This window comes from Stigmatopora nigra, chromosome 21 (genome assembly GCF_051989575.1).
Source record: "Stigmatopora nigra isolate UIUO_SnigA chromosome 21, RoL_Snig_1.1, whole genome shotgun sequence".
NCBI classification, from domain to species: Eukaryota; Metazoa; Chordata; class Actinopteri; order Syngnathiformes; family Syngnathidae; genus Stigmatopora; species Stigmatopora nigra.
Window position 1 is genome coordinate 8,479,552 of NC_135528.1, and position 244,174 is coordinate 8,723,725.

At 38.5% G+C, this 244,174-nt stretch overlaps 1 protein-coding gene and 1 long non-coding RNA gene across 2 annotated transcripts; both read right to left on the reverse strand.

Annotated features, from left to right (window-relative positions):
• Window positions 1-15,266: 15,266 nt before the first annotated feature.
• Window positions 15,267-35,698, reverse strand: LOC144215281 (uncharacterized). The gene is made up of 4 exons (XR_013330379.1): window positions 35,562-35,698; window positions 35,344-35,472; window positions 30,470-30,519; window positions 15,267-15,356 (listed from the first exon to the last, which is right to left on the reverse strand). It is a non-coding gene; the product is annotated as an uncharacterized LOC144215281 (long non-coding RNA).
• A 468-nt stretch (window positions 35,699-36,166) lies between these two features.
• On the reverse strand, window positions 36,167-206,419 carry LOC144214730 (CUB and sushi domain-containing protein 3-like). The gene is made up of 72 exons (XM_077743354.1): window positions 206,216-206,419; window positions 169,187-169,409; window positions 152,475-152,587; window positions 140,521-140,718; window positions 124,268-124,475; window positions 115,470-115,582; window positions 108,986-109,063; window positions 104,152-104,239; window positions 103,930-104,054; window positions 98,615-98,736; window positions 94,005-94,108; window positions 93,770-93,882; window positions 88,061-88,243; window positions 87,612-87,938; window positions 86,769-86,963; window positions 86,190-86,328; window positions 85,882-86,069; window positions 85,584-85,772; window positions 82,536-82,652; window positions 82,244-82,459; window positions 80,767-80,955; window positions 77,881-77,981; window positions 77,623-77,691; window positions 77,391-77,547; window positions 76,747-76,938; window positions 74,491-74,617; window positions 74,222-74,424; window positions 73,924-74,115; window positions 73,719-73,857; window positions 73,409-73,596; window positions 73,198-73,316; window positions 73,060-73,135; window positions 72,882-72,998; window positions 69,894-70,007; window positions 69,697-69,792; window positions 69,391-69,594; window positions 68,212-68,336; window positions 67,271-67,367; window positions 66,063-66,167; window positions 65,693-65,811; window positions 65,551-65,620; window positions 64,566-64,682; window positions 63,972-64,181; window positions 63,390-63,578; window positions 62,575-62,752; window positions 60,449-60,594; window positions 57,710-57,790; window positions 56,998-57,111; window positions 56,709-56,897; window positions 56,476-56,622; window positions 54,425-54,613; window positions 53,466-53,651; window positions 52,654-52,848; window positions 52,405-52,578; window positions 50,052-50,225; window positions 48,770-48,943; window positions 47,711-47,896; window positions 47,088-47,261; window positions 45,675-45,857; window positions 45,416-45,592; window positions 44,580-44,759; window positions 44,338-44,511; window positions 44,098-44,271; window positions 41,809-41,882; window positions 41,539-41,650; window positions 41,282-41,461; window positions 40,812-40,871; window positions 39,403-39,561; window positions 38,954-39,090; window positions 38,762-38,849; window positions 38,555-38,690; window positions 36,167-37,995 (listed from the first exon to the last, which is right to left on the reverse strand). Exons 1-72 carry the CDS (start codon window positions 206,409-206,411, stop codon window positions 37,836-37,838), a joined length of 10,851 nt encoding a protein of 3,616 aa, XP_077599480.1. The 5' UTR covers window positions 206,412-206,419; the 3' UTR covers window positions 36,167-37,835.
• Window positions 206,420-244,174: the final 37,755 nt, after the last annotated feature.

Consider the following 244,174-nt stretch of genomic DNA (forward strand, 5'->3'; position numbering starts at 1 on the left):
TCATTGTAAAGATCTTTTGATGTATTTTCCGCCTTAATGAGTGAATAAGGAGGAGTTTTCCATCTTTGGGCTCAATTCCGCCCATCGTTTGTTCATTTGAGATGATGGAAAGCTCATTTATTTGCTCATGCAAATCATCCTTTATTATAAGAGCTGATGGGGAGAGACTTGCTTTCTAGTAAAGGAACATAACGCAAAATGGGATGCTTGGGACCAACGGATTAGAGATTTTATTTGGACTGGGAACACCGGACGTTTGGTCGCCGGTCTTTTGGTCCATTTTGGTCGCTGGTCAAATGTACTTAAATATTAAAATCTCTCCTTTAGATATTAAACTCCTTCTCGTTAATATAATTTTAAGAGCTGGCTTCAACAATAAATTTTCTGTCACCATTTCACCGGCGTCCAAAAGGGACCAAAAGACCGGCGACCAAAAGACTGGCGACCAAAAGACCGGCGACCAAATGTCCATGCACCTTTGTCTATTATCCACGATAGCTGTGAAATACACAAATATTTTTGGGGGTTAAAATTGTGCATTAAAAAGATTTACTCATTGTATCTGGTCAATTAACATAATTTTATCAGCGCAATCCAAGTATATTTCTCCTATTCCCAATCCGACTACTACCACAATAGCTTGCATTGCAGTGTGTTAAAAAAAGGCAATTTCGCAGCCTGCCGAGTTTAAACCAAAGACAATCTGCTGTCGTGTTTGTCCTCTGTGTCTCATCTACTGTACGCCAGTACGTTTCCGATCAGCAAGAAAGGATGCTGTCACTATAATGCATGATGGGAAAGAGAAAGCAGGTGCTGAGATGATTTCCCCCCCCCCCCTTCATGTTGAATAATTGCATGGACAACCTCCTCCCTCCACCACCACCAAACCTCCCTCCCGCCCCCCGCTTGCTTAGCGAATCCACCCCAGCGAGGCGGGTCGCATCCACCTGCCAAGCGCTAAACACGAGTCCATCCATCACGCCGCCACTTGACAAATACATTCCATAATAGAAGTTTATTTTTTATGGGAGGCTGAATCAGAAGCCTTTCCATGCATACAAAAATGTGTCAACGTTATTTATGGCTCCTGCTGAGAGCCACAGTATGTCATATCAAACTCCTATTTTGCCTTCCCTGATGTGTCGGCGCCTGTCAATACGGACGCCGCCATCAATAATGTGGAACACCGGCAGAGATAAAACGTCCCTTGTGGGGCGCCGAGCGGGCGGCTTTCTCTCGGAAGAACGTCCTAGCAGCGCCAGCTCACCGATAAGACCGCACGACTACTACACTGATAGCGGCGCACACAAACAAACTAGCATGCTGATACTACTGTAAAAAAAAGGGGCATGGAACTCAAAGCGACAGAGATTGTTGCTTATTTTGTGTTATTTTAGAAGTTGACTGAAGTTCCTGAGCTTTACTAGACATAAGAACAAAACTGGTGAACATGCAGGACATTCATCACTTAATTCATTCTGCAATAGTTGTACAATATATTTGAAACAGAAAGGCCTTGTGGTGAATGAGACAAACTAGTCATTACAGGCCTATGGTGGAATCTCTATTTATGCCATATCTTCAAGTAAAGGTTCACTAGCCAAACTAGAGGAAGCCACAGACACTGTTGTAAACCAGGTAAAGAAGCCTGATTTAAAGTCCTTATAAAATTTAACAATACAGTCCACATCATGTTATTTCCAAACCGCTCATGATACACAAGACTCAAAACCAAAACACCAGTCCTATGATGGAATCACTATTCATGCCACATCTTCGAATACAGGTTCACTAGCCAAAACTAGAGCAAGCCAGATACACTGTTGTAAACCAGGTAAAGTAGCCGAACTAATTTAAAGTCCTTATGAAATTTAACAATACAGTCCAGTCTAAACCGCTCATAATACACAAGACTCAAAACCAAGACACCAGTGCTATAGTAGAATCCCTATTCATGCTCTGAGGGAAGCATTACCCTCTCACTGACCTCCATATTTACATTAATAATACCACAGGGTTGTCTTCTTCTCTGTCTAAAGAGGCCTTAGGTGACTCTTGACACCCAAGCAGTTCTTCCTCAAGAACATCTGTTAAAAATCCAAGTCTTGCTTACAGGGCCTGGTCCAAAGCTCTTGTCAGATCCCATCTGGACCACTCTAGTCTGACCTTTCCAATGCATATATAGTACATGTGTGTTAGCACTTCCCATTTAAAGTCAGTTACTGGCACCAGAGACTGGTTCTTGCCTACAGTCTGATGTCAGATGCCGTCCAGACTTCTTTAAATGTAGCCATAGATGTTTTTCCTGGCTCTCTACCCTCAAAATCCCAGAAATATGAATACATATAAGGGATTGATGTCACATGGATGACAAAGACAGTACTTAACTTGCCAGAAATACTCTTTTAATGTTGTTAACAAACTCTTTTTAAATGGCTTTTTGAAGTCTCTTATTATACTTGTCAGAACAGAAGGAAGAAATCATTGCGTGCATTGTGATGCTTTGGCAACAGAAACTTCTTTTTCTCCCAATTTTGTCAAAAAGGGCCTTATGATCTGTATTCATGAATAATTATAGTCTCATTGCAGATTTGTACCAGTTATGGCACTAGTATGCAGTATGATTACCTGTTGTTGGTATAACAGGGGGAACGGTTTTATAATCTTTTAACCTATTAAATGTATTGAGCATAATCTTTTAAATACATGAATCCTGCCTTTTGTAGGTTTCACTAATAATTTGTTTACAATTTTAGAACGCATTGTAAGAAAAGCTTTTCATATTAGAACAGCTGGATGACTTTATTCTAGGTATTCTGTTCAATGTTGTCTATATGTCAAACATACATTGTGGAATTACAGCCAACACATCATAAAACATGTTCCCACATGTTCTTTTTGTTCTAATTTTAACAAAATTACAACTGTAGTCCAGACATATGAAGGATATGGAAGATTATTGTCACATGTAGGAAACAGCTAGTTGTGGTTAAGACTTCTTCGTCTTCTCGTCTTTGAACTAGTTTAGGAATTCAAAAGGTCATCGTAGACCTGTCAGTTCGAACAATTGGTACGAGAGTTTCCTGTTTTGGTAGAACAGCTGGGCAACTTGGTGATTTTCCAACAGCGAAAAAAAAACTGGCGATGCACAGTTGAGTCACGTCGTGGTCAAAAACGTTCCATTATGAGTCACTTGGAATTTAAGAGTCTGATACTATCATGCCGGAGCTAGTGTTCTAAAAACTGTCTTAAGGTATCCCATTTTAACTAAAAACAATTGACAGGGATAGAAGTCTAATTCAATACAGTCAAATGTAATGAAATACTCCGATTTTGGTGTATTTTAGGTCATTTTTGGAAAAGTCATCCAATTTCATGTTGTTTTGCCATCAAAATGGGGAGAAAATGGCCCATTTGTACAAGTTAATAATATAAGCAACTTATAAAGTGACTATACTTTCCCAGAGACAATCAAATGTGCATCCTATTGCCACCATGACACAACATTACATTACAGAGAAGGAAGCTGCAGGGAATGATTTCATTGCCTTTACCCACACAGGGCCTGAGTCCTGTCAGTCATCTTGACTGACAGGTCCTTTTCAGGGTAAAGAAAAAGCCAAGCAAATGGGGTCCCCAGATAAAAGCTGACAAACCAATCAAAAAGAGACAGAAATTAGGCTCGCCGACTTGAGAAGTGCCAGTCACGGTGATTGACGGGGGCTTTCGCAGGTGACTCCTATCCAGGCGAGCGGTGGGAAATGTCTGCTTTAGATCGTACTTCATGCAGAAAATGCAATTAGCGTTGGGGCTTGATTTCTCCAGGAGATTTCTTACATCGATTGAAAATGATGGATGTGTGACAGAAATGCTGGGGATTTTTGCTGTTTCAATCCTGCTCTCTTTAGGCTCAAATAGTCATAGTGAAAAGGACAGAAGAGAACTCTTGAAATGCCACATCTTGCAATTAGAAAACTCATTAGTCTACTCATTACGCCATAGTTTTGCAGCTATGAATCACATAAATGCAAAATTTAACAATCATTCGCAATCGTTTCATGCCTATCCCTCATCTGAGTGATGAAGTCATGTTAGGAGGAGGTTGAAGGACTCAAATGAATCCCAAGATGTGCTGCTAATAGCCAGATAAATGTAGAAAAAAAACGTCAAAACTTGACTGTTGGATTTTCTTCCCTAAAGCCCCACATAATGATCTGTAAATCCCATTAGAGCCATGGTGACAGAGCATGAACTCAGCTCGCTTTTATGTGTTTAATCCTCACATGGGGACTTGAAAGCAACAAACCATCTGATGGCGAGATGAGCTCGATCGACTCCGACTCCGATTAGACGTACCAGCATGTAAAGAAGGTCGTTTTTTTTTTTTTTGGGGGCGTAGCGAGCCCCGGCTGAAGGGAGACTAGCGCGCATTTCGTCGTCATGTCATGGTCGCTGATGCCCCGAGTGTTGATGTGTTGTGCCAAGTGCCTCATTCATAACTTATGTTACCAGCGGCACTAATGGCGCGGGCGCTTTAGCCAAACATAATGAAACGCGATGAGTAAAAAGGAATGGGAGACGCATGGCTGTCATTTGAGCGCCGCTTAACGCCATGAAAGAGCAAATCAAACGTCGGGATTTCTTGACGGCCAGGCTAAGTGGATGCCTGGATTTAAAACATTAATCAATAAACGTCAATTAGCATCACTAGGCGCTCTGTTGGGTGAAGACTGGCATGTGGGGATATACGCTTGAGAATTTGTGGCACGTTTTAGAATGTTTGGGAAAATCATGGAAATCTTAACATGTGCGCCATCGCTTACATTTTCTGTAAATACCAGAATTTACTACATTTAAATCAGTCGGAACTTGACAACTTAAGATATTAAAACTGTCGTTTTTGATTCTAAAACTCATTCAATGCCACAGAGTAATTGATAACCAATTTAGTTGATTTACAATGTAATGCAAACTAAAAGTTTTCCATTTTGCAGTTCTGTCACACATCCATTGAACTATACTTTGAATTCAAGCACCTAAAATGCACTAATTACATTTTAAATGTATCAGTTTAGGACTTAATGGAAATGAGTTTGACCCAAGCGCAGTTTGTTTACAAGCTCTAATGTGAACACGACTTTACAACAAACTATTTACAGCCTGCGACAGTGAGTTTAATCTACGTGATCCTTGTAAACGACAACAACACAAAAATAAAAGTTGACGAGAGTGAACTAGTTTGCCAAACAAAGCCAGAATAATAGATGGCAATGTCTGTTTTTTTCTACAAACAATAGCATTGATACAAACCAAAACACAAGAATGACCAATGTCCCAGCTCACAAAAACACAAAAATCCTATCCAAAATGAAATCCTATCATTAAGATACAAACACTATTCGTGAATGTCTTCCATCATTGGGACTAATGCTGACAAAATCCACAAAGAAGACAATTGTCATCACTATTTTATCAGACAGTCAAGGGCGAAAACGTCAACCATCAGCAGTATTCGGAAATCCGGCAGAGTGAAAAAGCTAATCGTGTTCTCTATAATTTAGGGAGGCTGCCAAAGCGGGACAAGTAACACTTTCATGGCAGGTGAAGGTCTCATTCGAAGCAGAGGGAGAGGAAATTAAGAAAAAATCTGGTCAACATTGAACAGTCGATCAATCCTCATGATTTAATCCAGACTTTGATGGCCATCACGTCATTTGCTATCCTCATCTTTGCCATTATAACTCAATCCCGGCTGACAATTTAACTTAACTTATTCCCAACTTTTCAAAGTACATTAAATTCGAGCACATAAGTGACAAAAAGGACTGATTTTCTATAAAATTGCAACATTTGACGTATATTTTCATGCTAATGAGCGAGTGACGAGGTGGCCACACCCTCTAATAAAGAGGCGTGACGCTCCATTTTGAAATCACAACAATATTATTCCGCTTAAGCGCTCACGGTTTGAGGCGTTTAAAATGAGATTTAAATGAAAGCCGACAAATTAATGAGAATGCTAATCATGGGATGTGTCTCCTTTGTCCTAAAGTTAAATTTGCTTCATGGGACACAGCAGTAGCATGCTGGCTTGCCTGAAAAAAAAAAAAAAAAAAACAGATGCGATCTACTCCAAGGTTGCCCCAGGCAACAAAAATGTTAATTGGGCTTCTAATATGCCGTTTTGCTGGCCAAAAACTGTAAATACCGCTTGACATCAATGTGATTAACCAAGCAGGCCAACGAACGTGTGCAACCACTCAAAATGTCTCAATGCTAATCAGTGGTCGGAATATTTGATGCTTCAATAATGGCACAATGTACACGTGTAAGATTCAAAAGTAACAGATCAAGCATATTTCGAATATTGCTCATAAAGCATTCCATTATATGGCTATAAACCAGAAAGTAGGGCATAAATACGGCCACAAATTCAAAAAATATTAGCATTACAAAAAAAATTAACTTCTTTTAAATGTCCAAGTTATAATAAATGAACTTTTGCTAATGACAATCATATTTGTTTACATTTTTTTTGGATTTACAGCAAAAAGTGAAGGCGAAAATTGTTTAAAAACGTCCAATTTTTTAATTTAAGGGTGTGATAACAACATTTCTAATGATTTAAAAATATATATATTATCATTTTTCCACTATTGTTAAGATGCATTCATTGCTAGACTGACAAAAACCAAGTAAATAATACATTAGATTAAACAATAAAAATTGATTTTCATATATAGGCCTTTGTCACCCCCCTCCTCGCAAATTAATATTTAATTCAACAACTTTTGGAAATGTCTCCAGTGGCACTTTAGCACTAAAATAGTTTGAGAAGTGCCGTGTTGTAATTGTTTCATGTTAAGACGGTGGAATGGTCGCCAGGCGGGCAGGCAGACCAGACAGACATGCATTATTTTGACAGTAATGCACTAAAATGGCCTATCAACAGCAAACAAGCTTCAGTGATGGCAGAGACAACCTATGTTGCTTATTGCCGTGCATTAAGACCTTAAAATGCTGCCACTGAGTCACATTAATCCATCTCATTGCATAAAATTTCCATTTCATTGCTATGCAGAATTTTAGATGACCGGCATAGAAGCGGAAAACCCTCATTATTTCATATTCAATCAATCACTCATCGGCGAGAGCCCTAGCCGCGGTTTCATCCTGATTATGGAGATTGGCGTTAGGGATCGGGCGCGGCGTGGCGTGTAGCGCTGTGGCGCTGTGGCGTCCTCGCGCATGGCTGTTCTTGAACGTCCCGCTCTTTCATGACTATTGACAAGCCGCATGATAATGTACTATTGCTTCATCTTCTAGTCAAACGCTCCGAGCGTTGTGTGTACGTTGTGATGTACGCGAGATTTGAAAAATGTCATTGTGCGTTTATGGTAGCTGGGAAGGACTATGATGGGGGGAAAGGGGGGCAAATATTGAATTTGATTTCAGGGAAATTAACTTTTTTACACAAAAATGGTCTAAAAAAAATAGCTATCACATATCAGTTGCTGTTTAAACACATGAATTGACATTTTTAGCTAATTTGTACTGCCTGTCTTTATACGGGAAGGAATAATAAATGCATGTTTTTACCTTGAACCGACGTGGAATGACAAATCCAAGTCCAAGAAGAAAAAGCGTTGGGCGGCAGGTCTCATATGGTTAAGAGACGTCCGTCAAGACATCTTAATTCCTCCGCCAAAACGGAATGTTTCTGCGCAAAATATGTGGAAAAGGGGAATGAAATTAGCACGCTGGCTTATTGACTATGATACAATCTGAAAGGCAGTACTGCGCATAATTACATACTTGTCAAGTCATAAAAATTAACCAAATTAGCACAAACAGTGAATTTTTTTTGTACTACTTCATTTAGGTGCCGACGTTTTTGCAGATGAAAACGGCACACACTTGCACTTTAACAATTGGCAACACCATTTTTACGGAAAATCTTGGAGACGGCAAACTATTTGCACTTTTTCACCCCAAAACACATGAACTCAATTGACTTACTTCAAACCCAATGCACAATAACAGCGAGTCAGGATGGTCAGTCGTTTTCCTGTGGTAGTCGGAGCCTTTACACAATAACGTTTTAATGTAGTGGCCCCAAAGGGATCAAAGGTCATGGACATTTTAATCATAACAGCTATGGTAAACATGATTACTACTATAATCACAATGAATTTTCCTTGTGATTAATGTTAGCTGTTTAGTGTTAGGGCAACATAAGATGTCTGTCTGGCCAGTTTTAGTGCCTTCATTTGTTGAGTATTTCAATACTATTTGTTGCAATTGTGCCATCTTTTTTTTTTTTTTTCTCCGCCCATTATCGTCTCAATTATCGTCAGTCACACGTCCTTGATTTCCACTCATATCACATTTATATCAAGACGATAATGCATCCCCCGGCGCTGAATTATTTAGCGGACAACTTGAACTAGAAGAGGGGGTGATTCATATTTAAAACAGATACCTACTCTTAATGGCAGCTGCTGTTTAATCTTCGCGTTCTAACATCCCAACTCCAGAAGTAAGCTTCCTAAAATGGAAAAAGAAAGCACAAAACAATAGAGATTTAGTCATTTTTTGGGAACAAAAATAATCTGAAAACAACAAAACTATGTATTCAGTTTGTAGATATTAAAATTGTATTGCTTTAATCTACTTACATTGATTTCATTGGAGTTATTTCAAATGCATAATGTTTTTTTTGCTTAGAATACTTCTATTGTAGTTATTCAATTTGCATGTTTAGTTTAGTTGGTATGTTTTAGTTTATTGATTGATTATACCATATTTACTCAAATTTTAGTTGCTAGGTAAATTTGCTGCAAACGACAACCCTTTCCAGGTTCAGCAAAGCAAAGAAACTAAAAACCGGCTGCCATTTTTGTGCTACAATGTCCTAAATTCCCTTTGTGTACTTCACTTATTGGAGCACAGAGACCCCAGGAACACTTTACACACTCCTCGAAACAAATGAACATATTAAAACCCTTTTTTTTAAGCACAAACAGACTTTAGCTTATTTCCTCAAATAGTCTAAACATTCCCCAGGATCCCTCACCCTGCAGGAGCACCCCTTAGAGAATCGGCACACTTTTTTTTTTTTTTTTTAATGAAGGGATCTCATTACGCCGGACACGAAAGATGCGGTCGAGAATTAAGAGATAAGACGTTAATGTGGGTTGGAGGAAAGAAAAAAAATGGCCGCATTCCTAATGAAGGCGCTAATGGCGATTCCACTCTTGAGAAAAGTCATCTCCCTGGGTTTTTGGAGTCATAAAAAGGAGTTTTCTTCAAAACACACCATTTGTTTTCAATGGCTCCTCAGGGTGCCACCACACATAAAAAAACACCAGTTTCCACTAGTAGCAAAGCACTGGAGTGTTACACAGTGCACCCATGTTTAAACTCTTCAAAAGAAGCAACTGGAATTTCATTATTAATACACTTATTACATATTTGAATGGGATTAAAGGTGCAGAAGAAGGATAAAGTTAAAGTTCCATCTCAGAGGAGTTCTTATCAGAAACTTTGGGAATCAAGTTTGCTTCTCTATTCTTTGATAAATAGTCATTTACTATATTAACATAAAAATAGAATGACCGTGAATAATAGGTTAAGTGGAGCGGAAAGACAGTGAACAATTTATTGTAGGCATTAAAATTGCTGTATATGTAAAATTGATTGGAGATTTAAAGTGAGTTACAAGCTGGGATGTTTGTAAGTTAAGTTAAGGGTGTTTTAATAAAGTCAAGTTGGAAAAGAAAGGCTAGTTTGTAAGGAAGTACCATGTTTTGAAGTGAATTACTGTTATTTTTAGACTATGAACTTCCCATATAAACCATAATGGACTACTATGGACTCTGTGGTTTAAGACGGGGAAAGAAAATGGGCTTGTTGTCCCAAAATCCATGTTAGATATCCTAAAAATGTTGGCCACACAATAGTTAATTATACTATGAAGTTTTTTTTAATACTGTACCTACTTGTCAGTTGGTCCAACATTAAAAAAACAAACAAACAAAAGGTAAACTTCAAGTTTTTCATGCAGCTTAAGACACGACGTTTGTTGTCATATGTGACGATGAGTGTTATTGGAGTACAAATATTTTGTCTTGCAATGTTTGCGCCGACATGCTTGTTTATTTATCGCGGCATCCCACCACCTTTGATCACTGACCACAGAGCTCGCCAGACAGTGATGGCCGTTCCCACCGGGACGGCGGCTTCCATTAAACCGGACACCAACCGCTTAAGCGTGAACCAAAGTGTCCAACGACAGCGCGCCAGTAAGATGTCAAACAAAACGAGCTCGGCACACCTTCTATCTCGCCATACGAGCTATTGGATTCGACAATAAAGCTCGACGACGTCCTTATTTGATACAAACGTCAAAATACGTCGAGCTAGCTTTAAGAAAATAACACAACTAACACAAACCCTCATCCCTTCTAGAGTAAAAAAAAAATGATGACACAAGCATCTCCATTTAATTTATTCCTAAGCGTGAAAGAAAAGAAAAAAATAATAAAAACATGCGTCAAAGTCAGCCATGGACTAATTAGGCAAGGACGCACTGACAACGATTTTCTGTCGGTCCTTCAACTTGCAAAAAAAAAAAAAAAAAAAAAAAAAGCAGGGACGTGATGAGTAGTGAACGCTTCTTAAAGCCATTTGTCAAAAAGGAGAAATAGGCAGATGGGACTTATTGTGGTGTTTGAAAGGCCTCTTCCATTTGTTTGCCCTTTACAACAGTGACAAAAAAGCTGGAACAAACTATTTTTACACCCCCTCCCTTATTTCAAATGACCGTTTTCCCCCAAGATCCCTTCACTCCCTCTTGTCTAATTACCACAGAGGTCTTTTCCCCACCCCCCGAAGGAGAGCGCATGCAACTCTAATTGCCTCCCTCATTAGTTATGTTTTCACACCGCCGCATAGGGGGGGCAATAAATTTTATCACTTAATTTTGTCAGCCGTACTTCCACACTGGCCTGGCTGGTATTGATGTGTTCGGTCCGCTGCCAGGCCGGCCGAAGCCTTCCCGGGAAAATTAATTGACAAAGCGGTAAAAATTTATCAGCATATCACCAGATTAGGCGACAAATTGACGCAATGAGGGGAATCAATTGCGTGTCCGTCAATGGGAGGAAGGGGGGGGGGGGGGGGACCATGGCATGGGCGTAGCGCTGAGAGTGACTTGTGAGGCAGGTGCGTTGATTTATGTTTTTTTTTGGACAGCGGACATAAATCAAGTTGAGTTACAAGTGTGGCGAGGCTGGCTGGACCAAGACAGCTTCGCTAGCTTGCTGAAAGGCTGCTGCTGCTGCTGCTATGTTGATACACTAGTAACATGGCTTTAACTCATTGGCTACAATTGACGGTGGTAGGAAGACAATTCATTTTGACTGTGAATCGTTGCCAGTCGTCCCAGTCAAAATGGATTGGGGGTTGGTCATTATTAATGGCAGTGAAAGTTAAGGGTATTTTTTTTATCTTTTCTGTTAAAGTCTTCTAAATGGAAACTAAATTAGGGGAAAAAGTAGAGTTGATTGATAACTTGGAAAAGTAAATGTATAAAGGAATCAGGTTTCTTATTCAGTGGATTAAAAAATATTCATTTCTCAAATGTGGTATGAAAAACAGTAAGTAGAAAGAGGACCCTTACGGTGGGTCAATATGATACAATTTCCGATAAAAGGCTAGTGAGAACGATATGGCAATTATTAATATATGGATAAGGAAATCAAACTATTACCATACTACAACTATGAGAAGGGAAAATCCAGCTATTGCAGTGTATAGATAACTTAGTGGGATGCAAAATGTTGCAATCTATATCATCATATTGATAAACTGCAACGTCCCTATTACAGTACATGTTTCGAATTTTCATCCTACATCTAAAGAGCATTCAAAGAAAGGGAATTCTATTGTGTAGATGAAATATGGATGTCTGATACTTTGAGGGTGAAGCCCAGAGAAAATAATTTCCAAAACTGGCATAGAATACCTAAAAGATTGTCAAAGCAATCAAGTGAGTTTGAGATGTCCTTGGAGGTGAAGAATTTAAACACAACACATCTTCGGTTAAACCCCGTCAAGACACTGCAGCTTTCCACTTGAAGGTCACAATTCACCAGTTGAGACAAAATGCCCGTCTGGAGCCCATGACCCCACTGACCAAACCCCCCCAGGTGTCTGCATCTCAAGTTTGGCATACATACTGTAGCCTTGACAGCTGATCTATCAAAAAAGCATGGGCTTTGACCTCAACATGCTTGGTGAACAAATTGAGAGCAAAATGGCCACATCGCGCCAGCACTCTGTGGCATCCTCACGTGGAGGGGGGCCGGGGGTAAACATTTTATATGAGTCGAGGAGGGCTTCAAGTGCAAAAGGCTCGTCTGGGGGGCCAAGCGGCAGAATTGCTCGGGCGCCGCCACTGTCACGTCTGTATAAACAGCCATTGATTTTTCTGTCCAGTCCCGCCACCTCGGCCATTTATCCTCCAACGGAGAAAAATTCTGTTACAGTCCGCCCGGGCCCTAGAGGCCTGTGCGCGGGAATAGATTTCACCTGTAAACCGGGCGAGGGGAGCTGTGGCCACTTAACAAGAGAGGACCATGTCACCGTAGGGCGGGACGGACGAGGTCAAGCTGGACGCTTAATGACATAGCTCCAACAAAGTGGGGGAGGGTGACGACGCAAATCCAGAATGGATGGATAACATGCAGGGGTGGGCAAACTTTTGGGCCTGGGGGGGTGCACACTGACTTAAAAAATTTGACAGATGGGCGGGGTCAGCACAAGATAGGATACATATAAAAAAGTGCATCCGTTAATAGTACATATGAAACATAAACAGAAATAAAGGACTAAATTATTGACATACTCATTAAAGTACTAAAATGTATCAAGTACAAAGTAGAGTAAAAAGGAATGTATTAAGAAATATTAAAATGTCATTTAAAAAAAAGGGACTGTAAAACACAAAACTTCCTATTCATGGTTTTAGTAGGGAGTACAAATACGTTATTTTAAAGGGAAAATCTTAAGAAAAACTATCGAACGTGGTATTTCTGAGATACCAAAAGGTCGTCAAATACAGCTTTTATGCGAGTAAATACGGTACTTCCATTTCTTGTAGGTTACAAGTATTCTACTGGATCTAAACAGTACTGGCGATAAAAAAACCCTTTTGTTCGCAAGAAGTTTGGATTTAACAGCATGCAATCGAAAGAAACTGTAGGCCGCTTAGACGTGGCAAGAAAGTGAGCTCCTGTGTTAAGTTCCTCCGGAGAGTGACAGTAATGATAGCGTGTGAAGGTTAATTCGCGGTGGAACCGGAGCGTCGCCGCCACCGAATGGGAAGGGAAGGTTTGAAAAGTACTTATTAGTCAAAGTGGGGGAAACGGCAGCGCTATAATGAAATCACTTCATATTACCCATGACGCAAACCTGCGAACCTGACAAGAATGCTGTTGGGTTTTTTTTGCTGATACCTTACTTATCCACGAGGTTTACGCACCAACAAAAGTTTTCGGACCAGCGGGAGAAATCCTAAAGAGATTATTATGAGAAAACACTTGTTCTAGCATCTTTTTTCCCTCCAGTTAAGCATTCGCTTTCTATTGGAAAGCCATGCAATTTTAATGAACGACAGCGGGGAGCGTTTCCTGGCGCCGTCGCCACTCGTCAGCCTAAAGTTTTTTTTTCTTCGTCTATTTGCAGCAAAACATTGCATTCTGTGATCAACATAAGAAGAGCGCCTCGGAACGCTAAGATGAACCCGAATGTTATTTTACGACATCGCATCGTTTCTTCCGATCTGCCGTCGGCTTCGCCTTGATTGTCTTTATTTGTGTATCATGTCTAGGAACGTGAAAACGGTTATTTCTTTGGAGAAAGTTTGTTAGAGTTAAATATAAAAACAGATGTAGGCTGCGCGCAAGCTTTAGTCAATTAAAGGATCGTTTTAATAATGTTAAATACTTTCAAAATGGATTTACAAATGTAAACACAGTTCAAAAGGTCACGACATAACCTGTTAGTATTAGTCGATACATTTTCGGTGAAAAGTCCCATTGGGAATTAACTATGTGTTGAATTGAAGTGCGGTGAAACAGTGACCGGACGTTTGGCCACCGGTCATTTCACCGATATTTCAACAATACTTAGATATTTCAACAATACTTAGATATTTCAACAGTACATAGATATTAAACAGTACTTAGATAGTAAACTCTCTTAGAAATTAAACAGTACTTAGATATTTCAACAGTACATAGATTTTAAACAGTACTTAGATATTAAGCAGTACTTAGATATTAAACAGTACTTAGATATTAACCTCTCTCTCTTAGATATTAAACTCTCTCTCTCTTAGATATTAAACAGTACTTAGTGATGGAAATTGTTCTACTTTTGGGTTAAAAAGTATAAACAATCACTTGCCTAACGATACAGTATATACGAAAAACAAATCAAGAAAAAAATGAGTCAAATTGACATGGCAAAATGATGCGACTTGACTTTAAAATGTCCTGAAAGCCAATCAGACTGTGATTTATGGCCTCTGTGTCCAATCTCAAGTTTACATGCAAGCCTAAATTGTCCAATGTGACTCTAATGAGTGTCACTATGCGGCGAAACAGGATGAAAGCGACAGGATAAGAAAGCAAGGAGAGGCCGGAGCAATAAATATCCTTGGGCCGTGAGCTCCGCATTGCTAATTGCCTGCCTTCATGAAAAAAGAAGAAGAAAAAAAACTGAAAAACCCCGGCTGCAGTAAATAATGAAATTTTAATTTCTGTCCTCGCTACCGTGTTTGACTCATATGAAAGTTTCAAAGAAATGTGGCGAGGCGGGAAGAAAGTGGAGGGTAATGTGGGTAGCGTTGGGGTGGGGGGGTGCCGGAGTAATGACAGTTGGAGATAAGTGGAATATTTATCTAGCATCTTGGAGCAATGCTACAAAATCATGTAATTGGCTTTAAAAGAAAAGGCAAATCATATGAAGTATGTGGACTTCCAAATATGAAATTCATGGACATATCCTGCTATCTTTGCCCAATTAATTAGTACAGAAAGGAGTCATTTATGTTAAGGGAAATGTCAATTGTCAATATATATCCAGTCACTCCAGTTTCCTTTAAAATAGCCCAAGTGTAAAAATCAATTGAACTCATAGAAAATGGTCATTTTAGGTCTTACTTAATAGGGAGTACAAATGTATTACTTACATAAATCTGAAGAAAAATCCTCAAACGTGATATTTCTGAGATCCAGGATGAATCGAAAAGATGGTCTGCTGGCTTCCACATTCCGAAAGGAGGTTGCCTGCATGGAGAAGAATTTAAAAAGTAAGTCATGTGAGCAGTACAGCAAGAAAGTCTGTCCGAGTTTATCGTAAAAGGTAACAAAGATGGTGGTGTCCTAAGTGAGCAATATTTTATGAAAAATATGGTTTATTTGTTTGTTGAATTTCATTTAAAGACGTCAAAATACATTTTGGCTACATTATATGTTTATCTTTTGTCTATTTTTAAATAAATTAGTTTATCGGCCACATTGCGTTATGGCGTTTCTTAACCTTGCAGTTTTGTACATAACAAATCTAATTTATGCGCGTATAAGCCGTACCTTCGATAAAGTCATCATTTACTTGATTTAAAAATACGGAAAAAATATGGTAGCTTTTAATTCTTGATTTTAAAATACCACCTTTAGCTGGAATGAACCCCAAAACCGCTGACCCACAATAATGCTAACTTAGATTTATCCAACGCCCTTTCAAAAAAAACCCAAGGACACAACGATGTGGTATGATTTTAGCAAAAAAAAAAAGTGAACGAGGGTCCGCCGAGGACCATCAATAATGTCCCACTTGAAAGAAACACAGTGAGGAGCAAGCGAGGACAATGTCTGGCTCTTCTATACCGTGTTGGCAAAATTTGAAAGAAAGCCCCATTCATCTAAATCCGCCAGCAAACAAAATCAAATAAATCAACAGCGGGTGAATATAAAAATATTTGTGTTGCGGACATATAATTAATGAGCACAGCTGCACTAATTAAAAGCCATCTGAGTTCCATTAATCTTCCTTGTTGGGGAGTTGCGTCGTTTTTCAAAAAGAGGGGAAAAAAGTGGACAGCCACGCCTCTCCTAACGCAAATTCTCGTCCTTGGACTCATTTTTCAGGTGATCCGGAAGAACGGGCGCCATTAATAATGCCGCGTGAGGAGACGGGATAAAAATGATGATTTTCATAGTGGCTTTTTGTGCCCAGATGTCCTGTTTTGTTCAAAAAGTCTAAAAAAAAAAAAAAGTGAACACACAGTAAGCAGGCCAACAATGTCGTCATGGTTGTTTTTTTTTTGATAGTTTTGACAACAAGAATTCGACAATTGATCGTCTTGGTTTACACATTTGCGCAATAGTCAGCCACAGATGTTAAAACGCGGCGGAAAAAAGACGTTAAAGTCGAAATTTATTGGACAGATGGCCTGAAAATGTTAAAATGTACATTAAGGAATTTGAAAATGATGTTTTTTTATTGATGATAGTAACCAATATAAATATGTTGGATATGTTGACATGTTCCAGGAAGTTGATTGCTGACTATTTAGTTTAAAAAGTAATAAAGAAATCGCCCCGTCATGAATGAATGTAGATTTGGGGCCATAACAAAGTTTGGAAAAGACATTTAAATTTGACTTTAACAACAAATAAACACACTGTTGCTTTCTAAAAGTCACATTATGGTTTTTACATTTTATAAATTATTCATTTTTTTTATCCCCCCCCATAGCAGTTGGCACAGTACATAAAAATTGCGGGTGGTAATCACAGGGGCAACGGCCATTACAGCCTTAATGTGGCTAATGTTTGCCTAATCAAAGTTTTATGGACGGCAATAAAGTCGGAAACAACATGTCTTAATTAGCCTTTAATTCCAGACGTGATATTGGTGTAATCTCTCATTGGGAAGATGCGAACAATAAGGCGACTACCCCTTGGGGATTGTTATTGTCTCTCATATTAAAAAATAAAGTAGTAGCTTTATTTATATATATATCTTTTTTTTAACACAGAAAAAAAATGCCCGCAGCCCAATTAGCATCAGTAATTGTTATTATAAAAACATTCATCACACGTGCACACTTTTTTTTCTTCTCCTTGTTGTCTTGCATCATATTTTAATTTCTGATAAGGTGTTAATTGTGGTAATGTTGTGACATTTAGAATCAGAAGACGGCTGACGGTTCCGTTTTGTTGTGGAATTTATTAAGAGCGATCCGCTCAAGTGTTTCATTGATCGTAATAATGATTCATTAGATGTGCAAATGGCAGCGAGAACACGCAAAAAAAACCGAGACAAGAAAATGTCAGCCTGATACAAAAAGGTGGACGTGGCTTTATTCCCTTCATACAGTATTTAACAGCAAGCATCTTTTTAGCAGCACCACCCAAGCGCTAGGTAGACATTTTGAGCGAGTCTATTAGGCGCAAAGGATTATTATTCTAATGTGAAAATGGAACTAATGGTGCGCCAGATGCTTTTTGCACAATTATCTGAGAAAACAAGACTCAAGTCAAGTCGCGTGTTATTATTTGGTCATTTTTCAGAGACCCTTCAAAATTGCCCAATTATCGTCTATTAAGGCAAGGCCAACCCTGTCAATCAAGGGCAGGCGCATCGGGGGCCCCCGCCTTCAAACGTGTAATGGCTCTCAGAAGTTTGGAGGCGACGACGTGGCTAATAAAGTTTGTTTTTCTCCAGACTTTGGAATATCCATGACATGAGCAAGAGGCTGACTGCTTTACCGTCACTTTCAAAAGAGTCGGGGAAGTGATGTACGCTTAAGAAATGAAATGGGACCTCCACCAAGGCCATCTGACGCATCAGATTAAGGAAAATCCCTATTTTGAGAGCAATGCTGTTGCCAATTGGGGGGCACTGATGCCCATTACAAAGCATGCGTGGCAGACATTTTTGTTTCCCAACACAGCTCCCACTTGCGGATCGGATGAACAACACCTCTTTACACTACAACACTTGATTTAAGATTGACAATAAACTGATTACTAATGGAAATAAACCAAAGACTAGCAAATCTCCCATTCAAATATATAGAAAATCTCAACACGGCTATTTTTTAAGGCTACAGAAACCAATAATCCTTAACTAAAGTAAATGTATCCAATAATATGTATCCATAACGGCAGAATGCTAAATTACAAGTCCGAAATGATCACTTATTTAGGTCTTTTGCTGAAAAAAAAAGCACCTTATGGAAAAGTACTACCAATTTTGTCATATGCAGTTTCTGGATATGCTGACAAATTCGGCTTTTGCCAAATCAATGATAATGACAAAGCCTATGTCCGATTATTAAAACAAACATTTTCATCCAGCGCCACAAAAATACCAACACATACATAAGAAAAAAATCAACTCCTGTGATGTTACTTCAATGCATCTCCAACACCTCCTCCTCCATCCATTCTCCGTCTTTGTTTACGTATCTCCATCGCTCCCCTCCCAGTTTCTGTCCGACTCTATCCAGTTTGAGGTCTAGCATATGTCTGCAATCATTTCCTCCCGTGCCCCCCACCTGCTGCCCTCGTCTTTCCTCACAAATTTCCTTCCCCTTACCCTCCCTCGTACTCGGTCACGTCTCCCAGCGTCGCGACTGGCACGGTTATCAATCACGAAAGGCAAAAGCCTTGTCGGGGACGACTCAACCCGGGGGCGTCCCCGTCGTCGCCTCGCGCTCTTTCCTTTAACAAATTTGTTCCAGTTAATAAGCACTCCCAAATGACCCCCTCCTCCCTTTTTCCTAATTAAGCACATGCAGCATGTAGGGAAATATGATACTTAATTAATGATGAGATAAAGTCTCTCCCAAGGCTCTGTCAAAAAAGCGTGACACCATCTTTGGCAGTATGAAAGCAGTACATTAACACAGCATAAGGCATTTTGAGAAAAATCACAACAATAACAACAAAAACCATCTTTTTGGGGGGTTTAAGAGGGAGGACCAATCACGTTGCAATGCCATTGAAGGCGACTGATGCCCGAACTATGTTGACTTTTGTTAAATTAAAAATAAGACATTTTAAGATTGACTGAACATATGGCACCTACCATATTTTTACAACTATAAGGTGCACTTAAAAGTCTTAGATTTTCTCCAAAATAGACAGGGTGCCTTAAAATGCAGTGCGCCTTATAGTGCAGTGCGCCTTATAGTCGTGAAAATACAGTAATTGTCAGACTTGGGATCATAAGTTAAATGTTAGGAAGATTTTTTATGTGCATGTTGATAGGTAGCAGCTTTGTATCCTTGCAAATGTAAACCAATGAGTATAACTGTCAAATAAAATATGATATTTACTTTAAAGTGGAATTGTGGCTGCATGTAACATGGCTAAAATGAGTATATAAGATTGGGGAAATCGCACAATCGTGTATCGTCATTAAGTGCTGACATTAGTCTACATTACTCAATGTTACAATGTACTACTGGAAGCAGATTTTCGAAGAACACGAACGATTGTTCCGACTGGAAAAAATGCAGATAATCCACCTTGAAACGTTGTGCCAACGTCCCACAGTGTAAATCACTTTGTCACTGTCTGACACCAGTCAGCAATCACTTACATGATGCGTCATTTTGGCTGACATCACAATTATCATAAAAAAACAGCAGAGTGGCAGTAAACTATTTTTACCGAGCAAGACGTCCTCACGACTTGATGATGATGACAAGTCCATTTTTTTTTGCCGTTTCCGCTCAAATTAAATCGACAATGACAACTTTGATACGCCGTTACTGAGTGAATGTTTACATCCCGACGGACTGGGCGGAGGAAAATAAATCTACTCAGACGATGGTAGCGGCAAACAACTAAGAGCAAATCTGACATATTTACCATTAGAGCGGCGTTGAACTTTGGTCCAAATGAAAGGCTTCCAAAAAATAAAGTGTTTGTTGCGCGCTGTCTTTTGAAGGCGGATTTGTTTTTGCTCTTTAATGATTTCTCTCTTCTGATGATGATGGAAGCCGTGCTGACACCTTCTTTTGCTTCATCAAGTTCCGCTGCACAATTACATGAATTTACTTTCAATAAATTACCATCTTTGCATACATCAGTCAAATCACCCAGCTGAGGCCTTCGCAAACAATATGCATTATTAATTTCATTGTCAGTGTTTATTTGGTGAACTTGTAAGCGACTTGGACAGCCCCATTGCCTTGATGATGCATTAAAAAGCATCAGGGTTGCCTTTTATCGAGGGATGACATGCTAGCGCGCATCAATAAGCACCCTGCTGAGGCCACGGGGGGGAGGAGGGTTTTAGGGGGTGGCGAAGGGGAAACAAACGAGCCAAAGTCCGGGAGCTGTCCGTGCTGAAACTAGGGGAAATCGGGTAGATCATGCGCATCGCTACGATTCCCGGTGAGCGCTTACTGGCCCTGATTGAGTGCGTTTCTCGTAAATGAGTTTCGTCTCTCGACAGCGCTTAATTGAATGAGCGTAAGCTACTCCGGGGAGCCAAAGCGGGAAGCCAAACAACGTCAATTGAGCAGTTTGTCCATGACGTTGTTTTCAGTCTCAGGGAAAAAACATTGGTGGAATTTTGTGGCATTTTGCACCAAAGGGAGGTGATGCTCTGTGACTAATGGACGGACAGTCCACACATTACCGTAAAGCACGGATTATAAGTCGCAAGTTTCTGAGACATGGCGAAATGGATTCACAAAGTGAATAAGAGGAATGGTTGAGAAGGGAGGAACATTCAAACAGTCTGCCTAGGAGCTAAGCATGCTAATGGCAGCAACGACGCAGTTGGTGAAGATAAATCTAAGAAGGCTGTTTCGCAGCCATCCATAGCGCCCCGAGGGCTCTCGGAGCGAGTGGCGGTGGCAGCTCTCATTTGCAACATAGCCATCATCCCACATGACAGCTTGGAGGTACACCCCCAGTAATACTCTCAGCAAAAGGGGGGGCCCATTTTTACAACTGAATAACAAGCAATACTTTGATGATGCCTTTTCACAATTGAAGTAGGATCAGGAAAGCAGTTTTGGGATCTAAAATCTTGCAAAAAAGAGGTCCAAATATACTAAATGAGAGTTTAAAAAGGCATCAAATTTTCTGGTTTTCTCCAATGCAACACCCTTGTGATGCTATTTTTTTTTTTTTTGCAATTTATTTGGACCACCTGCTGTTCAGGTGGGGGCACAGCTGGAGCAAAATCATCCAATGTGGTTTTTGTGATTGATTTTACCATGTTGGTGGCATCACATCATTTTACACACGTGTTTGGGATGCCACCCTAAAAGAGAACTCCTCCTATTTTCCTGCCGGCCAGCTTTCCATCACTCTGCTCCGGTTTCTTAGTGGCTCATTGCCCTTATGGTCTTTTTATGGTCCGTGACAAGTCATCTGTGCATGTCCTTTTAAAAGGGGGAATAAGTCTGCATGTGAATTGTGTTTGGCAAGGGAAGAAAAGGGGGTCGTATAGGCCTGCAATCAGACCCAAAACCATCATGTCACACTACTACTTGATGATCTCAGAAGCTTTCAGGAATCGCCATCCCCAGGCCATGCATTTTTCTCCAAAAACAGTATCACATGATTCCCAATCCATTTTGGGATGCATACTATGAATTAGAAGCTCAAATAGTAGGACTTGAAGTGGGCAATGTCTAAGGGGGGGTCTCACACAGCAGGTGTTTTTTTCTCCTGACAAGTGACTTGACCAAGGGAGATTGGAGTTTAAAAATAGGGGCAGCTAATCGTTTCCCAGAGATACGGCAGAATGACTGAGTTGGCAGAAGGAAGGAGGTAAAAAGACGATAGCAAGCCCCCCCCAATCCAAGCCCAAAGCCGTCAACGGCTCAGTCGACATCCTCTGAGGGATCGAGGCGTGAGCTTGACAACATGTCAATATCACTTGAAGCGCTTTCTGGTAAATTCGGCTCCTTTTGGGAAATCACCGGCAAGAAAAACACTTGACGAATAGTAGTTGATCCGACGGACTGCGTGACGACAATTCAAACAAACACAGCGGAGAAAAAAAGAGAAAAAAACAGAGGCAAGATTTCTTTGGCGATCACTGTCAGTACGTTGACTGGACCAGACGCTTTTTCCCTCCAAACTCTCAGCATCCAGCGAGCAGCCCGTCTACTTGAGATCTGACAAACTTGGGTGAGTTTAGCCCCCCACTCGGGCTGCCTCCCTCCCTCCCTTCCTCTTCAATGTGTCAATCAATGGCCTCGCAGAAGATGACACCATGATTGAACACAAACCCGCATTAACGGGGACAACTTCAGCCTCAAAACACAAAAAAACAGGCACTTTCTAAACAAATCTATTTTCCCAAGTGTGTATTTTTACTGTTTACATTTTGAGCTAACGCACATTAAGCGCCATTTCTCTCAATATAGCTCCCCACCCTGAGGCGCTCGCTTCAGTCTCCGGGGGGCGACCATCACTCGTGGTGGTGATTTTCCCCCGGGGGCGGCGACGCCCACTGAATAAACATGAGCCTCCTCATCCTCCTTCCGCTACACTTGTAAGAGGTCAGAGGTCGTATTCACAAACACAACATAGCCACTTAACATCAAATAGTGTCGCGGAGAATTTGTTAAGGACGTCTCGTATTTTTGGTCCAGTGCAAGACTTCAAATTTCATTATCTGTACTACTCGCAAGGGTCGCGGGGGGTGCTGGAGCCAATTCCAACAAACTAAAGGGGTGGCAAGCCAATTGCAGGGCATCATGCTTTTTTTATTATATAAAATATCACTATTTTCATAGTTTCTACTACTTTACATCATGAAAGCCATTAGTCAGACTAAGTTTTACAAGTTTTAAACATTTTTCCTCCCACCAATTAGCACATAATTTGTTGTTCATCCCCTTACTAAATCATTCAAAAGAAGGGTGCATTTCAATAAGCCAAACTTAATATTTTTCATTAAAAAAAAGAAGAAAATCATCCAAATTTAAAGCTATTGGCAGGATTTAGTTGTTGTTGTTTCCCTCGTTTACACGAAAAGAAGCTTTGAACAGTCTGGCAGGCAGAAGCCCAGCTGAAAAAAATGATCTTATTGAAGAAATACTCAGATAAACCTTTTGGGAAACAATTTGTGAAGTTTGGTAGTACGCGGTTGCAACATCCAATAGATAACAACAATGTCAGACCAAAACGGTCTGATTAAACAAGGTAAAAAAGCCATTAAAAATCCTAAAAAATGTCAAAACTTTCTAATCCTGGTCCAAATAACTAATAATCAACAACTAGTAACCGAGTCTTTTTGTTCTGGCACACAACATACCCACTAAACCACAATTAGATAACCAAACAAAAGCTGAAATTAAGTACAGTTTCAACACTAAATGTTGACACACAGTCCCTTACGACTCAACCATTTTTTTTCTAATTAGGTTGTTTGAATTAGCTAATTTGCTAAAACCTTTTTTTTGTGCGACCACAAACATTCTATAATGATCTTAAAATGAGCTCAGCTTCACTACTGAATGCACAGATACGACAAACAACTGATTATATAAAGACAAAAACTGGCATAGACGAGACAGACGTTCTCACAAAGCAAATTTGATGAATATTGGACGGACTGCTTGTAATAATTTAACCACGGAAACCAACAGACTATTAAAAGATTCAAATCCCACGGCATGTTCTTTGGATCCAAAATGTTTGGCAACATCTCATCCAAAAAAAAAAAATGCACCTGCTGTACAACCAATAGCATTCCAAGTATGTAAAAACCAGTTGACACTAGTGCACGTAACATAAGCGTCAGCAACTTCAGCACTAATAAGAATTCCTAAAATCCATAAGACTCTTGGGATATTTCAGATCATAGCGTTTCAACTCCGACACCCCCTTCTCGCCTGTCAGGGCGCCCAATCGCCGCAATGAGTTCTAACATCTGACACTATCTACTCTCCTTTTTTACGAAGAGGGGGGGGGGGGGGGGGGTGATGGCTGGCAGCTGGGATGCAGGACCCACTCGGGATCGGACCAGTCGGATCTCGTCAGGCGCCGGACGACCAGATGAAACGGCCGTCCGAGGGCCTTGACGGCGCAGGTTTGCCTTCAAAAAGACAAGATGGCGGAGCTGCCGGCCGCCGAGACGCAACTGCCCATGGGTGTATTTATGAAAGGGAGGGGAAATGATTTATTTAGCATGTTTACACTTGATATTTTTTACAAAAAAGACGATTGTAATCCCAAAAGTAAGGAAGTTTAACATCAGCGTTGATCACCTGTTAAAAGCTTGACGCTTCTTGATTCAAGTTCAATTCTATCCGGCTATCCACAAACACTTTCTACATCATACATTAAAAGTTAGAACGGCAGCTTTGAGAGTTGAGAAAACATATTTGAATCACCAGAAAAGATTTATTCACTCATATCTAAAAGGAAAAGTGCCTTTAACCAAGCCAACCAGACCATTTTTAAATGTTTTCTCAATTTTAAAATGATCAAGAAAGGGATTATTATAACTATTTTCTACAATAACATCAACCTGCATTCTAATCTCACCTATGCGGCTAAGTGACCACTATTAGCGAGTAAATAATACATGTACACAGAAATAGAGCATATGCAAATAAGGGTGAGTACAAGGCGACTTGACGATGCAGCAACGATTCATCACATTGGCTTTGGTAGCTCTCTTCGCCATCCTTAGCTCCATTTAATGAAGCCCCCCACATGCAAATGAGCGTGGCCTTTTCCTTGATTTCTCCTTCTTCCGCGTTTAAAAAGTGTGCGGCGGAAATATTGGGACACGCTGGAGATAATGTATGTATGGAGGTCACAATGTATATTAAGAATGGTACCCGCTATTGCTGCTGGCTTCCGATTACTCGCACGCGACGTTGTCACGCTGGTTGACATATTTTGCATCTTTGCTTTGTGTGAATTGTCTTGGAAAATAAGACTAGTCGAAGAAGAACACAAATCATCTTGTGTTGGGATTCTGATGAGAAACTAGGGAGGACTTTAGGGCTTCGGAAATGGAGGTTTTAGGACCGTCCAATCAACAACCACAGCCAAAAGTTAGTACTGTACATATTAATGGCTTAGGGTGAATATACTGTACATTCCAGATAGTCTAAAAGTATCTTACATAGTATTTGAGATAAGAATAAAAAGACACAAAGTTTAACATGAAAATGAATTGGACGACTACCTTTTCAATAGTAAGGAATTACATACTAAGGCAACTTAAGATATTTGTCAGTATATTTGTAATCATTTCAATAAATTAACAATTTAATTTGGGTAGAAATAGAATGCTATGGAAAATGAAAGAAGGAATATTAAGTGTCATCTGGTATCTCACTTCCTTAAGATGAAGCTGAATCTCACCTTGCATGTGTCAATCTGATCTGCCTTTTTCTGCAACTCAAATTATACAGCAGAGTGTAAATGGAATTTCCCCTTGAGGAATTCTAATGACCAAGCAATAAAAAGAGCTCAACTTTAAAATTCTTAATTGAGAAATGTGGCATTCATTGACCCGTTCTAGCACGTTACAAAAGAGAGAGTTTCAAATAGCTCAAACAAAGAGTTGAGTTAGAGTTTATGGTCTGGAAAAGCTGATAAAAGTTTGTGATTTGGAAATAAAGTTGCTATAGACCAAAAGAACATTAGATTGACAAAATCTATCTGTATTTGAAAGGTATTGAATAAGTAAATCCTTGGAGCTACTAGTCAAAATGAGATTTCTATCAGCACCAATAGCAGAAATGAGTTAAATATGTCAATTTGAGATGAAATTGGAAGTAGTTTTGAACTCCTAACCGTCCTATCTAAAGTCACCGAGTCCACATCATGGGAATGCGGTGACAAAAGTTTTGTAGGGAGTATAAAAAAGAAAAAAAAAAGACATGAAAGTTAAGTCCTGGGAAAGAGAACTTGGGGAGACGTAATTGGAATAATGTGCATACGTATCCAGCATTACATGATTGTAGCCCAAGCGTGTATAATGAAGACAGAGCTGAACAGTTGGACAACATATTGCCAGACAGCAGCCATTAGCCAGAGAGCGGCAAAAGCACATCAGGGGAAAACTCAAGGAGATGGAGAGGCAACCAGGAACGGCAGGAGGAAGAGGGGAGCGCCGGCCCCGGCGCCGCGTCACAATAAGCGGGGCCGACAAGCCGCGAGCGCGCCCCGTGCTCCGACACTAATTGCCCGTGAAAGGTGACCCGCGGTGAGGCGGAGGCGCTCAGCTCCGATCGGCCTCGCCGCGCGACGTGCGCCCTGATCGCAGGCGACACCAGACAGCCCAGCCGTCACGCCGGCCACCAGCGCCACCCGCTCGACAGCCGGAACCCATCCGGATGGCGGCGAGGGGAGAAGGGGAGAGAGAGAGACAGATGGAAAGTCAAAATGATTCCATTTTGATTCTCTTACCTGACTTGTGTTTGGACTTGATATGACACCAGAGTCCAGCCGTGCTTACGTAGCGCCGACTATATTATGGGGGTCGCTAAGCAAAGATGTCAACTGTGTTGACCTTCTCGTGTGGCTTAACATACAAAAAATAAAAAAATAGCGTACCTCTAGATATTACGTACGCATCATCAGATCAAGTGCCCTCCCTTTGACACTTTACACAAAAACAGTCTTTCTATGGGCCAATAAAATGCTAGAAATGCTACTTTGGGGGTAAGAAAAGCAGATTTTTACAAAAATTTCAAAAACAAAGCTTGAAAATGACCAAAAAAAGGAAGATTTTGCAGAGAAAGTGCCATGCAATTGCAAGATTTTGCCATGAACAGACTAAAATGCAAAATATTACCATGGAAATGCTATTTTTTTGCCAAGAAAATGGACAATAATGCTGATGTATTTTGGGGTATTATGCCCCAAAAAGTCTCAGATGATAACATAGCAACTTTGGCTCCAGAAATGTTCTGCAAAAGCTGAAATAGGTATTAAAATCTTTTCATATAAAAGGAAGCATAAGGGAAAGAAGTGTTGTATTATGATAGTCCAGTAGCTACTTGATATTTACACATTATTGGTAATGTTAGTCTGACACATGAATATTTTTCTTCATTCACTTCCAATTATCTTCACAAGTTCCGTATTTAGCACAATAAACAGTGTGAATTCCAAAGGAGTGGGTGGATTAGAAAAAAAGTAGAATTTGTAAGAGGTAGAATAACTTAAAATCCATTCAAAATCAAAACATAAACAAATAAAACTATGATTTCTACTATTATTCCAATCTGAAATGGACCACGCTGAAAACATTTGCCACACCTGAGCCTTTGGCAAGCACACTTTTCCCCTCACATCAATATGTTGCATCGTAAAAGCTACCTCACACATTTATCACCTTGTTGGCTGCTTTATTATTGATTTTTTTTAAGTCTTCTTTTAAGAGCTTGTGAGTGTAGAAGAGAAACGGCAACGCCTGGATCTTTTTACACGTTGGAGCCAGACAGCTGGAGCCCTGCGTGGGGGCCTTTGGGACTGACTGGGAGGGATGGAAGGAGGAGTGGGACGCCAACGGACCCTCTTCCCAGCACATATTACAACACAGTGGACATTAATAACAACTACATTGGCATTGATAACCCACACTAGTGTACACACACTAAAGTGTGTGTGCAGGTCTAAGATCAGGGGGGAGCTAGTTATTTCAAATATGGTGCTGACATACAATAAAGTATGTATTCCACTAAACTATAAACAGTATAAGGAGGGTGTGTAACTACTGTACAGTACAAAAAAAGTAATTTTCTTTGTGGTTAGCACCACCCATTGGCAATACACAGTGTTGCAAGAGATAATAGATATGTGTCTACTGTATGTATTAATGTAATTAACCTTCATGCCTGTTGGATTATAAGTCATATTACGCAAAGTTATTTTGAATAGTGGGTATAAGGCCTACATTTTTTATTTTATTTACAGCATATTTAAAAGAAAACGGCTGTAAATGAGAAAAAAACTGGGGGTAACTGGGGGTTCTTATGCACAAAATGACTGCAAAGTAGTTCCAGTTCTATTAACTTTGAATGCAATCATCTACATGAAAAAAAAAGTGTTTACTTCCTTCTTGCTTCTAACAAGCTTTGGAGAAAGAGAAAAAAAAAATCCCTTTAGCCGAGGGTGATCATGGGGTTCCTCCGTTCGAATTCCCAATTAAGAATTCGCACCGATGTTGTTTTTTAAGTCGAAAAGTGCCTTCTAGTGCGTCCCTGGTTTCAATGCTCCCTGGAGACAAACCCTAGCAAAAGATATCCCTTTGCACATTTAAGCCAGAGCATGAAAAAAAGTCTCAAGTGATAGTGCAGTTTAAGACGCTAACATAGCGCAATTATCACGTGGCCGTCGCTTGCGGCCTCTCATCATCAACGCCCCAAGGGCTTCTTTCCCGGGCTTTTTAGCGGCGGGCTGACAGGCGATTGCTGGGCTTTCCAGTTAATTAAAGGGAAAAACATGGCCTTTGCTAAGCGCCCAGTCGCACCCGGCCTGCATAATGGGACGTAATTAACTTCCCCCCGCGTCGTTACTTCACTTCAAAAGGCGATGCTTGCGAGGCAGCTTGTGTTTATATTAAGGATTTTGGGGACGTTATCGCCACGGATACGATGGACGATGTACTCGATGGTCGGCACTAACCTGAACCCAAATACGGGATAGAGACGATAAAGTTTGGGCATTATACGTGTCCTAAAAATACAACTTTAACCTTGTCTGCTGAGGCAAAAAATATTGACTTTGAATGTTTGGGTAACGCACATCATTAGTTCTTGTGTACTTTAATGACATGTATTTATGAATAACTGTTTTTAAACAAGTTTGTCTTTTCTTTTTGAATATATATGTTATCGATTTTAATTAAATTAAGTAGTTTTTTTATAATATAGTTACACAATTTTACTGTTCAGTGTGCAAAAATGTTAACAATAATACACATTAGTTTTAGTGAATATCGGGGTGCTACTTACTGTATGTTGTTTTTTAAAAGGAATTCTTACAAATGGTGCTAAGCTATACTATTTAATAAAGCCATACACAAACTTTCCTCACAACGTAAATTTTCTCAAGTTAAAAATACCTCTCAAACCCTCTCGCTTAATTTTTGGATTATTTACACACATTTTTTTTTTGCTTGACAAATTTCAACGTCATTTTGCAGTACAAAATACTCACATTCAACCTTTATATCTCACGAACTGCTGAATAAAAAAATGTCTACGTGTCACCACTGTACACTAGTACGATAGACACCCATATTTGGTAATCTATCCTTCCCCAAAAAGTTACAAAACATCGCAGGTGACGCCCAATCGTCACAAAGATCTCAACCATGGTGGCGTGGGGGCACTTGGGGTCACACTCTAGCGTGCGTGGGGTTAACTCGGGCAGGCGAACGCACGTCCCCGAGACTTCTTCCAAGGGCCGAATTTACATCCGTGCCAATTAGACTGGAAAAAATGATTGGCTTCTTTCGACATCGAAGTAAAGAGCGTCCCTGCGTTCCCGGATTCAAGAAGCGATCCCTCGCCCGCCCCATGGCGGCGCGTCAAGAGACGCACCTCTACCGTGTCACATGTGATTTAGTGTGTGGCGGACCACCTCGCGACCCCCCTTTCCCTTTAAGTGTGTGTGCATGGCTGGAGAGGGGAAACGGTGAGATTCCTAGTAGAGCGATCCGTGTGTAAACATTGTGTTTTCCCCGTGTGTTTTTGCACACACATACTGAGTTTCGGCGTAATAGCGCTTGTAAAAATAACAGCTCGGGCCCCGTGTTATTGCTGCCGCTATGCCACGCTGCCAAGAAAGCCAGTTTGATGTCTGTGAGGCTGGCAGGCCACACTGCGTGCTCTCCGGCGCCACCCAGCCCCCCCCCCCCTCCCAATACAAGCCTACAGGGTGGGGGGTGGGACAAGTGAGCCCTAGCATATGGAGCCTACATAAACAGGCTGGCTATCAAATACATGAAGCCCGTTGCTTTAAAGTTGCCACGGATGCACGCTTCCAAAAGGCAATTCTGCGTAGCCCTTGGTTGCGTTTGTCAAAAGTCATCGGAATGACGTCGGCCGGCGGAATTTTTTCAGCTGGTGAGCGTGAAAGTGGGTCATGAGATCGCGCAAAATAAAGGGGATATGTTGATCTAACAAGAAGGAGATTTTACAGGCAAGGCCATGCTGGATTACTTTGTTTGGAAGCATTTTGAGGGGGAAAAAGGGTTTGAATGAGGGGGGTGTTTGGTGGTGATAACATTGGGATTTTTACCATTTGGCATAAACAGGGCGGAATTACAGGAGAAATTTACATATAATGCAACAAAATGTACATATAATGCAATAACCATGACAGTTCTTAAAAGATACCTTAAATAACAGGTTTTATCAGATTGAAACGCTTCAACTCACCCCATATTTTTTTTCAGATGCAACAAGATGGAGTCGTAGGCAGTGTTGACCTGAAAAATAAAAAAATATTATTAGATAAGTACCCTAAAAAACAGCATAAACCTGGGGAACACATGTATATGAACATTTGAATCTATTTTAGTTGATTTTCTTGAAATAATTTAGTCATTTTGCTGCTTTTTGTCACAACATGAAGTCAGTTTTTGGAAAAAAATGTGCATTTTACAAAGGTAAGACGGGTGGTTTGCAAAAAATAAAAACAATGTGCCACTGTCATCAGTCAAAAAGTCAAATGAAACAAACTCTGTTTTCAATTTCCCCTTCCAAAACGTCTGGAGGTATCTGCCATCGTTTCAACAAAAAAAAAAAGTAGAAGGGGAAAAAAGGAAATCATCCAATTTAGAAAAAAAAAAAGTAAGAGAAAAATTGAAGCCCACCAATTATAAGTAATTACCACTTTGGCTCTCAACATGGTGGAATGATTTGATTCCTTTCACAGGGTCGTCTGGTTTAGCTCAACACAGACATGCGAGTCTGCCTCGTGTTAGTCTGCGGTGACGGCGGCCAATGCCATCGTTTGCCGCAGATAAAAGACACTCACACACACACAAAAAATAAAAAAATAAAAAAGATGACGCGGTGGGCGAGTGGGATGTGCGGGCGAGAAATCACAGACGCCAGGTGGGGGGTTTTGGGAGGGGATGAAGAGCAGGTATTCACTCGAATGAATACAGCCGAGGGTGTCAGGCATTTTCTCTCTCTCAATAGATGATTGTGTTAACCATTCAAACCTAAAGGACAAGGTCCCATTTGCCAGGGAGTGGAAACAAGTGCTAAACTACATTTCAGTGCAAAGATACGTAAAAAAACATGGTCTGGCACTAACTAGGTTGTGGTGACTGAAAACTGGCAACCCAGTTGGATGGTGTCACAACGTAATCAAATCCAAAACAACTATGGTGTATAAAAATTGTTTCTGTTCAAGATCCAGTCAAATCATGAATTTTCCTTTCCCAAATCAGTGCATTGGTAATCTTTTTGATGGAAAGAGCCATAAACAATTCATATTTTTTTTAAAAGGTTAATCCCTGAGAGCCATGTTCCGAATTTAAAAGTCAACATACATTAAAATAAGTGCCTTTTTTAGTCACTTCAAAGTACAGAAAGTTATTTTGACATGAGAAAATCCATGCAAAAGAGTGCAATGAAAAAAAATAAAGATTATAAGACGCTGTCAATGCCACAATATCAACATAACACTTTTATTCCTGCGCTTTCTCACCAGCAGTTTCCATAGTTTACCTCAAAAGTTAGTGGAGAGCCTTATACACCCATCAAAAGAGCCATATGTGGCTACCGAGCCATAAAAACCCTACCCGTGCTTTAGATACATTACTTGAAAAACTGAACAGTGGGACAGACACACACACAGGTGTGTTTAAAAGTTTATAAAAGGTCAATGTAATCTTTCCCTGGATAAGTTACATGAACATTTAAGGACAGCAATCAGCAAATTGTCATTTTAGATTCTGCACTTTTTCACTGATATGTAGTTAGATCAACATATTGTAAAGGTCATAGACCCCACTTCCAGAAGGATGGCAGAATGGAAAATACACACACACACACACACCCAAACATTCCATCTGACTTGTGCTATTGCTGCCTTTTTTGATGGATCCCACTCACACGTGGCAAGGCATTGATTTTCCCGTCCGTGTCTCTGAGCTGCAGCGTGGAGAAATCCATTAAGGCTTTCCAGCAACTGACTGACGGGCCTTGACGGGCCGGCGCTCTCTGGGCGCGCCCGCCTCGCCGACTGGCAGGTCGACACTTAAACAAGCCCCTGCGCCCGGCGTAATAGTTTAAAACACTTTCAATTACCCGAGTCAAACAAATCCTGCAAACGAGTGATCCGATGCCGCCCGCCAATCGTTTGCCTCGTCTACTATCAGACATCTAAACGGGGTTCAGTTCAATGGAGCCAATGACAGACCAGAGAAGAAGGACTGCTGAGTTTTTGGTACGGATAAAGAATTATGTTCTTTGTAGACAAATGTCTACTTCAAATTAGAGGTAAAGCGATTACATTTTCCGAAGGTAAACTTTATAAGAGGAAGCATTCTGCCAACCAAATAGTGCAAAGTGGAATTTTAAGGAATGTGTAATTCAATCACCTGATCTGAACCCAAATGAACATGCATTTTAGCTGCCAATGACAAAACTAAAGGGAAAAAGGCCCAGTGACATTAATACTGTAGATAGGCATTTAATAATATTGGGTTCTAATTTAAATATTATTATAAAATGAAAAAACATTCAACCAGGGAAGTTATATATCACGACGCCATTATCCTTTGCCTAGAAGTCTTCATGGCTACTACGGAAACACAACAAAAAACATTGAGATCATTGGAAGTTTGTCCTTGAATTGTCAGTCAAGGGAAAATTAATAAATAGCCAAGGTCGACTTCCTATAACATTTCCGTTCAATGGACGTAATGCATCAGTAAGTTATCAGAAAAAGTACACATTTTCGGAGTACTTTTTATCACAGCCAAATGAACACTGTTGATAGCCACTGTACACAAACAACCACACTGTCACAAAAAATTCATTTACAGTCCTTTCCACTTATCCTCAACATTACTTACTGCCCAACATGTACTTTTGTAGTATTATTAAAAAATACATCATCACCCTGAGTGGTTCAACAGGCCAAATCCAACAAATCCAACTCATGCAAAGAATCAACAGCACAAAACTTCAAGTTACTTTTCAATCCAATTGCATACAATCTTAAGCAAAACTAAAATATCCCTTCAAAGCCAAGTGAAAAATGACACAATGGTAACAAACGGGCATTCTTTTTATCGCTTTGTGGGTCAATACAAGTAGGCGCCACAATGGTGGAACGCGTCATGTAAGGTGAGCCAACCTCCCGAGGCGTTCCAAAGCTATTGATTTGTGTCCCGGTGAGGATGTGGCGGCCATTTAATCAAACAGGGTAGCAGCGCCATGTCGGACACGGATGAGCTTGTCTCGCTCATCGATTGGTCACGCCGACCGCTTTCAAGGCCGAGGGGAGCCGCTGCTACATGGACCGCCATTTGGAAAAGTAGTGGATAGTGCAATCGAGGTAATTGCCCGCATTTTGCTCATTATAGTTTAAAAAAACCAACAACAACAAACAAGTCTAATCACAGCAAGCTCCATTTGGCAGTATTTGTAGCCCACACATTTCAGCGCCTCCTTTAGGTTATTATTTTAAAGCACTTTTCAGAAGGGGGAGTTAAAGTTTAAAAGTACAATTCTGAATGTCAAGATCCCATTCCTATCACATTTGAATATAACATCTAAAATTGTTTTACTGGTAATATTTAAATTGATTAGTCTAAATATTAAATTCCACAAAGCCATCCTAGTATAATATTTCGTTAGTTCTTCCAACTCTATGATTTATATGCATTGTACAAAAAACTAAAACAAAACGCAATTAAAATTCTATCTATTCTGAAATTGTTTCCATTTCCAAAGCTAACAATTATGCATGGAGGTCATCACAAACAGCATAAATAAGCACAAATAGTATAATGAAACATATACTAGTGCATCAAAAGAAGGCAGATTTGATATGACAATGCTGCCAATTAAAAATTTATCCTACTCAAGTCTACAATAAATAGAGAAATAAATATATAAAACAGAGTGATGATCAAGGCCAGCTGATTTCCGCAATGAATGCATAATTAATGTGGCTGCTACAAAACATCGTTCTGTTCGCTCGTCCGATTCCTTTATTGAAATAAAATGCCCCAGAGGGCCCGATATACACCCCCCCCCCCCTCATTGATCGAGAGACGACAAGAAAAAAAAAGATGGAGAGATCTGGGAAAAGCTCACGAATGGCATGCAGGAAGACGTCTGACTGATCGGAAGAGTATTTAAAGCATTGGTGTCAAACTTAGGGCTTGCGGGGCAAAAATATGACTCCCACATTACTTCAGTCTTTTTATCCGCCATAACATATTTGACGCAGCAAAATAAATTGAGAAATGACCATATCTATTTTCTTATTTTTTTTCCCCGCAAAGTTCTATTCAATGTCAGTTTATCAAATCTCATAGATAATTGATGCACAACACTGCCCCTGCAGGTTAAACTGGACACAACAGGGGCAATGCATCCAACCCAAGAGCATTGTAAAATATGCATGCAAAGATTTGGCATTCAAAAATACATATATAACAATTAAAACATAACCATCAAATTTAGGGTATCACATAAAAAAGCAGTTGGAAATATATTAATTCATTTTGCAAATACCTCAAAGATTTCTTGACATATATATCTTAAACATTTTATATATATAATAACGTTATATCAACAAAATGGGCATCATATATTGTCATACGCAACACTGGCTGTTGGAATACTTGGGAGGTATACTGCTCCCATCTAGAGGATGTTAACTGTAATACAGATGTCATACATCTACAGAAAATAAATCAATCATCATATTTGCTAAAACTAAAGGCAGCTCCAAACAAAAATTTTAGGAGTTTAAAGCTCATCTGTCAATGCAAAATTAAGGACACTGTGTCAAATAATTGATTTCTCACTTCAAACATATTCTTATTATTATTATCCCTGCATAGGCCTTTACAAAATATTGAACTGCTCGTGTTTAAACAATAATTAATATCAGACTCTTGTTTTGCATTTAGGGTACATATATTGGTTGTTTTGTCCAGTGACGCACCACCTTAAAAAATACGTTGTCGCCATCTAGTGACCAATTTGAGTAAAACTGAAGTAAGAAAAATACATAGCGAAATGGGATAAAACAGTGAATATACTTTAACTAGACGTACCTGCACAAGGATGTTGTCACTTTTGGAGAACTTGAAACAAATGAGATGGGTTTTGAAAAAGAAAAACAAGGAAAAAAGAAAATAACTAAAGAAAAAAAGAGAGCGTCCACGCCAAGTACACGCCACCACCTAAAGAAAATACAGGTAACAAATTAACACAATCTAGCATTTGTTTGCACCACGATAACCACAAAGGACTTCAGATAACTTGGACTTACCGTTTATTCGACACAAACTTGACAAAATAAGGTTTGATCGTGTCCAAAGTTGTCCCAAAAGGAGAAAGAAATGTTTGTGGCGTGTGGTTCCGTTTGGACGTGCGCTCCAACAGTTGGTCGCCGCTATGACGTCGTTGATAGTGCGACGTAACCTGCAGATTTTGTGATTACTTTTTCCAATGTATTACATTGTGCCATTGGCGTTGCTATCTTTTCATGAAATAAATGACAGGTTAAAATAACATTCTAGAATAAAATAGTCTGTTAACGTCGTTCACAAGCATTAGAGGTGAAAATTTCATCAGATTTATATTATTTATCTTCTTCCTATTTGTGCACTTAGTGAAGCTTTAAATTTCATTACATAGTTGTATAATGACAATAAAAGCATTCAATTCAATGCAATGCATTTTTTTCTTCTTAGCAACTTCCACTTTCAATGTAAGTCGTATTTAAAATTAATAAAACTCAAGGGTGGACATTGGTCTAATGACAATATTGATTATTTTTGTCACCTTTTGAATTATTTATGGGGGGTATTTTTGTGCAAAAACATGAAACCAATCCAAAGTCCCCAAAACACAGAAAAAGACATGTTAATTAAAAAAGGTAGTAGCCTTTTTTAATCTTACATTGCATTGAAAATTTACATAATAGATTCATTACATTTTACAAATAATCTGACCATAAAAATATATTTCTGTACAAAACACTTTTTTTGTAGTTATGTCTTTTAAGCAGTTTATTTTTCTCTCTTTCTTCTCAATAAGGATATTTCCAGTGTCCATCAAGGAGTGGCAAAAAAAACATACTTGGGTGGGTCTTCTATTCAATCTTGTTTGCGGATAACTGGGAAAAGCTTGTGGTTTTTTGGGGGGTAGTAAAATGCCATTGAAACTGGGATTCCCCCCAATTGTATTTAATTTTTTGGTAGGCACTGTGTCATATTCATAGTGAAAACCCAAAACCATAACATTGACAACATATACACAATGACAATCACTCAAATACTGGCCAAAAACAGACCAATTCCCCCCTTGTGGCAATTCAAGGGAACTGCGTTAGATTTTTACGCATGATTTCCTCAACCTTTGACATAAAAATAACTGTGAACGTGAGACAGAAATAATAAGGCTTACATTTCTTGAAATGCAGTCAGAGAAAATCATTTTGTTCTCTACTAGGCATTCAATTTTTGATAGTAAATTTGCTCAAAATAGGATTTAGGGAATAATCCAGTTTTGAAGGCCTGTGTAAAAAGGGTTTGTTTACCATTAATCCCTTGCAAATGTATCACTTTTTGCATCAGAAAATATCACAAAATTCCATTTTCCATGACCACAAAGCGATTCACATGTGCTACTTCACATTCTAGGAAAGAAATGTATTTTTAAAAAAAAGGGAAAAAATGTGCAGTCAGCCGAAAAAGTGTTTTTATCGGAAAACCTATAGTATATTTAAATTCTGCTGCTATGATGTGTCTTGGCCTCACTCGCCCTCTTGGCAAATATATAGCACAAAAATATAAGTGGTGACCACTGGCGAATATATCTTTTGATATATATTCGCAATAGATTTACAAATCAGAAGATTCTGCAAATAGTACCAAATAAAGGAGAAAGCACTCGCGGAGTGCAGGATCTTAGTGGAACCGTAGTGGCGGTCCACAATTCACAGGGCGAAGAAAACCCTGATTCTGGTGAAGTTTTACCGACGGCGTTGATATTTCCAAGCTCGCCGTAGTTTCTGTCTGGGCCAATCCCGTTCAAGCGTCCCGTTTTTTTCCGGTTCTCTGGTGCAGACAGGAAAAAAGTTCCTATCCGATGTGCTTTAGGGCCAAAGGCAGAACGTATGTAGGTGTCTTTTTCCTCAAATCTGATTGGTCCAGCTAGCTTGGGAGTCTTATCTTTTCTCCGATTAGCCGCATTAGAAGCATTTCTGTAGACATTTGGCTTAATCGACTTCCAGTTCAGTTTAAGGTTGTCTGCATTTCCTCAACCTTTCCGTCCACTGGATTGGGAAAGGAGTGGTTTTTTTAGCATTCGGTGAGTCAGCCATCTTACTTCTCTCATCTGCTCCACTGAGGCCCTTTTTTTGACTTTAATCCACCATTCACTCAGGATTAAGGACGTTGTCTCCAGGGTTGCCCTTATCCTTTCATTTTCCTATGAGTTATTTTCCTCTTCTTGTGTTATAAAAACTTTTGCTACTCTTTGCAATTGGAGATTCCGACAAGTGTTTACCCTTCCGGCTTCAGTCTGGTTTTTGGAAAGCTCAGACCATGGTGCAGACCGTGTTGAGATTAGGGTCGAAACGGACCGCCTTACCCTCCACTGCTTTGGCGTTGGTGTTGTACATAGGGTTCTCGAAGGCGGCTTGCCCGTTGTTGTTTTCGTGGACCGAACAACCCGTGAACTGGGTTTTCGGTGTGGTCCTGGGACACAAAGAAAAGTGATAAAATAACAACAGACTATCTATTGGTCGGCGGGCCGCTTGATTTCATGTATTTAGATTTTTGTTTTCATAAATGGATTAAAAGAACTGGATTAAAAGCCCTGATTATTCTGTTTTTTTTATAGATCTAAATCAATGTTTAAAAATATATTTTTAGATTTTACAAAATTATTTTTGAACAAAAAACTGAAAAAAAATGGATTAAAAAATACAATTATTGATTTAAATGGGGGAAAATCGGGAAATTTAATATACATCTATACTCTTCATTTTAATTTGATACTAAAACAGAAAGTAGGCACTCATGATTTACTTTGTCGGGCCACACAAAATGATGCGGCAGGCCAGATTTGGCCCCCAGGCCGCTACTTTGACACCAGTGCTCAAAAAATCACATTTTAAAAAATCTTAGAATGTCAAAATGATGTTTGTCATAGGATTCCAAATTGAAGTGAAGTTTCTGAGGTGAGAGTTTAGTCATGAATCTTACTAGTTAAATGGTTAGTAAACAAATATTCATAGAGTACTATGGTGCAAACCTTTGTTTGTAGAGATAAAAACCAAAGCCTGTGAAGATGAGTGCAAAGAAAGGCACCAAGATTGCAATGGCCACCGAGCTGCTGTTGGTGCCCAGCTGAGGTGGATGCGAATTCTGACTCTCCGACATATTGAGACCTGCAAAAAAAAACAAAATTCCATCTTCACCATCACCGTCGTCAGTCGATCTAATCGCCAAGAACATATACCAAGTCGCTGGAGTCCAAACTGTCCGTAGTCTTTTCCCTGAATGAAACCTTGGAACACATAACTGGAACCATCAGGTTCGGCTGACACCTGCAAAGTAAAACAACAACAAAATACATTTAAGCCAAGATTATGTGCTTGTTTGGACATTGTTGGGAATTAATATCTTCTTAAGGTTTCACATCAAAACTTACAAATCCATCCATGGTCCACGAATCTTCGATAATTTTAGCCGGGGAGATAGTCGATTCTTTGAGTTGACTTCCCTGCTGCACGTAGTTAACATGGTACATCAGCAAAAGTAAACGTGCTTCAGAAGTCTTATAAAGCCCTGCAATCATTGAAAAAAAAACAATCATCACATGCATATTAACCTAATTTATAGCAAGAGACATTTTTCCCAATGACTAAACAATGTCCCTTCATCTAACTTCATGTATTCATTTAAAATGTATCACCACGAAATTATTAACCAAGAAGAAACCCCCATACGAAGAGAAGACACCCTTTTGTGAATGTCCCTAATTAATATGCAAAACGGGCTACATTTCCTCTCATATCAAATGGAACACATTCCAACATGTTAAATAGTATAATGTGTTTGTAATGTCTCCGATAGCCGGCAGCGACGCGTGTTACATGCCTGATAGCAGCAGCTCCATGTTGCCGTTGTTCAGAGTGACGTTGACCCGGCCTGTACTGCCGTTAAAACTGGTGATGCTTAGCGTCATGGGCTGTTTCCTCCCCCTGTAGTTGTACGAGCCCTTCCAGATGTAGTTGGGGGCGAATACATCATCGGGAACTGTGGAACAGGACGGGTAGATAAAACATTAAAAATGTGACCCGCTTACAACAACAATAGGCAAACTTTCTGATAAATACTGGTTTATATTAGTTCATATGTTAATATACTGAGGAATTAAGTTATATCACTATTTCTGAAAGTCTTATATATGCCTGTAATGCAGTTAAAATGTTAAAAGAGCAAGTATATAGTTGGCATGGAAATCAAAAAGTATATTAATACTTCTTTAAAGTCCCCATAAAGAAAGGGTGTCAGCAAAGGCAGTTTTATCTTTTTTTAAAAAATATTTTTTGATTTTGCAAAATGATTTTTGAACTAAACACACAGAAAAAATGATTTAAAAAATTCGAATTATTGATTTGATATGGGGAAAATCGGGAAAATTAATATACATCAATACCCTTCATTTTAATTTGATCCTAAAACAGAAAGTCGGCACTCATGATTTACTTTCCCGGGCCGCACAAAATGATGCGGCGGGCCAGATTTGGCCCCCGGGCCGCCACTTTGACACCCGTGCCATAAAGTGAATACCAAACTAGTTTAACGTTTGTACACAATTACTAAGAATATAAGCAAGAAGTTAGGCCGATAATACTCATTTATGAAACATATCTTTTGTTTTTTATTTGTACCCTGTGTAAAAATGCAAGTACCGTATTTTCCGCACTATAAGGCGATCTTTCAATGAATAGCCTATCTTCAAATTTGTTGTCTGCTGGCCTTTGAGAAAACCTTTTACTTGCTTAGTTTTAAGAATAGTGTTCAACTTTAATTGATTTATGTCTGATGTTCCATTTCCATTTACGTTTGAGCACTTTGTTTTGGCCGTAGTTGTTTTTAAAGTCCTCCATCAATAAAAGTAAGTATGGATTCATCAATAAAATGTATCCCACTCCAAGTAGATAAGGTCTATTTTATGTCGACCATCGCTGTTAGATAGTAAAAAAGGTAGCCTTGAGTGTATTCAAGTCAATGTAACTTGATGGACTGTAGTAGAAATAAAATAGCTGGTTATCATGCAGCAGATAATGCAGGCAAGGCACTTGAGAATGACTGAAAACATTTGTTACAGTCGTGATTTCACATTTCCAAGCCTTTTGGTCCTTGCCAAAATGGTGACCTTTTGAGAAATTAATACTGTGTAACAAACAAAGCCGGGGGAAAAGGAAGCAATGGTCACACTCGGTTGCCGTTATGATGTCTTGTGGGTTACAAATAACAAAAGTGGAAGAAGCCATACTAACCGTTCAGTTTGGGGCTCGGGGTTCCCATTGCTGGTTTAGTGGCTTTCTTTTTTTCTCCAGCTGCAAACGGACAAAAAAAAAAACACAAAAATATGAATACACACTTGGCACGATTAGCCGAGTGGCTCACACTGATGACATGGAAATGGAGGGAGAAGACGATATTGTGCCAGATGTGGGCTTAATGTCCTCATTGATGCGGAAGGCAGAAAATTTGAATTCAGTGCTGGTCACATGATTTGCACTAATTGCTTATTCAGCCTTGGAAAAAGTCAACAAATTGGATTGTTATAAAGCAGCCTGGTGAAAATGCAATGCATACTAATTTGATGTCTTTTTGGGTTTTTGTTGTTGTTGTTGTTGAATTCTATTTATCTGTATTATTTCAGAGCCAAGTTCCTTTAAATTGGAATTTCAATTATGTTTGAACAACATCCTATTATTTTGATATTTTTTTCTTTGTTTTTTACCTCGACATATTGGCATCTTTCCAGTCCAGGTGCCATCACTCTTGCAGAGCCTATGCTCGGAGCCCCCGGCCAGGAAATAGCCGGGCTGGCAGCTGTATACAAGCGTGTATCCGAAGCCCACCAGGTCCATTCCCACCACGTCCACATGGAGGGCGCTCTCCGGTTGCTTACAAGCATGAGCTGCAGGTGGAAAACCAGCAATTAAGTCGGGATTTTCCAGATTTAAGAGCCCCAGGTTGACAAAACTGGACACTTACGAATACACTCTGGTTGCTTCCCACTCCATCTCAGGTCTGGCTGGCAAGTTCTGGAGGAAGAACCCTGGATCAGGTGACCAGGCTGGCATTGGAAGGACACCACGCTGCCCACCTAGGAGATAATAAGACCATGATAGGCTCTAAACTTTCGGTAACACGACACACAGTCCCTTCTGTGTAATAACTTAGGGGTGAGGTAACGACGACAAAGCCTATGTCCAATTATTATTATTATTATGATAAATGTGTGGGGAAACTTTACTGGATTACCTTAAAGCCAAATGTGCGGTTAAGAGAGCCGTATCTTGGTGTTCCAGGGTTGTCGCAACTCGTCCTGGTGGGCTCTGAAAAAAAAAAAAACAGGATACAAGTGTGTTACACCCCCGGTCTACTGTCCTCCTGTTGTCCTAGCAACCGTGGCTGCTATTTGTAAGCATGGCAGCAGGGGGTAGCAGAGCTTTACTGCAAAAATTGACATTTAGAAAATATTTTTAAAAGGGAGGAAAAGAGTATTGGGAGGTTCCAAAGGAAAAAAAATAACATTCATCTGAAACGCAGCAAAATATCAATGTGTAATCCCCAAGAAAAACGTTTACAGACACAACAACTCTGCTCATAAAATATACAATACTCATAAACCCCAAAACAAATCAGCAACAAAATATCCCCATGAAAAATGTGCTTGACAGAAAATGTCAAACTAAACAAAAAAAAAAAAAACCCAACTCCCCCCCAAAAATCACACATCCACTACATTCATAGAAAAATATACTTCAGTAATCCCTCATTTATCACGGTTAATAGGTTTCAAGACCTGCTGCAATAAATGAATGACCACAATACGTTTTTATAATGTCTATTTAACATAATTTGGACTTTTAAAAGCCTTTCAGTGCTGTTATTTAATTTATAAAGATTGATTTTAGTGTCCAATGAACTCATCTTCCATTGTGACTCCTGCCATTTCATGTTTGTGGTGTTTAAGTGGCAAAGTATTACTGCACACCTAAAAAAAACCCTTTCAAAAAAGCGAATTACATTCTTTCCTCATTGCCCTCACCCACAGCTCATCTCTACTTAACCTCTTTCTTCTTCTCCACTCACAAACCTCATTTTTATCCCTGCTTTTTCACCATCTTTTTCCATTCCAACACATTATTCCAGCCAAAGTCTTTCCCCTTTTTGCTTCATCCTTTTTCTCTAAATGGGCACTTTAGCTATCCACATTTTACTCCTAATTCTACTTTTTCCATCATTCCATGTGTCCTCTGCGTCATGCTTTGCTTCTCCTTCAACTCTGTTCCCATCTCCTCCCCGATAGCATCCCAACATAAAGATTGAAAATTGCGCAGCAGTGCGTGTCCGGAAGGCGCATGCGTGCGTCAAGACGTTGTCTTGTCCCATCCTTCTACTTGGAGTCACCTACGAGAGCGTCATAGAATACAAAGTACGCCATCCAGCGTGTATAAGTGCATTTCTCAAGCTTGGTGATGAGTCAGCGCCTACTTGAAGCTGAAGCCCCTTTGCTCGCAAATCACACCCGTGTGTGAAGTGGCACTCCAAGTGTCGCGTGTGCTTAGCCTTTAACTAAATATGCGCGCACTTTCCTGACCTCATTTCATCTTAAATATGCGCACAAACCATAACGCCACTAGAAAATCCTTGCAATTTTTTGGGAAAGTCACTTTTGCTATCTAGGCAACCCAAAAAACCCCAAAAGTCGTTATTTTTGGCTGATTTTCTTGAGCAGGAGTCCCAAAATTCAATAAAAAATACATTATTTAAAAAATAATATAATAACTGGGCTTAATCCTGGCTCAATGTGCAAAAAAAGTATATATTATTGGCTGTTTTTCCTGGACTGTAGTGAACGAAAGTCCCAAAATTCCATAAAAAAAATACATTATTAAAAACAATAATATAATAACTGGGCTTAATCCTGGCTCAATGTGCAAAAACCCCCAAAAAGCTAACACCATTAGTTCTTGCTTACAGAAAACCCAGTCAGCGACCAGTCTTTTATCCCATCATCATCATTTACAACACCTCTGGCTAGTCAGCTCTAGTTATTATTCGTGATCCATCTATGTGAGTTGCACTTTGATGAGCAGCGACCAGTTTAACCGGGAGTGAAGGCCTGCTAAACGCCACACGTGGGTGGGCCCTTAATTGCCCAGATCGTTAAGGCAGAAGGGATATAAGACGCCAGAGTTAGTGGCGTTTGAAGCCATAGCGCCTCCTCGCTGAGTAACAAACGGCTCAAAAGAAAAGCATCCACGGCTAAATAATGTGTTGCAAACCCACGCTGACTAAAAACATTCAAAGCAACAATGTTCGTCTTTATATATGACAAAGAATTATTGATTTAAGTAAGACAAGAGTGGCACAAATGGAATAGTTCGGCATGACACAACTCGTTAATTGCAACTTGATATATAATCAATCAACAATTGACCTTAACATCAACTCAATATCATGTATTAATAGAGATTTTTTTTTCATAAGTGGATTAAAGGCCCTGAATATTCAATTCTTAAAGATCTGAACCAAAATTATTACCTATACAACGTGGTTGCGTTCCGCTCCAACTTCCATCACTTTGGCAAAGCCTAGTCGCCGTGCCAACCAGAATTAGAGGCGGGGCACAGGCAAAGGTCACTTCCGATTGGTAGATAAAACTCCTCCCTTCTCTGGAACCGCCCATCAGCGTACCGGGATCGCCGCAAAACTTGGCTGCAAGTTTCAAACAAAAATTGTAATCTAGCCATTGTAATGCATTGTGGGTCGGTCGGGCCTTACGCAAGCACTGCGGCAACATCCCGCTCCAGCTGCCGTTGGCTACGCAGCTGAGCACGGCGGGGAAGGAGAGCTCGTAACCCGGAGAGCAGCTGTAGCTAACGCTGCTGCCCCACTCAAAGTCGCTTCCTTGTAGGACGCCATTGCTGACAGCTGAGGGAGTCGGGCACGTCACCGCTATTTTTGCAAAAAAAGAAGAAGTTTAAATGATCGGGAAAAAATTGGGATAGTGTAGTAACCATTACCTGCACATAGGGGCATATTCCCACTCCACGTGCCATTTTGAGTGCACATCCTAACAGTGGAACCGTCCTCCTCCATCCTGTAACCGGGCTGACACTGAAAGGTCACATTCTGGTCGATGCTGAAGTCTTCGCCGTAACGCAAGCCGTTGGCCGGAACTCCCGGATCGCCACAGTTTATCACTTCAAAATGGTAGAAAAGAGAAGATCAGGGTTAGATTTAGGAGCAGGGTTAGCATTTGGACTTTTGGACCCCGCACATTCACTCGCTCGGTATTAGGAGGGGGATGTAATTTACTTTAGTGGCTCCAAGTCAAGTCATGCCTGGGAGTCTCTTTGGAATCACATTAACATTCCCTTGACTGTACCTACAAAGCCCCGTCCTTCATAGCCTAATAGCTATTTGAAATTCCTCTAAGGCCACCATTGGATGCGGACGTGACTATTAATAGATGCCCTGTCATCTTCCTGTACATTGGGAAGGGGGGAATCTGGCGTCCCATTAAGGGAAATTTCAATCTTCATCAAGTCCAACACTAGATTTGCATATAATCATTTTCATTATTTTACTATTATTGATACTTTAAAAAGGATTTTTTAATGACATTTTTAGTTTTACCATTTATATTTTGTTGTTATTGCCATATTGCTTCCCTTTTTTATTTACATTTTCAAAGTATTGTTAATTGTAATGATGTGATTAGGTACGGAATTTGATTGAGTCTAGTTCTTAAAATTCAGATATTTAAAAATAAGGTTAAATTCTGTTGCAGTTTAGCACAAAACAGATATCTACAAATAGATGAATTCAAGATTCTACATTAAATTGTCCATCTTACTAGTACAGTTTGGCTGCGTTCCCGACCAGGTCCCATTTGCCTGACACAGTCTGGTGGTGGCGCCGAAAAGCAAGTAGCCATCCATGCAGGAATAAATAACCGAGTGCGAGAATGTGGTTCCATCCAAACGGAACACTCTTCCATTACTGGGAGTACCAGGATTTCCACACTGGACAGCTAAAAAAAGCAAAAAAACAAAACAATGAACAACAGTGGCCAAGTAACATGAGTCCAAAAACTTCATTATATATCATCATACCTTTACAGAAGGGCTGCGTGCCAGACCACGTTCCATTGGGGAAGCACATCCTCTCAGCTGAGCCGATCAGTTCGTAACCCTCAATGCAGCTGAAGAGCACCTTGGAGCGAATACGGAAATCCGTCTGCTCCCTCGACCCGTGGGATGGGATGCCCGGATCGCCGCAGGTACCCGCCGTGTCACCTGTACGAACAAAAAGATGAAAAAAATGAGATGAAACACTTTAAAATTTGGCTTGGTGTAAGAGCTACATGTGAGAATTGTGTGCGTATGTAACCGTGAGTGATGCGTTGTCCTTGGAGAAGTACACAGTCAGCAAATACAGCCTGACAAATGTGTGTAGATTCTTTCGACATACACGTGAACACATTACACAGTAACACACACACTATTTCAATGATGAATGTCACTTTATTACTACTATAGCTTTACTGTATTACTTGACATTCATGTTTTGACCATTAACCTTAATGGTTTTGAGCAGAGTCAGCTAGTTAGATATGACAACCCCAGGTTATATAAATCAATTTGGGGTTTGCAACACTTTTCTTTATTGTTTTTTTAGTTTAATGACTTTATTCTTATGTCCTGAATGTTCTCTCCTTGCTATATAGGTCAAAATAAAAAGATAGCCACAAAAAAAATCCAGTTCAGTTTGTTGTTTCTCCTCTAGTCAATACTCAAAGGATTTTTAGGCCAAGATATGATTGGTATGCAGAAATATATTATTTTCTAAATTACTTAAGAGTATTTTTGTCTGCTTTACGAGCAATTCGGACACATTAGTGCCAAGTTCATTCATATTCAGCCATTATTCAAGTAGTAAAACTAGTATTGCAAAAAGACATGAAGGGTCAGACAGTTAAAAAAAGGCAATGTATTTCAGTCCTCATCCTTCCTTAAATCTGAGCTCCATTAAAATATATGAATCACATTTTTGCCGTTTTTTGGTGGTAGTCAAGGCCAAACATTGAGAGGCACTATGAAAAGAAAATTTTAGAGTAAACAATACAAGAAAAAGATTTTTATGCATGCTAAAATTATATTTTTTCCTCCTTTTCTACCCTGAAAAGCACAATATATATTTTAATCTACCATTTAATGTTCCCCCTACCAAGCCATATTCATATCTTGACACCAATTTAGAGAAAACATGGACTCAGGAATACTACATTAATTGTGTTTTGGTCACCTTACGTGTTTTTAAGTCATTAACGGTACTATAAATCCAATTAATTCAAAGTGTCCCACTTTGATTGGTCCTAAATGTCTGTCTATTAGTAACAAACTCATTTCTATTGAGACCAGAAGGACAAGATTGGACATCTAGCATCGTCAATGGCACTGAAAGTTTAAAAAAGTTTACTACACAACTGATTTCCATCTATTGATCTAATGTATTCGATCATTTACCAGAGCAGAAGGGCATCGGGGCGCTCCACATCCCGTTGAGCTGACACATCCTGGACGATTCCCCCTTCAGCTGCCGCCCGCCCAGGCATGAGTATCGAACCGTCGAACCGAAGGTAAACTTATCTCCGCTCAGCACGCCATTGGGAGGCGAGCCGGGGTGGCCGCAGTCCACAACTTGAGGGAAGAGTGAGTGAGTGAGTGAGTGAGTGAGTGAGTGAGAGAGAGGCTTGTAAAAGAAGCTGATTGATGGACTTTCAAAAAAAAAACATGGCTGCGGGACACTGAGGATAACATTTCAATGATGCCAAGTGTCACCGCTTTGTCATTTCCCTCACAAAAATGGAGGCGCAGGCAATAAATTTACATGAGTTGTGCTGCCCTTTTGATATTAAGCGGAAAACAGAAGGACCCGAGGTCAGAATATTTGCTATCAGCTATGTACGAAGCTCCCATGGGAGCTTGAAAACCATTTTTCAAAATGCTTACATGTTTAACAATGTGTAAAACATTTGTCTTTAGCACAGCATAAACGTGAGAGTGACAAAACTCAAATGAAGAATGTTCTTTTGACATTTTTTTTAGAAAAGTCCGATCAAAAGAGAAAAACTTAAGTCAATCCTTACCAATACATTCAGGTAGTGGTTTGTCCCACTGCCCCGTGGGCTGACAGCTCAAAACCGGCGACCCGAATAGATAATATCCCGGATTGCAGTCGTAGAACACCACTGTGCCAAAAGTAAAGTTGCCGTGCTCGATTTTGCTTTGACGGATGGAGTTTGCTGGGATTCCCGGATCGGAGCAGTTGACCACTACGTATAAATAAACAAACACACCAAAAACAAGAGCATGTGTTATTTGGCATTAACCCGAGAGGCTGAGTTCTCCTCCCCATTCAACAAGGTTTAACACACAAGGTCATCAGATTGAATGGAGTTAACAAATGTATGTCAGTGTAACAGTGCTCTGGGTTCAAACATTTAATCATTGGCTGCCATTCAGAGAGATAGATGTGGAGTCCATTCTAACGGGAGGGATTGACAGAGAAGGAATGAAGCCTCCGAGCTCAAATGAATTGGACATCTAATAGGGGTAAACTCATTAAAATCACAGAAGGTTAAACCATCTGTCAAGGGTTAGTATGATAAATAACATGATTGGTTCCTCCCAAAAAGTTGGTAATCTGTACCAGTCAATCTCGGCCAATTATTAATGATTGCAATTCCCCTTATTAACCAATAAAAATGCAATGTGGCACATTTGCTCTCACATAAGGCGCACGTAAAAGTCAAAGATTTTCTATAAAATGTACGGCTTTCTGACAGGCTATATTTATATTGTCTCACATAGGGTGCACGTAATAGTCTAAAATTGTATCAAAAGTGGATGGTTTTCTGACACGCTATATTTTGTGAAAAAGTTGATGGGTGAAAGGTAAATATGTATTAAATCATGATTATTAGCAGTTGAAAATTACGTTTTTATCTGCTACAAGTGACTTAGACAAACTGTATTAGAGCCAAAATGAGTAAAACGAGATCGGTTTTCCAAAAAAAAGTACTTAAAAAAAATCTCTTTCAGTTGTTATATGGTGTACACAATTTGAAATGATCAAAAATTGTATAAATTGAGAGATATGGTAATCCGTACAGTTAGGGCTGATTACACTCAACTTTTCTCCCCACCTTTACACGTCGGGGGCGGATGGCTCCACTGACGGTTGGCCTGGCAGTGGGCACGGGCCGGACCCTCCATCTCGTAACCCCGGTTACACACGAAGCTGACCACGTCGTTTAAGTTGAAGCCGTTCCCAACAGTCCGGCCGTAAATTGGGCTGCCCGGGTGGCCGCAACTGATGGCTGAAGGAGGACAAAAACAAAGGACATTTGTTACATACGGTCTTTTAATGTTAGTCATCAATATAAATGCCAGTGAAACATGATCATTCACTGCCAGCCCTGTGGGAAAAAACAGATGAATTGGCACGAGGAAGCGATGTCAGGATGAGAGTTTTAGAAAAAAGAAAGAAAGAAAGGAAAGAAGAAAAGCTCTCATGGCACCGAATCATGGACATTCATCTCCGTCATCAGTACAGAAGGACGGAGGACCCAGGGGCAATTCACAGATGTCATTTCAGGAAATATTGTCCCTGGCCACCCCCCGGTGTTGGTTTTGAGTGTCCTGCTGTTTGGCGTGGTAATTATTCATCTCTTTGCTTAATTCAATGGAGCTGCTTAAAAAAGTTTTACTGCTGACGGGGCGTTTTCTGACGTTCGCCAGAGGAGACAGTCGGCGAGAGGAAGTCGGGGGAGGGGTTTCATGGAAGAGGGAAGGATACGAATAAGGAGTGCTGACGAGGGAGGACGGGAAGATAAAGGGACGTTTTTTTAATTAATCGAGGAAAATGTGAAGTTTTTGTGTGCGAATATTAAGATATGTCATTTTATATGCTGAAATACAATCTTAAGGGCACATTTGGGCAAAATATATTTTAAAAATATGAACTTATTAAGCAACCAGAGTACATTTGCTGCAATCTGACGGTACTCGGACGTTTGGTCGCCAGTCAGTACTGTTTAATATCTAAGTACTGTTCAACATCTAAGTACTGTTTAATATCCAAGTACTTTTTAACATCTAAGTACATTTACCCGGCGACCAAAAGACCGGCGACCAAATGTCCGATTACGCAATCTGACCATTTGAGTTAATAATAAAAACAGCAAAGTTGTTTGCTCAAGTTATTTGTTTAACCACAGTTCATATTGTGATGCAAATGCATCAAAACCAGCATGAAAACGTTCCTTATATAAAAAAAGATTAAAATATTATGTGATAATGAGGCCTGGGCGGCGATGTATGCATAAGCGTGTGTTGTCTTAAGAGCTGGCGGCATTGAGCTCAAGAGGTTGTCATGGAGACGGCACCTCGGAGGAGCTTGAGAAGCTTCATCATTTTTTTACGTACGTATGCAGATGGGAAGCTGGCCCGACCACTGGTTGTCCTGGAGACAAATCCGGACCGATGAGCCAATCAACCGGAACCCGGGAAGGCACTGGTACACCACTGTGTCTCGGTAACCGAAGTTCTCTCCGATGACTTGGCCGTTGACGATGGCCTCTGGGATGCCGCAGTGGCCGGCTGCAATATAAATACGGCACACACTGAGTAAACTCCACTAAATTCAAGGCTTATTTACCCTGACAGCATGGACAGAGATTCAAAGAATAGCTTTAAAACACGGGTGGCGAACTCATGAACTGTAAGGTGGAAGAGCAGACTATTAGTTGTGAGTGCCCTGTGGCAAGTCAAACCCACATCAAGTATCCCTTTAAGCAGCATATGAATGAAACAAATCAGATCATATTCATATAAGAAATCACCACAATGAATGCTTTGCCAAAAGTTTTGTCCCTTTGGGGCAAGCGTATGTTCCCGGTGGAAGAAAGCCAACGTAAAACATTGAAGCAGAATGGCAAAGTCGACATTTGTACGCCTCTGCAAAGTGCATTTTGATGGGCCATTTTGCAAAATATGATTTTAGGGCTTGTTACTTACTAATGAAATATAACATGGCTTAGCAATTCCTATTTTGCTGATCTAGGGGTGCCTTATGTTCCAATTTGTTGGTGTTTTTGTTCGTTTCTTTCTAAAAATCAGTTAAATTTAAAGTAACTTGGTGTTTCTTTAACATTTTTTTGACTTTCTTGTATCTCAAAAGCCATAGAAAACTGAAATATTGGTAATTATGTTGAATATGATACATATTTTTTCTTTTTTTAGTGACCTAAATATAATAAAAAGCTCACTAACTCTATCCAGGAAGCATTTTGAATGTAGACCATTGTTTAAACCCATTACAACTGAAACTATCTTATTGATCTAAAATTTGGTGCATAAAAGCAACAACAAATAAATCCACAAAACAACCTCACATTGTATATTTCATAGCCTCTAATAACTAGACGTGGACACTTTTGTGCACGCTATCGTGGCACTGCAGAAAATCTCATATCAAAGAGCAAAAAAAAAAAAAAAAACATGGCTTCTATCTTTGGAAACTATTAGGATCCTGTCAGAAAACTCAATTATGCACCAGTTCAAAAAGCCTCAGATGGTCAATTATCCTGCAAGCTTCTTTCTCCACAGATGTTTCACACTTCTTTGTCTTGCCTCCAAAAAAAAAACAAAAAAAAACAAGCAATTGCACATGTTTTGATAACAAAGTGGTCTAATTAGATGAAGATTGTTGTCTTTTCCTGTCATATTCTATAATTCTGACTAGATAGTTGGCACTTTATTTGACATTTTATCAGTTTAATAACTATTTATTTCCTATGATCCAGTTAAACTATGGTTCAAGCACCCCTCTAGGGTTTAAACTTGAAAATATAATAGGAGTGTGCTTTCAAAACTAATGGTTTACTTTGTTTTTTGATCACACTAAACTGTTTAATCATGATCAAAACATGACAAATGATCAGCACAAACTCCATCAGGACATCTGAAAGGAAAAAAAAGCTTTATAAAGTATTAAAGAGTTAGCTGCTGAGCATTATTACTGGTTAGCATTTCCAAAATTGATGTACGCACACCTCCAAGGCTTTTGGAAAAATTCTAAATGGATCACAGTTTGATATATATGTGTTTTGATCATGATTAAACACCTGAGGCTGAAAGAAGCTTAAAAAAATGTACTGGAAAAATTGCATGGTGAATACTAACAGTATACTAAAGTTTCTTAAATATGTTTTGAAAGTAATTCAAAACAAATAGCAACTTGGCTAAAACAGCATTTCTAATTTACAAATAAACATTCCATTCCAAGTTTTATCACGTATAAGACTTTCAAGTGATTGGTTTTTTAGTTTTTTCTTGCCATTTTATTTCTTGGAGAAGGCGATACAAGCGTAAGCCACCAAGGACAAGGGAGTGTTTTCTTTCAAAGTAAATCCAATTTTCTCTTTTTCATCGTATTTATCTTCAGCTAAAGCTTTTTTTTTGGAGTGGAAAAAATACTGAAATTGAATCCAAATGCAGTTTATGTGAAACTTAACTTAGATGCCATATAACATCTGTCAGTGCCTTGTTTTACTACTTTTTTTGTATTTTTTTGCTGTCTGCCAGACAAAAAAATGTTTTTTGTGTGAGGTCAAAGCCTGAAGGAAGCAGCTGGAGTAGCAGATGCAGTCAGGACAGGGTCATCTTAGCTACTTTTATTCTCTGTCCTCATTAGAAAGCCGAGAAACAGACAACTCGCTCTTGAAAGGCAAGGCTTTCTTCTGAAGTGATGTGCTAATTAGCGTTAACATCCACGTACCGAAACAGCGCGACTCGGTTCCGCTCCACAGCCCGGATGACAGGCATTCCCTGACGGCCGAGCCCACCAGCATAAAGCCGGCGTCGCAGGCGAAGATGGCCGTCGCCCCAAAGGTCGTCTGAGTGCCAATTTTCTTGCCGCTGGGCGGAGACGGCAACTCGCCGCAGGAGATGACTGACAACGACAATGCTGACGTATAAGCACTTTCTTACTGGTAAAAAAAAAAAAAAAATACATCCGATGACTTACTCTGACAATGTGGCCTCTCATTTTTCCAACTCCACACGCCAGTGGGAAGGCACTGGATGTGAGCAGGTCCCAAACGGTAGTAACCCGGGTCGCAGGTGAACACGATTCGAGTCCTGTACTCGTAATGCGAGCCGTTCACGATCCGCCAGCGGCCGTGTTCCAAAGAAAAGGAGCCGATACTCGGGCACACCACCACTGCAACGGAAAAGTTTATTTTTGGACATAAATAGTTAATTTAATAAACAACATTCATGAATTACGTTCATTGACTCCCATTCAAAATGCATAGGATGCCTAGCGCTGTCCATAGTACTGAAAGCTGAACATCCAAAACCAGCATTACGTTCATTGACTCCCATTCAAAATGGATAGGATGCCTAGCGCTGTCCATGGTACTGAAAGATGAGCATCCAAAGCCTGTTTAAGTGAATTGGATCTCCATTGTTGTCAATGACAGGCAGTGAGTCAATTTTGAGGGACTTTCTTGTTATTTTTGGGGGACTTTTCTGTGTGTTGGTCACTTTCTGCTTAATTTTGCACATATCCAGATTACCTCCTGTTGCTTTACATCATTTTAAGGTGCCACTTTCACAGAACTCTCAAAATTATACTTTTAGAGCACCCTTATAATAAAATAAATAAATAGAAAGCATTTACTTCTGTATGTACAGTAAGAATGAGCTACAAAGTCAGGCAGAACAGCCGGACCTCCCAACGGGCCGTTTCTGGCCCCCTAGTCGTATGTTTGACCCAATGGAACTAGCGTATGGGGGATAATCGTAGCGGCACCGACGGGGATTGTTGGCACCGACCTGAGCACCGCGGTATCTTGTTGTGGTTGCTCCACGTCCCGTCGGGCTGGCAGATGGCAGACGTCAGCTCTTTGCTGGATAGCCGGTAGCCGTCATTGCAGAAGTAGGAGACTCGCGTTCCCACAGAGTAGTCGGCTGTTAAAACCCCGCCGTTTGTCGGCGCCTTAGGGGCTCCGCACGAGACAGCTTGTGGAGGAGAGAGAGAAAGAAAGAGACACGTGTGTACAGTGTTTCAGATGCCCACTTAATGCAGCGTTTTTCTCTTTCAAACATGTTGTTGTTTGATGAGTTTGGGTGTAAAAACAGATGGTACAAAAGGGAAAGTTTGTATAGTGAACTCAGGTCACTTCATAAAAGATTTACAGTAGATTTTGCTCACGTTGAAGGCATTGATTTTTTTAGTTGCTTAGAAACAGCACTCTTTGTATTTTAGTGTTAAAGCTGTAATATTTTGTAATGCATGCATATTATTAATTGGTTTTTGTTCCAATTTTCTTGGGTAATTTTTGCCTTGTTTTTAGTTCAGTTGTAAAGACATACTTATTTGAAAATATGTTGATATTTAATTAAGTGTAATTCCAAGTTTTATTAGCATTGCTTATATTGTTTTGAATTCCTTTACTCTTTAAAATTCTCATTAATTTTTCTGTTCATTATGAAGGGATGTGAATAGAAGTGATTGGATTATATTTGACCCATATTTCATTTTTATTATATGACACTTCATAGAGGTTCATTTCATTAAATTTTAGGTCCTCATGAACTATTTTTAATGAATTCATATCTACCCATCACATTTTCTGCCAAATAAATAGTGCTTTTCTTCCATATCATATTTTAGTGTTTACATCCCAGATAGGGAGGATTGTTTTTATTTTAACCCTATATAATATCATTTACTTTACATAATACAATGAACTTTCAATTCTCTAAAAAAAGAAAAGTGTTATCACACACACCTTGGCATGCAGGCACTGGCGAATCCCAGGCGTGGCGCCCGAGCGGCATGCGACGACAGGTAGCCGTGGCGTTCCCAACCAGGCGGTAGCCTCGGTCGCACGCCCAGCGCACCACGCTATTGACGTGCCCACCGGTCTGCGACGAGATGGAGCCATGCAGCGGAGAATCCGGGGTGGAGCAGTACAAAGCTGCAGAGAAAAAAAAAGCAACATTTTGAGATGAGTTCACACAAAAACATCATCCAAAAAGCTGTTCTAAAAAATTACAGTATCTTCCGGCCTATAAATCACACTTTTTTGCCTTTCTTTGTGCATTATTTGGCAAGTACGACTTATAACTTATGCGATTTTTAGTAAGAAAAAATAGGGGTACTACAAAAAAGTAGATGCCAATCAAATTTATTGGCTGAATGGACGTCCATTCGTCCTTCCCAGTCAAAATGGATTGGACGTCTAGCAGCGTCAATGGCATTGAAAGATGAGCATTCATATCAAGTCCTCGTAACCAAATTAATTGTAAGTCTATTGTTGTTAGAGGCAGGTAATGAGTTAAACAGCACTACCAGCTCTTAACAATGTGACAATCCAAAAGTACTAATAGGTTAACCATTAATTAGGTTAAGACTTTCACTTGGACAATCAGATCTTGGCTAGCCTTGTCTGATTGTATTGTTGCCCTTGGGGCTTGTTTAACAGGCTTTTATTTCCATGTTCTTCGTCAGAGGTAATGGAGCCCGACCATGAGTTGTTAATCAGCATGTTTTTTTGTGACACATGACTGTTGATAGCAATTAAAAAAGATTCTGCACCTCAGTGGTTACGTGAGTTCAAATTTAAGCAAGATCTTACTTGTACTGTGTCAGCTTTGAAGCAAGCTGGGGGGCATCTGACTTTCAAATTGTAAAATGTTGGACTTAAGACTCTATGCAGGTGGCGAGTTTGACCTGCTGGGTCAACTTTTTTGCATTTACTCACTAATATTAAAAAAACGTTTTTTTTTGCACCTAACAGTCACATTAAAAAAATATCAGGAAACTAAAACTTTCTTTTACAGCTATTGCCAAAAACATCCAGTTCTGTCCAACTGTGACAAAAAGATTACTTTTTTTAATTAGCCCATTAAAAATTCATAAAGGGACAAAATTACCCACTATCAACACAAATAAACCCACCAAAAAATACCCAAAATATACAGAAAGCTAGTAAAAATATCCAGAAATTGAAATCAATAGAAAGTGACCCCAAATTTGCCAAGATTGACCAAAAACTTGACAAGAAAATTCATTTAAAATGGCTGTAAAGTTTCACCTTTCAGTGCCATTAACAGCGTCCAATCTATTTTGACTGGTCGCGGCTATTGAGAAAAAATGATTGGTTGTCTATCACCATCAATGGCAGTTATGATTCAGCAAAAAAGTCAAAATCCCCCCAAAATAATAGGAATCACCCAAAAATCTACCTTACTCGCATTCCCACGTATTTCCTCCTTAAATAGTATTTTCCAGCTTGACATAATAATCTAACTTTTAAGAGTATTCTTGCACATAATTCAGTTGAAACTAATGATACACTGATGTATCACAAGAATTATAGCGCAGGAATCTCACACACATCTGCTCTGACTGTCATTCATCACTTAGAAGAAGAGCAGAAACTTGAAGGTCAGAGAGAATAAGCATCTAATCATCTTATCATTTTCTCCTTCACTGTCAAAAAACCTTGAATAACGGTCAGAGTTCTCAACGGACAAAAAAAGTTCTGGTTAAACTGTCAAAAAAAGCAGCACCATCTGTGCACAGCAGGCTTCACTTTGATAAGAAGTGACCATTATATAAAGTTTTCTATTGGATGAGAGGCAGACAGAAGTAAGGAGTCTGAAATTCTATTATTTTCTGGATTTGTGTCACATTCACCTATAAAAAAATGGAGAAATTGGATATTTTTGGGCGTGGGTTTTCATCCTTCTGTCCGCCTCTTTGCTCATTTGCCATGCAATATGAAAATTCTAAGTAGTAGTAAAGTAAAATTGGGATACATACTTTGGTACTCACCAACATAGCGAATTCTGAAGCCTCTTTTGTTGGTGCCGTGGTCCGATGACCATCGCACCAAAAACTGGTGGCCGGAGGTGGTGATGTTGAACGGCGTTGGAAGGTCGCCACTTAATGTAGCTAAAGTCGGGTCGTTAGGGGATGGACCTGAGGATGGAACATTAAGGAAATAAAGTTAATGGCAAAAATGGTTATGGCAGAATGGGTTAGGTCAGTATGTGTGAGTGTTTTACCGTCAAAAATTTCCAACATGTCAAACTCTCTCTCCGTTTGAAAGCTTTCAAAGGTGATGGTGACATTGTAGCCTTTTTCTACGCTAACACTCCACGAGCACATTTGCAGGTTAGGATAGCTCTCAGGCCAACCGGGACTCAGGATAACACCCGATGAGTCGTATCGCATGTCGTGAGCGGGGCATTGGACTTGAGGTTGAAATACAATGACAAGAAAAACAATGTCAATATCATATTTTTGATTTTGTTGTTTATGGATGTGTCATTATTTTCATTTCAAAGCAGAAACCTTGACATGTTGGAGGCGGGGCATCCATCTGAAGCCGCTCTCCCAAACGGCAGGTGAGAATATCACTGCCGACCAATGAAAATCCAGGATGGCACCTGTATCTGATGATGTCACCTAGAAAGCATTATTTCATTACTTTGTTAGACAAAATGTGAGACAAAAAAAAACCTAATTTTGTAAGAATTTATCCCCTGAACATATGGACTACAGCCTCTAACTTACTAGTTGCTGACTGCCTTGCTTTCTTTTGGAAAAGTCAATTAAAACAGTCCTTATCAACCACTTTTTGCTTATCACTAACATTGACCAACACTTTACCATTCTCGCTTATTGGCAATTTTGCTTTAATTAATTTCTTTATCACGACTTGCATTTGTTAGCCTTAAGCATAACCACTAACTGCATTTTTCTACTCTTTTTGTATTAAAAAGCCTTTCCACTTCAAATATGAACCAACACACACTAGCATTATTATTAGCATTAAATCATTTTAGTGAAAAAATAAACTATTTAAAAGAATATGCTATAGAAATGTTTTTTTTCCTTGTCAGACCTTTTTTTTAGGACAATTTGTGTTTGTGTACTGCTACAACAAGAGTTTTTTTGACTCTCCTTTGAAAATAAATTGTCTTCTGGAGACATCAGTGTGTCTCGAGTCCAGTCCGCTATCAAAGTGACATGTCTGGAGGCGGCAGATGGACGGGCAGCTCACCTATCTCCAACTCGCCATCCTCCATCAGCATGTCAGCGTTGGGCACCTCCGGAGGGGGCTGGCAGACCCTTAATTGGTAGGCTAGAAGATGGATGACACCCAGCACCGGAAACATAGAGCATAGAGAAAAACATATATGAACATGGAAAGCATTACCTAGCTCAAATGCACCATTTATTTTGGTTTATGCTTTATTTAACCCTCCGATTGAACCCCCTATGATGCTGTGGTTAGGTCAGCAAAGAAGCCAGAGTGGCCGCACAACTACAAGGCCTGTCTTGAATCATAAAAGCCAACAGCCACTGGGCTGAGAGCCTGTAATCGATACGGCTGCATGACCATATATCACTTAGTAACCTGGCAAGAGCCTGAGAAAATACAGATAGGGAGAAGCTGAAGGCTGTAAGCCAGGATAAAACGGAACCAAAAACGAGACCTGCCAATACATATCCTGGTCTTGTGCATATTAAAAGCATACCTATTTATGTATGCATTGTCCGTGTGTGTGTATATGATCCATAAGAGCATTGATCTTAATAATTAAAACAAACATTTTTGCAGGCAAACGTTGACCTCGAGGCTTAATAGCCGTGTTTTGTGCAAAGACGAAAAAAAATGGCTGCTATTTTCTAATAAATAGTTCAGTTGGCCTTGTGTGTATGGGTTATTGATCCATTTTTGTAGTCTACTCATAATAATCGCAACATTAACTTTCATATTGCCAAGTGGCTTCAGGATTTATATTTGATCACAGCTGAAAAATATCTTGCCATTGGAAAGAAAGAAAATGATCTCAAAATACCTATTTTTAATAATAATGGCAGGCTTTTTTTTGCGTCTTTTTAGGGATTCTCCCATTAATAAATTGGCGGTAGGCTGGTGTACTTAATTTTATGTAATAAGTCAAAACAGCTTGTAGCTTTAGATTGTACAAAATTTGCAATACTGTTCATGTGAAGTAAGCCTTCACTTTTTAATGCACAAGCTACTGTTTACATCCCTGAATAAGCTTGAGGAAAAACCTCCTAACCCAACAACAGATGGGCCTGTCCTTGTTTTCCACAGCTATGAACCACTAATACGATTCATTAAGAGCCTGACATCTGTATGAGAAAGAAAAAGTGAGAGAAAAAAAAACTGCATTGGGGAAAGTGATGAAATGGGACTTCTAGAAAGATACATATTTCCTAAAAAAAAGGGAGGACAGGAGATCCTCATGTATATGCATGAGCCGGTATGTGTGTGAAATCATGCTGTGAAGGGTAAACAGAGTCAGGAAAGTCATAAGAAATGATTGCGTCTAATTAAAAAATCCCTCCCCCAAAAGGCTACTTGCAAGGAGAAACTGGAAAAAAACTTGAATCAGCATTTATCTCCAAGATAAATATAATGGAACTGAAAAGAGAAACTTTTTAAGGACGAAATGATGTAAAATATGGACCTTGAGCTAAAAAAAAAAACCAACCATGATAATGCTGTACTAATAATAAGTGCCCTGAATGGGATTTCAAGGATATTGTAAGTAGATATACGTGTTAAGAGAAGCAAGATAAGTGGAGTATATCTAATAAAGGAAAAGTAAGATTGAATATACATAACTCCATATCAACAGTCAGAAATGGGCATTAGTAAATCAGTAATGTATAGTTTTCTGATTTATGAGAAAGCAAGTAATCTACTGTAATAAGTAGATTTGCAGAAAGCAAAGAAAAGAAAGCTTTAACTTGGTGTTACTATCTTAAAATGGAATTTTTTTTCAGGCCCAAAAAGTTATTTCCAATGTGGTAGTGCGCTAACTAACAATTAATAAAGGTTTGGTCTTGAAAAACATGGGCACAAGTCGCCAAAAACTCTTCCTCAACATAGCAAAAGTGCACTTGAGTAGTGAGTATCCACATTATTCCATCATGACAGCTTATAGAGAGGTCTGCATTTTTATTGGAATGTTGCTATGAATTCCCAAGACTCAGAAGTCTCTGACAAAAGCATGCCCGACGTTTTGAAGGTTCACTTCAAAGTGAGCAACTCATTCGTTATCATGAGCGTTTTCGGGAAACCGAATGGGATGGAGACCATGAGCACATTTTGCCTCGATTGAAGTTCCCCAAGTAATCTTTTTGATTCACATATGTAGCTTGAAAATAGTGAGCTAGTCCACTAACCTGTTGTCAAGATTTGGTCATGTGTCGGTCTTAATATAGATCAACGTCGCCAATCTGATGTAACCAACTTTGACGTTTAATTACTACATGGAAAATCTACCCTAGCAGAGCCAAATAAAATCTAAACAGAGACTATAAAAATACAACAAGTTGTTCATCAGAGTAGAGGACAATTTGTCTGAGCATTATCCAATAAAGGAGAAAATGTGATTTTAGTTTTCAAGAAAAAGAAAAGGCCCAATTAAGATTTCCTTCCCCAGTAGACACAGTCAATGTGCAATGAATAAAACAATGCTTTTTGAGGGAAAACTCATTATTTACCTCAACCATTTGACCCTAACTAAATTGTGAAGTTATTAAAATGGTTCATACAGTTGATAGCTATAATAAATATATCAACAATATATAACGTTATTGGTTTAGATAAACAAACCAACATTTAATTATAACCTGAGCACAGTTCAGTCTACCTTAACTTTAATACTAGAGTACACCAACAAGGATGACATTGACAAATCCACAACATCAACAACAGGAAAACAGATCGAAGGCATCCAGTAACAACATCATCACTTACCGTGGTAGCTCAAAACAAAGAACCCAGCTCCGGAGAAGTCAGAGTGGAATTTGATGAGAATGATGTTGGAAGTGGAGTAGACAGACTCCAGAGCTGTATTTCCGCTGAATTGACCGATCTGAGGAGACGATTGATCCGGTCCGTCCCTGTAGTCGACAATATAGAAAAGTTAGCAACCATTTGGTATGTAATGTCCGTTTAGAATGCTCGGAAAAAGGATTCTGGCGATAAGTTATTGCTCTCATTAAGTGGTCATTGGATGTCCGCAATTGGGTTGGGTGCTAAGAAAGAAATAGAAAAGGCTTGTTGATATTTATGAGACAACAACTGGAAGTGCTCTACCATCACTAAGGATAAAGACAAAGTGCCTTTGTGAGAATGCTGCCAAAAATGGTGGAAAAACAAGGCCCATGGACATTTGTTTGTGGCATTCCTACTATGTCAAACAGGCTTGGGTAATTTGTTTTGTCAAATTGTGTCATTGGCAGAAACTGAAGGCTGTGCTCCAAATGCAAACTCACTTGGAATCGAGCATATGTTTTGTGTCTCTTGATGGTTGGGAATATTTGGCTGAGGCCTTTGTTGTCAGTCAGTGACTCAACATCAATGTTGAAAAGTACAATATGGTTTGTAATAAATGAAAACTGATTTCAGATATGATAAGAAGGCACAAAATAGATAGAAATGGGTCCGAGACAGATGTTAAAATTGGGTTATAATATAACAGAATATTTTGGATCGTCACTCCAACAGAACACACAAAAAAAGTTTCAAGGATCTATACCCTAAACTTCATAGCTCAATTTCAAGTTTCAAGCCAACATTATGGCCACCTAGCTTCAGTTAATAATTACAATAATAATATTAAGCAGGGAACAAGTCACCAGGCCTGCCAGCACATCCTGCAGGGGTGGAATTTACCAACAGCGCACCCACGGTCCGTAATTAAAAAGCATCATTATGACACCCCACTTTCCCCTGCTGTTTGAGTGAGTTTGGATTAGGTAAAGTGGTGGGGGGCGCCAACCCCTTTTCTGTGATCCACATTTCGAGTCGTCTCAGTTGGCCTCCGCTGTGGCTTTTAAACTGCAAATGCGTACCGTGAAGACTACTAGGCATATATGATGGCTCCCGGTATGAGACCAATTAGCAGTCAAACTCCGCTGCCGGCATCTGGCTCCGGACCGGAGGTGGGCCGCAGTGAAAATGGCACTTGCACCCCGCAAACGGCACTCCCTGCTGACTGACATGATGATGTAAGTGCTTTCTGCGATTTCCTCAAATGGCAGGCAAAAGTGCCGTTTTTGAGGAGCAAAACACTGCCGGGAAATATTTCAGAGTTAAGAATGCACAACTATTTTTGTTGAGATGTTAGGCTTGGGCACGTTGTATTACTTTTGTGAAATTCATTGGAGTCTGGTTTTCTGTTGTGTATCATTCAACTAAATTAATGGCATGACTGGACGTTTGGTCGCCGGTCAAATGTACTTAGATATTAAACAGTACTTAGATATTAAACAGTACTTAGATATTAAACAGTACTTAGATATTAAACAGTACTTAGATATTAAACAGTACTTAGATATTAAACAATACTTATATATGAAACAGTACTTAGATATTAAACAGTACTTAGATATTAAACAGTACTTAGATATTAAACAGTACTTCGATATTAAACAGTACTTCGATATTAAACAGTACTTCGATATTAAACAGTACTTTGATATTAAACAGTACTTCGATATTAAACAGTACTTCGATATTAAACAGTACTTCGATATTAAACAGTACTTCGATATTAAACAGTACTTCGATTTTAAACAGTATTTAGATATTAAACAGTACTTAGATGTGAAACAGTACTTACATATTAAACAGTACTTAGATATGAAACAGTACTTAGATATGAAACAGTACTTAGATATTAAACAGTACTTAGATATTAAACAGTACTTAGATATTAAACAGTACAGGGTTATTAAACAGTACAGGGTTATTAAACAATACTTGGATAGTAAACAATACTTAGATCCCAAACAATACTTAGATATTAAACAGTACTTCGATATTAAACTCTCCCTTTTTGAAACCAAATGATTATACGCAACTGAATGGCAACTCACCATACAGTGATGTAATCATATATGGGCTCCGTGCTCAGTACGGTGAAGTTGATGTAGATCCCGTGTCCGGGTGGAACTCTCACGCTCCATACGCAATCCTGAAAGTTGGGGTATTCCTCAGGGTGACCGGGAGAGTAAATAGTCCCATTTAGTGAAGTGATGTTTCCTCCACAAAGAGCTGTTAGGGGCGATAATAGCAAACATTATACACCTTTTAGTATTACGACCATTGGGTAATACACTTTTCTGAACTTTTTAAGCTCCTGGCTGCCTTCAACCTCATCAACGTTTATATTTATTCCAATTTTTGCAGTTCCCCTTTGGCTATATCGTTGATGTTGTTTTACCACCACAACAGGGAATCATCCACATTAAGGGACATGTAATAAAATCCCAAGTCCTCAAAATTGCCACAAGAACAGTACTTGTATAAAAGTCCTAATAAAATAAGTCTGTTAAACATCGGTGATATTATTTTTCCGCCGCAATTAACTGCAGTTCATCATAACACTCCTTTTAGTTCATTTTCTAATAAATTTGGAATGAATATTTTCAATGCTGCAGGTCATAGGCACTCCCCCTAATTGTGTTTGCTCTTCCCGTTTTTATTGTAATGATTCTCCATTTCAAATAGCGCTAATAAAAATTGCATTTGTCCAGTTATGAAAGCAACCTGCTTTCCATATCAAAAAGGTAACCCAGGGAAAATGAGATTGCTAACATAATTGGAAGGATATTCATTTTGCTGTAATTGCCTAAATGTTCTCTGTACGCAGTAGTTATTTTATGAGTCATATTTTGTTGTTTTTTTTTACCTTCACAACGTGGAAGCGGGTGATTCCAGGTTCGGCTGATCCCGTGTAAACAAGTCAAAGATGCGTCACCGATCAGGGAGTAGCCGGGAAGACATTCGAAGGACACTGTCATTCCAACGCTGAAATCGGTGCCGATAACGATGCCATTCCGGAATGGTCGAGGGTCCGGGCAACTTTGGAGTTGGTAGGCTATACACAAAAAAACCCAAAGCTAGTTAGTCAATGGAACCACTTTTGGGTAAGTTATGTGGACAGTACAGGCCAGTAGAAGAGAAATAAACAAGGTGCTTTTCACTATAGAACACATTTTAATAGCAATGAAGACTTTTTGTTAATCTTGAACAACAAAATTTAATAATGACTGGATTTATTTGCTCTAGAAAGTAAAAGCTTACATTCTAAAGTGTGTTAATTAATAAAAATTACATAAGCCATACTTACACAAAAAAATATCATCGATTTTAAACAACTTTCCGAGATTTTATAATTTTACAATAATGAGCCTGATAATTTTTCTTTTAAATAACATAATTTTCAAAGAAAGTTTAACTACCAAAAAGACTGTATTATAGCATCTCTTACCTTGATAAGTGATGTGAAATCCAGGCTTATTCTGCGAATAGTCGCTATGGAAAAAAAAGCTGGTCTGGTGGGTGGTGCTGAACAAAGCTTTAGGAACCAGCGGCCCACTAAAGCGATCGATGACCGAACCCGTCTCCAGGCTACCGCTTCGGATCTCCAGATAGTCGTGGATGGCTTCCGTGGAGAAGTTGACAAATTGCAGATGAATGCCTACACAAATACAAAAAAAAAGTAGAATAATGAGCCTTGGTATACCAAGCCTTGGGAATGAAACATGGCATAAATCAATCAATTGTAGCCTATGGTATATCTTTTTAAGTTGAACTCACTGACTACCATTGCTGGCTATTGCCAACTAATGTTAAATCCTCTGTAGGACAAATTAAATGTATTAAAAAATAAAAAATAAAGACCCAAGCACCATTAACAAACATACAGAACATATATATAAACCATTTTTCCGATAAAAAATGATTACATTTCTTGGTAGACACACACACAATCATACAACAGTAGGAAAAGCCATTACTCTACATATATTTATTGGCTTTTACCACTAATACCAAACAAATAAAGAGCCCACACATTTCTTACCGAAGCCGACAGGTAAGTTGACCGTCCAAGTGCAGTCTAATCCGCTGGGGTAGTTTCCAGGGTAACCGGGGCTTAGAATCACACCGCTTACATCCGTCAGGGACCCACCGCACTGAGCTGTAGATGCACATATGAAAAATACAACAAAAAAATAAGAAATAATAACACGGGGGACCTTTTGAGTTGTTTTTCGCATTGTTTTTGAATGGCAAATAGAGTCTTTAATAGATTCCCCGTCACACTGGCGCTAAAAAAGCGGCATGGCGCGCTATCCAATTAATTTGCAGCACAAGGTCAAAGATAAACATCCAATTTAGATGCATCAGTGGCAGCTCATGGGCAATCACGCTGACCAAGAGCACTCATTTCCCCCCGCAGCCTTTAAAATTCACTCACACTGAGAGCTAATCACGTCGGGCACCTCTCCACTGATGTTGCTTGCATTATTCAAAAGCTGAAAATGGACAGTCAAGCAACGGGAACAGTAAACATGCTTCTTTGATACAGAATGTTAATTGGGAAACATCTTGTCCTGGTTGTTATCTTTTCTTTTTTTTTTCCCCCACAAAAATATCAGCAGAAAATGGACATGTAGTTGTCCAGTACTTTTAACTACCGTATTTTCTCGCCGTACCCTTAAAATTGCCTTAAAATCGTTGAATTTTACAATCTTTCTTGTATAAGACGTCCCCTGATTCACAATTTTAACCTCCATATTTGTGGTTTTAATAGGGAGTACAAGTATGTTTTTTTGAAGGGAAAGCAAAATCATTGCTTGTGGTATTTCTGAGATACTTGAATATGAATATGAATCAAAAGGATCTAAAATCCAGATATTATTTCCATAAATTGGTGTCGTATTTATACAGTAGACCGTTTTTTCCCAGCACAGATATTTCACATTGCTCCAAATTCAATTGGAAAATTTATTAAGGGTTAAGTATTGCCATTTAATGTGTCTTACAAGTAGTAATTTGTTACTTACCAAGACACAGAGGCACTGGGTAGTTCCATCTTCGAACTGGTCCTGGCATGCAGGTTATATGTGCATTCCCCTAAAATTATTTTTAAAAACATCAGTTTTGAAAGTGTATGTCACCATTAGACACAATTAGAGGTGGGCTTACCTGAAGAGAGTAGCCTTGTTCACAGGTAAATTGTACTACGTCGCCCACCATGAAGCGATCCCCTTGTCTTATTCCGTAGTTTGGTGTCTGAGGCTCTGGACAGGACTCAAGACCAATTGCTGAAAATATTTTATGAAAATTACTGGCAAGTACAAAGCATAAAGGTGAAAATTTAAACAATTTATGCACAGGAAATCATTGATCCCAAAGAACAAAATCATATATTTTATTTAATAAGGGATTATTTATCAACGTTGTCACATTTGGAATAAAACATGTATATTTAAGTACTTTAGGCCTGTTTTGCTACTACTTTTTCCTCCAAAATTCTACTATACTCTCCAAAAAAAAGAAGTTTCTTGACAAATACCTGTATATTCCAGGTGAAAGCCGGCGGCTGAAACACTGATGTCAGAACTGAAGCTGAGGTAGAGGTTGTTGGACGTGCTATTGAGCAGTGGGGGGATGGTGGTCCCTAAAACAAAGAAATCGGAAATAAGGATTTAAAAGAAAATACAACAAAGACTGGTTTGGAAAGAGAGAGATTCAAAGAGCCTTTTTTTTAAATGCAGAGGGGGCCTATTTCATGTGAAAGCAGAAATGTCAGCTTGACCTAGTTGCAAAGTAAGAAAACGTCTGAAGCCAAGCTGTCACAGTTCAACGTGTTTCCACTTTGTGACTTCCTTTCAAGTTCCGGAACGCTAACCTGCACTAAGCTACTCACCGCTAAAATGTCACCACCATTCGTCAGATTGCTCTGTGATATTTTCAAACACTTTTGACAGTTAAACATGAGCAGATCTCCACATTTCATTTCATTATTATTATTATTTGATGGTGTGACTGTTATTATAAGATGCCGATGGACATGATTGGCTTGCAGCAACGTAGAAGGATTAATTATCCTCCCTGCTGTTCCTTTTTCCCATTCCACAGGAAAACTCATTTATTATTATTATGACAGAACAATATAAATATATGAATATTTCCTTGTTGAATAATGGATGATGAAGCATAATTAACCAAGTGAGTTTTCCAATAAATAATGAGGATTTTTTTAAGAGCCGTAAATTTAAAATAGTCTTGACATACTAAAAAAAAAAAAATGAAGGAAAGTGGAGAAGGAATTTGGCACAGGTTGCAAATTTTATGAGACAGATATAGAGTAGGGCAATAAATTACAATACTCTGATTTTTTTTTAGAGGAATAAAACTGCTACGACAAAAGTTGTGATATGTCTAATAAAAATCTATTTTTTTGGAGTTTTTTTTACTAACATGACCATTATATTGGATTATTATTCAATTTTTGATGCAGCTAATGACACTCATTATTTACTGAATGTCCTAGATTTTTGTTCAGCTCATATTTCTAAGGCATCCCACATTGCAGTGTTACATATATTTATAACACATCATTAAAGACAACTATAGTGTATGAGAACATAAGCAATGCATGTATCGTTTGTAGCGGATCCAACTGTAATAGGGTCAACGTTATATGTCAACTTTTGTTACCATTCCTGTACTAACAAAGAGTTTTAAGCAAATATTACCATGAAGGACAAAGTGTCTCACCTGAGTAGCTTCCCAAGCGGGGTGCATGGTTATCTGCTCCATCATAAAAATCCAAAGAGTCCCAGTTGTGCTCGGTAGCAAAACTTACAACTTGAACCTGAGTAGAAATACGATAAAAGTCATCATTTTATACACTCGCAAAAACTTTTTGCATTTAAGACTCCTAAAAATGCATTTGTATACAATTTCTATGTCGGATCCAGAATGAAACATATAATGAAATGGGGGAGTAACTCGTAATATTTGCAAAAATAAAATAAAATAAACAATTTAAACATTACCACAACACAGCTAATTAAAAATACTAAAATGTATGTTTAGATAAATATTGTTAAAAACGAAGAGAGCCACAAACAATTCATATTCTTTGTGAGCCATACTACGAATGTAAAAGTCAAAATACATACATGCATTATCATATTTTTGTAATTTCACCACTTTTAAAGTGGAAAAAAAATAATATATATTTTTTTAATTCTTATGTTGTTGCTAATCAATTCCAGAAGAGTCTCCTGCGAAAAAATGACAATTAAAGCAATTCTAGATGTAATATCTCAGTTCTATCATCAGCAGTTTCCATATTCTAACTCACAGGTTAGCAAAGAGCCAGATGCCCTCATCCCTATAGCCACATGTGGCTACCGAGCCTCAGGTTCCCTACCCCTGCTCTAGGCAATATATCTCCCAATCTGAGCTGTTTTGTCGCGCGTGAAAGACATAGTTATCTGCGCATTGTCTTGAGGGTGACGCTGCTTCCCTCGCAATCAGCTGTTATCTCTTTAGCATGAGATGCTATCGCCTCCTGTCGGGATGCCGCATGGCTTCCTATCTGTCCATCAATCCATCCTTCCGTCCATCATCCCCGCCTAAAAAATGTCTTATCTGGTCCCGACGTGCCCGCTTGCTCAGTTTTGAAGTCAATGATACGCGAGGTCAGTTACCTGGATTCCCGCGCCTTCTGGGACCGACACTTTCCACACGCAATTCTGGTTGTTATCGTAAGGTTCTGGGTAGCCGGGCGATAGGATGGTGCCGTGACGGGAACTCAACACACCCCCGCAGGGAACTGAGAAGATGGAGGAGAAGAAAAAAAGTGTAAACTTATGACTAAGACTCAAGCTCAGTAAAAACTAATAGGTGTGTATTGCTTCATATCTGGCAATACAATTGGTATCATGATTCAATCTTGAGTGATCCCAATGCTACACTTTACGAAGATTATTGTGATTTTTGTATATCACAATGGAAAAAAATCTAATCAAAATGGAGACAAAAAAGTATATTTATTTCGGAAACCTCAGTCAGCACTAAAGTAAACATGTTTTATGTTTGAAAAAGTTTTTTCATTGTTCAATTTTCAGTTTTTAGTGCAGACAGACTCTGAATCAATAGGAAAATCGTGCAAAGTCATTCCGATACATCATCGAATCGTTATTTTAAACACCTTTACACACTTTTTCATAATTCGTCTGAACCTGCCATTTTGTTTTTGACTGGTAAGACTTATATTCTGAAAAATATGGTACTTATTTATGGTGCTTGGACTATTGGTAGCTGGTATTTTGGTCCCTTTTGGTCGCCGGTCAAATGGTGACAGAGAGTTGACTGTTGAAACCAGCTCTGAAAATTATATTCATTTGAGAGAGTTTAATATCTAAGTACTGTTTAATATCTAAGTACTGTTTAATATCTAAGTACTGTTTAATATCCAAGTACTGTTTAATATCTAAGTACTGTTTAATATCTAAGTACTGTTTAATATCTAAGTACTGTTTAATATCTAAGTACTGTTTAATATCTAAGTACTGTTTAATATCTAAGTACTGTTTAATATCTAAGTACTGTTTAATATCTAAGTACTGTTTAATATCTAAGTACTGTCAAAAACAGTAGATATTTAGATATTAAACTCTCTCTCATGAATTTAATTTTGAGAGCTGTTTTCAACAGTAAACTCTCTGTAACCATTTGACCGGCGACCAAAATACTGGTGACCAAACGTCCGGTCACGCCTATTTACAATCTTAACATTCCCATTGACAATGATAGAAAACAGATCATGTCGACCGTTGTCAATGGAAGTCATTGAGGCATTTGATTGGACGGGATTGCTTAGTTACCGACACAAGTGGGCAAGCTGTCATTCCACTGCGCCAAGTTGTCAGGCACACTTTCACATCGTATGGCGGTGGATCCATGCAGAACGTATCCCGGGTTGCACTCGAACTGGACCAAAGACCCCACCGCAAAGTCGTTGCCCAAACGGTGTCCAAACCGTGGCTCCGGGACCGAGTTGCACTGCGTGGAACTAGTCCGCGGCACGGCTAGTAAAAAGAAAACATCGTTATTTTGTATCGATGGAGTAATCTAACGATAAAAACGCCCGATAAGGTCATTGGCTGTGTGCTTTTATCCGCCGGTCTGACCTTGGTAGACAAAATGGAAGCCTTTTGCCGTTTCCGAGCCCACCGTCGTAAACTTAACGGTGATCTGATTGCCCGAACTGAGCGGTAGCGACTCTCCTGCAACGAGATAACATTTCATTGGTTTCCCACGCGTACCCCGCCTGCCCTCACCTACACAACGTTTTCATCCATCAGTAGAATCATCCATCAGTCCTTACCGGAGTGCGACCCGGAGAGAGATGACAGCAACGTGCTCTGCTGAGTGGGCCCGTCGTAGATCTCCACCACGTCGTTTAGAGATGTCTGGAAGAGCACAAACTGACCGAAGAGGACTGAAAAGAGGATGAGCCAGGGATTGACGGGAAAGGGCAGTGAAAAGAGGAGGTAATCACGTTATTACGTCTTCAAATACGCTGGCGTAAATAAAATTCCATTGCCGGCAACCTTCCAGACTACCAAATAAATGTCAGGCTGTTATCATCTGCACTACACAATTTGGAGTACAATTCTAAGCTTTAGTATGAAGGGATAGATAAATTTACTTCCCAAAAAGGAGGATTTCATTTCTTACTAACACGTGGCTAATGTCATATTTACAAAAAATAATGAGATTTATTCATAATACTTCAAATATTATTATTGGTATTACCAGTTCTCCCTATTGGACATGTACTGTGTACTATGGTTAATATTTCTAACAAAGTTTTATGGATCTTGTACATTTTTTACTATAAAAAAACATTCTACCATTACTTTTTTATAGCACGTATTCCGAATACTCTATCATTTCACTTTATATGTATAAAACAATCCAGATTTTTGCAGAAGAAAAGGATCAATAAACCCACTGCAAAAAGTTAAAATGAAGTATTAAGATGTTGCAATTTCCAAGAAAATATCTCTTTCCGAATACTAAAGTTGTTTGTTTTATCGAATTTTAGACAACTAAACTCAAACTACATAAAGACAAATTAGTACATTAACATCCATACATGTATGCGGACGATAATGAGCTATTCATTTTGAAATAATGTAGCTTTTCTCCCAAAAGGTCATGGCATTTAAACCCACAAAATCTACTGCGAAAAAGGGTCCGTAATTGCCTGTACAGAAAATAGCTGCAAGGCACCACTTGGCTATTTCTTGCTTCACCCCTTGACTTCACAACATTGTTCTTGGAGACAATGATGCCTGAAAAGCAGCATGCCAACATTCCTTTTTAGACAGAGCTTTGGCCATTACAAGAAGATACGCGGGTACATCATGAATCTTGCATCACAATCCGTGTTGGCCCGATAGAGCCATCAGGAGGCTTAACGTCGGCTTTAAAATCAATCTGAGCTGCGGGAGCCGCTGACACTTGGTCGTTAATTACCAGCTAACGTCCAAATGGACAGCGCGCTTCTTCTCCACCTTGGTGTATATGATGAAAGGTGCCACTGTGGAATGGGAATTACACCCAGGACACCCATATAATACCTGGAAAATCTAAAGCTGTATGGGTTTCTGTCCAGGTGCAGTGATATTAGTAATGATACCCCAGGAAAATATATTGTAGTAAAACAAGGGGGAAAGGTAGCCCATGCTATAATAACAATTTTAAAATGTCCAATCTATTTTAATTGGAAGGATTGGCAGTAATTATTCACTATTGTAAAAATGCTGCATATTAAAATGTATGAAATACAAACAGCTTCATAACAACTATTGCAAAATTAATATTTCTGACTACATTTTATTTTTAACTAACATCTCTCCCAGTCAAAATGGTTTGTACATTGATTTTCGTCAATGGTATTGAAAAAGATATTATAATATGTATATATAATATTCAGGATGTTAGTCTGTTTTGTTTGAAAAGAAAGTTGCAGGTCTGGCTTTTAAAACAAGAACAAAAAGAGAAGAGTGAAAGTGCTATTTTGCTAATAATTTTGCTAAAGCTCCGCTTTGATGGAGAATCTCATTTCATGTTTGAATAATGCTCACAAAGAGCTGGCATCACATCAACCTTTTTATGAAACTTTTGAAATACCTCGCAGAAGCCATAATATTGTGTTTTCTATTACAATAAAGCACCTTTTTCACAACAAAATAGTTGCATTTACTCCTATTAGCAAGTGCTTTAGTGGATTGGTTTGTTTCCATATTAAATGATAGACTATTTGAAAGACTAATTCATAAAATAGGAAATAACTTGGGCTAATCTCCCACAAAATTGAAAAGAAAAGGTCAACTGACCAAAGTTCTACGTACAAGCAACAAAAAGTCATGGAAAAAATGGCATTCATCTTAAGAGCGGGGTGTCATCATTTCAAGAAATAACCTTCTGCAGTATAAATTGCAGGCAGTTCTTTTTTTCCTTTTTCAACCAGAACAACAAAAACAAACTGCCGCTGGGCATGGGGGCGGATCCAAGCGATCGCTTACAATATAAATGCTCGCTCCCCTCAATCAAAATGCGTCTGATGAACGTGTTGGCTAAATGGAATAAGACGGGCGATCACAGACACTTTTGGAAAGGAGGCCCTATTTATACACAGGCAGCCGCTAGGCACAATTGGACCACGTTTCTAATAATTACTGACTGCAAGTCAGAGTCGTTTAGCTAATACGCTGTCAAACAACATATTGTGATATATATATATATATACACACCGAGGTAACTAAAAGTTCATACACTTCACATCGCGACAGATCCAAAATGGTACTTGTAGCTTTCAATTCAGATTATAAGTGATTAAACTTTGGATATGTTGTCATAAAAGTTGAGCAAATTGTTGTAAATTACAGAAATGTGGAACGGAATTATGGGAATTCCTAGATTTATTTGAGATGTTGCCACTAGGATTGCTGTAGAGCAAAAGTGACACATGCCACGGCCCAATTTGTTAAGTCGAAATAAGCCAAAAGCGTCGCAACTTGTAACAAAGCCAACCATATCAGAGGAAAAACCTGCCTCCGCTTTCAGGACCACTTCACTGATTAACCCTGACCTGGAATTAAATGAGTGGCTAGCTGGAATCTTTTGATCAGCTATTATATCCCGGCGGCTTTTTATCCGCAAAGGTTAAAACATTCTAAGATTTGATCTGTAGTAGTTTGAAATGATCTCATTAAAATCAGGTCTGAAGGAGGGAAGAAAAGAAATGCAATCACATGACTAATTAATGACATTTGCAGAAATAATTATATTCTCAGTTACTCACCAAATTCTCGCGGAACTGCGATGGAGTAGATACATATTTGCCCACTGGTGTAGTTTCGAGGAAAGTTTGGGGACAAAACGGTTCCGTCTGATCCTGTGGAACGGCTTCCGCAGGGAGCTAAAACGGCATGGGTATAACGTTAGTGGAAAACAATAAAATATCAAATTATGAAGCATACCCTGACAGCTGGGTAATGCCCTGTTCCACCCGGGTCTGCCATCGTCACCCATGCTGCAGGTTAGAGTGGAGTAACCCTGAAAAGAAACAAAATATTAAAATACCAGTCATTAAGGTATGCATTTATTCAAAAATTTACCTGTAGAACATATCCAGCCTCGCAGTAGAAGGTAACAGTCGATCCCAGTTTATAGTCTGATCCCAGTCTGGTTCCATTCAGTACCACTCCCGGGTCAAAGCATGACTCTCTCAACTTGGCTACAAAGTGGGGAAGCAAAATGAAAAATAAAAATTGCACTTTCTGCTCAATGTCCTCTTAGATGTGCATTATGTTTAGTAGATGGTCTTACCTTTGTATTCCAGGTGAAATCCAGCGTAAGACACCGATCCGTCACTACGGAAGGCCAAGTGCATGGTATTGGAGCTGCTTTCAATCCTCTCTGGTAGTTTGCTGTCTTGGAAACTGCCAATCAGAGGGCTGTTGCTATCCGGACCGTCGTAGATGTACAAGAAGTCGTAGTTTGGCTCAATGTTGAAACTGTCAGAGTGGAGATTCAGTAGAAGTGAGCTCAGATGTGGAATAACCATACCTTGGATTTGTCTTGTCTTTACACTGGGTAAAATGATGCACTATTGAACCTTTTCCAGAAAAATCAGTACCTGATGAAAGCAAGTGACAAAACATAATCAGGATTGACGGCGATGAGCCAATCGCAGTCCTTGGAATGCGGGTAGGGATGCGGAAAGTTAGGAGACAGAATGAAGCCACTGGAGCCGGTTAGGTTGCCTCCGCAGGGAGCTGAAAAGACAGATAATCAATCATTTTTCTCTCTGACACCTCTTGTTTGAAAGTAGGACTACTCACCGATGCACACAGGGGGGCTCGGCTGCCAGTAGTATCTGTTGTCGACCTGTATGCAGGTGATTTTGTCGTCTCCCTGGAGCTCGTATCCCGGGTCGCACTGAAAAGACACCGAATCCCCCGGTTCCCGGCCGTCGCCGCTACGGGTGCCGTTCATCGGCACCCCCGGGTCTCTGCAGGCAGTTGCTACCGAGCCTGCACGGCAAAAGGCGCATCCGTTAAAAGTGTGGGACTCTTGTTCAGATCTGACAGAAAAATGCTCCCAACTGGGGATACTCGCAGGAGAGGAGGAAGTACTCACTGGAAAACTGGATGGCAAATCCTGACTTGCTGATGTAAAAGTCAGTCTCGAATTGAACGGTGACAGTGTTGAGCGTGGAGTGGATGCCGTCAGGCAACAATGACCCGCTGAGTTCTCTCAGAGACATGTCATTGGTGGGTGGGCCGTCCCAAACCCTCAACATGTCGTGGCTAGCCTCGGTGTCAAATGCCAGGAACTGAAGACTATGGGAAATGTAAGTTTAAAAACACAAGGTATTCTAAACTTTGTACGCAATGGGTATTTGTTACCTAACAATGTTTCCAGAGTCCACCTCAATTGTCCAGGTGCATCGCAGATTATTATCGTAGGGAAATGGATATCCTGGAGAAAGAATTCTTCCAGTGGTTTCACCCTTGAAACGTCCACCGCACTCAGCTAACAGAGAAGAATTGAATTTCATTATTCTTGTATTATGACAATAAAAGTACTCAATTGCATCACATGATGTAAATCAGAATGGAAAATGTACTTACAGTAGATAATTATTCATTGAAAAAGGGGGTTTATACGTTTAGTTTCTGATTAGTTTGAGTTTAAAACCTCGTTTTTGCACCTCAAAATCATATTTTGGTTTTTAGTCATTGTGGCTTTGAAACAAGGCAAAAATTAACAAGGATTTATCCCTTTTCAGATTATAGAAAACACTAACAAGTCCATGTTCCTCCAGGAAAAAAAGCAGCCAGCTAAATACAAATTGCCTCCCTCAATCTTTGTCTGTCACAGTTCTACAGTATATTTCCACAATCTCTATTCCATCTCCACTGTGCCTATGTCCCTTTTCCCCAACGGCATCTCTTCCTCACTGGAATATATTAGCTTGAATATGAGGGGCAATTTTAGGTGTCCACACCCATTTTGGAAGAAAAAAAAAAATCATACAAAAACGCACACACAAAAAAGAGATGGAAAATCCAAGGTTTGTGGTGTTAAGGCCAGAAAAAGGGTAATAACCGAAAAATAAAGCAATATAACATTAAGACGAAAGGGGGGGTTGGCTACAGTCCGAGTACGGGGCAGCTAAAAAAATATCGTCAAAGAATATCAGCCCTGGGTTTTATGAGTGTTCCATTATTGATAGTAAGAAAGGAGGAGACTTATTAAGCTGAATTTCAAATCAAGAGCGTTGAGGGCCGGCCGGCGCTTGAAGGAAGCTTACTTGAAACTTTTATGTCTGCTGTTCTGCTTATTGCAACCATCTGTCTTCAAGACATTTGCAGTTATCTTAGCTGTCACCCCGATTACTAGTCTGGCTTGCGGGAATTTAACCTCAAGTCAGGAAGTCCCAACAGAAAACATGAAGGTGGTGACTTAACACGAGTAGAGGATCAGTGTGGTTCTAGCAAATACATTTACATTGACTTTTTTTGATGTTTGACTTTCTAGATACATATATAAAAAGACAGTCCAACAATTATTACAAAAATAAACAAAAAATACATGCCCGGGGACTTTAAAATTTTGACAGATGGGCCGGGTCAGCACAAGATACGATACACATAAAAAAGTGCATCCGTTAACAGTACATATGAAACAAAAACGGAAAAAAAGACTAAAGTATTTACCTACTCATCACTTATCATTAAAGTAAAAAGTATAAAACTATTTGGACAACGTCGATGGGCCAAATTACAAATCCTAACAGGCCGTATGTGGCCCGCGGGCCATAGTTTGCTGGTATATACTGTGCATCATATATAATAGCATATCTTGATGACCCAATAGATCCAATTCATCAGTTTAGGCTTAAGTCACATATCTTTTGGTGCTTTTCATATCCATTTTGAAAAAATAAGTCTGTTTCAGATTAGATGATACTCAATTTCAGGGGATGTTTTTTGTCTTTATGCCGCAGAGATAAATATCACAAGTGAGTGCAAGGCAAATTGTATTTTCTTCTGGGTATCACTATTCAGTGCAGTGTTTCCTTCGGGTACAAAGCTTAAAAAAATGGCTGGGAAGAAATTCAATTATATTTGAATGATACATTGAGGACCCTTGAAAACAGCAACCACACCTGGCCCTCCTTAAATCCCTAATGCTGCTTGAAAGTCTTTTACATTCCGGTCGGTTTCATTGTTTGATTTTCACAAATGCCTTGAGCTACTCCTGAGAATGATTAAAATGTGCTCGTGACTAACGTCGGAAACTGAAGTTTCTCTAAAAAAACAAAACAATTCTTCGTCGGTGAAGAGAGATAACTAAACCCATTTTTTTGTGCTTTATCGCTTAAAAAACTGCAAAGAAACAAATGGATCGCTCGGGAAAAAAATGGATAAGATCTCCGGAATGAATCTGCTTTTTAGAGTGGCTGATAATATCCTGGGAAAACCACAAACCTAGCTGCAAATAAAACTTCTCTTACTACCGCATATTGGCTTCTGGTAGCATTGATGTTATTCATTATGAATAAAAGATCTACTGGCTGGAGGTAAAAAAGCAGCGCCTAGCAAAAAAATCCATCAATATCGGAGATAAAGAGTCAACACGTTGCCATGGTAACATACCGATACAGGAAGGAAGGGGGTTATCCCAAGCTCTCCTCTCTCCCGTCATACACTTGAGCGTGGTGGCTCCGTGGAGGGTGTAACCGGGCTCGCAACGGTAGGTAATACTGCTGCCGGAGAAATGTCCCTGGTCGTTGACCTTGAATCCAAACTGTGGCACACCCGGATCCTCACAGTGAGACAACTCAAAACCTGAGATGGATAGAAACAAAATGACAGCATTAGGTAGGGTTCCCTATGTCCGTAGATATCAGATTTGGAAGCTTTGCTCATCAGGATTTAATAAAACAGAGGCCTGAGATGCATCCTTCCTCATTTGATGTACTACAGTCTATCTGAGCTGTTTCCATGGTAATGCTAAGAAGATTCACATTTATTCGTGCGTAACTATTTTGAGAGCAGGATATGAAGCCGTACCCAAATAGTGTTTACCCTGGCAAGACCCGAGTCAGGATCTTCCGCTTTACCTCGAAGATAAGCTACACCATGAATACAGTATTAATGATAGGAATATTTGTGAATGTTTTGGAACAGAATGCAATACATTATCCTCAATTTTTGGATCTAATTAAATCTGCAGGCTTAAACCCAAATGCACATGGTAAAAAAAGAGGGAATGTGAAAAGAACCCGGGATGAACTCACTGGAGTAGACGAGTTTAAAACCTTCCCCTGTGGCTTCTGGGTCGCTGTAAAACTCCAGCCACAGATGGTTTGAAGTGGAGATGAGTGTCAAACCCAGCATGGACGTCCCTGTGAAGGCTCCGAGGACGTGGGCTGTGTTATCTTTGCCATCGTGAATCTAGTATTCAAAAACAAGCACATATGACCAAGTAAGATCATTTAAGGAATGCCATGAGGTAAATGGAGTCAATACCTTGAGGATGTCCCCTTGGGCCAGGTGGAAGGTTCGAGCGGAGATGTTGATGCCTTTACCAGCTTGAACCTGAATTAAAGGTCTATTTTAGGATTTGTTTGAAATTAAAATGCTTCATTTGTAGCTAAAGGAGCCAGAAACTCATATTTCAGATTAAAAAGACAGTCAATGCATGCCAATCAGCAATCAGGGCCATTTTTCCTGACATTTGCAATGACTTTCAAGGCTGCTTTGAGAATAACTATAGTGGCTTCTTACCTGGATACTGTAGATACACTCATGGTTGTTGTCGTAGTTCATCGGATAGTTCGGAGAGAGTAGAATGCCTTCGTTGTTCATGACAGAGGAACCGCACTCAGCTAAGAAACAAAAAATAAAGACCATGTTTCAAAGATTACCTAAAAAATAAGTGTCATTATCCATCAATACTGTTAAATTCTTAACATGAGCACAACAACAACAGGTTTGAAAAATCAGTAAATTGATAAATCTCAAACCCCAAACACATTTGCACTTTTTATGATCACATTTCAATCCATTTACTTTTTTTTAACACGATTTTGATGGCTTGCTCCCCCCCGCAAATGGCTCAGCAGTCCTAATATGAATTTGTGGGCCCCTAATTTAATAACCAAGCTTAAGTGCTGTACCGTCAGCAATTTACCTCCATTGTGAGAAAATGAGACACCACTGCAATTCCGATGAGTAAATGACATGCACGAATCCCATTTCGACTGGGTGAACATACATCCCCGTAGTCTACGTTTTGCATTGCGACAACACGTCTCATGTTAATACACCAAGTCGCACGAGCCCACCAAAAACCCCGCCTCCGTGTCACTACTTGTGTAATAGCCGTATTACAGCTGTCATATCGTCAATAAATCACTATGTGACAGCTTTCCATTTAGAAAATTACCTCTCTACCCCACCTCTCCGTCTCTTTCTCTCCTCCTGGCTTTCCTTATGAATAATGCTCTTTATCCCTCGCTGACTTCAATCATTTTCACTATTTTTCCTTTTCTTTCCCATTTATTCTCCCTTACACACATCCTAGCTAAATAACCAGAATGAATGGGAAAATTGTAAGACAGGGGATAGAAATGAAGACTAACTTTTAATGCTAAAATGACACAATGTCGCCCTGCTTGACCTACTTGGAAGATGTAAACATGGAGAACCTACACAATTCTATATAATGCCTTTATAAAAGCGCTCCCAAAAGATAGATTCAATTGTTTTTATTCCACTTTATTAAATACTCCGAAAAACAACACAACACAAAGAGATGAATATAAGCGAGGCAACATCAGATGTGATTATTTGAGTCCGCTACCACATAGCAATGCAACAGGAACTAAATTTAGAGACGCAAACGCTCTATGGCAGATGAAACGCGGCACGCAATGGCGTCACTTTGTATTATTCGTCACAACAGAAAGGCAGCAAACTGGCAGAGAAAAGCATGCCAGCTCTCCAAAACAATGCCATTGCTTTTGAAATCTTTTAGACTGGTGTTTTCTCTGATAACAATTGAAGTTGTGAGGAAGCATTTGTCACTGCTGATATTAAAACGTGTTATAGCATAAACAAATCAATTATAGCATCACTTCATTGGACAAAGTCTCTTTTATGTTGTTAACAAACACAGTGAGTCAATGTTATTCTTTGGTAGACACAATTTAGTCATTCTTTTTCTTTCTGGCATTATCGGGCTCTAGTTGTCAATTACTACTTTTGTACTATACTTTTTCGTGATACATTTTCAATGATTATACCACCAAGATAATAAACTTCCTTTGTTGGCATTTGCCATTTGCACAACTGTGTTTCCTATAGGTATACTGTATCATTTTATACACTTTTACAGTGTTATTTGCCATTTTTGTTCAACAACAGCTATATTTTTGCATTCAATTTTGTTTTTATATTGTATTTCGTGATAATTATTTTTCCACTTGTATTTGCCATCCAGTGATGTCTTCATAACAGACATTTACCCTCATTTTTACATCTCCATCTCTTTGTTCCATGTGTTATTTTGTTCATAATACCTACATTTCATGCCTGCACAATACCCTTCAAATAACATGTGCTTGTTATACGTAAACACATGCACCGATTATGCTGATCCCTTGTCTAGGCAATCCTTTTTTGTTTTTTCTTATTACTTCTTGCTATCTCCAAGACAGCTTTTCTAAGGTTGAACATTGGCATCCTATCTTGACTGATCTACGGCCAACATCCGCCGTGTTTGCTCCGAGAACATACGCCGTAATCCCTACCAATAGACATCTCTTTGATTGGGTCCTGAGGTTGGACGTGAATACAGAAAGCATCCCAAAAAAAAAAAAAAGTAAACATGCTTTGCGGCTTTTGCAGAGGCGTGCAAAAACAAGCACACAAGTTGGATTCCATCCAGGTTCTTTTACTTCATTAAAATAGATGTGGAGCTACTACGCTTAGTGCACTCGGAGATTTAAAACTCGGAACCATAACATGCAATAAACTGCATCTTACTTTTTGTCAGAGGCCATTAAAACTGCATGTTTTGGTTCGCTTCATGAGCGGCCCAAGGCCAAGCAATGTGCTTGCAAATGGTCCAGCGCCTCGCACAAATCTCACAAAGCTAAACTCACTTGGTCGTGGTGTTTTATTTTGTATTTTTTCCACCCTGATTTGCCGCTAAACGGTGCCCTTGCACTGGTAAGCGCATGGCTGCGTTAAATGGTGAAAAGCTGAATCAGTTCCATCAAATATAGCACGTTTTTTTTTGTTGAAGGCAAAGAGCATTCTACTTAATCTCATGTGCCTCAGATTAAGTTATCACGCTTAACAGCAGAGCCACGGGTTGTTCAAGTAAAATTATCGGAGTACAAAATCGTGCAGCTTGCTTGGAATGACTGGGCAAGAAAATTTAGAAATCCCACTGTGAGGTAGTTTCAGATTTGGCATCAAAATTACCTTAACCAAAAACTAAACTGGCTTGTCTTCTATTTTTTTTGGAATGAAGACCAAATACTTTAAAAAATGTGACTCCTCAAATTAGGATTAAAAAGCCCGATTGGAATTAACATCTGTTTCAACAACCCTGCTTTTTCCTTTTAGATTTTAAAATAATTTAATCCAAAACTGTGTACTTACCGACGCATCTTGGCATCGGCGCACTCCAAATCCTGCGTCCTCCCCCCAAGCAGATAAGCTCAGGCGCCCCTTCAAGTCGATAGCCCATGTTGCAAGAGAAGGACAGCGTATCCCCGATTCCGAAGAGGTAACCGTTTCTACGGCCAAATCGGGGCATCCCTGGATCTTCACATGGCTCTAGTGTATATTCTGTGGAGAAAGAAAAAAAATAGACTTGACTCCAGTGCAGAAATTCATCAAAAACCATCAGTTCGATACACAAGAAGCATTCGGTTGACACTATTTTATGGTAAAAACTGATATTTAGGCATTCAAAGCCTGTGAATTGTTCTTAACATTATTAATGAGCAGTTAAATGTGCATTAGTGGCATTAACATATGCTTTGAATCAAAATGACAAACATCAAGCCATATTATTGTGATGTATAATACCACAGTCTGTTTTAGAGAAGTCACTCTGGACCTAATTAAACTACATTTGGATCACTTTGGGAGTTGGCTCGCAACCGTTCCAAGGTGTACACCACCTCTCATCCAAAGTTAGGTGTCCTTTTTTTTCTCCTCTACACAATTTAGCACAAACAATGTAGGAAAATGAAAGGTAGGATAATTCCTGCCATCTAGGTCTTTGTATTTTAGCCATGTTTGTTTATCCGTAAGGTTTGTGTCATTAAAAATGTGTATAATAGTCCCTTTAGTTTTCAAATTATTTTTTGAAGTCCATCTAATATGGAGTCACACCAACATTTTCTTTTCAAGCTTAAACACGGAGTCTTTTATGCGACACTGTAAAGTGAGGAAATACATTTAAAGTAATCACTAGCTGTGTACAATTGTCCAAAAAATGTCTGACCTGAGATTTTTGGAGGGTTTGATTCAAGGGGATTGAAAGCCAAATTGATTTATGTTTTACAGGGTGAAAAAACTTATGAGTCACAGTCGGAATCAGTTGAAAAAGAACTAGAAGCCTTCAGCGGGTGACGAGTGCCATTCGGACATCACGGGAAGCACATTTTTTGAAAGGCGCCACACTTTTTTTGCAATCTTTGACAGGCAGTTTGGATCTCTAGTATACTTTTTAATTTCCTAAGGTGTTTTTGTATAGCAACAGGCTTTTTTTTATAGACAAAGTTAGAGATTTAGTGGCAAGTAAGGCGATAGAATAATTAAGTACAAGACCTACTGTCATTCATGAAGTATAATGGCTTTGTGTTTATTTAAAAAAGCTCCGATTTCACACAGAGGCAACCTTATTTTAGTAAGAATACAGCTTTGTCTGCTATTTCTATTTGGTGCTGTGCAGAAAGCTTTGAAAATGCAACATAACACTTTAAAGTGAGCCTAAATTGAATTGGTTTAAACTTTAAAATGCACATAACCAAGTGTTTTACTCTAAAGTTTAAAGACTTGAAGGCAATAGATTGTGCTCAATGTTGGATGGCTTAAGTAGTAATGTTTTTTTGTTAAAAGGTTTTACCTGTGAATGTTATGTTGAAGCCTTCGTAGGAAATGGAGAAGTCAGAGATGAATCGTAATTGGGCTTTGAAGTTGCCATAGAGACCAGCGTTGATATTGGCAGGCAACTCGTTGCCGGTCAAGCGAGCCAAAGGTTGCATGAAACTCCCATTTTCTGTGACCAGAAGGTAGTCGTGCTGGTCTTCCAGGTGAAATGAATTGAACTGAAACTGGACGCCTGTCAAACAAAACAAGGACAATTCATGTTTTGGAGCGTCTTGCCTTGTGCCATCAATCATTTCCACACATCTTACCTTTTCCGTGACTGACTTCCACAGTCCACGTGCAGTTGAGTGATGACGGGTAGCTGTCCGGATAGCCGGGACTCAGGATGGTGCCCCAAGGACCCCGGACGTCCCCGCCGCATAGAGCTGTGCAGATGTGATATTCATGTGTTAGACTTTTTACTTCCTGACAAACACAACATTTTTATCACCCGGGCAAAGCTATGTTTACTCAGCTGCCAATATGACTAAAGACAGGGCCCTTATTTTAATCACTGACAAAATAGGATAGTGAACTCGGGATGCGGCCCCATAGAGATAAACATTTCCTATGGGGGGTGACGCCTACAAAAATATGCTCATTGTTTACATTGGGCTGCAATATTATGACTTATTTATTGATTCACAAGGGTTGCAGGGGGGCTGGAACTGATCCCAGCCAATTGACAGTGGGGAGTAGGCAGGGGACAACTTGAATTGGTTGGCAGCCAATCACTGGGCATCATTTAGGTACATAGATTGTCTAAAGGTAGGCATAAACTATTAAAGATTATCAGGGCTATGACAATTTCTCAAAGTGTGAAGTAGACATATGTATACAATATAAAAAAATATAACAATTGTGGAAAACTGAAAAGTATAGTAAGTAGGCTTAGAACAAAACTACTCTACTTGTGTAGAAAGATTACTATTTAAAATACGAATACAATACTTGAAAATATGACACCTATTAGGTGTTATTTTGTATCATGAATTATGATGAGTAACAATAGAAACATCCTTTTTTCAGATATGGAAAGTCAAAAGTGAAAACATTACCAGAAAAATAACAACAGATAATTAGTCCAACATGAGTATAATTGTACTTTGCTTCCCGTCATTACTAGTTACAATCCATTATACGTCGATTTCACGGCAAAGTGATTTTATTTACTTATTTTACGAGGCAGAATGACCCCGAGATAACCCCGTCGGTGTTGAACCACGCGCATTGTTATGCATTAGGTGACGTTCCCGGGTTGAAACGGGGGGCCCTTCCAAAAAAAAAAAAAAGATGTGTAGCTCACATTATGCATACTAATGCGGCGGCATATGCACCAGAACTCCATTGTCTCGCTCCACTTGCTCTGTCTTACAGTCGGACAAGTCGCCCCGTCATTGTCGTCGCAATAAAGCCCTCACGGAAATACCATTAGCCTCAAAAACTGCAATACCGGCAGACAAGTTTGGCCGCTATTATCGCTGTGCTCTAAGGTCGGAAAGTAGGAGATGGAAAAAGGACCTTGTGGAGGGTCAACAATTGGATTAGAAATGTTAAAAAAAACAAGTTGCAAAAAGCTGCATCCTGTTCTGTCTGACCTAACCGTTTAATAGTTTTGTTTTTTTACACAATCAGCAAAAAACATTCAGTAGTTAAATAAAGGAAGTTGCAAGAATAAGCCTATGTTCCGACATATTTGCTCCAATGCTTACTTGCACGGCCGCCATGCACCGTGACATTATTTATTTATTCTTGGCTGCCAGGAAGCTCTGAATATTGAATGTAGAGTTGGGTGAGAAATTTGGATTCTGATTGTCTTCCGTTTTTTTGTTTTGTTTTTCTTCTTTACTGCTTCGGCTTTAATATCTGCTGTCAAGTGTTGATGTCTGTCCTGGCTTTGGATCTGGACGTCACAATGCCAAGTTTAGACAAAGAGTCTTAATGCGTCAATCAGATCCAACAGTAAGAGCGAGAAAGGTTTTTCTCAACAAGGCATACAGAATTTTTCAAATAGCACGGGCTTATTTTCAGTCAGAAAAGAACTGATTTTGAGTAAAACTAGGAAAAAGTATTCCAAAGCTAATGATTAACACGTTGCCTGATAATTGACAAAGATAGATGTGCAATTTGTTCAGTTTTTGACAGGTTTTGAATGCTAATGTTTCAATAGCAATGATGTCCAATCCATTTGGACTGGGATTGAATAAATGAATGAATCTTCTCCAAGTGAAAATGGATTGGACGTCAAGAGCCAAAAGTGGCAGCCAATGAGCTTAATACTAAAAAATAATTGGCAAAACAACTTGACACTTTGTATAACAACAACAATAGCCCAGATAGTAATACGAAGAAAAACATCATTTACTCAGTATGCTCAAAAAAAGCATGATAAATCATAAGCGTAATTAAACTTTCGCAATTTCAGTCCATCTTATCTCTAGACCCAAATTTAAAAAGAAATTAATTTGATACCTAAAGATATGATATAATGATAAGAAAAGATTAAAAATAAAAAATCAAAACAAATCATCCTGTTAAGACTCGTTTAACCATTTCCACTGCCCAATAATATTTAAAAAAAAAACATGTTTATACCACCTTTTAAATAACTAATAAAAATCATAAACTTTTTATTATCTTTTTAACTGTGCAGCACCGATTATTGACCGGTCATTTGGGTTGCGGCCCATTCAAAGTTTACAACCGGTGTGAAAAATGAAGTATATTGCAAGTTTACTAGTTGCGCCGAGTCTATAAACAGGCTAAACTACCACTACAAAAAAGTACCTCTAAAAACCATTAGTATTCCAGCATATTTAACACATATTAAGTGTTTCTAAGGAAGTATAGTAGCGAAACACTCAAAGTTTGCTGCAGTCAGGTATTGAACGTTGTAATTAACGGCCTAGCATCTCAACATAGACTTTTATAAGCTGTCTAAAATCTAGATATATTGAAATGTGCAATGCTAAGAAATAGTGAATGTTTAATGCTTGTGCAAGACATTGAAAGCTTTTTATACAAGTGTGTAACAAAGAAACATGATGAAAGTGTACTAGTTGCGCAGTGCTTTGAAACATTGGACATTTACAACAAGGTGCCTTGACGTGTAGGAACGGAAAGTTTACGAGGGCTGCGGCGCATCCAATCATAATGAAAATGCACTAGGCGTGTGACATGTAGTCAAGGTTGGAAAGAGCACTTTTTACCCACCATATGTTTCAGTGTTCAAGAAGAGTATAAAAAACAAAAAAGACAATGTTCACTTTGATATTTTTTACAGTTCACCACTTGTTTTCTTGCCTGGTTTTACTTACCATCGCAAGTGGGTAAAGCGTGGCTCCACCAGTGGTTCTTTTCGCACACCAGGGGTTCCTCGTGGCTCAACCTGTAGCCTGAATCGCATCCAAATGACACGGTAGATCCAATGGAGAAGTCTTGACCATAACGGATCCCGTTAACGGGGATCCCGGGGTCCAGACAAGAGTAACTGTCCACCGTGACGCCTGAAAAACAAGTTTAAATTCATTAATTTATTCATTTTCTGTCCCGCAAAAGTAGGTAGTAGGTCACTAACATATTTTTACCTGTGAATCACTATATTTTCATACTCACTCTCATATAATATCTTAAACCCGGCATTGGAACGGCTGTTGTCCGTGGTAAAGAGTAGGTAGAAGAAGTTGGTGCTACTAAATAGGAACTGTGGCACTTGGGTACCATTGAAAGAGCCCACCAGCGGCGACAAAAGATTGGGCCCGTCGTGGATCTCCAGGAAGTCGTAACCCAGTTCTGTCTGGAATCTGCAAGGGAAAGATTTAGCATACCAACATCTCCTTTCAACAAGGGATTCATTCGTACATACAGTATGTCGGTACTATTTGTTTGCATAGCATTAAAACGGAATAAATCCCACCACCTACTTGTCAAAGGTGACTTTAATAGATCTTCCAGGTTCTGACTCAATCACCCACTCACAGCTGAGTGAATCTTTGTAATAACCAGGCCATCCCGGGGAAAGAATCACTCCACTGGGGGCCGAATAGTGTCCACCGCATGGGGCTTGAAGTGCAAAACAAAAAAGGACAATGGCTATGAATTGGGAGCACAGTTGAGAGCACTACATGCCCCCCAATGAACCCGCCAACTGTTATTAACGGCTGTGGACAGGCTCATTTTGATCTCTCTGGTGCCGGACAGATTTCCAGGCAGCCTCGCCTGGATTTAAACAGAATTTCCCGCCCACCTCAGTGCCAGCATGGAGGCAGATGGATAGTGGTGGAGTTGCTTTGTTCATAACAATAACACACGCTGGGTGAGAGGCAAAGACCCAATCTGACAAAAACCCAAATCCAAATATCCATCTCGGCATTTGCTTGGAGCTGGAACTGCTCAGTTTCCAATGGCGTTTTCAGAACAGTTATGTAAGGGTGAAATAAACTAAATATGTATTGCCAGAATAGAAAAAGAATAATGGAAAAATGTCCAAGTTGACTTTTTACCTTCACATTTAGGGATGGGCCCGCTCCACATGACCTTTCCTCTCTCCAACTGGCATGTGATGGTCTCGCTTCCTTGGGTTTTGATGAAGCCATCTTCACATACCACAGAAATGGAGCTAGCCAACTGGAAGCTGTCTCCGAAGCGGCGGGCGTTGATTGGAATGCCAGGGTCGGGGCATTCATTGTGGCCGAATGCTTTAAGGGGTGAAAAGTTACAAGAGAAAACTGAATTGGGAGAGTTATAGAAAAGACTAGGTTTCAGATGTAATTAGACGGCCTAAAAGTCATATTTTACAGGCTTCCTCACTTTGATTAAATTTGTCATCGCGACTTGGAAGCATTGGCCTTGAAAAATATGTCCTGTGTAATCTGTCTGTTCTATTTTCCCCGCTATTCCTTTTTAGGATTTTGCTCAAATGCCTACTCGCTTGCTCGGGTGGACTCCAGCGAGCTATGCAAACCACTGATAAAATTCATATGAGCGTGCCCGCCTTAGGGCATATGGTCGTTTCATCGTATTACAAGCCGGGCCAGTCTCCGGTTTCAAGAAGGAGAAGAAAATGACAAAGCGTAGCGACTCGGAAAATAATCAAATCCTACACCAGTGTTTATGACCTAAAAAAAAACATGACATAGGGAATGGCAGTATCTTTTTGGGGGAAATAACAGCAAAGCCATGATAGGGTTAAAGACAATTAGTAAGACTATAGTACAACCCTTAGGAATTCACACCAGGAAAGTCAGTCATTTTCTTTCTTTGGACCAAAATGACAGTGATTTTCTGTCCATGAATATGAAAAAATCAATGGTTATTTTTCAAAAGAGAAAAGAAGTGCCACATACTACTGTAGGTGATGTTGAAGCCTCTCCCCGACATGGAATGGTCGGCCTGGAACTCCAACCTCAGCGTGTTGGTGTTAGACGTCAGATGGGAAGGGCTCTCGGCACCCGAGAAGCGACCGACGACAGCGGCGTCCCCCGTTTCGCCATCTTTCACCGTAAGCGCATCGTAAGGCGCCTCTAGGTCAAAGTCGTTGAAAGCTAAATGGATGCGCGAACCCGGCTCTGACTGGATGAGCCACACGCAGTTCATGTTATTTCCGTAGCCTTCCGGATAGTCGGGCGAGAGAACGGTTCCGGAGGGAGCTGTAAAGTTGGACATGCAGGGGACTTTGGGAAAAGGACAGGAGATGCACACAGTGGTTTCCTGTTAAATATTTATACCCACTTGGAAAATCCTGTCATTGTGGCGAGTGGTTAGATTCGACCATTGTAGACATGGGAATACTCACAAATGCATATAGGGATGTTTGCCGACCACTGGTTGTTGTCCTGGCAGGATATGCTCTTCTCCCCGATGAGTTCAAACCCAAACTGGCATTCAAAGCGCAAAATGCCGCCATTTAGGAAGCTGTCGCCTTCCCTTATTCCGTAAAGAGGGGTTCCGGGATCACCACAGCTTTCCTTATCGATTTCTGGAAAGACAAAGAACTATTGTTGACATTGCATAGCATTACATTCTGCCAAATGAGGCGAGTTGGACCAATTTCTGATCATTCCATACGCCGACAATCACCAACCACCTTGTCATCCTCTTTAAATAAGGCATACTAGAGCAAACAAGGGTGGATAATGTCAAGTTATAGGGGTGTCTTTAGTGATGAGTATTTTATTGCCACATTTACTTTAGCCTGGTTGTATGTAGGCCAAGAAAAATACATACATGGCTCAATTTACAGGAGAAAAGGGTCTGCCCCCGCTTATTCTCTGTGCTTCGGGGACTAAATTACCTTTCAATTGCTTGAAACTATGAAAAAAAGACACAGTGTGCCATATTTGAGCATCCTAGGGGACATCGCAGTGGGAGTCACAAACAAACAAACCATGGGGAGAGAGAAGAAATGGGCTGAGGCGTTTGTGGATTTTTGCTCCTCTCAGGGGAACTACTGCGTTATGGAGAAAGAAAAAAAAAAGCTTGTCATTTTCTCGTTTTAACGAGGTGACGCACCTCACATTCGTTAAGGCCCACTGTTGGGGAAAACGCTTAGAGTGTGACTCACCGACTCACGACGCCTTTGCACAGGCAAGCTGCCATGCTGATTGTTAAAACGGCGTGCGCCTGTGTGGGAAATGTAACCTTTGGCAGGCTAGCACTTCTTTTAAGTTATAAAAAGAAGGAAATGCAGACATTATTGAGGTTGGCCAGTTCAAGCGACTGAGAAAAATACATTCTAATGTTATTGCCTCAGGCAGAATAGGCCAAAGTCATTGCTGAATCCAATAAAGACGGGATACAGTAACCATAAAAATCGGACCAGATTTTTGTTATTTCCTTGTTAACTCTAAAACTAATAGATGAGATCAAATTTATTACCATAGCTTGAAGCACTACTCAATTTGTTTGTCGACTGTGAAAGTCAACCAGAATCTAAAATTAACACAAATCTGGAAGCAGATTTGCTAATGACAGATTAATGTATGTGTGCTAAAATTCTAGATGGTCAGGGTAACATTCTGTATAGGAACCTATGGCTCAGGAGCCACATGTGGTGGCTCTTATGATGGGTGCATAAGTTTTGTACTTTAAAAGTGATAAAATGACTGCAAAATTTCATGTATTTTGACTTTTAAATTGTGAGTATAGCTCGGAAGGAATACTATTCCATATTTGTATGCATTACTTTCCCTGAAGGAATTAACGTCGCCATCCGACAATCAGTTTAGACGGATATCCGTTTGTGTCGCCATGAAATGCCGCCATGAGTCTTTTTCTAAAAAGTCAGGCAATGGCATTTGGCTGCGTTTCTGTTCCCAGTTTCACTGTTATTTACAAGACGAGAGTACGAATGATGTGCTTTGGCTGTATTTCTACTACTACTGTGTATGTGTGTGTGTGTGTGTTGTGATGTATTGCATTAATTTTCGTCATGACACCGTCCTTATGAGAGGGACCGACTCCACCAATCACAGCACCCGAAGCACAAGTCTGGGGAACAAATGACTTTGTGTGAACGCTTCCATAGGACGGTGTGCAAACCCTTTGTGTTAGTGTAGTGTGTGCGGAACATGGCGCCTTTACAATACGCTTGTACAGTATGTGCATTTTTTCCCATTAGCGTGTATGGGGATTGAACCAGTCACCCCCCGCCCTCAATGCTCATATAATATTCCATCAAGCAGGAATATACATTGTTCACAGGAATACAACATGCGATGTGAACCGGCATTAAATGGGATTTAAAGATCCAAGAAGCAAAGTAATAGATTTTTGGCTGGATAATGTGATTTGAGCAAAGAGGGGCAGAAGAATAAAATGGAAAAAAAATTGCACAGGCTTCAATTGTGGCCATTGGGAAATTGATTTGGTGGCTAGGATACTGAAAAGCATGGAAGACTGCTGAATTCTTATATTTTACTCCATGTAAAAAGAACTATTCGTGTGTAGCACGTTTCTATAATTTTACTTGCTACAAAGGCCAAGATGCATTAAGATATTAAGTCAAACTATCATAAAAATTCACAGGGATGAGCCACTTTTACGTAGCCTGTAAAAACCAAGAATTTACCTGCCTCTGCTTTTCCTTGTTGAAAAGTATTAATATTACATAGCCAAGGCGGGGCAAAACTTATTACTACGCCATCCAGATGGTAAGAACGGCATGTAAAGTTTAACATCTTACACTTGTGCCCTGAAAAAAGAAAAAAAAATCATAATTTATTGCGAGCCCTCCGGTTCATAAGGATAGGAATGGATCTTCTAATGTGGCAATTTTGTGAGATATTATCGTCTAACCTTCAGAAGTAAAGTTTAACACCTGACGCTCAATGTTCTGTAATGTTCAAAGTAATTGTCCCAAAAATGGATAGTCTGTCCTCATATTACAGCCATTTTTTGCAGAACTCTGACGCCCATTTGGACAATGTCACCTATGTGTAAAACTTTAAATGCATCAAACTTTTAAAAGATGGAAGACGGCTGCCTATTTACAGTTTACGGCATAAAAAAATGTTAAAATGTATCTATTTATAACTAGTGAGTCCTAGTGAGTCCCCTCTTAAATTGGATGTCAGCAGTGCGTGTAATAATTGGGTTATTTTCTTTGATCTGGAAATGTCATAGGGTAGAAAATATGCTTTTACACTCGCACACAGTGGGGTTGCTCTTTGGCCACTGACCTGCAAATTGGCTTTCTGAAAAATAAAAAAAATCCTTCATATTCCACTGAAATGTCCTGAAAAGATTCTTCTGACCACTGTCGTTCCTTAACACATGTTGTTGTCTTTAACTCTTTGAGGCCCAACGACAATGTGGCTCTATTTATACCTTTTGTCAAGAATGCAAATATATTTATCAGTAGTAGATGTGCAATACATTTTTTAGTGGGTGGGTACAGTCAATGAATATTTATTAGCAGTCAAAGAGTTAAATATATCAATGGAGGAATTCAGAAGCACAGTACACTAAAATAATATTAATAAAAAAATGGAGTTATGGAAAATTAAGTAAAGATACAACTTAAACTGTACATTAATTTACAATTTTCTGATTTTAATCATTTTTTTCTACATAAATGTGTACATATGTATACTTGATATATTCTCTCAATACAATAAATAATGTAAGATATAAATTATTATTGTTTTAATGTAGTTTTTCTTCAATATTTTTTGTCATAACATTTTTAAACATAAAATCAGGCATTAATTGGTTAAATATTGCCAACTACATTTTTTTAATTAATTTTTTTTATGAATAAATGATTTTATCACTAATAGACATCCACTTTATTTAAATAGCACTCAAGTGAATGGCAACCAATGAGTTAATGTCCCACAGGTTCAGTATCTTCCTCCATTTTTTAAACTTTTACTATCTTTATTTGATCTATGAACAGGTAATTATGACCCGTCTTGAGTCGTACAACACAAAGTGACAGTGGCAATTCCTGGTGGTTTACGATCACCAGTCAATAATTCATGCATGTAAAATCATATTCAGTTGGCGCTTTTGTGATGAGCTAGGCATTCGCCCTTCGTAGGTTACCTCGACAGCACAAATGGGGAACCTCATGGACTGTAAACCAAGCAAAATTTATTGTCATGCCATGAATGAATATTTTATAAACTCATATTTCACTGTCTCTGGTGGCTCACCAAGCCTTCTTTTTAAGATACTCATAATTAGGGACCTTTGCTACTGCACTTTTGGGGCTCCCTAAAGAACCCCCAAAATATTCACACGGGTGTTTTTTTTGAGGGACTGTGGGTGTTTTATGAATCACAAATGTCTTTTAATGAGCTCAACAATGCTCATAAAAGATTTGTTGTCCTCCAAATTATTCGCCGAGTGCCAAATTAAATTAGATCCGGTTGGCCACTAACAGACGGAAAACCTCCTCGTTATTAAATGTGATATCGTTTTTATTAGTTGGGACCTAAGCATTCTGGATAAGCCGCCATTTTTTTTCTTAAAGCAGGGGCTCACAGAATGAACTAGTTGGGCCTGTTGAAAGTATTTTGACTCAGATACTTCATTAAAATACTTATTTTGAATAATGTAGCAGGTAGCAATGACTCTTTAGCATCTTGGATAATCCTTAAAATGATATTTATCGAATTTTCAGGACTATAAGTCGCATTTAAGTTTTAAATTTTCTCCAAAATAGACTTATAATGCATTGCGCCTTATATATGGAACAAAAATTAAAATGTGTGATTCATTGAGGGTGCGCCTTATAGTCGTGAAAATACGGCCCACCTTTGATAATGTAGGCACAAATACTTTATAGTTTAAAGTGTGGAGTTGTGCTTCAAGTTGGTAGTTCACCCAAAAACAAATAAAAAACAGGAAGAAAATGTCTTCCTGTTTAATTTTTTGCACTTTAGTAGACATTTAATCCATTTGATGTGGGATGGTGGCAACAAATGACTGCCAAGGCCTTGAGACTTTTTCTACATCCCCATTAATAATAAAAATCATAGGTACCAATTTTTGTGTCTATAACTTAAATTAATGTCGGAGGCTATTTCTATAAACCATGTTTGAGTTATCAAGCAGGAAAAAGTCCATAAATATAGCCCCAAAAATGTGAAAACTTTGGGATCACCTTCACATCTCCTAATAAAAAATGAAACTACATATTAAAAGCTGTAAAACAGCAGATGAAAAGCGTGTAAAATGAAATCTCACATGAGACGGAAATAAATGTAGAAGCGGGTAAACCATCCCTAAGAATTACAGTGTAGTAATATATATAATTTTTATCAGTCCAATATATTACATATTAACCACTTCAAAGTGCAATATCTCCTCAAGCCTAGTAAAGATTTGATGACTCTATTTGACGACAATACTACATTTTCTATGTTTTTTTTACGGATGCAGAAATCCCCAAAAATGCAAAATATAAAAAAAATATATGTCTTGTTTGTGGTTCATGTTGCTAATGTAGTGTCGCTAAAGAGTAAAATTTAAATTGTAGAATGGGTCTATATTTCAAGAATGGACTATGCAGGCCAAATGACGAATGGTTGCATGTATATATATTCGTAGTGCTGGCACAAACTCACTGAATCTTTAATGCATACTTTATGTCAATAATGTTGCTGTGCTGCCTCAAATCTATTGCATGGGGGCTTGTGTGTGTGTGTGTGTGTGTGTGTGTGCCTTGCAGCTAGCAACGTAGTCCAACTGTTGCCAGGTGGGTGAACTTGGCGTGAATAATAGATGAAAGGAGACAAGGCGAGGAAAAAAAAGGGTGAGAATCAGACTGGGAGTGAAAGTGAAACACAGAAATGCAGGAATAAAACAAAAGAAGCAAAGATGAAAGAGGTGATTTGCTGGACGAGGGAATAAATGCACTGGAAATGCCGAGGATATGAACTATGAAGATGACGTTGTTTACTTGTAGGATTGTTTTTTTATGGGAGGAAAATGGTGTGCATGATAATAATGTTTGGGGTGTAAAATAAATTCACTTTTTGAGACTAAAGGATGGTACCTTTGTAGTTGATTTTGAAGCCGATGGATCCGACGCTCTCATCCGACTGCAAGTGAAGCCACATCTGATGGGTCATGCTGACAATCAGGTCAGGGACAAAGCTGCCCGACAGACTGCGACAAAGACATTACATTTCAATTTCGTTGGAATAAAAAGGCTCATTTTCAGTACTGTAATGAGAGGATGATGATCACTACCCATAAATGAGGAAATAAAAGGACTTGCTAGTACTTACACCTGCAAGATGGTTGTAGGATCCCCCACTTCTCCTCCATCTCCGATGGTCAGCGTGTCATAAGCGATCTCCAGATCAAATTCTTCAAAGTTAATCTGGATGACCTGCAGCCAAAAGACAGAAGAAAGTGACATTTATAGCTGAAAGATCTCTTAAGTCAAAGCACTTGGAAGTCAAAGTATTAACGCAGTTTAAAAATGTGATTTGATGTGAATTTGACTTTAGTAGATGTCCACAGAATCAGTCCAGAGTAAGCTATTTCTATATGTAAAAGAAAAGAAAATCATATATATAAAACACACTAAGGTCTCCCAGGAATTAGCCTCCACCGAAGATTTGACGAATGCATCAAGGTGGGGAGAACCACCGAGCGAGCTCAACTACTCTGGTGGGGAATTATTCAACCAACACTTTCTGTTTCATGTGAGACCAGAGGGAGACACGAAGGGGAAACACGAGAAGGAGAAAGATGACGGTCACTAGGGGCGAGGAAAAGGGGGAGGAAGGGGGAGGAAGGGGGAGGAGGGGCGCTCTAATAATGAGCACATCTTTGATGCTCGCCGAGAACTGTGTAAGAATATTTCAAACTTGAGTTCACCCTCGGGGAGAGATTGAAAGCTCGCTCGCTTGCTCTGGCTTTCTATTTCTCTCTCTCTTCCTCTTGGCTCCTGAAGGGGAAGTTTTTCCAGATTTCCAGATTCAATATCCTGCTCGTGGACTTCACATGCATCTCTCTGGCTTAAATCTGCCGTTAAAAGAGCCAAGATATATTGACGTGGCCTCAATGCCAATGTGCAGTACGGCTTTAGTGCAAACACGCTAATTTGCCTTGTCAATGGTATCGATCATCTATTTTTACCCCCCCTAGCAACACATCTGCTGTTTATTTTGATGGACAGATCTCCAACCTGGATCTCCTTTCAAACAGATTGTCGCAAAACAGTAAAAAGTGGACTTGTAATAGCACAAAAAGACCCAAGAATCCATGTAATTTTGGATCCTTTACACCAAGATTCTCCAAACTAGCTATGGGTGTGTTTTTTTTCGGATTAACTAATCACATTACTGCTAAAACGAGAAGCCTCAATCAACGTTAAAAGACCAAATAGGTAAAAAGTGGTCGTCTTATTGTGGAAAAATGAAATGCTGCACCCACTGCGGCCCTTTTGTGCAATACTTTGGAGACCTCTGCTTTATTAGACGTTGGTGTGATGGACATGCAGCCATAAAACCAATTTATGCAACTACCCACGAGGCCACATCAGCATAGTTCACACGGCATTAAACACGGCGAGAACATAACCGCGGTGCGCCAAGGCTCACGGAGCGGGGTGCATAATACCCGGCATGAAATATGTACATAGCTCTGACTTTCACATAGTGTGTACTACTGTATTCTGATTCTTTTCGGGTCTATGCATATTGCTCCGGCCTTCTAATTGGTTAGTCGCCATGTGAGAACCCGTCTTTCGTCACGCCGTTCGTCAAACGCCACTGCCGCGACCGTTCTAATTGGTCACCGTGCACCCGTTTCTCACCCATCCGTCTGCAGCCACTGACCAATGAGCCGGTAGAATTGGATTTCTGTTCGTAGAAGCGAAAAAAATAGGAGATGGAATAGCTTGGGTGGTAGAATTGGTGATTTAAACTAAAGTTTTTTCTATATAAAAATTAACAGAGCAGCCAAGTGTGTGTTATATTTCCTGGTTTTGTATTATGGGAGACTTTCTAAGCCACGTTTTTGTTTTGATTTTTAATTAATTTAACGTACAAAATGCAATTGGATTCTTATCATTAAGTGCTTATATCAGGAAGAATCTATGCTATGTTTGTAGCCATTTTAGCCAAATTTGTCATGTTTGCAGTCCTCGTTTGTGTCAAAATGATGTCTAGAGTGTGAGTACTAGGTTTTCTGACGGTGTTAAGTAAATATGCAAGACAGCAGCCACGTGGTCGAGGCTCGCCATTTTCCGACGGGGGCAGACGAGGGGCCGTGAGCAGAGTAAATGAAAAAAAAAATGAAATGAGTGAGGAGCCGAGCACGAGAGAGGTGGAGGTTCAAAAAAGAACGAAGAGGAAGGAGGCGGCTTGGCTAACGGCCTTGCTGCCCAGCCACCCCCAAGGTTAAATGAGAAGAGGGGGAATGAATTGGATCTAAAGCCTCATTCCGCTCAAACTAAATGAAGCAATAACGTCAGAGATCCATAGAAGGCCATTAACACTTAACCCGGGCCAGGGGGAGAGAAAAGGAGGATAGACGTGGGGGGGGGAAAAATGGACGCGGGAGTCAGAAAACGCTCACTTTCAAACGCTCGATTCCAATGAATGAGTTCATGAAGAAAGAAATATAAAAGAATTCATGGGGGACTGTTCCCATGTGATGTTTTTCTCAAACATATTTCTCCTCTTTGGATCAGGCTTAGGTTGATAAGAAAAATATAGATGGCATTTTTTTCTGAGGTGATCTAATATGCTCGCAAAAAATGATCTCCTTTCAACCATCAGTATACGTGAATGTATATACATGCATGTATATACATATACATGCATGTATATACATATACATGCATATATATACATATACATGCATGTATATACATATACATGCATGTATATACATATGCATGCATGTATATACATATATATGCATATATATACATATACATGCATGTTTATACATATACATGCATGTATATACATATACATGCATGTATATACATGCATGTATATACATATACATGCATGTATATACATATACATGCATATATATACATATACATGCATATATGTACATATACATGCATATATATACATATACATGCATGTATATACATATACATGCATATATATATATACATATACATGCATATATATACATATACATATATACATACACATACATTTAGACATACATACATACATATACCTACATACATACAGTATATCACATACAACCACATGCTTTAATTTCTATTTAAAGTTACTGTACTTTCTCTGAACTTTTCATAATATTGATAATGACTCATTCCATTTGATTGGCGTTACATTTTTTTCCGAATTATTTAGTTGACCCCCGGTGGGAAAATAATGACACTTGACTGATGGCACCAATACAAAATCCATGAGCAAGGCTCTATATTTACATATTGCTTAAATCTTTAATTCACGTGTCAATTCACCCAAGTCATGCATGTATATGGAATGGGGGAAAAGTGTCAAGGTCTAAAAAAAAAAAAAATGAAGAAAGAAGGATATTAAGAGTTAAATGAAAGTATTTGTCACTCACGCTTTATCCCTTATCGTCACTTTCCCGGGGATTGTATTAAAACTTTCCATTTTTATTGTCATTCATACGCCGAAATGCAATGACAGCTCGTGACGAAGCTGTTAGCCGATTTATGTTATCATTTTTTTCCTTTTAGAACATCCCTGACACTATATCCTCAATGAATACATTACCGCAAAATAATTTGCATGCAAATAATCCCACCATGATCAGAAAAATTAAAACATAAATAAAAACGATGAAGGTTTAAGATTAAAATTAAGTAAAACCTAAAACCAGTTAAGTGGACGTGAAGTTCGTGGAGCTTTTAATGCAAACTGACAGAAGAAAATACTGCACTTGTGGTGTTGCGAGCTGCCTGACATGTTTTACGGCATAATGTGAAGTATTAAACTATATGGGAAATGATATGTAATTATGGGCTATAAAGCAAAGCGGTGGATTGGCATGTCAAACAGGAGACTAACCAGAAAGTTGCTTTAAAATCGAGTAAAGTTGTGATATGACACCACAAGAATAGCAATGAAATTTCCCTTAAAGCAAGTCTTAGTCAATGTTACATGACCTCTACATTATCCATGTCAATTATTATTGAGTGACCTTTTCAATGATTTAAAATGTGTCAGCAAAGTAAGACTATACATGCTTGTACATGCATTAGAGTCACGGAGAATGTTAGCCTGGACGAAAAAGCTCCCAGCGTTGTTCTTCTGCATCAGTGCCGCTCAATATCGGAAAGACTAATTCTACAAAGGTTGCAGAAGTTGGAGTAAGTTGACCATAAATATTTAAGACTTGCGCATATCATAATAAAACTAGCATAAATCTGGGGTAAAATGCACAGGTTAATGTAAGACTATCATAAATCCAACAAATGTCAAGGAGGTTAAATCGTGAATATTCTACTGAGGACTGCAAAAGTTGAAATAAAATCATTGTAAATCCTGGAAATATATAACCATTATATCTAATAAATTTTAAGCAGGTTAGATGAACAAACTTGTGTATAAATATGAAATTACTTAGTAAAAATCCAAATTATGTTAACTACAAAAAAAGTAATAAATATAAGCTTCCCATTATACAACTAAAACTATTAAACATTTGCAATTAAGTAATACTAAGAAACATATATAATATTTTTTTCTTCTCTAAACGCAGAGCACAAATGAAAATATAACAACATATGACAAAATTCAGATTCAAATTATATGATTCAAAAAGCCCCTAAACTAGAACCCTATCAAGTATCTCCTAAAATTCCCAAACTTTCCAAACCAAAACAAAGAAAATCAATTTACCAGGGAATAAAAATGGAACTTACCTTATTTGGGTTTGAAGCAGTGATTATCCAAACGCACTGTGCATTGCTCTCATACTGAATGGGAAAGTTGGGCGATGTAAAGGTCCCCGACGGTCCCTGAAGATTACTTCCACACGTCTTGACTGAGAAAGCAGAGCAAGGGCAAATTTTCAGAAATTCAAATATCGCAGGGCAAACACAAGGAATAGGTCACCTCCACGTTATCGATATGGTCAACGCCATGTCCACATCTAGTCGCACTTAATTGGGAACTCTCGGCTGCAGAATACAACAGGATTAACTGGACTCCTCACACTATTGACTGATGTGGACACTCTAAGCGGCAATTTACTCCACGTATTCACGGAGAGATTTACGGCTCAACGACCTGAGAGATATCTACCTAGCAACAAGTTCATAAACCCAATTAAAAAAAGAATCAAAAATTCCTCCACTTCAAGCAGAACCCTAAAGAAAGATACTTGTAAAAAGCAACAAAAAAAAATGGATGGGCGGATTGTCTGAGTGCTAGACTTCATTTTTTAATTGACAGTGAGTGCGAAATGACTTCCACGTTTCAATTCATAGCAGCACGACATAAAAAAGCCAGTGTGAAAATGACACCCGCTAGTCGTTAACATAGCAAATAAACCCTCATTTAAACGGCGTTCTGTGTGACAATGAAGAAACGCAGGCCGCGACGTCCTTGGGTCGCCCCGTGCAGAGTCGGGAGGTAATTTTCTGCTTGGTTTGTAGCGACGTTTGTTCCTTAATTAGTTTGTTCGGATGGAGCACGTCTGCTACAACAGACGCCAGGTCCAAAAAAAAAAAAAGAAAAATACTGCAAATCTTCTCAATAGGGGCCTTACAAAAATATCAAGCCGCGGGGCTTCTGTATATAAGACTTAAAATATACTATATTTAAAAATAAACTAGTGTGCCCCACCATATTCTTAAGGTGACAGAATTTTTTGTTCTCTACAATCAAAGTTGAAGACCATTTCTTCTTCATGTGTTGAATATTTTGTCGGATTTGATTGCTGCGACATCTGAATAGCATTATTTCTGCTCAAGGGGGTGTTGGAGCTGATCCCAGCCAAGTATGGGCAGTAGGCGGAGGATTAGTTGCCAGTCAATTGAAGGGCACAAGGAGATGAAATTAAAAAAAAACTTTCATACGTATAAATAAAGACAATTTTGAGTGTTTAAGAAGCCTAATCTGTATGTTTTTAGGATGTGGGAAAACCCATATAAAAGCCACATGGGGTTAACATGCAAACTCCACATAGAAAGCTTAAAAACCTCGATCTCAGAAGTGTATTAAGTCATAAATATGAAGTCAAATATGTCTTCAACAATATATATAAAGGTCATTTTTCCTCAGCAACAAGTTAAAAGTAATCAAAATGTAACGCAAGTAGGCATTTCAATTAAACTTACATATAATAACTACACAGGTAAAAACAACACTTTTTTCATTTTGCTCCTGACAACAAAACAATGCTATAGTCTAGCATCTGAGTATTTATAATATCACCTCACTGTGTTTGTCCCCTCTAGAATGTGTCCATGAAGTGCTCAACAGGACATGTTAAGAGACCCTTTAAGACGATCTACGGTCCCCCAGTGTGTCGTGTTGGCCTCGGCGTTCTCTGTTATGGCCCCCATTTGGCTCATTCGCCATGGATCTTCCTTCCCTTGACCTTGCCGCCACAATCCATACGTACTGTATGCACATGGAGGTGTGTACTCTGTATCTGCATGTGACAAACTGTGTACGCGTGTACGTTGACAGCTCAATCAAGGCGGCCTAAACGGATGGTCCACCATCGCCATACGCCCTAAGGGGATTGGATATGGTGCTACCATAGCAACGGCAGGGAAAGAATTATCACAGGATCATGAGTGGTTATCAACAACTGGGCGTTTTTCATGGTTTTTTTTATGTGAAGTTATGTTATGGGCTGCTCTACTGTGATTTCCAAGTAGACATAGTTCACGTATTGACTTACATTGATTAGGGAAAGACAGTCTTAGTATGCACACATGAAAATGTATACGTTTTTTTTTCAATTCTAGCGGAAAAATCAAGGTCCAAGTAGTCTTAGTCTGTGATTTGGGTTTGGAGGTTAGTGGGTGGTCCTTGAATTTAAGCAAGAGTATTTAATACACTTGGAAATAATAAGGATGCTAAATATACTTCTTGGGTATGAACTTGTCTCGGAAATGATTGGGGAATCAAGGTCAGGGTTCTTGGTTTTAAGGGGCCATTTCTTACTTGTGGTGGGCATAACAATTAATCATACTACAATAGACTTGTTTTTTTTTCACAAAATGGCAACTGCTATGTTTGTTTTTTATACTGACAGGTTTTCAGGATGAAATTAACAACATGTGTTAAAGGAAATGACTTCAATGGGAAAAAGTTCTTATGGAAGAGGGGGGCTTTATTTTATCAGGACTTGAAAGTGTAATTAAAGGGAATGTATTATGTAGGGAGGAAGTATCTATTTTTTAAGGCTATAATAGGCATGCCCAGCAGGTATTCACGTCTTTATTTTTAGGCAATGTGTGATGGAAGGTATGTTTTATTTTTAGGATGGAAAAAAAAGCCTTTAAGGGGTCCTAATTAGGGGAAGAACCTTGGGGACACTATTTATTTTAAGGGTAAAAGAGTAACTCTGTTAATAATATTTAAAAAAAAACAGTTTTACAGTTTAACGGCTTGATGTATTGATTTACATATTAAAAAATATGTAATAAAAAGCATTATGTGGTACTTAAAAAACTACAAATAGAAAATTAGGATGATCAACATGAATAGAAAGGACGAATATATTAATAAAGTCCTCCATTTCTCCCTCTCTTTTCGAGCTTACCTTAATATTAATAAAAAAAGTTCCTATTCCAATATTTAAAACTTTTATTTTCTAAGCTAGGTACTCCCAAATGAGCACTTTGAAGCAACGGATGGACCGATAGGCTGGGAGGCTGATTGATGACATCATTAAGCTGGCAAGGTGTCCCGGCGGCCCACTGTAAATGGCTCAGCGCCCACCAAAAAAAAAAAAAAAAAAACCCGTATAAATAAAGAGTGATTCACTTCTTTGTACTGCGTACAATAAGGCATCCTTCATTCAGGCAGGAAATTGCAGGAAATCAACTAAATATCCTACTGAAGCGTATGCAGGTGCACGCGCGTGCAGTTTTGGCGAGGCCATCTCGCCATCTGTCCATTCATCAACTCGCAACATTTGCTAGTCTGCATCCAAAGAATGTTGTTCCATTGGACAGAAAGGCGATCTGCCTCCTTTATTCTGATTGGGTTTCATCACTACTAAATAATGGCTTGCCCTAATGATATTCCTCCTCATTCATTTTGCTTTACTGCTGAGATAAAAGGGCATATGTTTTACATAGGCTGACTTGATTGGGTGCCATTGACGGTGATAGATGTCCAATTCTTTGGAATGAACGATCACTGGCTGGCAAATGAATTGGACAGCTATTACCGTCAAAGGCAGACACTGTTTAGAGTCTTATTTAATAATAAAATATTGCTCCTTTCTATCAATCTTACAAAAGGTTGATCCTAAACTGTTATTGCACTTTGTGCTAATTTATTCCGGAATTCCTTCAGATGATGTATTTATTACTCATGCCAGAATATTTGAAGTGTGCTTTTACGTCCCCTTGTGGTCGTCCATTAGGTTGCTTTTCCCAAATTTAAGTGTTGGTAAATATTTAGTTTTGCATTTGTATGTGTTTTAATTGCAAAGTATTTTTCTTACATGGATTACATAAGGATTTTCCAATGTGTCTGCTTTAAATCATGTCATTTTATGAAAACAATATCTCTGGCAAAGAAGGGGGAAACATCATTTTCATCAATATTCCACTAAGTGTTCTTTAACTAAGCCACAAAAAAATCCTACTTCAAACCTAAAAGCTATATTTTGCAATGTTTACACTCTTTTTAGGTAATAAATTAATATTTCTATAGCTCAAATAGCTGGAAGTTCTTATATTTTACAAAAACTATGTCCTTCAAGCAATGTCAGCATACAAAGGTTTATGGGATGTGCAGTAACTGAGCCAATATTAAAAAAAATGGACCAGATATATATTGAGTTGGTTATTTTAAAGGCATTATGCACCTTTTTTTGCGCTCCTTTTTCTTTACAATGTATAATCATGATGAACAAAGGCAACCTATTATGAAAAAGTATGGCTATTTAACATTGTATGCAGTTAAGCGTTACCTGGAGTATATTATCGCCTTGCTGTATGTGACACGGCTAGGGCAAACACATATTGGCCTTGTTACTAAGCAACAACTTGCGAACAGCGAGGAGCACTTTGTCATGTCAAACAAAAGTTGCCCGATGTGCATTTGCTCATAATGCTGCTCCTTTATTGCAAAAGTCACACTTACATAATGTTCTTTAATTGGGTGGCTTTTTTTTTCTCTGCTAGAGGACGCTTAACCAAATCATTACTTGATGGCAGGGATGGAAATGCTCATTATTTCATCACTTAACAGGCGTCAAAGGTTTCAATTGAAGGAATTGATAAGGTAATATGTCTAAAAATGACCTTAATAATAAGGTGAATGGTCTTTTTATGATAAACCTGACAGAATTTCAGATCTATTCCAAAGTTAGAATTAGGAAAAATAGCTTAAAAGTACATTTTGCAAGTACCTATTGACAGTAATAGATGTTAATCTATTTAATATGGATTGCGTGTCTATTGTCGTCAATGGCAGCCAAAAAGTTGAACTGTGAAGTCACATGTACTTAACAAAATAATACAAATAAATAAAAAGATCATAATGTGTAAATAAAGGGGCGAAAAAGTTGAATTTGAGAGTTTTAAAAGTAAAAAAAGTGCTGAATTAGCCTATGTGTCAATGCAAAAAAAGCAGTAACTTGCTGAAAAAGTTTCAGGAAGATTTAAGCAAAATATGCTTTGCTTGTTTTGTTGTTTTCAAAGTGATGAAATAGCTCCTTCGATCCCCCGCCCCAATGGGACAGGCACCCTATAAATTTAGCCTTAAATCTTCAAAGTCTCTCTCGCCTGGAGCGTGAAGCCATCCACAAGGCCAACGTTGACAAACGACTTTGGCATTTAAACTGGACGCGATGTGCTTCTGTACATAAAGCGCAACCCACCAAAAGAACAATCAAGCGTCAAAATGGAATCACCTATAGTGTTGTGCAGCTAAGACTTGGTTTGAATGTCAAAAATGTCATGAAAATAAACATATCATGCAACTTTAAACCTCGATCCTAGTATATATGTCTTCATCCTTAGAAAATAATGTTTGATGTTACCTTTGCAAACAGGTCGGTGGTCACTCCACGCGGCGAAAACTTCGGCCACGCGTTGGCAGCTGATGCTTTTGCTACCTTGAAGGACGTAGTCTTCATCACAGCTGAATTGCACTACACCGCCAATGCTGATTTAAAAAAAAAAAAGACAAACACAAAGTTAAAGGACAGAAAAAAAGGACAAATATTTTTGAAAATGTGTTTTTGCAGGGGGTTTTTTTGTACCTGAAGTTATTCCCATGGCGTTTCCCATTTTCCGGCTCTCCCGGATCAGGACAAGAATTGGATGCTTGTCGCACACCACCTTCATTTACTACAATGAAACATATGTTAAGAGTTAAAAAAAATACTTTTCAGGGTCATTCTTAGCCAAGCAGGTCAGACAACAAGCAAAAAAACATTGTTAACATAAAAGACAGATGAAAGATGAACAATTATCAGATCATAACTTCACTTTTTGGTCCAAAATATCTCATTAGCATTAATGCCTGCCAATCAAACAAAGTTTGACCCCTTGTCCATAGTTATTTTCTTCCATAATATTAAACTAACTTAAAAAGAAAATCAAAATTCATGCCTAAAAGTTTCAATAACAATTGCAAAAGTTACTTTACACAATATCCATTTTTTAACTTTGACGTTTTTCATTCCACCGGGTATAGTTCTTAATCCTTCTTAACAATAGTGTTGGCATATCAACTAAAAGCCTAAAAAAAATATTAAAGTAAATGAAAAGTATGCCAACAGGTTGACGCTGAAAAATTAAAGAATTTATTGAAAGTTTCAATAAAACCGGTCTGCCTAGAGAATGCTGTTCTCTGCATCATGGCAAGAATGAGCGATTAAAGAGTGAAACTTGTTTTATTTCCTCTTGGAAAGCTTTGAAATATTACTGTGTGAATAAGTAACAACCCCATGGTGCGTTCCTTGTGTTTGCGCTGGCGTACGCCAACACACATTCTCCCTTTAGGAACGTTCTACTAATGGCGGCAAGGAAACAAGTTGCCCTAATTATACTCTCATTCCAATAACTTTTTGCGCTAAAATGATCAATACCAAGCAGTAATTAAATTTGCTTCCGAAACTTAAGATATTTTTATCCGCGCTATGTTTTAGGAATCATTCAATATCGGATTACACGTTATTTTTTAGTGTGTGTTTGGGTACCCTGCAGAGTTGGGTTGAAACCCTTGAAGCGACTTTATTTGCCCAAACTTTACGAAGAAAGATGAACTCATCCCCACCCAAAAAAAAATGTACGGAATTTTTTTTGCTGATAAAAAACAGCTGCAAGATCGCGACAGTGATTCAAACGAGAATTGTTAAAGCGGCGTAACGACAAGGTGACACTGGTGGTGCCATGGAGTTGTCGGCTTGTTGTCTTGTCACCGTTTGAGCGCCTCCAGTGGTTCCGTTCTCTTTGAAGTGACTGTCAAAATGAGACGATGTTGTTTTGAAAGAATTAACAATGTATTTCTGCCTTGACGGGCTCATTTTTTCAGTGTAAAAACACACCTTTCAAGGAAAAAAATGATGCATTTGATGTATTTGTACGAAAAACATTACAACTGAACTACTAAGCAAAGCTATGACCTATCAAATTAAGTGTTAAGTTACCCAAAAGGCAAGTTTGAATACATTTTTGAAAAGTTTTCTTGATAGAGAATGACAGATTTAATTTTGCGACATCCTGTTTTGAAAGAATTAACAATGTAAGCCTATCTTAAGATCCTTTTTTGACAGTCTTTTTTAATTTCTCAGTGTCAAAACCATTATTACAGTCAATAGATTTTACACTTACTGAAGGATTTGATCATGTGTACTGGTAAAGTTTTACTACTAAAGATAATAACGCCTTCACTCAACTTTCAAGTTACAATTTTAAGTACATTTTTACAATTAATAGCTCCAGATACTGTAAAACAACTCCAATTTTACTCCATTCTGACTTTTTAAATGACATCAAATACCCTAAAATTGTACTATAGATTCTATTTTTCTTCCATGGCACCGACATTTACATCCGTCGCACTTTGCATTGAGAACATCGCAATAATTTAGTCGCTAGATAGCCAAACATTCCGAATACTTAACAGAGCGCCGGAGACATTCATATTTTCATAATGAGCAGGCATTTCTTTGTTTAGCTGCTGTTTGAGGCCAGCTAACAAACACATCAGCAGGTTGCGGTGGATGCGTGCGTGCTTGTGTGTTGTTTCACCGACAGGCTAGTTTGTTGCTTTGCTGGAGCGACTAATTTGACCATCTGGACTATTTGAATGGCGCACCCCAGAGTAGGCGCAAAAAAAACCACGTCACGTGAGACAAACTCGCGGGATATGTCCGATTTTGCGTGCACGCTCGCTTTGGTGGCTAAATCAGTCAGAAAGATGAAAATAAACAACATTTGCTTGAATTAACGTAGAAATTGGGGACATCTGTGACTACACTTTGTATTTTTGAGCCAAAACTTGAGACCACATGGTAGAAATAAGTTATATTGTACGAGGTTTAAGTGAGTACTTAGAAATGTTTGTAAAGGCGTGTCACTATGGGAAGGATTAAAGCAATATGCTGTCAGATATTATGCTTTGGTTAGTTAAAATCTCTTTAAAAGTAATTGAGGGATATCATATATATTGTATTAAACAAATATATTAAAGAAAGAGTACAGACCTATGTTTAAATGCTGTTGTTTTCGATGAGAACAAGGGAACTTTGTTAAAGCTTGTTCAGAAGAATGGTGGCAGGTGATTTCTATTCCCATTTAACACAAGTGTGAATGTGATTGGTTGATTCAAAGCCAACTTTATGGGAACTGTATGGGGAATGCATAACTGTAAACACAGATGGGTTGCGCCTTTCTTTTTTTCACCTTGCCAACATTGTTTAAAAGTGTAAAAGTTGTAGTTTTAAACTATCTTGGAACATATAGTACATACATTTAAATAGATGTAACTTACATTGTCATTAATGGAAGCCTATGTGTTTATTCAAGTTCAACCTTATTTGGTAAATACTTTTCTTAAAGAGATATTTACGTATATGCAAGAGGTGAAGAATATTAAATAAGGTTGTCACAATTAAACACATTTAAAATTCACAACAGGGGGATAAAAAGAGACTTAATTTGACGTCTATTGGCCAAAAGGAGTGATTTGGTTAATGTACACAACTGTTTTTTTGCCAATTTGAACAGTATTGGTAACTAAAGCAGCATCACCATCAAAAATCAGGACTGACAAGCGATCTAACCATCATATTTCATTACATTTCAACCTTCGATTTAGCATTATTGTTCATTTTCACTTGCATTAAAATTCAATCTGCAACTAACATTGTGCAAAATAAATTCATCCCCATGACTAATAGATGCCTGCCCACCTGCAGTTGACTGAGTATCAGCCTCAGGGTGCTATTTTGCCAAAATGCAGTACGTCTGTGTTTATTTCTCAAAGTATATATATAGACGAATATATTTTCTATTTGATGACGGCCTTGCGCTTTGAACGGAAATGTTAACTTGCCAAATAATTTGTGTCGAGCATGATTCTGAATTTTAATAAGAAAAAAAATCAGGTTCCCATTGTTCATGGCGTCTTTCTTGTCTTATTCATGCAGCTGGTCTAACGTGCACGTCCTTGGATGCCGCAATTTCCCGTGGCTGTCTACGCACGATCGCAGAACCCAGATTGACTATCGGTGAAGTTAAAGGTCAAAATTAATAGTACGTCATCGTCGTTAGAAAAAGAAGTCTTAAAACAGCATGTCTGGGTAAGAGAGGAAGGGGGAGGTGGTGGTGGGAAAAAGAAATAGTGTGTGAAAGCACTTTAAATTAGGCGCGATTCAAATGGCCGCTGACAGCTTCAACGACTGGGAGCTAGCTAACAAAAAAAGAAAATGTCACGCTCGTTTTTAAGTGTCCAAGTAGCTTTCTCCCTGCGTGGTATCGTATCACCACTTCCATTTCCACTTTACTGGCTTTAGTCAAATGGCATGTGGACCATTAGAGGCTCGTAATGTAATCGTTTGCTCCACGGTATATAATTAGCCCAGTTTGCTAGACAAATATAAATCAAGAGATGAAGTAATGCTTTGAAGTGTGAGTGACAGGAGTTGAATATTATAAAATCAAGCTTTTATTTGGCCAATGTTTACGCTTTACTTGTGATGGACCGAAATCGGGCTCGGCAGAATGCCGTTTTTGATGTGGGCTCTTTGCCAATGTTTTTGAAGAAAATGTATTTTATACTTTTTACTTTAATGATGAGTGATGAGTATGTTAATACTTTAGTCCTTTTTTCTGTTTATGTTTCATATGTACTGTTAACGGATGCACTTTTTTATCTGTATCGTATCTTGTGCTGAGTTTTAAAAGTCAATTTTGACGTGTTGAGGTTCAACGCCATTTTTGAATGGTGTCATTGTAAATGTACTGATGAAATGAGAATTTTGAAGTATATTGCTTTGCCTCTATGAAAGGGCAAAGGTTTACTTTGCACTTTAGTGTGTCATGACATGCAGTGATCCTGGAAATTTGAGTCTTTGAATCATTTATATTGACTGACTTCATAAATTAGTGACGAAAGTGTTACCAGTTTTTAGCTAATGCTGCCTACAGTGGATAGAACTCTGTAGTAAATCAAAATCAGCTGTACTTAAGAAGCAAAGATGCATCAAGGGAGGACAAGCAGAGTGTAAAGTAGCACTAGAAAAAAAACAAAAAGCTTAAGGGAGCTGACGAAAACATGATTCATGATTAAAAGACATGCATAAAGTGAGAAGCTGTGACCCTAAAAGATCCATGCCAAAAAAAAAGAGAAACATAAGTCACTCTCAAAAAGATTTTCAACAAATCTGTGCTTCAACACAAGAGGTTTCACAGAAAAACACTATCAAATGGATTGATCTGAGGCACAAAAGTGTTGAGAAGCTGTTTTTAAAGAGGCAGAATGTTGGCAAAAGGAAGAAAGAGACAGGATTACAAAAATAAAAAAAAGCAAGGCCATCAGTACACTTTAGTTCATTAGCCACAGTGACATTAAGATGGGGAACTCACAGATTGAAAACTTGCTGCCGGAGTCTTTGCCAGGGAACAATTTAACGCCCCGCGACTTAAAATCTACTGAGCGCTTCACTGCAGAGGAGAACAAAACACACAGAGAAGAAAGAAATCAGAGCAAATTGGATAAAGAGGTGTGAATAAGAATCATAATCACAAAAATAAGAGACAAGCAAAGAACGGGAGGCGGTTCTTGCTGTGCTGTGAGAGTGGAGCAATCTCAGTGGACAATGTGAGACCCCCTACTCCCTCAAAAATATAGTTTTTTTTTCATTTTAGGGTGCTCTGCTGCCATGTCCTCAAAACGAACAAAAGCAGGTCGAGAAAATTGGCATTGGGTAAGTTGAACTTGAAAAGATTTGAAGATGTGAGTCACAACAACAAGAATGGTGTAACTATGCTGCCTGATTTTTGGCAGCCTGTTTTCCCATTTGAAAGCTCAACAATCAAATAAAATGAAGCTTTGAAGAGATCTGACATGAACACTGAATATTTAAGATGTTTCTCCAAGATTGACTTTAAAACTGACTCTACAATGTGTCAACCTTTTCCCCTAAAATTGCACTTTTATTGCAGGTCAAAACGAAATGAGATTATGATTATTATTAATGATTCATGAATAAACTTTTACTTCAGAAACATTGACTTGCACTCTAACATTGTTTGAAATCTCATTGATGTAATTTTCTCATATTTTTTTTGTTCACAAATGTTTGCAAATTTGGAAAAATAAAATGTAAATCGTCAACTTTAACTATGGTTTCAGTTTTGCTTCATTTAGTACACTTTTGGACTAAAATTGTATCTGTAAATTGCTACTTTGTACTATTAAAAATACTGTTTTCCACCCAAATTCAGCCAATTAGAATCAAGTATTTATTTGTGATGTGTAAAGCCAATGATGCGTCCGATATTACCAAAAAGCAACAAAAAATATGGCACCATTCGCTTATCATTTTCACGTTATCGTAAGAAATAGTCCAATTTTCCACCTGCATTCATCTGCAAAATAATGTGAGCTAATTCATTGGCTGTTTATTGTACGTCTTGAAACCTGCGTGAAAATGCATCAAAGTTAAACATCCCCCATGGTGGTGTTCTTGCCACAGATGGAGGGCCAGATGTATTAAACTAAACCGTATTTATAAGATGAAATGTTTCATCTCAATTAAGGAAATGAACAAAAAAAACAGCCTTTAATACAACATTTGTCAAGGCACATCCGCTAGGAAAATATTCTGTGGTCTAATATTAGCTTAGTGCTTTTAAGGAACAATTTAAGTGAATTTCATCTATTAATAGAACATGTTTAAAGCAAAGTAATAGCATGCAGACACCCTGAGGGCTAAAAAACGTTTATTTGCAGGAAAGTCACATTTTAATAGCAATGCTTGCTTATGACTATGTATCCCAGTTCTCTAAGGAACTTAGTCAGGCAGACATAGAAACGTACTTTTTAACCCAAATCATTTGGGCGTATTGCGTGTTTTAATGTGGCCACGTGAGGATAGCACGTATGAGTTGCCTTCGCTTATTCATTTTTAATTGGAGCCGCTGAGAACTAGAGTGGGCTAATTAGATTTTGTGATTGAGAATGATTAGTTAGTGGCTATCGTACAATTGTTGCTATTAAATGTTCACTGCAATAGTCAACAGAAGTTTGCATCTTAAGATCCCTAATGACATGAGTTCTTTAAAAAAAAAAGAAATACTTGCAATTATAATGCATGAAATCATTAAAAATAAAATAAGTACATATTAGAAATGCTTATGGATGATGCAATGAACGTCGTTTTCAACGTCAATCCATTACTACCACGTTTCCCCTGAGGATAACTTATAGTTGAATAATGTTTTGGTAATAGCATTTGCGATTCTTTGTCAGTTTTTTTCAATTTTAAAATGTTTATGTTTGACTGAGTGATGGTCTCGGTGGTCGCTTACGATAACGTCGGGGTGACAGATCGCACGGCCGCCCCTTCATTAAGAGTCGATGGTAACAGCCCGCAGACATAAGAACTCATGAATATGTCGTGCAGCCAGACGGTGGAAAGCAAGGCTAATGATTAGTGGCTTTAGCCTTCAAGGGAAGGAGTGGGATCGGTCCTGCCACGCACCGACGTAGGGACAAAACTCCCTTACCTCATCTAGTTAATATATAACACAAATCTTAACCACCCTTACTACTGCTACTACTACAGCTCCATCTAGTTGATGTATAGCACAACTACTAACCACTACTACAATTGAAATCCCATACTACTATTACTGTTACTACATCTACTACAGTTACAATCCCATACTACTAGTACTACTACTACTACCACCACTACTACAACTACTACTGCTGTTACTACTGCTACTACCACCACTACTACAACTACTACTGCTGTTACTACTGCTACTACCACTAGTATGACCACTACTGCTCTTACTACTACTACTACTACTACTACTACTACTACCACTAGTAAAACCACTACTACTACTACTACTACTACTACTACTACCACTAGTAAAACCACTACTACTATTACTACTACTAGCACTAGTATGACCAAAACTACTGTTACTACTCCTACTACCACAAATATGACCACTACTACCATTACTACTACTACTACCACTATCACTACTAGTCCCCACTACCACAGTATTTTATAATCTGGTGCGCCTTATGCTGTAAGTACGGTACATTTTGATGACTATAATAAGTGACTATTAGCAAGTATAGAGTATTTAACATGGCATAAACTACAAAGACACTTCTATAGCTTTTATGCATGTCCATAAGACTCCAGCTAGTACTTCTTTGCATTTCTCCAAGTGTTTGCATCTGATTGCACGGCACATTTACTTTTGAATGCGTATCAGCACTTCGTCTTTTAAGTCCACCTAACAGGTTTAGACACGCGGGATTTCAGCAAGTTTAAAGTTATGACTTTTAAAATCGCCGTGAATACAGGTACGAGAACATGGCCCGAATCCCTGGCATGTTTTTTTTTTTTTTTTATTTCAGCTCACGCTGTTCAACCTTCATGTTCCATGATGATTATGTTGTAAAACTGGGCCGAAAAATTGAATTATACCCATTGACTATGAATACGCGTACCACGTTATATAAGGAATGACAGGTCAAAATTTCCCATGGATGAATTCACATGACGAACACTGGTAGTGGATATAAATATGTAGAAGGCCAAACAATACTTTTCAAGGACTCATTACTCGACCTGTGGTATCTAGACTCCAATTGACCCGTTCACAAGTGGTATCTGATGTCTTAACTCAGCAAAAGAGGGTCTAATCAGCAAGTTTGGGCCTACCTGGAAGGCTAAATACTTCCTGCTAACCATTGTATGCCAAAATATGTATCTTTAACCAAGAGCAACTTACTCCCGCGACAGGTTTTTCAAAAATAACTGGCCTGGCCTATAATTTTGCACAACAATAATGTCTGAATCACCTGCTTCCATGAATAACTCCACCGTCCAACGGTAATGACAGAAGTTGACCTATTTCCAAAGAACCTGAACTGTAAGATCTGTGTCACCATTATTAGTCTGAGCCTGTTGACAAGTTGCAGCAGGGCTGCTTTCCCCTGACTTTAATGGGATTCATGTTTCTTCATTCCCTTTTACCGGTGGGAGTGAGTAAGAGCCATAGCCGCCACCGTAGCCTGCGAATAATGTATCTTCATACGCAGTTGATGGTGCATTCGCTTGGATGGGTTCCGGACATGAATAAAAGATCAAACCTTTGCTGTAATTAATCCACGCTTAATAGCTTTTTTTTTTATTTCCCTCTCTGTGTAATTGCCTTGAGGCTTCAAATACTAATAAGCGAACATCTATGCAAGGCAACAACAATTGCTTTAAAGCAACAAGAAATGGAAGACGTCCTTCTTATTCAAAACGGGCGCATATTGCAAAGTAATATCTAAGAAAAAAAATCTAATGTTTCCGGCCATGTTAATCCTAGATAGTGAATAACATGAGAAACTACTTGAATTTAAATGGCTACTAAAAGATGTAACTAGGTAATTGGAGATTTAACTCATTAAAATCTCCGCTTTGACATGAATGAATGGCTTCCATATTATTATAAATGATCACCTATCACTGTCAATGGCAGCCAATGAGTTAAATAAATGTTGTTCCTGTAAGTTATCGTCATTTCTTGGCCGAGGCGATGCTTTTCAGGCTTTCTCTCATGTGACACATGACCAGTCCTGGCCCGAAGGACATTGGAGCAAGGCGTGCAACCTGCTCCACGCCTCGGATAGCATGTGACATGCGTGTCAAGGACCCCCGCGCCACGCATTATTAAGGCTGTCTGAACGGAGGCTGTTATTCAAAAGGGATCTCAGCCTGATATTGTGGATGGAATAGTAATTGACAAGGGCAAGGCCTAAGAGCACATTATTCACTTTGCTTATTTGAGGCTGGTGATGAAACTGTGTCTATATAAGCTATATGACAGGAACCTAAGGGCTTGGATATTTTTCATAACTGTAATAATGTCCTATTTATCATCATCCTAATACATTTGTAAGGGTTTTGTTGTCAACTGTTAACTAGTTTCTATAATGTGGGTGGACAAATTATAATAAATAGCAAAAAAACACTTCATTGATATGTTTATATTACTACATATACGATTTTTTAAGAAATATTATTGCTAGAATATGCAATTCCTATGGAAGTTGCCTGGGGGTGTTTTAAACTCTCTCCCAATGGTCATTTTTGGTCACTTTTTATTGGTTTTAGGGAATTTTTTAGTCATTTCGCCACCTTGATTGATTGTATAACGTAAACATTAGGCGTAAAATTGGAATAGAACATGGCGAGCATCCCTACAATTATTGTGACCAGTAAACAAAAGTATCCTTGTGTAATGTCTTCATCCGCTGAGCAATGCAATACACTAACACTATTCAATATTACAACCTTATAGCTGCAAACTGTATAAACATCCATCACACCCCCACATGCATACAAACTGTATGCTCATTATACACTAGAAGGGTAAATATTAAGACAAAGCCAAAGTAAGTTTGGCCAAACGTCATCTTTCCCCCCCAACCAGTCTTGTCTAATTCAGTGTTTCACAATTTGGGGGAGCCGAGGCACAATTAGATGGTGATGTGAGGAGCCAATTGGCTGACCTCCTGTGGCTCAACAACAAAACACTCACCCACAGTGAGATAGTCACGCAAAGAAAGTCTGACCAACTAACTCGCAGTGCCAAAGTCTCCCCGGGAGGTTTACAAACGCGACTTAGGGAAGCGACGCTGGCTGCCAAAGCCCACTTTTCTCTGCGTGATATTTATATTGATTTGTTATTGTGCTCCCTAAGTAAATAACCATTAGGACGGAAGGATCGATTGACTAGTCTAGCTTTTACTAATGTTAAAGTAAAGAAAAGCACACAGAATGCTGTTTGGTTTTTATATAATATGGATATAATTAAACCAGAACATCTATAAATTGACAATTAGGTCTATTATTAATTAATTCTCACTTTCTTTCTGATGTAAAAGTTAATGAAAGATGTTTAAACTGTATTAGTGTCAACAGTGTTTTTAATATAAGATGGTACTTTTGGCTATATAACATTTTGTGACAATTTTAGCAAAATGTGTACTTGGATTTGCTATACAAGTATTGGAATTATTGATTTAAAAATTATTGTTGTTGTTGTCCAGTTTAATTTATAATCCTAATATTTTTGCAATTGTGGTTGAGTGACAGCTCTCGTTAGGTCATTAGGGAACCGTGGGCTGATTAATCAAGGAACTTTTTCTAGCTGCAACCATTCATTAACAACCCTGATTAACCTTTTAAAACAGAATTAGGAGATCAATCTGGATCAATTAAAATGATCCCAAGGGGAGGCGGTCAGCTTGTCAGTCAGATGGATGTACTACAGTAAAATAAAAATACTTTTTGTACTAGAGTGCAATACAAAATATAATAAATAAAAGGTTAAAGTAATCCATCGTATAACATTTGTGTTTGGATTTAAATCATTAGCAGAACCACCGCTGGGTAGAATCAAATTAATTAAAATATGACAGATATGTGAAGTGCCATATGTGTTTATAACTCACCACATATAACACTCACTTTAGTGATCATTTTAATTAAAATTAATAAATAAATGAGTTCACATAGCGACCATCTGGGCAGAAAAAAAGTGCAATGTACTTGTCTTCAATAATATTGATTGAACGCTAATGGATATTCATAACACGTATTAAACATGATGCTGTTAATACTATGAAAGTTGGAATATATAAGCATAAAATCTTATCTCTAAGGAGTGAATGGGAATATCTTATTGTTATGCACATCTATGTATATAAAATGTTGCAGAGATACATATAGAAGCCAAGAAACCCTGAACTCAAGATTTCTTTTCACTTTTTTGTTAAGGTTTCACTTACTTTATAATAAAAATAAAAAGGTTGCTCACTCACCTTGATAGTGTGCGCTGAAACCACGATATCGGTGGTTATTGTCCGTGACAAAATGCAGCCGTAACCAGTTCTTATTACTAACAATGGGCGAAGGCACATTGCTTCCCGACAACCTGTAAAACACAACACATCAATTTCAATCATATTGTTAGATAAAAAAACAGAAAAATTAGTCAAAATCACAGCTAGTTTTGGCTTTGAAGGGTTATGGCATCATCCAAAAAAATTTACAACCTAATCTTGGATCACATGCTACTTCTCCAACTCTCAAAAATATGATTATCACATCCCAATCCTGTAAATCCCGGATTATTCAAATTATGAAAGCTTTTCTGCTGGTTGGTGTGGCTCTTCTATTGTAATCATCATGATTAGCATGATTATTATTACTATGGTTATTATATGCAGGGTCTCCATAGCAATGAATAAGGGAGCAAATGATTATCAGTTTTTCATGGCTCATATTTTGCTCGCTACACGCTTGGGGAAAATTTGACCTAGCAAATATCACAGTGGCTTGTTGAGTTTGCACTCCATCTGACGCCACCTCCACAACAACCTACACTAAATGTAAATATAGACGGCTTCAAGTTAAAACAAGACCAAGGAATCACACCCGTGCATCTCGAGATGCATATAAAAAAATATATTCACAAAAACAACTTGTAAAACTAAAGTAAACTTTCTGTTCATATCATTTTTGTTAATAAACCTAATATAGAGTACATGGCAAATGTATATCATTTAAATCAGTTGTGATTTTGTTAAATCTAGTCAAATATTTTCATCAGTTGTTCGAGTATTAAAAAATAGTTAACAGATCGATGTGTAAGATTGTTCCAATTACTTTAAGTAAATACAACTTTTTGTTCAAAAGTAACCCTAAAAAAACCTGACCGGACGTTTGGTCGCCGGTCTTTTGGTCCCTTTTGGTCGCCGGCCCAATGTACTTAGATCCTAGACAGTACTTAGATATGAAACAGTACTTAGATATGAAACAGTACTTAGATATGAAACAGTACTTAGATATTAAACAGTACTTAGATATGAAACAGTACTTAGATATTAAACAGTACTTAGATATGAAACAGTACTTAGATATGAAACAGTACTTAAATATGAAACAGTACTTAGATATGAAACAGTACTTAGATATGAAACAGTACTTGGATATTAAACAGTACTTAGATATTAAACAGTACTTAGATATTAAACAGCCAACAGTGAATAGCTTTGAAAGGAGACTGAACCAATAAGTCATTACTATGCACACTACTGTTTGTTTTCCTCTGAAAATAGCACCAGCTGTATAAAGAGATTTAACAAAATTTGTAATCAAAAAACAAATAAAACAACATCTATCACAGGACCAACATGTTCTTCTAATAAATGAACAGCGGCACTTGTTGTCATAGCCCAAATAAAGCCTTCCTAAAATGAGGTTCATTTTTCCAAGCAACATTATCACCTGCAGCGCATCATTGAAAGTCGAAGACTGTGCATTTTTTAAGCCCCTTAATATTAAAAACAGGGAATTAAAGCATAAATCTATAGCGCGGGGGGTGAAGATGAATGAAGCTTGGCAAGCAAGAAGCAAAGCTATCTGAAACTCAGCTAAATAAAGTTAAGTTAATCAATGAAGCGCAGCTTATTGGAAACAAGGCAGAGAAGTTAAGCTCCAAGTACTGTTTATTTTTTATTTTTTATTGACCACTTGTTTTATTGTGTGATCTTTTGAGACACCCTCAAGTTAGCAAAATGGCGCAGCCAGACAACCAAACAAAGGCAGACCTTAAGTGGAGTCTTCATTTCTGCCAGGAGGACAAAAGCGTTATTAAATCATTAATCTGCACTCATGGCTTGCATTTGCAAAGACGCATTCGCCTTAGCTACGGCGGCGGCGGGGTATTAAAACACTTTGGGGCCGTCGCAGAAGACAAGATAAGTAGCGTTTCATAAAGCGGAGGTGGACTACATTTGGACACCACGTAGTTTCAAACAAAACTTCTATACATTAATAAAAGAAAAGAACATCGTACACGCCATTGTTTCGCAACTTGTGAGATGAGAACTCAAACACTGTGAGAGGGACTAATTCAGTAGTTGAAAACAAGGTGAACGGGAAAGTGGAATAACAGAAAATAAGTGAAGTTGAAGCTTTTTGAAACTAATCTTGCCTAATAAAAGAACAACCTGATGTAAAGACACTAGTATTTCAATGCAGGGATGAAAATTAACTCATGAAAAATGAGTTTTAGGGCATTTTTAGTTCATTTTATGTTCTAAAAAGGAGAAGTAGAAAAAACGTGGTTGCTTTACCAAGTCTAAGTGGACTTTAAATGTCTTTGTGGTTGGCCAAAGATCAATAAACTGTTTTTTTTCCTCAATGTTATACACAGTTAAGTGGCCCAAGTCGTTCTAATAATCACATTTAAATAATTACAAAACGTCAAATGGAGTTTTGCCGATGGTGGTTTTATCTGGTACTCACATATCCATATATAAAATATAGTATGTATGAAAATTGAGAATAAACGAATAGGAATAACTTAAATATAGCACAGCTAAGAGGCATTTTAAGATGATAGAATTCATGAAATTAGCATTTTAAGTGACAGAAACTATAAGCTATCCTGCCAACGTAGTAGTTGCTTTCCCTAAGTCTAAAAATCAGGTTATAACTCGATTCCTTCAATTTGTCAGCTGAACATTATGATCAAATTTAACTAATTACCAAAAGTCAAATGAAAATATACTTTGTATATTATGCCCTCAAATATACACAGAAAAAAATAAGAATAAACGGACTGGGAGACTTTAAATGTAACACAGTTAAAGTCATTTTTAGATGGGTAAAAAAAAAACAACCTAAAATTTGCATTGGAGGCGACAGAAAGTAAAATCCATCCTTGCAGGTCACACTAACTTTACCAGGGACTCACCTGGCTAGCGGCGAGTCCCCCCAAAAAAATCTGCACGGGTCTACCAATTTACATCCCATTTGACCAAAGAAAAATATTTTTAAAAATCCAAGCTCATGCATTTAAAAAACCTTCTCGCTGTGAAGTTTTTGAAGGTTATTTTTCCAACTACAAATATAACCTGAACTGGTTTACACAGTTAGTTCCGAATCATGTTTTCCCAAAAAAATGTCTTCCTTTACCTATCAGTCATTAAAGCAAAAATCCCCTCTGCACTACCGAACAACAGCCAGACTACATGCGACACGTGTATCACGTGTGATTTCACTGTGCGAACACTCATTAGGTAGTAGGGGGAATGCTATTTAATCAGGCAATCTGTCTTAATAGCACTCTCTAATTAAGACAGGTGGGATCCACTATGCCTCCACACACACACACACACACACACACACACACACACACACACACACACACATAGAAGTGTACACAATGTGTGGAAGGATGCCGCAGGGCTGGATGGAGTCTGGGTGGAATCATCATCAATCAGTTTTCAGAGACACCAGACTATTGTGTACGTGTGTACGTGTGTACGTGTGTGTGTGTGTGTGTGTGTGTGTGTGTGTGTGTGTGTGTGTGTGTGTGTGTGTGTGTGTGTGTGTGTGTGTGTGTGTGTGTGTGTGTGTGTGTGTGAGAGAGTGTATGTCTTGCCATCAATCTCAAGTGGGCAGAGGGTAATCAGCGCTCACAGCGGGACCTGGGCTCACACCAGAAGACCCCCGTTATCTCATCTGAATGCATCTCCCCCGACCGTCTCGCCTCATCTGGCTGATGACGTAAAATAATAGCGCTGGCGAGATTTTAACAAGAATTGATAACAATGCTGATATATAAATAGTTAGGAGTGTTAAGCCAGTTTACACTTGAATTATGGCTAGTTCAGTTGTCTTTAACTTGTTGGAAATCTAAAAAGACTCAATGCATGATGTACTATGTGTATGTATATACGTTCTTATATGTATATGTATGTATATGTATATATTTCAGCAACACAGTTATTTATTCATGTTTTTAACTTATTACCTATCTATTTATGTCTACAATGTCTTTTTCTGTGTCTGTATTCACACCCTTTTGCTAGCATGACAACAAAATTCCACAAATAAGGGATAAATAAAAGTTATCCAATCCAAATAAGGGGACACTATTTGCATTTTGTCGGTGGGATTAAAAAAATAATCTTATTCCCTAAACTCGTTATTTTTGGCCCTATTTTGTATTGCATTGCTTGGAGTTGATAAAAAAAAATACACAACTAATTTATTCAAACTGGGAGGACTGGATGTGAATGCTGGTCTTTTAAAGCCTTTGATGGCATAAATGTATCAATTATTCCTGGACCCGTTATTAAAATATTTAGCAAAAAACCTAAAGGTAGAAGTGATGTTAGTTCTCATGGGGCCAAGAAATGTAGTTTTGTTTATTCGTGTTTAATTACTGCATGGAATAATTATTCCAGTGAGACGTGCAAAAGAAACGCATTTAAAGTATTTTGGCAAGACAGCAAGGCGAATTCAAATACATATTTTGTTTCTACTTTATCTCCCATTGCAGTTTTTGCAGAAACTGATGTGCTGAAATCACAACATCAGTTGTTCTTTTTAAACTGTTTATCTAATAACATAGTTTTGCAGTCTTAACAGTTCATTTTAGGTAAGTGGACTGTCACTTCACCCAAAAAAAGCGCATCTACTACACATTTTTATTCAGCTGTTTGAGGACACTTCATTTAAAATAGGCTATAAAAAAATACCAAAACTTCTTTTGTATGAGTGACCTATTTTGTTTTCTTTCTCCATGCAAAAACAATCAAATTAGCATACACTAATCTAATTATACAGCTGACTTTGAGTCTTCTGTTTTTTTATTTATTTTTTTGGATGAAGCAATTTGATTAAGATGTTTTGAAGCATATCAGAAGCCGATTCATTTTAATGCACCATTTCAAAACAATTAAGCATAACAGGTATTCATGTGCATGTTAGCCTATAGGCAAAATGTCAAACGCTTCCAACGGCTGCTTCATGTTTACACCAATTTCCAGATTAATAGCGGATCCCGGAAGACAGTAGCCCTAGTGGAATTCAGGCCCATATATGCAGCCTTTCTGTACCCAATTTCACACGTGCTAATCCTGTACAGAAGCTACATTCAAGTCACATGGCGACGGATTAACACTTAATTGCTTACACGCTTGTAATCTAATTGCGGTATTCTCCGGGTTCTATGTTTGATGACTTTCTTGCCGGCTCATGTGTCCTTTTTTGCCTAGAGCTCGATCCCAGGGGATCCAATTGGGCGCTTCTTCTTCTTCTTCCCCATTGAATCACCTCCCACATTACTGCATAACGCTTTCTCCGATTACCCTCCCAACAAGGCAGAAGGTGAGTTGGGTAAACGTGAAGGTCGACAGGAGTCCCGAACTGGGGTAAATGGTCTCAGTCTCTGCCTGTTTACAATGATTTGGCCAATAGCCTGCTAATAGATTCCCAAGAGACTTCCGATTGGCTGATCTGTTCCACAGTGAAGTCCATTTTGGGGGGTTAGAGGAGAATATAAAGTGACTTCTGTGCCAGTTCCTTGGTTAAAAAAAAGGAGTGCAAGGTACACCTACGAGTCCTGAAAATGGCACAATCGATTGGCTTTATTAAATTTGGCATGCTTTTCCTTTGCTTGCCACCAAAATTACATGCTCAAAGGGGTTTACATCAGGGGATTAACTTGACCTAATAATTGTATTGTTTGTCTATTTCCACCCAGAGTCAGAATTCCACCATAACTTTCAGTCTATGAGTCACAACAGAGTATAATTGGCACTTGCCAAAGAATACATAATGAAGTTAAAGTATAAGTCACACTATTAGGAGGGCATTTTTTAAATTTTATCATAAACCAAGAACACCCAACTGTTAACATTTTTCAGACAACTAACCCAAAAAACAACAATATAAAAGAGAAAAAACTTGACTATGTATTAGTCAGAGGCCCAACCAAACTATAAAAGTGTGACTTAGTCCGAAAAATACAGTACATAACGCAAAACAAGTCCAACATATCCCACACAACTTTCCAGTTTAGTACTTTACAACAACCACTGCATGAGCCCGTCTCCCGCCAGCCACCATAAATTCAACTTCCCGATGCCTAACGCCACATCACTATACGACTCTCGCTTCACTGACAACCTGTCACTGCTCATTTCTAGGGATGTTAATAACAAATCTTTCCCAAAAAAATATTTAAAAAAAAAAACCACGATCAGTGCTTGACATGTGGCGAGACAGCAACGTCAAGAAAGGTGATGGGCTGTCAAGTAGTCACGCATAAAGATCACTAAACAGCGGGCTACTTCCTGGCAGATAACGCACTTTCAAGGGCAACTGATTGCGGAACAACAAAATGCAACACTTGCATTTGTGTATGTGTTTGTGTGTAATGTTAGACTCGGATTACAGGCACTTAGCTCATATTGATATACTCCTCTCGCAGGCATGAGTACCCCCTCACTGCATACTGATTAGACAAGCATGAGAGGGAGGCTGCCAGATCAAGTGTGTGGTTGTAAATAGGCCGTTTGTGTGTGCAAAAGACTGTTGTTCCCCCGATAAACACCTAACCTTGCATTCACGTTACTAGTGTCGGTGGCTATTAACTGCGCCTGTTAATTGGTGATGGAAATTGAGCATTTTAGCTTCTGCATTTTACTTCCTCCACAATTCGCTAGTTGAAATCGGTGAACAAGCAGCTTAGCGTTTGAAGTGACCCAGTTAGGAGAAAAACCATGACGACAACAATAAGGTTGTGTGTGTAAGTAAGGCCTTGATTTTGTTTTTTTAAATATAAAACCACATTTTATTTTTTTTGTCTGATCATGTACTCTTTTTTATGTTTCTGTTGTGAATTTAAATGAGTTCATTTAATATTAGACATCTATATTACTTGGAATTGGATTTAATTTTAGACATTTCAAAAGCAATAGACATTTAACAGTGTTAATATGAGCCAATGATTTAATGACTAAATTATGAAGTTGTTTGGGTATACTAAAAGAATATTTCTGCAGTTCAAAGTTGTGTATTGATACTGTAAACTTGGTTTAGATATTTTAATAAGCGGGGACAAGTGATGAATGTTAAAGGAATGCAGAAGAAAACCAATAAAAATTGATTTTTTTTTTACTTTTTTGGAGGAAAACAACATAATTTTCTCATGATTTAGCCTGACCCATTTGTAAAGTATTTTGTCTGTAGTTCAATGTTTGGTAACAGATGGACAATGACAGAAAAGACAATGACATGATGCCCACATCTGCTTGCATGCCTACTATACATGAATTATGAAGTAGCTGAAATAAAAGTACACAAGGTTTACCCACTAACTTTCCCACTTAAAATAAACATGACCCACCTCTTAAATAAAAATGCTAAATGGGTTAGAACTTTTAGTTTCAGCAAAACAGCAGAACTGGTCAAATAATACACAGATTTGCTAATGACTTATGGCACCAAGTTCTTAACTACACATTGCCAATGAGTTCTTGGTTTAAGAGATGGTTGGCTAGTAGAGTAGAATGTCTATACACAATGTATTGTATATTGTTTTGTTCTCCAGGGAATGCATATCTGATTAGTTTTATGCTGTCTCCCTCAACGTAAGCAATATGGTCTATCTGAGAATTAACAGAAATATTTCAATGGCCTAAAAAAAATCCGGATTCAGGTCAGAATATAAAAAAGTACACAGTACAAAGCTTATTTCATGCTAAACCGAAGACTCATGCACTACTTTCCCGATATATCTCCAGGGAGACCTTGTTAGTTTACTCCCTTTCCAAAAAAAAATCTTACATCTCAAAGGAGCCCCCCCATGTGGGATTGGGTTGAAGAGTTCATATTTGCAAAATAAATGCAAAGGGGGATTACGGGTCTGCCCCGGAGTCCATTCCGCAAGATGGCTGTACACTTTGACACATAGTTGCCATGACTCATTTTCCATTGGGAAACCAATGTTTTGGAATGGTAGATTGAGTCTGTTAGAAGGCTAATATTGTGTAAATAGCTGCAAGCTGGGTGTCAAGAGGTTGTTATGGTATATTTTGTAAATATTACAGCTATTTTATTCCAATAGGCCACCTCAATATGCAATTTTCAGTGCATTTCAATATTACATAAAGTGAAGAGGTACTTGTACAATCAATCACTCCCTATACTGCTCTTTAATCCCTCCATATTCCCAGTATTGTGCTGAAATTTTAGGGTATTTGTGGGTCTACTTTTCTTAGTTGGCCTTCCAACCCCGCTTCTATCAAATTATATAAGTAATTCGACCCTTTTATGACTGAAATTAAGAAGAGCGTGTGACACGTTTGCAGCTCATTAGAAATAGTGCACAGGTCGATAAAGCATTAAACATAAATGCAAGTCATTACACCCTTGTCATTTGTAATTAAAAGGTGGAGGCAAATGGTTTTGAACATTTTAAAGTAAAATATGTGAGGCGATTCATCACAGCATATGTCAAGTCCTCTGTCATTAAATTTAGGGTGTCTACTGTAATTATTTTGTTCTCATACCTGTCAAGCTACCCTAGCTGTAGGTAATCTTACAAATAGTGATCGATAATCAATGTTTGTAACCGATATTACTTTGCACTAAAAGTGAAAAAATATAATAACGCAAGCCCTGAACTTCATAGACAACCAAGTGCTTAAATTTGCGTCCAAATATCAACCCCGATCATCAGCCCAACCAATAAAAAGTCCATTACTACTGTAAACATTTATACTGAGTACACTTCATAACAGTAAATGTCACTCACCAGATGGTTGGGGGTTCAGAACCTTCCACTTCCAGATAATCATACTTCTCCTCAGTGTGGAAGTCTGTAAAGACGACAGAGATGGTGTCTCCGGGTTCGGCCAATAGGATCCAAGTACAGTCGGCCTGGTTACCATAGTTGCCGGGGTAACCGGGACTGGTCACCACCCCACTGCCGCCCCGCACAGTGCCCCCACATGTGTCCTCAGCTGTCAATCAAATCAGAGTAACAAATAGAAAAACCTGGGTTAGGGAGAGGAGGAGGGATTGAAGGGCGGACTGTTTTTTTTCTTTTTTTTTGTTTTTTTTTGGAAGGGTGGGTCAATTCAAGGAAAAAAATGGAATGGAAAACTGATTTCCACTACACCAAGCAGGCAAGCCAGCCCGACGCCCCATCTTCTCTCTCCCAATATGAACTTGGCTCTTTGTCATTTTTACGTTTCATGGCGGGGTTGCCAATTGCTGTTAATGATCACTTTGTCAAAGAAAACTTTATAATTTTGGCCATCATAAGTATTGGGGGGGAAGATTAGGGGAGTTGGGCTGCATTTCTTACGGTTGAAACCCAATACCATTTTACTCTCTCTCTCACTCTCTCTCTCTCATTTGACTTTTGACAAATACTGCAAATATTGATTGATTTGCTGCGTAACAGATAAAGACACATGGATTGGCGCTGTGCACGGCATAAATTATAAAGATAATTTATACAGAAGACGGAGTGGGGGGGAGAAACATTTGACGACATTGGACCTTTTTTTATCTCCACTGGGACATCAATTGTTCAATGTTAGCAATTTTTGCCAAAATTGATCTCCCAGTGGAAAAAAGATGCAATGTAAACAACATTTTCAACTAGAAATATAAATTATATCAGAATAATTTATAAGAATACAGTACATTAAAAGGAGGCAGTTCTGGTAGACAACAGACACAGACACCAGAAAACGTAATTTTGACATTTACTGGACGAAACAAATGCCAAACTGTAATTTATCATTGATACAATGACAGTAAGGCACAACCCTTGCTAGCTGCCCAGAGGGAAGAGGGCGACAGTGCCCAAACTACTTCCTCACCAAGCGAAATACAAACAGATCTGACGTACACACACACACACAGCTGACAGGAAATACAACACAGAAGAAGCCAGGAATAGACGCAAAGATCACACTGGCAGTTGAGAAAAAAAATGGATGCAAGGAAGGACAAATAAAACAGAAGGATTCAAAACGTTAGGTTCTCATCTGTGGACTTGCAGCAATCCAATCTAAAATATACTAGATAATGTTGGTGAATGCATTGTTCAGGAGAGAAACTGTAACCTTGTTGCCTACCAACAAGTCATAATTAATACATTTTGAAAACAACAATAAGGAATGCAAGCTTTTGGTGTATATTTGCTCAAAGGATCCGTGCAAGGAAAGGCTTTTTCTTCATCTGATTTTCCTCAAAATATTTTGGGATATTCAGTGAAACTATACATACACTGTCACATATTGTTGGTAGTATAATCATTGCTATTTTGGTTAACAATGTACTACCTATAAAAGTGCATTGTTTTGTTATAGGTGAAAAGGTCAGGCTATTATTTGAATTCCTGATTGAGACAGGACAGCCATTTTTAACAACCCCACAGTACGTGTTGATGTCAAATCTTCTTAAAGACAACTTTAAATTGTAGACTTTTGTAAGGTGCTTTCACACTTTGCGGTAGCAAGTTACTTAGAATAGCTATAAGTCAGCGGGAAGGCAACCTCACATTTAGAAGAAGGTGAGAAAAGTGTCTGACACTAGCATCGACTCCTGTGGTGTTCTGTGTGGACATACAGTCGGAAGAAAACCTCCCCCATCGGTATTGGAATGTTTGTAGTATCACATACAGTACAGAGAGAGTACATGGACCAGAAGGAGTTAATCCATCACAAGTCATTTTCCCCTCTGTGCCGTCGCTCTTTGGGAATGTAGTCGTGGTATTGTGCACGGCAACATGGGGGAGGCTGAATTCATGTTACAAGCAATGACCCACAAGATGGTGGCTTGTTCGTGTGAATGCGTGTCGTTTCGCATCACATCAGCAGGCTACACTCTTGCCCTTTTCTTTACCTTTTCCTGCAGTCATACCAGATCTGCACCCCGCTAACATCTGAACTTAGCGTTTGGCCTTAAAATATCGGATGAAAGCAATAGATCGGGGGCAACATTGTAGGGCGAGTACATTTCAGATGTTGTTTGAAGCACTGGGCGTTCTGTTTCGTTCACCTTAGATAGTACTTCAGTAGTAAGTGCTCTTAGTCTTAAACTAGTTCTTCTTGTGACGACAATTGAAGTCAGATGCATGGTTACGCGTAATATTTTTTTAAAAAGGGCAATAACTGAGATCTCAGCAAACTGATTTCCCTATGTACTGACAGAATCAGGTTCTTCTGATTGTCTTCTGTTTATCGTCCATTTTATCCACATCATTTTCATTTTCTTTTCCAATTCCAGTTCCGCCAAGAATCATTACAATACACGAGTCACTCCCAGCTCAACATAATCCTATGCTCAATTAACAACAATAAATTCCAGCAGAAATCTCCTCTCAGGTGTTTATTTCCAGTCATAGCCACACTCTCAGTATCGAGTGCTATGATCCCTACGTCTTAGCCTGCTTATCCTCTCATGCCTTTACCATAACCCTCCATGCTGCGCTGTCATCAATATCCTAGTCATCAGAGTATTCCTTGATTATCCCAGCTCTGTCTTTCCGCATACTTCCTGGAGATCTGCACTTCTTACTGATGATTGCTTTTAATACATTTTCTTTCCTTTTTTTTTACTGCTATAACTCCCACTCTCGTTTGCGTCACTCCCACAGTGCAATCCGTACTGCCGATCCCCCAGCACACATATTCCCCAAAACACAGCGGCTTCAATCAGCCGTTGTCAGCGTGAAGGGATTACTGCCCGTCTACATCATCTGCTTTTATTCCTCCCTTTCCCGGACTTTAGGCTGCATTCATCCTCACCCTGACTAGTACTTTCTTATCTACATCCACACAGCCATCCATCAACCTCTCCATTCATTGTGTGTGTGGTACTGCTCCATGTATAGCCATCAGTCTTTCTCGAGAGGTGGCGCTCGCATCGCGGTGTATCCGCTGTGAATAATTAAATGGCTACGATATGTGCATGACAACTGTGCAATGATTTTCTCCATATCTGTCAATCTTGGTGCTTTACTTGATATAAATGCTAATTAATTAGTCACCCCTACAAAGTCTGTAGTCCATAAACGACAAAATGATCAACTTTAACTTCCTTTATTTTCAATAATAGTAAAAAATAAGTCCTGCAATATTGGGCTTCCTAATTCCCTGAAAAGACGTCTGCCTGACTTCCTCCCTTCGGGGGGAATCGGTTTCCAGTTGGACTGATACCGAGTGAGGAACCTGATGCCATCTGACACCATCTGGCTGACTACCCCCACCTACTAATCACCCCTCTAAAAATCCCAGTATGTCATGGCCATAAAATAACTACACGGTGTAACATGTTCGGTTCAAATGGATCAAAGACGATATTAATTTTCAATTATAACAGCTATCCTTTGTATTCCCACAACAAAGCCTAATGGATACACAAAAAATAAATGTATTTTAAAGATTCATCTAGTTTTAAAGGGCAAACCTACTATTGGAAGGGTTAGCCATCAAACCCAAATTTTTACCACAATTCCTGATGCATATTTTCTTGGCAAACTATGTGAGTTATTTTATCAAGAACTCTACATAATCCTAAAAGTTCTAATTCAATTTTGGACCGTATCGCCTACCAATAAAACAGGCTTCCTTTCTACGTGACCGGACGTTTGGTTGCCGGACGTTTGGTCACTGGTCTTTTGTTCGCCGGTCAAATGTACTTAAATATTAAACGATACTTAGATATTAAACTCTCTCTCTTAGATATTAAAATCTACCTCATGAATATAATTTTGAGAGCTGGTTTCAACAGTAAACTCTCTGTCAGCATTTGACCGGTGACCAAAAGACCCGTGACCAAAAGACCCGTGACCAAAAGACCCGTGACCAAAAGACCGGCGACCAAATGTCCAAGCACTCCTTTCTATAATGCTCATCTATTGCCAGGTGTCCACTGTTGTTTGAAGCCAGGTGACATTTACAAATAACAATTTCATTTAACTTGACCAGAGTCTTTTATTACCAGTCAGTGTTTTATTTTTGAACACGTTGAATCGTGTGAAGAAACCCTGGCAACTGCCCTCCCTCATTCGCCACCTCTATATATCATCAGTAAAAAAGTGACAGCATAGCAGTCACGCTGGCCCATAAACAGAGTCGGCACGATGACCTTCAGTGCCGCCCACCATCTGTCCACATATCAAAGAGCAGCTGCTGTCTGCCACTCAACAAACTTGCCCGACATTTAGCCCAATTAGGGCATACGAACGATGGAACGCTCCATCATACGGAAGAGCCACGTGACGACATCCATGATGGATGGCGTTTTTAATTCTGACTCCATAAACGTTTGACCCCTGATTAAATTCAATTTCCGAGTCGGATAGAATCCGGATGTCATTACACGGAGACCATTGGCTGTTACAAACGAACAAAGTGTTCTTCTTTAGCGGTAGACATTTTTAAGTCCAGAGTAAGGCCATCCCAAACATTTTATGTGACAACTGATGTGCGATTTTGAAAGTGTTCTCTAGAAAAATAAAACAGGGTCGTGATTAACACCTTCCAGCGAGACACAATCGAGCCGGCATGTTCTCTCGACTAAGCGATCCGATGAGAGTGATTGCGGGAGAAAAATCTATCATTTGGCCAGCGTCTCCGAGCTTTATTTCTCTCTGCGTCGTTGAGCCAATACCATCCCTACTGTTTTGGAAATGATCTCAGCCAAGAAGAACGATAGCGAAGCGGTGCATGAGTTAAGGGTAAACAAAGCAATAGAGACAAGAAAGATGGCGTCGGTTAAACTCCCGAGGGCCATGGCGATAAATTAATCAAGTCCGACCCTGTTTTCTTATTTGGGTGTTGAACTGAGTTTCTAAGAAAAAAAAAATCAAGCGACAAACCCCTGAAGTTGGGATTTAATGTCGACATTGCTCATTCTATTACATAAATTTGTCTATGTTTATTTGCAGGTTAATTGGTGAGTGCAAAAATGTCAAAACACTCGAAGAATAAGAAACCCTTAGACGGGATTTGATTTGATTTATAAAAAAATTAAAACATAATTGAATATAGCAAGAACTAAGATCAATTATCGTTATTTTTGTAGTGCTGATCTAATAAGAAAGCAGAGGAAATTAAAATGTACTTAAATTGGACTTGTTTTTAGTCTATTAATTAATTTAATGAGCTTTTTTTAATTAAATACTTGTTAAAAAGGTCAGTGGTTATTTTTGACTATTTGAATTAGTGTTTCATGTTCATTTTTATTTGTTTATATTTTTAATTGAGTATATTTTTTATTTGCTTCTGGTATAAATTTGATTAGATGTTTTTAATTATAATTCGAACTATACAATTATTGCATATAAATCTTAACGACTACTAATATTAAGATAAATAAGGATTAAATGTTAATCAATTTTATTTATTTCATAAAATGTGTAAAACACTGCATTTGTTAGTATGACAAATAAAGTTTATCATTTTATGTCGACTTTTATCACATTTATCAGCCTCAATGAAAATTAATTTCCTTGAAACATGTTTTTTTCCATATTCGGGATCCCATATTATCAATCTTAGTGTCCTTTACGTGAAAGTTACAATAACAAAGAAATCCCAATGAACAAAATGTAAATCACCACCTAATCCATGATGCCTTGTTACAAGTAACATCCCTGGGGCGTCATTAACTTTTAGCTCATGTGACAAAAATGAAGATGAAGAAAGGCTTTTGACGCATCCGAAATAAAAAGGTTAGGCATGACGAGAACGCGCTGAGGAAAAAATTAGGACGCCGTGCTGTGAGAAGTGTCGCCCTAGTGTTCCCAATGTGAGAATTCTTAGCAGATTGCTGTCAACTCGTACAGCCGCCTTTAATAAGACGCTGTCACAAAGGATTTGATAGATAAATGCCACACGTCTCACAACTTAAAAAAAAGGGAGATCTGCTCTGTAATTGTTTAAATCCTCACAATTCCTTCCAACCTACTTTACAATAGCTGTAATGCTTCCTTAAAAATACTCTTGTTGGTATCTTCCACAACCTACGCTGTAAAATATGTCAATTACTTACACCACTGTAAAATAAAAATGATCCAATTGTCGCCCTTCCCTAGAAAATGATAGGCATCCAATTGTGTGGCACAATAATGTGACCGGACGTTTGGTCACTGGTCATTTGGTCAACGGTCAAAAATACTTGGATATTAAACGGTACTTAGATATTAAACGGTACTTAGATATTAAACAGTACTTAGATATTAAACAGTACTTAGATATTAAACAGTACTTGGATATTAAACAGTACTTGGATATTAAACAGTACTTAGATATTAAACAGTACTTAGATATTAAACTCTCTCTCTCTCTCTATCATGCATTGAATGATCTATTTACTTTTCAGTCAAAGTTTTTCAAATTAAAAACACAAGTCATTCTTTTAACTACTTTTAGCCAATAGTAAAGTCCCCTGAATGGTCGCCATTGGGCAATCTTTTTAGTTGGAATTGCAAACAAGGTGCACAGGGCTTTAATCCTGTCAAGACTGCAATGAATTATAATTAGATGACGGACAAAGAAAAGAGTGAAAAAAACTAAAAATGCCAACTTTAATACGCCTCGTCCGATTGTTTGTGCGCGAGCTGAATTAAAAAGCAGTCGAATGACAGCAAATCAAAGCAAAAGTGAATTTATTTGCTCAATTTCTCTTGACGAGTTTATTGAACCTGACCTACGTGGCAGGAAGAAAACAAAACACTTTTAGCTTCATTATTGTATGATTATTATTATTTTTTAACGGCCTGTCAGGCTTCTGACACGCTATGATGATTATCTATTATTTTAACAAAGGCTCAACACAAACTCTAAATCAAAGACACCAAATAATTTTGGTGAGATGGATGTCATTCGATATAGCTTCAAATTGTTTCGTGTTATCTTTTTAAATTGTCATCCTTTATCAATTTCAAGTATTAAATTCTGAAAAAAAAACATTCAATGACTCCGAACAAAGTGAATACAGCAAAAAGTAGAAGTACTTTTTGACCAAAAACAAGCTAAAAAGCCAACAAAATTGAACAGAGCCTTAGTTAATTAAGTAATGGTTGTTTATCTTTCTATTTAAAAACCACCCTGTAACAAAGACGTCTTCCCAAGATCATCATGTGAGCTTTTACGGAAAATCAAAGAGAATCTGGCCAGACAAATCTTGGAGAATAAAAAAAAAACAGGAAAAGGAGAGAGTTGGACGATTAAAAAAAAAATGGCGGGCTGGAGGCAAGGCAAAACCAATTAGAAGTAACTGTGGAAGACAGTGGGCGGGTGGGTGGTTTAACCGGAGGGTGAACGGAAAGCAAGACGGATAGATATTGGATAGAGACGGAGAAGATCAGGACGGTGATGAGAAGGCGGGGGTGAGATTATTGGGAAGACAAAGGGGAGATAGCAAGTGGGATAAATAACAGGGATGCAGATCCACACAATAGGAAAGAGGATTGAAGATTGTTTGACGAGGTAAATTAAAGATGGGAATCCCAGATGCTGTGTGCTTAGCTTTCTTGTTTACTTGCAGGATGTTGTTGACAATACACCAGTGGCAAAATAGATGAGAAGGCAAATAATAAGATGGAAAGCATCTTGAGAGATGACTTTACCCTAACGAGACAGCGGTGCAAAGGCAATGGAGGCGTTGAACGGTGGTTGCCATTGGCCGTGTTAAAAGACCAATCCGATTTGACCGGCAGAGAAAAGTGAGCAGTCGTAACCAGTTCTTCGAGTTTATATAAATTTAGCGACCATTCTGGTCTTCCCACACGAAAAATTGATTAAAAAAAGTTGGAAAAATGCCTTCTTAGAATCAATTTCTGTTTAAAAAGTCTTGGGGTTGTTCTGGGATACTATTATAAATGTGAGCATTGATCTTTATATGTAAATATTAATGTGTATTATTAATTCTAAAATAGCACATAGTATGAGGACATCTTTTACGTTCTTGATTTTGTCTTTATCAATTTTTTTTACCTCATTTTGAGCCAAAAAACATGAATTTCATCTATATATACACTCAATTATTTAAAATTTGTATCAATTCACTCATGCAGGCGCGCAATGTGGGCGGGGTTGTTTTCCGTATAGTTTGCGTGCATACTACGACTCCGGCTTTATCTTCTAGCATGTTAGCAGCTAGTCTTACGCTCACGTTTAGCGAGAGAGTGCGTATTTTAAATTATTGAAGACGCTAAAGCGGTCCGTGGGGGGGTAAGCAACACGACTCACACTTCTAATATTCAATACGTGTACTCTTCAAATATTAATGCCCTGAAGCACATTAAAATGTGTCAACCTCCCATGAACGGACATCAAAAATCCCTATTTCAGGTTGTAAAATTCACATTTTATCATTTTACGAGAAAGAAAACTACAGGGGTTGTATATATAGTATTTGCAAAATAATAAAATAAAACAATTTAAATAACAATGCCATTTTTTTTTGGTCCAGTCAAAACATACATAAGAAGAAAGATAGGCTCTCCAATTTTTTAATCAACTTGACATTGTAAACTTTCACGACATGAAAGCGACTTCCCTTCAGGGTAAAGATAATGCTCTACACCGTCGATTCTCAGGAAATACAATTTATCATAACTCTACGCTATGCATAGGTGAACAACATGATTGCCTGCCTCACTGTGGAAGAACTACTCATGCGCGGTGATTCGCAAACCACGAACAAGCCGCTAAACTTTAACAACGTGTGTCTGGTTGCCACCACAAATCATATCCAAGTGTATTGTTCCATGTTCATGCTAGTTGAGCTAAACGGACAATCAAAACCAATATGCCATTCATACGTATTCACATCTACTGGCAAAATGTGCATTTCTATACTTCCATTTACATTCCTGTGTTGGGGTTCCATGGGAAATGAATATAAATGAAGGAATATGTGCAGAAAAAGGGCATGAATGTTGAACTTATCCACTTGTACGATGGAATGGAAAATGAGAAAATAATCATAATAGCAGAGAAAATATGCACTTAAATTCCTTGAATGTATGATGTTAGACAAGGCCACATGAGAAAAATATTACAAAAATATGTGCCCTGTCACAACACACTGTGGAAAGTGAGGTAAAATTTTCTATTCAACCACAAAAGCCATTACTTAACGACACATGCACACACTTAAATTGTCCTACTACATGGAAATTTCCATTTAATCTAGCAACAAGTCATCTCACCTCGTTTTTTTATGCTATAAACACATTATGCATGTCCATGTAACGTCACAACAGGGGTCTCGGGGGGGGTAAAACCTCTTTACGCTGATAAAAAACAACAACACACATCTATCATCATTGCCATGACAACCTGGGATAGAGATGTCAATCAAGGGAAAGTCTCTCCACAGGGGTGGAGAAAAGTCTGCATGTTCAATTAAATCAGGAACACAACCTTCATACATGTATGGAGGTGCTTAAATTCATCATTGGGTGATAAAGATTGGGGATTTAACTTGGCTGAAAGAATATTCAAGTCATTTATCAAGACACAAAGAAACATAACTAAAATGATGTACTACGAATCACATTTTTGTCATTTTGCAGAAGTCATATGACCCAATGGAGAACCGTCATCAAGATTTGTTGACTTTATCATGTGACGAACTGGAATATTAAATTTAAAGGGGATCAGGGTAGAAATTGCGGAGAGATTTCACCATTCAAGTTCAAACCGGAGTCAGTTGGTAACCCATAACACGGCAACTGACACGGAAACATCTTAGGCTCTTTTTACTTCAGATCTGGGGCGCCTACTGAATGGAAAATATTTGATATTTACGCCTCTTGACTCTACAAGCAAATATAGCAATTGAAAAACGAATATTTAGCATTAAAACTGACATCTTTTTTGATGCCATTGAGGCCAACAACATTGTCTAAAGCTTTGTTGTTTCAGTTCCAATGTTATTATTATCAACTCGTCATCGCCAACACATCATATGCTGCTTGGACAAAGTATTCTTCAGTGAAGTGTTTTGATCAAAACAAAAAAATACTTACTAGCGGATCGACTTCATTCTATGTGCTCAATCCACTCAACTCAGTGCTTGGCCAAACAGAAAATATTGAGCCATATATAGTACGTTTCCATGTCTCCTACACGACACTTATCCAATAAAACAATTGCTTTTCTTGGGGGAAAAACAACAACAAAAACTGGCTTCCACAACATCTAAAAAACTCGAGATAAAAAAACACTAACTTCCGCTACAATACTTCCTATTACCGACTCAATCGGCGACTTGGTTAACAGGGAAATTTCATTAAAATCATGTTTTTCTCTTTTTTAAAGGACAATTTTACCAAAAAAAGGGACTTTAGGCTTTGGATCGGTAAAAATCAACCTATGAAATCCATTAAAATACAATAATATTAACAATAACTGCTAACCCAACCAAGTAAATTGGATTGGCCATTAATAGCATTGAAATAATTACTCATAAATCCTCCAAAATATGCTTTCTGTCTCAAGCAAAACCCTGATTAAGCTTTTCAATGTCAGTGTTCCTCCTTGACACATCCTGATCATAACCTTTGACCCCCTTACTCTCCCCCTCAATACCTTTCTGTGTACAAGTTCCTTGCTCAACCTGGCTCCCCTCTCATTGTCAGATTAAACTGTCTATCCTGCCGTCCCCCCTTGAAATCCCCCGTTACACACCACCTCAGGCTGTGTGTGTTCGTACGTGCGTGTTTGAGTGTCGCTGTGCGTGTTTGGCAGGCCAGACACGCTTAGTGAGCATTAAACTGTCACACATTTTTAAAAGGCACAGAGGTGTGCTGCAGGGGAGGCAGGCAGCCGTTTCGCAACTACAAAAAGAGCAGTGTCACTTCCTAAATATGTAATGTGCGACAAATTAGTGCTTAATGTCTTTAAGAGGGAAGTGGCTAGATTAGGAGATTGACATCAGACATCACATATAAGACGTCTGGTCAAGATCTGACCTTGAGGAACGGACTTATTCCGAATTCTTTGGACGACTGGCTATTAAAAATAGACCCAAACTCAATGACATGATTAGCAATTAAGTGTAATTTATCTGTCTAGTCCAGACATGGGTAAACTACGGCCCGCGAGCCACATACGGCCACATATACCTGCTAAAATTATTTTTTTACACAAACACATACTTGTCAATGGTTCTAAATTAATTACTATTTCATGTTCTCACTGTTTTTGGATGCCGTCATGATTTTAGCAGCTATTTACTCTGCTGAATGTAAAAAAAAGTTTCTTCCACTATCAGTGAATAGTAACTTTTCCATTTCAGCGCTTCACCAACGCCCTTCATGTTACCCCTTATCTTTCTTCTGTGTGAATCCTATCAGAATGTCTCTATTTTTATGGCTTCATATTTGTAGAGGAGTCAGCTAACGTGGCCTCAATTGTTATTTTGTCAAAAAGTTTCCATGTTTTCATTATGTATACAGAAAACCAGATAAATGCTGGACGTGAAATGAAGGCAAATATAAATTTGGGCCATTTTTATGTCCGTTTTTGTTATTCTAAGGCCTGATACACTTGTCTTCTGACATTTTCTTCATACTTTCATACCTTCATTCAACCCAAAAAACAAACCTAACCATAAAGTCCTATTTTTATGCACTGTTTAAATAACATAATCTTGTCAAAGAGTATACAAAAATGAATGATCAAGCCTCATGCATATCCAGGAAAAATAATGCATGTTTGCCTCTGCATAGTTGAAACCAATGAGTACAATACTAGTTGAAATGTGTGCTCTTTTTGGTGTGACGAGTCAGAGTGCAAATTAAAAATGGGTCATAGCAGGAATTAAATGCTGAAAAACACTGTTCCGTAGAGGCTTTAACATACAAGTTCAAACCAGAGACTAAATTAACATAACATGGCGCAAGGGAGCAAGATTAACATTAATTAACATCACATCTCGGGCATCTACTGAATGGTAAATATCTTAAATTAGGCCTCTCCACTCTATTACAAGCAACAATAGCAATTGTACTCAATTCACTCGGCTCGGCGCTTGGTCAGATGTAAATAAAAGTAAAATTCCAATTCAGAATTTAAAGAGCGACAGCCTGAATCCAATCTATCGAATTCAACAAAGCACCACCGCGCCTGAAGTGATAGTAGACCTTTAAACTTGATTCTTCACTCAACAAAATCCAATTTTCCCTTAGTGAAATAGTCTTAATTCTCATCACATTATTGTGTTGTCCTTGCCTTGTGACTGCCTCCACACACATTTGTATTCACACTAGATACACACACACATGGAGAGTGAACATCCTGAATCATTTAGCAGCTAAATGAGTCCCTGCTGACTCCAGCAGGGCTACTACGTATACTCTGCTTGAGCTTGCATGTGAGTGAGTTTTTGTGTTACAGCGCGAATCAAAACATTGTGTGTGTGAGAGTGTGTGTGTTGTCCGCATTCCGGTGCAGCGTCAGCAAACCCGACGCGGGAAGGAACCATCGTGGTAAACACATTTTTATAATCCAATCACATTAGAATTAAGCAAAGCACACCTGACATCAGCCTTCTGCACACAGCACTGCAAAATGGAGTCAAATAGAGTTTTACAAAAAAGAAACTAACCAAGTTTGGGTTCTTTTTTGTGTTTTAAGTCTTGCAAAAATGTCCTAATAGTGTTAATATTTTTGTAAAAGTATTCACAATGTTGTTTTTCACACATGGACTGTTAAAAAGTTTTTTTAAAAGCAATTATTCACTTCCACGTATTATGAAAAATTTGAAAAATAAAAATCTAATACATTTTACTTCAAATTTGTTAACATGTGCACTTTTCTCACTAAGATTAACAATTTGAACAGTATTTTTGGATCAAATCAACACTTGATAGGCTCTTAATGGAGAGGGAAGAAAATTTGCATCATTTTATATTATATAGAATAAATTTGATTATTCATTTAACAAGCTTTCCAATGTTAATGTTATGGATTGTGAGTTTTATATAGTGTTATATTTCAAGATCATCTTTAAAAATGGTCTATGTTTCATTATATATCGCCCACTACCAATTCTCATTGGCCTAAAGTGACTATCTCACGCCCTAAAAAAAGTGCTTTCACAGCGAGTCTAGCTAAACTTTTCTTTAAAAGCATGAACTATATTATTCTCTGGGTCAAATTCATTGAAAGAAACACACATTCCAGGTCAATATGTTTAACTTCCTAGATAATTATGGGATCCAGAGAGCTTAATCTCAACGTTACGATTGTTGAGACAGCATCCGCCGTGTGTCGGTAACGAGAGGCGAAGACTATTAGAACGGATGAGCTGAGAAACAAAATATGTGTACGGCGTGTGCGCGTGTGTGTGGTGGGATGAGAACAGTGTGCGTAGTGGTTGAGGAGTAGAAAGCAGTGAGCAGGTCTGCAGGGGAGAGATAAGACCACTTCAAGTGTCACTACAAGACACTACATTGATCTGCGGCAGACGAGGCGAGAAGATGGAAAAGGAAGGGAGGAAGCCACTGTGATTATTGTGAATAATGGACTTCTCAACACAATTGCACAGGCACTTAAATTGTTCTTATAAATGAACTTGGTTCGCTATCTACCTGCGACATAAATAAGAATATTTATATATTAAAAAAAAATGTAAAAACAGTCACAATAGCATATTCTTTACTCCAAAGATACATAACGGGTAAATTGACAAATTAGTAGTTTGTTTTGGCGTATTTGTACAAATAGTGGACAGGTGAAAGTCTTATTATAGGGAGTTTATGTTGCGGGAAAAAGGAATTGAATGATATTTGGAGCTTGTCTTAAAATAATAGAGAAATTCAAAGACTTTTCATATTTATCTTTGATTCCAAGGATGTTAAGCGATATTTTTTAGAGTGACCTTAAACTGTTAATATCACTTCTTTATTTATTCTATTACCTTCGGTTGGGTGCGCGCAAACAACAAAATACCCTAAATGTCTTTTTGAATAAACAAACAACATGTTTACAAGACACACTAGTCAGTTTGAACTACTGTTTTAGCTTGCAAAATGATTGTAGATGACTATGTTTATGCCTTATTTTATGAAAAGTAATACTTAAGATCCAGTATTTATGTTCCATCCTTCTATCTGAATATGTCTTGTAAACGTACAAGCTTTAAATTGCATTCTACTTCATGACAAAGACATTCAATATTATTTCTTCCATCCACAATTGTGACACTCAAGTAAAAGTGGGAAAAATGTAGAAGAAGCAGCAGGTTGCAAGTGTCCATTTGATGAACAGGTTGTGTGAAAGGAATCCAGCTGCCACATATCATCTCATTAGCAGCCGGCGCCATGGCAACCGCATCCGCAGCCAGAACAAGAGTTGGACTTTATAGAAACGGCAGTATAATGTAAAAAAACTCACTAATGAGAAGTGCTGCAGTCCTAAAGCCCACATTGAGAAGATAATAGTGACTGATTCTAATGACTTCAAGTAAGTATTTATTAACTATGTAGTAGATTTGATAGCAAATCATACCTTGAACTGTGTCAACTGTGCTTTGATACTTTTTCCTCTGAAAGGACTAACCCGGGTTGCACTTCAATTTAGTTCGTGTCAACATTTTGAAATGCTGCCCCAACGTTCACAGTGATGGCTTAACCCCTCTTAGCCCCCCCTGACAAGAGTGACAGAGACATTACTAATCCGCCAATGACAAGTGGCTTTTCCAGCCTCCCAGCATGTCCCTTTCCCATGACTTGAAATACTGTTCAAATACTAATAATCACAAATACGACTACTTCTGTACAACAACAAAAAAACGAGTATACTTCAGAGTAAGACATGTGAGCCACTGTCAATTCATTTAGGGATTCCAATTTTTAAACCACTTTGTATAGCATTTAATTTTTCTTTTAAATTACAAGAGGGCCAACAGCGAGAGTATGACACACTTTGTACGTGTTTGTCAAGTTCAAGCGGTTCCGCCAGCAGCGACGTTTTTTTTTTTTTTTTTTGCAGTTTGTTGTCTTTGATCATGAAACTCTGCCGGACCTCCCGCTATTGCAGTAAAAAAACACTGAGACTAGTAACACATCTATTTTGATTGACACCCACTGTGTTCTCAGATGAATGCCAGCAATTAGTTGGATTCATTTTGGAGGAAAGGTGGGGTTGGCCAATGTGGTAAAAGGGGATAGGAATGTGTTTCATGCTGTGATTCTGTCACGGAAACCGCCTTTGGGTCCCACTTGTGTCAAAGCGCTGTATGGTGACTCATTCAGAGCTTTTGGTTTGACGCCTTTCAGTCATTGAGAGTCGCATTTGATCACATTGCAAAGAGGTTTTGTTTGTAAGTGACACTTGCTTTGTGTTGGCAAAACTTGGTTATGGGTTAGTAGGCTTATCATTTCACATCAAATCAATGGGATTTATTTTGAATAGGGAAATCTAGCATACTACAACTCTAGCCATTTAGCGTTTTAATCTATATTGAGACCCAATATCGGTATTGGCGCCCTATTTAGCTATTTTTGTAAGTATTAGATATTATTGGATTTTTATGTTGAATGTGTTTTAACTGGTCACCTATAGGCATCTCACTCTTTGTGTAGTGTTGTGAGTGAAGTTAAATATAAATGGGCTTTCCTCATTAGGCTGCCTGAAGTCTGAGATTTCGGGTTAAGGGTCAATAATGGGGAATCAGGAGGTCTGGGGGTCATAGGTCAACATTTAGGACTAGGAAGATAAGAGTTCAGGGATTATGATGAGGGATATAGTGTAATTTTTAAGGGGTTGGTAGATATAATTGCTTATTTTCCCCCAATAAATTAAAAAAACAATGAAACAACAACTATCAAACAATCGCAATTGGTATAGGAACAAACAAAATGATGATTTTTGTGTACTAAAAATGGCGGAATAGGTGATTGAGGTAAAAATAATCCAACATCCAACCACACACATATCCAAAGACTCACACTCATCATGCATCTGGCAGGAATTTCAAATTACAATTCATGCATTCACAAACACAAGCATGCCAGGCGGCTTGTACCTCGACATACGGGCGCGGGGAAGTCCCACACGGCCGTGTTCCCGGCATTGAGCACGCAGGTAAGCGTGGCGTGCCCATCCAGGACGTAGCCAGATACGCAGCTGTAGCCTACGCTTTCCCCCACGGCGAAGCGCCCGCCGTTGCTTAGAACTGCTTTAGGCGGGACGCCGGGATTCCCGCAGGATGTACTTTGGAGCTCTGTAGGGAGAGAGAGAGAGAAGGACGGCGTTTAAGTGGGTAAAGCATCTCTACGGCTGCAGATTTACGATCCTATACGAGCACAATGTATCCCAGCGGAAAGCTTATAGATTTCAATTAGCAAGTGGTTTACGACCGGAGAGGAACATGGAGGAGAGCGGACCTGGCGTAAAAGACGTAACAAATTAACAGGCCAAGGAATGAGTCAACTCGAGAATTTCCATCAGTTAGTTTCATGCAACACGTATGTGCTGAGATGCAAAAATAGGGGGAACGTAATAAGAGAAGAAATTAAACTTAACAGGTTTAAATGCCTGCTGGTTTGTGGTGAGATTATAAAGGTAAGTAGCAATTTCATCCTGATTGTTCTGATGAGGGAAGTGATCTTTTTCTCAGTCTGCTAACAGAACGAGCAGATGTTTCCCTCCATGTGGCAACGGCGTGTAACGCGCCGGTTCTGCCAGCAAAAACCGACCGCGTCCTGCGAGAGCATTTGCGCGCTCTGCGGTCGAAGCGGCCCGATGCCAAGGGATGTTCTTGAAGTTTTTCAAGGCAGTCGCCAAGGGGGGAAAAGCGCAAGCGCTGGGACGGAACTGACTCTTCTTCTTCTTCATCCCTTGACAAGTATTTCAACTCTGTCAAGGTGCAAGACATGTTGAAAGCAAATGGTCTCCCGAGAAAAGGCAGCATTATAAAAAGTCGAGACCCTCAATGCAAGTCAGAGATGTCAGATGTCATCAAGAAGGGAAAATGGAAAGGGAATGAAAAGGAGGGAAAAGTAGGTCCAATTGGTTGCTAGATAAACAACTTAGATTGCAGTAGTGGGTAGATTTACTTGGTTTTTTTGAACTTTGACATTGTGGTACGGCCACTTGCGATGACGAAAAATATTTTACTAGCAGTATTTTACTGTGGTTAAGTTGGATTTTTGCATTTACAAAACAAAACACTATTTTTAGGAAAGTAAAAGTAGCAAGAAAAAATATGTTTACTTCAACTGAAATCAAGTCAAGCATTTTCATCAATTAACATTGGTTAGTATGTTAGAAATAAACAAAATTAAAAAACTACAACCACTTGCCCAAAACATCATGGGATCTAAAGCACATGATAAAAATATTTAACCCGCACAAAAATCCTAAAAACATAACCAAATTGTCTTTGTTCCCCTTAATGAATTCCCTTCCATTTACTATTATAGCAATCAAACTATTTCCACTTGAAAACCTGATCAAGTCAAATTTAACAGCCATTAGCAGCAATAAAAATCCATCCCAATTCCAATCCAATTTTTGTAACCTGATTCCATCATCCTATATAACATCTCTACATAGAATTGAAAAACCCTAAAAAAGAGAGACCAAAAAAAAAAAAAAATCTAACGATACCCAAATCTAATGTGAATGATGAGCATCTTTGCCCTGAGTTTAAAGTTAATGAGGTTCCTCTCAAAGTTTCATATGGTGCTAACAGATGTGTACTGTATATACACACTTACTGTATACTATACGCATCAGGGAGAGCGCAGCAGAAGGGGAAAAGGGAGGGTTGATGCTATGAGCCATAAAGTAGGAGGCTGATGGGAGAATGGGGAGCAGCTCTGCTTTTACACTTTCAGTGTGATTGATACAATGATGAAAGTGTGCAGACAGATAGGATTTAGGGAGGTTGGGTGATGGGGGGGGGGGGTGAGGAAGGAGGAGGAGGAGAGGGGCTGGTGATTGAAGCGGCGACTTGGAGGCAGACAGATGGGTTTTGTTGGGGGAAAGAAAAGAGGATGCTTGGTGATTTCTGAAACTCTCTTTTGGGGTTAGCTGAGTGGTTAAAGCGTATGGCTTGTACTTATCACCCAAGCACTCACAGCCAGGGGCGTCCTTTTGATGCAAATACGTTGCGGCAAACAAGACTAGAATGGCCGAGTCGGAATTTGACGTAGTGAGAATGGCAAGCAGGATGATATTTTGTTTTGGGCTTTAGTTAAAGATAGTGTAGTTTTAATTTTGAAGCCTGCCTAATGATGATTAACAATTGGTGTAAAGCATTTGCACAATGGGGATGTATTAAATGAATGTATGTTTTGTTTATTGTTATGAAAGTGTATATCCATTTAACAGATGTCTGATTGCAAAGTAATACATGTTAGCACGGATTGGATGTCATCGTGTAAATTAATGACTTCTACTTCCATCATTTAGCGCCAAGATGCATCATTATTGTTGCCAAAAAAAAGCTTCCTTGATATGAACAATATCAATTACTTCACAAATAAGGACTGCCAGAATTCAAACTTTTTTGGAAGGAAGAAAATAGGAATGTAATCCACTTAATAGGAAGATAAACTTCCCTCCAAACGAGTTGCAGTTGGAGACAAACTACTAAAAAATAAAATAAAATGAACATACTTTGCAATTAGTTAACATCCAAGCTTTTCCTATGAGTTTTTTCCTATTTTTAACACTGGAATGCCTTCACTTAGGACTATCACCATTTTATTTCCCAACAAAAACAGATGCCGGGTCATCCATCATTGGAGTGAGCAACCTGTTAGCCTATTGATTTTGCGTAGGGGTGTCAGGATACTTGTGCTAGTTTGTTGTCCAATCACGAACACATTAAATAGTACACACACACATTCCTTTTATCGCTTTTTCATTAATTTCCCTCTCTCCCTTGTTGCCTCTCTACATTGCATATCTTCTAATATCTTTAAGTCTTTATTCGTATTTTTTTTCCTACAACATTCTCTCAGGTCTAACTCCAAAATACACAAACTGTAATTACCTGTTGTACTGTTAACGGATGCACTTTTTTATATGTATCATATCTTGTGCTGACCCATGCCCATCTGTCACATTTTTAAAGTCAATGTGGCCCCCCCGGGCCAAAAAATTTGCCCACCCATGTCCTAGCAACTACACAAAAACCACAAAAAAAAAACACTTCAAGTGAATGGTCACTGTATAAATCTACATTGCGGAATAAACTCACTATCTTTGATTTATCTGTCTAAATGTATCAACATGTCATGGTTCCATCATGACACTTTACGCAGCCGCCAGACTCTTTGGCGCTGGTTTACTGCCGGGCGCCCTCAATTATTTATCCTCACCTTTTCTTCCCCCCTAATTACTGGCTGGGTCTTTCCATCTCGCCTCTCCTCTTCCTCTCCCCCCTGCGGACCCTTCTGGTCCGCCATAACCATCATCCCGGGCTCAGTTGCTTCATTACAAGCTGCTGCTTTTATGGCCCATCTGTAGAGTGATCGGCATTCGTCACACGCACGTACTGCAGAGTGGCCTGGCTACACTTGGGTAACCCCAACACGCAAACTCCGATAAGCATTTACCTGGACTTTTACTTCTCCCTGGGTAAGCAATTACAGTTATTTAGGGGAAGGACAGGGTTAAGATATTCAGGATAGGATGGAGGAAATCAAAAATGGTGCCGATTGCTTTTCCAAGGTTTTAATGTGATGTGTGACATGAAAAAGAACACCAGGGAATTCAATGACTTGAGAAGTTTTACTCCTTTCTCAGCAGTAACTTGGATTAAAGATGAGTTGACTTTTTTTTCGTCTCAACTGAACAGATATGCAAAGAAAAGCACAAAGAATGCATGGAAGATCCATTTAAACTTGTGTGAGGGATGAATCTGGCTCAAAATCCATTAGGAAGTGTTTTTACGGAAAATCTTTCAGATTTAAAGGAGTATTCAAATGAGGGGTTTCATTTCCTAACCTGAATGATCTTTGCCTCGATATTCTTGCAGGAAATAAAGGTGCGTTAAATCCACATTGCGGAAGATCACTTATTTTGTAATGTGATGTTTCAAATGGATGAAACCGTATTCTTATTAAATATAAAACTTTTTTTTACAAGCAATATGCCCTTACAATGGATTCCTATCTATTTTGATGCAGTGCTTATAAAAACTCTGGCAAATATTGAGCTAAAAAAAAGAAAAAAAGGCACGCAAAAGATAAAACCTGAATATGTCAAGGTTCATATTTGTATCCACGCTGTAAAAACTACATTGAAACCAAAAACCTTTGAGCTCTATACTCCTTTTAAAAAGTTAGCCATATTTGCACCTTACATCCGACTTTTTGGGGGTTTGTCAAAGGTTTAAGGTGCATCCTACAGAAATACCTCAGTCAACTGGAATATATTAAAACACACTGGCACATTTCCACTCCAGAGGCTTGGCCCCTCCAGCCCTCCCCCCCCCCCCCATATGCTTTCACTGCCTTCTCATCCCACCATGCATCAAGTTCAAAAGCACTCCTTCTCACTTCCACAGGTTTTCACGAGCACCCGACCTTTTGTGACCTCCAAGACTCTTCCCGTCAATCAAAGTGTGCGATATTTATCTATAGACTAGGATACAAAAGTAAATGGATCCATAATTGATGGTAACTATGTTTTCTTAGGTTAAGCATCTCTGGTATGTTCCACTTCTGCTAAGAAAACCACATTTGCAGGCAAATAAACTTGGTAAAATTGTATAATAGTGTCAAAGAATGAAAAAAACTCCAAAAATAAAATAAAATAACTAAAAGGCATTTGGATTAGATCATACAAAAGTATTTACTGTTTAAATTTCACTTTAACCAAGACTCTAATGTTTGTATTTTGCTGCAAATAATATAGAAGTTACATTTGAACATGAAAATGTTTAAATAAGTCATGCAATTATCATAAACTATGTTTTTTTAAAATATTTAAATGGTTAATATGAACAATATTGACTAAGAATGGATTAAATAGACATTCTAATCCAATATACAACTGAAAAAAACCTAAAAAAAATATATATATCTAATCCGATAATAGTACTATTTAGTAAGAAAGAGGTATATTATCACAAACGTACAAATCAAATACTTCTACACCGAGAAAATACTACTACTCGACCTCATTACCATTGTAATTGCAAACCGAATTACGACAGGTGGATGCCACCTGCTGAAAATAACTGGACACGAATCAATAATAGAGGGCGAGTGACAGGCAATCCTACAATCATATTTCCGAAAAACTATTAAACGACATCTGAGTGACGGCTGGGAACGAGTCGATCTTTTCGCAACCAACGCAATTAGCCAATTTTCGCCAAGCGAGACCACGCAATTGGCTTCCATTTGATTCCCCCCTTTTCTGTAAGTGAATGAGAACATAATGACAAGCATCGGACCGCTCGCACGGATCTACGAGACGGCCCAATTAGAAGCCCTTCACCTCCAGTTTGCCGTGCAGTGAATGTGTGTGTAATAAACCCAAGTGTGTGTACAAGTAAAAAAGTGTGTGTTTCGGGGATCAATATCATCGATGCACCCTTTTCGATATTGTTTGTGGTGATGAACAGGCTCGAGTGCCCCCCAAAATTAGCCGCAATGTTGGGCCCAATGTTTACACAGTGTTTACGGTTGTTTAAGTGTATTATTTGGACTGTATAGTGCATTAGAATTTAGCAACAGGATTAATGAATGAGCCTATTTTAATACAATAGGCATAGCTGGTTATAAGGCGCATTTGTTCTTTAGTTTTTAGGAATCTAATTGTGTTTTGAGCACTTTACTGAGTCAATTTAATACAGTTATGCTCCAGCAAAGTGAGCTTGAGGTCATTTAGCGCAAACAGAATTGATACATTGGGTGTACAGTTGTAGGAGGTAAAAAAATAACAAGAACAAATGCCCAAACGGCTTTTCATAAAAGGAAATAAAAGAGCATGTTTCCTGTATTCACCTTGGCTTGAATTCAAATAGCTCACATGCAACCCCTGAATATCAGGCTCTAGTATTAATTAAAAGGCGCGAATGCTAATTGGCACGATCAATAACGGGTCGTTAGGCCCAGAGGGAGGGTGCCGGCGACCAATAGGAAATCGTTGTGTGCGACATGCACACACACGCAGTTTGAGAGGCGAGCCATCTGGAAAGATGGCGTCGCTTCACAGTCAGAGTGCAGAGGCAGACCAGTTGGGCCAAGGCACATCGAAAACTACAGTACGCCCCTAAAACTGGATCAATATCTATTAGGAGACTGACCACCACGGAGAGTTAGGGAGACCAAGAGAAAGGAACTTCCAAAAGATCTGACACTGTGTCTGACATTGAACACGGCTAAGTAAATGAATATGGCCCTTGAGGGTTGATCAATAGCACAGGACATTCTTTGCCTACTACACACGTGTGCACCCTTACTGCCTTTCTTATGTATTTCAATGTGTTCCCCACTTTAGAGTCTACAATTGTCACTATCACATTCTGTACCCTTCAGGAGCTATTTCAGATGGCTCTTTTGACTTGTCCTCCAAAGAAGTCACAGCAAGCATACAGACAAGATCTATCCAAGGTTAATGTGGCTAAGTGATGTATGAATCACTAAGTAGTACGTCCAGAGATGCTGTTTGCGTTTTTTTACCCGTAGATGTCTGCTGGAGTTTGGTAAAAGCTTTAACCGGATCTTCAAGTAATAGCTTTTGCTTGCAAGATATCTACAAGGATGGTGATCTATGTATTAATGTTACAAAATGATGGTTTAGTACATGGAATTTTACTGGAACAGCACTGTATTTGTGATCAGATATTGTCTTGGTGAAGTAGCATATGGCTCTAGCCCAAGGTTATTTTCATACTACTTGTTCCAAGTAATGATTGGAGTCACGAGGAGGCTCATGTTTATTTTAAGTTTGACACCAGCTGCTTTGTTATAGAAGCTATTGTATGTTGCATCTTTAAGAAACAATTTTCCTACAGTTAAGACATCATACAACTCTGTCAATGTCGGTTAAAGTAGGCGCCGCTATTAGAGGAAATACGGTACTCGTCTGTGAGCTAACACTATTATCGCATCATCTCTATCTGTTACTGCAGTGTGACTTATTAAAATTCACGTTACAGCAGAATTTTTGAGTAACTAATACATGCTCGCAATCCTACATTCTGTAAAAGTGATAAACATTACATTCATAGGTCAAAAGTGCAATCATATTCTATATTTAGAGCTTTCATGGCTGAATTTTGAATGGAAGGGTTTTATATTTAATCTCCTTGGATATGACGCCAGTGAAATAAGTCAACGGGGGTAAAGAATGACTCAAAAAATGTCAGTATGGTGACATTTAAGTGTGATTGTGACTCAAAGTGACTCAAAGTAAAGTCAAGTTATATTTGCAAACATTCAAGTTATGATGTTGTCCAAGCATGGACATATTACGTCTTGGTCCATCCATCTATCAATGATTTCTATCGAACAATATTAAAAAAAACTAAGAAAAAATCTAGCCTTGACAGTTTAAAAATAAGCAAGTTACGAGTATGTTACTAATATTACCGCCCTTGACAGTAATAAATCATATACACGTTCACATTGATTGAAAAAATAGTGAACATCAATGAGACGTGAGGTCAACACATCATCGGACTCAAAACTCTTTTTGTGCCGCTTTCTACACTTTAATTAAATAGCAAGGTGTCGCACCGATAACAACGTTTCGCAACATTTTGGGGACGTTTTTCTCATCTTTAGTAGACAAATTGGATTTTTATCATTTCTTTAGACATGAGACATCATCGGCGTCCTGTCAAGACGAGATCCATTTACTAGAAAGACATTATTACTCTGTCAAACTGTTACATATACTGTCATTACAGCACCGCTTAGTTTTAAAACTTTAGCGAGGTGGTTGAAAAAGACATGCATATTTCATCGTCCTGTAATCTGTGAACATTTTTCGTCAAAATGCTTCAAAAAGACGGCCTAACAAAAACTGCATCGACTAGATCTGAGTTGCCTGTACAGATTTGCTGATGCTGAAACTCAAAACTATATCAAACCAAACAGATCCTGCATTTTTATACTATAACTTTTTAAAGTCTACTTTCCACCTGGAGGGGATTAACATGAGAAATATGCGGCGTTCATGCATTTCCATTACGGACACACACCTCCGCATTGACATCTAGAGCTTTGCACCCCCCGTTTTCTCTCCAGGGATAGTGCTGACATTTTCTCCCTCATTTGAAATGCATGACCCACGCCGCACTCGTGGAGACGTGCACGGCCTCATGCGTGTTTGCCGCCGCGCCTCATGTAACAATGCGGTAAAATAGGCGATGAAAGAAATGGATGGAACTAGAGGAGAGGCCAGCGAAGAAATAATACAAGGCTTAAACTTGCTGTGGAAGATATGTATGGCGCTTTAGCTGTGGGACAACATCATGTATAGCTTGTTTATGCCACTCCTTCTAAAATCTGAGCATTGTAGATCAATATTTACAGAGGGTTAGCTCAAGGGTGGGCAGACATTTGGGCCCAGGGGGGGGCTACATTGACTTTAAAAATTTGACAGATGGGCCGGGTCAGTACAAGATACGATACAAATAAAAAAGTGCCTCCGTTAACAGTACATATGAAACATAAACAGGAAAAAACTGACTAAATAAGTTTATCACTAGTAGAATGTTAGTATAGTTACTACATTTACCTTCATTGCGTGTCCTTGACGGCAAGAGACGTCAAACTATCTGCTTTTTCAATTAGACAAATCATTTATTCTGTAAATCTTATTGTTTTTGGCTGTTTTGGGCTGGTCTGAGTTCAGTTAATTTTTTTTTTGGGTGGAATTTTGAGGGATTTTTCTATACAGGGTAATACTTTTCAATTACATTAGGAGTTTGTATATTTGCAAAGGGTTACATTGGCCTTGTGTGGTAGTTAACGTCAAAATTATAATTAGAAAATGTCCACAAAGTTAATGAATGTTTTATGATGGTCTGAAGTGCCCACACTAACAGTAATTAGACTTTAAAGGCCACAGATCACGTTCCTAAGCCAAGACAATGTGACAAAGCCTCTTATGAGGTCCACTTGGAACTCTGTCGCTCACCTTTGTCCATCACTTGTATATGATCACATTAATTTGTCAATTAAGTTTTACAACAAACAGCCAGAGAAGGTCAAGGATGCCAGTAAAGCAGGGCTACATGCTCAATTACTGGAAGGTCATCATCGCTGCTTATGTATTATTCACTTTTATTTACTTGGTCACGTTTTCTAAAGCAAGGTCGCATGCAAATTCCCTAACAAAAAGATTCAATATTAATAGTTTTGCAAGTGAAGAACTGATCAAGCTTTTAGTCTTAGAGGATCTTAATTAACTAAAGTTACATTATGAATGAAAAAAGGCAGATCTACAAAAATCAAAGTAATATAACGGGGATAAAAAGGTACTAAGAACATTTTAAAAGCATGTATTTGAGGTCAATTTTAAACAAGTGAAGGAAATAAGTATTAAATTGACAACTTTAATCTCGTAATGTAATGCACTACTTAAAAAATGATTCTTGAAATATGCAAAAATTGACAAAGATGTATTTTTCGATTTTTGCCCGTTACCATGCCTGCACGCTCAATACATAATAATACAATAAAATGAATCTTATGAAATGACGGTTTGGATAGTGTAACATTTTTTTCCATTGAATTTAACTCAAGTGAACAAGGTGAAAGAGGACAGCGGAAACAAAAAGAATAATTCTTCAACACGGTGTGTGTGTATGTGTGTGCAATCATCTGTGATTCCTTCTCATCAGTACAATATCAAACCGCCTCTGACATGATAATAAATAATACATCACTCCCTTTCTTTCTGGCTCTCACACACACACACACACACACACACACATTAATACCCCGTGCATGTGTGCTGCCATATGAATTAATAATGTCATGGTGGTCTTCACAGCAGAACATGAGGGTGCTGCTGTGTAGATAGATACCCAACAATGACTTCAATGGCCGCTATCATTTTATATTCAGGAATCTATGTGTGCAAGGAGACAATGGAGGGGTCTTCCCCATGTCAGCTTGGAGGAACGTTCGTTCCCCTGGCAGAAAGGTGCCTGAGGCATTTCCAGGCCAGGTAAGGAAGTAGAACCCTTTGGGGTGCTTGGTATAGAGCGGCCCTCTGATCACATGCCCCGATAACCCGCCATGACAGCGTCAGTACCCGGGGGGATGTCAGATACAGAGCGTCTATGTGCTCTTTGACCACAATTTCAACTCATCTGCTAGGTCGACTGTGAGAGCGATGCGATATGATTCATTATGCGTACGGTTGAAGTGCCGTGCGTCAAAGTACGAGTCAGGATTTGGGATATGTGGACTGGATCTTGAATGACTACTGTGGAGATGCAAAGAATTATAGGATTGTATTTTTTTTTTTACTATAAGTGGCACTGGAGTATAAGTCGCATCATAGGGAGGTCAATTTTTTTTAGTTGATCAGAAACCAAAGACAAACTAATTTTAAACTAAAGTAGTTAATGAGAAAAGAACAGGCTAAATAGGAATCTGTTTATGTAAAATTTACGTTTTTTTTATAAGTATAGCCTTAAAAAATGGGCTGTAAGTGGTCAAAGGGGGAAAAAAACTATTAAACTACCGGTTGCATTTGAGTATCAGTCGCAAATATGAAATAAAGTGCAACTTAAAGCCCAGAAAATATGGTATTTCATTAACATTACTCTAGCATTTCAAATAGTAGACTAACCTTTGGCTGCAATATTTATCTTTATATGTATTTTGGAGGGCTCAAATTATTTAGAAAAATATATTGTAATATTATAAACGTGTACGATTGAAAATAAGGCTATATTTTCCCCCTAAAAACATTGATTTATCATTATTTTGACCATGCTAGAAACACAAAGTGTCAGACATAACATTTTAAAATGCCAAATTATATCTGAAACATGTCCAGTGTGTGGATAACAGGGGGATTACATGCTGCGGAAATGAACCTGCCAAAAATAATCCATGTTGAATCATGCCGCACGTGTGTAGCTCTCCTCCGGGAACATTATAGGACCTTGCATATGGTGGCAAATGCATAAATAAACAACGGAGGAATATTCAGACGATTCCCTGGGAAGTTCTCCGCTAGACCAAACACTTTCCATTGCACAATCAACATATTACTCGTTTTGATGTGTTCCCATTTGGAGGAATTTTGGCTGCTATCTACGTACATGGGTCAAATGGGCGGGTTAAATTTTTAGGCAAACATTTTAGTTAATTTGTGGTAATCTCATTCGAAAAAATATAAGTAGAAGTAGAAAACCAATGTAAAATTGCACGTTAAAACTGAACTAAGTCAACTTCGATTTTACGTAGTATAATAAAGTGACACAATTATGACTACCCCTACATAACATGTTAATTGTTTAGGTAGTTTTGTTTGTTTCCATGAACCCAATGATTTTGGTGCTCATGCGAATGAATGGCGTCTTGTCAGAAACTGGTTTCATCTGGGAAAAAAGTCCTACTTTTGGGTCAGATTGGTCTACTTTTTATAACCCGACACGATCATTCACAATGCAGGTTAGACTTGACAGCTGCTCACTGTGTGAAAGGAATTAAAGTGTCACCCGTGACACGTTGGAAACTGAACATGTCAAATTCCTGGAGAACTTTTCTTCAAGTCTCTCAAAGGAGAAACGTAGGAAACATTGACAAAGACATCTTGGAATGTGAACACAATGTCTCAGGGGTTACTATGGTAGCTATATTTTGAGGTAAAACACATTCAAATGATTAAAATATATATATATTTGAATACTTTTTTAATAAAGTTGACTTGACCAAAGAGCATAGAAGGTCTTGTCAATATTGAAGGGTTTAGTTTTGCGGTAAATATGTGCAGAAATACTGCATATTCGAGTAGTAGTACAGTGTTCTGACATATTCTTACCTTCATAGGTGAGCTTGAAGCCGTGTGCAGAGACGGCAAAGTCGCTTGTCAGTCTCAAAGAGAAAACATTCCCAGTGCTTGTGACTGGTGGAGGCACCTGGAACCCAGTAAGCCTGCAAAAACAAAAAAAAACAGGCACATAAGTCAACAAAATACTCATTCGAGAGTGTAAAAACTGACTAATTCATGACAAAAAATTGAAATAAGCATATAGAAACAGTCTAGGTTTTGTGACTATTTTTTTTTCTTTCAGAAATCTGCAAAACGCAGAGAAGCGAGGAGTGGTTTCCATGAAAAAAAAATAGCTGCAAACATAAATGCATTTTCCAGGAAATCATCTCTGCTAGTTTGATTACAGCAATTTTTGTGTTTGCTTCTTGAATTCAAGCCTTGGAGGCATAAAATAAACCACCCCATTATTTGAAAATACATTTAAATTTAAAAATAAAGGAGGAGCAAAGCTAGGCTTGGTTGTGGGAGAGTGAAATGGCAATAAAAGCCCACCAGTGGGTGAGGGGTTCTTCAATAAATCATCCCACAAGATTAAAGTCAATAGAGATGTGAACCTGCAGTGGTGTTTGATATAGAAGCAGGAAAATAACTAAAAGGGCCACAAAGCCAACTCTGTATTGGAGGAAATAGCTGCTCAAACCGACCAGGTTTTGGCGGTTTTAATTCTTTTTTGGCCAAAAAACAGGGTATCAATACAAAATAATATGCAGGGTGTGACCTAAAGTAAAATATTGTATGTTTCCCCCTCAAAAAAATAATCAAAATTCAAATTAATCCAAAGGAAATGTATAAATTGAAGTAAGACCTAAAACATAACGAGTCTGCAGATGAAAAAAATATGTAGATATTTACAATAATAAAATAAAGTATAAGGTTTCTTTCATAAAGAAAATAACAAAAAAATCTACTAAAATGTAGAAAAACATAAAATAGTGAATTATTTTATCTAATCATAAACAATAGGATACCAAAAACAATATAAATATTATAGAACAACACTAAAAAATGAAATAAAAACAAAAAACTCCTAATAAATAACAGAAAAATGTAAATAATCCCCAAAACAAAACACAAAATGATAACCCATAGAAAGAAAGTAAACTATATAATTTGTTCTTTCCACTGGTCAAAAGAAGTTTGTTTTAACAGCCGCCCAAAGATAGCAAACATAGATCATAATCCAAAAAGCACTTGAGTTGAAGCATCTCCAAAGAGCTATTTTAAAACATTTACTTTACAACATGTAGTGGCTGTTTACTTTGGAGCCATTGACCTATCCTTGCACCCGTCGTCCTCCTCAATACGCTTTTTCATCTTTTATACCCCCAGTCTATTTATTTGATGCCTCAACAAACAAGAGTAAGTGTCTCCTCCATCTTTTACGCGTCATGCTGATATCGTCCAGTATCCCCTGCTTGTGAAAAGGCACACTTTTCATTTTTATGGTAGATGTATTATTGCGGCACACTATTAGCCACGCCGTTACGTTTTAGTGACATCTGATTACATCCCAGCGATACTGGGATGCTGGATTCTGCCGCCTCAGGAATATTGGGCTTTGTTCTTGTTGTTTTCTTTCTACAAAAGCAATAGATTTTGCATAAAAAGGCTCATTTCGATGTAAAAATCTGTCATGTGATGTATATTATGGTTAAAGGTTTGAGCATGCAGTCCCACTAATGCAATTGTAAGCCTACTTTTCTCTTTTATACTTGCACTTAAATGTCACTTTATCACGGTAGGGGGGAAGTAGGAATTGATTTTTCTTTGCATAATTTGAAATATGAATAGGTTCTATACGGAGGATAAAGAAATGTGGAAATACATTGAAAGCAATGCAAACTGCACTTCAGAAAAAGTATTTCAATGTATAGGATAATGTCATTGCATAAACTACTTCAGGGTACAACATACAGAACTCAACAGTAGGAATGGGCACTTAAAAAACACATTTTCTAGGTATTTTCTTGCATTCTAACACTGGAAACCATGACGACCAAACTGCTAAGTGCCATCCATGAGTAAACAATGTGCTTATATTGGCTATTATACTTAAAGATGTGAAAATGGTCAGACAGCAGGTCCTCCATGACACCCAATCATCCAAACTTTACTTTCAGAAGCATAAAACACAACTGTAGTTAGTAATTATGGCTATTTTGCCTGAGAGCTTATCGATTGGTTAACAAGCACCTTTTCTCAACTGTTAATTGCTATTTTACAACATGTTTCAACCTCATTTTAATCTTCTAGCGATTGCTTCTGACTTTTTTTTTTAAATATATATTCACTGCGGCAATCCACTCCATTCAAACATCTTTTTTATCGCTTGACATTAATTCTGCAGCTCGACAAACATAGGTTTTCCTCATTGGGGGCCATTAAATGGTGTATTTTGTCGTTTTTCCTGACAAATGTCTGCTTCTGTTATTTCATGACGTTTCATCATGCGGTATCTCGTTAGCATTCATATAATCATCAGATAAACTCTGTTTGACACAAGAGCCAGAGTACACACGCTTAAGAGGAGGGGAGGTCCAGGGGGGTCACAATTGTTCAGGTTGGCTGCAAAAGACAAGGGCAAAACTATTCTTTTTCTGTCTCGTTCTAATATTATAATCAATAAACAATCGCATAAGTCATTTGGAGATGCAAAACACGCATGTGCGTTCACATAATCATTTGTCAGGTCATGTGTTTAATACTTGACTAGTAAATCAGTCCTTAACCAACCATAATAAACAATGTATTTGGACATGGACATTTTAAATCAGTATATTTTGCAAATAATCCGACATCCATTTGGGATTCGATGGAGTGATTCCACTCCGCATAGGATGCAAGGCACTCCAACAGGGGTGATGTGGGGGGGCCGGGTGGGTTCGGACAGCATTAACCTAGCTGTCAGCCCCAAAGGTTTAGGAAAGAACATGTTGTGACTCAGACTGACAAGTAGTGATGGAAGTTAAACACCCAAAGAGAGCCTTTACTTGTCTAGCCATGCATTTTCTATTAATCTGTAGAATAAATAGTCATTTTGGACTAAATTTTACTCAAAACTACATTGGAAGACTGATTTTTTTGCAGTAAAATAACTATACCAGACTAATTCTGAACCACCATGACACAATACATTTACCCTTTTCCCTATACAGCATCTCAACATAAGTATCAACAGGTAGAACACCATCACACCTGAATCTCCTCCACCATCCTCCATGTGCAAACTTGATTTTCCTAACAGTATTTCCAACTCCATTCATAAACAGCAGCCCTGAACTATTTAATAATAAATACTGTGTACCTTTGCCTTTCCCACAACCTCCTTCCCTGGTTTAAACAAGCCAGATAGTTAGTGACTACTGACCCCCCACTCCCAGAGCTAAAGCTTGTTTAGGCTTCAGGCTATCCCATCGCTTACTATTACACTTGACGGCGTGGGGCAGGGGACACACATCAGCACATGGAGAGGAAAAAAAGACACGCGCATGCATCCACACAGAAAGCACGAGGAAAAATAACACAAATGGACATGCGTGCCGGTGCCCGCACACACCTGTGCCGGGTAGATAGGCCGAGACAGATTGCATGCCTCCGCTGGCATTCAAAGGGGAGGTGTCAGGGGCTGACAGCGACTTAAAGGTACAGTCGTTAGAGAGAAATATGAGCCGGAGGGGAGGAAAGCGAAGATTAGATATGGTGCCGAGAGAAAGAGGGAGCACGCGAGAGAAGAAATATGATGGCGAGGGATTAAACACGCGTGGCAGACACACGTGGGAGGTCACAAACTCGACAGTAGTAAAAGACTCTCATATACAACGCATCTGCAGGGGAATGTTGGAGAATTGGACGAAAGATTGCTGTGGTGTTGCAAAGAATGGAGGGTTAAGAAGACATAAGATGATAATAGAATATGTATGATATGCTCATGGAAATAAAATGCATGTACCACTATTGACTTAAGTCTCATGATAGGCCATAATAGCGAAAATTCATCAGATGTCAAAACATTTTGAAGGTAGCGCTATGCTCTCTGCACCATGTAGAATTGAAAAATAATGTTTATAGTCCGTTAGGTGCTGCCCTTAAATCGCCAGCTTGATGAAACACTGATCCTTTGCAAAGCGGCTATTCAAATATTATCAAAAGACGAATATTTTACAACTTTTTTGGGCTTTTCAACTCCAAAAACATTTCATTTGTCAAGTAAAAATATTCATAGTAAAAATAGGAATGATCTAAAAAAGCTAATATCAGTATTTTGGATGGGAAATGGTCTCCACGACATAAGAAAAATACCTTCATATACTAAGTGTTTTTTTCTCCATTAGCATAAATCATCCCAAACAAGCCACATCTTTAACAAAAAAAGGGTACATAATACATCTATCTCCGTAAAGCATCAGCACAGAATGTCTTTCTCCCTCTGTAATATTTAATTATGTTCAATCTTTCAATTTTGTGACAGCCTCTCTAAGCTTTTCAGGTGAATTTCAAATGGAAACCTTCCTACCAAAGCCCCAAAAAATCCAATGCAGTCTGTTAATCCTTTGTGTTTGTGTCTTTTTTGCAGTCAAGTGCACATCGCCTGGGGTAATAACTACCTCTTTGACTTGTCACCGACAACACAGCGGCACTAAACATTAGTCCCGCCCATGTATAAACACACACACACATCCACCCAAAGGCCCTTTTTTTTGCCCACATCTTTACACATGACACAGATGTACATCCCAAAAGAGAAGTGTTATGTATCAGAGGATGCTGTTGATGTCTTCAAAAAGCAAACACTAAATCCAAACCGGAGACAGCATTCCAATCTAAAATGCTGCATGGAAATGTAAACATTGACCTTGGGAATGGCAGATAGCTTAATCAGGAAAGGTGGCCATATATATTCCCTGGCTTGGTGTCATGAATCACTTTTACTTAGGATGTCCTTCCAAGTCCGGTTTCGGGCGGTAGCGTGGCGCAAAGTGGAGCAAATCGGAGTGGACGCTTTTACAATGTTGAGCGTGATGAATGGCCATGCCGCAACTACCTCAACTCCCACTATATACCGCCTTGGAGATGCAGTTTTTTGCTGTTTTTTTTTAAGGTTTAAACAGACGTTTTATTATGTGAGGGAAAATATAGCTGGCAACTAACAAAGTATAATTACGGGTAAAGTGAATTCATTTTGTTTAAAGATAAATGCTGAAAATGTGCAAGGACTGAGAATGATGTTTTACTTAATTGTGGAAGGGGAATAAACAGTTTCTCACCATTTTAGTTGTAGTTTAATGGTGCCTAAAAAAAACCATTTAGAATGCGGAATAACAATTCCATGCATATATAACTAGATATCTCGACTCTTTACGATGTAAAAACTGTTCATTTGTCAACATGTGTTAACAATGATGGAAAATTCAAAACAGAGCAATAAAGTCAACTGTAGTGGTCCTTAATAATAAAAATTGGGGGTCTTTTAAAGTGGAAATAATAGGAATAGGGGTCAGATAAAAGGACTATAACCGCAAAGCATTAATGATGATGAAAACAGATTCAGACAAGCAAGACATTCAACATCCTTATTTTGCCCATTCTGCTCAAATCCGACTTATTTTTGACATCCGAAAAGCGATAATAAAAATATCATAAAAGCAAATGATTCAACCTTGCAATTTTTTCTGACATTTAAAAGGAATCGGTAGTGTGAGGATTATTAAATCATCCGAAAAGTTTGACATTGTTGTTTCCGCGAATTACTTGTGGTGAATGCGTCGTGATTTGTGTATAATTGTATTTGTTTTGAGTACACTGTGATACTTTGACCACCTCTGAAAGCAGAGATTGCTCTCCGAGGCCGACTGTTTGCAAAACGCTCCATTCATACTCCGATTAAATAAAACCGGTGACACGGACAGACGGCGAATTAAAAGGAAGAAAACGCATGGCCCTCCAGAGGTAACTGAATGATCAGACGATTACCAGACTGACACCCGTGATGAGTTTTGGCCTTAACCCTTGGATGCTATCGGCCCAATCACATGCCTACGAGGGGTTTGGGAACAGATGTAATGGATATCGCTATTATCAGAGGAGCCAATGGCGCCATATTGTTAGGAAAAGTCGCCTTTTCAATCCAAATCAAGACTAGATGACCATTGAACTTTATTCATTAACTGCAGGCCTTCCATTTCAAATGGATTGGACGCCTCATTGTGATAAACTCATTTGAATTCTGAGAAAGATGACAAAAGTTTCATGAATGGAGGTTTATCGAGAAAAAAATAATGAAGAAAAACGCTATTTTCAAGAGTCAACATCCGCAGTTAGACTACCGGTACTTGTTATGGGTAAAAACAGGTGATATTCAAGGACTAATGGAAAAAAATAATATAATTTTTATGTTAACATGTCATGTCGATGTTGCTAAGCTTGTTATTGCCTTGAGTTATTAATAAAAACGTGGCATTTTGAATATCTCCTGCCGTCTGTTGCATCATGCTATTTAAAATAAAGATAAATGTCAGCTATTTGAATTAAAGAAGTTCTTGAATAACATCTCTTTTGTTCCTCTTCCTTTTATATACCATTAAATTGCTTCAATGAAGGGGAAAAGATGAAAAATGCTCATTTTTACATTCAAAAGAACATTGGAGTTCACACTAGATTCACTTATAAAGCTGCTTTTATGCTTTATGATTATATTTAATGTTTTAAAATGGATATACTGCAGAGATTCTTGTTTTTGAGTGACCGTAATCTGCCATAATGGTGTAAACCATAAATGGCATAGCATGAATAAGCATGTGAACATTGCACTCTGCAAGCCATGTTGTTAAATTGTAATGAGCGGAAGGGGAAATAACGCATAAAGTCACTTGTTAAAGTGGATTGTGGCATTTATAGTGTTAATGTAGCAGTCATTTCGGTCTATTTAAGAAAAAAAATTAACAATGCTGTTGTTTGTCTTGGTGTAAATGCATTGCAATTTTCCTGGCTTTTTATATTCCAAAATGAGGGGTCCTTCAAAGATGAACTTGTATCTCATCACTAGCAATTTGGATCATACAAACCAGACAGATGGAGGACACCGAACTGCAAAAGACTGAATTTGAAGCGCCATAGAGTGTGGGCGAAGAGAACATGTGAAGATTAACCATAAAAAAAGGGAACTAATAACTCCACAAGGTCAGTGCTTGACCAAATGCCAAAAGCTCTATCTTTTTGGATTCATGTCTGCCAACAACAAATGCATCAATACAACAATTCTACTTCATTCAAATTCCGTTTAGTCATTTTTACCCTTTTTGCCCTCAACGCCGTCTCCTTATACGAACTTCTATGGTTGCTGAAATATCTATGCTCGAATAATTTTATTTTACTGAGTGTTTGCCTTCAGCAAAGACATTTGAACCACATTTTAACATCCTGTTTTAATGTTTAAAAACATGAGCCTGGCATTCACTACTGCATACTAATCATAACACACTCACACACTTGCATGCACAAATACTCCAAAAAAAACATATTAATGTGGCGCTAATAACATTTTAAGATTCCAGGGATAACAATGATCATTACGAAACAATAACATACCCACACAACCACCCACACACGTCATGGTCCAGTGAGAAAACACAGTCTATAATGGTCAAGTGACAGATGGTGATTAATTGATATGTCAACAAAAGGCGCCATGTCTATGCGTTAAGGTCAAGACAAACTCTTTTTAATTGAATTCTTGTATTTGTGTCTACGAGGATAATGGAAGCGAGCACTAGAGCAGAGAGGAACACACGTCGTGGTCCCGTTTGGCTTTTTTTGTTTTCCCGCATCGGAACGTCTGCTCCATTGGTCGCCAGTGCCGAGTTTCAACGTCATTAGGCCGCCGACACAAAATCTTTCAGCACGGTTGTACTCGGAAATATGTTCGCACACCTGAGCGATTAACCAGGCTTTAAGAGTGATGTTTTACTAAAAATCTCTCTCCGCTAATTAGGATGGCATTAGGGAAGTGTTACCTTTCCAGGATTTAGTCGCATTTGGATTAGAAAAAGGACACTGCAATTAGCAAAGGAACTATATATAACATCCAAAGTATTATTTTTGAGAGACTATATAATGATTTTGCTATATAGCATTATGTTGATTGAAGAATAGTACGATTTGGATAAATTGAGATTTAAGTCATCTTTTTTCCAGGCTTATTTTACAAATGTATGTAAAGTTATGGCGGAACAAAACAAAACAAATTGAAAGAAGACAGCATAACGCAATTAAGTTGTGCTGTAATCAAACTGGCTTAAACTTGGAAGGAATAAAAAACAAAGCATATTCTTTTTCTAAAATGTCACAATGAGAGAACAATTGCATTTTGGGTAACATTTGAATTATTGCTTCTACCGACTTTAGAAAAAAAGTGAAGGAAAACAACAGCAAGTAGAAATGAATATCAAAAACAGAATCTTGAGGTGGAGGCAGGCGCATAGTTGGTTTGTTTTGTTTTTTTAAGCAAAATTACTTTTTTTATACTGAACACTGACACTGAACACCCAAATTTAAAAGAAAGCAAAGAAATTAATAGATTAATTAAGATGGTGGACAGTAGAGAATGTGGCAACCTCGACATACGATTGAGTCACCCGTATTTGTGAGTCACACGCTTAGGAAAGAATTTCACATCAACATCAACGCGCGGGAACCTCAGGCTTCAACGCAGTTGTCTTTCAATAACGAGACAGGCGCGTCGATCCGTGCCCACGCGGCTCACCGCTAAACACCCGGTGGGAAGTCGGGTGGGCGTGAGGCTAGAAAAAAAGAACGCTGAATGGAAAAAGGAAAAAGAAAAACCCTGCTGTTTCTTTATGAGAGAGAAGGAAAAAAATGCGGAAAATCTCTTTTTCCACCTTCCTGATATTCGTCTTTTTGACAAGATTATATACTAACGGTGATATACCATGACAGCCTGTTCCCCCCCAAAAAAATATGGAAATCTACTTATACATTTAAACCAAACGCTGCCTCTTCTAGAGACACATTTCCAGTACCGAGTCAAAAACATACTGACGCCCAATTTTACATTCAACAAATATATATCAAAACGCCTTGAAGGAAAGACAAAGTACAGAGAATTAAATTAAAAAAACACTGCTACATTTGGTAAATCCCAAATAAAAATAACCAAGACATAAAAAAAGCATCTTATAATGTAAAATATGACAAGTTCTCCACACTTGAGATACTTGCAGATTAAAGGCTGAAGTACAGCAGACTAAAGGCTGAAGTACACCAGGAAAATAAACTAAATTTCCTCTAGTAAACCAGCCCAAGTAGTCAGGAAAAAACAACCAACCAGGAGAGGGTGTACTGAAAAAGCAAAAACAACATTACAAATCTACCAGAAGGTTAACCACAGCAAAATCCAAGACAGAGAGAGCCATAAACAATTCATATTTTCAATTCTTATTCATTGAGAGCCATACTCAGAATTAACTGGAAGTAAAAGTACATGAAAACGGGTGCATTTTTACTCATTTCACTGCCTTTAAAGTCACGACAGTCTCATAATTATGTTGACAAACTTGTTACCCTGATGCTAATCAATGGGATGCATGCATGCATACAGAAATGCTTAAAAAAACTGGAAGATTAAAGCAACTCTAGACATAGTGTCCAGATTTCAGCTCTCAGTTTAGCGGAGAGCCATAAGCACCCATCAAAAAGAGCCACATGTGGCTCCCGAGCCATAGGCTCCCTACCCCTATGTTAAACATATACATTTTTCCGACATTGCTCCCTTGTCGACTATCCTCGGCCTTACCTCGGTTCGACCCCCACCTACACTTGTCAGGAGGCTCTCCAAAACATCTGTGCTCATCCTCCAATAAGAATGGAGGTATAGGCCAACTCTATGGCTCATCAAAGTGACCCCTCCCGAGGGAAAGAACACGCCTGACACCTGGGTGACGACCCACACGGGGGTTTCTGAGCATCTCCCGGCTAATGGGAAGCTTGAGGGGATTACCAGTCTAGCCGTTGGGATTACTGGGGACGCTGAACACGGGGACAAAAAGACACACTGGCAAGTATATTTACTAGACGGGGAAAGTCATCCAAGACATATTGGTTGGCTGGTTGGCTGATTCTTGAGCATTTAGTAAAAGCATCTCGTCAGGGATCTGTCACCAAGGTAGGTCGGTATTTTCGCTTGAAAACCTCTAAAAAAAACTAACATTGTAAGACAAGGCGTCCAACAAGTGTTTGCCTGTTCCTTTACGCCATTATGTAAAGTTGGAGATACATATTTATGAACGTGGAAAAGTGGGTACTTATCTTTGCCCTTCAAAAGGTACGACGAGCTATGCCAAAAAACTCTTAAGATCTGCCATTCATGATTCAGTGTGAGGAACATTATGCAGTGATTTTATTCGGGAAATGTAATTCCTAATTTCAGTTTTTCGGGCAGGATTTTTTACATTCAAAATACTTCACTTTAGATCCTATGCTTGTCAGAAGAAGTACAGAGAGCAAAAAGTACTAGTGCGGATAGATTAGTTTTTGAATTTTTGTCATTTTCGAGGTCATTTCAGGTCATTTTTGGAATTGATTTTTTTTAAACTTCAAAACATAATTATTCAATTGTAACAGCGGCTCAAGGCTAACACACAATTATAATTCGAGGTTGACTCAAATTTAATAGACAATCACACAAAAGCATCTGTTCTGTTTGAAAGATTTTTTTGACTAAATATTTTTTGACCCAATCTAACCGTCTACCTATCAATAAAAAGAATAAAGAGTCTCATAGACAATAGCAACCCGTAATCAATTCCCGATAAACGTTAAAAAAAAGCGTGACAATGGTTCAATACGTCTTTCAATACTTTGAATTCCGTTCTTTGGTGATTATAAATGTAATCTGCGCTTGAAGGAAGCGAGGGCCGTTTATCGCCCCGCCAATGAATGGCGTTGACAAAATGATTCGAAACATGCGTAATAATAGAGAGGGGCGATGGATGAGTCCGTTTCAGGTGCTGACAGAGACTCTGCACAGAATGATATAAGATAATGGAGCCCAAGTGATAAGTTCAACACATACAATGCAATAACTCAAATATCTCATTTTTTACAGCAAGAGATAGGAAATCCCAGACTAGACGCTGTACAGTCTAACAAAGAAAGTGATTTCCTAAATGTACATTGACAGTTCAGGAAATTCCTGTTTTACGTTTCACTTACTTTCGCTAAAATAAATAAAATTCACTGCATCAACCTGCTCAGTGGTTTATTCCACAAAAATCTAATAGAATGTGTACTCAGGTAAGACTTATACACAGTATCTTCGTTATACTCCTTTCAAATGTTATGGCACTATTTATATCCAAAGTACAGCGAAATAGGAGTAAAATTTCAAAGGTTGATCTTTTATCTAAAATGATATTTTGACTCAAACACCGTCAATGTCTAAGTTCTCCAAAACATGGTTCACCATCCCATAAAGCATTACAATTGATTTTTAAGGTTTCCGCTCCTGCACAAAAGGGATGACGCAGGTCAAGTAAGTCCAGAAAAAAATAAACATACAAGTAAAGCAGCTTCTTATCTCTTCTCTTCCATCTTGGTAACCCAAAGGCAAAGTTGTGTGGATCTTTAAGACGAATACATAAACACAATAGTGGCACAAATGAACGCAAGCACACACACACAAACAAACAACCACACACACCTCTTACCCTCCTGCAGGGCAGAACTGATGCGGCAGGAGATGAAATATGACAACCTCAGGGGTAAACACACCTCCATTAGAACTCCACATAGACACATTTACTATACTGCTGCATACACACTGCACGCACGCCCCCCAAATATATTGAGCTGACATCAAAAGTGCTTTTATGACCCTAGTATTTGTGCATTATAGTTTCCGTCTTCATCCATTTGAATGTGATATATGTGATATATGTGGTATATGTAGTATATGTAGTATATGCAGTAAATGCAGTATGTGCAGTATGTGCAGTATGTGTAGTATGTGTAGAATGTGTAGAATGTGTAGAATGTGTAGTATGTGTAGTATGTGTAGTATGTGTAGTATGTGTAGAATGTGTAGAATGTGTAGTATGTGTAGTATGTGTAGTATGTGTAGTATGTGTAGTATGTGTAGTATGTGTAGTATGTGTAGTATGTGTAGTATGTGTAGTATGTGTAGTATGTTAGTATGTGTAGTATGTGTAGTATGTGTAGTATGTGTAGTATGTGTAGTATGTGTAGTATGTGTAGTATGTGTAGTATGTGTAGTATGTGTAGTATGTGTAGTATGTGTAGTATGTGTAGTATATGTAGTATATGTAGTATATGTAGTATATTTGTATGTGTATATATGTATATATGTATAGTATGTGTATATGTATATGTATATGTATATATGTATAGTATGTGTATATGTATATGTATAGTATGTGTATATGTATATGTATAGTATGTGTATATGTATATGTATAGTATGTGTATATGTATATGTATAGTATGTGTATATGTATATGTATAGTATGTGTATATGTATATGTATAGTATGTGTATATGTATATGTATAGTATGTGTATATGTATATGTACGTGTATGTGTATATGCATATATATATTGTAAACACAAACACACAATGTGTACTGTGTTGCGTCTATCTGATTGACATCTGCATGTCCTCCAGCAGAGGAAAGAAAAGAGTGACTTATGCAGTGTAAAGAGGGCACTATAGAAGATTACAGACAACAAAGCGGGTCAAGACCAGAACACACAAGAACCACCTTGGATGGCAACACATAATACAAAGGTGTGGAACAGCATGCAATTCACTTCAAGAGTGAAAACGATCACCGGTTTGACTTACCATCACAGTAAATAACCATATTGAAAACTGCCACCTGCAGTATAAGATTGAGTTGGACGAAGATAGTGGCAAAGAAGTCAGTGTATTCGGGTGAAAACTTGATATTTTGGCTCGTTGAAAGAATAATAAGGCTTGCAAAGGTTCGGAAAAACATGCTTTTTCGGAAAACTAGTTTCACCAAGATGAAATATGTCTAAAAAAAATGTCTCCAAGCAATAATGGTAAACTCCATGGACAGCACCCTTATGAGGTAATTTGCTCAAATGATTCCCAATGAAGAGCATGTTGAGTAGACATAAGGACCAGGTGGAAGTGTCCAGCTGTTTCCCCTCCACATTCAAATATGTAATTTTTCATGTGAATAAATCTCCATGAAACTACAAGGCAGTACTCACTTTTCCTGCTTAAAAGGATAAAGAAAACCGGAGTAATAGCGAAATAACCACCTGCTAAATTGTAAGCTGAGACTGAAATCAAAGCTTTAGTTGTGTTTAACAACACTGAAGTGCAATTTGTGACAAAACCACCGAGTTTCATAAAATAATAATAAAGACAAAGTGTGCATGAAGACATTAGCTAAGGTGAAAATGTATTGACTTGCATTGGCTCATCAGACTGCGGCGACAAAACAATACAGAGGCTTGAAATCGAAACAAAGCACAAACATTATATTCCCATTAGAAGTCCATTGAGTGAAAATGCTCATAATAAATCACATTAGACAAGCAGCCTAAACTCTCTTCACCTTCTTCACCCCAAATGCAATCATTCTTTGGATTGCAGTGTTTCTGTTTCCCCTCCAAAGTGGAGGTTGAGCCACCAAAGCGTAATTGAAGACACACATCACCAGATCTTAACTTAACTCTCCCCTCACCGACAATCTCATCTTTAGCCCCCAATAACCTTGTCGTTCACCTTCTGACCCACCTAAAGACATATGACCTACACTCCGACATATATCTCGCATTGATTGCTTTTCTCGGGGCGCAGAAGTTGGTATTTTTGTTTTGTTTTCTCCGTGTTCTGGCCACAATTGTACTCCTCATTGCCAAGTGGATGGCATAGCGTCACACTGAGTTCCCAGAAAGACTCGCAATGGCGATAATGAACTGACGACAAGCAGAGGTGCGCGTCTAAAATCAGCGATGCGGTTAAATCAAGACGAAATGCTTCCCGGAGTACATTTTCGAGATGAATTATTAAAGCTTTTTGTGGTACTGACTCAAGTAAATGAGCAATTTTGCAAAAAAACGAACCACAGGATATCTTTTTAGTTAACATTCTTGATGGTTTTAAACATACAAACTTTGTCTGGGTCATTTTTTTAAGCTAAATTTCCAGCTACTTTGACTTTTTGGCGATTATTGACGGCGCTGGACTTAAGAATCATCAACAAATGACGGTGGTAATATGCCAATTATTGTAAAATCTATGTTTATAAATTCACAGATGAGATATATTTTCTTTTATATTCTTTGTAGTTCTTTAAAGTAATATTTGATTAGACAAGAGTGTGTCCAGGCCACATCCAGCTGGAAACTCGGCGTTATTGACTGGCCAATATGCTCGCCGACAGTCATAGCAGACGCCGTAAACACATTTCCAAAGATTCCTGAATGAGACGCGATGGATCGAAGCCAATCAGACGCCAAACACAGGTCTGGGCTTGCATCAGGGCCGCTTGAGATTAGCCCCTTATGTATTGATTTGGCGCTGACAAAAAATAAATATCAACGTTTACTGCACGCAAACACGTACATTGATTGCATGTTTTCCACGTGTCGAACTCTCATTTTGGAGAATAAAAAGATTACATTGTTTTTTTCATGCAAAAGTCATAATTGCATGACAAATTGCATCAAAATCATCTTGTTAAAATATGATTTTGACAAATAAAATAGGCAAAAAGCAGTTGCTTAAAGTCAGATAATTACAGAAAATTAATACAATTATGTTTCCATGAAGAGGATTTTTGCGCAAAGCAATAATTAATAAGTAACAACTGTTTGCTTAATTATTTTTCTCAGTGAAAAATGGCAATTTAAATAGAAATCTAAATGTCCATTTTTTGTTGAGGATGATTTTACAATTTGGTTCATTTTCCAGACTTGTTTTGTGCAAGCCAAAAAGATCAATTTGTCGGCAAAGCATAAACCAAAATACAAACGAGTTTCTGGTTAAATCAAATCACAACCGCAAAGACGTTCAGTAGGAAGAAAAATGCTGAAAACCTTATGCAAATGTGTCAGTCTGAATTTGCATGAAACATGAGCGAAAGCATCATCCTTCCTGTCAAGCCCATGAGAGGCTCATATGTGCAACATTTTTCTACAGTCCCATGAATACATGCATGGCTAACTCTACGTAACTTTCCCCCACTTCCATAACCAAAAACAGCACCGAAAACAAACAGAAAACCAATGTGAATTGCCACATCCTTGAATGAGCGCTTGTCAAAATAGCTCGACGTTGCCGCTCTGTGGGCCGCGCAGATTTTTTCACATAAAATCAACGGCTGTCAGCGGGCCAACTTGGAACTGCTCTACGGAACATGTGGCACAAGCGAGGTGCCCTTTAATTCATTATGAAGACTTGTAATTAGAACAAATTATAGTGTTTGAAGTGAATACATGTCGAGCTGAGGAGGAATCTCCAGTGTGCTTTGCTAATAAATATGACTAAAATGGCTAAGATTTCACTCACAATCAATGTTCTCTCTAAAAAATTGACTTCTCTGCGCAGCAGCAATCATATGTCGCGCAGTAAATAAAATCCAAACTAGTCAAGATGTGTATATGGGCCAAAAACTAAGCTGTACTGTAATTGTTTACGTCTTCCAGAGGGAAAAAGTTAATACATCTCGTTTTTTTCATAGTATTTTAGCATAATTTACATATTTACCACAATGGCCGTCTGTTTTTTATTACTTTATTTAGTTTAGCCGATTTAATTTTCCTATAATTAGACTTAGATTAGATTCCCAACGTTAAAAATATGCAGTATTTATGTACTGCATGTGTGAGGTACAAAAAGACTGGTTTATATAACATTACTCCTTCTGTGGTGACATTTTCATGCAAAAAAATGCCTTCTAATGGTTTCTTAATGCAGCGCCTGCATAATTTTTGCACACAAAATCGACATCAGTCACGCCATTAAATGGCCAATTAGGCCTGGAAGAAATCATATGTATATGCTAAAATATGAAAAGATCAGTATTCACTCGATACTGCAATTGCAAAGTGTGAAAACTGGAAAAATGTGCAAAAAACACTGCAAGTTTGAGAGTACTAAAAATCAGAGTGTATTTCACTTTGGCTTCCCTTTTAACTGCTTTTTTGTCTCCCTGGGCATCCCGAAACCAACTCCCATATCCACCACCGTTTCATTGTTGGCGTCTTCACACGTTTTTGAACAATAAACACATTTTTTGATTGCCAATGCCTATTGCGTCAGCCTTCTAACGAATACGAGCCAAAGCGTCCCATGGCGTGAGGACTGCTTTCCAGCAAACGATGGAGAGGACTCATTTGCATCTCTTGATGACCTAAATCGCTTCCCCTCATCTCAAAAGCACGTCTCGCCAAATCTCACTAAATAAATTCGACCTTTGCGTGGACCCCTTTCGACTGTTAATTCGACACACTGGCAAGAAAACTCCAAAAAAAACAGCTTCTACTTAAAATAGAAAAGAAGTTCGCAATTAAGATCTGATATAGATTTGAAGTCTACGACCTACCAATGAACTTTTAGCCGCCATCTGCACTCTATGTTTCAATCCAGTTGTTATACCAAGAAATGTACTTCAAGTTTTTTTTTGGCCTACCTGGTTCTGAAGTTGGCCGGGTGTGGGTGTCCGTCGTACAAGGACAAAAAGTCGTACTCCTCTTCGATGGCAAACGACAAGAAGATGAGCTGGATGCGGCTACTTTCCTCCCCAACGATGACCCAAGTGCAGTTGGCGCCATTGGGGTAGCCGTAGGGGAATCCCGGCGATTCGATACTGCCGTTTCGGCCCTTCAGGGTACCGCCACAAGTATAGATAAAACCTGTAAGAGAGACAAGAAGAAAATTTCAAGTCTAATGGCTGTTTTTTTTCCATTGGAAACACCATTTTGGAATAAAACAGTAATGTTTTTAGGGTTTGGGGTGTTGTCTAAATCCTTACAAAATATATATGGTAAAAATAAATATGCATTCGTTATAGATGTATCTCAAAAAACATTTGGAAATATAGAGTATACAGCAGGAAAATAATAATAACATTAAATAAATTGATCTAAAATATACCACTAAAAATAAAGAAGTCGTAAAGTATAGAAATTTAAATAAAATGGAAAGTGTAGACAATTTAAAAAGGCATTTTAAAAAAGATTATTTTGTATGTAATTCACTATATGACAGTATAGTTATGAACTGGGACAGAATGAAATAAATAAATCTTTAAATGAATACTTAAATGTGTCATTAAGAAATGAAAATGCCAGCTCATTTACTGTAAAAACATACATCATTATTTCATGTGCACATGTGCAGCACTTGATTAATTTATTTTATCTGTCCAACTCCTAATCATCAAAGTCAATGTGCGGTACTAACACCTGATTGGTTACCCAGTAGTAGTCTGCTTATTGGCTGCTGAAAACTTTCCGTTTAATACGTATCAGTTCACTTTTTTTCACCATATTCTTCTCAGAGGTGCACATGATATTTTCTCTTATTGAAATGGATAATATTTCAAGAACAAGGTACAAGAGTTAAAGCTGTGAGCAGTGATGAACGGGCCGGGCCGCCTTCTCGCCCCCTTTTTTTTCCCCACAGTGAATCCATCAAACCGCAACGCCGTACTCCGCCCACGTGAGACAGCAAAGACAGGAAAAACTTTGCAATTTATCTCTCTAAGATAGATAGTTTGGTTTGTGTCTCATTTCAGCAAAAGTCTGGAGTCGGATTTCATCAACCTAAGAGCACTCAAGCGTATGCTAAACAGTGAATTGTCTTCTTGAGACCAGTCAATAATTTCCTATTGATTTCGGTAGTGTACTTTCTACTTTTCCAAAGGAAAACCTACAAAACAATTCAGTCATCTGAAGAAAATCCAACGTGGTTTCTTCATCCGAGCTGTACTCAGTCCTAATAACATCAAAAAAGAAGAAGACAGCAGCTTTTTTTGTGTTTTTTTTCCGTCTCCTTTTCCCTTCGCTGTGTTTAACGATACGCTTGGGAGAATTTGGTGACAAGTCCATCAGGGCTTCATCCAAACTTAATAGATTAAAAGATGTCTTGGTCCGAGATGAAGTGAAGTCATTAAATTGGATATAAAGGGCTGAATAAGGAACAGTTGGAGCGCAGAGTAAACTTGCCACCCGGTTGTTACACCCATCTGTGACGTGTGTCCCTTTTTGCTAAAATAATACAAAAAAGCAAGGGATTTAAAAGTCATCGCTCCGAACGAGGAGAGGAAAAGAGCATGAAGAGGACACAGTGGTAAAAGAGATTTCTAATTATGCTGACTGCTAGACCGAAACTGACAGTGCTCCTCAATACGCATGCACAAAATAAACCAAAATAAACGCTGCACACAGCTACAAATAACAACTCACAGGATATAATTGTCCTCGCCCGTCTGAACCCATCACTCATAACGTCATCTCTTCTATCAGTAACCTCAATTCACCTTGTTTGGTGACCTTTCACCCCAAAAGAGAAGATCAGACCAGCGATGAAAATTTGACATATGGGCCGGGTCAGAACAAGATACGATACAAATAAAAAAGTGCATCCGTTAACAGTACATATGAAAATTAAACAAGAAAAAAGGACTAGAATAATAACATACTCATCACTCATTAAAGTAAAAAGTATAAAGTACAAAGTAAAGCAAAAAGGAATGTATTAAGAAATATAATCAAGGGAATTGGTCCCTCGTACTTCAGTCTATTGTGACTGTCCTCCAGAAGATTTATACAATGGGACTAAATGGCAAACTGTTGGCGGGTTGCAGAGAATGTAATCGTAAGTACGAGTGCTAATGAGGAATTGAGGACTTTTCTGGAAAAGAGTGTCTGCTCAGCAAAAAAGAAATAAAAAATCTAAGAAAGAGGAAGCCAAGAGAGGGAAATAATGGTGTGTGAACTGAGTGGATTTAATGAATTCCATGGTAATAAAGCCATTTAGAAAAGCTCAGATGGTGATGACTTAACACATATAGGTGAAGAGCCTGAAGGAAAAACATGTTTCTTTGTGTTAAATTCTCAGAATATTAAATTATAGTTGACAGCACTTCACTAAGAGGAAAAAAAGGCTACAAAAAAACATCATTGATAATCACAGCAGTGATAATGGGTAGTAAATATAGCATCTATGGGCGTAAATAGAAGGTAAAATATGCAGTTTTTTTCTTCAAATCCATATGTTTTGTTCATCAATGATGAATCAAAAAGTTGGTAAAATTGTGTTCAAATTAAACTGTTGTTGTTGAGTTTGAGAAAAAAATCCGAAGATTACTTTTGACTTAAAAAATACAAATAAACTGGAAAAGAGTTGAGTCAGTTAAGCCAACAAAATAATTTTTTATCTTAAACTGAAAGAATCTGGTTTCCTTCCATTTTTGATCCAATCACAGATCATTCAAAGGACTATCCCTAAAAAAAAGATGACTTCAAAGATAGAGATTAACCTGCTATCCCACCATTCTCGAATGGGTATTACGTAGCTACAAACTAACATGAGGCCAGCGACTAAAAGCGTAACAACAAGGCGAAGCAAAAGCCTTAAGACCATCACAATGCATACACTTCCAGCAGAAAAATCGATTACTCGGCCTGTCATTTTCCACAGTGTGTTGTAATGCCGTGATCAATAAGCTCATTTGAGGGGAAAAAAAACACAAACATTGTTGGACCATTGTGAGGATGCCAATCCATTCACTTTGTTTGTCTTTGCCTTTCATTTACCAACATTGCCTTTGTCTCATTGGGGTTCAGATCGGAGAATTCTGTATGTTATTTGTATTTTTTTTTTGTTGATCCAGGGTAAAAATCATAAAAATGTCAAAAGCCAATCCAGATGAAAATGTAAGAGTCACAAAAAGACCCACAGGGAAGCGAAAGCGACTGGTCGCCGCTGGGGTTTGTCAAAGAACGCAAATCCACCCAAGAATTAGACGAGTTCCGTCAAATCGGCGGTCTGGACTATACCCTGGAGTGATGGAAGCTAAATAAGGGAAATGCCTAGAGAGAGCAAGACAGAGGGAACCCACCAGGCTGAAAATCAATTTGTCGGGCTGTCAATCATCGGTGGGCAAAAGGGAACGTGAATATAAATGAGGGGCATAGAGAAAGGGGAAAAAATACCAAGAGTACTGGGAATGAAATTGGGGCAAAGTTGATTGAGACAGAAACGTTGGAATTATGACTGACTGCAATAGAAAGAGACGTGATCCGATAAGAAAGCTCCTAATTGGCTGACTGGCCTTTGTAATGACTCGGAATGCAAAGTTTTTGCACAGTCAGGTGGACAAATATGAATTTTGCCAATTTCTTTTGAGCACAGTCTTCATTTACGTATCATCTAGACATTCGGTCCAATTCCACATCATGGAATTGAAGAGATATCCTAATAGCGTTGAATGACCATTTAGGGCTAATGAGAACGAGGCACACCAATTGAGCAAATGCACTATTTGAATAATAATAAGCTGTAATGTCCTCTTTTATCAGTAGGCTGGCCTTTTCCATAATGGCGGCTGGTTAAATGCTTCACTTTGGCAAGGACAACTCTTTACGTCAGCTGAAAGAAACTTTTGGTCCCTGTTAAGCATGTTTGAGTTTGTTTGTGTGTTCATAAAAAAAGATGAATTGTATAAGCCATGACAGCAATTGCCAGGTATTGAATTTTTGATTGATTTCATTAGCAAACAATTTGGGCCGGACTCACACATCGCTTTTATGTTCATGTTGACTTTTGTGTTTGTTTTTATGGTACACCGCTTAACGATTGTCTCGCAAAGGAACATTACACATGGCTTTTGATTGATTGTATGTTGCCATGGTAACTATTTTGAAGGAAGATCCAATCTACATTGGTTTGAGATGTTCTATTTTTTTTGCATCACTGTACTATTAATATCCAAAGTATCAATTTGGCATCGTGTGATCATTTTATGCTAATAAATTGTGTAAATAGGTTGAAAGAGCATTAAAACCTACCCTGAATTAAACCCCATAGAACACATTTAGATTATCATGAAGCAAAACCTCAACTAAAAAGTACAAAAATATTTTCCGGAAATTATTTTCTAACATTTGGTGCCTTAAAAAGTTCCATTTCCAACTAACTAATACAAATAATCATTAAAAAAAACACCATGTGTATAATCATTTGTAAAATAGCGTGAATTTATAATAAGAAACACAAAATCCAAAGTCATACATGACCTATTTCCACCCAAAAACCTTGAAAAAAATGATAAAAACAAGCGAACAAGTCTGACATTGAAACAAAGCTCCATTCAATGAAAGCATAAAGCAATTTCTTTTGCACTACTCTTGTAAATATATAATATCCCAACATCTGTTTGAGTCAGGGGAAGACAACTTAGCTGTATTTCCCTCTTTGGCATCTATGGGAGTTTCAAACAGTGGTTAGCGTATGGTTCATCCAGGTGGTTATTTATCCCCCCCAAAAAAGTGCGCTTTCACATTAACAAAAGGTATTAAACCCCACATATTTCCCCTCCTCATTTGTCTCTTCTATAATGGCAGGCTTGAAGCTGCTTTAATGACTCACAAACACATACACACACACACACAAAAACACACTTGCTCTCATTACGCTTTTCAGAGACAGAGCCTTGCTTAAAAAACAAAAAGAAGCTCCATTAGGAGCTGAACAGTCATTAGAAATACAACAATCCCTTCTGTCCTAAATATGCTGGATTCAAGTCAACTTTTTTCTGTTTTTTTTTTTTTTTTCCTATTTTGCACCAGGAATGATTTAATGATTGCATGGTTCCAAATCATATTTTGTCTCCATTATTTTTTTAAAGACAGTCATTAACTTAAGGGACAAAAATGCATGATGCGGTTATAATTTTATATTTTAAAATGGCTATCAGGCTTCATGGTTTCATCCTAGAAGCAAAAATGAAAATATATTGTTTGTCTTTCTCCTTACTAGCCTCAATAATTCTGAATATCATTTAATTATTAGGATTTATTGCAATTTAAATTACTGATTTGATTGTGGTGAGTCTGTTTTATTTCAGCTTAAAGCTCAAAATTGAACATTAACCCAAAGGTCAACATTTAAACTAATTCACATGTCACGACTAAAGAAAATACACTTCACTATTGAGGGAAAAAAAATAAAAATGAAGAACGTAGGGACGAATTAGATTACATTCCTGCTCTTTTTTTTTTTTTTTTTTTGGTCGTTTGGAAATAAAAGTGGAAAAGAGCTAGTTGTCAAATACACTGGCACAAAATACTCAGCATGCATGGTTCTACTCAGCGGGAGAGAAGCAAACCTCATAAAGTGAACCACTTTACAGGCCAATATTAGATTCAGTTGCCATCCAACGACTAATGCTCGCTTGACTATTTGTTTTTTTTTTTAGTGGAGAGGTCTGCAGCACAAACCAGACTTCATTTCCATATCGTCCTCCAAATGCGTTTTTACGTTTCATACCAATTTAGTCAATAGTCTCTCCAAAAAGGCAAAACATGCCTTGAATAAAGATGAAATGCACATACACCCAAAGAATGGACACATAATAATTGAAGTTGTGGGCAAGTTTTGAGAAAAAAATACATTCTCGGACATCCTTTGACAAGGAAAAGCCAATAAGAAACTATTAAAAAGCCAAAATTGAAAGTTATTGGATGCTTAACAAGATGGGAATCAATAGCTGTTATTCAACAAAACAAGTGGACCACAATAATAGACTTGCTTGTCCTAAACTTCATTCAAAATCCAGATAAAATTGGCAAAAACTATTATTTTTGTACTTTTATTCTGTTAGTGATGTGTTGTATTATTATTTTTCACAATGCAGAGTGAAAGAGCAAAAATTGTTTCTTATTATATCTCCATTTTGTGTCATTTTGCCGTTCTTAGCGAAGGTTAAATATAATGAAAAATAATTTCCAACATATGTGAGAAATAACGATGACTCATTCCCATTCCCACATGCACCATAGTTAAGGATTAGCACCTCTTTTTACACAAAAAAAGGTAATACAACAGTCTTATTGTCATTATAAATCTATTTATAGCAACAACACAATCCAAAACCGCCATTTCACAGCTCCCAATTTCCGAATCCGCCTCAACAAACCTTAGCTTAGCCTTCTCATACAGTAAAGCATCATGGGTAAAAATAAAAAATCCTGATTCCTTTTCCATCGGATATCAATAACGTCAAATCTGTGTAATGAGCTTCCGACGGGCAGCGGTAACTCAATCCAATTCCGTCCATAGAATTGTTCATTTTCATTACGGCGCCCCCCCGACTCATCAAGCGTGTCTGTGTCATAACTAATTGTTAAGACGCGTTTGTCTTGGGGGGGGGCTCGGCTTCTTATGGATTAATCATCACCTTGAAAGAATCTATTGCCGGTCTCGACTCGCTAATCAGTCACTGTTGCCGTACTGTTGTTGTGCAGATGTAGTATCTATGGATAAATCTATGGATGCCAACCAATAGAGTCAATGCGATGCACCAATTAAGGCAAGATGCTGCGGTGGCTTTAGGAGTACAGAAATAATTTCATAGCTGATTTATCACTGCTTTTTAACATACTATGATTGATATTTCTCTGTTATTGAGTGAACAATATAGCTTCTGTTAATTAATTACAAAGTGGCACGTACTTGAGACTAGACATGTAAGGGGGCAAAGGGTCGCAATTGTAATTACTACACTTTATGGACTTGTGGTCCATGTGGTTTGCGCATCGGTTTCAAAGTTGTGAGGTTCGATCCCGGGTTGGGTGTTAGTAAGAAGAGTTTGCATAATTTCCCAGGGCTTGTGTGGGTTTTTTCAGTGTACTCTGGTTTCTAAAACATGCAGTGTAGACTGGTTGAATGCTTTCAATTGCCCTTAGCTCTGATTGGTTGTTTTGTCCCCTTCTACCCTGCGATTGGCTGACCATTAATTCATGATATATAATGCCTACTACCCCTAGTTAGCTGGGATAAGCTCCAGCACCCCCTACAAGGATAATTGACTTGGAAAATGAACAAATTAATGATTGTTGTCGTTTTTCTTTCACACTCCCCAAACTACCAATTGATAATCACAAGTCCATATTAAATAAATAGCGTTATTGGCGTGCAAAATATTCCTTATACATCCTAGTTTCAAAATAGTTGCCTAAAATTGCATTTTCCCCAAATAGATACACTGACAGCTTTGCCCCAAACTATGGCTCTCCTTTTATTTTGTATTCTTATAACTCCACTTTTATTTGACATGTGATTCCTCATAAAATTGCTTGTTATCAAATATTGGACATTACCATTACACATTCATGGGAAATCACATCAAGATAGACACATTGTTCACTTTTTTTTGTTTTTTTTACTGCTTCTGAGTCAATTTGAACTATCATAACACTACGCGCATCCAATCTGGCAAGTGCCAAGCCTTTTTTTTGGAAAGCATTTGCGGTCTTTTTCCCACATTCTTTCAATTCATTGCCAGTTTTTTTTTTTCATGCAGCAGAACTAGATATTAAATCACAGCAAGAAAAAAAAAGTACGAAGTAGATTATGCCGAGCGCATTTTCAACCTAATTATCCTTTTCACTTGCCAACGCTAAAGGACGATGATGGAGGAGTATAAATTGAATAAAATTGGAAGAAAATGTGTTTCTGGATGAAGTATCATTCAGAGTTTATTCGCACCATTTGCATGTCAATGAATGTTTCTTTTAAAGTATCCAAACAAGATTGCTAAATAGTTTTCTGTTGAGTGCTAAGTAAGTCTTTGAAATAAATAAGGTCAAACCGTTTTACTTTTACTCGTGTTTGGCTATGTTAGCATGATAAATGTCAAGTGGCTTGAATTATTGCCGGAACAAAATGTCACCCCTGCATGCAAACAACTAAAATACAAAGTCGTAAATCAGAGTTTGCTGAGACGAGGAATTTTGCACATGCTTAAACTTTGGCACCAATATGCTTATTCTGAGTCTTATTTTGGTAACAAATTCATTACTGGACAGATATTGTTTCAAAGCAACTCCAAGAGTGGCTTTTTCGGAGTTGTCTCTACATAAGTATATAATTAGAAATAATTAATATGCAGGCGGCATTTTTCTTCTAATTATAGTTTCAAAAACATGCAGATTTTGTTTTTGCACTTTGGAACATTGATTATGAATCTTTTTTTTTTTGGGCGCCTGCAATGTTAAAAGTGGAAAAAGCTCATCTGTCCTGTTGATATAAAAAGGGTAAATAGATAAAATGTTTTAGTTTACTGATTATTTTCCATTTTTTTCACAAGCTGACTCATTCCTTTTACCTCAAATTACCTTCTACTCAAAGAGAAAAATGTGTTTTTTAGTACAGAAAAAAAAAACTGAATTCAGCACCATGGACAGCGACTACTTCTAGCTGCTTACCTCGACTATCCTTAGACAGTTGCTTTTAATGCAATATTTAACCATTGGAAATAACTGAAATAACTACTAAAAGACCTTGAATTTATCCATCTGTTTTTTTTTCTTTGCTAAAAGATGAACTTATGCAAATTTTAAAATGTTGGGACGCATTTCTGAGCCTTGCGGCCCAATTTCAACAATATTCTGTCGCTTTGCAGCATCGTCCCGTAACGCCACAAACTGTCGCCCAGTAAAACATTGATGGGTTTCGTTATTCTATGAATGATAAACGAATGTGTGGTACTGGTGTGTGTGTGTGTGGGTGTGTGGGGGGGTTGTTGTATCATAGAGGCTATCATTTGGGTAAGAATCATGTTGTCAAATTGATTGCGTACTAATGTTGGATGACATGCTTTTTAGACAAAGCCCAAACAACATTTGGGTTTTCTTCAGATGTTTAGCTTCTTTTTTTTTTGCCGTTTCGCTTGCAATTAAACTTTTACCGTCACGCGGCTCTTTGCCACATCATTAACAATTTAAGCTACTTTGAAACACAAAAGGAGAAACCAGAGTAGATTTGAAGAAAAGAAATAAAATGAATGGTGGAGACGAAAAAAAATGTTATAAAAAGGAAGGAATTCTCTGGCGACTTCTATCTGGAGCATATGACATTATGAAATGATAATACGGGCACAAACAGATGTTCACGTGCTTGGAAATGAAAATGAGGACAGTTTTTTTCCCAAAAAACTTGGTTTGGAATCAGATTTCCACTACTTGTATCTCTGTGATCAACATTTTCAACCAATAATTAACCCCCTATTTAAATCTACACAACAACCTCACAATAACAACGTCAATCATCTACTCGCCTGCCTTTTGGCAAATGAAAATCTGTTGCCAGTTTGTTACAACTGCTGCCATTTTTCCTCCCATCTGCCAGTTTGCAATCTACCAGACGACACTTCCTTGTTTCTGTACAGCAAGCATGACACCCATGTTTTTTCCCCATTTCTAGTCTGGAGGCGTAAATCTCAGTGCTTATTTGAGAGGGTGAAAATTACGCATATGTGGTTGGATTGGCGCTGCTGATATTGGCAATGTGGCGCTTCGCCAATCTCATTAGCTTAGCACGTAGCGGGCATGCGGCCCATAGCTGGGTTAGCCTGTCTGAGTGGGATAGCGTCAAGGCCAGTAAATGCCACCACTCTGGCTGATGGTACCAATAATGGTATTAAAAAGAGAGCAAGAGAGAAGAAACAAGTCGGCGATGTGAGAAGGGAAATTTGTAGAAAGTGACAAGTGCGTGTTGTTTTTTTTTCCCATCTAAAAGATTTGAAAGGGAGTAGAGCGCCCCAACTGGTTATAGTGCAGTAACAGTTGTTGTCGTTAGTGACGGGTAACGGGGCCTGACGTCAGAAGCGGCGAAAATGAGCGGCGCTCACCATGTTGTGGGCGTGCGAGGTGAGACACCGGGGAAGTGAGAAAGGTTAATGAGAAAGGCCAGCTACGTAATTGGTGACTTGATATGTGCTGTCTACTGCATTTCAACGTTAACTCAAAGTCGAGCTATACAAAGCAAGGCTATTTCAATAGAAGGCTATAATGTAGAGAACATGTTGTCAGATGATGTCATTGATGGCAACAGACGTTTGACCAGTCAAATTAATTGTTCATGGAATACACATTTTGTCCTATCGGGTCAAAGTGGTCATGTTGATTTTAGAAATTACCTACAATATGGTACAGTTTGAGCCTAAATGCGACTACTTTTGACAAAGAAATGACCTTTCCTAGATGACGTTCATCCTTATTTCCATTTGTGACATTCTATTAGCGCAACAGAAAATATTATGCTATTTTCATGACTAATCCCTCGCGTGTGGGCGTTCGTTTAAATCTAGAATCAGCAGAGAGGTTGTTCACATGCCCTGTGACATTTTAATTAACCGAAAACAGCGAGATGTCACGTCGGCGGCGGCGGCGGGAGAGAGAATAGACTAGTTTGGGAGGAATCGCGCCAGTTTTAAGAAAAGAAGTTTCATAAAAAATTGCGCTAGCATAATCTGCTGATCCGTTCATTCCTCACATTTATCAACGTTGGCTCCCATTTATCATTTTCTCCTCCACTTTGTTCCCTCATCGTTCCTTATCTCCCCTCAGCTCTTTAAATGCCTCAAATGAGAAGTTGGACGGTGCTGCGCGCTGACCACGATGGCTTACAAGATGTGATGATTATTTGTTTAATTAGCCAAATGGCATACTTAACCTAATGGCGGCGAAAAGCCCACCTGCGGATAACACCTGTTCCGAGTACGCCGAGCATCCTGTGGAGATTCGGCCTATGAGAAGCTGCCTACTCAGCTGGAAACAAATTCCAGGTGCACTAAAGTACTTTCCTGGATGGATCACTTCTATCAAAATAAAGGACGCAATGAGGAAAATTAAGAATGAGTGTGCGCTAACATAAATACTAAAATAAAACATTTTTGACTTGATATGGGCTGGGAGACATTTCAACTTGTTTGTTTAGTGTCTTAATGTGCCCCTGAGAATTTCAAGATGGCATTTAGGTGGTTTAAAAGTCAGTGTAAATACCCAAAAAATAATGAGGTAGAATTCCAACATCAGGCGTTTGGACCCCCTTTGAGAAAGTAATGCTAATGAAAGTCTCTCATTAAAATGTTGAACTTTTACACTCATGCCAAATATCAAAAGCCTTTGGAAAATGAGATAATGGGATTATTTGTCATGCTGATGTCAAGAATACAATGAGTAATAAGAGGTTTGGAATAGAAAAGGAGCAAAAGGGAGACAATCAAATATGTTTGAATTGTTATGACAGTACTGTTATGGTCTTAGTAGAGAAAGGGAAGGTTATACATATTAATTGTTATGGTGAAGGTGGATAAAGACTATACATTTTAATAAAAGTAATGATGTTCAGTCTGTTAGATGCCATAATGTTGAATAAATCATACATTGTAGGAAATATTTTGTGGATTTTTTAGGATTCTGAGCAAATAACTTTAAAAAAATGCATGATCATATGAGATGTGTCAAAAGAGTAACAATAAAGCATCAAAAATATGCTACCACCATCTTTTTGCGACAATTATTGCAGAAATGTAAGCATATCCAACTATCTTGACATCAGATTGTACAGCCAAAGAAGATCACTTCAAAAAGAGCATTTAAAGTGGGGGATGTTTTCTATGGCATTGCCAATAAAGTCAATGAAGTGAGGGTCTTCCAATTCCGATATGCATTCATTACGCTCTCATTTCAATTACATGCGAGGACACGGCACAACGGGAAGAATTACACCGCGTGATGAGCCTATATTCAAATAGAGACTTAATGCAATTATCAGATTGGGTGTGAGAGTCAGTTTGGATTCACACGAGCAGCTTTAATTCCAGATCCCCCCCCCCACACACACACACACACATGCACACACATCACATGAAGCTACAAAGCAGGAGAGAGCACGCGCTAGCATATTGCCTGCAGCGCCACGAGGTGCTAGACATGTAAATGGGTGCAATTGACAGAGAATGGAGAGGCATACCAACTGTGATGATTGCCGTTTTAGAAGCTAACATTTTTGGGGCCCGCCCGTTAGTGAGGAGGAATAAAAAAAAAATGTAGAAACGTAGATAGAGTAAAGTAGACGAAACGGGTGGTGGTGGACGATATGGACCAATGCATCCATTACTGTCATGTCCAAGAGTCGGAATGCAGTCTGTGATGTTGGTAAATACAGGTCAAGTTTTCTATTCTTGTAAACGGTGCAATATGGAAGTATAGCAAGCAACAGGAAATATGGCTGATGGAGCATATTTGTTCAACAGCAATCAAAAGCCTATCGCTGCACACCAATAAGTTTTTACACTGAAAAAAAGTGTACTTCAGAGAGTATTTTTCTAAAGAATAGGATGATGTGACAACTTGCTTAGTTCTGATACTGCTAGTGAGGACAAAGTGTTAACAAGACGACTATTGGAATGTCAGTGTACATATTTATATGTGAAGTATGTTTTTAACCTATGCCTGTGTCATAATTGCCTGCATGTATAATTAATAAATGTACTGTAAGTGAGTAGCAGGTTAGTAATACAATAAAAACAATGTTACGATGGTATTATGATGTTTTTAACCTATGTCATAATTGCCAGCATGTATAATTAATAAATGTACAGTAAGTAGCATGTTATTAATACATTGAAAACAATGTAAAAATGCTAATATGAAGTGCCATTTTGACAGGAATAGACAAATCTAATTGAAAAAGGGGACAAACCCAATCAATTGGAACAGATTGACCATATTTGTGATATCTCAGATAAAAAATAATTTCCATTTAAGAAGCAAAATGGCTATTTTACACACACTAAAACTTCATTCTGACTCAATAACTCAAACTAGTCGCAATTAAATGTCCTTTTTCTCATAATATGTTCTATAGAGTGCATAAAAAGTGGGATTTTTGTGTCAAGCACATTCTGATGTCAAGCTCTGGCTTTGCAAATCTTGAAATTACAGCGGCACAAGTCAAGCATCAGCGCGTGTCAACCGCGAATACGTCGCCCGCAAAGACATCACCAAGCGCCAGATGACAACTCGCCTCAAGGGGTTCGCTGATATCCAATTCTATTCATTTTTTTCTTTACTTTATCATCAACCTCATAGAAGAGGTGGTCACGGGGAAAGACCTGGATCAGATTACGACACACACAGATGGCGAACCAACGGGAATCTGAAAAAAGGGAACCCAGACGAGGACAAAGATGGAACCCGATTATTGGAACGCTTGTATGATCTCCTGGAGATTGTGCACACTGACTTAAATTCGATTTGAAAGAAATCTGATTTAATCGGCCTTCAGGCATGTACGTGCATGTCTTTTTTTGCGATATATGACAATGTCAAAGCTGCGTTTTTAAAAAAAAATGGCTTTACTTTTCATCCAAATCGATGAAAGCATCAAACATGCTCAACTATACGCGCTTACGTTTTGATTTGATACATTTGACGTGTTGCCAAGACAGATTTATGTTGTTCGATCTTGTCAGATCTGCCATCTACAATACAACCCCATATATACAAAAGTGTTATTTTTCCACCACAAAGATACACACGCTGGCGGCAGGATCCCGTGTAACGAGTCAAAACAATGTGGCAGCGGTGACAGCTAGTGTTAAAACCACAAGGCCTGGCAAAAGACCATGTTTGTGTGTTTTCCTTTAAAAAAACTGCATTTGTGTGTGTCTTTTTCACCAGCATGAGTCAGTCATACAGATAAATGTCAAGGGTTAGCATGGAGTCAACATCTTGAGGTGCCCGAAGCTATTTTTAGCAAAGATTTTAAGACCTAAGGCCATATATTTAAATGAATGTTGTGATTTTGGGAAAGAACCAGTTGCCATTATTTGTCTCCAAGGGTACAAAACAAGGCTTTTGTTCTAGGCTACTATATGCTAATTTTCTAAAGTGGCATTTTCCCTGGTTGCCAGAAATGATTGCCTATGTTGAGCGAGTAAATGGTGACTTAAATTGTACTGTGTTGCCACACAAATAAACAAGAATATGAAATAAAAAAGCATAAAGGCCATCTCAGACCAGACGTAATTGAAGCAAATGCGTAGGTAATTTCTACAATTCGCCTGTGGTTGTTTCCCCCAAAATGCTTTAAAGTGAAAAAAGCCTCTAATGGAGTCTGAAAATAGCATTGGCGTATTACAAAAAAAGGCTGAGGTGAACATTAAAATGATCAATCCTGTTAAAACAACACCAATAAAAAGTCTTTGTAAATGTTCAGAGAGCGTGAGTGGCCTAATTTTCAACAAGCTCCATTTCATTAAGCATTCCGTCAACGATGTAGTAATTAATAATCAGTGGTTTGACATTAATTGGATGGTTCTGTAAAACGCTTTTAAGCAAACAAAGCACGAGTGCTTTTCCACTAGCTTTTGTTACTTTATCTAAAATTGCCCACTTGCTGAAGTACACATTTTGATCACATTTATGCCAATTAATACAGGAGCGCTTTCTCCCAATTAAACTGTTTCCCTCCAATTGTCAAACACGATAATAGAATTTTCTCTAAGCAATTAACAAGTGTCCAATTCAGGTAGCTCCTTTAACCTATCTGTTATAATCCCAAAAAAATGGTTTTACAATCCCATTGCCATTTCTGCAGAAGATCCTGTTGACATTTCCCATTCGCAAAAGTATGGCCAAAAGTTTCACCTCCAGCCCACCCATTCCCCCGACAACCAATGACATTTTCTCCCCTAATTTAGACATGTCCCAACTGCAGCAGCCATTGCACAAAAGCCAATTGTCTACATCCTCTTCATCAAATTCCCTGTTTCTCTTCACTGCTACTCCTGTTCTCTACCTTATCCCTTTATCTCTTGGGCCCATTTCCTGTCTGGCTGTTCATGAATAGTAATGGGCTCTTGTAAAATTTCAAGTTGCTGAGAAGAAAACAGCCAAGGCATCTACAAGTTCATCACAAACCTATTTGTCTGGGTTTTACCGCATACGTACTGTACAAAACACCGAGAACATTCGTTGATGGCCACTGGGACGAATGATCCCAAAAGTCATCAAGCCATCTTTACGTTGGAGACTGTTTTCAGTTACAGGTACGCATGGGCGCCCCCTTGGGGATACAGCTAGTACAAAAGGTCGTTCTTCCTTTGGATGCCAACAAGATAGCCACTGGGAATGTTTCCTTTGGCTTTGAGGGATGAACGCCTTGGTTTTATGCGCCAAATTCTGGCGGAGGTCCGTTTATTTCACAGTTCTGCCTTCGTACTTTTATATAATCGAGCTAAATTTGATGATGAAAGTTGGCCAAGGATTGAAATCAGATGACGAAAAGATTATCCTGTGCGATTAAGTCGTGTTCAGAGGAATCTACAAATCTTATACACTGCAAGGTAGGGATTACAATTATTTCTTGCTAATGCTTACACCTAGCGTGGAGTTGCAGTCAATCCCTAAAGTGTCAAGTACATTTCCTCACCACGCAGTTAATTAATAGCCACTTCTCCATCTTGAGGACGCACAGTGGGACTTTGGTATTTTTTGCAGACGTCACCAAATACAAACTTGGCAAACAGCAGTAGTATGTTTTTTCATTTTTTTTTTGTTTTACTGTGGTTCTGCCAGCTACCTCGTCATTGCAAAGTTGGCCAGCAAAAATGTAGCAGCTGCCAGTGAAATCGGGATGCACAACATCCTGACAGGGTTCAGGCGAAATATGGCGTCTGTGGGACATGGCAACTCCTGCCAGTATGATCATCTGGAGGGTTAAAAAGTGTCACCTGCTGAGTTTATGGAAGCAGGAACAAGGAAGAGGCCATGATGTGCTTTTGCATAGTTTAGCTGTATGAAGATAAACCAAAAAGGGACCAAAAAAGCGACCAAAGAAGGGACCAAAAAGGGACCAAAAAGGGACCAAAAGACTGGCGACCAAAATACTGGCGACCAAAAGACCTGCGACCAAAAAACCTGGGACCAAACGTCCGAGAGCACCGAATCACATATGCATGGTTAAAAAAAAAAAACTTTTCAATTGGATTCAGGACATGGATGATTCCCTAACCTTGTCTTCATATCATAATCATTCTCATATAAGATATGAATCATTAATGGTGACTACAGCAAAAGCATAATAAACCCACCCCAAAATATTCTATTAATTTTCACCAAACTATGAAAGCAAAAATTTGAAAAAGATGATGTAATCCTGTCCTGGCTCGCCAGTGTTGACTTTGTTGACTAGAAAACACTCGATTTTATGAAGCACTCAATTCACATATGCTTCAGCGCGGACCCCACCATCTTTTCCGTGTTTCCATTCAATGCTAATTCGATTGAATCCCCCTATTTAATTCAGCTACTCTCCAGAGTCCGCTTTCCTTTGATCGCCTTCTCACGTTTCCGTCTTACTGCCTCCTCCTCCTCCTTAATGCCCTCAACCATCCGCCTGCCACCAAGGCTTTAGATCTACCCTTTTCCTGGTTTCCAACCTCTTTTCAAGCTGATTTTTCTCTCGCATTCCACCTGCATCACCAAGACTGCTGGAGGAAAAGTAGGAATGACGTTAAGAGAAAATGAAAAGCTTTATGAGCTGACGAATGAACTGAAAATAAAAAGAGCAAATATTGGAAGGTGTTGTCCAGATTGGAGGATTTGAAATGCTGAACTAGGAGATGATGGAACTTCAGGAATAAATAATAAGTAGATATGCTAAGATAGGAGTGCTTCCTTCCTTCATATCACGGTTATTGCTCAGGGGTTACATCATGCGGTGCAGTGGTAAAAAGGTATAGAGCGCCTTGGGAAACCACATACTTGTACTTGTCATAATTTAAAAATAAGTGTCCTCGGAAGAGATTTTTATCTGATCCAGTTTGGGGAAACACGGAAATATCATGAAAGTGAAAGTCACACAAAGTTGGGGAAGATGAAACAATGCAAAACTCCATTTGAAACTTCAACATATGACTACTATAAAGAAATTGCTATGACTGCAACAAACTTCACGCCCTAAAATGCAATTTTTGTATTGAAAAAGCTCGGATTCAAAAGCAATGAAAAGAATCGCAATGTCAACATGAGTCATTGCACCAAAAATGATAACAAACTCGTTGGCATGTTGACTCCTTTCTTGCTATTTAAAATGAATTAGATGACATTGAATTAAGCTGAATTTGCCACACGTTGCCAACTAACCAGTTGTAAATTGAACCGAATTGGAATGAGTCATAAATAAAGACAACTACTTTGAAATCCAACACACCCCGAATCCTTTACTTTCTCCCAAAACAGTGTCTTGCTTTCTCCAGTATCCGGAACACACTCAAGCTAATCATTTCCTTTGCCAGTTCATTACAAGTCAACCACAAGTCGACAAAAGCCGCCGGCGAGGCCAAACACACACCCCGCTGTTGATTGGACAACAGGCTGACCGTTTAATTAAGACTCTCACCGATTGGTCGCTCACCATTGCCTCAAGTGGCAAGGGAATTTGCTCCTCTTTGCGCCATTCTTTCTAAATGAATGGCAATGGGTTCATCCCCAGTGGTGGTGTTAATTTGGCCTTCTCCCTGTCAGATGTCATCCTATTTCCTTCTTTAACTGTGGCGTTTAAAGTGATGGGGGATGGTGATATTTCAACGTCATATAACCTCAAAAGAAACTCCGTATCGTACGATGAACGTCATTGAAGTCGCAGGCTGTCTTTCGAGTGATTCTGCAACGGCGTTGATGACGCCTTAGGAATAAAAAGGACGGAGGAGGCGCGCTCGTCCTTCATAATTATGATTAAAACCGTACTCATTGACGCGCACTCAAAAGGCGGAAAGCTTTTATTTTCTTTACAGTTTCCCGCATCAGGATTTTATTGTTATTGCCTTGATTGCAGTTAATTTTCTTCCCCTCCTGTAGTTTTTACTGCTGCAAGTAGGGCATCCTTATACGCTCTCTTTCTCGAGCTCTACCCCCCCAACACACAAGCGCAAACGTTAGCCTCGAGCGCAACACAAAATACACCTGGTGAGAGTGACGCACGTATGGGGGAGACAAAAGGGAAAAGATATCAAATGCCTAGAAATTCAGGACATAGAGAGAAAGAGAGAGAGATAGAGAGCGATGGCGTGGGGACGGAAAGGTCTCCCATACACATATTCAGACTATAAACAAGATTCCTAGAGATATGCACGAAGAGAACATGTAAGTCGACACGCATTAGCTGTAAAGTGAGCATAGCGCCACCTGGCAAGCAACAGCGAGCGCATGTGACTGGTGAATCGAGGTCAGGGCGAAGCAAGCTGGTGAATAATGCGCAGCAATGGCAGAAGATAGTAAAGAAGAAGAAAGCCATCTGCAGTAATTGGACAAGCTAAAAAATAATGAGCAAGTGTGTGCGGGTGGTAGGAAGAATAGAAGTAAAGAAACTAACAAGGTTTTGGACGTCTTGGATGAGGGAAAAATGGTTGGTTTTGGGGTTGGATAGGTTGAAGGGTGGGTTGGTTGGGGAAGGTTTGTTGATTTGGTTGAGGTAGGGTTGGTTTTTTAAGGGGTGAATGGAGAAACTGGGTTATTTAATGGCTATGGATAGGATGATTGGGTAGAAGTATGGATTATGGACGAAATTGTTATCATGTCGGCATACATACACACATAAGCACATATATAAATACACAGATTACCACATTTACTGCCATTGACAGCAACATAGACGTCATTTTAGTTTGGAATGGCTGACATTGAATGATTATTTTCAGTTATTGAAAGTTAATAACAATCACCACAGCCTTCTCCCAATCAAAAGGCAAACAGAATGTAACAAAATGCAATATTTCCACTGATTCCAAACATTTCTGCAATCCCTGCTCACTGACCTAACTAAAAGTCAAGAGTGCTCCCTGACAAAGATCAACAAATAGTCAGACAGTGCCTCCTACTATCCACCCAAAACGCCAACCCCTCCATGTAAATTGGAGTGTAAAGTGACTGAATATTTACCAAGGGGTTCACATAGTGTTCTTGCTAAATCAAAACTGCGTGTCGGCGTTTGTGCTCTACCAAAATAAAAATAAAAAGCGAATTGAAAAGAAATAGAACCGCGCGAGGTCAGCCGGATTGACTCGCCGGCCATATTTCTTTTTGAATCATCCACACAGAGTTTTGCAAATAATGAGAGAGGGGGCAGCGTTTCACTTTGAAGGCACGCAAAAGGCTGGAAACGCAAATACAATGGCGCGGAAGGCCAAGTGAAACAAATTAGATGAAAGATACTTTTGTTTGCATGCAGGGGGAAAAAAAACATGTCAAACTTTATTGCGTCGGCGACTATTTTTGTTTAGCTGCGAGTCAGTTTTTGTGGCAATATAGGACCCACAAAAGTGAGTATAAACAAAACGAAAATAGGACAGAGCCAAGACAAGTACTCGTTACATGACAATAAAACAACTGCAACTGTGGTCAGCGAAACATTGGCCCTCAGGAGGCGGATGCTATCTCAAGTGTGTGTTTTTGTGAGTGTGTGTGTGTTAGTGAGTGCATCACCTAAAACTAGGCTAGCTCATACCTGAGGCTTAAACTGAAACACACACAAACGCATGCAAGGAAACGCGCCATTGGTCCAGCACAACCACAGAAGTCCCTCATCTAGGATAGAATCTTTATAGAGTCGCGTATGACTGCTGAGAACGCTAGTCAAATTCACTCATGCTCTTCTTACTCAAAATATTTGGCTTTTGGCGACTCAATTAAAATGTAGTGAGTAAGGCTGAAAATGAAAGAGCTTTCTACAAGAAATTCTCCAGATGTTCAATGGATGAGCTTGTAATCGGGGCAAATTAAAGCTTTTAGATTTTACAGTTTTTCATATATCAACCTGGGTTTCATTGAGGAAGAAGCCTAGAGCGTGTATTAAAAAAGTTATTTTTTTATGCTTTGTTTTTTAGCAGAATTCTAATTTTCCAACTTAATGTCAAAATCCAACAAAATATCCGTATTTTTGGAGGAATCTAGACCTGACATGTAGACAAATAAATGACTAAAAAAGACAATTTAGACTTGAATGAAGACCTTATATTGCCATCTTTGGTAACATGACCAAAAAAATAGTTATGTTTCCCCCCAGTATGAAAATTAAAAAATAAATAAACATGTTAGTGGTTTATATGCAGTGAATGGGCCATCTTTTCAGGAGGCAACAAGCACACACAAGAACATTTTATGTGCTTATAAAGCTTTCATAAAGGGTAATTGGGCTAATAAAAGAATGGCCGTGACAAAAGTGCTAAAAACGATCTACACAGTCAACGCTAATTGTTTTGTTGCTCACCGGTATGGCTTATTTTTCCGGTATTGATTGAAAAATGAATGATAAAAATACATATGATATCTAAAACACAACATATACTATCAACAGCACCCACAACAATAGCCAAATGTTGTATTTTTCGGACTACAAGTCGCACCAGCTAAAGAATGAACAATAAAGACATGTATACTAGTACCACTAGTATCAAAGTAGAATTCTTACTTGATCAGAAACCAAGAGCAAGCATATGTTAAAGTAACAATAGTATAATAGAGCACTAGTTTTGAATAAAAGCCACCTAGAAAGCCGACTTCTTAAAGCACATGAGAAAAATCCTTTCTTGTTATACATACAGAGGTCGTCGTCTTATGCGAGGCCATGTCTGCCGGGCGAGATTTCCCCGATGATACCCCCCTTTGTAATTTCACTTTTTTGGTGAGGGATCAAAAGTAGCGTGAGTGATGTGAACATCTTCCGATGATGTAAATAGGCAGCAAGAATACCAGATGAGTGAGAGATAAAGAGAAGATTCAAGTACAGTCGTTCATGCATGTTGCAATAGTACACACAAGAATCAGGAAGCAACAGCAGAAGAAGAAAATAACAAGTGCATACGTAACGAAAAACCAAGTACCGTATTTTCACGACTATAAGTCGCACCGCATTATAAGGCGCACCATCAACGAATGACATTTTTTCCATATATAAGGCGCACTGTCTATTTTGGAGAAAATTTAAGACTTTTAAGTGTGCCTCATAGTCGTGAAAATACGGTACGACATACGTAATTCCCCTCAAAATTAGTAGTATTCTTTTACTAGCCTTAAATCCAATTGACGTCCGCAGATTTATTTTTAAAAAAGCCCCCCCTGTCAATCTAAATAACCTTATTAAAAAGAAACAAGCTCACACCCACACTCAATTTCAGCTGGAGGATATGTTTCTCTTGATTGACATGAAGGCTTTTTGGCGTGGCACATTTATAAAATAGGTGGGTTTGGTAACGCTTTTCCCGCTAGCTTGTATTCAAATAATCTTAGATGACAGTTAACGGTCTCTTCATTCACGAGGCCCTAATTAGATGTGAAGTCCCAAGAAAGACCCTAACTCCTGTTTATGTGTACATACATTGACTTGATTTGTCACCCCCCGCACACGATTCCCAGCTTTAAACACACCCACATACGCCCGGCGTCATTTTGCCCATGAATCACCCTGGTGGCGTTCATCGTAGGACGTATAAATAAATGAGCTCCTTCTTGGTGAGCAGATACTGTCACACACTTGAAGGAGAACGTGGCGAATGAAATACGAGAGGTTGAAAAGTCGGTCATCGACGGGCTATCTTTTCTTGCCACGTTACTGGCTTTGTTGCCTCATTTGATGCAAAGTGCAAGAAAAGTCTTCAGAGAGAAGTCGGTATTGATTTTTTTTTTTTTTTTTAGCGAGCTGTCTGACTTTGAATCTCCTCCAGGTCCCCAATCTTCATGGCAAACATGCTAGACGGATGTTGACAAATGCGAGACCACGTAAAATACACCTGCCATTTACACCGTATAAACACACATGCTGATAAAGGAGGAGGAGGAGGATGATGATGGTGGACCTTGATGGCTTTTAGTGGCGCTCTGCGACTGGACTTTCTACTTTTTAAACTTGACCAAAGTCAATTCGTTAACACTTTTGCAAACACGCATACACTCCTCCCCAGTTGAGTCTTTGGGCCTCCTGCAACACACTGATAAGAGCCATTCTGTCTCCCCTTGCCACTCTATTGTCTTTTTCTTTTTTGCTCATTCTCTATTTCCCCTTACTTTTCAATGCCCTCAACCCCCACCCAGGTTTTTTTTGCTACAGATTCGTTTGGGTACCGGACTGCAATTTTAGATTGAGTTAAAGCAATTGGGGCATTTGTAGATGTACCTGAAATTTCAAGTTTCTTAAGATAAATTTTTTAATTGTTTTGGTCATTATTTTTAGTCAATTTCCCATCAAAATAAAATCAAAAATAATTGACATTTGGCATTTAATTAAAACATTTTCTGCATTTGTAGATATCCCTGAAATTTCAACAAAGTGTCTTAAGCTAAATTAAGCCAATATTTTTAGAGTCAATTTCCCATCAAAATAAAATAAAAATTAATTCACATTTGACTATTTTTCCCAAATTATTCTAAAGGCTATGAAAACATCCATGCTATGTTCACCTCATAGTTTAATCCAATTATCCAATAAGTTTTCAGCAATCCTGAATTTTTTACACCGACAAAATGCTCCAATGCGTCGACCCATTTAGATAAATAATATATATTTCAAATAATAAAACAAATCTGACACCCTAAACGTTCCTGCTCAATTATGAAAGAGCTATTTACTGCAAGTAAATACAGCCATTGTTAAAGCGAGTGAGAGAATGATAAAAAATGAACACCTGCTTCCCCTTTTACACTTGAGACCTTATGACACTAACAAGCCACATGTCACATTGGAGGGAATGTGGCTAATTGGGCCCAACTTGGACATTTGGACACACTTAGGGAGATGATTTGACTGGCTTGGACATTTTAAAGCTGTGCATCGAGTCGTTGTGAGGAAACCCTACATTTACTTTATTGTACAGGCAGTACACAGACAGTTTTACGTTGTAACAAAATGCCATTGATTTTGTGCTGTCCCTTTAAAAGCTCCTCTGTTTTGTGGGTTAGCGCATGTATAAAATGACACAGGTGCAGATATCAGATATTAAAAATGAATCACCTGATTAGCTCTAGCTCCACCTCAGATTTAGGGTCAGCACAAGATAGGATACATATAAAAAAGTGCATCCGTTAACAGTACATATGAAACATAAACCGTAAAAAAAAGAATTAAGTATTAACAAACTCATCACTAAAGTAAAAAGTATAAAGTACAAAGTATAGTAAAAAGGAATGTATTAAGAAAACGCTTCCGTGTGACGGCGCCCTCTTGGAAAAAACTTGTTGGCATTTACATATAAAGTACTGCTCCATTTACGGAAAATCCAAGTTACGAAACAAGCCCTGAAACCAATTAATTTCGTAAGTACAGGCAATACTGTATAGCACTCATTTGCCAGCTTGTACATACTCCATTCCAGCTTCTCAACAGTTCTTAAAGCCCTATTCGCCGTTAAGAGGCATCTCACTAATTGCCATGATAAAAGGCTTAGCCAAGGGATCACTATACATTAGTGGGACTCCATGTACATATATCAGTATCCAGGTTTTGTAGCTTCCTGGCACCTGTCAGAAGTTCAACTACAGCTTGAGAGGAATCCAAATTCAACTGCAAGCACATCAAAAATTTAACCAAAATGTCCAACTTAACCATTTTATGAATCACTATGTGGATATATATTCTCTGAAAATGACAAGTTTCATCAAAAATGTAACCAAAATATCCACCCCAACAATTTTATGACTCACTTTGCGGTTCCAGAGTCTTTCTACGTGGATGAATTCTCTGAAAATGAGGATAATCATAAAAAAAAACTGCATGATTTTAACAGAATTGGCCACTCGCGCTCGATTCCACTAAAAATGGTTTGTCAGATATATTTTCCAATTCAGATATATCTGAAGGGAGTCGAAAAAAAAATGGTGGAAATCATATGTACTCTGGCAATTTGTCCTCTAGGAGAGTTGAGATATTTGTAGGAGAAAATAATGATGTTTTTTCCCCAAACAAAAAGAAATAATCTATGAAATACAATATGACTGACTGCACTAATTTGCCTCGCATTAGTTTGTGTTCTCTATAAGTCAATATGACATCAGTTATGTACTCAGACGGCTTGGCGCACTGGTTCTCTCTCATATGTCGCTACAGTACGTGTGAAAATGGTTCATTAGGCATATGGATTATTAGATAAGGCAAATCATTGCTGACGGCGGTGAGCAAAATCATGTCAGGGTGATCTTTAATCCAATAAGAAAATGAGTCAGGCACAGTTAAATAAATCATAACATATAATTCACTCTCCACTTACTCATCTTTACTTACATACTGTAGCCGTTTATGAAAAATTGAAATAGGCTACTTTCAACAGCAAGGTAAATAAAGTCCCCAAATATCCGTTATTTCTAACATTTCAAGTCAGGACTAAGCCGATTGGAAATCCATTTAGGCATCCGACTGGGTGACTTTAGCTTTGCGGCAGGTATTTGGAGTTTGACCACCATAAAAAAAAAAGCTTTCCTCAGCTCCCCTCCTACATTCGCGCGAACCTCAATGGAATAAAAGTTCAGGATCCCCTCCTCGTGTCTAGGGACTGTTGAAAGGCATTCTGTGTAGGCGATCACTAAGTGGAGTGGGAGTAGACAAGGCCAGTTAAAGGAAAGTATACGTGTTATAAGAAGTAAAATACAATATTTCATCACAGAAGAACTTTTGAAAGCCCTCACAGGGCGAACTGAAAAGGAAAAACAAGAGGGGTGGGCTACACCCTTGAGGCAAATCCCATTTGTGGTCCATAAATGATAAAGACTGCCCGCTGACTAGTATTTTAGAGAGGGCTATATGTCCAATACAGTCATTTTTTTGTACTAATTCTAAAAGAAAAACATGTAAGTGAAACGTTTTAAAGAAAGCTTAGAGTACAAGTTCTTCTAAGGCTGTAATAGATGATAGACAACTATAAAAGTACATTTAACCTTATGCATATAACCTCAAAACACTCAAAGCGATTTTACAATGTCAAATTACTCCATTCACAACACTAACCTGAAGAATAATTGACTTGTCACAAGTCTTTTATTTTATTATAGCCGCATTATATGTTTATCATCATCAATCATACTTGTTTGGTATAATTGTACTTGATTTATTCTAGACATGACAAGTCAGGTTTTCTCGAATTAGGCTTTTTGAATGATTGTTTTACTTTGTGGAAAACAACATTTAAAAAAACGACTTGAACCTTTTTGTACACAATTGCTCAGAATGGACGAAGTTCAGCACTTTTCTTAAGTCTCTAGTGACATATAGTACAAGCTTGAAAAACGATCCGGATTTTCATTGACCTGGCATTATTGTTATTGTGAGCAATTGGTTTGTGCCAAAATGTCAATTTACGTGTAGAAGAAAAACAATAGTATTTAAAAAAAACAGTCCTACGGATACAAATCACAAGGGACGATACTGAAGACTAAAAAAAAAAATCGACTGTGGGTACAATAAAGGAATTTATAAAGATGACATAGCACTAGTATCACATGGGTTGTTCAATATTTCCCTTGAGACACTTGGGCAATTGAGGGAATCAAACCAGCAATCAGGTTACCCGACAGCAAGTCAGTTCCCGGGCCGTGACGCCCCGTGGGCACTTGGAGTAATTGAGTGGAGAAAAGAACGGCGCTTTCTGACATGAAAACCAACTCGCCGTGACGACACTATTATACACACATACAGTATAAATAGCCACCTGCTAAGAGTACACCAGACTCCAGACGAGAGAAAAAAAAATATTCTCCTTCAATCATAACATTTGAAGAATTTGGAGGCGGTTTGTTAGCTTCATGACTCAATATTATGCCATGAGACTGGCATTCTTGAGATAATACATGGGCACGTATTATTTCCAGGGAGTATTACAACATTTTCTTTTTTTTAGTCCATCACTGTGGCAACTAACTTTAGTTCAAATTGACAGTAGGAGACACTAAGCACCATAGTCGCTGATAGTCATCTAAGCCATTTGATTCGACATTACCATCGTTTATCCAAATAAACAATATAGGATTAGAGTATCATCATTAAATTGGTGATTTGCACCCCTTGTAATTCCGCACATGATTGCTATGACGCCCACTATGATGACAGTTTTACACAAGCAACTAAAAACAAAACTATCCCTCAATGCTAACAATGTAAAACAATCACAATAAAATACAGGCAGTCACTACCATCAAGACTTGTTAAATATCCTTTAAAATATTTAACATAACATCACATTATCACAACCATCATTTCAAGAAATCTACCCAAAAATGTCCAGTTACTAAAAGTACAACATGCATTTTACCATTTTCTACTTTCTTTTATAAACGATTTAATCGTGGCAACCATTTTTTACAGCAACAAGGTCTACTTTTTACAGTGTACCCCTATAAAATGTGAAAAATCCAACAATAATTGGACAACACTTTTACTCAGGGGTCTTATGGGATGCAATTGAACGTATACCGCCATGCTATAAACCAAGTCCAATCGAAAATAAAATGAAACCATACATGTCGGGCATGCTATAAAACATGTTGGAGCCTGTAGAAGTCATGTAGTGTGTTCATAGCACAGCTGATTTACTTGACCTTTCAAGACAGACTTCTAGAAGCATTGTAAGGTCGACCAAGGCAAGCTAGTCAGATAAACCCGGCGTTACATGTTTGTCAGAAACGAACACGCGCTTGCTGTGAATGTAGCGTCGTGGCAGGGGTGGCCTTTCGCCTGCGGAGAAACAACAACGCATTCCCTGTTCCTATGTTCTTCTTTTGGGTTGAAAGCCTGATGTTCCTGGCTTTGTTGCAAGAAATGATTGTCTGTGCTTTGTGGAAAAACATTTTTTTCTTCCACCCATTATGTAGCAGCTTTGAGGGACACAGCAAAATTGCTGCGTGTAATTGGATTGTCAGTTATGGAAAAACAAACATCTCAAACCGTCTTAATTATGCTCCATTTGTTGGTTTGCTGTCTTGTTTTTTTTTTGAGTTGCATCCATCTTTTTTATGCATTACACTGAAAGAATGATGGAAAATGTGTTGAAAGGACATATTGGGATATGTGCATGGACTACAGCTTGTGTTTTTATGTCCGTCAGGTTAAACTTAACAAATTGGTACTATCTGGAGAGTTTTAAAAGGATATAAACTGATTGAAGACAAAAAAACTGCAATTACTTGTAGTATCCGTTGTCAAACTTCCTAATAGATTCCCTAAATTACATGCCTTGGGGAAATACACTGCCAAAATCGTTTAACTAGTATAAAACATGTAAATAATCCCTTGTTGCTGATAAATTACAAGGAATTTTAAAGCTGTATTTCCAGAGATGGGCGGAGAAGCCAAAAGGTTTACTCAGATAAGAGTAGCACTACTTCAAAATAATACTAATCAAGTTTTTTCCTTAAACCAATGGTTCATTGTTATTCTTAGCACAACATAATAGATATAAACTGTTATCACGTGACGTATTAAGCTCCAACGACTCAAATTATGACTAAAAATATCTATCAAAAAGAGGATGAGGGCCCATTAATGGGGTAAACATATGTCCTAACATGCAATTAAAATCAGTCATATCACCCCGCCTTTGTCAAATGAAAGATGAGAGATTAAATCCACAGTAATGACTAATGGTGACAACAGCGTACTGTGATATTGTTCATATTTCACATGCTTTAAAAGGGCGCTAGGTGACCGAAAAGGTCGGCATTGGCGATAAGGCTTGTGTGTATAGTCGTGATAGTATTGTGAGTATAATGTGTGAGTCATGTGATTATTGTTGTGGGAAAATTAGTAAATGACAAACTGGGCATCTCTAGCAAAAAATGCGGTCAAATATGGGTGATTTTAGACGGTGCTCGGACGTTTGGTCGCCAGTCTTTTGGTGACAGAGAGTTTACTGTTGAAACCTGCTCTCAAAATTATATTCATCAGAGAGAGTTTAATATCTAAGAGAAAAAGTTTAATATCTAAGTACTGTTTAATATCATGATGATAATTTTGAGAGCTTGTTTCAACAGTACTTAGATATTAAACACTACTTAGATATTAAACACTACTTAGATATTAAACAATACTTAGATATTAAACAGTACTTAGATATTAAACATTACTTAGATATTAAACACTACTTAGATATTAAACACTACTTAGATATTAAACAATACTTAGATATTAAACAGTACTTAGATAATAAACGTCCGCTCACGATTTTAAACTACAGTATTTTTTTTTGTTTAGTTTTACATTCTATTATAGATGTAGCAATAAATAGATCCGAGTCTTAGTGAAGTGTCCCTCTTCAGCAATCCATTCTTTGGGCTTCCTAAGGCTCCCACCCTCTGTCAGCTAGAGGACAGCGCCGGAGAACAGTAATCATGTGGTTTTTGAGTTAATTAGCAAGGCGCAACCAGCTGTTTCATCCCCATAAGACAAAAGGGCGGTCTGACTTGCGCATACCTGGGGGAAGCTGGTGTTAAGAAAGAAAGAAAAAAAAGAAATGTCAGGGCTACTACTACGTAGCTTGTAATTACCGGGAGATGAACATTTTTTTTTAACTCCCTCGTACGAGATAAACCAGTGGTGTAAGCCCTCTACTGAAGAATGTAGTTTATATATACACAGTGGATCTCCTTCTTCAAATAGATTGGACATCCACTAATGGCAAACTCATTGAAATGCTCAGCAGAAGGATCAAAAGAGCCACAACTCTTCGTCAAAAGCACTGAAATGAGTTTAAAAGTCGAAATAAATAGCCCTAGCCTAACAGACCTTGCAGTTTTCACATCAATTTCACATTGATTTTCAGAGCGCAACACAAACTGTCAAAATAAATGCATTCATTAAAAAAAATACTTGGCACTTTGGTAATAAGCAGTGTGCTAATTCACAATAATAACAACAGTGTGAATTAAATGAATTCCCCTGGAAACAATTAACATGTTCCATGTTATTATAAACCAATGATGACTTGCTTAAGACTCGCCATGACATTTTTAGTTGGGATTTTTTACTGGATCTTTCCAGTTTAGCTCCTTGTTCTCAGATAACAACACTACGGGTTTATTTCCTCCCATCCAGAGCCCCAAATGAAGTCACTACAGCAATTTTGACGCGCACAGGAAGCATTTTATTCACTGAATTGTGTTCCATTGAGATGCTCAGGAGCTGCAGCATGCGGTCTATTGAGAAGTACTTTTAATGAAATTGCTTTTACGCAAGAGCACAAGAGACAAACAAACCATTAAAGTAGCGATCATGCTTTTTTTTTACGTTTAGGACAGACAATCAGAAACGGACTATTGGAATTTGATAGCAATGATAACAATAGAAGGAAAAACTGAGGTTTTATTCTGAAAATGTGTCAGTAAGTGAGTAGGGGAAATTGGCATTGCAAAACTAAGTTATGGTATGGTTATTTTTACTGTTTTGTAAAAGCAGGGTGTTTTTTTTACAGAGAAGGGGAAAAAAAGGGATGAAGCGCTAAGTATTCGGACTCAAATCATTTTATTTCTCCCCTTCTTATCGCCCCGTGGTCTTTTGATCCGGCAAACTCATTTAAAGCTACACCGCGACCAGGTATTTTGGAATTGTGACGAGCAGACACATCAGCCCTTTTTTATTTCCTAGGCTGTGTTTGAGAATTTACAGTAAATTACATCTGCCAGACCGCAGCAGCAACACCAAAGTAGCTTTGACATTTATTATTTCCTGATTTATCATGGGACATAATGCACCAAGTGGAATAATATACTTGCCCCAATGCAAAAATAACCAATTTTAGCTTGAATTAATATTAGGAAGGGGATTGAAGAAGTCTATTCGGGCATTTATGTGCGTTTGATTTTTCGAAATAGTGCAGCAAAAGACAAATATTTGAATTTTAACAAGCTGAGGCTTTAACATTGGTACATCTGCGCTGTATTTCTTCCAATTGGCTGGACAGAACACTTAGTCATCCATGTTTTGTGAATAAATGACTTAATTTGGATCTTCTTTAATGGATTTCATGCATTTGAGTCCATCTGTTAGTGTCGTTTGACAAGGAGAAACAAAGATAAACATGTTTCAATGATGGCAGTTTGCACAAGGAAATGAGCCAAGAGGTACACATTGGGATGGAATTAAAAAAAAAGGCCACAATGTGCTGTTAAACAATTAACTTTGACTCCCTTGTAAAAGTACTGCAACACATTGCTTGTATGCGAAATGAGCAAACAGGCGAAAGCAAGCGTGCCATGGAATTGGTTGGAGTCACGCCGTGAAAGCATCTGCTCGCCGTCTGACCCGCTGACCCACAAGCGGTCAGGTGAGGGTGGGCGTGTCGCTGACCATGAATAGTGACAAAACTAACAAATAAAAAGGCCAGAGGATCTGGAAAGCCGATTTTTTGCAATGTCCGTGCATACAAACAAATGCCAAGAAGAGCATTTTTAGGTCATAATCAAGCAGCTGTTCATTTATGTTCATACCACAATTGCCTGACCTTCTGGTTGTTAGGTGAGTCTGTTTTGCAGCCACATATTGGTTATTTTACATACTTGGATGCAATGTTTATGCTTGCCAGATTTTGCCAAAGTATGGGATTAAAAGGTGGAATGACCATCTGCTATGATAATAGTGTGCTTTTTGAAATAATAAGGTTAAATGTTGGCAGGAGTTGTACAAATAACTATGGTGATCAAAAAGTATTCCAGCGACAGCATGTAGGACGAAGCTATTTTGTCACTTTTTCATCTAAAAAGGACTGCCAGAATATTGAGTGGGTGACTTTGGAAAATGGGGAAATATGGGATTCAATACAAGATTTGATAGGAAACGCAATAGATTGTAAAATGGGTGTTAAAATGCATGTATTTGCATTACGAGTTAAAAGTTAAAGGAAAAAACACTACTACCATATTGACTAAAGTGTCATTTAAATAAAAATAGAGCACTCAGAGACTAACCTTCTCATCAGATCACCCTAAACTGTAAATTTAAGATAAACCCGCCAATTTGTTACTGCAAAAACACAATTTCTGACCTTTCTGACCTTTAATTTCCTTCCTTACAAAATGTGATCTTCAATTTCATATTGCAAATATGACAACGCCCTTCATTCTTTCTATAGTTATCTTAAACACAAACATCCTCCCTAGGATAGGCTCCAGCACCCCCCAAGACCCTCTTGAGTATAAACCTCTCGGAATAGGAATGAACATTGTATAATCTTGAGACCTGGACTTGTCAGACCGATACAACAACAACAACAACTCCCGCCAAAACAATTCTTCACAGTTGAGTCCAAATCGTATTAATAAAGAACAATTCATCCCTGTGTCGTGACTCAGATGGGTTAAATCCCCCCCCCCCCCCCCCCCCCCCCGCCCCTTTTAAAAGAAGGCCAGGAGACGTTGGGTAAGAAGGTGAGAGCAGCAGCCTCAAGCTGTGAGCTGAGTGCACCTCCAAAAAAGCCTGACAAGGCCTGCAGGGAGAATGAGTGTGTGCTGAAAATGAAGCGCGTACATTCATATAGACTACAGAAGAACACAAAATGTCTCCAAAGGCAGCAAAAAAAAAGAAAAGCCAGGAAGGAAATATGCCATCACTCTGCAAGAAGAAAGCCTTGCTCGAGAAAATCCCTGGCAGTCAACAAGATAGCAACAGCGTCGTATAGGGGGGATGCACTCCACTTATTCCTTTCGGATGATTTTAATATAGGATTGGGAATATTTGTGGAACATTTCGAGCGAAGTGAAATCCGTTTGTAAAGAGTAGAATGTGGATAAGCCGTTCCGTGGTTTAAAAAACGGTAAAGTTTCAAGTTTGGGTACAAATTCTTGGCATGTAATTCCCCAATTGTGCTGGATAAAAGGGCGAGAACACCATTATTAAGTCCATGGGTGTCTTATTCAAGGACATCTTGACAGCGACACACTCCAGCTGTCGGCGGGGATCGAACCTTTGACCGACGGTGCCCTTCACGCTTGTCCATCTCGGTTCTCTCTTTTTGTCATGCATGGTTTGCTACGTTTTTGCAATGCTTCTGAGCAATGTTCCCGAGAATTTTGCGTTGGTTTGGGCAGAAAAACAACCTTTCTGAGCTTTCTGTGAGTGACATCATCATTGCTCGCCATGGGCGCACCAGTATCATACCTACTATAAGCTTGTTCCCTCTAATTTTTCATATAAAACATGCTGTAATACACGAAAAACATAAGAGTGGACAGAGCTACTGCCACGTAAATGGCGACATTATGGGGAAAGAGGTATAAAAAAGTTTGGATTTTATTTACTACGCGCCATATGATTGCTGCTGCGCAGAGAAGCTTAGAAGGAACATTGCTTCTGAGGGAGGAAAGCTGAAATACAGGCAAGAGAGGAACCAGCTGGGTATGAAAATGTCCGTGTTAGTTTCCATACGATGAGTTTGTCGTGTGTGCAGGTTTGAGGTCACAGCCGCAGGGATGTGTTAGCTTGATGCGACCTCAATATTTTGGAATATTATGCTGTTTTTACTTTGTGCCGATGCACTCGGTCAGAGACAAAAGTGTATTTATGTGTATTTTTTGGTGGAGTTGACTTTTTCCTGTCAATCTGCTGTGAATTTAAATGCGGTTGTCATTGAATAGAGCGCCAAACTATTTTGAACTGGGAATGGTTGATGTCAAGTCCAAAATAAACTGAAGAACTTGCAAGGGATAAACTTTTTGGGGAAGTATTCTTACTTCTAACTGATATAGATAGAAAATTTAAGGGAAGAGAAAACTGGTATGGGAATTTTTAGGGATATTAAATTGATTAAATCTGAGTACTGTGCTTTTTCATCACTAATATCAAAGAAAGTTATCATCCAAAGAATGTCATGTGATTCTTTTTAAGGTTACACAGGGTAATTTAATTTAGATTTTTATCTAAAAAGATCCTAAGCCAATAAGAGAATTACATGTGTATGTGTTTATGTGAGAGATATCAATTTACGAAAAATGTTCTCACATTTCGCTAAATATTGCTAAGAATTAGTTAAGTTATATTCAGGAATGTGGTTGTGGTAGCTCAGCAGAAACAAAAGTTATTTTCTAACTTTTCCCATTCTTTATTAATCGACAGTAGAAACATACTGAAGATGTTTGCTTTTGAGAAGCCTCAAGCGATAAAACAACAAAAGCCAGACTGAGTAAAGTCTTTTGTTTTTACAGACATACAATCTCCTAACCTACTGTGAGCTCCGCTACATCGCTCAGCTATTGAAAAACGTGCTTTGTTCCTAACATGCATATTAAAAACTATAAACCCAGGTGCAAAACTTTTTAAACTTATCTCACTTGGAAAATGGCGGTATTTCTTTCCTTAATCACCCCCCAAAAAAAAACAAAGATGACTCATCTACTCGTTATCTGCTTCTCAAAAACTGATCTCAAACCCAAAATGATACAATAGCGACTTTCAAAAGTATCTTTTAGTCATTTGCAAACCATAAAAACATCACTCCAATGGACTTAACTATTACAAAAATCACCACAAAAGCTGAAGACCTGATTTTTCAATGGTCAAATAGTCTTAAACTTCGCTTCAAATTGAATCCAAGTCTTCAAAATGGAGGTAAAAAGCCCAGACATTTGAATGAAAGCATATGACAAGTTTCCCTGTCCCAATTTTCCAACATTCCCTATCTTCCAAGTAATAATTCATCAGTCAAAAGCAAGAATCTTCGTGATGATTTAAAAGTGTCCGTGACAAGCATTGAAGCAAACGTTAATATTACAAATGCCTTCTCGCTGCCCGCTACATTAACACGCCAGTATGTTAAGCACCCTCCTCAGGCCCGTTGCCTCAACGCCCCCCAAACTCACCCCCCCAAACTCACCCCCCCAAACTGAGCCATGTGTCTCTTCCTCTCCAGAGTCGCGTCGCTATTTACAGTATATGATCTGCCTCTTGGAGCAAAAAAACCCAGAAGCCATGGAATTAAAGCGTATGCCCGTATTTACAAATGTGGCAGTAGAAATACAAAAAAAAAAAAAAAAATAGCATCATGTTATGCTCTTGTATCCACTTTGAATCCATCATATACCACTAAAGCATGGGTGTAAAAATGCGGCCTGTGGGCCAAATCTGGCCCGCTGCATCATTTTATGCGGCCCGAGAAAGTAAATCTGAGTGCTGACTTTCTGTTTTAGCATCGAATTAAAATAAAGTTTATAGATGTATATTAAATTTCCTGATTTTCTGCATTTTAAATCAATAATTGTAATTTTTTAATCGTTTTTTCCGTGTTTTTAGTTCAAAAATCTAAAAGTATAGAAAAAAAGCTAAAATAAACATTGTTTCAGATCTCTATAAAAAAACGGAATATTCAGGGCTTTCTTTTAATCCATTTATAAAACAAAAAAAAAATCTAAATATTATTTCTAAAATGGTCCGGCCCACATGAAACCAAGTTGACGTTAATGCAGCCCGCGAACCAACCTTAAAGAAAAACAGCTTATAGCCAGATACAACACTATAAACCACAAAAATCCAACAGCAAATGTTTAAGCAAAAAACACGTTGATGGACGACATCAATGATTCATCGTCAATCTAATATTTGCCCACGAGTAACATAAAAGTCGGCTTCCAGAAGCGCCTTGCCGCCACCACCACACCTGACAGCTCGTCCAATTTAGTAACAGCGAGGAACCTGCATTCAATAAAGCGCCCAAAGATGAAGGCAAAAAACTTCAATCAGGCCATGTTCTCAAAGCACAAAGCGTTTTACTTTCACGCCTCATTGTTATGGATTGAAATATTCATTTTGTACCATCTGCGTTTATCGTTTTGTCTCGTGCCAGAGAACATTGGTAGGTAACCATGGCTGAGAGATCTAAATTATCCTCTTTTTTGCTTTTTTAATCAGCTCTTGGACAAAAGTGGGAATTGAGTGAAAGGAGTGTAGATGGTGAAAAAGGACTAACGCGTAAAAGATGAGGTTGGACTTTCTTGGTGTGTAAATTAAGCCTCTAGAGGGGGTCGAGATTGAAAGAAGACTAGCCGAGAGGAAAAAAAAGTGAATTTTTAAACCACGACATTTGCTCTTTATTTAGAAGGACATATTTTACATAATTTAGAATTTGCTTCGTAGATGAAAAATTGAACTGTAAATGAGAAGACGGCATCAAGCTAAAAAAAATAGTGTTCTAAAATGTCTATATTTAAGTAAGATAGGGTCAAATATGCAGAAAACTGAAAGCTGATCCAGTTAGAATTGAATAGGAATAGATAAAAGTCACCCAAATGGACTGTTAAGACTCAACAATCCCAGCATACAAGGTTGCTGCTACCTGTGAAAGATTCCATTTTGGTTCCTATCCAAATGAGGATTGTTTGGCCTTGAGGGGAGTTTTGCATGAGTGCCCCCCGCCCGCATTGTGGTGCAAAAGAGAAATGCAGCTCCATAGAAATTGCCTATCCATTACATTGATTTACTCTTGCCAAAAAAAAAAAAAAAATGGTTCCAGCTTTTGGGCTTGAAGCCACGTTGTGCACAAAATGTCAGCAAATGTCATCAAGAATTAAATGCTTTCATTGTTTATCTTTTTTTTTTCTTCAGTATTTTTTAATAGCTTTTACTTGCTTGGCTGCCTTGCCAAGTTCTCTATTCTCTTCATTTTCATTTTAATATGCTTTAAAGTTGTTGGTTCTGTGTTTCTCCAGTTATCTTGATCGTAAGGTTTAAAGTTAGATTCCATGGTTTTAAGTGAACTTTCTCCATCTTTGTTTTTGTCTCGCTGGTCACCAAAAAAAACTTGAATTCCACAACTAAAGTAGCTTGAAAAATTACTTCACTTGTGAAGTATTATTTCTTCATGATGGTCCAAATCTAATAGACTTGAGGGTGGTATTCAGCCCACGTTTCCCCAAAAAATCCATAAAGAATGAGTATTTCTTCCATTACAATAAACTTGAAGACCCTATTTTGTAATACAAAAAAACTGAGTGACATTTGACTCTTTTGTCTAGCAAAAAAAATCCATTTTTTTCCAATCCAACTCAGCTTCCCAACATCATCGCCAAAACACAGTGACGAAATCTCTTCGGGGTGGTCCAACCTTTAGCTCCCCACTTCTTTCACAAGCCCCTCCTTGTCCGACTCTTACCCCCACAAAAGGCAAGTTTTCAAAGTCGGTCCAAGGTGCCGATCTTAACCCCTTCTCTCCCAACATCGTCACATCTGCCTCATTATCCCTCATGATGAGTTTTGATGCTCATACACAGCAAACAAATAATCCAACATTTCATTTTAGGGGGGGACAGAAGGTTGGGAGGGGTCACCCTGTTTATTATATAACAAATTTGTTCTGAAATAGGTTGAGCTTTATCTTTTGGGGGGAAAGTGCTGCGTAAGGAATGGCTGGGGATGATTACTCTAAAACAACACACACAGTGGCACACACTCAGATGCAGAATTCGGAATAATCAGCTCACGTTCACTTTGCCACAGCCCAAGAGCTACCGCAAGAATATTTATCGGCTGCCGGCTCAATGGCTGTATTGAGGCGCAGGCTTTTGGGTAAAGGAGGGGAGGCAGAAAAGCCATGAAAGAAGAGACTGGTTCCCATTAAAAGAAGTGATGGAGATGCTTCAACAACCAGTGCCACGACCCCACAAGAGCGCTCGTGGCGGTGGCGGTGTACCTTGCGCGTGCGTGCAGAGCGAGCCGAGGACGACGATCCACAGGAGGTGACGCGCCGTCATCCCTCCGACCGTCATGCTCGTCCCTCGCCGTCCTCCTCCTCCCGTCAGTCGGCGTTCCGTGCCGCTAGCGCGGACTCCGACGCATCCTCCGTGGCGAGGTGAGCGCGAGCCCTCTGAGCTCTCGCCGGGCCGCATGCTGCTTCACATCCAGAACACGGGAAGGGAGGAGAAGGGGGGAGGGAGGGAGGGAGGGGAGAGGACGGGAGCGAGGATGGGGAGGTGGGTGGGGAGGGGGTGCTTGAGTTTTCTCCTTCCTCCTCTTCCTCCGTCTAACATAGACTAAATAAATCCATCAAATGGCGTTGGGCGGCGAGAGGACAAGTGACTTGGAAATCAGACATCAATGTTGAGGAAGACTTGATGTGTCAAATCCACATTTTTTCCCTCCACTGGGATGCATCCAAGCTCCTTGGATGCTGCTTCGTATTCCCCTTCCTTAAAAAAAGAGCGAATAGATCCTTTTTCTTCCTCTTTTTCAAGCCCTCACAGCTTCTTCTTGTACTCTTTTCTCCGAGAGTGGTGCGGATGCTGAAATTGTTGCATCCTCATTCCTGCTGTGGCGCAAAAAGATTCAGCCTCACTCTTTCCATGCCCCCCACCCCTCCAAAAAAAAAGAGAATAAAAAGATCAGAGTCTTGCTGTGAGGTGTTCAAGTTGTCCACCGAGATGCCCCCCCAAAAAATAAAATAAAATCCTTTCAGTCACAAAACAGAGGAGATATATCCCCGCTCCATCCTTCTGCCTCGTCTTCCTCCTGCGAGTGAGGAAGGATGCCCGACTGGCGCGAGATGTTGCCTTCAAGTGCTCCTCGGAAGCTGACGCGTCGTAATTCACGCGCGTCAGTTGCACGCGAGTCACAGCCCGAGCGGATCCGTGATTAAAACCACTCCGGTGCGTGGGGGGGTGCAGTGGGGGGCGTCAGTATGAACGGATGGAGCTCACACGGACAAATCCGTTATCCTCCTCTTGTGATGCTCGTCTCGTGGAATGAAGTCAAAAGAAGAAGGAGTTGAAGAGTTGGTGGTAAATGAAGCAACCCGGGCAGCCTGTGTGGGTGTGACTTGTGGCCAGGGGGGGCCAGGGGGGGGTGATACGCCAATTCTTGCATCTCCAAGCCAAAGCTACACGTGCGGTATTCATAATTAATCATAGCAAAGTGACTATATCACTACTAACGGGCATTTTGCTGATGAAAATGCAAAATTTGAAGCTAGAAAGACTTCAAAATGTATTAACCCATTGACTAACATTGGCATCCCATAGATTTGGACATAACTCGCTATTCAAATGGACATCTACTAGTGATAAAAAGAATTTAGACAAAAAGTGTTATTTTTTGTTGCAAGTTTAGGTCAAATTTACAATAGTTTTAAGGGCATTGGAATGTGATTTTTCATGTTTTAATTAATGGGCTATTTATTTAAATGGCATAACAATTTCCATGCTGTCCCTGAAGCAGATAAATTTTTAAACTGAGCATGTAAAAACTCATTCTAACTAATCACAAGTGGCTTTTCTGTGTTGGCATTGTCACAAACAAAATGTTTAAAGGTTACAAATGGTAAAAAATTCAATACGCTTCTTGCTAGGACTAGGGAACATGGAGGTAACTATAATGATTTTTTTAATAATGCAGTATTGTTGTTTGGGCTATTTGTCGTGGTCAGTTCACAATCCTCAATCCTTCACCTATAAACATGGTATAGCAATATTTTTACTCAATTCAAAGCTTTCCTATGGATTATATATCCCGTATTACAAGATGGGGAGAGGCAGGAAATTTAGTAATTAAAAAAATACAATAAAAAAAGGCTAAATAGGCAGAGGATTGATCAACGGATGAATCAAGTTGAGAAGGGTGGATAGAATGATCCCTCTCAAGCCTCATTGGTTAAACCAATCAAGTTAACTGTCGATTTCTTTCCCTAGTGTAATCATTTTAGGGATACATTATTGATGCCGCTGCCTGTGATTCATTCATTTATGCAGTAATGGATGCATATTTGCTATAATCTATGCATACATGCTACACTGACTGACACAAATGAGAGAATTTCATCAAGGAATATCCAAACAGGTGTATCGATACAAATGTAGAAGTGTGTGTGTGTGTGTGTGTCAGCTTCATGTGGCTCTCTTCTGCCATCTAAAGGCGCACTCCCTCTCCCCTCATCTATCTCCATCCCTCCCGCCACAAGCCGATGACTATCGTCAATGTATCTCTCTGCTTTATCATCTTTATCGCCTTAAAAAATAAGATATGTACACTTACAGTAGTGCTAATTTTGGTGAAATCTCAGAGCGTTTTTTAAAGTCTGCCGGGAGAAATCAATAAGACGTATGTGTGTGAGTTTCACGTCCTTAGAGAAAGGGGGGGTGAAAGAAAGAGAGGAGAGAAGAGTAAAGAGGCGCTGGAGGGGGATTGACGAAAAAGGGGGGGCCGGGAGGTTGCAGACACTGAGTTCGGCTGGAGAATATCAGATGAGAAGAGGTGGGAAGGAAGGAAAGAGGCAATTAAAACAGAAGGAGGAGGGCAAGAAGAGGAGAGGACATGAAGGTTTTGGGATTAAAGGGACGAAAGTATACAACATGTCTGAGAAGGATCGTCATGGTGTGTTTTACGATGGTGCTACAGTGCGGCAAACTTGCTTAAAGTGATGCCACTGACATAAGCTGTTAGGACAATGAAATGACAATTGAAATTACAATTGATTTACTAAAGATATTATACCATTGTCATTAGAACCATTAAGCTTTTGGCCCCTTTTTTCAAAGTGTACAAGAACTACAAACTAAAAAAATGGAACGCACTATAGAGTTAGTTGACGTTCAAAATATAATATGAAGGAGAGAGTTATTTTTCAAGCTAGTATAATATTTCAATGCAAATGTTGGAGTCAGGAGCAATTTGCTAACCTTGGTATGTAGGCTAGTTTGTAAACACTAGGGAACGTATCAAGGCCTGAAATTAGTAGCATAATGTAACAACAAAACTATTCATTCATGAATTACCTCAGGGAAAACAAAATAGGAGCCTTGATGAAAATTCGAAGCATTCAAAAGCTTCGATTGAAGACAAACATTGGTTTATCGAGCATGTTTTGAGGAGAATTTAAATGGGATTCAACAGAGGTTTCAGGAGAGGAGAAGAAGACTCCCTCCCTCTACACTGTAGTCATGTGGTTTGTTTTTCTGTAGTGTGGTTGCTTTACGAATCAACAATTCCCGACAGACTGGTGACAAGTCCAAGGTGTTGCCACTGTTTCAGCACGGGTCCAATAAACGACATATCTTTTTTTTGTTGGGCTGCCACAAGAAAATATATATTTTTCGGTGCCTTAAGACTCAAAGCCAACCCATGCTCGAATGATAGAAATCAGAAAAATGGTAAAAATAATGTTATACACTTTGCACAGACATAAATCTGTGTCTTACAACAATTGGTAGGAATACAACTTTCAACTGACTATTACAATTAATGGATAGACTCATTATTCATTCACGATTAGGTATAAAGTAACTGAAAATGAAGCGACTTCCACTGTGAGGATAAGTGAAACAAGATCCTTGCAAAAAATAATACAAAAAACATTCCCTTTATGAGGCATTGGACCGGTGACAAAAGCAAATGTGAAATGGCACCAATGGAAGGCATTTAAAACCTGCCGCGTTCCTTGACAACCGCTGGCTTTAGAATACAGAACGGCAGTGATGGTTGTTTTCTTGTTTTTCACGGGCTTTCTGAAAATTGTTGTGACACGGGAAGAGAAAAAGGCTGCCTATGCGTAAGTATCGCTGTTAGAGAATATGCTCCAGGTGTGAGCGTTCTTCCATCTTAGCCACCCACCCTTGGCAAAGCTTACTTTAAATACAAAACAGACAAAAACCTATTTTATGCAGTTGTGAATAGTAAAAAGCAACTCTTTTGACAAGATCCTAGACTCCATCCATCCATCTGTTCGTCCCCATTACGTTTACAGGTCAGGTGGAGGCTATTGAAATTGATTCAAAACCATTGACTGCTCATTCGTTTGTAGGCTGCACTTTCAAATAACCCAATGACATTTCCTCCTATAGATAACTTGGACGATGTCAGTTAACCTAGAATGTAGTATGTGTAATATAGATGGTAGTCAGTTTCTACAGGGAGTCAAGTGGATGATGCTGTACTACTCTATCGGTTGTACAGATCACCGGCTCACCTGGAGATCATTGGCTGCACTGTAAGGGTCATGTTCTTTGATTTCTCCAGTGCTTTCAACACAATCCAGCCATCTTTGCTCAGGGGGGAGGATTGAAAGTACAGCAGTAAACTTTCCCCAAACTGCATGAACCATTGACTACTTCACCGACGGACAATCATTCCATGATCATTAATATTTATTCTATAGTCGATGTGTATGGTAATAGGGAATGAATAAAGTACTATTTTACTCTACCATTCCTGGATTCTAATCAAATTTGTGGCAAACAAGGTTTCCTTCAAAAGAGGAAGAACGAAACTTCCACTTTGGTCACAGCAGGGTGCTGACAGGACCTTGTCAGTCTCAGAATTTGAAGGACATAGCCATAAAGTTCCATTCATAATTCCTATCTTACTAATAATTGGAACAATCTTATTGTAAATTTCTGTCTCCATGTATATGCTTTAAGACCTGATAAAAGCGATAGGGTCAGTACAAAGTTCACCTTTAAAACCAAAACGCTTCACCGCACGCACGATACTTAAAAGACAAGCGTGCTGTCATTACAAAGGCTTCTCTTTCGCAATGCATATACAAGCAATTTGTGGTTTACACCGACCTCGCTGTTGACACTCATCGAGTTATATACTCTCGGACACCAGGCAAGACTCTGCCAGAAAAAAACGAGTAATTGTGCATAAAAGCGTCTTCTTGGGATTTTGCCAGATTATTCAACAAAAGCAGCCCACTGGTTCGAAGGCCAACTCTGCATTAAGCAAATTGCGTGGTGGTGCATGAAAAGAAAGCCAGAACAAAATGGCTCTAAAACTCCAGATCATTCCACCCTACTTTAAATTAAACTAAGCGGACAAACTCCTGCTTTCCGGCTGTATTTTAAAGCCAAATCAACTATCTTAGCATCAAGGGACATCCATCGATAAACTAACAGGGAAGAGGCTGCGACACTTGGGGGGTCTACTGGGTGTCAATGGGGAAACGTGGTTTCCATTTTGTAAACATGCACAATCATGCTCACACCCTCCAACGAACACGCATAACAAGCTGACAATGTTTGTTTGTCCCCAGCTGCCTGTTTACAACTGTTGTCGCTTGCGGGGAGGGTACGTCAAGAGACAGATTGTTGGGGTGTATGTGAATCTGTGTGGAGAGGGGCTCATTGCACACAGAGGCAAACGTCATTGACTCTTCAACAAGATGCTAGCGGCTTCCGCCAACACACACAAACCGAAAAGAGGGTTTGACTGAGCGTAAAAGACACACAGAGAAACCATTTGATGAGGTAGAAGGGTGGGATGTCATCACGCTTAGTATAGCGACTGTAAAACTCACACATCGGAGATATTACATCCAGTTCACAGCGCAAAACCGACCAATACAGACATTCCAGGCCCTTGGGGTGATTTTTTTTGACAACACGTGTGCATCTAAGGGTTAAAAATCAATTTAAAGACCATTAGTACCATGACTTCACTGGTTGTCATTCTTTAGGAAAAATACTAGTAGTTGGTTGCATTAAAACTAGCCTAAATCGCTTGTTTTGACCATTCCTATTTGCTATATTTTTATCCATAAAAGCCAAGTCTAAAAGGACTTCCATTTCTACCGACTGCAAAATATTCTATTTCTGATAAAATCCTACAAATTGTCTCTGGAGCCGAAGCTGCTTCCCTGACAAATATATTCTGCCAATGTCAGAACTCTATGATGTAATGGAAGAATCTTGACAGTTCAGATAAGAAACTTGACAAACATTTACTGTTGAATGAGATTAAGATCCTCCCCATCACCCCCAAAAATACTGTTCTATCAACCACCGCACAGTTTTCATTGCATAGCTGCCAGTTGATATTTGTATTGCATATTGTTTACAGTTTTTTCGGCATAAATTATGTATACCTTTGGCCCAACAATGTACTCTATTTTATAGAATTCTGGGCTTCTATCAAGTCGACACTATCACTCCTTTGGAAATAAAAGTATTAAGTAGGTAGTGCGTTTCTCATCATTTCTAATAATGAAATGAGAAAATGTTCAGTACGGCAATTCTAGACTGAATTATCACAGTGTTCTTCCATTTTAGTCGGCCCCTTCCGATCCAGTTTATCGCACTTTACTTTTAAGTCTCACATATTGCCTGTGGAACAACCCCTCCCACCCCTTTATCCTCTATCACAAGAGGCAAGATAACAGTGAAAAGACTTAGAGGAGCAGACCCTCTCCAATGGATTTTGGGGGGGTTCCAATCTAAGGGTTGAACCACTTAATCCAAGAAATAATTTGTAGCAGTTCATCTACATTTCACCCTCTCGGTAGCAGTGGCCCGTTAATCCAGCTCAAACGTACAAGCTGACAGTTGTTGCCTCGTAAATAACAAGCCTTTTTGTGTGTGTGGCTGTAGAGGTTAAAGAGAGTGTGTGTGTGTGTGTGTGTGTGTGTCTTTGGGATTTCTCGATTTATCGCTTCTGATTTAATGAAGAAACCAATTTGGCCATACTTATTCAAAATTGTCAAAATGATGTCTGAGGAAGACAATCTACAATCACAATAAATACACCTCCATTAATCTCTAAAATTCTCAAACAATGGGTAATAATACTTTGCCTAATTCTAATACAAGTTACGTATACTGTATACAGTTTTTAAAAATGATAATATCTAATGTCAGGCACAAAAAGTGTTAAGAGAAGAGTTTGAGAAAATCCTAACAGGGTCCAGTATTTTCTGTGTCTTCTCGCCAATTGCTGGCCCGCGTTTGCTATTGGGTTAGGTCAGTTATTTTTTTTTTAAGTCTTAGCCATGGGTGAATCATATTGTGGCCTCCTGTTGTGAAGCTCTCATTTTGGAATAGCAAAGAATTTGTATAGTTTCACCGGCTAATCCTTTGTAGCTCATTCCAGCTGAGCAAACAGTGACAGTACAGCCTCCACTCTCCGCTTATGCTGCCAAGTTGGTCTAACACTGCATCTATCAACTAATTCAGAGGTCAATCTGAAAAACCATGATCTACTCCAAGGGATTTAATCTGGTATGATATTGTAAACGATACAAGGCAGCAAATGCCTGGAAATGATACTGTTATCCCACACAGTTTGTGGTAAAGAGAGTCTTGCAAACGTTGCTGGACAATAATTACAGACTATTTAAAAAAATTTGATCAATTCCGACACAGTATAGCTTTCCATAGCTAAATCCACAATATCAAATACGCATATCGAACAACTTATTCATTGTGTTCACTGATTTAAGAGAAGGAACGGTAGACATTTTGGCAAATGATTGTAAAAGAGGACGAATTCTGCTTACCGGAAAAAGGAAATATATATTTGAAATAGGACTTTACCTTGACTTCTAGTGACCACGAAAGAGAGAAAGTAATGTAAAGTAGGGATTACTCACACGTCAGAATTGGAGCTCGTGTAGGTGAAGCAGTGGAAGATGTAGTACGTCAAGGGAGCTGCACTTAAGACGCACAGGGACACCATTCCGATGTTAAACCGTGCTCAGTCTGGGATAAATCTGCACGACAAAGAAGAGATTTTATCATCCACTGTTCCTTTCCTGCGGGTAGCTGTTTTTGAAGCGTTATTCTTCCGCTAAGCCCTTCGCACAGAACCTCTGAACCAGCCTTCACGGATTGAACAAAGCTGTTGCCAGTACTTGAAGGGAGGGCAGAAGTTGGTACACCAGAGAGGCTGACATTGAAGCCAACACTTCAAGCAGCTCTTCTGCTCACTTCTTGGCCCTTGAAAGGCCAAAAGCATTACTGGAATCTAACAGTCATGCATTAGGCCTATCCATGACTCTGACTGAGTTTTAAGTCTTTACTTAACTCGGTCAGAACTCTAGGTTTTTTTTGTTTTGTTTCCCAATCGCTGCTAACCTGTTTGCTTACAAGTATACACACAAGAATATTAGAGAACATTGTTAGCAGATTGACCTCAATTGAGCAATTTTCTTGACATTTAATATAGTATGAGATCACACTCCAAGTCGAAAGTCAGGTAAAATTCCGACCAAAATCCAAATAATCCCCTTTCGATTTATGCATAGCTGTCGTTACTGATGAATATGTCATGTGACAGCTGACAGGAAGTGCCAGAGTGATTGACGCCTGAGAATTCTAGCATGCTTTACCCGGCTCATCTAAAGGAGAGTTCCCCTCTTGATGTTATTTTTGGTTAGCTTTTGCAATGATTTTTTTTCCACTCCTGGGTGAGTTTTAGCAAAAATGTGAGCAAAGTTCTATCAAAGTGCTCAAGTTACTAACGGATATATCTATTTTCATTCATTTTCTAGACTGTTTATCCTCACAAGGGTCACGTGGGGTGCTGGAGCCTATCCCAGCTGAAAAAATACACCTATATTTTACTCATAACAGCCTTGAGGTAGAATCAAGTTTTATCATGTTTAAGATGTCAAAGCCATTGAAGATGATGGACATCCAATAATGTGGTTAATTAATTTAAAAGTACAACTTTTAATGGTTACTTTATAATTGCATGCAATGGCCTTCATATTCCTCTGATTTTAAAATAAAGGATTTTGCAACCTTGACCCAAGTTGATCTGAAAAGAAGTAAAAACCTGATCTGAGGATGATAAATTACCACTTCAACAAATGACAGAATGATAAATCGAAAACCTTTAGCGTCCCCGTGTTCACAGACAAACCAATGCCGCAAAAAATCATCATCTCTTAGCTGGCAGGTAATTACAAACTGGAGCGAGAAAACCAAATGGAAGTCTCCAGTATAAACCATACAAAGATGGGTGCGATTAAATACAGAAAATAGTGTGGCACAGCCAAAGTAAGACTTTGACTGCCAATGAATGGGAAACCAATGAAATATACGGATGGTGTAGGCCTTGGGTAGGGAAACAATGGCTCGGGAGCCACATGTGGCTCTTATAATGGGTGCAAATGGCTCTTAGCTAAAATATGGAAACCAGCGATTAGAGAGCCGAGTCCCGAACGCACTAATAGAAACGTCATTGATTTCATTGGTACTCATTGATATTCATTGATTAGCAACAGCGTAACAATGTTGTCAAAGGAATTCAGAGACTTTTTGTACTTTAAAAGTGATATGATGACAAAATTTCATGTATTTTGACTTTTAAATTGTGAGTATGGCTCATAAGGAATAACATTTGAAAATAAGAATGTAGGAATGAACACAATTTGGGCAAAATCAACAACAGCAATCCAAAGCTACAATCAATACTGAAAGAAGCATTATGGGTTCACCCTCAAGGTTTTGGGGAAAGTCAGTCCGATAAGCGATAGTGTTAAGTAGTCCACTCTTAAATGCTAGTAGAGGAAAAACTACCATGGCGGCTTCCCAAGGCACGCACATTTTTTTAAGATTAATTAAAGACCACACAAAGTCCTTTAAAACAAAGTTGCCCTGAATACCCACAGTGAATTCCCTCTTTGAGAAATGCCATGCCGAGGAAAAAAACAAGTAGTACACACTTACAAAGTCACATTACAAAACGATCCATTTCACAGTATGCAGGATGTCTTTGGCGACGGGGTGGAAAAGTTCTACATTTGCATTTTATGTTGGCTTCTGTATTGTTCTGAATAAAACATCACTTAGTTTTCAGGTCTGTACTCGACACGTGTGTGTATATGTGTGTGTGTGTGGTTGGAAATGAAGTCTGATTGGTTGGGGCGTATTGTACGATATAAAAGCCATGGGGGGGCGTTAATGAGAGTAGTCAACATAAACATAACCAATGAGAAAAAGCAGTATGAAGTAAGTAAGTAGAAAACATGTGGGAACATATTACTACTAACTAAAAACCCATACAAATAGAAGCTTTAATTTCCCCCAAACAGTCTAAAGGTAAGAATTGAATTGTTAAACTAATCATTGAACGCAAAATTATATTAAATCTCAATACAACAAATCACAACCCTGTCGTTTTACCTTGTTACGCATTATGATAAAAAAACAACAGTATGTCATCTTTACTGCAAGATCTGTACAATATGTTAGTCATGTCTTTCATTTAATATTTATAGCTCCCAAGTGTCAATGTTTAAGCATAAATTAAAAGATTTCCACAAGCCCTCCTGCCATTTTACCATATGAGAAAAGCTTTTTATTCATTTTTACCTCTCGGAATATTTATTCCAAACAATTCTGTTGCTCTGAATCAATGTGCATTGAATTTAAACGTTGTCGTTTTTATGCCCAAAGCAGATTGTACATGGTAAAAGATTACAGGGGAGTTCAGAAAGGTACAGAAAGCTTTTTTTTTTTTCTAATGGCCTATGTCGAATTTTAAAAGTATGACGCACAGTAAGAGCACGTAGCAAATTGCCACCCAACGCGGCGGACATGTCGAGCGCAATAGGAAATGTGCAAAGCAATTGGACTTGCTGATTGTACATTGTATCTGATGTGCTTCTCGCTGTACTAAGGTCCTGGCTTTTAATCTTGGAGTGCAACAAGCCGTAAAAAGGAGGAAGAAATATGTACATGAGGCACACAAAGCGGTGGTTGGTGAACTAACAGGCCTTTTATTCCTTTACCCAAAGTGCTGTTTTCATATAAAAACAGCAGGTGCCAAGTTGAAAACGCAGATTGCAGATGACAGTGCTCACATCCCTGAGGGCCGAGCCCAAACACAACATTCATCTCGGAAATAAAATGTCCTCGACTTTTCCTCTGTGGGGTTCTAACACAAACTCAAAAAAAGTCTGTCCTAAATTTGAATCATACTTGTTTCTAACTGTACCTAAACGGCAAGTTTTTGAAAATATTTCCTGGAACAACACGCAAGAAAATACTGCAATACAAAGAACAATAACCCCTTTGATTGACATCCATGGTAGAGACTATTTTGGTAGCTATTTGTTTACATACAAGACGTATAGATATGTCGGTGTAAAACAGGTTAGACACTGTAAAGAGTGACAGATCCCTGACGATGGGGGTGCTATGTCACTTTGTGTAAGAGATGAGCACAGCTTGTTTCTCCCTGAATGAATTCATTCATCATTCCTTGATTGTAATAGGGACACGCTGTTCATAAAAGACCATTTGCAGTTTTAGTGAGGCTAGAATAAAAAAAAAGGTGCCATTTAGATAATTACTACGACATTAATTTGTTCAACTGCAACACAATTGATTCACTCAAATTCTACAGATTCCCAATATTCACGCTTCATTATCCTCCCGATTGACAGTGATCATTTGCGCCATTAAAAACTCTTTAGATGTATTTTATTTCGTTTAGAACGTGGCGAAGGCCCATGCCTACTCAATTAACCGACATCTGGCTCTCTGTTTAAAAAAAAAGGACTAAATACAAAAAAAATAAAAATAAAATGAGCCTGCTGATTTAGCATAACATCTTAACATTTTGACTAAATGCCTTTAGAAATCATGTACGTTTACTCTCATTAAAAATAATGCATCATTACAAAATTTGAACTACATCTAAAATCAACCTTTAAAGTCAAAAGAATTGAACTTTACATTAATTTAAATTGACATTAATCTTAACGTTAGCAGGCAAAAAATTATTACAATATGTACATTATTAATGATGAGTATTATGTGGTTTACTTGCTAGTTATTGTTTTTTTTTCTCAATTCAAGAGTAGGTAACCATTTTTTTTCTCAATTCAAGAGTAGGTAACCATTTTTTTTCTCAATTCAAGAGTAGGTTACCATGTTTTTGTTCTGAAATTCCCTGTATAGAATGATTCATCCTTTGACAACACCCGTCAAATTATGGGCAAACTCATCAAGGACATCACGGTCGTCCATGGTCTTTCAATGGTGCCTTATCTTCCCTCAATGTTTGACACACAAGGTGAGTAGACAAATATTAGTGATTGAAATGAACATCCATTGTGACTCCCATTGGAAAAAAAAGAAAGGAGTTGGCTGAGGGAATTGAACGGGATGGAATTTTATCGGGTTTTCGTGTGTCGACGAGACATCTTCGGAGTAAGCTGCTCCCAACTGAGAGCAATTTCAGCTTTGGGAGAAGAGCCACACTTATCTTAAAGGGTTTTTTTTTGGAGTGCGTATCAGTCTGTGTGTATATTCATGTCCATGGCTATGCGTAGAACAGATTAACATTTGGCGGAGTGTTAAAAAAAATGAAGGGTAACGTTCTAAAGGACAGGTAAAGAGACAGAAAAAGGGATTAAAAGAAAGCAGTGTTTTAAGGAAAAAGCTTGTCGTCTCAAGGCATTTTCTGCCATGATGACGTTTGCAATAATGTTCTATCGCGTGGACGCAGCCTCGTTTCTCTCTTTGTGTCTACCGCAGGGCTGGCAGCGACAAACAGGCACACAAATAGGAGCCCAAAAGCTTGGAAAATTTAGAGCCAGGCCGCCATTGGCTGGCAGCGGCGGACGGAGCAAAGAACGTTAGCAAAAACTCTCCGCTGTGCAGAGCCATGTCCTTCAACATTATTCCAGTGACAACGCTGTTATGCCGCTAGCGGGCTTTCACTTTTTTAGCCCTGCTTTTTACAAATGGCCTCCTGCTGCAGCTACATCAGCAAGATGCGTTGGTGGGGGCCAAGTTGGCTACTATCCAGAAATATTTTGTATATAATTCACCCTCATATTCTATAAAGACTACGGGCAAGGGAGCAAAAATAATTGGTCTTTTTTACAATGCTAAAGACTTTTTGGGGGAAAATATGGAGGAAAACAATGAGCGGAGGGGGTGGTGTAGTTTATTTTCTGTGTTCATTCTTTTAGGGGCATTGACGATGGTAAATGTCCAATTATTTGGCTCGTCATGCTTTTAGATTGATGTCAAATTCGTTTAAATCAGGAGGGACGGAAGCGAACTCACGCCATTGAGCGAAATATCTAAAAATTATTAATGCAAGATAGCCTGAATTTTGCATAGATCGACTTCAGGACACAGAATGGCTGCCCATCCCATTATTCTATATAACTAAAATTTAATGTATCTATCTCTATCTATAAAAGAAGTGTAGCAAACTATTTCAAATGGAAGGGCTGGCATCAAATTCATTTTTAATGTTAAACGATGGGTTAAAACGACAAATCCAATTAGTTGTCATTCAAAATTCCAAAAATGACTGAAAAACCCATTGAATTTGATAAAGACCCTTCAATACAATGAATTGGCACCATTATTCTACAGAAAAATAAGCAAAAGGGAACTATTCCCTATATTTACATTGTATTTTTGACTATTTTTCCTAACATTAACTGAACAAGACAACACCGAGTGGGCGTCTAATCTCACGATGAAAGTATTGATCACTTTGATTAGATAATGGCGACTGCGGTTTAGCAAAAAACCCCAGCAAAACCACCCTGGTCAATATTAAACGTTCATAGCAATCTAGATCCCAAAAAAAACATGCAGAAACTTTATTTATTCACTTCCCAAGGGACTACCGTGTAAATCCTAGCCGTGGAATCCAGGCATTAGCGATCCCCGTCGCTATGGTTCCATCAATTCAATTCCGAGGATGCCGTGGGCTTTCTATTCTGGCGATAAAACTTAGGAAGAGCACCTTAATTAAATGAGAACATTAAAAAAAAAAATAAAGATGTGTTGCGCTCATTTTATCCAGTCTTAGGGCCAGCCAATCAACTCCATTTTCTATTTCAAGGGCATCGCGTTAGAGGAGGGTATAAACGAATGGGCCTCGATTTTTATCTTTCCTCTACGGCCATTGCAAGGCTTGAAATCCCAGAAAGGTTTCCTGATATTGAGATAAAAGTAATTCAAGAGGAAATTGGCAGATGGAAGCTAACACAACTTGTTTCTTTTTTAGAAAATACTCGGTAATCGACTCCATCAGCAGTTGGACACTTTGTTAAAAGCATTCTTACAATTTGTAGCTATTCAGAAACATTTTTACTGTTATTTAGTTTCAAAAGACACCAAAAGTGTGTTTGACTGATAATAATACATATATAAATAGTTAAATTAGCCCATTTATGACTGAATTTCCACTTTTTTCTGCTGTGAATTGAAAATTGTATCAATAGTAGACGTCCAATCGACTTGAAGTGGGACGTTGGCAGCAAATGAATGGTTAAGACTTGGAAATTCTATGTTTTAAGTATATTTTACTTCTTTAATCACAAGTGTTACTATATTCATGCACCTATATGTTCCTGTATGCTGTTTTTACATGTATATATTTCATGTAAATTAAGGCCCATAATAAAGTTGCTTGTTTCCATAGCAATTAACTCATTGTCGAGGATGGAGACAAGATAATTTACTACACATTGAGCAGTACTGAAGTTAGTTCCTCTAGTGGACAGTCGACAAAGCAATAAATTGCAAAAATTTGGCTGGTTCTTTTAATCACATCAGTTAATGGAAGATAAAACTAACAACTGTTCCAGAAACCATTACATATTGTTCCTGTCAAAGTTTTACGATCAATCCAACATATTGATAAGCACCGGGAGAACAAGTCAGATGAAAAAGCTGTTGGTCTGATGATGATGATGATGCCATACAACTAAATAGGTTAGGAAAAAAAAATTGAAAGCTAGACATTTTTCTTAAATGTTGCAGCTAAGGGAGTTGATAATCCCGTTTTTGCATGAAGCCACTTTTTCCCCCTTTTCTTTATGTAGATAAATCCTTGTTAGTAGTCTGCTGCCTTAACCTTTTTCATACAAATCGCTGCCATCTGCTCGCCCGACAGCCAAATTGAGAAGTTGAAGACGGGGAGAGATAATGTGACAGAACAGATTGAGAAAAAGCCATGAGCGAGGCAAAGGCAAGTGACGCAAACAAAAATGAGCCTGGATAAAGAGGAGCTATGTGATAACTATACATTTTCTACCCTGGGAGGAAACCGTCTCATCCATATCATACATTACCGGGCATGATATTAAAGTAGTAAGGCCCAGCTTGAATAAAATGTCTTTCATACAAATTCAGACAACGTCAACCTTGAAGTTTAACCATGATATTAAATTCAAAAGTCTGAGAAAAACATCCAAATGTAGCAATCATCATACATTTCACATAAAACCTGACAAATACCAACAAAATACAAATTAGAAGGGCCAGATTTGAACATCTGGCGGCTAGCTTCTGGCCCAAGTGCCATATGTTTGACACAGATTAAGTTTACATCTACTATGTTGGAGTTGAATTATTTGTTTTTTTAATTCCATTGAAAAAGAGCTGAAATATCATTTTTCCTGCTGCTGCTGCTTTTTAAACGCTACTTGACTGACATCTTAGCCTACTTCCATTCATCCCTATTTTATCTTTTTTTAAAAATCAATTTCATGAGTACTGTTGAATAGATTTGATTTAAATCAACTTAAAGTGATCTTGTATCAGCCATTATGAATACTGCTTGGGCTATTTTTTTTTCAAAGCGACACAACTCATTTCATTTGTCCTGTTTCTTTAGTAGAGCAAATTTCAAGATGAGAAGAGTGGACGACGAGGGCAGCAAGAGAAAAAAAAAAAGGTGTGTTGAAGCAGCAGTTAGGACAAAACGGCTCAACGTGTTCTAAGAATTTTTTGGGGCGAAGTGGGGCGAGCTGACATTTTGTGTCACTCCAACCTGGGAAGCCAAGAAGATTTTGCACCTTGGTTTAAAATAGCAAAAGCTTTAGATTCCTCGTCAACGTTTCAAAATGAACTAGTTTCACTTAATCAGTCCAAAATGTAGTCACCACTAAATGACAGTTAACATTGCTGGTACTCAGAAGTAGTAAACTGCATTTCATTATAATTCATATTTGTCTAAGTACTTCTATAGGGTAATAATTAATGATTTTTTATAGGAAAATCTGATTGTCAGCCCTTCAAGTTAAAATGAATCAGACATCTATCCCACTTCAAAACGATCAATCACGTCTAACACCCAGAGTTCAAACTTGATAAAGTTCATTTTCAATAGCCAAGAGTCTTTTTATTCATGTATATTTTTTTCATACCAAACGCCAGAACATATCAAATCCTCCCAATGCTTTGTGGCTATAAACATCCTCTACCCTTCCAGCCATTTGGTGTCAAAATGGCAGAGAGGACACAGCTTGACCAGCACAAAAAAAGTCCTCACTTTCACGCATCTGTTCTCTAGCTTGTGGTTTCCCAAAGATCGATGGCGTGCGTAAACACCGAGAGGCCTCTAACTGAGTGACATTGTAGGCTAACAACACAGGGCATGACCACCGGCAAAAAAGGCAACACAGGTACAACGGGAGCAATGTTCCCTCTAAACTGGACGCATGCACAATTGCGCACTACTTTTCATCTTCTCTGCGCAGCAGCCATCATATGGCGCGCAGTAAATAAAATCCAAACTTTTTAATGATGTTTTTGTGTGTTTTACAGCATGTTTAACATGAAAAAATAGAGGGAATATTAACTGCTTATGGCAGGTTTGATACTGGTGTATCAGAGAGGTCAGTCAGGACGCCAGTGTCCTCTTTTGACTTGCCGAGGGGTCTCGGGGTCTGCCAGACATGTGGGAACCCCACCAACAAGGTCTGCCAACACACATCTGTAAAACTTTTTCATGACTGCAGGCAGTTATCGGGTAGGTTTAAAAAGATAGGCAGGCAGATAATCAGGGATGAAAAACACAAACACACATGCTGAGAAAGGCTTCTAATAAACCTTTACAAGTAAAAGCAGAAAGCTGTCGGTATTCTGGGCGGATGGAAGAATCAATAAGAAAGAAGGAAGAAAGAAAGCGGTAAGACGTGGAGGAATCCATCAAGCCCAAAAAGGCTTAAAACTTTGGTTTTTAATTAAGATGGGCTAAGCACTGGGCAAATTACAACCATATTAAGAGCGGTTTTAACTCGTTTTTCGAGCCCGGCTGGGAATGGTTCATGTGATAGGCAGTGAGAGGATTGATTGACAGGGAGCGACCAGTCAGAGGAATTCTTCTGAGATTTCAGTCAACTGAAATCCTCATTTGAAGGATGCTGTCACTAGTTTTGGGGAACAGAACAAGCCGCGATCACCGCAACGAATCGCAGAGGCAATGTCAAACGTGACAACTTGTCATAATTGCCTTTTCGCATCGGAATAAACGACTCGCATGTCTGCAGTCGAAGCGCAAGTCTGCTATGCATCCACATTTAAGCAGCAGATTAAGTCTCCACCTAGACAGTGGTGTTCACCACCTAAGTGTCTCTGCGTTAAAAAAAAATAAAAATCTAGAGTTCCGCTATCCAGCGTGGAAAGCACTTCCTAAATGTCAACCCAGCCCCAGCAGGTCTTAACTTCCTGGTCGTGAAGGATTATGGGAAAAATGTCAACGAGAGTCCGAGGTACTGATGAGAGCAAACAAGGGCAAGTTTGATGGTGCACTGGGAGGAAGAGAAATAGAAAGGGAGAAGAAAACAGCTGTACAGGTAACTAGGCAGAAAAAATATTGACCTGTGTGTATTATTATTATTGAATTGTATAGAGTAGGCATGCAAACCTACATTTCACCATAATCTGGACATCTAATGGTCCTCAGTTTATGGCATTTCAACTGTTATGATTGCCAAATACAATCTCTTAGCTTCCAAGTACTTTCCCACAAGAAATACTGTGAAAGAGGGCTTAAAAAAACGTCCGCAACATAAAACCTTTATCAACTTCTGACAGGATCTTAAGTTTACAACGGCACTGCTAAACAAGGATTTTTGCTTGTGCAAGGGAATACAAAGGATTATTTTGCAGAGCGGTCTACAGTGAATGATGTTGTGAATGTGGTAAGAGTTATGAAATCGATTGGTTAAGCAAAAACATACAAATATCGATCAATATGGTCACCTTTGAGATATGCTGAATGGTTCCGTTGGAATGTTTCAGCAACGACATTGACAAAAGTGACAAATTGGATTGTATTTTTACTGTTTTCTGCGTAAAGTCTGTTCCATTTGAGTTGGAATGTGAATTTCTAAAGGTGTAACTAAATTCAGTCAATAATTCAAGGGCAAAAGTTGATTAAATTCATTTTCAACATACTTATCCTAAAGCACTAGAGCTAAAAGGCAGACTACAAAAATGGTTCAATTGCAAAAACTCTGTCCCAAATAAGTCAGTCACAAAATCTTCCATGATTACTGTGCAAAAATGTGCATATTGTATTAAATCCCTTGAAGTGCCACGAATTGAAATGAGGCCGACAATAATATTAGCAAATATTGTATTTTAGGCCAAAAAAAAATCACAACTGCATTGCATTGCCAGTAAACTGCTTTACAATGCTAATAAATCCGAGTGTCTTTTATTTGCAATTCCAATGTATCATCATATTTATTTATGCGACTGACTGGCAATATATATTAACCCATTGGCTGCCATTGACAACAAAAGACACCTTATCCATTTTGACATGACGTTTCAATGTCCACTTGAATAGGATTCCCGCTAATGAGGACGAATGCAAAAAAGGTGGACGACAAGATTAATTCCTGTCCAACTAAGATACATAAAGCTCAATATCCTGGGTTACATAATATTCCAACTCAATGGGGTCCCTTGTTACCGCAGTCAATTACAATAATTGGCAGACATATGCACACTAGGTATATTCACCAAGATATTTATCCTCATCTCGGGTGCCTTGAAAACACAGTGTCTCTTTTCTTTGACTTATTGTCTCACAACACTTCTTCTCTCCACTCCCATCATCACAATGTGTGCATTAAAAGCCATCTATAGGGCCACAGGAGTACATTGCGAGCACTACGCATCGCCGCACGTTGCATTGTTTCACAACTGAGTGCCATCCATCACCATTAGGTCGAAGCGGAGCGCCCGAGTCACCCCGAGGAACAATTTAATTCCGCTAAAAACACCTCTCTCTCTCTCTCGTCTTGGCTTTGGCCATCGTCGCATCTCTCCCCCTCTCGCTCCCTTTCCTCCCACTTGTTTCATCCATTTCTGTAGGATTTAGGCAACCGGCTCAAGAAGCTCCCGAGCCTGTCTGCGGTAATACCTCAAACGCACAAACACTGGCACAATCTCGCAGGCAGTATATTGGTTTAATGCTGCCTTTAGAATGAATGTCTACTTGTCATTCTGTAAGCAGATCTGAATGTCAGGCCCGAGTAGAAAGTCCCGCTGTGCCAAACTGAGGCTTTCCATGATAACACTGCAGTTGAGCTTCGTATCAAGGGGGCATTAAACCGCTCGATATGAACATGTGCGGGACATGGTGAGAAAAACGCCGTTGTAGTGGATTTCGCCAGTAGAGTGGACAGCTACGGTTTTACAATCCGCGGCATATCGCCTTCGGAAACTGACCAGAATGCACTCATCTATGTTAACCCGTGAAGATGCCCGGCGTGGGTTCATCAAACACTGTATTTTTCCAGTCTTGGTCTGTCTGTCTGATTCATATGAAACGATTAGTGCTCGACCCCGAGGTCGAAGAAGCAGTCATGCCCTTTGGCTCTTTTCCCTGATCAATGCGGAATGTGGATCTGGTATTGATCGCATTCATTTTCACGCCGCTTTTATGAATGAGCATAAATGTGATGCACTAAGATGCGACTTGATATTCACATCAGGGGGGGGGATTCTTAACACGCGTGTTGTATAGCGCCTTGGTAATTGTTCATATGTCTGGTGCTCTAAAAAGCATTTTTCTGCCAATCAGAGAGCTGGAAAATGTCAAGGCGCAGCAATAAAGTGTGGAATTACGCTGACAGATACGTGTGAAGTGACTAACGAGTTTTGAGGATAAAGCAGGAGCAGTCGCTGCAATTTAAGCAAGAAAAAAGTGGATGTAAAGCTAACACAGATGCACAAAGTGTGTATTTACATCAACCAGCTACTTTATTTAAAAGTCGCCTTCCAGTGTGGCGTTTGAAGTTCTCCCCGTACCTATGTGGGTATTCTCCGGGTGCTCCGGTTTCCTCCCGCATCCCAGAAGATACTTCAGCTATATACCGAGAAGGGGGACACAAATATTTCCTTATTACAGAATCTATCATAACAAACAATCACAATAAGTCCCTTTTTTAATCCATTGGGAAGTCCAGTACAGTTACCTAACGTTCATTATAGAAGAACGTACAATAAATAAAGCTCAACTGGATCTTGACCCCTTGAGAAATGTTTACTTTCTGCACCAGTGGAAGTGCTTGTGGATAGACAATCTTAAAGTCATTTCCTCCCAATGACTTCTGTGTGTTTGTGCAAGAAAGAGAAAGACTGTTTACAACTGTGTACGTGTATATGTGTGTGTGTATTTTGATTTTCTTAACGTATCCGTGTGTGTGTGTGATGGAGAGTAAAGCCCGCTGGAGGAAACTAAGAAAAACACTTCAACTAGAAATTCACTCCTCGCAAGCTCGCTGACTTTCTCTTCCTCCTCTGTCGCCACGTCGTGCCAAAGAGTGCCTGAGAGGCTGCGGTGCCAGATCAAGACGATGCGCCAGCGCGTGATTGGAATTAGTTTCTGACTACAGGTGCTTGAGCATGTCTTCCCGCTTTCACTGAGATGAAGCCCACCATCTCCGTCATCCGCAGACAAACCAAACAAAGTGCACGGGGGGGTTGGAAATGAGTGCAGCAAAGAATTGTCGGCACAAATAAAGTAGCAAACAATGCCAAAATAAAGCCTTCTGAACTCCCTACATCTTTCATTGTTTTGGTAAAAACATGAATTTGCTTAAGGGGGTATAAAAGCTAGTATCATATAAGTACTACATATTGGAATGACTTGAGCAAAAGCAATCAACTCATCTTCTATATACGACGTATATTGACTCCGGAGTGAAGCAGATCCATTAAGGGAATCTGTTTAAATCAAACGTATGACAATGTAAAATCCAATACTGATGTATGAATAGATTTACTGTACGTGTGTGATCAGACTGCGATAGAGCCAAAGTAATGCACTTACTAAAGAGGGGCTCTGCTTCACAAGGTTCCCATCAAACAACGGCTCATGATTACAAATGTCATTTACTGGAAGCACACTTTAAAATAAAAGGTCGACTGACATATTGGCAGGCCAATGTATGGATTTTTTTTTTTCAAGATCGGACGATATAATAGGATAACTGTTTTGCTGTTTGGGTCATATGCTTTGTTAAATATCATTTTGTATTACCTAGTGGTGTCTATTACCAAAAGAAGTAGGAGAAAAATGTAATGTCTATATTAGTCATATACTGTATTTTCTGGACTATAAGTCGCAGTTTTTTTCCCCAAAGTTTGGCCTGTCAACCTCAATCTTATAGTGTCATTAAAAGCACTAATAAAAACACTGTCACTCCCCCAAAATGCTTCACATGTCAAAAAACAACATAAGAAAAGATCAATTACCTTTTCAAGTCTTTTGTAGTGTCGTACAAATGCCTTTTTTTCCCCATGTAGTTGGTCCAATTTCAATTCACTCAATTTTTTTCTTCAAAAATCAGCCAGTAACGGTCCAAAACCTGCATGGGACAAAAAGTAGAAGTTTTACACCCCCCAAAAAAATGCTTCCAATGTACATACTGTAGCTCTATGCACAAAAAGTTGCAACATACTGTTATAAAAGTTACCACACAACAAAAATAAGTCAAAAATACCATTTACTCAAGGCAGGCACATCTAGATATATTGATATTCAGTAAATAAATTGAATCCTAGGCCTCAGAATTGCAACAGAATCATGACATGACAATAGATTCCTGCCCCCGGCGAGTAAAACAAATGCAATTGTTTGCACCCAGTGGAGCGACACCCTAAAGTTAAGACATAGCTGTGTGCTTGTTAGTGCGTGCATGACAACATTTGTGGGCATCCCAAACTATTGTCTCGCTTCCCTCAGCTGAAGCCAATTAGGTCCACCGCACCACCGCGCCGAGAAGGCGTAGACGCGCACCGTGATGCGCTACGGTTTTCATTCAGACTTTTTGGGTGAAGAGACAACATTTAAGAAGCAATCTCTGGAAAAATTGTTTGAGTGCAGAGCCAAGAAACACCCGAGTCGCTTGTTGCTAGGCGACGGCACGCAACGTTTGTGCCTCGGCACCACTGCGGCAATTAGTTCCATATCGCCTTCAGATACAGCGAGAAAGATGACAACATGCTACATACATAAATGGCGAGAATAAAGTCCAAGCCAAAGCGGGACTAATGAACGTTCCTATGCATTAGACTGTGGAAAATGGGGAACAGTATTAAGATGTAACAATCCATAACATTGTGATATGTTATTGGTAAGAGTAAAAGGTTCCAGCCTAAATTGTCTGCTTGGAACAATTGATTCATTGAGACTAAAACAAGGGTCATGTTGTATTTATGGTTTAATTTGGAGGGCCGCCATGTTTGACTCAATTATTTACTTCATTGATACATTTTCTACTCTCGGATAGAGTATTTATAGGCATTTAAATATATTTAAATCCTTTTTGAGCCTCGTAATAGGAACAAATATATAGTAATTTTGATTTTTTTAATTTCTATGAATGAAAAAAGCATTGAAACATTGAATATTTCTTATTTTATGGTATTTTTATAAAGAAAAAAGTAAATATTTCAGGTTTATTAATTTATTTTAATGAATCTATGTGAAATTTTTAAGAGGTTGACTTTTGCACAACTAAAAAAATTGACCTGTAAATTCTGCCTTGTTTGAAAGATGTATTTAAAATAAGTTGCTCATTTGAATTGAATTCCTGGAATGAGCTATAGTTAAAACAAGTCTAATCTGTAATATTATCTTTTAGAAAATGATCAGCCTGTCCTCGAAAATCTGTGTCTTCCATTCCTATCCTTGAACTATTTCCAATGCTTACAAGTCAGATCAACGGCGTGAAGGACCCATCACCTTCCCTTATCTTATTCATTTATCTATTATTCAGCTTCTGCATACAAAATGGAGGGAATCATCCAGGCTATCAGATGAATATTTACATTACACATTGTGTCACATGTCAACGTGTACACAAAAGCCATATAGGATGGAGCTGACTATGTCAGCAAACAGAAGAATGCCACACTTGTCTGATCCAGGTGGGTCACTTTCACGCACGTCGCCGGGCATCACTTGTTGTCATGGTGATTGACACTGAAAGAAAAGTGAGCGGCCTACGCAAAACAGCTGAGTGTGCAGATATGTTTTTGGTCAATAATAAGACGATAAAATAACTTTTAGAAGTCTTTTAGCTCAATGCTTGGGAAGAAAATATAAATTATTGATATTAATAAGCCTTTTATCCACAAATTATGGTTCATAACATTCCTAATAGGGCTTTTTTACTCAATGCCTGCCATTGACGACCCTACACATCAAAATTATTTGAATGCAATTCTCCAATTAGTTAAATATGAAGAAAAAAAAGTGTATTTATTCATTAACATTGAATTAATTTATACACTAATACATTTTAATTGTAGAAAAAGGTACAATAACTAAAAGTAATTTAAATAAATGACAACAGTAATAGCTAATGTTTACTTTCATTTTTTTAAATGGCCAAAAACAATCACTAACAATCTTAAAAAATGTAAAGTGTCCACTTTTGAATTGCTTTCTACTTATTATTACTTAAAATTTGGAGAGAAAAAATGGGAAAAGTGTACAAACGAGACTGAGAACAAGTACGCAGAAATATGTGTACGAATACGTGGGAAGTGGCTAAGAAAGTTGTTTTTGTCTGGCTGTATTGTGGATTTTCACCTCTAGCGGATGTGTCTGGAACATAATGTACACTTGGTGGAAAAAGTGGGATTTGCAGCCCACTGTGCTATAAAAGGAGACGACAGTAGTTGCTGACCTGATGACTCCAGTCTCAGCAGGTTGCAGAGATTCAAACACGCTCAATTTCTTCAGAGACCTTTCATTTTTTGGAGGTGGACATTGTGTTGTAGGTGGAAAACAACATGTCGGAAAGTATCTCGCCTTAAAAATGGGACTTTCTGGTTGGACGCAACTGCAAGAGAAAATACAAAAGTGAAAGACCATTTAAAAAGTGATATACTGCAATACCACACCCAAAAGAAAAAAAATAACAACTATATTACCCAATATAAATACATGCATGCAGTTTATCAAGTGTTCTATGGTATGGTACACTTTTAAAATACTAAAATACTATCTAAAATATTGCAATATGGCTCGGATGGTTAAAAAAAAGTGTAATTATGTCAACAATTGATAGTTAGCATTATAAAATCTTAGTATGAACTAGACAGTCATGTTTTAAAGCCTTATTAAATATATTCCTCTTTTAAAATTGATGTTAACAACATTATTAATGCCTGATCCAATAATATATGTTATTATTCTTGGAATTTTCAGTCCCTTTAAGCAGAAAAGTTTGCATGAGTGAGCATTTGTATAAAGTATGTGGAAAAAGACCAAAAGAGACAAGGATGCTTGCAAAAGAGTGGTGGCAGCGATGAATAAACAACAGTATATTGCGCAAAAAAAGCGCACTGAGAAGTCACCGCAGGGCCTCACATCTTATAATAATTATAATCAGGTTTCAATAACAGAGGAGGCAGCCGGCTGCAGAAGATATGTCCATGCACGGAGGGAGTGAAGCCAGGCAGCAAACACAACTCCCACGCTTTATTGCATCATTGGAAAATGTATTTACCCCTTGTCTGTGTATATTTACTCTGTCTGCATCTGCTTGGATCCAACTCATTGTTTACCCCCCTGAGAGGAAAAAGTTGTAGAAAATTCCAATGTCTACAATAGGCAAGTACCAGTCTTGTACTAAATTCATTTTAAAAATATGCAAGTACTATTTGGTTTCATGATTTAAGGAAGTATTTTTGTTCAGCCGTGTAAGAAGTATACTCACACAGAAGGAAAATGATAAGAAAATAAAGAATTGATTTGAATTATATCATTTTTATATGTTTAAGTCACTACCTGAATGGCATTCATGTCGATTTAATAAATTGCAGTCATATTTTAAATGAAATAATAATAATAAAGCATCACAGGGCAAATGGTGTGGTCCTGTTGTTGCTAAAAGTATAACATATATGTATGATATTTTACAATACAACTATTTAAGAGGAAAATAAGCAATTGTTATAAAGAAATGTCTTTCTTAACTTAATGCTGGCCATTGACAACAAAAGAAATGCATTTCATTTACTAGTTTGTAAATGTTTGAGTGCCATATAATTTAATTTACCTTCAGTTAACACACACTGTTTGAGTAGATCCTCACAATACAACAAAAACTACATAATACACATAATATAACAAATAAAGCATTAACCCAGCTTGCATTTGAGTCAAACAAACATTTGCAGTATTGACTTGCACTTCTTACCTCAAAGTTTGTAGTTTTCTCAATCCTTGTCCACTTTTTAACTCCACATTGACAAAATTGTGACTGATCTTTAAATGTAGATGTACATGGGATAAATACAATGTGTTTTTTAAAAATGTTTGCAAACAATAACTCAGAAAAACAATGCAGTAGTCAGAAAACTAGTTTCCTGGCATTGGGAGTGTCAATCAGGTGAAGGCCATTGAGTTAACGACAGGAAGTCAAGCCAACAGTGTGGGAAGAGGAGGGCCATGAAGCATTTACTTCAAATGCAAGATTCAAAATAATAGCAAATACACTGATTCAAAGTATTATAAAATGGGCAAAGCTTTGCTCAAGGGCATTTTGGAACAAGTTCATCTGGACTCCATGCAAATAATATATGCAATGCATCCCGGACAGAACATTGTGGAGACAAAAGGGGGAAAGTTGGAAAAGGGACATTTAATAATATATGGATGAGGGTGTGTAGGGGGGAGAGAGAAAAAAAAATGGGGGAAATCCATGAGTGAGTGCAAGAGAGATGTTTCTGTGACCTTCTGCCTTGCAAAGCCTCATCTGACTAAGAAATGAGCTGGAATGGAGTGATGTGGCAAACGAGAGAGGAGACTATAAATGAGGGAGAAGCACCATGGACAAGTTAAGGAAGAGAAAGAGAGAGAGAAAGTAATGAATTCTTGAATTTTTTCCAACTTCATATTGGGATTTAAAAAGTATATTATGACACTTGACCAAGCATATTTGCAAATAAAAATATGACAGGTTTAACTGACTTTTAAAAAGACATTTTTCATTCAAACTAGGAAGTCATTGTCAGCCCTCCCTGCACAAATAAATTGGACGTCTATGAGTGTCAATGGGGCTTAAACACCATCATCCACTTTCCTCTAAAAATTGCATCATACTAACATTTTCACAGTCTTTGCAATGCAGTTATTAGTGATTGATAAGAGGTCAAAAACTTACATATTTAGCAATAGAAAGGACGTTCATAATACAAAAAAATGACATTTCACACAGGCGTACAGGTAAGACAATGAATGATAGCTTTCCCCTGAAATGTGCCGTATTTATACAGACGTACGCCTCCTTTATAGATAAAGGTTAACAATTTCTTGTTTCTTTGTTTTGTATCTATGTCACAGAGAATGCTTCATGTGTGTCTGTCATGGCGTGATCTTTCTATTCCTCCTCCAAACACCGTAACCTTTGTCTAAAGGTCACCATGTGACATGGCTCACATGCAAAAGCCTCACACGGACGCCCTAAAGACACACAAAAAAACATGGCCGGAGCTCAAACAATGCAGGGGGAGGAGGGGGGGCTCCCAAAAATCCAACCTTTGCAGGGTATTTTTATAAAAACAAAAAAGCTAATGGAAGTGTATTTCCTTGTTGAGAATTACTGTTGTCTATAACATAAAATGTCATTTATTATTGTCGTGTTGGCCTATAAATCAAAATAGTACATGTAAAATCTGATCTGAGAGCTGTGGTGGAGATGGTAACATCAATAAATATTGTGTGACTCGTATGATCTAATATTTTTTGGCTGCTATATAAATAAAAATGTTATTTTACATTTTTTAGCTGTATGTGTGCATTGAAATAAACAGGGGTCGGAGAAAAGTTGGACTATAAATATTATGTAAATGTAATAATGCTTTTGAAAACAAAATTTGGACAATTAATATGTAAACAATGTCTCCAAATAAGTCATAAATTAAAGTTAATTAAATATCACATTGTTTTTCTTTTTATCTTATTAGTCCAGACCGAAATATTACATTTTTCTTAATTTTCTTGACATTTTGACGCACTCTGGAATATTCATGCATTCCACTTACCCTCACAAGGGTCACGGAGGGTGCCGGAGCCGGTAGCAGGTGGGAGAAATATGATTATTAATCGTCAAGGCTCTCATTACAAATGGATTGGACGTCTATTCGATGTCATCCAGCTACTTAAAAGAAAGGACAGAGTAGTTAATGATAACCCAACACGTTTTTTAGTCCCACCCCTTCATCTAGAAACGTCTTTGCGACACATTTGCATGTCACTTTCGAGCTCGTCACGCTACATTTCAAGTCGTCTTCTCTCAAATCCTGCCAAACTCCTCTTGTCTCTTAATGATGGATTAGACTTCTCATAGTATGACCGCTCAGCCAGCCCTAATCCGTGCACGGTTGGAGCTGTGAAAGGCAGTCCAAGGCCAGAAGTAGGAAAGGGAGGGCCGGCACAAGTACATTTGGACATCAAACATGGCAAATAGGGACTCCCTATTACAAAAAATGGTCGGATTGATGATTAAACTTGGATTCTGAGAGTCGAAAAGTGAATTTTCAATGACGGAAAAGCACCTAGAAGCATTTTTTGGAGGTCTAATGGTTGTAAAATAATACTTTTTTTTTTTTTTTGCAGGATATGTATGCTATAAAATATGCAGTTTTTTCTTTTTTTTTTTTAATCCACGAGTTGTACACTTGTGTTCCCGTTACTTTGAAGGTCCAGACGATTAGAATTACGAGCTCATAAATGGCAGCCATAAAAAAATGTGTTTTATGAAGTTTAGTAATACGAAATGGAGCTGACCGTTGACATTTTATAAAGACTAAAACTTTTTGAGCATGTTTTACACATTTTCCTCACAATTACTTTGAGGCATTGGAGGGATATTTTGTGAGGTCACTCGTTTTTTAACTCTTTCATAGCCATCAATGTTTATATAAATATTTAGCATGAAAAAACTGCTATTTCTTATGAAATTAACTTATCATAGTGTCTAGACAAGCTCTTCATATTATGATTAGATTTTAAAGTCAACCAATTTATCGGCATCTACCATCAAGGGATAGTCACCGCAATTAAAAATACATTTTTTCATGATTTTTCTTAATTATTTCAGTGAATTTTATATCTCACCGCTTTATCCAAATTGGGTTTTTATTGAGTGGATTTGCGCTAGTGCTGTCACCAAAACCCAAATAGCAAACATTTTATATAGTTCTGTTTATTCATTCATTTTCCTAACCATTCTCTCAAGGGTCGCGGGGGGTGCTGGAGCAGGACACGTTAAATTGGTCTTTTCCCTTTCCATTGAATTGAATTGGACATTTTCGGGGATCGACGTATACAAAATTAAACACAATACCTGTTGTGTTTTTAGGGAAAACGACACAATAAGTATGATTTCATCTGACGGCAGCCATGATTCTTTACACTTGGAATCCAAGTTCCAGCACGCCGCTTCTCTCGTCTCAGACAACAATCTGTCAAAACTAATAAATTCTTTTGCGGCCGCCACCATCTTCAAGCGTGCCTGTTGCCGCCTGCGTTTTTTTTTTAGCATGAGCGTGGAGCTGACCGCTTTTATTGCTAAGAGAGAAAAATGAATTGGCCCGGGGGGACAAATAAAGGTCTCCAGCAGGCCCCGACGTACCCAGGCAGACACAGGTGAAGCCATGGGAAGGCAATCTATTTTCCCGCCAGCACTGAGTGCTCTTTAACTCGCCACGCCAAGCCGGCCAGTCGCTCGGTCGTCCGGGTAACAGCACATGACTAAAAACACCTAAAACACTTCAGTGGGAGCACTGTGACCCCCCCAGACATTACGTACCCCCAGATTGACTAACATCGTTTAAACGGTGGTTAGCACATCCGCCTCACAGATATAAGATGGAGGGTTCAATCCCTCTATTTATTCCTGGTACTTTAAGGTGGCAATTAATTGAGGGTGTGCCCTACCTGCAGCTTGTTTTTAGCTGTGATCGGCTTCAGCACCCCCGTGAACTTTGCAAGGATAAACAGGTTGAAAAATGAATGAAATAAAGGAAAGGATATGTCTATTATATATTATATGAGGAGCTTTTCTATTGGAAAAACATGTATATGTATGTATATATGTGCTTATATATGTATGTGTATGTATATCTATATGTATATATGTGCTTATATATGTATGTGTATATATGTTTATATGTATATATGTATACATATGTGCTTATATGTGTGTATGTATGTATATATGCATATATTTCAGCAACATGCTGATTTATTTACATATTTATTCATGTATTTATTTATTAACTTACTTATTACCTATCTATTTATGTCTAAAATGCCTTTCCTATCCTCACCCTCTTGCTACTATTGCTACGAAATTTCCCGAATACGAGATGAATAAAGTACGAGAGCACCGAAAGTTGCAATTTCATTCCTTTCAATTTTGTAGGAGGATTTTCTTACGCAACCTTAAAAACTACCAATAAAAAAAAAAATACATGAACTTACCACCAGATAAACTGCCATCCACAAATCAAACAGTCAACAAACCTAGAAAGCACAAAAGAAAGAAGCATTACAAATACAGGAAAAAATAATAAACATACATTGCCTTCTGTCTGTTATCAGAAAAGAAACGCCTCCATTATTTGAGTTTATTCCTATCATTAATCTTATTGTGCTAAACATGTAAGCATGTGACAATGAATGAATAACCTCGTGTTACCTTGTTACATGACAATAAAAGCAAAAAATCATATTATCACTCCAAATAAGTGACAGCAATTATCTAGCAAGTCATGCCTTTATGTTCCCCTGCACGCAATTAGGAATCAGTGCAGCAACTCGGTGGAACAAGCCTGATAATAATGCTTTTGATCACGAGAAGCTCTGCTACTAAAAGCCTCAAATTAAAAGCTTTAACCTGATAATTAGCAGCATGAAACCCCGCTAAGCTCCACTCGCAAGCCTTGTCAGTTCAACTTTGGAACAAAGGAAGAATTCCAGAGGACAAACAATCAGGCGAGCGTGCACTTTGTTGCTTATTAGATGCACGCCAGCTTTGACAACGTCGTCTGAAATGTGACACGCCGGCGGCCATTTAAGCCGCTTAACTGCTTGTTTTCCGTGATTGATGTCCATATCAAGAAAGCCTGTTTGACAAAAAACAAAAAAACAAAGCTCATCAATGCTGATTTAAGCAATATTGTTGTCACTTTCTATGATTTAACATGTTTTGTGTTCTTGTTCATTTGTGTACTTGCTTGTTAGCATCTGGAATTTGAAGTTTCTTCTTGAAGACTGTGACTTTTAATTCACAAATCACAAGAGAATGAACTTGGCGACCTTATCGGTCATGATCTGGCGTCCTCATCACGTTTAGGATCATTCAGCCATCTTTATTAATGTATGTTGTTTAACATTTAATGCAGACGATGGAAGGGTCACAAGGTTGGAATGAAAAAAGGCACAAAAATTCATAATCTAGCATATGAAGAACTTTTTCTAAAGAATATTTAGATGATTGTTTAAGTAAAGGTCACTCCACTGTATATTGCCTATTATCCTCAGATAAATAGACTTCAGAATCCCTCAATGTTTTCAACGATTGTGTATTTTTAACATATTAAAAACCCTTTTTGGGGCCTGTGAGAATTTTCTCATTAAGTGATATAGTATAATGCATCATTTGCATGTGACATTTTCTTCCTCCTTATTACCCACCCCACCCTACTGCCACCTCCATGCTGACATATGACACCAGTAAGCCCGGCACGTATGACCTTGCGCCTTTTCTTCAATCTACTCTTTCCTTCTGTTCCGTATTTCTGCTCTGCAGCATTCAATTACGCTGCTGACATACAGTATGCGTCATGTCATCCCCTCATTCCCTTTCCTCACGTGCACATTCAGGTGCATTTTCAGCACCCAACTCCTATCTTGCTTCAGTTTTCTAATCCCATCCTATCAGGACTGTTCCCCCTTACATTTCTAACCCAAAACCCAGACCTGGAAACCAATGAGAATGGCAAATAAAGAAAGTCCATCCAAGCAATTGCTGGAGAAATTGAATATATCTTCACTTTTCCAAGATTGAAATAATTATAATCTTAAAAACTGTGTTTAGCCAGCAAAAAAATGACATATTTCAGAATATTTTGCGCATCTGGCAAAGGCAGTCCTTTATACACAAGCACATATGTCTATCCATTTGTCTTTCTACTTGTTTGTGGTGCAGATGAAATCCCTGATTTCCCATTATCTCCGCCGCTCCTTTGTGTTGTAGTGCTTTCCGCCATGAAGTGAATAGTGTGGCGCGGCACAAAATGACTTCATCTATGTTCAAATAGGCCACATTTGGTCCCCGGTAGCTTCACATCATCCATTTCAGCAGCAAACTGTGTTTGTACACGCACACCAGCACCCCCCAGCCTGGCTTTCACATATCCAACAGTTTTTTTTTTTTTTACTCATCTCCTTGTGACCTTGCTTGCACTCTCTATCTCATTACATCATATTACATCACCTGCACCCCTATTCTTTTTTTCCAGTGATCATGACACTAATTGTATGCGTATCAGAGAAAATTATGTGACATTTGGAAACTTTAAATGAATAATTCTACTTAATAATGTATTCAAATACCTTACAATTTTAGTGGGTTGAAAAATGAGCCCTGGGGAACACCAAAAGGCATTAATAAGCTGTAAAATCATTTAAACACTATTATAAGTCACTACCTATAGGTAAATACTCTGTTTGTTCATTTTGATAAATGGTATATGTTACAATTGATTAATGTGGAACACGTACTGTATTTGCAAACCACTTTGGCTTATATTTTGCAGGTGTTTCACCCTATAATGTAATATTTGTACCAAAAAATATGTGGCTGATTAGTTTATAAAAAATACATGAAGTAGACACACTGGACTAGAAATCTCTGAGGTCAAAGCGATGAAAAAAAGTACAAAAATTACAGCAATGTAACTGAATTCTTTGTTTTGTTATTTTATATACACTAAGTCAATGATCTCCAAATGTGCCACCCAGTCATTTCATTATTATATGATATTTCTTATTATATGTCAGTTAATGAAAGCACATCAATCATTGCCTACATGTAAAACACAAAAGGAGACGTACAAACATAAACAAAGTAGACTCTGTACTTGTATATATTGAGTGACCGTATAGTGAACCATAGCTTGATTACAGTCATCTGTCTCTTGACTATAAGAGAAAGACATTGTGATTAATGGAAGATGGAGGGGCCATGAAAAAAAAAGGTAAGCACGGGTTGGGAAGAGCAGACTGGAGAACGAGGGGAAGGGAGGAGATGGGAGTCGGCAAAGATAATCAGAAAAAAAGGACCTGCAGAGAAAAGAAAGATGAGAGATGAGAGAGAGGGGGGCCAATCTTCGCACTTTCAGTGACCTATCAGGTGACCTCTCTTGGGGATGCAATTAGGCACTGGATGACTGGTGGCAGAAATGTCGTCAAATGATGAAAATAAAGGGAAGAGATAGAGCTGGAACTCATTTGACGCCATCGGGGTGTGCATATTTTATATTCAAACAACCTTATTAACCCTAGCAAATTTCAATAGAGGGAACACCTTGATAGAGTACATTTAAAGATCTGAGCATGGGTTTTGCAGAAAATTATTAAAAAATTTAATGTGTCAAGAATACAAAGTGCATTTGTTCATAGTATTCCAGGTCAATAAAAGATGAGGGACAGTTTTTTGATCTTCTAATTATTGATTTGGGCATCAGATTGTTACGTTAAATTATGTCACAATGCATGGCCTGATACCAACATCTTAAACTCAAACTTTAAATGAGCTATCAAGGAAAAAGATGAGGAAATTAGCATTAATCCAAGTAAAGCATGTGTGGCTAAATTTGTTTCTGATCCAATGTATGCAATGCCCTACTAAAAGCACCAGGCTGGGTTAACATATGCATGCATGCATGGATGAGCCATTCCAGTCATTCTGTATGCGGAATAATCATGGGAATTTCAAACATGTTCCCTTTTGTTCTGCCGCGCTTTCATCTCGCCGTCTGATTCCCATGACGACCGTTTGCATTTCAGACTTCCCTTTTTTCTCCCCAAGAGAGCAAAAGCGTTTCGTAGAAAGTTCCGATGTCAAAAACAACCGGATAATAACACATTTCTACTGATAGCAGAATGGACATAAAGGACAAGATATTCTTTTAAGCACAGAAGTAGAGTACTCTTGCTTCTCTAAAAATGCAACTGGAAATGAAAAACCATGCCTCAGCTCAGAATCTCAATCAATAAACCTCTTGAATGCTGTATTTTCTGACTATTGACTCCACATTAAGAATGTTGCAGGTGAACGTACTTGGATGTCATTCAAAAATCAATAGACATCTTCATTTGATAAACGACTAACATTGATTGTGCCGGGGACTTGTAGTGTCTTGACCTCGGTTACCTACAACCCATGTTGACTAAACCCAGAAACGACTCAGAATTAACGATGCTCGAACCTCCATTGTCCCACTTCAATCCTATATAACCAGTTACCGCCATCCTATGAATCTTGTGACCCTCAAGTGAACAAGTAATTTCCTGATATGCCCCCAAACAAAGAGAATTCCCTCCTTCCTTTTATAAGAAAACGAAGTTGGAGTCGATAGAAAAATCTTCAGATTTGAAGATAATTTCAACCACTCTTTTCTTAGCTCTGGACTTTTCTCTGACCTTTCCTTCCTCTTCCTGTCAGATTGTTTTTAATGATGCACATGTGGTCCTTTGACCAGGAGAAGCTCCCATGCGTGTGGACCTCCAACTAACCTCTTGGTAGGACACAAGCATGTGGACATTTCCATATGACCCCTAGTGCACACTTCCGACTGAGACTGTTTGATAATATAGGACTACACACACACATTCAAGACAAATGCATAGGAGTGAAAAGGAAAAAAATCATGGTTTGGGGAATTCAGAAGGCATCTCATTTGCTAGTTATCTGACAGTGACATATGCTGCAATATTGTTTTAAATGACTCAAGAGATGTTAACCAAAAATACACAACAAACACATTTTCTGACCATTAATAGTCAAAAATGTTGCAATATTGAAAGAAATTTCAGGTACTGAGCAATTGTAGTAAACTGCTGCTGTTTTGATGTTGACAAAAGACAGAATAGTATTTTTTTTAACCTCCATCTTGTGTCAAAAAAAGGCAATTATATAAGTATTCAACCTTCAACGGTAAATATGTCATAAGGCATCGGTCAAGGTAATGTAATGGCACGAGTCCAAGTGAAGGACTTTGTATTTTGTGTTTTTAAACTAGATATGAGACAAGAAGGCTGTTTTATTGTTAATCATTTCTAAGCACTTGCCAAAACAAGGCAAGTGAGGACATCTTGTTGTCTCACGCTGCGCAGACGAAACAATCAACAATGTTACTTTGGATAGGCAACTCGGGGGAATAGATGATGTGCTGTGCATTATTAAACATGGCCACACGTTTGTGTGTTTTACCGTGTGTGTTGTCTTTGAGAACTAAGATTTCCTTTTAAGACCAATATGTATAATTTACTGCGAGATGTAGGAATCCGATATGATCCTTTGGGCAAGTCAAGCTCAACTCAAAACTTGGCAAAAGTACTTTTTTTTGGTTGAAACTGTCGTATTTTCCCAACTAAAAGACTTTAATTTTCTGAAACGCCGACAATGCACCTCAATAAAACGAATGGATTAAAAATGGATTAATAATCATTTCATGAAATTCCCTTTAGCACAGCTGCATCTGATTGACGTGGAAAAACAACCCATAACCACCACAACTATTACTACTAGTAAAACTCCATCTTATGAATGTAAACAACCACCTAATACTACTTCTACTACTACTACTACTACTACTACCACTTCTACTACTACTACTACTACTAGAACTACTACTACTACTACTACTACTACTACCACTACTACTACTACTACTACTACTACTACTACTACTACTACTACTACTACTACCACTTCTACTACTACTACTACTAGTACTACTACTACTACTACTAGTACTACTACTACTACTACTACTTCTACTACTACTAGTGCTCCATCTACTTCATGTATAATACTACTATTCTATTACTACAGCTTCATCTAATGTATGTATAACACAACCCTTAACACTACTACCACTACCACCACCACCACTACTACTACTACTACTACCACAACCACTACTAGCACTACTACCACCACCACCACCACTACACCTACTACAGCGTCTTATAATCCAGTGTCAAGATAGGCCATTCGTTGAAGATTCATCTTTTAGTGTGGAAAATATGGTACATTAGTAATACTTTATATGCATGGGTCCTAAATAAATTCTATGTCACCTCACCCCTCGACACAAATGGAGCAAGAGGTGTAATAACGACAAGGGTCATCATCGCAGCAGCAAACGGCCTCATGCATAAGGATACTAACGATATGCTGAGAACTGCGCTATTAAACAACGAACAGCAGCCTGCACAGCGCAGGCACAACTCGCCGCTCGGCAAAGACGCGGGAAGATGAGGTGATTACCATGCGGCGCTGGCAGCAAATGGATATTTTGCACTTCGTTCTGTTCGATGACAGAACTGCCGCTGCGTAATATTTACCAGAACGCTTGACCGATAGACGGGCTGAAATATTCAACAAATGGCGCCCAGAGAACAGGTGCTCGGTGGACATGTTTTAAACGGTTATGGCAATTTCGTGCTCTCATTGGTGGTTGGAGGAACTAAGGAACTAGAAAAAGACCAAAAGTCAAATCCAACAGTCCACTAGGCAAAATAAACTTTTCACATAGCTATACAAGCTGTTATATTTTATTTCAAAATAAAACATGGTCCAAATCATGGCACAATTTAGCTGTATATTATATGTGGAAAGACTATAGATGATTTCTTTGTTTGTCCCATATCCCACTACCAATATGTGACTTCTTTTTTTAATGCTGCATCATCAAAAGTGCCTGGAAATTGTTTCTTTGTCCTTTCAGTGTGTGCATGTGTCTCATTCTCAGCCAGTTTCCCCTTATGCCGTGCATGCACTCGAGCGTGGAGTTACCTTGGCAAAGACCAAAACCCATCCAAAGCCTTTTTATTCAAAGGTAAGCAAGGCTAGCAAGAATGCACATTCAGCGCCATTCACTCCTTCAGTGATAGCTAAGGTCGCCAAGTCCATAAAAGGGTGATAGACAGTATTGTCAAATACTCTTATGTTTACAAATATTTCAAAGTGGACCAAAAAAGTGGTAGCAGCTTCTTACTGAGGATAAATAAACGTACTACTTTCATAGTTTTGCATTACGAGTAGCATAAATTGTGGACTTTTTGAGGATAAATAGTGTAGTGGCATATTAAAAAAAAATAAAGATGGATAGCAATGTTGCTTGGTAGAAAATATGGGAATAGGCTGATTATGTACGCCTATTATAATGATGGTTGTGTTAGTATGAGGCGCATGCAGTAAACAGATGTGGGTCCATTCCATCACTGCCAGCCCTCCAGTCAAATTGGAATGGACATCTAACGCCATCAGTGGTGGTGAAATGCGATTATTCATTTTTCTATGTTGACTGAGTACCAAAAAAAAGTCATTTTCACTTGAAACACTCACGAAATGTAAAAGTCAAACAGATGTACAAAAAAAAAGTTTACCTTTTGCCCCAATTTCCTAAATAGAAATATGTTCTCAGTTTCCTGCTTTTCCTCTCTAGCGATAAACTATCTTGAAGCTAAACATCAAAAAGTTCAATCTTTAAAGCTCCTCAGCCTGGAAGTGTCACTCTGATCTTTATCAGACCTTCTTGGCACAGCTTTGTAAGTTGACCCTTAAATAATTGGACATGTTGCTGTGTTATCATGCAAAGAGGAACTCCAGTGTGAGAGGTCACGACCTCACCTACGACATCTCTCTTTGTAATACACACTACGTTACGTCCTGGACAAACAGCGGTCAATTAAGATTGGCGGTTACAAGAAAGGATGTGTTCTATTGGACGAGAACTTCATTATAGTGGGGTGAAGGTATTTAGTATCAGGGATTTGGGTTTTTAGACTGCCCTGAGGGAGGGCTCAAGGTCTCACCCACTTTGTTCTTAGGGTGAGGATGCTAATTTAAAATGCCCTTGACTATAATAGACGTCCAATCATGTGGCTCTTTACTAATTGTGTGAAATTCAAAGAGTAGTAAACCATTTTAAGTGGGAGGATGCCAACCCTTACACTTATGTTGGATTGGACGTTTTAGGCTGCCAAGAGTTGAACTTAAGGGAAATGCTACATTTTTTTTGTTCTAAGCGTGCAAATATTACATTATTTTATGGATAAACATCCTTTCAATCAGTGATTTTATTGTAAATTGATTCAATAACAGGAAATATTTTGAAGATTCTTTAAAAAAATCATTTTTTTTGTTATTTTCATGGACAGCAAAAGCACACCATCCAAAATTGAACAATTCGGCTCTATCGGTGAATCTAAATTGCACAACAATTTTGTAAGATTACCCACCAATTTAGTTGCCATTTTTTACAAGATTGCCATCCACATAAGTTGACATTTTTACAAGATTTCCCGGCAATTTAGTCGGCATTTCTAAAGATTTCCCTCC

Bases quoted from the DNA above. Each gene is read 5' to 3' on its own strand.
- LOC144214730 (XM_077743354.1), bottom strand. From the start codon at position 206,411: ATGCGGCCCGGCGAGAGCTCAGAGGGCTCGCGCTCACCTCGCCACGGA. The intron at 115,583-124,267 runs GTGAGTGACATT...TGTGTTTTACAG, and splicing joins TCTGAACCCCCAACCATCTG to GTTGTCGGGAAGCAATGTGC. The intron at 52,579-52,653 runs GTAAGTCATCGG...TGTCGTTGTCAG, and splicing joins TGAGAGGCCACATTGTCAGA to TCATCTCCTGCGGCGAGTTG.